The sequence below is a fragment of the Buteo buteo genome, chromosome 6, assembly GCF_964188355.1.
Source record: "Buteo buteo chromosome 6, bButBut1.hap1.1, whole genome shotgun sequence".
NCBI classification, from domain to species: domain Eukaryota; kingdom Metazoa; phylum Chordata; class Aves; order Accipitriformes; family Accipitridae; genus Buteo; species Buteo buteo.
In genome coordinates, this window is record NC_134176.1 from 13,313,911 (window position 1) to 13,602,268 (window position 288,358).

At 39.7% G+C, this 288,358-nt stretch overlaps 1 protein-coding gene and 2 long non-coding RNA genes across 3 annotated transcripts; 2 read left to right on the top strand and 1 right to left on the bottom strand.

Annotated features, from left to right (window-relative positions):
* The first annotated feature begins 14,837 nt into the window (after positions 1 to 14,837).
* LOC142031934 (uncharacterized) lies at positions 14,838 to 174,583 on the top strand. The gene is made up of 7 exons (XR_012650674.1): positions 14,838 to 15,049; positions 52,229 to 52,338; positions 89,284 to 89,384; positions 89,628 to 89,654; positions 132,237 to 132,492; positions 136,962 to 137,059; positions 174,427 to 174,583. It is a non-coding gene; the product is annotated as an uncharacterized LOC142031934 (long non-coding RNA).
* Positions 174,584 to 180,441: 5,858 nt separating this feature from the next.
* LOC142031935 (uncharacterized) lies at positions 180,442 to 187,762 on the top strand. The gene is made up of 3 exons (XR_012650675.1): positions 180,442 to 180,652; positions 184,932 to 185,118; positions 185,672 to 187,762. It is a non-coding gene; the product is annotated as an uncharacterized LOC142031935 (long non-coding RNA).
* An 83,160-nt stretch (positions 187,763 to 270,922) lies between these two features.
* Positions 270,923 to 282,886, bottom strand: DLK1 (delta like non-canonical Notch ligand 1). The gene is made up of 5 exons (XM_075031059.1): positions 282,704 to 282,886; positions 281,780 to 281,843; positions 281,205 to 281,335; positions 276,073 to 276,214; positions 270,923 to 272,045 (listed from the first exon to the last, which is right to left on the bottom strand). The coding sequence occupies exons 1-5, from the start codon at positions 282,771 to 282,773 to the stop codon at positions 271,304 to 271,306; spliced, it is 1,149 nt and encodes a 382-aa protein (XP_074887160.1). The 5' UTR covers positions 282,774 to 282,886; the 3' UTR covers positions 270,923 to 271,303.
* Between the last annotated feature and the right edge of the window lie 5,472 nt (positions 282,887 to 288,358).

Here is a 288,358-nt window from a genome sequence, read left to right on the forward strand (position 1 = left end):
TAAGCATTTTATTTAGCTGAGAGCTGGAGTTACCTAAATGGTTGGTGGGATTTGAAAAGACCTCAGTGTGCATGGGAAGAGAGGAACCGGCTGTAGCCCTTCTGGGTTCTGAGCTGTCAAACATATAAATATGGATAAGCATATCCACTGACTGCAGGGGAATTTCAGATTAAGCTCTTTCAGAAGTTTTTTCAGAGTTAGGATTTTAAGCAGTTTTTGTGTTAGGTTACAGTGTAGAAAAGAATAGGCGCTCATACAGTGAGCTTCCTCAAGTCAATGCAGAAAATCAGATATATTTGGTTAATATTATAACTTGAAGTATAGTCAAGATTTTTGTAGTAACAGAATACAAGAAAAACGTCAAATTTAGAGAAAAGGTAATAATCCTGTTGTGGTACAGGGAAATAGCCACTGCATTTTTTTCTGCCAGCATTTGTTTCCTACTAACCAAATCATGTTTAGGAGCGACCTGTTGTGTTTTTTCCAGCATGCCTTTTAAGGGTGGCAGAGAGAAAGCCTTGCAGAGAGGTTGTTATGCAGTTATTGCTGTATACTTTCCTGCTTCTAAGCCTTAATTCTGCTCTGATTTTTTTGTGTTTTTCTTTAAGTCCTTGAGAAGATGTCATTCTCTCACTGAATGTGTTTTTCCTGCTAATCCAAGCTGTAAATACATACACAGATAATATTATGTGATTCTTTGAGTCAGCTGCTTGCAGTTCTCATGTGTTCTATCCTAGGCAACTTTAGAAAATTATTATCAAACCTCATAAGCTCAGACATAAAAGCTCCTTGACTGGTCTTTGCCATGCAAGTTTTAAAATGTAAGAAAAATCCCAGAGGTAACAGACAAGTAGAATTTTGCAGGGTTGTTATAGACACAGTGACATCTGATTTTTATTGCAGTTAATGATTCCTAACATTATGTGCCATTTTGTGTTATGTAACCATTTATTATTAATCTGCATCTCCTATTACAAATCAGTTTTCAATGCTTTTTTCCCCTCAATCATATCTTGAGATAGTATGTGGGTATATATTTATGCCTACTAAAATAAAACTGAAGGTGTTTTTCTGGATTAAGAATTTTTTAAGTACTTGGAGATGGATTCAGTGTTCTCCATGAAGTAACTGTTGTCCTAATCATTACCAGGAATTGAACCTGGAACTACCAGAGCTAGAGGATAGCTTGACAATTTGAGCTCAAAAAGGCTAAATCTTCTGGCTAACAGTTGTAGGAGAGTCCTGCCTTTTGTGGCTCTGGCAAAAGTTACTAGTTGGAGAGGGAATTATGCTTGTGCAACTCAAAATTGTCAGTGAAATCCAAGGGAATTTGGGGGTTTGCAGGGAATGTAAGGTTGGGCTCTTCCAGGAGCTTCCCAGTAAGCGTGAAAAAGGTTGGGTGTTTTTTTTTTTTTTTTTTTTTTTTTTGGTGTCTGTGTGTGATGGGTAGTGAGAAATCCTAACATCTGACATCATTCTGGCTAAGTGCATTCTTCAGTTTTCCATTAGTGGTGGTGGAGTCCACCAGTGAATCCTTTCAGGAGTAACCAGCTGGCATTTCCTAAACCCTTTTCTGTGTATCATGTAAAGCTCAGTGTTACCACTCTAAAGAAAGACCTTGAAAAGTTAAATGCCATTGGAATTTAGTAATGTAGGCCACAGTGTAAACTGTGGTTAAGTTGAGCTGAGGCCTGCTTTAGAGAAAGAACCTGTAATTGATTAAACCCTGCCTCTAGCTAGATAAAAATGAGTTTGAAGTAGTTTAATATAAAAACAGTTAAAAGCTTCCTCGTTGTTGTCAGTTTTCAAAATGAAACTTGTCAAGAGTTTGGCAGAAGGAGCTCAAAGGCAAATCTGATTCTAAACTGAGAAAAACAAACCCAAAGAAGCAAACAGCAGTATGGACCTTCTCATGTTTGGTTGATTTAAATGAATTTTCTCAGTGAAGGCTGTGACTTTATGGCCTTCATTTTTGCTTGCCAAGCCATTTTTCTCCAGACTACAATCCTTCATGACTTGCGTCTCATAGCTTTGTCTAGCACAGAAATTTCTTCTGTACTGCTTGGCCTATCTTCTCATGGCCTTCATGAATCTTCTCTGACATTTACTGTGTGTAATTATTATGAGAACATAAACCAAGGGCAAAACTCAAAAGATAGTCTTGGATTCAGTAAGAAGCTGTCTGAGGGAGACTTGAAATGGAGACAGCACGGCCTAACAGCTAGAATGATGTCAGACTTTTTGCTGGAATCTGCTTCCATCTGTAACTTTGGATGGCACGTGACCTCTTCGTGCCACACAAACTGTTCGGCCTGCTGCAGGCACAGCCACAGTTTGGTGGCAAGGTGGTGCAACTTTCTCTTACCGATTTGGACATAAATTCTGTAGTCCCAATGGTGAATGACAAGTGAGACTCATAGACCTTCTCCAACAAATGCTACCAAAGTTTTTATCAAAAAACAATGTTGATTTTACTTAGTGTCACACTAGAAAGTCATTTTAGAACATGTTTGGGCTTTGACACCCTTTCTTAATATTTTTTTCCCATATCCTTTTGTATATACAACTAGGTCATGTTAGTGACCACAGGCATGAGTCTCCATTCCATTGCACTGGTTTTATGCCAGAGTAACCCCACTGCTTTTCACAGTATAAAAGACTGATGAAATGTGGTGAAAAATTGATCCCATACATATTCCAATCTCTTAGTGACTTAATATTTAGAGCTAAAACATTTCCAACCTTTAAAAACAACACTTCTATCAGTCATGTTACAGATTTAAATTTTGCTGTCTCACGATGTGCCAGAACTGCAGCAAATGCTGGGAAGTGAGTATGTCCTTAATCATGGCAAATCATGGGATATTTGATCCTTAAGTTTGACAGTCCTGTAGGAAGGTCAGCTAGTGCTCTTTTATATTGACCTCAGTGTTGAAACATGTACCTTCCCCCCACCAGTCTCTATTTTAGGGTAAAATAATAGAATAATTTCCATAGATGTAGGCTATTTGTTCCTTTTAAGTGGTAGCAGTTTGAAATCTGTGCCAGACTCGCAGTGTTATGGACCAAGAGATAAGTTAACGGAGACCTTGAGAAAGTAAACAAGGCAGAAGTTAGATGCAGGATGTTTCATGGGTCTGTGGGTTGTTCCATGGTTACACAAGTAAAACTTAAGTCTGTTGGTGTTTCAACAACATACATATTGTAAAAATATATGCTTCTATTATTATGTACATACATACATATATACATAGTCCCTCTAACTAATAACTAACCCACTGCTCTATTTGCAATATGAGGAAAGCATTGTGGTATCTTTAAATTTCTGAAGCTAACGAGCCCATTCCTGTTAAAATTAGCTGCAAAACTACAGTTGATAGCAATAGGAGCAATCTCATTATTCTCAATGATTACAGGCTAATACTTCTGACAACTAACTTGGGAAACCGAAACACACTGTGGTCTGAAAGGACAGGTCATTGAGGAGGTATGGGTGTGTAAAAGGGATATAGGGGTCTGTTGTATTTGAAACTTTGCTACACCACAGATTTCCTACCTGAGTTTTATGCTATTTAATATGGTTCCCTTCTGAATCTATAAACTGGGCATAGCAGCACATCCTTACATTAAAAGGAGCGATACACTCAGATAGTGATCTGTGGCACATTTTGTGGTTGGGAAAGATTTCTCATAAGACTTATGCATAAGCTTGGTCTGAAACACTTGGGTAAATAGTACTAGTAGTTAATTAATTATTAGTTAATTAGTTCAGTTAATTAGTAACTGGTAGAGTAACAGCTGTTGCTCCTCTTGTTGTGTAAGAGAGTCGTGACCCTTGGTCTCATGTGGTGCTCCTAATGGCACTGCGGTAGAGCAGCAAAATGATGGTGCTGCAAGTCAATTATTGCCTCTTTTCTTATATATATATTCAAATTGCTGCAGATTAATGAGGTACTATGTGTCAGATGCCTTTCAACTTGAGATAGTCTACAATTCTATAGGTGAAATGTGGTAAGTGTGTATACATTCAGACTGTGGCATATTTAAGGCAATGAAACTTGGTTCAGCCTGTAACGAAAATGATTATGTTAAACCACATTGTCTTGTGCTAGTTAAGGGCTGAGGATGTACAAAGACTGCTTGGTTCAGCTGGTATGTGGTAACTTGTTAAGCCTTGGTAATTTGATCCCAGCTCATATAAAGGTTTAGATAAGAAATTGCGGTTGTTCCATCTGGTATCAACATCACTGATTACATGAAAACAAGTCTGGCAATATAAAGGTCTCAAGAAGATTTATGCTGATTAGCAGTATTCCTCTCTCCTTTTCTCCCTTCCACTTTTTACCAATTTAAACTGCCTGAAGAACAGAATTGCCAGTTCATGGGAAATCTTGTTTTCTTTAATTTTTTTTAGTGTGGGGTTTTGGTCCAAATTGATCTGGGAAATAAAAAGAAATTTTTCTGCCAACCAGAAATTTTGAGATAATTTCATTCTGGAAACAACAAACATTTTACTTCTGAAATAAATGTGCTCCCTGGTTCCTGCAGCTTCTCGGTGAAAATGCCATTTGACACGTGACTATCAATCAGCTCCGTAGAGCAGTTGTGGGGCTATATGGGATGGGTGATGCTTTGGCAGCCCTGCTCTGTGGGCTGTCTGGAAGTCTGTTGCAGGGCTTGCAAACTTTCAGTTGGCATTTACTGGTAAGTGATTGGAAAGTCTGGAAATGCTGGAAAGTACTGGGATTTCCATGTTTTCTGTACCCTTAGTGGGAAGTCACTCCTTTTAAGGTCAGGGTTTCCAGGACTTCTAGCTTCCAACCCAGTGGTTGAAACCATGGAAGCTTGGTGTTTTCCTGCTTTGGGACACTCTATTGAGCAGATCTGCCTCCTGATACCTCACTAAACTCACCTTTTTGTCAAGGGAGCCATTTCACACCTTGCTCTCCAGCATCAGGGTGGCGTTCTGTGCTGTAGGATGCAGAAAGAAGGGCCTCCTGTCTGAATATTTCATCTGTCTCCTCTCATTGGAGACGTACCTACCTTGCTTTCAGCTAGCTCGCTGGGCTATGGGTAGCAATCCAGCTGTGGAAGCGTGGAATTTAGCGTGGGCTAATTCCTGCATGCAGTTTACCCAGCTTCTTTGGGTGCGTCCTGCATGGCTGCTAGACCACAATGGAAACTACCCACGCAGCTTCAAACAGCTAATGAAGCGGCCTCGCACCCACCACACCCAGCGTCTGGAAGATTCTGGCCCATCTTACAGAGTAACGCTATGCAGAGTTACAGCATCTGGCTTTGGCAAGTCTGCAGGCACAGACAGTCTTTGAAACAAAACCAAAACCATGCATCCTCACCACTGTTTCTTCCCTTATTTACATGACTAAATGCTGCAATGCACACATGTGGGTAAGAGCAGGAAGAATGCACCCCACCAGTGATTGTAAAGGAACTGTAGAGGCTCAGCACCCTGCAGGATCTGCTGCTTGAGCTGATCCACAGCTTTTTCTAGCCACACCAAGGGTTTCACACATCTTAAGCAGAGTTGGCGCTTGCAGTGTGAAAGCTACCTAAGAGGTGTCAGATTTGGCCTTCAAAATTGAGGGAGTTTTATCAGACATTTTTACAGGCAGATTGCAAGTGCACCTATCCTGAAACCCTGAATATCCCTACATTTCACCAGAGATGCAACTCCTTTCCTTGTCTCCTTCATATATGAGTGATATGGATCTCCTGTGATTGACATGCAGGCACAGAAAAAATGGATTTCTTGCAATCTTGCTTGTGTTGCCACAAGTATACTTCTCATGCTGAGGAACCAAGCACCTTCAACTCCTTTTATTGCCCCCATGACTTGCACTTCACAGATGTTGGTCTATGGATGTCTAGAGATGGCAGGAGATAGCAAATATTTTAGATGAAAGATGATAGCAGAAAGCGAGAATTGTTTTCAGTCTTCATTGGCATACCAGGTTGTTTCTCTGTTTCAAACACTTTTGCAGAAAGGCTTACTCTGGGAGCATGAACACTGAATGTATCTGATCTTTCACAGTTTAGGTGGTTTCTGCATGAATGCATTGTGTTCTCCTTGTGCACGTACCTGTGCCTGTGAACAGATTTCAGCCCATAAAGACTGTTTTGGCTCTTCAGTTAGTCTTTGAAGATGTCTGCCAACCTTAGACTTCCACAGCAGGAATCTTGCGTAAGACCACATGTGCAAGAAAATCATCCATGTAACATTTAAAACCCATTGTTTCTTCCATTAGTTAAGAGGAAACACAGTTAGACTAGTTTCTTACCGAGTGTGTTTTTTATGGCCTTCTCACAGCTTTGATGATCTTGTGGGAACATGTAATCATAAATTATTAAAAGAAAATTCAAGCTACTCAAAGCTAAACACATCAGTTATCTTGTTAAGGGGAAAAATGTATGCGAATGGATCAGTAGGATTAAATCCCTGCAAGACGTCATAACCTTCTGTTGTGATTGCACATAGGGAACCTGGTAATCTTAGTGTCTCTATCATAAGGAAGCAGAAAGGTATTTTTATGCATACATTTTATTACAAAATGAAACACGGCGCTCTAGGCACAACGTGGAGCAAGAGAGTGTGTGTAAACACATATGTATATACTCGTGTATACACACATACATTCTTTTGGTACATGCATATTTCCTTCCAGATGCAGTTAGAGTCCTGGCTGCTGTGGTGGTTTGGCAGCTTTATTGTGCAGTGTGGGTGTTTATCATTCTACTGTGATTGTTCATGTTGTGATGAGTTTCCTCTTGGGTGCAATTTTCAGGCACATGTTCCTGTCAACCAAGGTCAATGCTGAGCCAGAGAAGCAGTGCACAGGTGGTATGTCTGAGTTAGCCTCTTTCTTTTGGCTGCAGACAGTGGCACTTCTTAATTTAACTTATGATTAAACCATTGCCCTGATACAATACCAAAAATATTAGAGTCTTTCTGCCTGGATTTCAGAGAAATGGTTCTTTAAATAAACAAGGGAAAAAATGAGTGGATGCGTAAAAATAGATTCTCAAGACCTGACCAAAAGCCTGTTGAAGTCAATGGAAAGACTCCTTGGATTTCAGCAGGCTCTGCTTCAAGCCCTTAATGCATGCTCTGGTGTCTATAATCCCAGGTGGGAGTAGCTCTTCCTTAGGCAGGAGGTGGCTTCTTACTTTACTCTCACAAGGTATAGTGCTGGTGGCAGTGGAGAAAGCTCAGGGTGATGGGAGAGTTCATGGAAAAGAATGATCTTTTCTGCTTGGGCGGCAGCAGGGTTCTAAACAAAAAAGCCCTAAGGGGAGAAATGCATCAGGGTCATTACAACTGTCATTTGGCAGTTACTAACATGTATTCTTGAAAGAGACTGTTAACACAATTTTGCTGTTTCTTGCCAAACAGCAAGGGCAAGCTGGCTATGTTTTGGAGCCAGAATTGGACTGAAAGCTTTAGAAATCCTCTCTAGGATCAGCTGATCAAAAAATATGGGAAGCTGAACATGGTTAACCCTCCTATCTGCAGAAATCCATGCTTGTCCACTCACAAACACACACTGTGTTTCTGTCAAACTTCAGATGTGTAGTAGAGATTATGGAAAATTACACCAGATTTTTGCCTGTCCTTGAATGACAGTAATAATAACCTATGATGAGGTAATACTTTAAGATCAAGGATGTTGATATTAATTGACTTGGAAGAAATTTATTGAGCTATTTAGACTGTATAATGGTTTTGATTCCACTAGGAGTGGATAAAAGCCAGGTTTCAGTCTTGTTTGTCAGATTTTTCCTGTTAGAGCAGCACCTCCTGTCCAGAGTAAAGGAGGGATTGCTTATTCCACCCAAGACTTTCATGTTTCTTTGCGTGTCCTCTTTAGCCTGGAACAAACAAGCCAGAACTTGCCTCTCACTGTGTCTAAATTGCCAACATCCATGACCTGTGAGAAATTCAAGGCCTCAGAAGGGACACCAGTCCCAAGGGTCTATCACAACTCAGGATTCACTGTGACTCCAGTACTGCTGCTGTGCCATGTCTGCATCAGCCCTTTTAGGAGGGCCAGTAGTAAAGTAATGGTAGCCTGGAGTACAAAATCAGCAATTAAAAAAAGGGACAAAATCTGTATGTGGTGGAAGGAGTAATTATAATGTTCCACTGAAGCTGGACAGACAAGGATATGTAAAAGGCGGGCTGAAATCTAACTCACTGTGTTTTCCCATCGCTGCCTTGGTTCACTTGGGCAGTTTAACTGTGATTATGTATCACTAGGTTATGTAAACTAAATATTGCTTAAATGCTTGGCTTCAGCAAGTTCAGTACAATCCAGTGCAGCCAATACAGTAAGCGACCTCCCTGGAAGCTTATAGAACAGTTTTCTTATTGCTCTGAGACACTTGTTTTGTTGAGACTAAGTTGGTACTTTTTAACGTTTTTTTAAATTTGTTTGGAGCATTTGACTGTGCCAAGTCCTGCAAAACTGGAGGAAATGTAATTCAGTAACAGTACAGTATACAATTTCTTGTATGTGCTGTGGATGTTGGCACTGATGGAAACTGGATTAGGTGAACCGTGCTGATCTCTTGGAGTATTTCGTATGTTTCTTTCATGCACACATAAAGAAAAATATCCTGAACTCATTTACTTGATGTAATTCTGGAATAAATCCACTTTAGTCAATGATGCTAAACTACTAACCATGCTACTGATATGGCTGCATTTTATTACCTGCTTCATGCAAATCATGAATAACACAGAGAGCACTAGGTACGTGATTTTAGTTTCGGATGCAGGATGTGTGATGCAATCCACTACAGGGTTTATGCACATATGCACCGAGCATATTTTTGAGCTACTGTACTTTGAAATCTGTGCCAGACATTTATGCAGCCAGACAGTAAACAAAGAAAATGATACCTTAGGCCAGGAACCTTCAACAGCACAGAGGGCTTACCTCAGAGACTGCAAATGGGAAGTGTAGCATGTGGTAACTCACAAAGGTTAGTAGGCCAACCAAGAGCAGTGCTGTGCCTCTGAGCTACACGTATGGGATCTGAAGTCAGTGGGAGTTTTGCCACTGATTGCAAAAGGGGTAGAACTACCCCAGTCGTTTCTACAGCAGTTTCATTCCATTGGCATCAACAGAATTGCTTCAGATTTGGTCAAGGATGCAAAAGGTGAATTCAGTCTGCTGTCAAAGAGGTTGTGAAATTTTATATTTTTTGCTTCATTAAAAAAAAATTTTTCCTCCAACTATCAAATAGTTCATGAGCATTTTGCCTTAATCTATGTAAAAGTGGTCTTAAACTAAACCCACATTCTGATGCCATTCAACACAGATTCCACTGCATGATAAAGTATTGTAATTGCAATGAATATTAACTGCATACTCTTCCAGATCCCAACCCGGGACTTTAAGTTACAAAGTTTTGATAGTGGCTTACATGTTCCTGGAAATTCTATGAAATTAATCAAAAGATTGAAGAGAACACTGGGTGGTTTTTTTTGTTTTGTTTTTCTTTTTTTCCCAAAGCCAAATGTAAAGTTAAAAGCTAAGCATGAAACAATCTGGTCTGGCTGCACAATTCATTGTAGACTTCAAGCAGGCTTGAAGAACTATTTCACATTGTCAGTTGCAAGTGAATACAGCAATGGAGAAAAAAAAAGTATTCTGGAAATGGGAAATCAAGCATAAAATGTATTCATAGAAAACAAGGCTGCTGAAATATGGTAATACTGCTGATTTTGGATTGGTTTTTTTGTGTGGAGATTTTATATTTAGTTAGTTTTCAGGTGATTAATTTATTTTTGATCCACTTGTAATAATGATTATTATGACATGAGTAGAGTAATGTAGTGGTTAGCTAATGATACTGTCTTCAGAACCATCAAAATCAAGTTGTGATGCCTGATGGGAAATGTAGTTTCAGATCTTTTCTTCCATCATAATGAGAAACACTCATAATGTCAAAAGTTGTTTTCCTTATGTGCCAAACAGTACAATGGAGAAATTTGGAGAGTGTTTAGAGCTCTTGGCTTCTTTCTTTGAAATATCTGTACACTGGCTCTACTGAAGCAGGAAAGCTAATGTTCTTAAGGAGGTAGAGGAGAGAATGAGTAGCAGAAGACGCTGAATTACAGAGCAGTCGGATAGGAGGAAAACTACAAAATGGGATTTCTCCCAGTGGATGATGTCCGTAGTCCAGAGGGTTCAATCTCTGAACATCATCCAATATGTGAGAAGACTGACAGGAAGTCTGATGATGGGTTTGTGCCAGTGATATGCTGTCTGGGAAAACAAAAACTATTACCAAGAATTGGTCCTTGGATTTCAGTGGCAGTTTTGCAGAAAGAAAACTCAGACCTGTAACTGACTAATTAAAAGATAGTAGTCATACTGATGCTGTCCTACCTCCTTCTCTTTTCTCCCTGTATAATATCATTGCCTGAAAAGTAAAGAAAATAATAATCATGGGTCTGTCTGCCTGCTTCACTGGATAGGAGTGTGCTGTAGCAGTACTTTGCCCAGGGAAACCAACTCTACAATCTAATCTTGAACTGCCAGCTCTAATACAGAAAAGGAAAAGGGTTTTTGCTTTACAGTGGTCCCCCCACGTGAAAGAGATTTTCTTCACAGAGTTTTGTGTTTGAGGTTCTGCGTTTTCCTTAGGGTTTGTCCAAGGGGTCACACGTCTACAACCTTCAGCAGTAAATAGCTGGATGAGACCTGTTAAATCCAGGAATTGGGGTTTGTCAGAAATGTGGAAGATCATAACGTGTTCAGGACCAGAGAGGTGGCTAACCTTCCCAAGATTTTGTTAGCTGCATGGGGGCAACTGACCCTGATTATGTGAAGAAGAGACTTTCGCTTCAAGGGCTGGACTTGCTCCCTCTCCTGCAAGCTAATGGTCAAAATTCTTTTGCCAGACTGGGAGCGGAGTCAGTCCTGAATCTGCAGCTTCCCTGCACTTTATATACATTGGGTTACACAGTGGTCATATGTGGGTTGTAAAAGGATGAAAAAGATTCTTTAAGCAAAGTACAAATAACATAAAATTAAGGGCTCATTGACTCTTTACAGGAGGCCTATTTAGCTAATACTAACAAAGCTTTTCTCCCATTTTAACTGACGTGGTTTCAAGTTTGTTTTAGCTGCTTTTGTTATAATTCACTCTGGCTTTTTTTCAACCCTTGCCCTTTGCCTTTGTGATCTCTGTTTTCCCTGCATCTGTAGTTTCCTTTCTTACGTTTCACTCGAGCAGATTCCTTCCATCCACTTCAAGAATGGGTACTCAAATCAATTGTTGATTGAAATCCTGGCTCCCTGGGTGTTTCCCTCCACGGCCTTTAGTAGTGTCAGGATTCAAGATACATTTGTTTTTCTTTCTTGCCATTACACAAATCCTGCTCCCCAGTAGGACTTTGAAGTTCGTATTGTATTCATTAATAAGATTTTAAATCTTTTCAAGACAGTCCCTCCTAGCCCTTCTCCACCAGCAGGATGTGTAGCCCATTGCATATGAATTGGTTCCGGGAGTGGGGCCAGGGAGCATGGGAGTGGGGCTGGGCCCGGAAGCGGGAATAGCTCCTTCCCTAAGCGTAGGAGAAGGGATTTCTGGGTCCTAGCTTGTGAGGGTTGAGGAGGGAAGAAGCGTGGCCATCTGTGCTGAGCATGGGTGGATCAGCTTCTCAAAGAGCTGCCAGCAGTAACGGGGAGTGGGGTCTGCTAGGACCCGAAGAGGTTCGCAATTTGTGAACCAGCTGTGATTTCAAAAGTTAGTTTGACCGAACTGGGACGAACTGTCTCCAGCACAGTTTTGGCTACCCACAACCTCTGTTGGCTTAGTCTCGTATTTCTGATGCCAATGCATTGCCTAATGATGTCAGCGGGTGTTTTGGGTTTGCAAGGAATGCAGGAATGGGTTCTCTGAAAAACAGAATCTGTATGTAGAAATGTCCTAAGACAGAAAGATGTTTTGCAGAAACTTGCATTAAACATTTTAGCAAGAAAACTAAGCTTCTTCCAGTCCCTTGGCTACTGTTTTTATGAATTATCCTTGCAGGTAGCTCACATTCTTCCAGGCTGTCTTCAGGTGCTTTTGTGAAATGCTTTTGAGGGGAAATTACTCAGGAGAATCTTTCTGACCAAGACAGCATTCACCAATTGCCTGGAAACCATTGAAATTTGCGAGACTTCAGAAGCTTAAGTACTTTTCTGAATTATGCCTTGTCAGATCAGCATAGCTATTCCAGTGGATCTTTTGTGGAGATGATAATGTCTCTCAAGTGTTAAAGATTTTAGCTTTACTTGATTTTTGTCCTAGAATTTAACAGTAGGCTATTGTGTCTACCCAGGCCTTTGCTAGGCTTGATGCTTTCATCAGTGGAGTGAAGTCACCACACTTACTTCTTTTGAGGGTATTTCCTGCCATAACCAGTAGTACGGCTGCCTTTAACATATCTTCTCATTTTTGTCAATTCTTTCAGAGTAGTCTTCCTTTCTTTTTTTTCTTGTTTTTGCTCAATGGCACGTAAGGTCTGAGACAGGAGCTGGGTTCTTTGTAGTAGATGTGTCACACATGGTATGAAGCAATGCCTTTGTCAATGGGTCTGTAATGGGCTCTTTGGTGGAGCTCACAATCCACAAGTTCTTTCTATGCCCTCGTGCAAAGAACTGATTATAGTTTAATCCAGACAATAAGTATTCACTTTTCTAATGTGATGCTCTAAGTGTTCAGGGATTCCTTTCTTATTAAGTGTCTGATGTGCTCAATAAATTCACCAAGTTCATCAGTTATAAGCATCCCCAGGTAGCTTCAGGATGAAAGCTTCTGAAACGTATCAGCTTGTTAAGTGTTAGTTTTTATGCTCAAGAGAGTTCCTGCTGTAACAGTGTGCTGAATCAATTTCCATGTAGCCTTTAGCGACTGCTGTGTATTGGCTTTTGTCAGACTGTGACAACCCCAACTGTGTTGGGGTTTTCTTACCTTCTGACAAAGAAATGTCATTGGCCTTTTCTGACCTTGTCCTGTGGTCACACACGAGATTTTGAAAGGTCTTTTGAAATGACTTGGCTTCTCCCTTGGTACGATAATATTGCAGAGTACTACTTCCTGGATTTTCCTGTTAGAACATAACAGTTTTTACAGTGGTAAAGTTTTAAATAGAGTTTGAAATACTTGGCATCAGGATAGAGGTTTTTGCATGCAATATATTAGTCAGTGTGACTTGTTAAACCCCTAAAAACAGTGGCTTGTGCAAGAAATTGCATGTTCGCTAGTAAATCATAGAATTGTAGGAATGGCAGAGAGCTCAGGCGACCAGTCCATCTCTCTGTTTTGTGGCCGAGCCAAGGACTATTTCTGACAGTGATTTGTCTAACCTTTCCATAATGGACTCCAGTGATGAGGATTCCATGACCAGCCTCAGTGAGCTGTTCCAGTGTATGGCTGTTTTTGTTAGTTATTTTGTCCTAATAGCTAACAAATCTTTTGCCACACGGTAAGCAGAACTATTCTTCTAACCTTGCTGGACATGAAGAACAGTTGATCACTGTCATATTTGTAACAGCATCTTGCATATTTGAAGACTTATGTCTTCTCTCAGTCTCTTTTCTAGACTAAACAAACCCAAATCTTTCAGCTTTTCTTCCTAGATCGTATATTCCAACCTGGTGTGGGGTTTTTTTGTTGCTCTTCTCTGGACTCTTTGGATTGTCTGCATAAATCTTGAAACATATTGTTCAAAACTGGACTGTATTTTTGATTAGAGGCATCACTAGCGCCAAGAGGTGTGGACTAATTACTTCTTATAAAATGCCATATTTGCAAGAGAATCATACTGCTAACTCAGTTTGCACATGGTTGTATCTAAGATCTTTCTGCAGTTCTGTAGCTAACTTGCTTTCCTCTGCTTTGGAATTGTGCATTTGATTTTCCTGCTGAGGTGCAGAACTTGTCTTTTTATTTCATCCCACCGATTTCACAGCCGGTGATTAATTGACAACTCTTTAAACCTGTCCTCTGAAGGTTTTTTTTACTCTTCACAGCCAGATGCCCTGCAAATTTGAAGTGTACCTTAATATTCCATCATTCTACTTCTAACTGGGCTTTAGTCAATCTTTTCAAAACAAAGCAATAACAATACAGTTTTCATCCAAGAATCATATAGTAATGTGTTTTGCAGAACTTTCTTCTACTGGTTTAATGATGGAAGTGTTGGGGGTGTGTTGTGCAGCATGTGTCACAATCTTACTAAACTCGAGATCCTATTTTCTGTTTCCACCTCAACCTGTGAGCCATAAACATGGAACAAAATAGAATGGTCTGACATGATTTGTTTTTCACCTCCATTAGGAAGGTTGGCCAGAATACTACCTGTGTCCCTGGTTCCCCCAGCTCTTCCCTAGAGCCAGTAGTCACTTCTGGTCGGTCTGGTCTGAGTCACACCTAACAGTTTTATTAGTGCTCATGAACAGCATTGGGCAATGGCTGGATCACTAGCTGAAGCTTGGCAGTATGTCTGTAATATCATGGATTTGGGCTCCTGGCAGGCAGGCAGCTAACACCCTAGGACTCTGGGTTGACAATGGATGTCTCTGTTCATCTCAGAAAGAATTGTAACAGAAAAAAAATAATCTTGCCGTGATAGTCATCAACGATGCAGACAAAAAAAAAAAAAAAAAAAAAAGAAAACACAGCAATTTACCTAGAGTCTGGTCTATTCAGTAACAGGTTTCCCAACACGGAAATGGTCCATCTTTGCTTCCCAAATTATCTGAGAGCAATAAACACACTCATCAGCTGACTTGTCCTCCAACTGCTTTGAGAAAGTTTTTAAAGGGCTGCTTTACCCCCCCCCCGCCGTTGCTGGCAAATGCACAGATATCTAACTGAAGTCACATTACTTAAATAGAAACTAATAGAAGAGCTGGTTGTAGAAGTAGTTAAGGATCTGGTCACAAATATGCAGTAAGCTGCTCGTCCTCCTGGGGTGAAATTCACCTTGGACAGAGACAAGAATTGCACCTTGTTAGCTCAAAAAAAGGTAACTATCCTCCTTGTATTCTAGTCAATCTAGCTATAGAGTGAAGTGGGAAGGCAGAAGAGGGATCTCAAGAGTGTTGGCCTGATAGCTCAGTGACTATTTATAGCAAAAGAGAATGATCGTAAAATAAGACGAAAATATTTTGGTTTTATATTAAGTTATCCTAAAGTGAATCATAGTCTCTGAACCAATAAATAATGGAGAAAAATGTTTAAAAATGAAAAAATGTTAATGAAAACATGATTTTTTTTTTTGTCTCTTCTGGAAGCATGCTGTGCCAGTTGCAGGAGTACACACACCTCCTTTGACTCACTGGAGGTGAAAAACAGCCATATACTTGCGCTGTGGTAGTTCATAGGGGTTTATAACTATTTTGTATCTTTTGAGCATTCAGGAAAATCCGTCCCACAGATTTTTAAACTATGATTCTGGCTACAGAGGCACAACACATTCTTTTCTGTTTTTAATAAGTCTCTCTCTTTGTGCAACAAATCCTTCTAAAAAAATTGTACCAGCAGTGCTAACCAATGGGTAGCAGCTAGAGGCTGGGGGGAGAGGAATTGCTTTGGCTGGACAGAGACTAAGGGATTTGTACACCCAAATTTCTATTGTTTTTAATAGGAATTTGGCTTAAAAAATCTTAGCCCTCATATGTATTCAGTCTCTAACAACTGGAGGTCTCTAACCATGCATTCCTATCTTGCTGGATCAAATCCTCCACTGGCTGGTGCACCAGCCAGGGGAAAGCAGATATGTCGTTGCGCACATCCTCGGGTGAGACTCCTCCCTTGTCAGGTGCACTTTGGTGCTTTTCTGATTGAGAGCACCTACCATCTGCTGGTTGGAGCTTACAACTGAAGGAAGGAGAAACCCATATCCCACCAGGAGTGCAGAGGTTACTTAATAATCTTAAGAAGGTTTACCATGTTATAATGTGGATTAGTTTTTCTCATTCTTTCAGTGGCTTTTCAGAAGATTAGGAAACACTTTATGAAAATGCAGGACACTTTTGCATTCTACCTTTATTCTATACACTCTGGCGCACTGTCATTCTGATTGTCCCATGCAAATAACTGGAGGGAATGGAAAAATAATAATAAAAAAAATTCCTTGAATAACAAAAGAAATTGATTATCTCATTTTAGTTCAGATGGGAAACCCGTATGAAAACCTGGAAGCTTAAGTATATAACAAGGGGATGCTAATTTAATTTCTGAAGACCTATATGATTATTGAGACTTCTGTAATTTAGGATTATTTACAAGAAGGCTAAGTATTACTGTTACTTTATTGTATTCAGTTAATCAGTGGCTTATAAGTAAAGAATGTAACTTTGTAAGGTGGTTGCAGGCAAAAGGGAAATTTCTGCAATAATGTTTGCATTTTCACTACCTTTTGAATTGACTCTTTAATTTATACAGAAGAGAACTTGCTATACAGGGACAGCATTCGCTACTGTATATGCTGACAAAAAAATTGCAAAGGAGTAGATTCCTGCGCAGAGCTTCAGCAGTGGTGCAGTTAGATTAACATATGTTCAGTGTGAGTCTGTTAATGTGGAGGATGTCAGAGAAGTGAGAAACTCAGAAACCTTGATCAAGGCATCAAGACAACGGGACACATCATTTTGACACAGGAATTTTTATGGATTGCATGGGACTGGCTGTACTCCAGAATAAGTTCCAGGCCGAAATGTAATTCCATTCTATATCTTCCTTCGTGTTAGAAACCTGAGTAGCGAGTGGTTATTAAACTGGACTATATTACGTGCGCTATTTAAGCACACTGAGTACAGTACATGATTACAACTCTATTTTTAAGTATGCTTCCCTTTAATGTGTTTTTACTTAGAACGGCTCTGTAGGTTAATGTTGGACTCAACCCGTATACAGAGTGCACGTGGTTCTAGAGGGAAGTTGCATTATCTGCCAGTGCTGAGCATAATGAAGAGGGGAAGTGCTCTCCAAACTGTATGAAAAGAATGTATGAACAGGCATGATATTTTTACTTTCCTGCCCATTGCAGCTGCTGCTTTCATCCCAAGAAAATAAGTGCTCAGTGCAGAGAAGGTGATGGCTGAAATTCTCCACCTGTTCCCATAGATATGCAGCTCTCTGGCAGCACAGCACAGTTCTTTGTGCAGGCAATTGAACCACCAGAGCTAGTGGGCTAGATTAATGGGAGGAATTATGTTTAAATGCCTCTTTAGCACTTAAGGATATCTCTAGGTGTCACTGGCATTCCTCTGCCTTCCCACCTACCTTCTCTCCCCCTATGCCGATTCTTTCTGGGTTAGTTTCTGCTAGTGAAATTCCCACAGGACCCATCAGTCTCTTTCTGAATTTGTGCCACCTACCTGAGTCCTGACCAGATCAATCCTTGGGTCTGTAGGCCACAGCTTAAAACTGAGAGAAAGGTGTTCTTATCCCCTTTCTTTCCTGTCTCACTTGTGGTTACAGAAAAAGGTGTGTGCAGAGAATATGTACAACTTCATGAGAAAAAGGCCTGTTTTGTGGTGTTGAATCAACTATTCCTTAAGGTTCTTACCTTTCAGACAGGAGATTTTGATTCAGCTATTTCACCTGTTTTGGTAGATGAAAAAATCTTTTACCCAGGAGAATGCTGTAACACTAGCCAGGGTTGGGATTTTTCCACTCGGCGCCCTCCTACTGATGTTCCTGCTGTATTTTCGCTGTGCAGTATTCAGAGAGAAAGAAAAAGAATGATTTCTAGCAAATCTATTTTAGGATATTTACTACAGAGGAAGGAGAGGTAGGTCGCTATCCGTTGAGACTAGTAGGCATGTACAAAGTGGAATAGTTTTTTTAAAAAGGAAGAAAATAAAAAGGTGTGTGTGTACGGGGGGTGGGCAGGACAGTGGGAACCTGCTGCGGCAGCTTCGTGGCTGACACTCTGCTGGAAGATGTAGGTTAAAATCTCTTGGCAGAGGAAGAACAGGAAACTGAGGCTGAGTGATGAATGTCCTGGCACTTGGGTTACAGAGTACAGTCTCCAAGCCAGTTTGTAAGTGTGTGTGTGCGCGCGTGTGTGTGTGCATGTGATCTTACGCTGCACTTGTCTTTGTGTTTCCTACTGGCTAGCTTAACCAGCTTCCCGCTTAGTTTGCTGTCTGTGTATCCCATTTCAGTGTGCCTGAGGCCTCTGATTGATTTATGTGTTGCTGCCAGCTTGAGACATCTAATGTGGTTATCACCTCTAGCTCTTTACCCCACCCTTAAAGTGCTAAATAACTCCAGTGGTTCAGCAGCTGGTTTATGAACAGCTCAAATATCAGCGCAGGGAGGGCGAGGGGGACACTGGGGCACAGTAACCTCCTCAGCTGTCTGAGGCTGAGCCATCTCTTCTCATCCCTTCGAATTAGCGTCCCCTCGCATGGCACAGGCCAGGTACAAGGCAGAGCTTCTGTGGCCAGGTGCCCTTTTGAATCTAGCTCAGATGCACAAGAATCATATTTTATACTGCTGAATGTAGCCCTTCTAGTACGGTCTTCTGAATTGAATGCCTAAACTCCATGTATAACGAGGAGCCTTGTTTAGACAGATGCTAAATTGGGAAGCGCTGTTAAGACTGGGGAAGCCCGTTCTGAGTGTACCTGGAAGTGGGCACCTCAGGAATGTCACTTGGAAATGAAACCATCAGATGCTGGGGTTCAGTTAACTAAATAGGGCTCTGCTTCTGAACCGTTTTTTTAGGCTCTGTTTATAACTCTAACTGGAGAAACTCTTTTATGGTATAGAGCATCTCTGGAAACAGATGTATGTCTCAAATAGGTCAGAAGAAGTGTGCCCTGAAACGGCCCATTTCTCTCCATTGCCTGTCAGGAGCCAAGGGGGCTACCTCAGCTGCAGACATTATATACCAGACCCCCAAAGTGAGGCGAGATGAATCTCTCCTGTAGGAACTGGAACTGAGCTGGGCAGAAGCTAATCTGGAGATTCAGTGAGACAAAATCTGGGTTTAGGCCCTTCTATCCAGGCACAGTTCCTTTGCGTATCCAGGCCTTCACAGCTTAAATGTTTGTGAGTGCTGGGATGACTTGCAGCAGCGTGGGTTTGTCTTCCCGGTGTGTCTCAGCGGAGGTGGAGGGGGGGCAGCCCCCCTGCTCCGTGGCAGGAGAGGGGTATGGGATCTGTCCCGGGTGTTTGCATCCCCTGAGCCTCTGCCGCCTGCCTGTGCTTGGAGCCACGCGATGAGGCGTTGGGATATGGCCACTGACCAAGGATGTGGGCTCTGCCCCCCAGACCCCCTTTCCCCTCCACATTGTAAGTACTGCCCTGTGTGAAGTGCACCCTGGTCTCCTAACTGGGCATCCTAGCATGGCCTTTTCTGCCCTGTATTGCAGCTGCCTCCAGCTCAGATAGGAAAGGAGACAGTTCCTCTTAGGCACCCAAATAAAAGTTAGTTTTCTCTAAGTGCTCACCTACTCCCCAGGGGTTTTTTTTTTGGTGATGTGTATCCAGAGTCATTTGGCTTAGGGTTGTCAGCTCAGCATTATGATTTAGAGAGAGAAGAGAAACTTCTGGGTAGAGATGTCAACAATATCAATTGCTCTACGTTTCTGGGAAACGTCTAGCTGATATAAACTGTGAAAAAAAAATCTGCTGTGAAAAGCTATTTTAAATTAGAGAGTTTACATATCTGAGGGGAAACTGAAGTTTCCTTTTTCTGTCCAGTTTAGAATTACAAAGGTAGATGCATATAAATATTTTTTCCTTGAAATTTTTATCTAGTTATTTTCCATTTCTTTCTCTTTTTCTTGTTTACAGTCCCCATGCTTATGTAACAGCTCTCAAGAGGAAGCTGCTAACAAGCCCATCTGATATTTTGTGCCAGCTGTTTTAGTGGAGGCGTGCTGGGTTAGACTGAGCTCCACCTTCTATGTCGAGGTATATTAGACGAGTAACATCATAAAATATGGTTCAGTCAGAATGATAGCCTACTTAACCTCTTGGCACTCTTTTCATTAATTTCTTCTTGGATCAATTACTATGTTTTGTCTGTCACAGAACTGGGCTGAAAACTCCTCTGGGCATGGAATCTGTCATTCATTTAAAGAACATCAAGGCACACTGTTCATGTTTAATTATTACTTTAATGCAAGTGCTAAACTGTTTTCAGTCACATCTAACAAACATGTTTTCTGGGACTGGTTACTGCCTGACCTCAAGTAAGGGCAAATTAGGCTAAGCCTTGAAATGCTGCATCAAGCTGTCATCTCAAATAGAAGTGAGCTCATTCATCCTCACGTGAACTATTATATAGATGAACTGATGGAAGTAGGATATATTAACTGCCCAGCAGAAAGGACATTGCAGTATGCTGATTTATGATGAGTACATTCTAGAGTAATCCTATTGATGATGCTTAAAAACATCTGTTCACAATGTTGCAGTAGCTAAGCTAGCAATATTGTGTAGTAGATGAAAGCCACCTGTTGATGAAGCCTTTAAAAAATATTTATATAAATATTTCTGTTGGTGCTGTTGCATCAGTTTTTTTTCAGGATATCCATTATGGCGTGACACATTCATTTGGAAATGGTCAGAATATTTATAAGCCCAGTTCAGCAGAATGTGGGCATGTGATCAACGCTCTTGCTTTCAGTTGCTCAAAAAGCCAGTTTGATGCAAGACTTAGAAGTGAATGCCATGCTAAGGTCACTTTAATGACAGAGATAAGAAAAAAATCTAAGTAGAATTTTTTTCAGGATAAGGTGCATGTAGAAAGCAAGGTCTTATCTGTGTGTATTTGAGAGATCAGTCTGAAAGATTAAGGACAGAAAACACCACGATACCTAATGCCTTGGTAGGGGTAGGATTTACTGGGTTTTGAAGTATTCCAAAGAAATTACATTCTGAGCAATGAATTTTGGGACATCCACAATCACTTCATACGGCTGATGCATTCCAATTTTAAACTAAGTCAGAGAGCACATCCACTTCAACTGACCTACCATTCACCCTGATCTCATCATTACTCTATATTAACAGTTGACTAATATAATGACAGCACTTCTATCAAGATGCAGACCTAACTTGAAACTTCCTACAGGCATGATCCTAAGGCCTGAGAGTCTCAGTTGTTTCTAAGTAACATCTGTTGGGAAAATTCATTATATCTGGCAGTAGATTTGTTTTGACACCTGAGACCAAACTTTCCTGGGTTTTCCTTTTTGTCTTCTTCCTTCCTGCCTGTTGTTCCTGTGTCTCCACTGAGCCACCCTGCAGTCACTGCTGATGCTCATCACTATCCTTTCTTCCTGCTGGTGACAGTGGGAGCAGCCAGCAGGGCTTGGCTTGACAAGTACTAAATGAAGCTTGTACGTGCCAGAAATGTCTACCTGTGTTAGTGACAGCCAACAGCTTACCAGGTATTGTACTGTGATCTTTTGAAAGAGGACTTGTAAGTGTGAATGACTGTGAAACCGGTTGTCTTTTGCTGCCCTTAATGTAGAACCATTAAGAGTTTTAAAATTTCAGCTTAACTTTTGAGTTTGAAGAAAGCTTTCTTTGTAAATTTCCTGGCCCTGAGTGCTTTTGCTTCATGCTCTTGCCACGGTACTCTGTTGGTTTGTCCCGGTTCGAAGGAATAAATCCTGTTTTAAATTTCCTTGGTTTCTTATAACAAAGGGCTCTGGAGGAAAGAAAATCTTTTAATCCTCCCAGCAATAACCTGACATGACCTTCTAAACACACTATTAACTCAAAAATATTAGCAATATTTTGTAGCTGTCTTAAGAAGAGCTTACAATAGAGATGGACCAAATATTTAGAAGAATAATTATACTTGGATCTGAGGAAATTAGTATCCACAGCACAATTACATGTTTAAAAAGGGCTAAATGTTAAAAACTATTTAAAAAGCTGTGCAGTGGGGTATTGTTCAGTAGCACTGGCAGAGCACAGCCAGTTTTCTGCATGCTCTTTCTAGGCTTGTGATTTCCTGACTGCCTTAGCACAAATTACTTGCCTTCTCTGTGTTCTTTAGTTACTCCAATCTGTTTTGCCTTTTCTTTATAAGTGCTAAGCTTTTAGAAGATGTTCAGAGCTTTTTTTTTTAATGTGCTCAATATGAGATATTTCTTAGAAAATTTGCAGGAGGAGACAGTTTTCTGCAAATCTGGTTTCTCTGCTATGTCAGCAGGCTGCCAACAATTGCACTCAGCTTAAATGTCAAATAGGTGTTTTGTAAAAACTGAATACTGTTGTACTAATATAAGTACATTAACCTAACTCATTTGGAAAGAAACTTATGGCACTAAAGCATCACAAAGGTAACAACTGAAATTAGGTATACAGCTCTCTACTCTGACTGGGAGCAGAGAGAGATACCATATCATGGGATGCATAGTAGAGTAATTCAGAGAGAAGTCAGTAGGAAAAGCTGAAGAAAATAAATTCAAGCTTGCTTTCTGTCACTTGGGTTAAGATACCTAAATTCAGGGTTAAAATAGGTGTTTAGAGCTGGAAGTTGGTTAAGTACCTCAGGTGTGCATTTAGGTATGCAGCAGGCAGCAGTTGTACATTCCCTCACAAAATTACTTGATAAATCCTGCAACCTTTAGTCAATCATTCTCCATTATGAATTTTCCATTTGATACCTGATCTAAACCTAGTGAAGTTAGTGAGCGTCTTTCAATTGCATCAAGCACAAACTGCAAAATAACAGCTAGACCTACGGAGACACATGGGGGAATATGATGCCCCAAAGTTGGATGTACACAGCTACCCTATGCTGCTATGTGCCAGCAGGTTGCTTCAGAGCCAGTTATAACCATGTTCTCTCTCTGGAGAGGAGAGTAATTCAAGGGTGGAGCTCCCACTTCTTCAAATTCAGGTTTGAACCCAGATGAGCAGTCCCAATCAGAACATATGCTTGGTGCCAAGTCCTCCTCCTGGTTGTGAGAACATTTTTGGGTCAAGAAGAATGGTATGGAGAAGTATAATAGGAGGAGAATGGTGACAGGAGCGGTCAGGTATGAAATCCTTGTGTCTTTGGTGGCCCGTTCTTGCAGCCCAGGCCCTCTCGCACGGCAGAAGAGAAGCAGCATGGTAGTATGGAGGCTGGAGCAGCGGCTCCACTGGCTGTGCTGCTGGGTGTGAGTGTGCTCTCCCCTCTCCTGCATGGGCTTGAAATATCCTCTCCATTCCGTGTTTCCAGCCACAGCAGGTACAGTCGTGTAACTCTACTCCTTGGAGAGCGCCTTACCTAGCACGCTAAGGGGTCATTTAGAGGAAAGTGTGGCAGGGACGCATCTCTGCCCCGCTGACACTATCAATTTGCAAGAAAGACCTCTGGGGTCTTAGTCTCCTGATTATTCCCCCTTAGCCCTAGTAGCTACCCCGTACATGGGACCCACAGGTTGCTACTGCAGGGAGGAGATTTTGATAACCATGATATGTCCTTGATACATTCCTATTTAATTACAATGATATTCTATTAGTCTTAATTTCTCTGAACACCCTCAAGTGTTTCTTCATTCAGTTGTAAGTCCTCCAGCAGCCAGCACTTTGCCCAGAAAGCTTTCTGCTTTTCTTTGAGGGCCGTACTGCTGTCTTCACTAGCCTCTGTGGACCCGTCTCTGGACTGTCTTCTCGTGCTCCTGCATGTTTTTTGCTTGTGACAAGAAGTAGTTGTTGTAACAAGCAAAGTCCAACTCCCACTTCTGCATTTGACTCTGGGGAAGATCCCTCAGGCTGCATGGCCCAGCTCCTCCTCCAGCCTTGTCATGCTGATTCGTGATTTAGCCTGTAGCTTCTATTGTTATATTTATTGCTAAACAAAAGGAGTATTTTCTTGCTCCCTCGCTTAGGCTGAGTAGAAGATAGTTATGTCCACCAGCTTGCACGAGCTTTGTGGCTGCCTGCTGATCAGAAGGCTTCCTTGCCGAGCACAACCTCATCTCCAGCAAGGCAGTAGGCAAGGAGCTCGATGGCCTGGCAAATTCAGTAACTTTCCCCAAGGCTGTATGGATCTTATATTATCCATGGCTTCTAATGGGCTGCATATTCCTCACTGATTTAGTGGTTGACTTGTGATGTTTTTGGATGAGTCAAATCTCTGTAATAGAGACACTACATCTATGTATGTGGTAAATGTGAAAGAAAACAGATGTCTATAAAAATCACTGACTCCGATTTCGAACGATGAACAGTATTATGATTAATCATAGCTGTACAGCTAATGTGTAGTATCTCTACAGGATGGGGTGGAAATTGCTTGCTTCACACCTACATGACTTTCACCATAATATTTGGATTTCTTTTTAAACTCGGCCCAAAATACTCTGGAGTTAGGTATAGGCTGTTTATTTAGGGAGTAATGGTACAATCACTATCGTGTTTTAAAACTTCTAGTACAGTCTCGCAAACTTAAATTTATTTCAACATTGATTTTTTCTGGCAATATCTGCACTTGCTCTTATGTAAAAGGAAACAAACAGTAGCCACTGAATAAGTGTCACCTAGAAATGTGGAAAGAGAGTGTAGCAGTTGTTCCCCAATAGATTTCTTCCAATACAATGTAAATTTATTTGGTGCTGTTCTTATAAGGTGTCTCAGACCAAAGCTGAAACATTTGCTAACAGTAGATTAAGGACAGAATCCTAATCCAGACTTAATCAGACACACCGAAGCACAGAGTTTCAAAATTCCTGAGATCAGAAGGCAAAGAATTTCGCAAATAAGTATCAGCCAAGTCCTATTCCTGTAAGACTGTAGGTTGAATAATGAAAGAGCAGTGGCAGAAAGTAATAGCTGAACAAAGAAAAATGAAAGGTCTGACCCTATGAACTAGCTTTAAGGTCATGAACAGGATCTTACAAAATCAACACAGATTCATTACTGGAAGAAGCCAGAATAAAGTCTTCAACACAGGGGCATGTGTGATGAGTCAGATCTGGTCAAGTGATGCATACGTGCAAAATTCTGAATAAACTGGAGTCTGCTAATCAAATTAACAGGCAGTGAAGGGAGAATTTCCATAATGAAGCCTGCAATTTCCTGGAGAGACTTCTCTAGACTGCTAAGCATAGTTTGGACAAATCACAAGACAAAAGAAACACTTTTTTTCACAGGGCTCTGTGTGCCCTATAACAGGATTTGGGGAGATGGACAGACAGTCTGCAGTGCAGACATATTCTTTTGTTGACCTCCCTGCCTTGGTGTCAGGATTGAGGCACTCTCGTGCTCTTTAGAACCCTCTTAAGACCTTGTCCTCTGGCTTAAATAAAGACTATAGAATGTTCTAAATGCAGTAACAAAGATCTGGTTTTTTTCAGAAGTACATAAGATGTAAGTTGGTAAGTGGACACTGAGCGTAGGTGTAAGATATCTTTCATTTTTTTGTACTAGTTTTTGAAAGATGGTATTTCTCAGAATAATGTGAGAAGACTTGGAACACTGATTTATTCCTGTTGGAAGATTGTTCTGCAAATGACTCCAAATTGCAGTAATTTAGAAATCTTGAGGTTCTTTCTATATTTGGATTTGTACATTCAGCAAGCTTTTAGTACAAATATATGAATCTTTGGCAATTACTTTAATTCATGAATAGAACTTTAACTGAGCTGAATGCATGAATGTACCTTACAGTGTTCAGCCTTTGTAAGACATTTCTACTAAATTGGCTTATGAATTTCCTTTTGATGAGCTTAATTGTTGACAGATTTTTCAAAAGCCAACAACAGCTTGCTTTGCTAGCTAGTATTCACATGAACTGGATAGTCTTGTGAAGTCCTTTATTCAATTTGCATAATATTTTGCTTCTACTGTAAGACGAAGTGAAATCCTTTGTAGCAAACCTAACAATGTTAGACATTGTAAAGACATCAATCCCAATAAAATTAAAAAAACCCAGAAAAATCGCCCTCCCAGCTTGTCCTTCAAGATCTCAGAATATGCAAAGCTAGAAAAAATAGATAATTTTTCTTTTTATTCCATAGAACTATTTAGAAAAAGTCCTAAATAATGAGATGTGATCTCTTATTCAGTGAAGATATTTTGCTGGTTTCTTCAGCAGAGCTGTAACTAGGCTTTTCATTTGAGATCCCTCAAGTCGGAATGCATTGCAAATGATAATGTATTCATTAAATCAACAAAACAGACAAGCCATTTTGTCCTTTCACATGAAACAGACAAATTCTGCATCTTACCTATCCAGAAATTTTTGCTGTTGTTGGTAATATTTTAGAATTTCTATCTTTGAATACTATTTACTGGGAGTATAGGTTGGAAGAGAATGAAATTTAAGCTAAGCAGTGGGATCTCTAGCTGTGGATATCTGAGTGAAGTGAAGCATGTAGAAGCCTTGAAAATAGCTGACCCTGTTTTCCTCCGAATATTTCTGAAGAATTCTGGTCCGTTAATAATGCCTTAAAAGTAATAAAGATGGCATCTGTGGATTCTAGCCAAATGAGGCCACATCCTACAGTCCTTGCTTTGTATTACTGCAGCAAATTTCCCATTTGCTCATGATAGGATGGGGACTAGGGACTGACGAAGGGTGGCAGGATGGGAATTGGTTTGTCACCTCTGAGAGTGCGTTTGCAAACTGCTGGAACCACAAATGAGCTCAGTGTTTAGCAAGATGGTGGATGCCAGCATGAAGCTTGGAAGTGCCAATTTTAATTAAAAACTGCATTTTGAAATCAAGTTCGTAGTTAACAATGGGTGGGAAATTCTTCCCACCATGTAAGCTTTCTGAATGCTGTATTGACTGGCAAGATGGGTGCAGCTTCTCCTTCCACAAAAGTGCTGCTACCATCATCTTCCCCTTCACCTCCCCCCACCAGAAGAAAAAGACTACATTGTTTGTGGAATCTCTCCTTATTCATGTCCTGCATTTAGGCCAGAATAGACAGTTTTTATTTTGTCCTCCCCATCCCCCTTCCTTCATTGTTAACAATGGAGTGAACACATGAGATTAACATGGCTCTTGACATGGCTCAGTTGTTTGCCATTTGGAAACTACCGATTCTTCAGTTGTATAATTGTAAAAAAAAAAAAAAAGAGAGTATCAAAAGATTCAGTCATTTTCTGTTTATTCCAAAGACGGGAAGAACAGAGTAGTAGGGGAGAGATGGGGGAAGCCAACAACAAAAAACAAATTAGTTTAAGAACCAGCATGTTCCCCTTACTTTAAGGAACACAGTAAACATTTCAAAAGTGCATGCCAGCTCATTATCTAACTCAGTCTTCATTGACTTCATGAAAAACAGCAGCAGTTAAGCAATGTTTGCCAAAAGCAAATTTGGGTACATGCGTTGCTAAAAAAATGTGACATCCGCTCTGTACAGGTTCCTTAATCTGCCACACAGGGGCAAATCAACATTTCATCATTATCATTTCTCTCTGTTGTTTAGCCCTTTCATGATTGCTCTTCTAGTCTGTTTTGAACATTCTTCATCCAAAACTGTGGTATGACGTATGATTTGAATTGTTGGCCAGAAATTAACCCCTCCAAGTGTTTAAATATGTAGAGACAACTTCAGTAATACAATCTTGAATGTAATATCTGCTTGCAAGTGTCTTTTTACAAAGTTTATTGTTTAAAAAAATCTTAAATGGATGTGGACCATTTATGAATTCCTTCTTTACGCAAGTTTTAAGATTTAGGTTGTCATTAATTTCATGTATTTCTTTAATGAACATTCTTTTCTAGTTTATGAATAATATAGGTAGCTTTCTTTTTCAGTCAATTTGGTGTGTCATTTGCAATTTAAAGTTGCATTATTGAAATTACTGTGACAGAGCATTTGAATATACTGTATATTCAAATATCGTCATTTATTGTGATAACAAACAGCAGATTCCATGAGTTGTTCCTTATAGATACGTTACCTATTCATTGGGAAACTCATATCTCTGTATGTCCAAAACATATAAATCCATGAATATTTTGAATCCTATTGAACTTTGCTTCCTTTGGGATTAACTCTTTACTCAAGAGAAACACAAGCATCTGTTGAACAATTCTTTTATCAAATAGCTTAAAGAACAGTTCCCTTTGGAAACCATGCAGGCTTTTTCCCATAGCCCTCACGTGTCTGGTGTGTATGTTTGTGTCCTGTGGGCATTGATTTCTCTCATCTTAAGTCTCTCCCTTCAAAATTAACAGGCCATTTTAGTAAGCTTTATTTCACTTTGGAATCTACATACTCTTCTGCCATATGTTTAAAATTCAGAGTTGCTGTGCAGTTCTGATCATTAGGTATTCTATTCCACATACAGTACATCATACTCTTACTTGGAAATTGGAACAGGCTGCCCAGGGAGGTGGTGGTGTCAGCATCCCTGGAGGTATTCAAAAAAACGTGTAGACAAGGCACTTCAAGACACGGTTTAGTGGGCATAGTTGACGGTTGAACTTGATGATCTTAAAGGTCTTTTCCAACCTAAATGATTTTATGATTCTATGATTCTACTTTTTATGAGTAAGGGTTGTTGAAAAAATGCTTGTTTACTTGGTTTTTAAATATACAATTTCTGAATTTGTCTTTTTTTTTTTTAACCCCTTTGATTCAGAATTTCTTAATGAAACAGGGAATTCTGTTGGCAGAAAACAATGCCACTTTCTTATGGTTTTTGAAATATTTATCTCATTTTCCTTTGGGGAAAAATAAAACAGCTGGTGAAATTAGGATTTCAAAATGGAAAAAAAAAAGGCTTAAATAAACATCCATTTAACATTTTGTCAAAAGCTGGAAAATGCTGGTGAAATTTAAATCTCCTCATCTTCCCTGATTCTCCCCATCTTCAAACATTCCCTTTGTTATTGTTGAAATTTTAAATCCTCATGAGGACCAGGTGACAGAATGCTGATTTTCTTTTTCTCTTTTTTTTTTTTTTTTGAGGTAGTTATGTCCAAACCAGAGTATATCAATATGTTCCAATATTTATTTCAGCCTTTTCTTTGTTGTTAAGCAAAGATTGCTTCATTCCCATGGCGTGGTTACTTCAGTCAATGCAGTACAATCTGGAAAGTACATTGACATGGAAAATCAAAGTGTTACACTTTGAAAGCAGTTTTTAAACAGCAGTAGAAAGGACATTGGCATTGTCAGTTGAAATAACTGAACCTTAACTATCAGTGTCGATCAGGGAGATGTCAGAGGAAGAGCATAAGGGGAGCAATACACGCTTGGACCAAAGGTCCCAGCACCTTGTTCCTGACAGCAGCCAGCAGAAGATGCTTCTGGAGAAGTCTTAAGAAGCAGGGCAAGTACAGAGTGATTCGTCCTGCTTGTATACTTTCCCAGCTTCTGACAGTCAGCAGTTTTGGGACTCCCTGTGCTGAAGTTGCATCTTAAGCATTGTTTTTATGAACCACTGAGTGCGGAAGCAACAATAGGAACAATGGATCACTGTTCAGCATCAGTGGCAACTGCACTTAGAAATAAGTAACAGTGCCACTTCAAAACGCTTGACATGGACAACAGAAACAGAAGAGCCAGGAAATTATGGCAGTACTAAAGCCACACCCATGGCCAGAGGCAACATCTTACAGCTCCTCCAAGCTGTGAACTCCTTGGGAGCTGAGAATCCCTACCGTGCAGAGAGGTAGGAGCCAAACTCACCATTATATAATGCAGCAACTTCTGCCCCTGTGGGATCTTCATGGGACATGGTGTCTTGTTCTTCAATGTAGGGGTTCCTGCCTGGGTGTTCCTGCTGAGTTTTTTGTTTGGTGAGAGTTGGGTGACCTTGCCTCATACCAATACATGATGCCACAAGTCAGCTGATCTCTGATGGTTAAGACAAGACTTCCACATTCTCTCAGAGTTACTATCTCTTTCTCTAGTTCCTGTTGAACATCTGCCTCATGTAGGATGTAAGCAATCCCATATCGTTTCCTCTGGCAGCCCTCTTTGGGGGCTGTCAGCAGGGCTCCCCAATAAGTAGCTCTACAATAGTCTTCCTGCACAATGCTTGACCTATCACAATGTGATCAGCTGTGTGTTTCTTTCCATAGCAAAGCATCTGGGAAGCGACACAGCCCAAAGAAAAACAGGAATTCAAAATTTCCTCCTGAACTGGTCTGCTCCTCCGCATCTGTAGGAAGGGGCAGGTAGGCTGCTGCAAGAGCACTCTGCAAGCCCCTGCGCAGGGAGCCCCACTGTTAGCCAGTCTCTTGACTCTGCATGAGGCAGTGACTCCTGCTGGGTTCCTGTGAGTTTTTTGCGTGCAGCATTTCTCTGCAAAGTAGCAACATGCTGGGACACAAAATAGAAAGTCCAGTCCTGGTGTGAGCACTGCACAGAACAGGAGGGCAGTTGTGATGGGTAGGAACTGAGCTGTGATGGTGTTGTGCGTAGTTCCTGATGTGTTTTAGAGACAGCATGTGTATGTTTGGAGTTTACTTGGGGATGCAGAGTAATATGCCAACACAGGTTTCTGAACAGTTCCTCGCTGTATAAATAGCCCCATTCATTTCAGCAGATGGCTCTGAGTGTAACCCAGCTGCCAGAGTCTAGTCATCTGCCTGTACAGCTCTTCCTTGTTTTACTTACTTTTGCTCTCACAAAAATGTCACTGAACCCCACAGAAGTTTTGCTTGGGTGAGGACTGTGTTAAATCATCAAAAAAATTCAGGAGCTGAGACCAGATAAGAATTAAAATTGTAACAGTGTCCACAGTAATCACAACTGAAACCAGTTTTTGTCCCAAGTCACCTGTCTCCCATTTCCTGATGTTGCAATGTTGTGAATGGCAGACCTTGTTTCCTTTTGCAGTACCATTATTTTTACTGCATCCTTTATCTTTGTCTTTTGGAAAGAGCAAATAAAAACAAAGCTTTGCTTTACATTTTTGCTTGAAGATAAACTGGAACATTTTAACAGACTTAACTTTAAATAACTGTTTACTTTTGCAGTGGTCAGGGCCAGTACTCAGGGCTATAGCTACATGGCTAAACTCCATGCTCCTTTTTAACAATTTAGGGGTCAACATTTCTGAAAGTATGGGAAGGATGGCATTGGTGCAAAGCAGTGGGTATGCTGCCCACTTTGCCTGAGAGAACTGCAAGACTCAAAGAACAGAAATGATGTAGGTCAGTCTTGGGGAAGTGGCAGACCATAATCTGTGAATGACACTGATGTACACAGATATGTGAAGAGGGCTTTATCTTTCTTTCTTTCTTTTTTTCTTTCTTTCTTTCTTTTTTAATGGATAAGCTTTCACTACCTGCTAAATTTAGACTGTTAAACTCATTTGTCTGAAGCCAGAGCTGAACCACATCCTTCAGATGCGAAGGGCTGTTGCATTAAACCATTGTGTTACCCAGAGGGCTCAGTCAAATGAGGACAAGTTTGCAGGCAGGTGCAATTTCCTTTTAGGAAATTGATAGATGGTGCTTCTGCATTCTGTAATGTGTTGGTTTTAGCCTCTACAAAATACAGCTTGCATTCTGTTATAACTAGTAACAAATCACGCATCTGGAACAAAGAGGAATGTAGCTGAGCAATATATTACATTTAACTGCAATCTGGTTCAGATCCCCTGATTCCTTTCAATTTAAACTGTGCAACAAATGTACTCCCAGTCTTCATTTTTATCACTTGTTGTACCATTTAACAAAGGTCATAGTGACCCAGAGGAAGCTTAAGAGGAAAGTGTTGTGGTGGATCTTGGAAACAGAGTTTGACTGTGATGACGGTGGGCATGAAGCCAAGGCCAGCTCTCCTGCGTGTCTTTCGTTTGCACTCTTTATTTTTCCTTATGCTAGGCTGGATTCAATCATGCAGCCACATCTATGGATGAGGCAGAAATCTGCAATAATTAGTACATCTCTCTTCTCTAATGGCTTTTTTTTCAAAAGAATGCTTAAAATTGTTTACTTTTTCTGTGGTTGGATTGTTGAATTAGTAACAAAAATGTAGCCACTGTTGAAAAGAGCAGTCTTCCAGTGAATGCCTGAACATTTAATTCTGGGCTTAGTAACCACCATCTTGTCAAATCTGGTGACAAACTTTTTCTTAATGCGGATTCACCTGCTCAGGTCACTAGATTCAACGCTGTATTGCCCATTTTTCTTCATTTATGATTTTATCTGTTTAGATTTTGCCTACCTAAAGGCTGACTGATTAGACTGGTGCAAAGCTCTTCGGGAAGCGACGTAAGTGCTGGCATCAACTCGTATTCACTTATTGAATTTACAGTGTTTTTATTCAATGTAGTGACCAATTTTTTAGCAACTGAAATATTTCAAAACCTGTAAAAACTAGTAAGGTAGGAATCAGTAGAACTCCATTAGATGGTCTGACGGTAACATTTCATGGTTCAGAAATGCCAAAGCTATCCTGCTTTCCAAAATTTTCAGATATAAACCCTTACTCTTATTAGTATAATTTATTAAAATTTATTTCACAGACATTTGTGCTATGCTTTATACCATCTTTTGCAACAATACAGAACCTATCCATAAGGTAGACATGTATGTACCTAGCCACATTTGTGCCTGCTAGTGTTTCCAGGTACAAAACACTCAGAAGGTCCGTTTCTGAGAAATTCTTGGAGCTTTGGTATATCACACAGTTTAAAAAAGTTTTCCAAGTTTTTTTTAAAGGGCAGAGTCCAAGTCTTGCATGGTTTTTTTCAAATGCAGAGGTTCTCCTGGCTCCGTAACACACCTACCATCCTGCTGTATCGTTTACAATTCCTCTTTCCTCTGGGCAAGAAATAACCTGCAGTGCCTGAGAAGTATGTATTCAAGAACATGGCATACATTACTTATGTTGTGTCCAGTGACAAATGTTCATCTTTTTGAAACATAACCAGTTTTCTGCCTTTTCTCCAGCTGCAGTCAGAGCACTTTATTTTTCTGTTAGTGTTCCTGTAGTGAAGGAATTTTTGGGAGAGGGGTTGGCACTCTCATATACTTAATGCATTCAGTTTCTTCCCCTGTGTCCATCTAGTGTAAATATTCTGCATTTCTGTGTTCTTTCATATTTACAAATATATATATGGATTACTGAATTTTTTCCATGAGTTCTCTAGTGCTGGAAGTAATACCTGAGGTTTTACATCTATGCAATCTCAAAAGACAAAATCTAAGAAGTAAAACCTACAAGCTCAGTTGAGCTCAGCTGCTAATGCGCAGAAATAAGCTGCTTTTAAAATGTTTTTTTTTATGAATGTAGGAGTTACTTTTGCAAAGAGAAGACCTTCAGTGACTGTGTAGCTCAAAGTACCTAATTTTTGTTCTAAATGTAAATATTCTTATGGTGATATTTTATATAATCACAAATAGAAATATTTGCATTTGTTTTGCTTCTAAGTGCATCATATACATCTTCTTATTGCATAGGAAATACACATACTGCTATTACTCACATTATCTTGCAGTGATGCTTCAATTTAAATTGTAGAAATCCAGGTCTTTGTGTGATGATATTCTTCCTATTCATGCACTTAGTTCTGATCATTATTGTATATTCAGTGCAATCGAAGGCCAAAAGCCCTTTAAAAACACATTAATCACATTAAAACTTGTTACCAGAGCTGTTCATAACAGCTACAGGACATATGTGTCAAATCATACTAATATACTTTTCCAGGACACTTCCGTTTCCTACCTCCCTTCTACATTGTGATTTGTATTTGGCTACAAAAGCAACTGTTGTCTCTAATCAAACTGGGTAAAAGTAGTAGTCATAGTTTTAGTATGCCATGAATAATGAACAGTACATTTCCTGTGGTTCTAGGATTAGTTTGTAATAAAGTATATTACAAATGTAGCTCTGGCATTGCCTCCAGTTAAAAAAAAAAATTGTATCAAGCCCTTTATTTACCAGAATCACACTGAGTAAAAGTTTAACTATAACGTCAAGGCTATCTTCTCAACAACACAACTGGCAAACTGAAGTGAATTAGAGAACAAAGTACAAATTTGTTTGCAGCCAGCATTTCCATAAGATAATTCACATTTCACTATGTACTTACGGAATGCCACTGTGACACTTGGTTGATGTATACATGCTGAGTTGATAAGGGAGGGAGAATCATGTTGTAACATACTTCCCTTGTTGACTCATGGGCCCTTCAGCACACGTTACCGAGTCTTCTATCCAAACCCAACTCATTTGTGCCTGTTTTAAGTCTAATTACTCCTGTTTTAAATACTGCATACAATTAAAAATGTTAGAATTGCACTTATCTATGAGTGAACTGCCTAGTGTGTTGGCCATTATGATCATGGTAGTCAAGCTGGCCACATCACAGAAGTCACCTCTCATGAGCTAGCAAAGTTGCTACGCAATGAAGAGAATTTAAAGAGACAAAACCTGGCCATGTTAAAGTTAATGATGGTTTTGCTGTTGGCTCCGATGGCTTCAGAATTTGTAAGAATTGTTTCAATATGTCCTAAGATCTGCTTTCTCAGAGCATTATGTCCAAATGGATCTCTTCTCCAGTAGCACTGTAGCCCTCTGGACTTTGGGATGAGGGGCTTCACATAGGGCCAAGAGAAGCTCATTGAAAACTCCCTTTCTGGACCATAAAAATGGACAGGCGTTTCTGAGAATACAAATAAGAAGATGCATCATGTTATCTGGGGTATCTTATAATTTCTGATGAAGAATTTAGGAACTTATCCCTAAATATGCCAATTCTTTTAACTAAGTGACATGTCACCTCATTGGTTTAGAATTAATACAGTCACATTTTATTATCTTGCGTGATTCTGTGGAAGAAACCCCTTTAAAATCTTGTAGGATGATCTAAGTACTTCTTTTTTAGTTGCCGGTATTATTTTAAATGCCAGGATAATCACAAAAGAATTTTAATTTTATTAAGGAAATATATTTTAAAAAAGATTAAAGCTTTGCTTCTGATTGTTAAAGCGGTATTAAAACAAGGTGGAAATGTGTTTGTAGTTAACTCCCAGAGGACTTGGTGTCAGAAGAAATGTCACTCTCTATTGGTGTCAGAAGAAATGTCACTCTCTATTCTCCTTTTTAGGAAGGTGGCCTCTACCAGATGTAAGCTCAGAAATGGCAATTGTCATTCATGTAAATGACTAGCAGGTTTATCATGCCAGTCTCTGGGGCTGTCTTGAATTTTGGCAAGAGGCAAAGAGCAGGCCCATAAGAAAAAAGTAGTCCTCATGGGAACAGTAAAAATATGTTGGTATTGTTTAATTCTTTCATAACATACTAAATTAATTTATTTGTTTTTGAGCCTTTTAAAGTATAATGCCATCAGGGAATGTGTTTTTCATATAGTTCTCTTACAAATATATTAAAGTTTTAGGGAGAGCAGTCTATGAGTAAACACCACTGGTCATCAACATTGGGTGACTGGGAGACAGAAGGCTTGCTTTTTGCTGCTTTACATTCTGTATAGTAAGTGGCATCGGTGCAAAGTGATCTTATCTGTACATTTTGCACTCTTTTTGCACAGATGTAGACAACTGTAGAACATGCAGGGTTGTGGAGTATCAGATTCACATTGTTCATATATTCCTGCAAAGCACCCTGTTACAATACTTATTGTTTGGTACATGCTTTTGACAACTATCCAGGTTTGGCTAGTAATATATAGTTCAGCTATGTTACTTCCAAACCACTCAAACCACTGCATGATATGCTCTGGACTAGGCCATTAATTCTGAGAGGTGAATGAAACTTACTCTTCAGTTAACTCATTGTTCAGTTGGATTATCTGAGTAGGAGAATTCTGTTATTTAAGTAAATTGAAGGGAAACAGATTCTCTGTTCAGTATACAATGGGTAAAAAAGAATCTCTCTTTTTTTGTTCCCCCTTGTTCCATTGTTCATTCACAAGGTAATACCTTCAAAATGCCAACACTGCAAGCAAAACTAGCTTCACAGCTTTTTTGAGAGTTACCAACACCAGAAACAAGTATCCTGTAATTGCTTCCCTTCTGTTTATATGGAGCACTTTTTGAACTCTGAAGCTGTATATGTTGAAGAGGAAAAAAAACACCCCAGATTTTTCCCAGATGATTCACCATCTTTGCCCATTACTGTAAGTAGCTTCTGTTCTCTACCATACATCCTGGCAGGTATTTTGAAGAGAGAAAAAAACAGAAGCCATTGAAAGCTTCTGGAACTGTCAGGTTTCTCCAGTTACTATCCGGCTGTCCACTTATCATCTGTAATACCTTTCTGTGACTCATCATACATATCTAGACATAGAGAAAGCCAGGTTATCAATCATCTTCATGAATACTGCAAAGATCAGAGTTAACCTATGGGTCAGAAACACTTCATTTATTTGGAAACAGAAAGAAGTTGATGCTTGGACACAGCTTGGCAGGTTTCCCTTAGAATCAGTGGAGCTCTGCCAGTTTATGCCATGATTATCATTTGCAAAATCCCCCTTACTGAGTCCACTGACAATTCTTTTCAGCAGACTTCATCTTTTTGATTTCCTGTTGATGTTGTCATGAAATGAAAGTTGCAATGGTGAGAATAATAGAAGTGATATACTTTAAATGCAGACAAAAGAGTCTTACAAACTAACAGACTGAAATTAGAAGGACCTATTCCTTAGGCACTGTTGAATTTAGCTTCTGATTTTTTTCCGGACAATTAACATACCTATTTTCCTTTACCAGAGCTGATAATGAACATGTTAGTCTGCATCTAACCATTCCTGAGTGGTATTAGCCACCAGCACAAGTCTACTATGACCAAACTCGAGCTGTTTAACTTCTCACCCAAATCTTTCCCAATATCTTCCTTGCCTGATCACCATCTTGCCTACTGTTCAGGCCTTTTGATCTGGAAAGTCATATTCAGCAGAAACTTTCTTCTAAGTCATCACTTTCAGATCTTGATGCCTTTTTTATAGAACTTCTCTAAGATAAGCCATTCTCATCTACCCACATTCGTCCGGATCTGTCCTACCAAACACGCAAACTCCTTTTTGTTGGTTTTGTGGCCTTTTGTATCTTCAGCCTCTGTCTCACTGTTCAGGTGCTGTCTCCAAGCTGGCCTTCCAGTTGGAATGACAACCTTCATTTCTTGTTTTTGATTTCAAGCAATTACCTTTGTGTTTTCCTTTTTGCTGCTCCTAATGCCTGAAAAGAATTTCCTGTAACCAGCCACTAAACAAAACTATAGTCTTGCTCTAGACACTAAAACCTCTCTTTTTTTGATGATAGCTAAAAGAAACCTTGGCAGAAACTAGATCACTAGTGGTAGATCACTACAGGTGGGACCACCTGGTGTTGTGTTGTTGCCTTTGGTATTTGTTTCTCACCCTTTCTATGCCTGTAATGTAATTTCCCTGGGGCAGAGTGATATGTGTTTTGCTTATGTTGCCACAGTGCCCAGCACACAGGAATCTTCATCCCTAAATATTGTTCCTAAGTGTGAAGCAAGGTTAGAATAGCCACAGCATGTTAGGAAATGTCAGGGTGCCAATCCTCACTGATTCTGAGCACGTATCCTGCAGAAGCCATCAACCTAGAGAAAACGCCAGTAATCATCTGCTGCCTCAGCCTCTGTTGGAGGGGTCATAGACAGGTATGTCACTGAACACTTGTATTATGGGGGCTATCTTCAGCACTAAGGTTTTAGATCACACATCAAAAAAGGTATAAAAGGACTGTGGGAGCACATTGACAAAATCTCTGACAATTGAGTTGTGGGTTCTGTGAGACACATCTATCTGAAATTATAGAACATCTGGGAAAGAGATGTAGTGGGATTACTCACAGCTGCAGCAGGAGCTGCTGGAGAAATCCTGCAAAAAAATGTAGCTAAGTATTCAAAATATAAGAAAAACAGAGTATAATTAGGGTTAGATAATCCTTAGCATGATTGGGGACCACTAGCTGATGAAAAATGTGTGCCATAAAAAGAACAAAGGTAAGCTGCAAGATCAGGCTACACTTCAGTGAACCCAGAAAAATGTCCCAGTCTTAAATATATGAGATGACAATTTCACTCCGTGTTTTCTCATTCCCTGTTGCAGAACAAAACTCCAGGACTTTATAACAGGAATGTTACCTGCAGATGAACTTGGTGTTTTTATAAATAATAGATGCTTCCATGCCCAGGTTTAGTGGTTTTGCACCACCCAGCCAAATGCTTACCTGGGCATAAAACCTCTCTAGTGTTAAGAGAAAACTGACTCAGGAGCCTGAAATGCAAAGGCAGTTTCACAAGAAATGTGGAGGTGAGATACTGAGAACAGAAGGCATGGCCAAAGGAGGCTGAGATGAAGAAATAAAAGACAGAAAACATAAGCTAGAAAGGCTGATAAGTTGAGAGGTTGGTTTTCTGAAAAGAGTGAGCAAAACAGAAACTTGAATACAGATGGCTAGATGTTACAGAAGACAGAAATGGGTGATGACGGAAGGCAGAAATGGGGAGAGTATGGTTCGTATTTTTCTCTTCTGAAATGTCTATTTATAGCTTTTCAGTGCTGTGATAATGAACTTATGTTTTGGGTAAACTGCTGCAAGTCCACCCCTTTTACTTTTAGTAAATCCCTTTTTAGGGGAAAATTCATAAGAATGTCACTGTTTCCACATGCAGTCATAAAATGCATAGTCAAGCTCTCAAGCAGTAGCATACTTACGATCATAACAACATGTATTCCTCTTCAGGAATATGAAGCTTAAATTCACTGTTTGTATTTTCCCGTGGTCAGGAAAAGCAATGGCTAAAAGGGGAATTTGTTTTTCCAAACTGTGGAACAGAGAGTATAATGTTGGAGAGTAAAACAGATTGCTTATATTCAAGAAGCTTTAAAAATACTGTAAAATACAAAAGAAAAACACCCTTTCCTTAGGACTGGAGCACCTCTGCTATGAAGACAGGTTGAGGGAGTTGGGGTTGTTCAGCCTGGAGAAAAGAAGGCTCCGAGGAGACCTTATAGCAGCTTTCCAGTAACTGAAGGCAGCCTACAAGAAAGTCAGAGAGGGACTTCCTTTTACAAGGGCATGTAGTGATATGACAAAGGGTAATGGCTTTAAACTGAAAGAGGGTAGATTTAGATTAGTTGTAAGGAGGAAGTTCTTCACTGTGAGGGTGGTGAGGCACTGAAAAAGGTTGCCCAGAGAAGTTGTGGATGCCCCATCCCTGGAAGTGTTCAAGGCCAGGTTGGATGGGGCTTTGAGCAACCTGGTCTAGTGGAAGGTGTCCCTGCCCATGGCAGGGGGGTTGGAACTAGATGATCTTTGAGGTCCCTTCCAACCCAAACCATTCTATGATTCTGTGATTTTGTGATTCTATGAATCTATGATTCTATGACTTGCAAAGCCTTTGTGTCTTTTCTGGTTTCTAACAGACTTGTAAAACTTAAGCTCCTTTAATTTAAAGCTCATTTTATTTATTTTCACTCTGTTTTTATTAGAGCAATGAATTTTTCATGGGCTTAAGAAGTAAACAAGTCTTAAACCAACGAATTCTTTGCAAACTGCTCTTCTGATATTCCCACCTTGAGTTAGCTATGAAAAGCATGAGTAGTCCTTACAATACAGAGGGCAACTAACCACCCTGCTGGTTATCAGTTTGTGTTGTAGTGAACATCAGTTGAATTAGCCTGAATGCCTCCTGTGGTGGAAAGTGTTAGAATTTACTTTAAACTGGAAAGAGTTGAACAGTTAGGAAAGAAGCCCCAACAAACTGTAAAATGCTTTATTAGTGTTATCAAAAATTAGTCACTAGAAACCAGCAACAACTCAGATTTTCGCTTGCGGTATATTGCCTGCAAGAACAGTGCAGACTGCATCAGGCAAGTCTGAACCCCAGGCAATCCACACAAGGTGGTATGGAATCACATTGTCCCTATCCTGGCCTTTGGGAAGGACAGATGTCTTGGAAGTCCTTAGTCCAAAGAGATTGCAGGCAATGAGTCCAGGTAGGTCTCATGACTGAAGTAGATATATCTCTAAAGCCTTATTTTTTAGGTCTGTCTCCCCTCTTACTTGCTTTGGGTCCATTGAGATGATCAGGAAATAGAAAGGAGTAGTCTCTGCAACCTTGGGGATGTTGGGCATATAAGACTAGATTTTCTAGCAGCGTGCAAGAAGAAAAATGGCAGAGGAAACATCTTGCTCTCACCTCCCTCCCCTTGCCAAAACTCACCACCAAACCCAAGAAATACTGTACACAGGCCAGGGACAAACTCACTGTTTATTTCAAGCTACTGTTAAGAAGCTGTTATTTATTTAAAACTTCAAACAAGGTTACAAAATCATAAGCATAAAAATCAGCAAAGGATGTGCTCTTTCCCCCCACCATAACATAAACCACAGTATGACAAATTAGCAGGGGCCTGCAGCAATCAGTAAAACCCAAACCTTTGCTCTTTCTTCATAGAGGTTTATAAGAATAAAACTCATAAATATTGAAGCTGCCCAGGACAGTAGATGAAGGAGCTCACGGTGTCACTGTCAGAACCTGGCTTTCCCTTGGCTGCCCTCATAGTAAAACTTTTCAAGTTGGATCCAGAGAAGACTTGTATAGGCAGAAAAGTCGTTGGTTTTACTCAGTACCCGCCAAGAGTGGACAAAATACTTCTAATATGACAATGATAATTTACATATTCTCCTTCATAGTAGACATCATATACCTGTAGTACTAGCCTGACTGCAAGTGAAATGAAAGGAGGAAGGAACCATACTCGATCTTTTGCCCTCAGCCTGTTTGTCTTGTGCATCTATATGCATTTTGGGTAGAATTCCTTCATGGCAATGATGCAGGAGCAGTAATATGGGGAAAACAAGACTGGATATGGCAGAAAACATGGCTGGACAGGCATGTGGTCATTTCATCTACATATTAGAGAAGAATCTCTGCAGGCAAGACCACAGTCAATACTTAAGTCAAGATTGGGTGTTGGCATGGGTGCCCAAGAAGAGTCTATCACTTGTCAATTGGCCAGCCTTGCAGTGGCAGCCCACAAAATATCCTCAGGGTCATAGATATCACCCTTATTTCACAGTCCATATCACCACAATGTGTTGGAATCCTCCTAAGTAGGCCCTTGTGTTTGTCTTGTCTGCTCTTTGTGGGCTCCATGGGATAAACAGGGCTAAACACTTGAGGCTGGCTTGTCCCAGGCATAACTGCACTGGAAACATATGAATGCTCAGTCTTTTGCTACTGGGCAGCGCATGCTCTGCCCAAAGGCTGAGTTTGACTACTGGCTTTAACTCCTTCATACTAGGCACAGCTGCTGTCTTAGCTTATGGGCTAGAAAAGGAACTGGTGGAGGAGTTAAGGTCCCGCAGGACTTGGGTATCAGGTTGGGGAGAGAGGTGAAATCTCCCTCTCACTTTAGCAGTCCTGCCGGGTAGAACCTTTAGACTATGGTGATGAAGAAGGGAAAATGTCACTTGGTTTGAATAGGCAGTTTCTCTGCATGCCCTTTGGTGTTAGTTTCCCTTGTTTAGTGTGTGGGTATCATACACGACAATGAGAAAGAGAGAAGTACTTTAGAAAAACAAACAAACAACTCCTCCCTCTGTCTCAAAAAAAAAAAAAAAAAGAAGGGGGGGGGGAAGAAAGAGCAATAAGAGTCTGTGGTTGTAAAACCACAAAAATTGGCAATGAGGCTCCAAGGCAAGTGTAAGCCTTGAAATTTCTTTTAGCTCTTTAAAAAAATAGTCCAAACCAAAAAAACCCCAAAGCACAACAACTCTCTTTCCATGGATTCCAACTTAATGATCCCCCCCCTCCTTTTTTTTTTTAGGAAGATTTGAAAGATTTTTTTTCAAGCTTTGGCAAAAGTCTTTTTTGCTGCTTTATGTTCTATAAAGAATGTTGAATGATTTTTTTTCCTGTTGACTTTTACTTAGAAATTTAAGAAATGCCAAGTCTGCTCAGTTATGATTTTCCCGGTGATTTCCTGGATATCTCAGAGGATAGGTATTGATTTCTTTCTCAACAGAACAGCAGGAGTGAAAATGTTGATTCTTTAACAAAGAAAATCTTAATCAAAGCCTGTGTTAGTTGCTGAAAATAGAGAGTAATTTAAAACAAAAAAGAAACAAAGACTTTAGAATAGTCTCACTTTGCAGTTTCTTTTCCCCAGTTGCTTAGTTTTCACTCTCTTGACTTTTGTAATATCATGTGGTCAATCATGAGAGTCATTGACGGCAGACTTTCTAATACAAAAGGAGAAAAGTAAGGGGAAATAAAAACATACAAGGAGGGCTAATATTTAGAGAGGAGCTGTTCTTTGTGCTTCCAGCTCTGCATGTAACACATCCTGTGACCCTTTTGTACTTCAGTTCCTCATTAGGTAAAGTATGGATGAGAACACTTACACTGTTTTTTGTCAAAGTGCACTGAGATACAAAGATGTAAAATTCTTCACAAATTACTCTTCCTGTGTGTCAGAGAAGTGGTATTTTATTCTGTTAGTGTGTGAGGGTGATACAGCCCTATTAGCCTTTGTTGGCACCTGAAGTATGCAGAGTAAACAAATTATATTAATGGGGAAAAGCAAATCTGATGATTTAAAATGGTGTCCATTAGGTAATCTGGTTTGATTTTAGTGATACAAATAAACAAGATACCAGTATCTTGTCCCTGTAAAGCATCTCCTTTTTGCAGGTTACCAAAGGGATGGAAAATAGAAAAAGGTATTTTCAGTTGCACCTCCGAGGAAGAATATATCAAGGATCAGTTTTGGAAATCTTGGTTGATAATCAGTTGTGGATGAGAGTGGGCATGGTAGGAGGGGTAATGCAGGGCAGAGTGCATTTTTTACTATTGACAGTGCTGGGTTTTCAGTATGAGCTGATGAGAATCTGTAAACGCTGAATGGGGCAGCAGTCACCACTGGAGGCCAAACAACAAAATGATCCCTCATAAAATGTGGCGATTCTACTGTATGGATACTCTCTAATGGCATGGGTCTTTAGTACATGTGTCTCAAAGATCCTAATTTCAAACTAATTGAGCATAACTATGATGTAATTAATGCCTCAGGACCCCAAAACTCACTGCATTATGTCTGAGACCAAAGGTTAATTATAAGCACTGCAGACATTAAGGTAAATGCTGCTATATGGTTTCATGATCTTTATTAAGATTAAAAAAATCAAATCCATTGTAATTAAAATGAACTATATACTATAAGAAAAGGGCTGAGGTTCCTAAAGTAGGATTTAGGTAAGAATTGTCCAAGTCAAAAGAGACCTTGAACTCTTTCCTCCCCTCTGCCCCCAGCTGAAACTGGAGTTTCCTACATTTCATGGGCTTTGATTTATGAACACAGATGTTTTAAACTGAGATGTTCAAATGATAGACATCTCCAGCTGACCCCCGTGCTCTACTTTTGTCATGGAAGTTGCTGCCCATCTGTCAGGAATGGTTAAAGGGCATAGGTAGCTTCTGGTGAGGAGCCAAAGGTCATTGGCAAAGCAAGTGCTCAGAAATTTCCAGGTACCTGAACATGCCAGGCTGTAGATAGTTACAGTTGAGGAGCTGCTTCATGGACAATTTGATCATCTCTGCTGCTGTGGGCAGTCATTGATTTAAAGACAAGGTGGGTAGAAAGGAGCAGTAATAACAGGGGGCTTCTGCCATCCAACTTTGACTCACCACCATCCAGGAATCAACGGTCACTGACTGTTTTGTCTACACATTCCCCAGGAGCCTTAGTGTTGTGCTTTGTACATGCACCTTAATATGGACAATGCAAAGCAACTCAGTATCTAAATCACATACTGACCTGAAAGGGATCTAGGAACAGAGCATTCCTGTGTTTATGTCTTCACATACAGGTATAGAAAATAAAAAAAATAGATCAGTTCTGTGTGTGCATGAGAACATAATATCTTGTAACTGTAAACAGCAAGTTAATATGTTTTGTATGGACTTGCTGAGAAGCTCTTTTGCATTCCAAGTTGAAGCGCAGCAGGTTCATTAGTCCAAGTTCCTTCCTTTCTTCCCTTCCCCTGTGTCTCTTTGGTATGCTTCACTTTGAAATTTTGATGTGGTTGAGATGAATATGGTTGGGTTTCATTGACCACTTCTTTGGGATAAGGAAGGATGCTTTGCTGATTTCAAGAGATGAAAACGAACGTGTTGAAGCAGCATATTTTGAAATAAAGTAATTGGTGTTTGAGTAATGTCAGAAGACATGTAAGAAGAAGTTTAATTTAAAGAGGTAGATGATACATCAGTGTGGGAAAAGGCAAAGCTGGCAGGTTTGTGAATTTCAGGATGGACTTTATCTGTTAGGGGTGTTCACATGCTGAGAGATTCAGTCATTTCACAAAACAATGGAGTGGCAGCTGCTGATTTATTTCTAAAAGCCACCGCAAGGGGTTCCATCCAGCCTGCTGGTTGAGATACTTGAGCAGGAAGAGTGAGAAAGGTTCAGTTCTCTCTATCTAATGGGATGAAGTCCTTCATCTTCCACTGACTAAGTTATGCCCAGCCCCTAGGCTGAAACTAGTCTTGGTTTGTGTGGCAGAGCATTCTTCATCTTACTCCATGAGGCTTTGCCACTGTGTAAGCAGTTGTTGACTATTCACTTTGTCAGAGGAAGAGCATGCAAGTGAGGAGAAAGGACTCCTTGGACACTCAGATTACACAGAGACCTGTGTTTCTGCTCTCTGCTCCCAGGATATATTGTGTATTTTGCATGAAATTGCTGCTTGATACAGTACAGAAAAAATCCCGGTAGAAGGGGAAAAAGGGATGTCTCCTTACTTTCATGTAAGCTACCCACTGACCTTGCTGTGCTTCTGGTTTTGATGTCTGTTTTGGGCCCAGAGCTTCTTGACTGTGCTTGAGGCACTGAGCATACTCATAAGCAGGAAACTTTCTTTGGAGATGTCACTTTGAGCTCCCTTGAGCTAAGGGAAGAAATGACATCCTTTACTGCCTGGGCAACCACTGGGTGATTATATGAGGACAAGAATCCATCTGCTTTCCCAACCTTTAATAGAAAAGTGTGAACCATGTTTGGTTTTTTTTGTTTTGTTTTGTTTTGTTTTTTGTTTGTTTGTTTGTTTTTGGTTTTTTTGTTTTTTTTGTTTTTTTTTTTTTGTTTTTGTTTTTGTTTTTGTTTTTGTTTTTGTTTTTTTCCTCCCAGAGACAGATATGTAACATGAGTAGAGGCGTCTGGGCTCCAGACACCATGTAAATCAACCTGCCTCCCCGAATGAGCAAGATTTAAGGCATACTCTTCTTAACATTCGCCTGTGGCCAGTTCTATCTAGGTGATTGCCTCCTGAATGTGTTGCCATCAGGTGCTTGCATGGTGTGTTGGCTGCTTTGGATTAAATTCTGAGGCACTAACTTATCCTGTGAATTGAACAGAGCGCCTGGCACTCCATTCCCTTTTTGAATTTTCCTGTGGCATCTGAGGTACTGAAAGATAGGTGTTATACTGCCTAGCACTGAAGTATCTAAATCTCTTACTGGATCTTGTCCAATTTAGCTACAATGCAAATTAACATACTTTACTTGTGAAGCATGGCTAATAATTTTTATGCACATTTTAAAAAAGAAAAAGGTCTTAGTAATCGATATCTTAGCAAAAGGCTCATTCTGTGTAAGATTCCTGAAGGATTACGCTGCAGAAGAAGCAAGAGAACCCCATTAAACTGTCAAAATGTTCATATCATGAAATATCACCACGCAAAAATATAAAAGCAAAAAACTCAAAGGAGAATCAACAAAGCGCAACTGTTACTGGCATTCTTCCTGGGATATTTTTTTTTCTTGCCTTCCTCATAAAAACAATTATGAAAGAAGGACAAGTAGCTTACCAGATTCACTGGTACGCTCTGGGAAATCTTTATGGTGAGCGTTTGAGTCTCAAAAGCATGCAAGTGAATGCTCTTTATATACACATGCATGCTGTATGAATTGCTGTCTGGAGATCTGTTTTCTCTTGCTTTGCACCTCGTATTTGTCTTCCTACCACTAGAAAAAGCGTGTAAATATCAGAATATTAGCAATTTATGTACCAATGTCAATGGCTGCACAGAAGGAACTGGGTAATTTTGTAGTTCTGATACCCCTAGTGGAAATAATTATCTCCAGTTTAAACATTATAAATCACAGTTTAAAGAAGTGAATGTTAAAGGCGACTTGCCTGTTTAGCGGCAGGTCTGCTTTCTCTCAGGAGTCAGTGTCTGAATGGTAGATTATCCTGCTACTGCTTTTCTTCATTGGTCCTGTATTACTTCTTCCCAGCTCGCCTCCTGCTGAAATAATTGTGGTGCTAATAACAATGTGTGGGGAAATGACCAGATGTGCTAGTTTTCTTAGACAATTATACCAGTTTTTCCAATTTTCCAGACATTTTTTCATTTCTTTATTAACTCACCGGTGCCAGGAATTGGATTTTTCCAGTACATAAATCCTAATTAGTGAGCCAGAGGATTGAGCGCTCCATTTTACTCCTGATGTGTCATTTCCCCTCTGTTCTTGCTTAATTGGCATTTTGAAAAGCCAGCCCTTGTGTTTTTAAGGGTAAAAAAAGAAATACAGGAGTGTTTGGGGGCAGAAGTGGAAATCTGGTAAAGGGACAAAAAATGAGAAGAAGGTGTAGTTGGGATCGGGGCCATCTGGTAGCTCTGGCCTTGCAGGGCATGGAGTCCTGCAGAGTGGCTGAGCTGCTCGAGGCTGAGCTACCTCTTCCTGGCACCAGGTGTGACTGAATCCCATCCTGCTGTGCCTGTGTTGCCATCTGCTTGCCATGGGCACAGAGTGAGTTTATTAAACGGTGCTGGCCCTGAGGGGGGCATCTGCGGATTGATTCTGTAGAGCAAAGGCAGCGTTTGGTGCACTGCTGATGAGTTGCTCTTAAAGGCTGTCCCTGCAGCCTCGGTTTCTGCTTATCAAGGGCCAGAAACAGAAGGGAGGAGGCAGAGGCTTGTCAGGAGTGAGGGTATCCTCGGACCGAGTTTGAGGACACTTTCAGCCTTAGTATGGGCTTAGGGATGCCCTGAGCCTGTGGGAGATGTTGGTGGAGAGTTGGCGGGGCAGGAGGGGTGGTTGTGAGTCCCATGGAGGATGAAGCACTACATCGCATCTGAGGGACGTGAGTGTGAGTGGGTTAACTGTGGCAGGGGAGGGGAATTGGACAAAAAGGTGTTTTTCTGGATAGATAGGATTATAGGGAACTGAAGAGGTTTGTGAGGTTCTGAGATTCCCCTGGGTGGCAGAAGGAAGGTAATCAAATGATGAGTGAGGTAAAAAAGGTTGTGGGTTCCTGTTGGCATTAGTATATTGAGATTTGGGGCCAAAAAGGTCCCTCAAAAGTTGAGATGACAAAGTGGGGGTTCTTGCCACCTTGTACTGGACAGTTTGCATCCTGTGACGGAAAAGGGGAGAGTGTGGGTAGTGCCCTTTTTGAGCTTCTACCAGGGTGCTATAGAGGACAGAGGTGAGGGAAGTAAGCCTGATACATGCAGCCCCACAACTTAATGTGGGTGCCAGCTGGTAAGAAGGGAAATAAATAGCAAGACTTTCTGTCAGCTAGGAAGGGGTAACTCAGTTCAGATCTTACCCCATCTCCATAAAGGCCTGTCCAAAACTTGAATCTTTTGAGGTTCAGAAAAGGATGATTAATTCCTTTTTCATTTTTTGTGCTAATGCATTAATTGGTTCCAGGCAGACTGGGAGCAGCATAGCCAAGATATTGCAAGGAAGGCTGCAGTCCAGGTAATTCGAGGGCTGTCAGGAGGCTGAGAAGCACCAGAGAGTTCATGATAAAACCTGGAGCCTTTCATTCTCCAAAATGTTTCATAGGTCCAGGAGGTCTGAACAGTGCCATGTTTTGGGGTGCTCAAAGAGGAAGAAAGAAAAGAAGGGAAATGTCAGAGTACTTTGGAGTTATTCCAGCACTGCTGTGCTGCCTTTAAAGGGAACCTCAGGAATTTGTCTCCTGACCCTGGGGACCATATTTCTGGCTCCTGAGATCATCCTCCCAGCTGGGCAAGATCAGTCCTTAGCCCTGCATACTAGCATTCTTTGTCCCGAGACGTAAGCATTACCTTTTCTTATGACCCAGTTGAGTGCTAGCATTCTTGGCTGCATGCATGTGGGTGGCCCTCTTCATTAGCCAAAGCCTGAGCCTGTTCTCTTTGCTACCCACTTGGGTTGCTGGTTCAAAACATGTCATTGCAGAATTCATGCCTACCAGGTGTTCTCCCCTTTTAGCTGCCTGATTTGGTGTGTTCTCCCAGTATGAATACTGGGGGAAAAAACAGTGTAACAATCTTCAGGGGGCTGCATCGCCAAATCCTGCCCTGCCAGTCAGCAACAGCACAGTATCACCAAACCACAAGAGCTTTTATACGAGGCTTTTATTTAAAGGAAATCAAAAAATGCTGGCTTTAGTCATATTAATTTCTCCTTTTTATTAGCTTTTAGGGAATGAGCAACAGCTCAGTGAGTTGTGTTTGTAACAAATACAGGTTATGAAATAAGTGTATTTCATTATTTGCTCATTTTGCAATGAAAGGCTCTCCAAATCTGCCTTCTAAATGGTTTAACTCAACATTACAATTGATGCTGCCAAATACCGACTGATTCAATAGACGATGAGTTTCAAATTCCTCTTTTACATGGGGAATGTGATATAGAACAATGACCTCGATTTTCAGCTGTGTCCTCAGATTCACCTCTTTTTTGGCTGTCTCTTTTTCTCTTTCAGTATCTTATCATAATTTTTCAAGTCCTGAGGGTCTTATAAGGGCACTACTGTTTAATAATTAGACAATATAGCTCTGATGGGTCTTCTGGTGACATCTTTTACAACTAATGAGTATTTAATAGAATGTAATTAGAAGCTCTGATCCTTAGACCTTGACCTGTCTAGACCTTGTATACAACTAAGTGACCAGACAGCCCTTAACACTCATTAGGAGTTATCTGCACCCCACTTTACAGAGCTATGTGAGGAAACTGTTCAGATTTAGCCTCAAGCCACCTGCTTTGTAATCTGTTGCTGTGTACTCAGTTGATCCCACCGTCCTTATAGTAACTGGAAAGCTACCAATGATTTCATTTTAAAGCAAATATTCTAATTCAGGAAGCACAGAATGGAAAGCTGTTTGCTATATTTGTCAGCATGTGACCTTCAGAAAGCCAGTAATTAGGAAAGATTACTTTAACACTATGGAGAAACGGGTCACATCATTGTAAAATGGAGGAAAAACATCTAAAGAAAGTTAGGGAAATTGGCTAAAATGTGTTTTGGTACGGTATATTCAGCTGGGGTATATTTGTCAGTGCTCTTTCTACAGATAATATATTTGTCTTGTTCTTATTTCTGAAAGTCCCTTATATCTTTAAAGTAAATTAACACTTTTTACTACTGGTTTTAAAAAATTTAAATTAAAAAAATCTATATATGCATTTCTGAAGAATGGCCTGTTGGGCCTGCCACTAAGAAACACAGGGAACAGGTTTCTTTCTTCTTCATTAATTTTTGAATGTATGTGTGCCTGTATTGTCAAATACTGTTAAATGTCCTTTTACCTAGTCCATAGGCCTATCCCCTCTCTTTCTTACTTTTTCCCACTTTAGTTTCATCCTAATGGGTAGACTAGTTGTTGTCTGAGTTTTTAATGCAGACTTTAGAATCCATGACCATCCCACATGTCTGGGTTTTTTTAAAAGATAAATGCGGAAAAAAGAAAGGAAAAATTAAATTCTTAAGATTTCTTTGATAAATTTTCAGTGGCTTAGGAAAAGGTTCCAAACACATTCTTAATATATTTGATCTTGATCCTTTCTGGAAACTGTTATATGGCACTGAATGCATCCATATATAGAAGACAGATTTTATTTAAGAAAGTGTCCAAATGATCCTGTTAATGCTAATACAACATTTCAATTATTTGTCTTTTGAAAAATGGTCTGTTTTGAGATGTTAGTTGCAAATAGAGGAAATGAAGTGTTGATGTTGTAAGGAATAATTTACTATGTCTGGAGAGTTCTAAAGCAAAACATCTGGATCAATTTGTTTACAAAGTCCCTGTAGATAAAAAGCACTATCTGTCCAAGGAATCAGTTTGTGCCCTTTCTGAAAAATCATTAAAAAAAAGGGAAGTTGGCTATCATCTTACACAGAAAGCTCTTGGGATTTCATTTATTAAGGAATCCAAAGGACGTTTGAAATCCTGTTTAATAGATAGCTGGTTGCTGAAAATGTGGCATGGTTTTGTGATCTTAATTTAGCCTGGCCTGCCCTGTTTATCTGCTTCCCCCACACCCCTCATCTTAAAAAGTAATACATTTTAGAAGCTGAGAGTAAACACAGCATGTTAGAGATATGCCAGAGCTGGATGTGGAATGGAGATAAAACCTTTGGTTTCACATGGACATGAACATCCTATGATAATTGAAGCATTTTGTAATGTAAGAAATAAACCTTTCTTCTCATTTTGAAGGTCAAGCTCTTGGTGCTATTGAATTCTGTGGGAGGTGGCCCCCAACTTAGAGAAAGACATATATAGGTTGAACCTGTGCTTGAAACGTTCTTTAGCAAAAAAGCAAAACGAGCTTTTTTGTATTCAGGTGCCGCAATCTAGAAGAGCATAGAACTCTATTTGCTGATTTCCTGCATGCTGGAATGAGAAGGAATCCACACCCATTCTTCACTATGAGGGTGGTGAGGCACTGGAACAAGTTGCCCAGGGAAGTTGTGGATGCCCCATCCCTGGAGTGTGCAAGGCCAGGTTGGATGGGGCTTTGAGCAACCTGGTCTAGTGGAAGGTGTCCCTGCCCACAGCAGTGGGGTTGGAACTAGGTGGTCTTTAAGGTCCGTTCCAACCCAAACCATTCTAGGATTTTGTGATTCTATTCTATATTGCACCTTAAAAGCTCTTAAAAGTATTTTGGGTTCCTCCTTTGACAAATGTAGCCACAGCCATTAATACCATCACAGTAGAGTTTGCCATGAGTTTATCACTAGGTTAAATTACAATGGTAATTTTATTTAGAATGCCGGTAGAGTCTCCTGATGGGACTGTAGGTGTTCTGAGAGTAAAGGGGTCTTTGAAAGTCTTCTGTTATAGTTAGTACAAGCGACAGTTTAGCTATGTTAGCAGTTAGTTATGGCCATAGTTTCTGAGGTCTGTACCTGAATATTGCATGTTTTCAAGAACTGCTTCATGCAATTCCCTGATTTGTGGTATTTTTTCAGATGTTTTCTTCATTTACAGGACTTATCTTGAAAAGTGAGTCTGCGCCACAACAGATAAAGAGTTAATGGATATTTTCCTCTAAGAGGACACTTTTTACGGAAGTTGTATGTGACCTTAATTTTTTCTGTTTCAAGTTTACCTTTTATGCATCCTTCTAGTTAGAATGCTGGTGCAAAATACCAACATAGATATTTAATTTTGTGGTTAGATTTGACATGCTCAGATGCCTCTTTGGCTTTCTCGAAAAGGTTAGAAACATGGGCTGATATTGTCTTTATAGCTATGCTTTTTCCAAGGGTCACATCCTCTCCCAGTTGTACATTTTTTCTACTGTTGAGAGAAGTGAAATCTCCATCCCTTCTATGGGACACTATCTTTGGAGCCTCAAGTGAATTAAAAAACCATGTAGAAGAAGAATGGCTCTGGGACAGAACAGGGGTCTAATTCCATCCTAAGTTTGGTCATGAATCTGAAGGCTGTGGTTGAGAAAAACTTCAGCGCCATGTAAATTCAATTGCAACTCAGCATCGGCATCCACAAAGCTCAGCTGAGAGTCCTGTTGTTGTTGACAGTATACTGAGCTCATAAAGAATCTGGGCTCAACACAAACAAACAGGATCATTACATAAATCAAAAGAAGATGAAAGTAGAACCCACATCTTTCGACTTGAATACTAAAAGTCTGCCAGGACGAAGAAAAGATACTTCCTGTAAGGGTGATGAGTTGCAACTTCCTTTTGAGTTCTCTTATTTTACGTAGTAAAGAGAAAGTGAGAATGGCCTGATTAAACCATACGTGTATGGATTCCTTCTCGTTCCAACATGCAGGTTTATTTAAAATTAGCATGCAGTTCTTACTATTTTTATTTCATTTTATGACCATTACACCAGCCTGTGAAATGATACTGGTTATCTCCATCCTGGAGTTGTGAAAGGAGGAAAGAGACTATTTGTCTTTCCCAAGAAAACACAACAAAGTCATTGTACTTGCCTGGATTAGATGTCCTGGTGTTTCTAGATCATACAGTATTTATTTAATCCTGTGTTCTCTTGCAGAGGGAGTGTGTTTTCATGCAGATGCTGAGTAATCTCCCAGTAGTGTGGAGGACATTGCAAAGATTTGGAGTTTTGTGCAGTGTTTCTGTTTCTTGGTGTCGACAAGTGAGGTATGTGCATAATAACTGGTTAATGAGGTATATTTATACATTTGTTGATAACAATTAAGCAATAGATTTTATGATCTGCAGCAGTAGGCTGTCAGAAGTCACTACATATATATTTTATTATAAAGTGGTTTAATCACACAACCCAATGTTTTAGGTTTACTTTGCAGATGTGTGTTCTTTTGTAGTTCATTTAAAACCAGAAAAGCAATTTAATACTTTCTTTATTTTGTTGATTAGTAAAATAATGTCATGGTCTTCTGGTAATTGCAGGAGAAATTAATGGAGTTTTTGGAAAAGGTTCTATGATAAGTAAGAATTTAGAGTGAGATCCAAAAAAGCACTTAGATGCCTAAAGAAAAACTTAGGCAGAATCTAGGTACCTAAATCCAAGGGAGTGATTCAAATGCTGTATATGGAGACACAGAGACTGCACCGCTGAGGCTGCTTAGGTTGCTGAGAACCCAACGTTCTGCTAATGCACGTGCTCTGCAGTGCTGTTGTCTTTGTGGAGCTGAACACTGAGCTATCTTTTCCCTTTCTAAGATAACACGGTAGTCATAAACTAATTGTCCTGCTACCTACACCCTTTTTTTGAATTTAAATCTAGTTGCTACACATCAACTTGTCACCAATGTACTGGTATTATGGAATTCACAAAACACAATCTTAATTTTCATTCAAAATAGAGGCCTCTTTTTTGTTGCTGTAATATAATAGGATTTCCAGCATCATTTATTATTGATTAGAGATATGTACTGTATCTTTGTAACAATAATAACAGCCACATTGTCTATCTGTACCAGAGTTGAATAATTTAACCAATTAAAAGCAGTTGTAAGAGATTATTTAGCATGTTGCCTGTCCCTCAATTTGCCTTGATCCTGTTGATTATATTCAGGTGTTTTTATTGGAAGTGGTCAAATTACTCCTCATTAATGCTAACTTAAATAAGATGAGACTGGAACTGCTTTATCTCAATGGAGGATCCCACCAGATTTGCTGATTTCAACATTGGCAAGAAAATTACAAATCTGTTACTTCTTACTTCCATCTTTTGTTATTCTGGTTTAACTTCCAAGCCTCTGCAAAGAGGCCTCTTCTTTTTATGGCTTCTTTCTGCTGTAGACATGAGATGATTGAAGAGAAATGTAGTTTTGATGAAATATTTTGCTCCACCAGCCAGATGAAGGAACAGATTAATTACCTGGTCAAGGCTTGGGGATCGCCTATCAATAGACTTAGATTAAGGACTATATTTACCTTGCAGTATTCAACTGTTTTTTTTTTTTAAAAAAAAAAAAAAGAAAAGGCAGTGAATCCCTTCTCTTTGGCCACATCTTCTGGTCTTTTAGAATGCCATGAAATGATCCTCTACGCTTCCAATCCATTCTTGGAGGTGCAGTGGTTTGAAACAATTGCTATGTCCACATCCTTGAATATGTAGTGTTCTTGTCTCCTGATCTTCAAAGAGGGATTAAATGCAATCTGTAGTACTCAGCATGCATAATTTTGCAGAGATGGGTCAAGTAGTTCTGTAGTATATCAGGTCTTGCTTGAATTAATTGGGAGATACAGATTGCCATCAGACTTTAACCAATTTTTAGAATCAGAACTAATGTGTCTCGTGTGACGAAGTGCTTGCTGAGTCTGCTCTGCAGTATTGCAGGCAGCTGCAGCTTATTGTATTTTCACTGTTGTGAATGCTAGTATTTTATAGAAATTAAACCTATATCAGTTGTTCAGGAGAGAAGCTGGCACAAGTGTGTCTGGGAAATAAATCCTTCATAACAATATCTGCTCTCGTGCCTGCCTTTCTCTCATAGATAGTAGACAGAAAAGTGGACAGATACCACAAAGCTCAAAAGGAGTTTCAAGCCTATATGCATTTTTATGTACATTGGAAGTAATTTTTTGCAAGCATTATTTATGCAATCCATGGGCTTACTGAGGTTTTAGTTAGTACAAAACCAAAAAAAAGCAATCAGGACAGAGGCAGGATGGTACTGAGGTGGTGCTGGTAGTGCTAAGATTTATTGAGTAGTCCTAGGAAGGTAACAACAGTGCTTGTATGTAGTAAAGTAATGGAACCTTTCTTCAATGTATTCTGAGAGTATACTATCATCAGGCAGGATGCTGCTGCTCCTGGTATACAGTGTCCACCAGACGCAACGATCTAAAAATGGCCATGACAGCAAACAGCACGAACTTAATCCACTGCGACCCCCGACAGAGTCCACTGCAGCCTAGCCGCACACTTAATAATCAGATGGGTTACAACAACTGTCTGTAGCCATGAAGAAGTGAGAAGAGCTACCGTATGGCAAAGAAATGTGTTATGGCTGGTCCCTCAGGTCAGAGGGCATGGCGTGGAAGTGAACGTCCAGAGCTCCTCTCTTCTTCGCACTGTATGCTGCTGCTTGCTGGAAAGAGAAAGTCGCAATACAGTTTGAATTTCTGTAGTATTCAGCCCCACAGAATGGATTTCCATTGACAGGGTGAATGAATAACATTGCAGATTTTACTGACGGTTGCCATGCTGTACTCAGGCCTCTGTGAGGCACATGACTGAGTTTCACATGGCATTCTGATTTAAAAAAGATTAGCACTATGCAAAATCAGTGCAGTCCATATTGTATGAATTAAAAACTGGTTAGCTGATATGTCATAAAAAGGAATTATGGAATTCTTCCCTGAGGAGAGCATTTGTAGTGCAGCCTGGCTTTCAATTTCTTTATCAACGCTTTGGAATAAAATATAATGTTACAGCTGGTAGAATTTGCAGATGGAATAAAAAAGGGCAGAGCAGGAAATATGGTTTATAATTACAGTTGTCTTAGATTTTCCTCCAGATTCTGTCTTTAAAATGTTGGCTGAACCATTGTGCAGGTCTGTGGAGCAGGGATCTGGTCACATTGTGCTGCCATTAGTATGAGGAGCTGTGGTGATAATGGAGATAGTTTACTTATATGCACAACCCTAAGGCTTTATAAATGCACCCCTCTGAACAATATAGATCAATATAGGTAAACTAAGGGTCATATATCTAAATACAACAAATGTTGCTTGCTTAGAAGATAGAACTCTGTATTAAATACTCTTGAATAATAGTCAGAATAAAAAGTATATAACTAATTGAACATGAGCATCCCCTGTAGTGGTGTTACTGAAAGGGCTAAAAATGATGCTTGGATAAATGTAAAGGGGTTTATCAAGTGAAGTAAGAAGATGATATTACCTTTGGATGTGGCATCAGGGAGACCACTAGTGAAACACTGTGTCCAATCCTATAATCATTATTTTCACAGTGAAGTTGGAAAGGGTTGAACTAACATACACAAAGCGATCTTAGAGTTTCTAAAACATAGGTCTCTGACAACTGAGCTTTGTGGATTTACCTGTGTTTATTAAAGGTGTTATTTCCTCTGTTCAGTAGACAAACAGCCTAGAGTGCTAATGTCAATGGTAATTAATAGTGAAGGAGCAATTTACCTAGATTTGTGGTGCATTTTCCATCTTTAAATCAAGAGTGGGTTGCTTTCTAAAAGAAATCAATAGCACAGATGGCAGCAGTGTCCAGGTATGGCAATAACACAGGTATTACAAAATGAACTGCTATAGCTAATGAAATGTAGAAGATCTGATACAACTAGCTCATCATAATTATGTTTTTACAGTTGTATGATGCTGGATAGCGTGTAGTCCACAGAGGACAAGAATTTGGTACTGGTACAACTGAATACAGTTACTGCTTTATTTCAAATTGCGGAGACTTGTGCTTTTGTTGTTGGAAGATCTGTTTCAGCCTTAATGAAAAGGAAAAAGGGATAGAGGGAGACTTTTGCGGGAAGAAAACAGTGAATTCTTAATGTTTATACCTTCACATTGGCAAGACTCAGTTCATGATGTACAAATAAACTAAAATTCACTAATCAGATTACTTAAAATATTCAGAGAAGTGCTGTTCTTATGCACTACCAATGGAAAGATGCTTAAAAATGGTGCATGGAACTAGGAATCAGTAGCAAAAGTATTTAAAAAACTGCACTGAGATTTCAGTTTTGTCTTTGAATTCTGAATGCTGTTATTTTAAATTTTACCTGTCCACTTGGGGAACAAAAGTGCCTTGGTAGGGATTCATTCAAACATACAGTTTTATTCTACCCTGTAATAGTTTCCATAAAATTCTAATTGTTATGGAATATTTATGTTCACATCTTTAGTGCCCCAGACAAGGGCACTTTTGTTTATTGTAGCTGGATTTATAGTAAAAAAAAATAAAATTAATCTATATGGTGGCTGATAGCAAAAATGTAATGAGAAGATTTGGTGACAAAGTCATTGTTCTTTAGCTGATGAGCTATTTACTTCTTCTGTTGTAATGTGGATGGTTTGGAGCGTATTTGAACAAGCTGGAAAATCCTACAAGGTTTCTGAGTGGAAATGGGCCTAATATTAATTGGAGACTGATTAACTTAAAATAATTTTTTGAAGCCCATAAGATGAGCAAGTGGCAGGACTAGAGGATTTAAAAGGAACCTGACAGAAATCAGACTTGTCTGATTTCATTTGTTCTATGTACTTTTAACAGACTATCAGGTGTTACTTTCAGTACATGACATAATACAAGTGGTTTATTGCCTTCTCTGAACAGCTTTATACATTTCAAAAGAGAAAGGGATTGTATTTTCATCACCCAAATGTCTAAGGACAAGATTAAATCTTCTGTTTCTTCTAGGGAGGCCAAGGTTTTCTAGGGTTTTCACTGCTTGCACTGATTTATAGCATGGGCCAAAGGCCGCTTGCTGGACAGGAGCAATCCCTGCTCAGAATGTTAGGTATTACACAATTTCTCCCACTGACATGTTGATTGCATCTCATTGACATGTGAGAAAGTGGTTAATTCTTTGACTTGAATATCTTCTAGGAATCAATTAACCCCTGTGGATGAAGTTAAGCTATGAACTGTAAAGACAGCACTGCTAGATGAAAATGTTAGTGTGACTCTCGGCTCAGGGTAACCTCCATCACACTTTTGCTCCTTCAGTAGTAGACCTTGGGCAGCAGAGTCCAGTGGAACTGAGCAACTGATGTAGGTGACAGCCCAGTCAGGTATAGAAAAGGACTTCAGTGTACAGCCTAACAGCATTTGAACAATGGGTCCCAGGGATTTTCTCATAGGAAATTATTCCAGAGTGGCTCCTCCTAATAGACTATCCTGGACTAATTTCCTGCACAGATTCTTAGGTAAGACTGTGCAAGACAAATGATACCAGAAGTTGCTATCTCATCAGGGTTTAATCGGGGAGATTTACATTTAAAGTCATACTCTACCTTAATCCAAATTAGCTTCTCTGTATAGGTGAGCCTTCATATCTTTCAAGACCCTTGAATTTCCTTTTCTAGTTTGTCTTCCCTTTAAAAAGAAAAGGACATTAGTAAGCATAGTTATTCCCTTGCCCCCATCCAAGGCAATTGGAAATAGTCACTACAGAGGACAATTTCTGCTTATAATACAGATTACACGGTACCCAGGATTTTGATTAAATTACACTGAATGTTAAATTAACTGGCACTAGAAGTTAGTGGCAACATTGTAATAAACTATTACTAGATCATTTACAGTCAAGCAGCAACCATACGGCATTTACATGTGTATGCTGGTCCTGCACTGACATGGAAATTGGTCTGACCCACGTGACCTATGTTAGCTGGGGAAATTCTATACTGAAGCCAACGGCCACACTTTCCAGATGCCGAAGGCAAACCTGCTCTAATCCTATAATCCCATTTCATAATATAGACTTCCATGTAGTTTGGAGCACAAAACCAGAATGTATCTTGCTGAGTTAAAATATTTAGCTTGGTCTTCATTCTGGTGGCTTCACTGCGTTCCAGCTGCAGGAGACAGGAATTTGAAGATAGTTTACTTGAGCCAAATTTTGCAGTCTTTAATTGAGCTAAATACTCAGAGAGCAATATAGTTCAGTATCTTCTCTCTTTGCCAGTGAATTTGAAGTGCAGTGATAGAGCTCTTCCTCTATGTCATTTTAACCTGGGGAATATAACAAAGGTCTTGCTGTGCAGCTGTATTTTCATAAATGCCCTTCTCAGATCTCCAAAACATGTATTCTTACACAGGAGTTAGATGTGAGATCCGCTATATGCAAGAGAAGGTTTAAGATTTGGCTCACTGATCTTGTTCTGGAACACTACTGGGAGTCTGTGGATTTCAAGGAAACACTTGAGGACAGCAGCACATACTCATAGATTTCTCCCACCTGCCCTCCCACTCCTTGACAGATACCTAAATCTGTCATAGTCAGTAAGTTTTACTCCTCATCTGTAAATGCTTTTAGGCAGCAAAACATGGATGACTTTTACCAAACCCTGAAGATTGGGGTTGGGTTTTTGGGCTCATTTAATGTTCCTTTAAAAAAATTTACAGAGAAAAGAAAACATGTATTAAAATATCTGCATTATTCACTGTTGATAGTTCAGGAAAGAACTGAGACTAACAGAGGCTAAAATGTTTCATAGAAAATTCTTTATTTACAAAAATAAGCAGAGGAAACATTGTGATGATGCTTCTTACAAGCCGTTGTTTTGAGGATACAATTCCTGGGAATTTCAATGAATTTAAAATCTAGTTTACAGTTATTTTGGGCATGTTTAAATCCCCCCCACGCCCCACCCCCCTTTATTCTATTTTCTTCTGACAGCTTAAGAAGCAAGGTGACTATATTGTGGAGTCATTGTTTTATTGATATAAAAATAATATCCTCTTGCATTACTCTAGCTTGTCCCTTACCACTGAGGATCTTGAAGCATTTTACAAACCATATTGTATTTATAGCAAGTGCTTTGCTTCCTAGTGACAAATATCCACTTCTGAGGCAAATGCAGCAACACATGGCAATGAATTTTAGGGGTCTATTCTGAGGCCCAAGGGGAATTTCTTTTGGTAGGAAGGGCAGAATTTCTTATGCCACTGAATTTGAGCATGAACTAAAGGATACAGGAGAGGCAGGGGTCTCATATCCAGCCTCTTTCTGCCGCATGCAATGTAGAATCTCATCAATAATATGACATTTGATCTGTAGATATAGTTAGCTATACTGAGTATTCAATGCAGAAGTTGGAAAGTGTCAGGTGTTGTGGTTTTGCTCATGTAAGCCTTCTTAAGAACTAAAACATGAACTCTTCCTTTACTTTGGCTAAAGGTGTAGGCACAGGGTAGAACAGGGTTAAACACTGTAGTTCAGCCAGTTTCTGCTCATCAGCTGGACCATGGGAACAGCACATGCACACTGTCAATTGCTGGTTAAAATGTTTTAGATTAAGTCACCTAGTTCAGGACATGCAAACCAGTACTGAATGAGGTATTCAGTGTGTACAGCACATCGAAGTGATAAGGAGAGAGCATTCTTTAGGATTCAGGTAGCACGGTGTTGACACAACACTGCATTGGAATCACTAGTCTACCTGAAAGGTTTGGATGTTAAACCAATCACATATAATGAGATGAGATGTGGTGTGACGAGATCTACAGAAAACTCAAGTTCCTCTGTGGAATGGGCAGGGAGACTCTGTGCTGGAATAGCCTCATTGGTGTAGAACAGAGAGTTCCATGACTAATTGCAAGGCCTTAGATTCTGTGAATGGGAGGGCTGAAAATTCCCAGGAAGCGATTTGTTTGTATTCAGAAAGAGTACACATGCTAAGCACGGTTTCTGGTTCAATTTGTATTGATTATGTAACAGCAGGTTGTACCATCTGTTCGGCAGTGGTATATCATCCTGCTTGCTTCTATCATATATTTCTCTCGCCTAAACTTACCCTTGGGTTTCAGTTTAGATTTGGGGTAATGGGTGCTCCAAGAGAAAAATGAGCCACGATCTTCTTCTGGACTTGCTTATATTTTCCTTAAGTGTCTCCTTTCTATGTGATGGGTGGACAGCAGCATTTTAACGGATGTTTTTCACAGGCTATTGCATAATTATTTTTCAAGTGGCTTCTAAAAGCAGATGTTTCCATGTCTTTGTTCTTTCCCCTCCTGACACTTTAACACAAACAGCAGATTCCGCTGCTGCTGTCCTTTAGATCTAGTGAAGAAAATACCATAGCAGTGATGTTGGGTTTTTTCAGCCTATTTGGCAATAATAAATATGTACAGGCACAATTCTCCTCCCTTTCTCCCTTGTCACTAGCATTGCTTACAGATATTATCTCAGGCTTTCTCTTTCAGAAATGCTGTCTTTCTCCATGACCTTTGTCCACAGTTTAGTGTTTGATCTTTACTTTTTTCCAAGACCTTGTTGCTAGTAGCATCCTGAGTGAGTAACCGTGAATCTTTTACTCCCTGGGACTTCAACGTATAATTTTTTAACTCATGCCAGGGTAGATCACAACTGTCACTTGTTGGCATATCCATCACTGTGAAGACCCTTTGGTATGATTTTGGATACTTTTATGTCAAATAGCCCCATTTTCTTTTTTTCTTTCATGAATAATTCAACAACTGGACTTTCCCATTGTTTACAGAAATAGACCTGCTTTCTTGCAAACCATTTTGTAAAAGGACTTCCTAATTTGACTACTTGTTCCTCAAAGACCAAGGGAATGCAACTAAGAATGAAATAAAGGGCAGGCCCAGACAAGTTTCGTCCAGCCATAATTTATCATTACAAAAGATGAACTTCAGCTGTTAGTCTAAAATGATGATAAATGCTTGGATCAAGAAAACAAAAGCTTTCTAGTAAATCTACTCTGTGTCTTAATTTAAACCTCATAGATTTTACCTCCAGCATGTGGAACATCATGATGTAGCACTACAGCTACATGACAGACTTTGTCCTGTTCTGATTCTGGGTTATTCACTAATTGGTGTGGGTGTAGTAACAAGAGTTCTGTTTTCTTCATCTTCATCTTCCTTTTTACTGGACCTTGAGAAAAGCAAAAGTCATGTCTTGAAAACCTCCAGTGATGGGGACTCCACCACGTCCCTTAGGAGGTTGTTCCAGTGATTGATTGTTCTCACTGGGAAAATCTTTTTTCTTATATTAAGATGAGTATGTTGGCCTTTTCCATGAACCTTATCCTGTTCAGCAGCTGCCCCACATTTTCCCTAGTTTTCCTTTTGCTGCTGATGTACTTGCAGGAGTTGTTCTTGTTGCCCTTCCTATCCCTCGCCAGATTCAACTGCTGGTGGGCTTTGGCTATACTAACCCCATCTCTGCATGCTTAGACAGTGCCTCTGTATTCTTCCTGGGTCCACCTATCTCTCCTTCCACGTCTTGTATACTTTCTTTTCATGTTTGAGTTTTTTCAGGAGCTTCAAGGATTCCCCTAACCTTCAGGTTTCTGACCAGTTCTTCCTTGTTTACAAGTGTGAGATCCAGTTGAGTACTGACTCTCATTGACTCCTCAAACACCTAGGTGAGGAATTTATCATCAATGCACTTCAGAAACCTCCTGAGTTGCTTGTGCCCTGCTCTGTTTTTCCTCCAGCAGATATTGGGGTGGTTAAAGTTCCCAGTGAGGACAAAGGCCAAGTTATCTGAAGAAGGCCTCACCTACTTCCTGATCAGGTGGTCACAGGCAGTTACTGACATTGCCCATGTTGAGCAGCCCTGTTACTTTACCTGTCAGCTCATAGCTATATCATTTCTAGTTGTTCCTAAGTCACAAAAGCATCTTTGAAGGGAGACAGTAGAAACTTGATCCTTTGAGAACTTTAAAAATATACTGGACAGACTATTAAGAGATGTGCCACAGGAAACAGGCATACATTGGAAAGGAAAGGGACTGGATGATATCTTTTTTTCCCATTCATTTCCCATTCATTTCTGCAACAGCAATGTTCATCATTGCTGCTACTTCTGGTTGTGGCACCAGGCACCAGGATGACAGCTTGAGTGAATGAAGGGACTTTACTGATACCAGCAATATTTGAGCCTTCTTATTTTTGCCAATGAAATGTTTGAAGCTTCATGAAGCCTCATTTTTTTTTTCTTTTGCCTCTTTCCTGTGTTCAGTCTTGGTGATTATCTTGGTGTTTTAGTTTCTGGCAAACTGTAGCAATCACTTTTCCTCCAGTGAAAACAATTTTTTATCAGTTTTATGATGACACAAAAGTCTGGTGAAAAATGAATTTGCATTTGACTTTTCATGTTGTTTTCCTTTTCCCTGAACTATATCTCCTGTATCTGATTGTTTTTCCTGCTGTGTAATAAGTCCTGATGACCACAAAAGGCTTGGATATAACAGAAACATGTAAGAGGTGAAGATGCTTTTCATTTCAGTTTTCTGTTCTCCAGGTATCTATTGAATTATCTAGTCATCTGTGTACTCGTTAAGATGTGTTATTTTATCTTGTCTTCCTCATCTGTTTTTTGAGGCTTAAATTTCTTTTTAAAGTGCTGCTAGGCATTCTTAAGCCAAAAAAGAGAGACATGTTTACTTCAGCAAGTAAAGATGTAAGTGTAGTCTTGCAAAGGGAACCCAGTGGTCAGTCTGATATAACCACGGAAAACTTTCTTGCAGATTACAGAAAATGAAAGAAGAAAGTCTGCTAATTGTAGTATATTTGTTAACTATGTGAAACAGTTTAACCGTAATTCCAACTCCAAAAAAAAAAAAAAAAAAGAGAGAAAAAAAAATGTTAGTGGCTGCTGCACTGTAGTACTTCCTTCTTTTCCAAAGCATAATCCAACTTCTTGAATTAATGTACACAAGTCACTTTAACTGCTGGCTGCACAACTTCTGGCAGTTTGTTTGATATTCCAACCAATCTTTGTATAAAGAACTGTCTGATTTGTTTATAGGTTTGTCCTCCTGCCCAGAGTTTATTCCATGATCTCTTATTTTGAAAACAACTGTACTTACAAGGATGCTATTAAGTAGTTTGGGCATTACATTGAAAGGTTATGGTTAGTGGGCAGAAGATTCATAGAACTTTAGAATCATTAGACATGTGTTTATCAACAGTTAAAAAAGAATAAAGCAAATGAGGCAATTCTACCTAAATATTCCCATTCAGTATTCTTACTATGCAGTATAACAATAATTTACATTTTCACAAGAAACTCTGTTTTTGTTTCTTAAAATTCTTGGAAATGTATAGTCAGTAAGAAATAAGAAGTGACCTGTCAAATTACTCTCTCCACATTGAATGTAGGGTGATAAAGGAACTGAGTGCAAGATGAGGATCAGGATGACTATGACTATTTCTACCGATTCTTTTTCGAGTTGTGTTAACAAGGTAGGTAGCAATTTTGGGACTCCTATAATTGCACAGTTATGGAATTCAGTATTAATCTGGTGTCAAGGCTGTATACAAGTGTCTAAGCAATATTTTCATGTCTTCAAGAATATACTTAGATAAACCTTAGCTTTGCATTATCTTATCTTGGTGGGGAAAAGCAGTAGATGGAAAGAATTGCCATTTTTGAATCTGATCTGGCTCTGGCTAAAAAAATCAATGATGCAGCACTGTGCAGAAAAAAACCTGAACTGTCTTTGAAGAACTTTAGTCCCCATCTGAAAGCATTGATGCTTACGACATTGTTTTGTGTCTGGGATAACTAGCTCTCCAGAATAATAGGTTTAATTAGTTTAGATCCAGCATTTCACTGATGCATCCACACTGCTTCTAGAATTCAACAGCTATTTCTGCATAGTGCTATACTGTTTGGGAAGTAAAGATATGAACTCATCCATTTTTAGTCATCAGAGAATACAAACAGGACATTTATTCCATGTAGCCATAAGACCAAGTTTGTACGTGAATGATCCAGCTTTGTTCCTAGGCAATAACACAAGTTGCTAAAAACAACCAGTCAATTCCCCAAGTTGTTTAAAAAAGGGGGAAAGGTTTTACTGAAGGGGCAATTAACATTGCAAAGTAAAACACTGAAAGAACTCAGGAAATAGCAAAATGAGCCTTCATGCTTCCCTGTGCACTTTCATTAAGGTACAGATTTTAACATGGTATTTAACTAAGTTAATTGTTTCAGATTGTCTGGAATTTATGTACCACCTTTAGAGATATTTAAAAAAAAACAGTCTCAGAATAATTAGTAATTGATAACTCATTGAAGGTGGGTGAGGAAACAGAAAAAGGTAGTGACTACCTTTAGAAAGGAGGAAAAAGAACAGTTAGAAAGAAAAGACTGGTTAATGTAAATATGATTCCCCCCAAAATTCTGGAAGAAATTACAAACAACCTGATTTTAAACACATTGAAGATAAAGAGTTGAATAACACTCAACATATCAATAACAGTCAGAAACAAATTGTGTCAGTTGTTGGACCGTGTCAAACCAATCTACAACAAAGCAGGAGGCTCTGGATACAGAAAAATTAGCAAGTCTATCCCAGTTTTATTAAGATCTTTGATACTGCATTATATGACATTCTAATAAGAAATCAAGGCAAACATTCTCAATTAAACTACCGTAGAGTGGGTGCAAAATGGGCTTACTAACTGTATCTAAATAGTACTTTTCAGTAGTTCTTTGATGTATTGAATGAGTATCTGTGGAGGCCTCCCAGTATTCAAGATTTTCAGTAGTGTCCTTCATGATGGTATTGAACAGGCTTATAAAATTTGCAGTTGACACTAACTCTATATACACTAAAGAAAATAATTAGAATTCAAAATTATATTTAGAAATAAAGTTCAAGGGCTGTTTGACAGACAAGTGCAAGTTATTGCACTTACTTAGACAGGAATAATCAACTGCATAAACACAGGATGGACAACCCAAGCAAGAATACTGTAGAAAAAGCACTAAGGTTACAGTGGATCTCAAGCTGAATGTTAGTCAACAGGATGATTTAAAAGGAGAGATTTGAATGTGTTTGGGTTGATTAGGCTAAGGAAGAGAATACTGAGGAGAGGACATGGTAGGAGAACTAATAGCATTAAGCTGCAGCAAGAAAGGTTCTGATTAGAAGAAATGAAAACAGTTCTAATGGCAAGGGAGGTGAAGTGCTGGAAGAGATTGCCTAATGATAGCTTGGAGCATCCATCAACAGATGAGACAAACATCTGTTAGGAATGACACGGTTATAACTGAGCCTGCCGTAGTGTGGGAGGAGGGGAAATGGGTAACCTCTGGAGTGATTCTCTGTTTCTGTTTATGACATTTTCCTGCAGAACTCTTATTAAAAACAAGAGTTGCAAGTGGAGCCTTCTGCACACAAAGTAGTTTTACTGCAGTGCACGTATTCTGCACGAGGTAGAAACACTGTGACAGCTGCTCATTGTATTTAGCAGGTAGGGTTTTTACTTCATTTGCTCAATTATCATTCATATTGTGCAGTGTGGCTTTGACCCAAAGTCCAGGCAGAATAGGTTTAATAGATAGGGCACTGTGTACAGTCAGGCAACCAAAGTCTTTCTTGCTTTGCCACCGACTGTTTTTGTAAAGCAGCTTAAATCCCTTGGGCTCCCTTTGGATTCTTTCCCATGTTTTGTTTGCAATTTTTTTTTTTTTTTTGACCTACAAGCTCTGGGAAGAAGGTATTATGACACTGTGAGTGTTTGTATAGGACCTGGTATTACAGTGCTTGAGCTTAATTGAATCTTCAGTGTGCTACTGTAACACAAGTAATGAGCCACAGTAACAGGCACTGAAGACCACAAGTCTTCCTGTTGACTCCAGTGGAAGTAATTGAATCAGGCCTTGAATGAATGAAGAAGGCATCTTAAAAGGATATTCTTGGTCAGTAGTCACTCCGAATGTCTTCATGTCCTTGTGCCATCTTATTCTCCTGTTCTCATTTGCTTGCATGAGCTGTCATTTTACTCTGTTTTCATGTGTCCCTGCTGTAGCATTTTGAAATACAGAATGCATGAAATATGCCTTTCATATGAGCATGCATTCTAGTTTTGCTCAGGCATGTCTGTGGTCATAGAGTTCAGAGGTCACTCTTTCAACTTATCTAGGAAAGCATATTTTCCTAGAGAACTAGCTTGTACATGAGGTATATAGAGAATGGAACATTTAAAAAATTATGTGTAACTCATAAATGCTTGGCTAAGAGCAGAAGTCATAGCATGTTACATATAAGAATTTTTTTTTACTTTTATTGTCACTTAAAAACAGTATTTCTGTTAAGTTTATTAAGTTTTACATAATATATTTTTTCATTGGGAAAAAAAAATCAGTCTAGCTAATGGTGAGACAGCTTAAAAATAATTGTAACTAGGAACTGGGCCATGATTAAAATTGTTCAGCTGTTCGTTTTATTGTTTGTTCCCAAAACCTTAAATGCACTCTCTGAGAACAATAACAACAGCTAGCATGTAACTCCGTATGGGCCAATTCATCCAGTCCTCTCGCAGTCCGTTCTTACTGCAGAAAAACTCCTGTTTAGGGGGCTTTGTAAGGAATTCAGGCTTGGAACTGTATGTTCTAACTATTTTGTAATAATAACATGGAAGCTACCATGGAGAGAGAAGGAAAAAGCAGAAAGAAAGAAGAAACAAAATGAAGTCTACCCTACCAGCATATTTGGATTCAAGGAAGTGTATAGAACAGAACAGGCTGTGATGTCCCCTTCGGATAATACCTGTATCTCGGTTAGCCTCAGTGAAATAGGTGGGATATTTGCTATTGGGTTTGCAACGAGGGGGGTAAAACTTCACAATGATGGTTATAGTGATAGGAACTACAAAGAAAAACAAAACATAGAGAAAAAGATGATGGCCACTTGCTACAGTACAGTAAAACATAAACTGGTTTTGTAAGTAAGAAATCGTATTTGCTGTTGGTTGACCTTAGCTGATCCACGGAAGGTGTCAGCTTCTTGAGGCTGTGGCTGGTTGACCTTGATGGTTGCACAGACCTCCAGATTGGTTTAGCCTCTTTGGACCTACAGAAGCTAGGCACTTCTACTATTAAAAATGAACTTTTTTCCTACACATCTTCTGAAATCTTGGTCTGTGTTTCCACCTGCAGAACAAGCTTCTAAGACTGGTGGTGAAATGCAGGGAATTGTAACCTGTTGTGGCTGAGTTCAGAAGTGATAAGCTACAATTAAGGTGGGATTTTCGAAACTCCATTGCTTTACAACTACTGGAAGATAAAGTCTTGCAGGCACTTGTGAAAGTCGCACCCAAAGAACCTATTTATAGCTAGCTACAGTGCTTACAAAGACTATATAGTTCACAATGCCTTTCCACTATAAAACCTCTTATCACATCCTTAATATTTTGATTTCACTGAATTTCAGTTGGTTTACCAAGTGTGCATGGAATGCACAGTTGGGCCCTTTTATTACTTAATTTAGGAAGAGCTACTGTAAGCATAATTTGAACCTTTTCTCTTGGGAGAAGTATTGAAACCTCATACATGTTTTAGGATGAGTAAGGATGTGGTGTCGCTCACAGTAGGAGCCTCATTTAGAGCCTATTGATGTCAGTGGAAACGCTTCCCTTTGCCTCAGTGGGCTGTGGACCAGGAGTATGCAAGAGTAACTGAACTAAGGATTCTGCTGACTGTATCATATAGTATATGCTGTACAGTTTTACAAAAATAAACACATTTACTTAGCCAAAATACTTAATGTTTAATTTAAAAAACATAATATGAAAAGAATGGATTTTGCTTTACTGATGTTTTAAGCTTTAATTTAATGTAGTATAGTGAAAAGGACACCAAATATTCTAGTTTTGTATCATTAGAACCAGATGGTCCATGAAAGACTTTGGCTAAACTGGAGTTGGGAAAGCTTGTAAAGTCTGGCTAGTCTGAAAATGTGCTCAAAATTGCTATATCAGATGATATGCCCAGTTTTATAATGTGAATTCTTTGGCTGTTTTCCTCACATCCTGGTAAGGTGTTATACAATTTAGGCAATTATAAAAAACTTTTTTGGATGCTACTGTCATTATTGTTCTGCTTTGGAATTGGAAAAACAACAAAATTGCTGTAATGCAGTGAAGTGGAGTATCCCGGAAAACATCACAGTGAAGAACTAATGAGGAAAAGAATTGTTATTACTTATTATTGACCTATTGTGTTTATATGATGGGTCAAATTTGTTTGTCTCAAAAAATTAAAAAAAAACCCCAAACCCCCAACCCAAAACCTCATGACCTTCATCCTGGAAGAATGATAAATCTTTTCTCTTTACCATAACAGCAGTGCTGTTAATCGAACATCCCTAGCCGACAAGGGCAAGACAGAATATTAACTGATTAAATCCACAATGCAATATTAAAGTAATAATGACCATTAAGAATGATACATGCAACTTAACTGGTAAAATTTACTTCAATATTAAGTCTGCCGCTGCAGTCCTGTGGCAGTCCTTCTGCATCCTGGATGATATCTTGCCTGTAGCCAGCCACTAGTTATGCTATTTATTGTGTAGTCTGAAGAGTGGAAGGAGGAGGCAGTTTCAGTGAGGGAGACAGGTAGGAGTTGACAGAAATTGCTCAAGAGAAATAGAGGTAACCTGAAATGCATTTCCTATTGCTAAAAGTGAGAAAAACAACTGTCCATAATACTTCAGTAGATTTCAGCTATATTTAAGATCAGAGATAACTTTTATGGCCTTCTTTCCTGACTTACATAACAGACTGCCAATTGCAACCAGTAATCTGAAATTGAATTAGAGCATATCAAGTGTCTTTGATTGCTACTCTTAGTGGTCTTGATGACATTATACAGTAGTCTCATACCTTGGGCATTAGGAATGGATTTTCTAAACTTTTTTTTTTCTGTGATTTCCTACTAATCCTTCTCAGGTGAGAACTTCTTGCCTCTGCTGTATTAGCGGTTCATTGTTCCTAACTAAGCTATTTGCATGCAGGAGGCAAGCAGGATCAGATTCTCTGTGCAGGTATTTCTTAATTTCAACAGTGAAACATGGTCTTGCTCTAAGTTTTGCAAATATATGTGCTGATTTCAGTGGGGCTACTCACTGAATAAAGGCAGGAATGGAAAGTCCTTCTAGGAAGTTAAACTACCTTTTAAAGAAAACCACATTTAAAAACATGGTAATAAGAGGGCTACAGTAGGCAGCACAAGTGCTTGATTCAGCAGCATTGTGCCTCTGAACAAGCCAAGGTTCAGTTATAACTCATGTATGACGTTTAGTTTCTTTCTAACTGCATATCCAAATCCCTGGTAGCTCTGCTGATTTTTTTTTTTTTTTTACACCCCCCCCCCCCCCCCCCCCGAGCCGATGTATGTATAGGTTTCTGTGTAAACACTTATTTTCATGCATGTGTCTGCTAGGGGTTGTGAATTTATATCAGTGATTTGCACAACAAAGTCGGGTGGGTACACATAGCCCTGCAAATATTGACAAGGTGATATGTCCTTTGGTCTTCTGTAGGTTCACAGGAGGGTGCTGGTTTAGGATTTTCTTTGCTTTTAATCTTTCTGGGCTCAGGACCTTCCTTTCCTTTGAACATTAAGGTCTAGTGAATCGGGCTCCCAGGACTTCATCCATGACAATTGACAATTTTCATATGTTAAGGAGTTTAAATGAAAAGTTTTATTGCCTCTAAATGCTCAACCAGACCCTTCCAGAGTTAAAGATAATGAAAACCATAAAAAAAATCATTGTAAAGTCATGACTTCCACAGTTCTCTGTACAAAACCATATATTGTTTTGGCTTTGCCGTATTAGGCATTAGAGTTTATTTGGAAGATCCTTGTATATTTTGAAAAAAGAAGCATTTGAAAAACTTAGTCTGCGTTTCAAGTTTGTAAGGGAACTTGAAGCAAGAAAAACTTCATGTGACTTCGGGTTAACATTTCTCAACAGTGTCCATGTCATAAAACCCAAGACATTCATTTGTATAATTTGGCCTTAGGGTACAGGGGGAAGTGGGGGATAGGCAGTGGAAAATATACTGGAGAAGTAGTAGAGATTTGGATCAGAGAGACTATGGCAGAAGCTTGTGAATTTGCAAAAAGCTGTGTGTCTTTTTTTTAAAAAAAAAAAAAGTGGAAAGAATCTTGACTCGGATGGCTATAAACCATTTCTTAATCTGTGACCTACAAACTGTCCTTTAAGAAAATACCAACTCTTCAAGCCTCAAGTTGTAAAATAACTCTGGAAATCAGAACTCAGACAAAGAGTTAACTTTGGAACTAGCAGTGAGTTTATATTAAAAGACACCTTATAGCTGGTCCACCAGCTGAATGCTGTATCCAGAGAAGTCCTGCAAAAAGTAAAATGCTTCCTGTTAGAGCTAACATGTGTCTTCGCATTGTGCCACAAGTACTTGGTGCCATTGGTGTCAGAATAGGGATCTAGTGGTGATCCTGAGAGTTGTACTTTCCTCCCTGGCTTCTGCTCTTGCTGTAGAGAGGAATGAGGTAAATCGCAGTCAAATGATCTTTTCTCCCAGCGTATCAGCTCAGTGCTGCAGGTCTTCATCATTCCAACGTAAACCCAGCCTTTGGTCAACCCACTCCAGGCTACCCCCTGTGAAGTAGTCACCCACGCGTGCGGAGCGGCTGTTGGAAGCGCCAGCCATTACCTGCTCTGAGGTACTGACTTGTACAAGGTAACTCAGATGCTGCAGAATGCCGAACACCCCCAAGTCTTCTTGACAACCTTGGGCAAACACAAATGTCTGTATACACTATGCTGAGCAGTGTAATTACTTGTATTTCTTTTAATGGAGGTGCCAGAACATGCAGCATGTGGCTGCATAGTCAGAGTACTTCTGCTGTAAATGTAGAAGACATTTCTGAAAATATCTTAAAAGACATCTTGTAAAGTAGGTAGAGATCATTTTCCTTCTTCCCCATTCACTTTACAGCTTCCCTATGAAATGTGAAGAGAATTAGAAATGTTGGTCTTGCAAATTTGACAATTTTAAGAAGAAACAGTTCTTGCAAGAGAAGAGCAAATAACATAGTGATTTACTTGTGGCCCTTGTTTTGCAAATTTACATTTTGCCCTTAGGTCAGGAAATACTTAAAAGCTGGTGCTGCACAAACCTGTGCTTTCGTTCTAGAACTAGCAAAAAAGACAGATGGTAAATACTGAAACACCAAACGAAAGATGCTGTTCTGAGTGTATAGGTTGGAGCCTAGAAGTAAGGAAAGGGGAGAAGGAAGGACAGACTTTCTTCATAAAGTTTGCTTTAAAGTTACCTTGCACATTAACTCACAGTGAGATTCTGTAGCTCTGCATATGAAGAAACAGTTTATCATAATTCCAAATCAAATTAGAGAAATATCGATTAGTCCCCCAAGCTGTTTGAATCCATTCAATACCAAGAGGTAAAAAAGACACCCAAATGCATGGTAGTGTTTTAGATGGGCTGACCTAGTTAAAGACTGGCTGATACGTGCTTGAGGCCCCACATGAAGTAGTGAATGCAACATTCCTGCAAATGGGCAGCCATGCGCACACTTACAGCCAAAAGACAAGTGCAATTTATTTGAAAGTTAGAACCCAGCACGGCCATACCAGCCAGGAATTGCCAGCATAATGTGCTGCAGAAATTCTTTCTCTACTTTGTATTGGGTAACAAGGTGATACCATGCGGTGAGTGCTAACTCAGGGGTTGACTCTGCACCTTGGGGAAGCTGTTGGAGAAAAGCGCAAACAGGCGTTTTTGCACTAGTGCATTCGTTTGGCATTGGGCAGCTCAGTTCATGTATTCAAGTCATAACTTCCAAGGGCAGAAGGGACCACAGTGGTTTAGCACAAAATTTTGAAGAATCATTACTACTCCTGACATCTGTTATGTGATCTTGTAATAGCTACTATTCCAATGCATATCCACAGACAGGATGGTTTTAACATGCATCAAGTCAGCCAGCCAGCCAGATGTTTTGAGGCACATAATATAATTATTGATAGAAAATCAAAACAAGGCACTGTATAAAGGCAACCACTGTCAGATCATTATGGATGAGACCATCAGTCTTGTTGCTGTAACAAACCCTGTATTCATTATCATAGCTCAGGGCATTTTTTTCTTTGCCAGAATTGGCTGTTCTCTTAATGAATATTGCAAATCATAACCCAAATTATATGCCTTAAGCTGTCTTAATTTTTGATTTGCAATGGAGAGTTCAGGAGCTTGATTTGTGTCATGGCAAAGCATTCCCTGATGGAGGAAAGGAAGAGAGACATGCCATGAAGGCGCTGCAGAATTCTGTGTGAACAAGCAGTAATTCAGACCTCTGGTACAGAGTAATGTCCATGCTGTGTTTGGACTTCACCCTGGACTCTCTCTCCTGTGAGCTCCCTCACAGGAGGTAGTGCTGACTTTGACAGTGTTTTGATAAAGACCCAAAGTCTTTCACCAAAGGGGGTTTGAGCTTTACTGCTAGTGCTGTATGTCAGCTCTCTTAGAGTCGTAAATGGAAGGTTTGGGTGGAAGAAGTGAAAACGTATTGAAATTTGGCTCCCAAGCTGATAAAAAATTGGACTTTTTTTACTTCCCATCTCATCTCCAGATAATAATGTCTTTTCCCTTTTGAAAGATTGTGGACTAACTTTTGATTAAAAATCAAAGCAAACCAGAAGAAAAATCACAAGAGAACTGTCAAAACCAGATGTCTGTTAAAAGCTACTGAGAAACATTGGGGTTTTTTCAGTGGAGAGATTTCTATTTTTCAATTAAATGATATGTTTTATGCATATTTGACCGTTTTACAAAAAAGCCATGAAGTTTTATTGACTGCCACCAGTTGCAATAAAAGTAGAGTTCTAACAGAACAATTCAGAAGAGGAACTATTAAAGACAAATTAATTAGTGCAGAGTCCAATTTTTTCTGCACCATAACGTGCAGTAAACATGTAAGTCCAGTGGCAACTGGGAGTAGTACGCGGACACCTGTTAACATCTGTTTTCTATGTATCGTTTACTGTCCAAGCATGACAACCTCATTGTCATATTGACCGTAAACTAAAGTCACTCATGAAATAAGAACAATGAGTCACAGTAATTGCTTGGATCAAGCAAAGGACCAAGAACTCTTGGAGCTGTTCATCTTCAGGGCATGCTTTATAGCCCAGCTTCTTGAACAGATATCTAGGGAGAATTGGGAAGGGTTGGCCTCTATGAGATGGGGAGATGTTGTGCAATGGGATGTTCTTGCTGGCTGGTTCTTTCATGTGGGTGGGGTTTTGTTGTTCTTATTTTTATTGTTATGGATTGTGAGATGGGGAATTGTTTTTCCATTAGAAAAGGAAAAACAACTGCTTTCAGTGTAGAATGACCTTTTAGATTATGTGCATGAACCACAAACAAAAAGAACACAATTAAATACTCCATGGGCAAACATAGTGAGCTTGACTCACCACTGTGTTACTCCAGTTCTGCACCAGATTGGTTCAGCTGAACAAAGATGGAGCTTTACCACCCATACTATCTGAGGGGAAGAGGTCTCATTCTGCCCCTCACCAAAATGCTCGTTTGCAGAGAATGAGCACTGCTGATTCACTGTGGAGAGAGAATTACTGTCCACGGGAATCCTTTTTATGGCTGTATTGGCTGAATGTCGTGAAGAATCAAGATTATGAAGAAAATCTTGCCCCAGAGTACTGAGACGGAAGATGTATGTCACATGGTATGTGTATCATATACACGACATGATGTATCCTGATGTGACATGACATGTTGCATGAAAAATCAGACTGAACAAAAAGGTCTGTGGAAGTTGCATTTCCTAGTTCACAGTGACCTCCATAATATCATAGAAGGTGTCAGCACTTTGACTGTTTTACAGAAAATACTTGCATCTATGTCAGTTCTAGGAAATAGGCCTTCTAATGGGTAGTGGCTGACATAACACATATGTCACACTTATCCTTGTTAGGATGTTTTGAGGCTTTCCTTTGAGTAGCTCCCTACCACAGAAATAAATCATCTCCTCATAGAGAGCAGATGAACAACAACATGTGAAAAGAGGATTTATGGCTGTGGCTGATTTTCGAAATGCCTTAGGTGCCCTGGACTGTAGTTCGATAGTGCCTCCTAGAGGCACAGACTATAGGTACGAAGGCAGGACGCTGCAGTATAGCTGATACGTTGAGGCAGTATGCAATGCCAATTGCATATTTACCAGTGTGTTGGCTGATTTCCCCCGCAGCTGTTGTGACTTGTGAATATTTGATTCATTTAATGCAATGGAAATGCTCAGTACTTGGCCTCTGAACCAGTGTGGACCGTCTGTTAATATGAGATAGTGCTTTATGGTTTCTGGCTTGCCTTTATTCTCCCATTGTGGATGCTACAAGAGCTACGCCTTGCAGGTGAAAAAGGAATCCTTGCTTTCCAGGAGGTGGTGAATCTAGGTGAGAATTATGCAATTCTGTGAAGGTGAATCATAGAGGAGAATATTGATTGGCAGACTTGACTACATTGTAAACACTTTTAATCTTCAGTCAAGATAACGGCTTGCAAAACCCAGAGTAATGTGTTTCTGATGACTGATTCCAGTAGGCTGTGTTCCTGAAAGCAAAGCAAATTGTACACTGACTATGCAAGCCATGGCTATTCTTGCAATCTCTAGATAGATGGTCGTTCCAAACCTTTTCACCTATAATGACTGAGTTGACTTTCTGTTGGCTACTGGGTAGTATAGAAAAGAATGTTGAATACGGATTTAATATAGGATAGAAAAGGATGAATTTGGACATTCACCCTGTCACTTGTTTTACCACTTGGCATCCAGAGGGAACCTTTCTGGCATTTGCATCATCCAGGCTTTTTTCTGTAACTTGCCTCATTCCAAGTGGATGGGACTGATATTATGTGACCTGCTATAGCCTCAGGAAGTCTACTGTTTTGTACAGACCATTAGACATTTCTGAGATGGGTTAAATCATTTCAGTGTGCTGCAAGGTTTTCAGATACTTTCTGAGAATGACCTGTTTCGGAACAGAAAAGCTTACTTTTGGACACATCCCTTCTGTTTACAGCTGCTTCCATCATTGCTTCCCATCTGTGGACCCGTTGTCCATTTGCAGTCACATCATTTCCCTGTCCCTGTTCAATGGTGAAGGCAGGATAGACTACTAGGGAAGCAAATATTTAATGAGTCTTCCATCAGTCTTTACTGTGACAAGTGGTTTGTTCTTTCTGAACAGAAGCTAGTAATTCTGAATAATGCTAGAGTTAATTTGGCCGCCTTCTAAGTTCATCATGCTCTTCCTGCTCATGCTTCTCTGGTCCTTGCTTCCTGTATGTCTTGGTTCCTTGCTCCTGCTGACGACTCCAGTTCCTGTGGCAGCTCCTGGCTCTTTTCCAGTTGTGTATTAGGGGAAGGTGGTGTTTTCTTGTCTGTCCAGAATCAGAAGAGGCATCTGGACCTTTATCAGGCAATGAAGGAGAAGTGCAAAGCAGAAGCAAAGTCAAAGTAACTGGGTAGCTGAGTGTGTAATGCGAATTCTGTCAGTACAGGACTGTCAGAACCTGATCTGTGATGGGTGGTAGCTGTAGTAATAATAAGGATATACTACTAGGTAGAAGATCAGAAAATATGCATTGAAGGGGTTTAGCTTGTTGTTGCCTTGCTTGCCATCCTCTTGGATTGGGGTGAGAAGTGTAGTGTGTTTAACACTGCAAGTTGCTATTAAATGATCTTGAGGCATTATAGCTTGGATTGGACAGGCTTCTTTTTTTTAAAAACATTCTAATGTAAATAGAGGTTTGACAGGAGTAGAAGGAGACAGACTAGTTAGAAAAAAGTACAGGAGCTCATGAACACATTTCTGTGCCAAAATGGTATCTGAAGGCAAGGCTTGGATCCTGATGGAGACTTTGTATTTGTCAGGGAACCAGTTCAGTCTAGGTTCATGTGAATGTACAGGGTTGGGTTTTTTTCAATGAAGTAATCAGTTATCACTGGGGCTGAAGGGAAGACTAGACTGACCTCTGCATTGGCTCAGAAAAAAACATTTCTATTGATCATATCTGCTTAACATCCAGTTCTTTGTGCAGGCAGACAGGGCTGTCTAGAAAATGGGAAACAAAATGGCAAGCAAGGCTGTATATTGGGAAAAAATAGAGCCCAAATACGGATTCTATTTCATATATATGAGCAAAACCCAACCAATATCGGGAATGTGTAGTGCATGAAAGCTGGCTGTGTGTGAAACCACATGGGTTTGTAGCAGAAACAGTTCTACTTCTGAGGATGTCTAAAAATCTGCCCTGACTGGGTACAGCCTACCCCCAAGGGGTGTTCCTCAACCACTTCTAGGTCTTGGGGCAATCTCAGGATTCCCCTGGAGCAGCTTGTTGTCCAATTTCATTTGGGAAAAAAACCCCACAACCATCTAAACAATGAAATGAACTTATTTTTTTAAAACTGAATGTGTTGAAGTTTTCTTCTTGCAAGAAACTTTGAGGTGCCATGTTTTGACTCCTGTTTGGAATGAAGACTTCTTTGGAAATGTGGGAATTTCCTCCCCACAGAACAGAATGTCCAAGTTTTTACCAGCTGTTGCAGAACTGTGGCGCTCTCTGGCAATGGAGACTTTAAGCCAGATCAGTACCTCAAAGGCAAGAGAAAGACATCATCAAGTTACTCAAGCAGACCAGCTCACAGCTTCTGTTGTAGGCTTGGTCTTCTTTGACAAATAATTGCATTTTTAAAATTTTGGGTTTTTTTCCTTTCCTAAGGCAAGTTAATGAGAGTACAATCATTATCTTGCTGTAGTATCTCAAGCAGAAACAAGGTGGCTGAAATATCTGCAAGCAGTCAGGTGAAGTCGGAATTATGCCCTAGTATTGCGTTGACCTCCTCTAATTGACTTCTAAGTGTTCAGAAATAGATTTAACTAATGCAAGTCATTTATTCTATAGTAGAAGTGTTCTTCTTATTGTCAGTTAAGACAATCTTAAGAACAATGACTTGTGTCACTCCCCTTAAACTCAGAGAAGGCTTGAGGTAGTGATCTGAATGCTTTTGGCATTCCAAAATCTTATTTTTTTAATCTCTGAAATTGGATTGAGGATGGTATTTCAATGAGATTTTTTGCATGCTGAAGTGTGTCTGCAGTTGGTACTGGCAGGTATAAGCTAACACCAGTAAGACACCTGTAGCAGCAGCTAAAGGACAGGTGGGATATATTCCTTTAGTGAGTCTGTGCTGAAGCACTTTTGCTGTGAGACTGCAGGTGACATACTTCCCTTTCTAGTTCTCCAGTCATAGAATTTGCCATGGTTTCTCCAAACTTCACAGTGCTGATTTTGAAGAACTGTCCATTAAACCATCTGCAGCCAACTGACTGACTCATCTTGTTTTTATTTCAACAATCCTTATGAACAAATTCCATTGTAAATTTTCCATTTATGAAGTGTTGTCATATATAATTTCAGATATTTCCCTCAGAGATTGTGTAATCACTTTCTTCTTTATATGTCTAATTGCAAATTTATTTGTAAAACAATGATGTTACCAGCATCCAGTATCAGTATCAGGCATGCCTCAGATTCCACCGTTGAGGCTGTTGGCATTTTTAAAAAGCTGCAGAGTTAAGAAAGAATAAAATAGTCTCAAATAAGATACTGCACATTTAGTTTATTTATGGTTGCTGTCATGCACCTTTAGAAAGAATTATGGCATCTATTCATCTGTCTATGTGATTAAGTGATGAAGCATGTCTGTGATCTGCTGGTACAGACTTGTTTTTGTTATCAGAATTTATGCAGGTAAAGCTCTGTGTTTCAAAGGTAAAGCTTTGTGTTTATAAGTAATTTTTATGCAAACTGGTACTTTCCCATAATGAAACAGCTGGCTGAGGGTGCAGTTTTCCCCGAGTTAAACGAGATCATCGGTATCCAGGATGATTTTCCCTGGAAGTTTTTCAGCACTGCAGGGATGGAGAGGTCCCTTGGAAGCTCTTCCTGCTGATACATAAGTGAGGCTGCCGAGAGCTCTTTGCCATGTGTTTTTGTAACTCCCATAATTTGTAAACCACACTTGTGTGGTCAAAGTATAGCTGACACGGAAAGGAGTGTTTGTGAGCTTGTGACTGGACTAGTTGCAGTTTCACAGAAGAAAACCAGCTTTATCTCCCTAATCCTTCTACTGGCAGGCAGGACATGAAAAATGAAGGTAGGACACTGTACCTATTTATTGCTTAATTTTTTCCAATAAATTCTAACCTTGTGGTTAAAAAACCCAACAAAATCCAGTAATTCTCAAATGTAAACAAGTAGAAAAATAATACTCCAGAGTGCAAGAGCTTATAAGTATCCAAACCCTAAATATGTTAACACAGCTGCATGTCATGTGACCCACCACATTTCTGACACAAAAATATGTGAAAAGTTTGAAAATGTCCAGAATATTGCAAATTTCTGATGATCCCCTAATTGAACAAGAGCAATGCAACTGTTAAAAATCCAAATGGAATGAATGAAGAGTTGTGCTGAAATGATATAAACAGCCCTTTTCCTTAGCTAATGTTTAAAAGCCCCAACTAAAGCCCTCCCACAGTAATGCTGTGCAAGCTCGAGATCTTGCAATGTTTGCTGAATGTATTGCTCTGCCTGTGAGTGATCCAGCTGCATTTTAAGGCATTGTCATGATCTGGTTGGGGTTTTGGGGAGGTCAGTGTGCCAGAGTTCAGTGAGAGGCAATGTCTTCAGATGGCGCTGGACAAGGTAGCACAGAACAAGAAATATTATGGCTGTGTCAGTGTGGTATTGTAACTAGCTTTATTGCTATTGCTGGTTGCCCTAATAGCTTGTCTGTCTTTATCCAGTATATTCTGAATGTAGCTCAATGGGTGAAGCTGTTTGTGACTCCTGGGCAATGGCTGAAGTTCTGCACACTCCTGGTCTTGTATCGGCTGCTGTAACCTACGCCCTCGGCCATGGCTGGGTTCCTGTGGTAGGTAAAGCACTGCTGAGAATACCAGCTGCACGTGCAACGTTTGGAAATTAAAATTCATCATCAGTCAGGAAGCTAACCAGTAAATCTTGAATGCCTAAAGTGAAGTGAAAAGCACATTAAAAGTCACACAAACATGGCAGAAAACAACAACAGTTCCTTAGAGAAGTATGAGTGGAATTTACTCAGTCATAAATGTTATCTGCATGCCAGGTCTTCTTTCAAAGCCGTAGGTTTTTTCATTTAGTTACTGTTTAGTGATAAACCTAATAAGCTTCTGCAAAAAGCTACTTGCCCCAGAGCAATAGATGCAGGCTTCAACTATAATGATAACTTCAGGAGATTATCAGTTAAGCTTGCACAAAAAAGAGAACAAAGGAAATTAAGTGTCTTCAGTAACATTTAAAAAATAATTTTAATTCCATGCAATTCGAAAAGCAATGTTTCCATGTATTAGTAATTTCAAACAGAAAATAACACTACTTTCACTTTTTCCCCCTTATTTTTCTTTTTCATCTTCACTACTTGAGTAAAAATGTCATTTCTTGGTTTACTCCAGTTCCCCATTTTTTAAAAGGTATTTTGTGAAGAAAACTTTTCTACTCTGTAAAATTTCAATCTGCTTTACTTCCAACCTGTGATGCTGAAAGTAGGCTGTCACCTCCTAGTCATTTGTTACATTCAAAGAAAGCGATGCCAAAATAAATGGCTGTTAGGGCTGGCTTTTAACTGGTTCTTCTTTTGCTAAAAATTGCAAATATTTTAGAATTGTGACCAGAATCTCAATCAACTAAATATTTTTCAATTTTATTTGCCTCAGTCAGGAAGAAGAAAGATAGGAAAAGGCAGACTCAAGTGTTTTGCAGATGATCAATTTTCCTCTATCTCTTCCAGGACTCAGAATATGTAAAGCATATTTGGAATTGAAATTTCAATGAGCTCAGGTATATATCTACATTGTGCATTTTTTCTTAAGTTAGGATCTCTGTCTTTTGGGGCAGGGACCGCTCTGATTCATCCAGTTATTCAGTAAGTGTGAGTGACTAGTATTACCTGAAAATGTTCAATATTGTTTCTATGTCATATTAGAAATCATTGCTTCTGATAAATATATTTACAATATGTTTTCCTACTGCTCTCACTGCCATTATGGCATCTCTATAGATGTATGATGCTTGCCAAACAGAAGGGCCATTCCTTCACAAATCTTCATGAATCCAGTCCTTTGAAACTACATTTTGGCTTGTCTAGCAGCTCCCTTGTGCAAATAGTGTCAAGATGCAGAAAAGGGCATAAATTGTAGAAATGAATGGGAATGGCGTGAAGGCTGCTGTATGCCAGGATTTTCTCCAGGACTTTTCTGTAAATTGGGCAGCTGATCTTCTGAGCTGCAGTGCCTTGAAGCTTCAGGTATATAAGCATTTTCAAATATGTATACTACCATAGTATATGTTTGATCAACTCTGCTCATAGTATCTAATAATTTTTGTCTAGAAGAGCTTGGTATTACATGTACCAGACTTTTTGCTTTGCTAGTTGGCAGGGTATTCCTGTTTGAAGAACTGTTCTGTCTCAAAAGTATGTGTACATCTTCTAGGACAATAAGAGAAAAAATTTTAGTGTCAAAGAAAGGTCACTTCTGGCACTGAGCAAATTATTTGGGGTAATTTGATCCTTATCTACCAGAGGATGTAACCTGAGAAGAATACTGGTGGTGATGGGAAGAAGGCAGCCCTCACCAGGGGTGTGTTTCTCTTCTGCCTCCTCTCTTGGTGGTTAAGCTGTTCATCTGCAATGGTGGATGCCCAATTTAATTCTGTCCTCTGCTCTGGTGGTTTAGATCCTGCTGTACTGTCTCTTAGGACAGGACGTGACCCATTAGCAGCAGTGAGGTCTACTGCAATGTGTTCTCAGTTGTTCCTCTTTACACTTTTTTGCTTCAGAGGAGCAGTCTGTGGGGCTGATGCCCTCTCTGCTAGGGCAGTGTGCTAATCACCTGGCTTTAAAGATGTTCTCAGTCTTGATGGTGGCCACTTAAGCACTGCATGGAAAGTGAACCACTTCCAACGCAAGGGGTGAGAACCTAACACACAATCCTCCAATACCTAGTCACACAAGCAAAGTCAGATCAGATTTCAAACCCATGCTCTGTCTGATCAAGATAGGAGTTTGAATTTGGGTCCCTAACTCCTCATATGAGTATCCTAGCAATTACTCTTTAGATCATTCCAAAATGGAACCGTTCCAATAAGCCACTTCATACAAACTACTTCAATAATGGTTGAGAGTCAATGAGCAGTAGAGTAAGAGTGGCTCTCCAACCTGATATTAATGGTACTCACTTTGGAAACTGGGGCAAACCCTGTTATAGTCAACACAGTGGGAAAGAAACTTTCTCCATATAGCAAAGGAGTGAATTGTATATAAAAATTCAGAGAGAACAATCCTTCTGCAACAATTTTGTAAATGTTGTCTTGCATTTCCTTGCCTTTTATGTCTGCATTTGCCAAATGTTTGCATTTTCCAAAAATGTTTCCTCTTGAGACATATGGAACATTTCATGTTAGATGAAGTACAGTGGGCTGGGTGGGGATGGTAGTGGTTTTGGTGTGGAAACCTGGAAAAATTGTGAATTCGGTTCAGTTTGAACAAACATTCTTTTTCAACTGTTTGGTTTGGCAGCTGAACTGAAAACCAGTTATTTGCACAGCCCTAAGCCCTCCTTTGCAGTTGGACCCCTGTGTTTTACTAGGAAAATTGTAGCTTAGTCCCTGGAGCTCTTCATCCATGGCACAGAGTCGTGAAATGGAAATCCCACTAAAATTTAGGGTTGTCTGAAGTTTTTGGAAATGGGGGAGCTCTAAGATGGGATTAAATGATGGCATCCACAGTATGTATACTACTGGACTCTCCAAAGACACATTGTTGTTTTCACAGATTCCCTCTGTCATTTGCTTGTCAAAAAGATATCTCTGATGCACATCCTTATGGGAAATATTAGAAAGAGGAGAGCTCTTGACTTGTGTGCATTATTAGCTGGGAACAGACATTCCTTTTTCTAACTTTTTCATTCCATGATGTAATGAGAACATTTTAAACCAGGACAAGCAAATTGCAAGTGCCAAGCTTTTTCCTAGATGCTGCTTATGATCAAACACACCCATCCATGCTTTTAAATACCTCATAATTAAACATGCAAAAATGGAGACTTAATTTGAACATGTAAATTAATCACATGTTGTAACAATTGAAATTCATAACTGAACATCCATTAGCAGACAACGCTGTTCCTCATTCTTTTGTTTGCATGTTTATAGTAATCACGCAATAGGATTTATGGTGCATGTCACCCTTTGAAAATTAATTCTGCATCAACTTAGGAGATGTGTTCCCATTTCTATTGTATAGCTTTGCTCTATAAATGCAAATAATTGCAAATTATGCCCCAGATGTCTAAAGAGCAGCAGGAGTGACCATTATTTGATGTATGATGCACATCATGTCATTTCTGTGTCACTCCTCTAGGGGTTAAATGAGTTTCATGTTTTGGACATCTTAGGAAAATAATAAACAATGTAGTTCATCCAAAAAAACATCTGCTCTTTTTTTTTTTGTTAAATAGAAGACAAAGGTATTTAAAATGTGTTTGCAATCGCCTGCTAAGAAAATAAGTTTACATAAAAGAAACCTTTTTTTCATCTTGAAAAATTGTGAATTTACCTTCTGCAGCAATTTAGAAAAAGCCAAAATTTATCCACATTGTGTATTTAGCAAGTAAAGAACTCAATTGCTGTGGTGGGCGACATTAAATATAGATGGATGAGAATGAGGTCAGTGGAGTGAACTGCAAGCTCTACCCCTCAGTGCTAATGTGCATGCACATTACCTTAAAGATGTTTACCCAATGGATGTCTGTATTTGCCTGTGTATTTCAGTGCACGTGCATGATAGGCCATGAAACTTTCCCTAACAAGCATTTGTGAAAGAAACATCCCTTTCACATTTGCATTTCCATTGAATGCCAGCAGCACTTTTATTGATAGGAGTAGAGTTTACTTGACTCTGCTGGGGTCAGAATTCACTGTAGGGCTTGGGCTTTTCATCATGTAATGCAGAGCCTGGTCAGTAAATCCTCTTCATTAACTTGGATCAGGCCTCGGAATTCCTCTCCATCAGCTAGTGCTTACTCAGTTGAAAATATTGCCTTGAGCTTTCTCACCCATGCCGGAGAAGTTCTTCACAACTGAACCTCTTCCCTGGTTTTATTATATAAATCCAGCTTGATCCTCAGCGTCCTGCTTCTTAATGTGCTACGCAGCTGTCTCGTGCTCTTGGCTTCATGCCATCTTCATGTTACACCTCCCAGTAGGTCAGCCGCTTTCGCTCTGTCGTTTTGTTAATCCCTTTTAAATAACCACTTTTTTATAGTGCTACTTACAGGAAATACCTCTTCAGTAATGCCTCTGAATCACTTACAGCCTAAAATGTTGCCATATGCATCGTAAACTTAAAGAATCCTATCTTGCCCTATTCTGTATAGTAGCATCATGTCTTTAGACAGTGAATTGTGATGAAAGTAAGGAGGAATTTTTTAAAGAAAAGCCTCTCACCTTCTTGCACACAAAGTACTTAACTGTGATGGGAAGGACTTGGACATACATCAGAACTTGGACTGATTGGTTACCAACCTGGAGCCTAGATAATGAGGGGAAGCTACACTGGGACAAAGTGTACTAAGTGTGAAGATAGGAAAGTATTTATAAAAATGCAGCAAAATAGCTTTGTGATAATTAGTGGAAAGGAGGTCACAGCCTGTCTTTCTGTCCTACACAAGCCTCTTATTTATTATTGTGGCATGACAGCATATGGCTCTGAGTTTTTAGTGGACTAGTACCATTTCTCAGTTGTTTTTGCTTTCTCTTTTCTCACAGTAAGATGCGACTTAAATTCCTAAACTCAAAACCCCCAAAAATTCAACCCACAAGCCCCAGTGGTATTTGAAGTTTATGTATTCTTTAACCAAAGGCCTTTACATAACCAGATACTGGTACATTCTTTAGTGAAATTCTTGAAGCTTTGGGCTTAACCGCTACTTCTTGCAGTGATGTGCTTGAAAAAATGTCAACTATGTAGCTGTACTGGAGGGCTGTGCAGTTGAGGTATGTCCTTTCTCTCAAAGTGACAGACTGGTGTCAAGGTCTAGATTGAGGCAGGGTCCTGGCTCCAGCTTGAACAGTCCCGTGGTGACATCAGAGTTTTGGCATCTATATCTAAACATTTTTTGTTATTGTCATTATTGCAGAGAAAAGCTGAAGATTTGGCATGAGTGAATCCACTACAGAGATATCTGCTGCAGTAAGCAGAGAACTATAAAGCTTTGTGAGTTGGGAATTGCCTCATTCATTTTTCATAGGTTATTAATTCTGAAACCTTTGTGCTGCCTGCAGCAGTGGACTTGGGTGTGTATGGGAGAAGTTCTCCAAATTGTAGGCAAAGACAGTTGATTTCTGAGAGAACAAAAAGGAACAATACAGCAAAATCCTTGTTGGAAGGAGAGATATAAAAGTGCTTAAAGAGGCTTGGGAGAGAAAGAAACACACAAAGGGTTTACAAGGCTGGAGTTAAACAAGACTAAGTAGGATTTAGAAATGTACTTAGAAAAAATAATCCTGAAAAGGAAGGGAACAACCTCCCCTTCCACCCAAAATCAAAAAGGAACACTATTAAAATGTTCTTAAAGTATTTAGTTTCTTTTAATAACACTCATGATACATTGGGCAGTCCAACATGATTCTGTGTGTATTGGCAAAGCATAGTAGCCTTTTGGATACTTAATCTTCATCTAAGTGTGTTTCAGATCTATGTGTGATAAACCTCATTTGCTCAATAGGGGAGGTTGATCTACTCTATAACACAGCGGTTGTGTTTCAGGTAATAAACCAAAATGATATAAAGGTGTCAGGCTTTGCTGTTAGTTGACTTGTCGCATTTTCCTTTGAAGTGTGATGTTAATGAGAAATCTCATTGTCAGGACCCTTTTACTGAAATATTTCTAAAACTTTGTGATTGCTTTTCTTCTAAAACCTGTATATAATCTGCATTGCCATTCAGTTTACTGTAGAAAACTACTGGGAGCACCGAGAAATAAAATCCAAGATAGGTACTTTCTTTCCTATATCTTTGACACTGTTCTTGTTCAGATATCCTGAATGGCAACATCATCAAGAAGCACACGGCTCAACAGCCAGAGTCTAGAGCAAACTAATCTGGCACTGTTATTCTGGGCAGTGGATCCTTTGTGGCCTTAGGCAGACAGAGCACATGATCTTTCAATCTCAGTTTCCCTTTTTGTAATATAGAGTGATGAGAATAATTTCATTCCTATGTGACTCAATATTTTTCTTTGCTATAGACAGGTGAAATGGTATGGAAATAGCCTTAATGAAGATTGTTCAAAATCAGAGCATATCCATGATTCATAATTTAATTGTTTCAATTTTATTTTTTTTTTAATGAAGGAACTCAGTTTATAATTGAAGAGACCAAAACATTTAAAGGTTGGATTCATATTCTGGAGAGTATTCTGAATTTCAAGAAAACTACCCCCCCACTGTTTCATTATGAGAAATATTCTAAAGGCTTTCCAAAAGTTTTGTCTTTATGCAGAACCACAGTCTGTTTATTTCTTCATGCCAAAGATGAGGTTTGGCACACGATTGTCCCATACCCTTGCCAAAAGCTCTCCTAAGAGCACACTCAGTTAGTTTATATTACTACTTTTGAAAAAGGAAACATTAAAGAAACCATATTTTTAATACAGTATAAAGGTCCTCTGAAGGCTGAAAATGCCTCCCTCTGGCCCCACCTCACTGCAAAGGGCTAGGGGAAGTGAGGAGAAAGGAGTCCTACAGTCAAAGAGCTGCCTCTGTGTGAGGCCTGGGAGCTAGGACAGCTTTGCTCTAACCCTCATTTCCCTGCAGGCTCTGGTTTCAAAAATTTTCAAAAAAAGTCTGGTTGCCCAAGTCGAGACAACCGTGGCTTCATTTTCAGCAAGTCTGGGCACTCTTAACACCTGTTGATTTTGCTGCGACTGTTCAAGGGAGGAAGGACCTAGGATGCCTCCTGCCAGTCTCCCAAACTACTGCAAGTGCACAGAGTACCCAGTGCTCCGGTCTGTCCCTCCCTCTGTGACCCTAGGAGAACTAGTGCATTGCCTCTGCAGCTGCTGTGGAAGGCCAGAAAGCCAGAGAAAGGCCATGGTTCTTGTATGTCCATCTTGTATTTGGTTTGCTCTTAAAGTACTGTAACCTCTAGCTGGTGTCTGGAACCCCGGGCCCTTCCCTGATACCTAGAATGACACACCAGGCATATTCTCTAACTTTTGACTTAATATGGCATTGCCCTACATATCGGGGAAAGAGGGACTTGAGGGATCTGCCTAACTATGCTGCAGAGAGACTGCTGTTGACTAAACTGTTTCATTTAAATGCAGAGGCTTAATTATTTTACACTTCTCTGAAGTCTTCAAGTCTGAGATAATACATAATTAAAACATAGGAGGCTATTGTCATAGAAATGCCTGATTATGCACAGAGAGAGCATTTCAGGTGATTGTAAAAAGATTTGTGTTTTGTAAAAGAAAAGTGTGTATGTGTGTCTATGTATCCATCCATCCATCCATCAGAACTCAGATTGTACTTTTAGAAACTGAAGCCAGATATTAAAGCTGTCATCCAGCTGAATATCTCCCTCCTACTGGACTTGTCCATTCAGCCCATTCATTGTCTACAGGCTGCATGGGCCAGGCATAGTCAGCTATCTGAGAGAACTCAGCTAAAGCATGGAAGACACTTTTTTCCATTTGAATTCCCCACACTAAAATGGCAGCCAAAATTTCTGCATTTAATTTTCAAATATGCTTTTCCTTTTCTTTTTTTTTCTTTTTTTTAAATGAAACTGCCACATCCAGAATTTCTTGTTCAACCACAATGCCTTTTCCTCCTAGGGATCAGTCCAAAGAATTTCCATTAGGTGGCTGAATACCTAAATGTTAGGGATGCATATGCAAAATCTGCAAATTAAATTTGAGTCCCCAGTCTTGCATGGGTGGTGTTGTGGTTTAACCCTAGCCAGCAAGTAATGGAGAGGAGAATCGGAAAAAAAAGTAAAACTTGTGGGTTGAGGTAAGAACTGGCCATATGGGGCTGTTAAAAGGTGAGCAAGTCCTGCTGATCACTCCTTAGCTGATCACCCAAAACCAGGACAGATGGGATCCTTTTTTCTGTAAGCATATCTGTCTTTGAGATCTGTCAGAGTTGCACCAATATGGATCAAGCTCCAGGGTCAGGGACTTTGAGACTTTTCAGTGAAAGTTATAATTTGAGTTACAAAGCATTTCTACTGTGATACAAAAATGAAACCATGCTGAAAATTCTTAAAGTACTCAAAGAGGGAGTTATTTTATAATCTGCAATGATTCTCAATACTGGTGGAGAGAATAAATGTGGAAAGCTTCAGCGGGTAGATCCTTCTGTCATAACTTCACACTGATACTCAGACGGCAGTCCTTGAATAACTTCATCATTTTTTCTGCTGTAAATAGATATTTTGTTTAGTTAACCTGCTGGAGGATTTAAAAGGAAATCAACATGTTCTGTAGACTCGAAGAGTGAGTACTGTTTATTTGTACATTCTGACCTCCTGCATGTTACAGGCCAAAAAATATTGCTCTGTCACATCCGCATTGAGCCCAATTCCTTCAATATTTGATGAAAGCGTTACCTGTAAATGTAAACTTGCAAGCACAATTTTCTACTGTTGTTCATTTTGGAAAACTGTGATTCCCTGAGCTTGGAATGAATAAAGTCTCATTTCCTATGGCACTGGATTCCCTGGTTTTCTAACAAGGCACAAGCTCCAACTGGGGCTTTTCCAGTGGCTAGGAAATTCCTGACAGCTCAATAGTAGTGGACTCTCTGAATCCTGGTAGGTTATGTTCACAGTGAAGCCTTTCATTTATTGGGAGCGCTATTAAGGCCATCCTGTTCACCCGTCCAACTATTTTCCTGCATTATGTTAGGAATTTAATTGTTTTTGAGGTGTCTGCTTTTATCAGCATTGTGTTAGGAATTTAACTATGTTTGAGGTATCTGCTTTTATCAGATATGGCTGGAATTGGTGATTGTGTCCAAAAAATTATTGAAGGGGTAATATGCATGTGACCACTTATGCAGGCGAAGCTTGACTATGTAAGATTTGTTTCCCTAGGAAATCTGGCACCTATACTGCCAGAGATATCTGAACCCCTGTGGATTTTTACTGTTCATTAGAGAGGAGAGATAAAAGAGTTTCATCAGATGTAAAACAGCATTCCCAGAAGATATCAGCAATGACCAATGGACTAATTTCTTTCTGACATTCTGCCTGTTTCTGGGGTTGCTTTGCATCATGGTGGGTCTTTAAAAAATATGTTTAAAATACACTGTCCTGCCAGACTGGAAATGAGAGTCAGTAAATAGTTTAATTTTTGTCGTATTTTCAAAGTACTTTGTCATGTCAACAGCCAATAGGCAGGAGGCAAGTGAAATGTTTGCCTTCACTTCTGTTTGTATTTACTATATCTGAAGATGCTCCTAGATTTTCTTACAATAATACTTTTCATTTAGAAATTTGGACCTCCTCTGATGCGAGCTCCAAACATTTCCATTTCTAAGTGCAAAAAGTTGATCCCTATGTAATTATAAAGTGGTGCCAGGTTCTAACCACACTACCTTACCTACCCTAGTCCTTTGGAAATGTTTTACTTGCAACAACTTTATATACCAGACATGTTTGTTTAATAAAAATGTTGTTATGATAACTATAAACAACATATTTTTTATATGACTAATGTTTTCATGAAGTTGCTTTCATTTTCACAGGTCACTGCTTCCTTTTCCAGCCTCACAAACAGTTTTCTCAATCATCTTGGGCACTGAGTTGGTGCCTCAGCACTTGGATCTGTGTCCTATGATTTGATCTTCTTTTCAGAGTGTTCTCTCATTTGTCCCTGTCCATGTGCTGTTTTTCTGACAGTTTTTTTTCTTCTTGTGCCACTTTCTGACAGTTTTTCTCCATGATATGCTGTTAACAGAGCCGAGATATCCGGAAAAAAATTAGACTTAGCGTGAAGAAAAAGAAGCAGCTGACCAATAAGCTACCTAGAAAGTAAGCAATTTTTCTTCTTCTAATTTCTTGTGTGTGTGTGTTGCTATCTTAAAATCTACATTCATGACTTTATCTACAACATAAGGCATATTTTGTAAATGAGCTTAAACACTCTATCAAATTGTAATTATTCGTGAATAGTCTCTCCTTATTGTTAATGATATGCATCACACTAACAGAGTTTGATATACTGATTATAAGAATAAAGTTCATCTGAGGTAACAGAGTTTATTCCTTTCTCAGGCATCCAGCCTGGATCTCAGCTGCAAAGTAAGTACCTCTCCACATCTCATTACCAAAATAGCAACCTTCTTAATCCTTTGCTGTAAAGAACAAAGGTTTGATTCAGTCTCTGGAGCAGAAGTAGGATCTTACTAATGCGCTGGCAACTACAGTGTTGTTATTTTTGTTAGAAAAGGGAGAAACAGGAATTTGCTGATATATGTTAGATTAAGGGCTGTTATTGTTTTGAGATTAATCGGATTGTTAGTTGGGCCTTTCCAATGGTAGTTGAAAATCGACACAATATCTTGTAATTTAATATTTTGGATGAGTTCGGGAGCTACTTCCTGGAAATTCCCTTCTATTCTTTGGCTCTGTTTTGGAAGAATCACTCAGGGTATCAGTTAAATGGTGTATTGCTTACTGTGCAAGTGGTAGAACTAGAAGGAAAGTTCTGTAGCTCTTGCCTGGAGTGCTGGTCTTCCTGGGCTCAATCTACTTGCCATCCAGTGGATCAGAGCTGAGACCCAAGGCACCAGCGAGGTACCAGCTCAGAAGAGGTCTGTGCATTAGCCAAGTGTCCAGGCTTGAACATGTTACAACTGACGTATGAATTCACATTTTGTAGTGTTAGAGCTCTGATGATGTTTTATGGAGTCTTTTCTTTCTTTTGAAAGATTTGCTGTCATGTAGTGTTGGGCTGCAGTGGACTGTGGAATTTGGGATCCCTGTGGAGTAGGCTCTCTAAGCCTCTGGCAGCTCGTCAGGATAAAGTTGAAATTAGGATTGCAGAGAAGAGCCAGAGGAATTCCACTTGGTGAATTAAATGTTATTGAGCTTGAGGACCTGGAAAAGGGCGAGGGAAGGATCTGGGTGAGCTCCCAAATTGGTATGAATGACTGGCATAGAAGGTACTGCTTAGAGCAAAAATAAATGCAGTGTAACTGATCCGTTGAGACCAGCAAACTGTTTCTGGAAATGACTGGTGCTTGATAATTCTTAGCGATAGGCAAATGCCATACTCCAAAATACGTGTGGTCCGTTGTGCAATTCTGTGTGGGTGTGGATCTTTGCAGGTTATTGGCCTATGCCCTCTGGCACAAAATGTGTTTGCATAAGTCTTAGCATGTAGAACTTTGGGTGTTTATCTTCATGTGTATGTGAAAGGTTCAGGGTTAAGTGAGGGAGAACTATCCCAGAAACTGAGGTCAGCAGAAGCATTCTGGATAACTGTTCCCAGGCCTGAGTACTGTCACAGAAAATGAAGACCAGTAAGATGGCATTTGCAGTGAACCTCAATTCTCTGCTTCTATTCCTCATGGTTAGGACAAACCCTGTATTTGGCCTCCAGGAGATATGACAAAGATATGTCTATTGATGGAGTATGTAGGCTGAGACTTGTGGCTTGAGTGTGTGGACTTTTATTTGTGAGTTGGAAGAGATTTCTGAGCATAGTCTAAGGCAATTATGTTGTATTAATTGCTATTTTATCCTGATTGTGTGTGTACCCAGAAGGCTTTAAGTATCAAGTTTTGATAAAACAGGAATGTTTCAAGTGCCAGTAGAATATTTGGGCCCAAGCCTGTTCTCTGTTATACCATTGTAAAACTGGGATAATTGTATAGACTTCAGAGTGACAGTGGTAGAGCTAGAGTAGGACTGGACCTGAGAGAGGAAGCCGTAAATGTGCGTGTGTGAGCTTTGGGCAGTGCAACAGCTGACTGAAGAAACAGCTCATGTACTGCTCCCATTTCCCCTTGATGGTTTCCAGCTGTCCTCTTATCCCTGGCATATGAAATGACATTAATTAGTTTCAGCTTGTGAAAATAAGTGAGAGGCAGCGTGTGTTACCCACCTTATAGTGCTGTACATAAACAATGTGCTACATACAACAAACTGTGATCACAGATGCTGAGTGACATTGTAGTTATTAAGCCAGGAGCTGAGTAAAGAGAAAGTTCCTTTGGCAAAGTAGTCATAGGCTAGATGGTTTCTCAGACTGTGCAACACAGGAAGACATGCTCACACGCAGATGCAGGAGATCAGCATGTGTTGCACCTGGACCAGAAATGAGAGTGTCACAGACTTCATGCTTTGATCGTCACAGGTCTTTTAGTATTGACTGAGGCAGGAGAAAGGAAAGAGCTAAATAGGACAGTAAAGGAAGAAGGCAACATTGCTAATTTCCCCAACCAGTAAGCACATATTTGTAGGATATTAACGGTTTTGGGTGTTTTGTTTTTACATTTCTTGAACATTTTTTGGTTAGGGATCCTAGATGGCTTCCTCAGAGAATAGGAAGAATAAGTAGACATAAAACGTATTTGAAGAGTTTGCACACCTAGATTTTCCCACCTCTTAGTATATTGTCACCAACTGAGACTGAATGAGTGATATTTTTATGCTGCTGAAGCAAGACCTGATGCTACCTTGCTGCCCAGGTTGGTAGAAAAGTATTATCAGAAACTGACTGAAATCAAGAGATGCAGAAGAAAACACATTAAAGAAGGTATGGAAATCACAATGTGTTAACACCATTGCTGGTCCCAAAGGCTAGAAAGATTTTATTGAATTGGATGGGCTGCTACAGGCTCTGTCTAAAGCAAATTGGAAATTACAAACTCAAATCTAAGTGAATATTAAAGACTTAGTGGACAAGGTTACGCAGAAGTTGGAATATGTGTGGAGGCTGCAGTCATGACGGAATAGTTTCTGTGCAAAAGAGAAGAAGGTGTTGACAGGTTGGTGTTGCCCAACTAGAAGTGTTGTATAAGCCTGGAGACATTATCCCTATGATCTAAAAATATGAATAATAAATGAACTACATATACTAGTGTGGACAATAATGAATCTAGACAAATATACTACTGAAAAATCAATGTTTGATTACTAAGATTATTGGGAAAATGAATGCCTATTGGTGTCATCAAACAACAAAATTAAATGAATTGTGGTTTAAATGTCAAATAGGTTGTTTTCGGTTTAGATCATAGAATGTAACTCTGATGAAGTTCTGTTATGACAGGGGGAACTTTATTCCTGGATGTATGTGGACAGTGGAGGAGAAAACAGAGATGAAAGCAGAAAACCTGTTGGAAGGATAGGGGGAACTTTTGATTTGTATGAATTTTCTCTGTCTTACACTTAACTCCTGATGCAAGCTGAGATCAGAAGTGCTGCAGATCTTCAAGCGGGTAGTTTCCACTTAATTTAGTGCATTAACCTAGCTATCCACTGGGTGGAGATGGCAGACAAACTTCCTATTAGGTGTTTTGCTATAAAAATCATGGGTGGAAAGTAGACCAAGCTCTAGAAAAGTAACTAAGAGACATGGTGGACCTCTACAGGAGGCTGGGGCTGGAGGTGAAAGTGATCAAGATTCTGAAGCAAACCAGTTTTTTGTTCTCTTGTGCTTTTTACACTAGAAAGATAGAGCAATAGGATTTGTGTGCTGTGGTGGGTTGACCCTGGCTGGAGGCCAGGTACTGACCAAAGCTGCTCTATCACTCCCCCCCCTCAGCTGGACAAGGGAGAGAAAATATAACAAAGGGCTCGTAGGTTGAGATAAGGACAGGGAGAGATCACTCAACCAATTATCATCACTGGCAAACCAGACTCAACTTGGGGAAAATAAATTTAATTTATTGCCAATCAAACCAGAGTAGGACAATGAGAAATAACACCAAATCTTAAAACACCTTCCCCCACCCCTCCTTTCTTCCTGGGCACAGCTTCACTCCCAGATTCTCTACCTGTCCCCTTCAGCGGTGCAGGGAGATGGGAATGGGGGTTGGGGTCAGTTCATCACACGTTATCTCTGCCGCTTCTTCCTCCTCAGGGGCAGGACTCCTCACACTCTTCCCCTGCTCCAGCCTGGGATCCCTCCCACGGGAGGCAGTCCTCCACAAACTTCTCCAATGTGGGTCCTTTCCACGGGCTGCAGTTCTTCACAAACTGCTCCAGCGTGGGTCCCTTCTGTGGGCTGCAGTCCTTCAGGCACAGACTGCTCCAACATGGGTCCCCCGTGGGGTCACAAGTCCTGCCAGAAAACCTGCTCCAGCGTGGGCTCCTCTCTCCATGCGGCCATGGGTCCTGCCAGGAGCCTGCTCCAGCGCAGGCTTCCCACAGGGTCACAGCCTCCTTCGGGCACCCACCTGCTCTGGTGTGGGGTCCTCCCCGGGCTGCAGGTGGGTATCTGCTCCACTGTGGACCTCCCTGGGCTGCAGGGGGACAGCCTGCCTCACCATGGTCTTCCCCACAGGCTGCAGGGGAATCTCTGCTCCGGCGCCTGGAGCATCTCCTCCCCCTCCTTCTGCACTGACCTGGGGGTCTGCAGGGCTGTTTCTCTCACATGTTCTCACTCCTCTCTCTGGCTGCAGTTTCTGTTACACAGCAACTTTTTGTTTCCCTTCTTAACTCTGTTATCCCAGAGGTGCTACCACCGTCACTGATGGGCTTGGCTTTGGCCAGCGGTGGGTCCATCTTGGAGCCGGCCAGCATTGGCTCTGTCGGACACAGGGGAAGCTTCTAGCACCTTCTCACAGAAGCCACCCCTGTAGGCCCTCTGCTACCAAAACCTTGCCACACAAACCCAATACATGTGCATTGTAGAAAGTTTAATTCTATGAAAGCATTTGATGTTTCTCTCATGTCTAAGACTGATGCAGCTGTAGGAAATCTCATGTGTTGGCTGATTGCCATGACCTTAACCAGAGGGCTTTTAGACTGCAATGCTGAATTTAAATCTGTCTCATCCGCTCAGTAATACTTTGTGAGGTGCTGGTTTTCCCTGGGGACCTGTCACCTCACAGAATCTGGGAAATTAAATTAGTGAAAGGAGTTTGGCAGAGCATATGTTGGTTTCATATTTTCATGAGTTGGTGAATCCTGAAGGAACACGTGCCCCTAAGCAGGAGAGTGCTCAGCCTTCTTAGTGGAGCAGGAGTCAGTGTGAAGTTGGGAAAGTGTCAGTGAGGAAGAGTTTTGGTACACAAAGTAAGGAATAATCCTATCACAAAGGAAACCACCATCTGTGACAGGCTCTTCAAACTAGTGAGGAAGGCCAGCCTTTACTGGACTGTGAGAATATTACACAAGATTCATCATGCATTTCTACTCCTAACTGCTTGAGTCACTGAAGGTATGTCTACTCAGGGTTTGGCAGGCAGATATGAACTCACTCTGTCCATGCTCCAAGCTGGCTGGGTGAAAGCTGGCTCTGAATGGGAAGCTGTGTAGCCATCATTAGCAAGTGGCTGAGCCTGAACTAAGAAGTCCTGCTGGGAAGCAGAATATATTGGCTTGGGATCAGCATAAGAGGGCTGCAGTTACATGACTTTAGGATTAGAGGTAGCTTCTATCTGGGCATCTTGGAGCACTTGCAGAGGGAATTGCATCTGTTTGCAAATCTGCCGTGGAAGCATACCCTGAATATGTTAGAAGGGTTAGCCAGACATGGTGATCTGGAAAAATGGTGCCCCAAAGGCTGTCCATTCTTTTTAAAAAAACCTTGAGTAAAAATGCAGTGCCAAACTCCAGCTTTAACCAACAGTTTGCTTTCAGATGCTTTCCATCAGGTCTGAGGCTTGATGTATGCCAATGTTAGAGGGAAAGACCTAAAACTGTATGTTTGAAGGGAAACCCAACTGGTCAGTGGGAAGGACTGTGCAGCTGTGACAAATGAGCACCTTGCAGTAATATCTGCCTGAATTAAATGTCACTCCCTATACAGTCCATTACACAAACCACTTGCTCCCTTGTTTACAATGAATGGAAAGTGCTAATGATAGCTTATTTATCTGGTGTCCCAGACTCCTAGGTCACTTAGGTACTTTTGAAGATGATCTCTTTCAAATTACTTTCTGTAATTCATTTCCATGCTTCTGATTTTCAGAAGAAAACCTGTTTCTAAATAAAATTCATGGACATTTAAACAATTATTTTGTCCTTAGCCTCAGGAGTCCATTAGTTGCTATGTTCTTGAAGCAAATTAAAACAGTGCATTCTGTAGGATATAAAACTATTCCTAACTGTGGCAGTGGATCACTGCAGTCATTAGATTAATACCAACTATTATCATCCAGGATGCTCATCTGGTTTTACTGAACTTTGTTAATGAAATGGAAATGTATGATTAAAGTCATCCTGTCTGTCCCTCTAAAGCTGTGCCTGTGAATGACTCACTGTTTTACAAATGGGTGTTGCCAGACGCTGATATTGAATACGGCTCCAGCCGTCAGAGCTCTGGGTCCAGCACTGCGTTTTTGGAGTCCAGGCTGGAACACTGAAATTCCCATTGAAATCTGTGGGAATTCTGTGTGGCCAAAGCCCAGCTACCTTCATGGCTGGCTGTGGCAGCTTGGAGAGTGATGTAGCTCTATGCAGTAGGCACATAATAGCTTGGGGACTCAATATGAATTTCATGCATCTCTTCACTTAGTCACTTGAAACCCAAGATGGAATTGAGGATACCACATTCCACTTAAGCTGTGTTTGTTTGAGGTCAGTTGAGTGCCCTCTGCTGTCTACCTGGATGTGACACCTTCTGCACCACTGGCAATGTTGCAGCTGTGGTTTCCGTGCTCACTGGGCACAAGAACTATTTGCACAGAGCAAGCCCCAGTGTGTCGGTCGGCTTGCCTGCCCTGCCTGCTGCAGTGGCCCTGGCTGGCCGCACGAAGGGTGGAATGTGCTTTAACCTTTTGGCAGATCTATAGCTGTTTGTGTGCCCCAAAGTAAATAGCTCCCAAAGATCTTTTTGGGTGGAGCTGCTCACAGAAAGCTGTGTCTTATGGGCAAGGTTGACCCAATAGTTAATTTAGCTTGTTTGCTTCACATATGAGATAGAGTTTGAATAGTCCTGGCCTTGGGGAATTTCACATCTGGATTCAAACTCTTTATGGCTACTGTCCCCTAATCTGTGCCATGGGCTGTTCCCAAGTCCTAGTTCTGTACTTTTCCAAGCTTTGTGTTTCATGTTGTCCCCTCAGGGGCTTTTGTAAAAGTGGGAGGGCCAGATTGGTAGTTGTAAGAAAGAGAAGTATCATCACTGACGTCAATGCAGCTCTGCCACTTCACATTTGCAAGGGATCAGGCCCGTCTACCAGTGTCACAGTCTGCTGGGGAGGAGGGGAGGCAGCCTGAGAAGTGTTGGGTTTGCACTTCGCCAAGTGACAAACAGAGAGTCTGAGCGCAGTAGCCAGACACGTTATAAAACAGGCTGTTGGAGAGACAGCTCTGTGTGGAGGCTTGAGCCTTGATTTACTCCTGGTCATTGTCCTGATATTCCATGGCTTTAAGACAATTTTAAAAAAACTTAATATATGGACTTCTGTGAGCGTAATGGGCTGAGACCCCTTGTGTGGTTTCTGGGTGGTCTCACGCAGCATTGGAGGCCAGTTGTGGGCATAGTTGCTTTTGTGCAGTAGGGTAAGGCTGTAGTGGAAAATCAAGGGCTGGTTGCTCTGTGTTACCAAATGTATGGCTACGCATAGGTCTGAAGTAATTTAAAGCTTCCAAATCCTTTACCCATCTTAGGATATTTTAGATATTTCTGAAAGCATGAGTTTAACGGAATAATCCTGAACTGAAAGGAAGGGAGACTGAAAGCTCCGAGTAAAGCAGAAGAGAGCCAGGGTTTTCTCGGGTGGAAAGGGGAGTAGAGGAGGGCGAAAAGGCCAGTTGGTAATAACATACCCTTTCAGAGATCCACTAGAGCTGTTCCCAGAACTCTGCCTGTTTTGTGCATTTCTTCTTCTGTGCTTTTGCTCATCTGAACAGTCTCTCCAGAAATCAGCAATTGGGAGCACATAAGAAGTAATTCTCTTTGCCAGGTAAACGGGAACAATAGTGGAGTGGGAAAGAATGAATCACTGCCATTAACAAGAAAACTAGGGTTGCTCTCATCATCGACACAATGCAGTGTCTATTCTCAAATGTCAGGGCTAATAACTCACCATTTACAAATTAGATTTAACCCCCTCCCACACAAACCCACATAGTCCTTGCTAGCCTTCAAGCTTAGGTCATAGCTGCCTTTCTCTGAGGGCCACCAATAAAACCTTCAAAATATATCTCCTCCAGACAGTCTGGCTGCTTTCAAGATTGAATAGTCCTCCCCCTTTCCCTTTGGATTTTGTTTTAGTTACAGCTACATCACTGAAAAAATGTGGAAATGTCTTTGAAAGCCCCTCTAAGGCCCTAATTATCTTTAATGTAAGAGGACCATTATCGTCTACAGATGAAATGAATAATACAACAAGTAAGAAAGATTCCAAAGTTTTGGTTACCTTAATAAATTCCTAAACGTGAAGGAATTCACAGATCTTTATCCAATGCAACCAGAAATTATTAATGCAGGTGGGAGTATCAAAAGCTTGAGTGTTTCAGCTGGCATCTTACAACATCTTCTGTTGAGACTGTTTTTTATCCAGTGTACTGATGGGTTGTAACTATAGCTGCCCAGAAAAGATGTAAAAAGGATGCCAGTTTCCTAGATAACCATCGTGTAGGTGTAGAACATGAGATGCTGCTAATTTCAGATGCTCATCAGGATATTAATAGCCTCCTTACTTTGAAAGTTATGGGCTTGTTTGAATTCCTGGTCCTGAAATATAGGAAACATTCAGGATATGTTTTTCAACCAGGATGGCTTTTAAAGTGAAGTTGAAACAGGTAACTGGAAAAAGGACGCAGAAACAAATTTGGGACTGATTAGTAAAGTCCATTTAACAGATTCTGCTTGCCCAGTCCGACACAAGCAGTTTTTTTATTAATTAATAAATCATTCTCTCTTTGTCTGCAGATTGAGAATTCTTCAAAGTGCTTTACATGCAGTTCTTAAGACAGCTGCTTGCTGGGGGTGTGTGCTCTGTGTGGGGGATCTATCAGCAGCCTGGCTACCTCTGTGTGATCTTGGGTAAGGCCTGGATACAAATCAAAGGCCAGATTGTTCTGTTTTACCAAATGTGTTGCCTGGGGCCTGCTAATTAATAGAATGTCTAGGAATGTCATCCATCTATTGAAAAAAAAAAGCGTCACTTGAAAATTGCTATTGTTTTAATCGAATGTTGTCATTTTCACATAGTGACCGATATCTCAGCCTACCAGTCTTTTTGAAAGAGCAAACTAGAACATGGGAAAACAGGCCACTCATAGGGAAACACTGTCTGTTTTTAAGTTATTTTTTAACGTAGGTCTCACAGAGCCATAAATGCTCCCACATGTTGACTGGGGGCCTTATCCTGAAATCCAAACTTGTGTTTCATTCTTATGAGTTATTCCATCATAAGTCAGTGCCTGAGGCCGACTGTAAACAGGGGTTGCAGAACTGGCCTGATTTTGACCTAGCAATAGAGCATAACTCTGGGAACATTTGCTGGAGATACAGCATTTACTAACATGGGCAAACCAGCTGAAACTCCGAGGTTGTGCATGGCAGTAGGCATGCAGGATTGTCTACCAGTAAGTGTTTGCAGGATTGGGTGGTAGGTGGTCCTACTTTATTTGCTGTTTTAACAGAAGTCTGGTACTTGTTATGGAGTGAGTTAGTTCCTCTGGGAAAGGTGGGTGTAACTTGTCAGGACATGAAGGATAACTAACCTCAGACATTTGGGAAGTTGTGTGTGTGTGTGTGTGTTTTGATGCATATGATTTTGTTATGTAAAATAGTGAGGCTCACCCCCCTCTCTGCCTGATTGTGCCCTCTTGTGGGTTTCTGCACAGTTCTTTTGAAGGAGAAGGGTAGCTCATATGATGAGGTGAGAAAGAAGATGAATGGAAATAGAAACCAGGAGGAATCAGATCTTCAGCTGAATAGTTATAAGGGCTTCTAGCATATTTTGTCCTGTGCCACTGCGCCTATAGGGGAAAAATGAACATTATCTAAAGGTTACGTCTTGATTTTTACAGCATGATTTGGCACAATTTAATTGTGCACGATGAGAGACATTTTGTATGACACCCCACTGTAAATATTCCTCAAATGCATCCCTATGTTGTCAGAAGAAGCTAAAATCCTTCTTTTTCTTCTCTGTGTAGCTCTTGGGTTGGCAGCTGGTTTTCATATGATTTGTTTCTATCAGTGCGTTACAGCAAAGGTGTGTGCTTTGGGCCACGGGTATAATTTGGAAGGCTTCTTATGTTGAAAACTCTCTCAGTTGGCAAATGGATCATTCAGTGCTAGATTTTCTGGGAACCCAGCAAAGATGATGACATTTTGGAGGTGGAAAGAAGCAATGGGGAATGAGGGGGAGTATCTTTTTATCTGTCAAATACAGTTGTAGTATCTCTGCAACACTGTGCTTTAAGTACAGTATGCTGGTCTTGGCTTTTATGAGAGTTCTGGAAGAGTTTTGTGCACTGCACAGTCTGATTGACAAAGAGGTTTTCCGTCCTCGCATGACCTTCTTTTAATTTAAAAAAAAAAATTCAATAAAAGTTCAGCCGCACAGCAAGAGATGAATTTAAAGACTGCACACCATGTGACAATGGTAAAACTTTCATAATAGGCGTCATATTTGTTGGTTTAAAAATCAACTTCATTGTCATAGTTAATAGTTTGCAGCTGCTGTAGAACAGAGGCAAATTGCTATGTATGTGTCAGTCTTAAACGCAAGTAAGATCCACTGACTAGGACGACTTGGTTAGTTTTTCCTATCTATTGGTAGTATTGCTGATCATCATCTCTACGCGATGAGAGGAATTCATTGCCACATTTCAGCACTGCTGAGCTGGCTATGTGATCTTGCAAGTAAAATAAACTTGTTTTCAGTGGCCTGCCAAAGTATACTCCATGACATCCCATTAAAAAGGCTTCCAGGGTCGTGTATAAGTAGGTGCAGTCCCCCTGCAAATCTATTGGATATCAACAGCATTGATTTAACTAATGAAGGTAAGTTAAATGAAAAGTGTTAAAGAATCAGAATTTATCACTTAATATGAAGCTCAGGAGTAAAAGAAGCTGTGTTGGAAGATCACCAGGTAAGTTCTCTGACAACTTATAACTTATGAAAAGTATTTGTAATTTGCACCAAGTTCATATCAGATAGAAATGGAAGGTAGATGGAACAATCCTTCCCCATCATGCTGGTTTGTACAGAAGGTGTGTAAGGTCAGAATGGTCCAGTGGCCAAAGTGTAGCAGTGGGCTGAGGGCAAGCAGAGGAGTGTGTGAAGTGCCTGCTGGTTATCCTGGACTGGGGGCCATCCAAGAAAGCCTCCCTGAGGTGTTGGGAGCCGTGGCAACCACAGGGAATTATGTCTAAAGGGGTTTGTCATGACTTCAGGCTGAGCAAATAGTGTTATTTAGATTTAGGGAGATTCTACTTTACTTTTACTCCTCCCCACTCTGTTAGAACAGAACTGAGCTTAAACTGTGAACCTAAAGCTGCAGACTAAAATGTGAGGGGTATCCCTTTTGAGCTATCTCAGAAGGACTGTGGTTATTTAAAGCAGAGCATCCCTTGGTGTTTTAGGTGCCTGTCCCTGTGTGAAGAAGTCAGGGAGTTCAAAGAGTGCAGGTCAGGCTGTCCAGGATGCTGTGTTCTCATGGCTGAAGCTCAGTTTTTCCTTCAAGAAAGCAAACAGTAGAGGAGTGAGAAGGTTTAGTGACTGAGCTTACAAGAAGACAGTGCTTTTAATGCTGAAGTCAAAGACTCAGAGCCCAAAGGGTGGGAAAAATTCTCCAGGGAAGAGACAGCCCCCACAGTCCTGCACTGGATTACTGTCAGCACTACTTCACTTATTTGGGTGAAGTTTCTGATGTGTTTCCTGGGACAGAACCTGACCCTCAGGTCTCATTTACAATTCAGAGAACTTCAGTTTGGCATTCCTGTTCACATTGTGTAATTGCAATAATTTCAGCTCTTGTTATCCCTTCAAGCTTGGCTAATTTGTCAATGTGCTAGTTTGTTTTATTCACATAGAGACCATGACTAGCACTGAAGTCTAAAGTAAATACATGGGATCTCTAGTTAATCTGTGCTTTCTTTTTCCCCTGGCCTTTTGTCTTTCCTGGTTTGTGGAAGTTGCTTTGTTTTACAAATGAGTGGAAGTGTATACCAGAAGATGAGTGGAACCTTCAAAACATCCTGTTCAGCTTGTAGAGTGCTCTAGAAGAGTGGCTTCATGGAGTCTGGAAATGCTTAAAGAATAGGTACCTCCCCCCATTCCTGAACTGTAGTCCCCATCCTCTTGATGGAGTTTCCTAGTCCTGAGGAGGGAGGGACATCTGGACTGAGCCCAGGTAATTTGTCGGCCAATTCACAATTAGATCGAATGTCCTTTCCTCAGAAAGAGTGAAGAGGGAAGGGAGATGTAGTCTTCCTGTTAGAAAAGGTGGGACAGATGTCTGGAAGATAACAGCTGTAAGATACGTTGGAACTGCTTTTATATTAGGGCTGCCTGTATTTTTCTGTCTGTTGGGATAGATCATCTGCAGGTTTTTGACCAATAGTTCTCTATCTCTGATATCCCTGACTGTTTCCTGAAGATTCTTGACAACCAGCCATGTTGTTTTCCCTTGCTGAGAGTCATTCTTCTATGAAGGAGACTGCTTCATCTGAGCCTACAAGAGCAGTAGGCCTCTGTGATTAGAGAAACAGGCTGGACTTTATCTAACTAAAGGAAAATGCATCTGAAATGTAAAAGTCTGCTGCTCTGGTAGTCCCCGAGCATCCTTTTATGATCTGTGGATAGGCAGCCAATATAGTCAATGGACTGTAGGTACAGCTCTACTTATCCTAAAGCAGATGTGTAAAATGTCAGATGGACTCTGTCCATAACAGTGCCTGTATCTATTGACTAGATTGGAGACTGAGGAGAGATAAACGCCCCCAGATTCTTTGTCTTCTCACAGTGGTGAAGCAGTTTACAGAGGTGGTGGTCTATATTTTATCTTCCTTCTAAGGTTGCCTTCCTTCTCTCCTCTAAATATTGACAAGACTTTTCAGGGCAGGCAAGAAGTCTGCTGAATATAAATTTTGATTTTTCTCACTGTAGCTTTGCCTGGGACACCACATAGCCTACTGGCATTTTGGAACTTCAGGAGAAAACCAGAATGTTTCCACCAGCAAAGGTCTCTTGGAATTGTTGAAAGAAGACAGGAGCAGTCCTGGTTCTTGCACTTTCTTTTCCTAAGGTATTTTTCCTCCTATCTGATTTCCAAAGAGAAGTCTGATTTTCATTTCACATTGTCCTACCCTTGTGGCATTTTCAACGTTGGCCAGAAATGAAAAGCCTTGAGTTGGAAAGGTGTCATCTAAACAATGACTAGATATACTTGGAAGAAAGGTTTATTATTTGGCTTGCTGCCACTGAGAGCTGCTAATTACCAGGCAATTATGACTAGACATAATTTTTCACTGTCTAAAGCTGCCTCTTGGGTTTAATATCTGACTGAAAACAAAAGGCAGAAAATTTTTGAGGAGTTCAAAAAAGGCCAAGAGATGTATAAATATTTCCTCAGGGCATCCATTGCTACCTTGGACTTCAAGGCCAGGAGTTTGGCTGTCATTGCCTCCTTAGAAAGCATTCTTGGCTCCAGTAGTTTGATCCATCTTTTCTCTCCTGGCTTCCCAAATAATCAAATCATAAAAGTAGTTTGGGAAATACATTTTGCATCTGTAACTCCTGTGATCTTTGGATGCTTCAGGAGTCAAAACTCCACATGGATTTGCCACAGCTGAGGGCTGTGTGTTTGACTCAAAAATCCTTTTGCACACAAATTAGAGGGCAACCAGTGCAAAACAATGTGGTTATAATGCATTTACTAAGCAGGAAGCATGGAGATCGGTCTCTGCTGTGTCAGGAAACAATTTGTCTGTGGAAATGGCATGGCACAGTGCTTGGGAAGACAATGCTGCGAGCAATGTTCAGTAGGCTGGCTGCTCAAGAAGGTCCTACAGGGGCACTGTCAGTGAATCAATAGGCCTGATTTATCACTGTATTATATTAATTCTACTCCAGGGTGACTCCATTCAAGTCAGTGAATTTATCCTAGGGTAAAACTGGGGAAGAACAGTGCCTCATCCCTCTTGCTTTCTGCTTGAATTGCTTCCACAGAGCCACATCAATACTTTCAGTTCTGTCCTCTTCAGGGCCCAGCTGTGACAAGGTGCGAGCTGGAAGCATCTCAGCATTCCTTAGGGGAGTTGGGGTGTAATCCTGGTAGTGCCAGAACTTTCTGAACCCCAGGTTTGCCAGCTAATCCTTAAAGATGGTTTCTGATGAAGATACATGAATCGTACACTGTGGTTCTTGAGAAGTAAGGCACTTTGAAAATAGGATTTACTGTTGGGATGGAACACCAGAGGCTGTCACACCGCTAAACTGAGAATAAACAGAGAAGAAAGCCTGCATGAGAATGCCATGGAAGTGCGTATAAATGAGGGACAGAGTAAGCTCTTGCCTCCAAACAAAGAGTTTGGCATTTGCCTGTAACAACATGCAGGTGCTTTGCCAGCAGGAAGAATAGGACTGAGAACTGGAAATCTACGTCTCCATGTTCGTCTTTCAGCAGGCTTCCAAGCATACACATTTTCATTCAAAATCACTACCAAGCTGTTTATGATAGATCTGTGCCAACTGCACTGTTTTATGTAGCCATCTAAGCCAAGTCATTGTGACCTGATGTGACTCAGTTTTTTAAAAGGGTGCGCCTTCAGAATTCTCATTTTCTTTAGTTCAAAGTGAAACACTGGGAAAAGTATTGGAATGGATCTGAAAACAGTGCAGCATTCTTATGCAGAGGCAAGAGTGCCATTCAGGCAAACACTAGAAGAAAATCTGTCTCGGGTGTGTTTTTCAAAATGAGTCTGAAATGTTCGTTGGAAAAAGATCAGGAATCCTAGACTTAAGTGAACTAATTCACATGCTCTGATTTTGCCTATATCTGTGGTATTGGAAAGTGAAATAATAGATTCTAAGTGCTCTGTTCCTGAAATTTTAGTTCACTTTTTGTTATCTGCATGTATATTTATTTAAGAGTGTATGTGAGGTCTGTTTTTTCTCTGTTTTTTTTTTTTAATTCCCTCCTTCTCTTTCTCCTCCATATTTCTCTGAATATAAGTCTTATACCTCTGTGTGAATTTAAAGCCTGCTAGAGATAGGGGGAACAATTAAGTGAAAAAGATCCTTTTTTTGGTCAAATATGTTACTGTTTTTCTTGGATTATAGAATATGCCTTATTTATATATTCAGCTGTTTAGATATGTTCTCGCATATAGATCATAGGTGATTATGCATTTTATTCTTGTTTCCTCAAATACTACTGAACAAATCAACAGTAAAATTTTCTAAAGTTCTTCAAATTGAGGTCATATGCTTTCAGGCTCATAAATACTCTTGGTCAGTGTAAGATGTTTTGATACTTAGTTGAAATTTGTCACGGTCGTTCTTTTCAGTGCCTTTACCTGGTTTTAACTTCATCTGAGATTGAATTGAACATTCCAGCATTGTTGGAATTTATAATCAGCAGTTGGTTTTATGTGCAATACCACTTACCAGTGGTGCTGGGTTGATCTGTTTTTCAGAGGTTCCCACTAAAACAGATACAAATAAAAATGGCTTGTATTTTTCCCATGTTTTTTTTTAAATACAGTAGTTGATGAGAGACTTTCTTCTGATGAAATTAGATTCAATAGCATAATTGATGAAATAAGGAGGAGGAGATTACCCGAAATAACCTTTCAGCCTGAATCTTTATTTGAATGGGAAAATTTTTTTTTTGAATGTACTTCCAGATAGTATCTACATTTCTTAGAAACTTGCAGGGCTTTTTGTGGGAAACCCCCAAACTATTTTTGTGTGGCTTTGGCCAAAAATATTTGGTTTTCTCTTACCAAATTTTGAAAAGGTTGAATAGTTGGCTTTTCAGAAGGAAAGGCAATACTTTCCATAAAGAAAAATCCCCATTTTCTTTCTAGCACTACTTTTTTTCACATTTCTGACAAGCAAAAGAGTACAAAAGTACCTGGAAGTACAGCTGTTGTGTCATGACATTTCAAAGTAAAAATAAGATTTACAGTCGAGTTTTTGCCTGCTGCAGCACCAGTCAGTGCCAATATATTAAGCTCACACTTTCACTTAAATGCAAGCGCAGATTAGTGTTTCTGCCACTGCATCACTGCAACATTATGGCTTATTGCCATTGATACCAGTCACTGAGGAATAGAGGCAGTGGTTGCCTAAACAATCTGTACTATTGCCAAAAGGGGTCAGCTGTCCTGTTCAGACTCCTCACTTGTGATTGCTTGAGTGTTCATGTTGGTGCAAAAGATGTCAGATGAAGAAACTTTGCCAGCTGAAAACTAGTCATGAGAAAAAAGGGAAGTTAATGTGGGCATGAGGGAGTGGCACGAACAGGTAATAGAGACCACGCATTTTGGTTGAAGTATAAATTTATATTGCTTTGAAATTGCAGTGCAGTGGTGTTATGTGCTTGAGATTATGCAGTCTTGGTGCCACAGTGAATTACAGATGTTCAGTTGTATGGGGCGGTTCTGTTTGAAAACATGGTTTGGACTATATCTGCTGGATAGTGTATTTTATAGGATGTTTCAGCAGGTCAGCATACAATGATAATCTTGATCATGAATCTTACTCCTGTGTGAGTGAAAGAGGTTGTGAAGTTGAGGGTACAGTTGCGTATCTTCCACCTAGATTTTTGCCTTCTAATATCCTTCAGTTCCTATAGAAGCTGGCTGGAGTTTTTCTTGCTAGTCTATGTTGCCCTTCCTAGACAGACAGACAGGGTGCTCAGGTGCTTTTTTTCCTATTTTTGTCTCAATAGATTGTGAGAATACTTTGACAGAGCCTGAAACTGCTTTGTAGAAGGTTAGAGTACAATATTGCTGCTATTCTGCCTACTCCTTATTTTAAACCAAGGGATTGAATCCCCTGACTTCCCTACATCAGGGTTGGAGCCTTCAGTTATGACTGAAATGAAGATGAAGGCTTAAATGCAGGGATTAGATAGTTAAGCTGTGGGTTTAGAAAATACCCATTTTTGCCATCAGATAATTTCGTGATATTTCTGTAAAGAAAGCTCTTCAACAAAAACTGGAAGGAATTCAGTTGTGAGGAATTCCAGCAGTGAGAATTTGAGATGTTTGGGAAATCAGGAGCAAACTGAAACTGAGGTCTTAGAAATGGTGGTATTTTTTTTTCTGGTGCCAAAAAGCAAGCCAAGTTATTTTGTCCTGAATAATCTGTAGATTTAATCTCTCTTGAAGTGCCCAAGGGGTTCTCTGACAGAGTTTTGGAATCTGTGGTTCTACTTGGTGCTGTGTTTTACAGCTTCATAACAAAACTCTGAAGCTGATTTCTGCAATGGATAAAGTGGAGTTCAGTATATATTTGATCTCTTTTAATAAGTAGAAACGTTAACCATTCTGTAAACAAAGACTCAGCCCAGTGTCACTATACCTAAAAAAAAATAATTATTGGATTGTGGAAGTAGTGGATCTTGTATCTTCTTCACTTATTAAAACATAAGGCCTTAATTTCAGAGCTAAGAATAAGAAAGATGACAAAGAATAAGACTGGATTGGAAACTATGCAGCCTGTGCCTAACTCCAGTGAAAATAGTTATGGTTGAGTCATTTTGATGAAAGCATTTACAGCAAATGATCTAGAATTCAATAAATATGTGTATTTAAACATATGGAGGCAATGATTACCTGAGGAATACTTGAGAACAATATTTTAAACTGTATAACTTTATTTCATTTACCATGAAAATGTATACTATTGTATAGATTTCCTTGCTCTTTCCCACAGTCTAAGAAATGTTGAGGCCAGAAACAGCTTATTCTCTAACTTCCCATTGGAAACTGAACATGGCCTGTCTTTCTTAAAAATCCAGCCATTCTCCAGCACGTCTGCCAGTAGTGGACGTTGACCTTCTCTTTCCTGCTGTGGGCAGACGTCATTCAATTGAGGAAATATCAGGGAGATGACACAGAGCTGGCTTAGCTCAGCAACAGTGACCCTACAAGACATGGCCTTGAAAATCTTCCTGTGCTGTAAAGTCAGGATCTCTGAACATTTCCATTGCATACAGTCTTTGGTGTGGTTAGCAAGGTTAGTGACAATTTAATCTTTCCTTCTCTTTTATCTATACATGGCACTAACAGTAGGAAAAGCTAATGAGCATATATATAGCAGATATTTTGAACTTTAGATGTCTCTGAGGTATTTAAGTAAACAAAGGTAGGGCAAAATTTTGTATAGAGAGGTAATGCCTTTTTCTAGGAGAAATGATAGAACTGGAAAGTAACAGAAACTCTCACATGATGAAAGCTTGTCACTTTTTTCCCAACATTTATGTCAGTTGCTCTGGTGATGTCTGCAGCAATGTAAATTCACTATTTTTTTGGTTACTATTAATGATTCATTAAGTTTAAAGACAGAGCACAAAGTAATTTAACTATCTGCATTGCGTCGATGTTGCAATATGAGGCTATCCTGAGGGATATGCTCTTCTGGAATCTGATACTGTGTTTTACTTTAGTGTATGTATCATAAAAAGTATTTGGAATAAACAGCAAGAATTTTGGGACTGTGGTATTTTACTAGGAAGGTATATACTTGAATGTGTATTCAGGTGAGGGTGAAACATATGAACAGTGTGACATATGTATTAGGTACCCTTATTTTGGGAACTACCTGAAGTTACGTGTCTGACCCCACCACTACCATGTGCCATCACAGAAATCCTGGTTCACTGAAGTGTTAAGTTCACTGCTATTCAGGAAACTGTTTCTTTGAATTCCATTTTCTCTGTTTTTAATAAATCTTGGTTTTGGCTAGGATCACTTTTGCCTAGGTAATTTTACAAAAATGTCTGTAGAATGCTGAGAAGCTCATCAGCTTTATGAAGAAGACCTTAAGCGTTTCCAGTACTTAAAAGTTCCTCTCAGTGCCAATCATTAGACAGGAAAAAGATTATTCTGTTATGTTTTAGTAAAATTTGCCTGCCATCAGGCTACAGTGAACAAATAAAAAAATGGAGAAGCCCACAGACTTAAGAGAAGGCTGAAAGTTGGTGTTGGTGGGTGGCAGTATAATATAAAACAAGATGAAAAATGTCTACTTTATGCTTGGCTGAGCACCAATAAATTCTTGTAGCATGAGGAATGCCATCCCTTAGCCATCATGTCAGATGGAGCATTAGTCACAAAAGGAGCTATGCGACTTGCTGGTACTATCTGCATAGGGGAAATCCTCAGAGGATTTGTTAGGATGGGTCCATGGCTGGCATGGACATCCAGAGCTGTGTGGAACAACCAGAGCATCTTGGAAGGGCAGCTCTTCATCTGCAGTAAGATAACTCTGGCCTGTGAAAAAGCTATCAGAAATGCTGGACTCCTCCATTGCAGGTGGCATTTCAAATGCTGCAATAGTTGGGTGCCAAAGTCCTTAAAAATGTTTCTATAAGTTTAACTGAGAAATCTGGGTTTGCCAATTACTGTCACAGATAAGGTCTTTCAGCAGTTGTTCTAAGTACCCTCTTGACAGTGGCTAAGACAGAAACTAATGGCTTCAGAAAATGAATATAAAAGCATTCTTACTCCTGTTATATGAAAGACAGTATGTCTTATTTCCTAACTTAAAAAAAAATCTCTGAATAAACACAGCTGTTGAATATCTTGAAGTAGAAAACAAATGTCTGCTTCATGTTTTGTGGTCTATAGTTTTATTATTTCAGCCTCATTGCATAGTAGCTGATATGCATTTGCCACTAAGCCAGGTTGCATGGTGTGCTTGAAGATGAAGTTTAATGCATAGGAAGGATCTGTTTTAGTGGGTACTTCTAGCCTTTTTGACAGATATTTGTATGGGGTAGAATGCACAGCATAATTTCTGGCAGGTCTTTCAGCAGTAATACTTAACATAAAATTCATAACTTCATTTACACTTTCATTCCTGTGTGACCTGATCCTTATAGGACCAGAGAGGGTTCAGGTAGGGTTGTAAGGTGATGCATAGGTTATAGGACATATAGGCAACCTGATATGCACGTGCAATATGATATGTGATATATGTGAGCTGGAATATATGTGTGAATGTCACATATAGGGAGAATCACACTTCCGAAAACATAGAAAGTCAGAAGTTAGTCTCAGTTCTTTTCTTCTATGTATCTACTTGAACTTAGTCACTTACTGAATTTTCATGTGAATTTAAATAAACAAATAAGACTTTATTTGTACTTGGTAGAGAGTTCCAGCCTCTTCTTTCCAGTGAAAACTTTGCCATTAGGTCTTTATGAATAATTAATTGTTCAGCTTACTTGCTGAACTAAAAAATTAAAAAAATATTTCAGATTGACTGAAAGTGAAAATTTTTTGTTTATCCTCTGTAAGGAAAGATTCAAATGTAATGCAAATAAAATTCCTTTCATTGTCCTGGTCATATTCTGATGGCTGCTTATCGTGGTGTCATGTGTTTTGCAAAGTTTTCAGAAAATTGTAATGCATACATTTTATGCACCTGAAAATAAATACATTTGAAGGCCCTTCCTTACTTATCCATGGTTGGTGTAGGCTGTTGGTTATGGTTGTTTTAATCTTGAAAATCTTTAGTTTCCACAGGGTAAATGAACCTTTAGGCTTGTTCTTCAGGGCTTGGAAGGGTATCAGACCAACACTTTTATCTTGTCCTCCATCTCTGCTACATTTCAGGTCTCCATCTACATTAGTTGACTTTGGGAAGCATGAAGTGCTTGAGAGGATTAGAGAAGGCAGAAGAAGGGGAATTTGCATGTATTGAGTAAGAGAGGTTGGCTGAGGAGAGAGATTTTGGAGCTGCTTGTGTTTATGGACAACTGCATTGCAGATTTCATTTGAATGGGCTGGGGTTCATAAACCTCTGGAGCCTGGAATGCAGGGCCCACTTGAATGGGTCTGAATTTCCGTGCAAATGTTTTACCCAGCTGTTAAGATAACACTTCAAGAGTTAGTGGTAAAATAATTTTTTATTTTTACTTGTAAAGGTCTAATTTAAATTGACAAGCACACTTAAAAGTGCAGATGGGCTCAAGCTGAAAAGTAGAGTGTGTGAAGCCTTTCCAAGTTCAGGCAGGTTGGGATCCAAAGCTTCTCCTACTGTTCTGGCTTTTGGTTGCTTTTAAATTCCTCTTTGGTTCTTTAGTATGTCTTGTGTAAATCTAAGATGGTGGGAACAGCTGGTCCCAAAGGAGTTCCAGTTGTTTGGGTGCGTATTTCATGAGAACTCACTCTTTTCTCAACTTGAGCCCTGACTCCTAAGCCAAACCCAGTGTCTGTAGATGTCTAAAGGCTTTCTTCTTAGCCCATACCTCCAGCTAGGACAAATTCGATTCTACTAAATTTTCCAGTATCCAACCAAAATATATCTCTTTTCAAACACTTTGCTTGAATCATTTCACAGTGAGCCTGGTCCAATGTGATGACTACCAGCGAAGAGGCCTCAACAGTTGCTCTTTCTATTTTTGGATAAGCTAGAAAGATTATTATTGTTATACACATATAATGCCATTCAAAATGCAACTCTTCATGCTATAGGACTGGCAATCTTCAGAGTGCTGCCTTTCTTATCAAACAGTATTGGAGCAGTAACTAAAATCTGGTCCAGTAGCCAGAAAGACTGTAACTTGTGGAGTGACACACACAAAAGCTTGTTTTTATTTCAGTATTCCTCATTTGACAAGTGTTTACCTAGATAGTATGTAGTCAAAATGCACATTGTCATTTTCTGCAACCCCAAGTATTTGATGTGTCAAAATTCCTGTGAAAATAGATAAACAAAATCTGAAATTTCCAGATGGACAGCTGTACTACAAGCAGTCTACCCATGATTCCAGTTTGAAAATGCTTTAAATCACTTGTTACAATACAAGCACATGTCTCAAAATATTAGGACTTGTATCACAGCAGACTTGCTGTAATCATGAAAACAAGCTTAGTGTCTAGTCAGATAGGTTATGTATTTTGATTTTGGTGGGTCTGATTTTATAAAGTCCTCCACATTGTCTTAGAAGCCCTGCCAGATGAAAACAGTACAAAATGTTTCCTGATGAGCCCAACGCAGGCAGATAGACCAAAACTGTCCTTGGCAGCAGGGGTCTGATATATTCATCTTCTGGCAAAATGGGGAAGAATGCTGTTGAGTACATTTCCTGTGACTTATCTTCTAAACTTCTTATACTTTTCCATGAGCACATTGAGAAGCAGCCTGAATGCCCAAAGCTTGATTTTTCAGGGAAAGTTGTAAGTGCCCTCTGGTTGTTGTCTTTGTGATTTTATGTACTTCAAAGTGCAGTCTGAAGTTAAGTATGGTAGTTGTAGCTCTGTATGTGGTTTGAGAGGTGTGGTTTACAGATACTTAAAGTCTCAGGAGTGGACCTTAAAAGTGTAGATACCTGGAAGTGGAAAGTGTAATCAATTTATGCATCTTTTTTCCTTCCTCCTTCATTCCTATCCAACCGTGTATCTCACATGCACCTACTTAGTATAAATGCAGAAATACACATGTAATGTGCAAGCTCCATATTAACTCTTTCTGAATGAGTTACACAAGCTTTGTAACTCCCTTCATTACCTAGAATGCTCAAGCTATTTTTTGTGTAGGCTGGAGAGGAAGTTTGTGTCAAGATAACAATGTTGAGTTTAACTGAGGTGAGAAGGGCATAGAGGCCAGCATTGAAATTCTGACACTAGGTGTGAAATTTCATTAGCTTATATAATTTTGTATATTACTGATGAAAATATTATACAAATAGCTACTTGAATTTTAGAGAATATCTTTCCTATTTCTCTATGAACTTGAGCCTCAGTTTTCTTATGGTTATGTCATGGTTTGCTGATTTTACTCCTCATATATGGAGTATAAAGGAAGACTTATATTCCATGTGGAAGGGAAGAGAACTATATCACACTGGAGCCTCAATCCATATCTCATCTCTTGTCCTGGTACAGTAACAGCTACTACCCTTACAGTCAGGGAAAGCTGAAATATCCCCAAGCTCATCTGGCAAAATGAAGCTGAAATGGAGAATAAATTCCTTTCTGACCCCATACTCACAAACAGATAACTTATTTCCTGGAAAATGCAATTTTGATGCTGAATTCATTGTTCTATCTTGCATAGCTACAAAAATAATTAGTGGTCATAAAATGAGTCATTCATTTTAAAAGTCCACTGACTCAGTGACCACTAGCAGCGGTACATTCCACAGGTCCACCGTAGATAACACAAAGAAGTCTTTAGCGTTTTTAAACTTTGTAATGTTTTGTCACAATATGATCTAAAAGAAAACTTTACCCACACACAGAGTTGCATACAGTATTGGACTTGGCTTTGAGACAGAGGAGAAAGAAGCACATAGGTAGCTTTCTATTACCTTTTGAACATAGCCTAAACTATATATGTTAAAGCAAACACCCATTTTCATCTCTACTTTCTAAATGTGACCCTTTTGTTTTATTTAATGTTCATGTTTTAAACAGAGGATGGGAAAAAGAAAGAAAGAATGGACTGAAGAAACGTAATTTGCATTGTGAAAAGCCTGTGCTATTCGATCCTATTTGGTGCTACATAGATTTGGTTCATATTCCCACATTTTCTGTAGTGTAGGTCTTGTGAATCTTATGAAATACGGGCAAATAATTAAAAACCCGAACATATTAAACAATGTCTTACACTGATACAAATCAGTAAAGCTTTGTAGAGTGTGCAGAGAACTAAGCATTAAGTATATGCTAAATTTCACTTATATTAATTGTCCTGTGTGAGTAGTTTGATATCTCTTGATGAAAAGCTGCATCTTAGACATGTTTAATGATTATATGTGGACATTGAAGAAGGGAAGGGTTTTACTGGATCATTATCTCTTGTTGTCTGCACTAAGGATGAACTTCACCATGTAATCCCATTCCTAACTTCACTATCCTACATCATTAGCCAATCAATTAACTTTTGCTCCTGCACTTCTTTCAGGAAGACTTTACACAGCTGATTGTAAGGAATCTTGTCCTTTTTTCTTTCCTAAATTAATTCAGGCCACTTTATGCCTCTCCTAACATGACCCTCTATTTAGTCCTTCAGTTCTTACCTCGTGCTCCCACAATTCACAGAGAGCAACCACATTTTGTCTGTGCTCCCATTTTTGTCTCTCCTCCCAAAGTGGACCCTTAGTTCCCTACAAGGATGACTAGTCCTTCTTTCTACCTGTTTTGGTCAGAGTTCATCTTTGCACACAACATAACACAGAGCACTGTCTGCAGTTTATTGTTACCTTATATAATGATAATAATATGTCCCTATTTCTATCGGAAATATTTTGCCTTAGCTGCAGGCTATTATCACATTGCACTTTATCATTGTACTGGTGACTCAGTAATCTTGTGATTAAGTTCTATGCCCAGGTCTTTTGCTTGATCTGTCATTTCCAGCTGACCAGAACCTTTTTTATAATGGTACTTATTAGTCACAGTACATTTGGTGAAGAAATATTTTGGCTATCACATTCAGGAATAAATGGGTCCTACCATATTTGGTAGCATGTTTTTTCCAGTCTGTGTCTGGGAAATTTATGTGTCTACACAATGATACAATTTCTGATAGCCATTTTCTCTCCAACAAAATATTAATGACATCCTCATCCAGGTTCAATTTTGACCTGTGTGAGGCAATGGCAAACTTCTGACCCTAGTTCATTTTGCAGCCCTTCATTCAAATTAATTTTGACCTTAAAAGCTTCAGTTTCATCCATGTTATTGCAAATTTTTACTTGCAGAAGTGGTCTTTATTAAACTATGGCAGTATTCTACTCCTGATTTTATTTCTAGCTTTTAGAAGAGTATCATGTATTTCAATATCCACGTTCCAATCATGACTGACACTCCACCATGTCTTGTTATGGCTGTACTATCTGATTTCATGCCCCGCTCTATTAGTTCCACTTCCTCTAGTTTGTAACCTTGCCACCTTTCACTGGTTTCCAAACAGCTAAGTTGCCTTTCTGTTACCCCACCCGCTTCAACTTGATCATGTGTAATCCCTTCAGTAACTGAACTGTCTCCATGACTACTCCTATATTCTCTGCTTATACTTTTCTCTTTGCTGCTTCTGCTGATTTTTTTTCCCTTTCTTTTTACTGAACCCTTCAAACTGCTTTTCTTTTGCCTGTGTAATAAAATCAGGTTTTGAGAGTTGAACATGGCTCTTTTCCAGTCTTCTTTCCTAGGCCTCTTAGTTTAAAGCTATTCTGAATGGTTATGCCAGTTTGAATTTTACAAAATCAGTCCCTCAGGTACTCAGATAAGACCATTTTAAGTGGCCATTTTCTCTGAACGCTTTCTTGTATATTTATTTTATTATATTATTTTATTTAGAGTATTTGGCAGGCCTGGATCATAACAATGACTTTTTTTTTTTTCTGTGGCAAGAGGTTAAATTATTTGTAGAAATATTATCATTTACCATAAAAGGATGTAAACAACTGATTCCCTCCAGTTCAAGAAACAGCCCCTGTAAAGAGTGTACAAAGTCAAGAATCTTGATTGGCAGCAGAGTTATTCAATGTAAATCTCATGCAAGCCACAAAGCCATTTTTGCTGCCACTTCTCAGAAAACTGCTTGTGGATGTAGAGTTTATGCTGACAAATATTCTCCTTCCCATCATCCTGATCCAAAGAAATACCCCTACGGAAATACTTTTAGAGAGACATACAATCTTCAGCTGGCAATCCTTTTTCTTTGGGTGCCTGGCTTTTTGCCAGGAAAGGCCATTTTCAATTCACCTGAGGGCAATATGTCTTTGTTCTATTTCTGATTTCTTCAGACACCTCTGCCTGCTCATTCCAGATGATTGAACAGCTGGCTTATTCTGAACAGACCTAGGTAATGCTTCTCTGCGGAGCAGATGTCATTGAACACCATCAGTGCATTCCGTTAAGTCTGCCAGATGTCTTCTGACTTAGTCAACAATTTTCCATTTCATTTAAGGGGCTTGGATAGGTATAGGGAGTCCACCAAAGCAGGAATAAATTTGAAATAAAATATTAAAGTCATGTTTAGTTTCATCCCCTAAATCCAGGCAAGTCTCCAGAGACTTCTACCATCCCAACTATCTGGAATATTTGGATGGCAGCCCTCCAGTTAAGTAGTTGCAAGAAGGCTTGCTGGCTTCAATAGAAGTTACTTCTCTCCCAGTGTTAGCAGTGGGTTATCAACTTTTAGAAGAATTTGGCAACAGAAGATTCTGGCACGTTATGATCACTTTTGACCGTCTGTCTTTAATGATTGGTTTGTTCATACAAAAACTTCTGCTCACATTTGCAACTGCAACTGTTACCACTGAACACAGAGATTAGATTTCCTTATGTGCAAATTGCCAGTACAGATCCAAGCTGAGTTCATATCATGGATGACATTTGCACAGATTTTTACTTCACGTATATTTGGAAGTTTTGACCTCCAGAGCACTGGAGGACATAAAATTCCTCTTGGACTTCTTTCTGTGAAAAAAGTGGTGACTGGACATTTTCCACTGGTTTGTTTTTTTTTGTTTTTCTTCCCATCCACTTGCCCTCAGACATTTGCATGTGGCATTTTGGCAAATACAGGTGTATAATTGATGCTGATTCTTTATCTATTAATGGGCACTTTTGACAACTCTACATTTTTTTTGTTGTTGTTCCAATAGCCACTTCGTTGGCCAAAGTGACACCATGTTGACACTACATTGGCCAGAAGAACTCCTGCAGTTTCAATTGGCAGGGTTATTTTCCAATTCCTTCCCTTGATTATTGGGACATGTAGCTAACTTTATACAGCTTCTTTGTTTCAGCCAAAAGATGGGAACATTTTGTTGAGAGAGCGAAGTGTGTCCTCTTTACGTACTGTTTATTTTACATTTGAGGAGTTCTTGAGGCAGGATGTCCTACATCACTTCATAGTTTTAATAAGGAAGCTGTCAGGTTTTATTTAACTGAACATTATTAAGAGAAAGATACAATACTTCAGTCCAAATGTCTTTATACCTATTTTCCAACAACTTACTTCACCACATCAGTTGTTCAGAATCTGCAAATGTAACACACTTTAATTACACATAATGTGATATAATGAAAAGCTTGTTAGTCTTCAGCAGAAGTCAATAAAACAAAGCAACTCAAAAACCTTGAATATAATTTGTGTGGTTTTCACTTGTGTGTTTTTCTTTTCTGTGCATATCTTAACATCTATTACGTGTTCTCCCTCTCTTGCCTCCTCTTATTTTTTTCTGTGCTGCTTTTGCTGATGTATGCCGAGAGCTTGAAAACAAATAGGTAGAGAGGAGGGGAGGTAAATAGGGAAAAAAGAGTTCCTGTCTTGTATTGTTTTCCATGAAAAGTGGAAACTGGGCCCTTTCTGATACAATCTTTGCATTTATTTTTTAATCTGTTACTAGTCATTTTTCTTAATAGCTAGTTCCCTCCAGCTGTAACACTGAAGGCAACAAGTTCCATGCCTAGAGAAATTGCTTGGCACTGAGAAATGAGCAATCACTTGTTAAAACAAGGAAGGTAAACCCTACTGGGGCAGATCTGTTGCCGTAACAATGATTTTTGGCTGATTACACTTTTGTTTTTTTTCTTGTATATTTATTTTTGCAATGATACCTTACATCTGTATTTCATGCAAGGCTCAACTCCCCTGTCCTTGCCTTGTTTGTCTTACCTTATAAAAGCTCTGCTTTCTTCACATTCTGGTCTCTTAATCTTGTAAAAGTTGTCTCAGCATGACACGAATCTCACACATGTAAACTGTTCCTGTTAATGTTCAAAAAATGAAATGCAGCTAAACAAGTCAAAGGTTATTATCTAACTACCTGCAGAGTAATTAATAAACAAAATATAGTACTTTGATATAAGTTTATTTTACCTACAAGAAGGTGAATGTGAATGTTAGCTAAATTCTAGGATTGGAGAAGACCACTCATTCTCATTCATAGAAAAAAATACCTAATTCATTCAATATCAAGCAGCTGGCATTATTGACAGTAGATTCCTTTTAAGGTCAAAATGATGTATCTTTCTCCTCTCCTACTTTTTAATGATGTCTGGGATTTCAAAAGAACCTATGGGATTTAGCAACAATTTCCCTTTAAAGGGCAGTTGGATTTGGGAGTCTAACTCTTCTAGGTTCTTTCAAAAATACAAGCTGTTATTAATAAACTATCATCCGATGCCTGTAACATTACATCAGACTTCAGCTTTTTTAAGTCCAGGAGACCATATGGGTAGTGTATTCTCAACCACTTCTAGTAACTTCTAGCTATCTCACCAAATATTTAAGTAAATTTGTTTAGGAGTGAGAGCCCACAGGAAATTTGGCATTCATTCTAGGAATTCAGGCAAAGAGGGAGCACTCATTATTTATTGAACTACTTTATTGAACTAGTAAGCACTGTAGTGATAATATGAGTTAGCGGTAAAGGTGTTCTTAAAGAGAGATTTCATTGATTTTAATATAGCTAGCTCTTCATATCTAAAGGATTAGGAAGAAAAAACTACATTGTAAGTAAATAGGAGTCATATTATAAAATGTTTTCCATAAGTAATTAGGAAATCATGATAGTTTTGGAGGCATTAAAAAATATCTTCATAATTAAAGCTGTGCTAATATGAAAAACTTATGAAACCCTGTTTTAAGCCCCTCATATCACTTTTCTATGTGAAATTGCTTTCACCAGGATGTGGCTAGATTTATTGAGGAGAAAAAGCAGAAAATGTTTCGAGAAAATCTGTTAAATGATTTTGTAGTTAAAACATGCTCAACAGTTTTGGGACTAATACTTCATGTGTATGCTTTAGAGGGATGATTCTTGAAATAATAACCCTTCAATTAAAGAGAAAAAAAATCCTGACGTTACTACATTTCTTAGGTTAGATCTCATGGACAACAGTTGTGAATTCAGTGTCTTCTTCTGTATGATATTACTGTGATTGAGGTAATTATTTTGTTGAGATAGGTCCTGCAAATGTTTCCTCACTGTGATTGCTACCAAATCCTAGATGCCTGCTGCCTCCTAGAATAAACATATGGTAGGAAAGCTGCTGGTGGAAATTTTGTTTTATATTCAGTGTAACAGGGTAACAATGGTAACAGTTGCCACTGTTCAAAGGGAAGTGACTGATTCAAAACAAAATCTTAACCTGGCAACCTGTCAGAGCGAGACAAGCAGTGATGCCAGTCAAAACAGCAAAGGCTGTACTGTTCCTCCTCCCTCAGTCTTTCTCCTACTATGAAAGGCTGTATTATGTTTACAGTGTTTATTTTATCTCTGAACCTTTTGCTGATGCAGTGCTTCAGTGCTTTTTTATAGTCATTTCCTGCTCTTAGGTGGAATGCTTTAAGAAATTGTCAGTCTGTTTTGTCTGTTGCTGTTGTGCCTGTGTTGCACTTCGATGCCCAAAGTTTTACTGTCTGTTACTCAAGGCTTCTGCTTTGGCTGGAATTGGAGAAGCTGCTCCAAGAGAGGGCTGGAATGTAGCTGCACCCTGTCAGGAACAGGTTAGAGAAGGAGCTGTGACAGCCCAGCAGCTGCAGGGCAAACTCTGGCAAGGCGTCGGACAACATCTGGCAGCATCTGGTGAGGCATCTGACAAAAACCCTCTCATCCTCTCTAACGTACTATGTCAAATGGGGACAGATAGAGGTTTTGTGTTGGGGCAGGGTGGGACTGCACACCAGGCAGCTGAGTTTTTGAGTAAGGCTTTTCTAGTCCAGCAGCTTGGGCACTCAGATCCTGTAATGTGTCAGAAGGAGAATGAGCCAGGTGCCACCCTGGAGCACCTCAGGTTTGAGGCTGAGGAGCAGCTGACCAATATCGTACTCTGCAGTCTGAGAGTCAGGCAGCAACATGAAAAGCAATCTCATCAATAGCTCTTGTGTAGAAGGTGAATCACCTCGTGATGATACTACTTGCTGTACGTAGACTGGGTAATGCCTTTACTTCTGAGGAGATCCTGGACCAGACCAGTCAGCTGCTGTCACCCAAAGAGCAGCCGGCACCGCAGTGTGCTCGTTATAACACACTTCAGCTGTGACTGTAGCCCAGAGCAGGAGATTAAAAAGAGATGAGCACTGGTCAGATTGTCAACCATTATCCCTTTAAAAAAATGGTTTTCTGCATTGGTAAGAGCACTAAGCAAACTGATTACCCAAAGAGAATCGTAGATAATATCTGCGTTCATTGAAGCCAATAGTTCCCAAATAATCTTCTCAAGCCAGGAAGAAACTTAGCCAAAATGCACGTAAATCCAAAGGCCTGACCTTCCCCCACCACCTCCCATACCTTGATGAGTGACTTTGGCCGAGAACGAAGCAGAGAAACATTGGCATTTCCTCTGTCAAAATATTATTCTGCCCCCATGGATGTAGACGATCTTTTCAAAATATATTTGATTTTTATCTGCAAAACAACAAGAAAATTTCCTCACAAGAGGAAACTTTAAAATCAGCTACTAAGAAAAACAGCTGATTTTAACCAGACTATTTACAAATCCAAACAGATCTGCTTGGCCAGATTACCAAGATGGAGGCAAATAAATATTTCTCATGCAGCTGCAGGGTTACAGATTTAACATCCTTATGCCTCATTTGGTGAGTTTTGGCATGTCTTTTGCTGCTACTGTTATCTTCCTGTCAGATGCATTTGCTTGCTCCAGACTGACCATAAACCTGGATGGTCTGTGTAATGGAAGGACAGGAGGAAGATTGCTAGATGTAACCACTGCTGTAGCAGAGACAGTTAAAAACCTAGTAGGGTACCTCCCTGATGTAGAAGCACAGCCTCTTGTGGAACGTACTCTGTTAAGAGGGAAGGGAATTGGCCATCGGTGCAAGGCTATCATCCAAAGTTGTCCACAGCTGTCTCTTGTTAAAAGCATTTCCCACTTTCCATTTCATAGACAAAGGACAAGGTCTGATGCCACCTGATGGTACAGACCAAGAAAAACTTTAAGCCATTGCAGCTATACTGACTTTAACCAACGAAAATTGGCTACGAGCATTTGACATGGCAGACTGAAGCTGTGAGTGAAAGAGACTATTTGCTGGAGAGCCAGCATCTCCCTCCTCCTATCCCCATTGCATTCATTTTACTTATTTCATTTTCAGCTGAAAATTTTTGCTTTGTAACACAGTAATGCTGTGGTTACTTCCCCTACCAGCCTTCTTGCACCTACCTTAAAGGGGCCTGTCTCCCTGTGCAAGCTTTATTTTAACAGCTAGAAGGGCTTTTGCTAACATCTAATCTAAGTCTTCTGTCACACATGAAGCTGATTACTTCTTGCCATCCTTTGATGGAAACAGGATAAGTGATGACTTTAAAATTTTTAAAGTCAACATTGGCTGATGTTTATCATTCTGTCTTCGGTCTTCTGTTTTTTCCAGATAGGTCACATTTTATAAATTTCCCCTTGTTCTTTGTTCTCCTCAGGACTCTTTCCAGTTTACCACATCTTTCTTAAAAATGAAAGACACAAATAGATGTAGCTGAGGCTTTCCCGGTCGTTAGTAGAGTGGGATAATTTCCTTCCATGTTTTATATAGAGCTTTCTTTTTAATAAACACAGAATTATATTATTCTGTTTTGAAACCTTCGTCTGCAGTTGACTCATATTCAGTCTGTGATCCAATTTACCCAGTCTTTTCTTTTCCAGCCTTCCCTTTTTGATACTGTATACTTGAGTTCCTCCTCTAATGCAGAACTTTGCACTTTATAAAATTTCATCTAAATGATTTCATTCCTTCCCCCCCCCCCCCCGCTAATTTATCACACTTACTTTGAATCTTCTCTTTCAAATTGCTTGCAGTCTCTTTCACTTCTGTGCTTTGTCCAGGTTTTAGGACTATTTCCTGTTCCACCGAGTTATTAATAACTTCAACTGCGCTGAGACCTTCTCAAGCATATTCTTCTAGTTTGAAAATGAGGCATTGGCAGTCACTTTTTTCCACACAGTTGTATACCTATCTTATAGCAATAATATCTAGATAATGTTCCACTTTCTTAGTGAAGAAATTGTTTTTGAGAGAATATCAGTAATTTTTATGTTTATTCCCTTACCTTTACCCTTGTTTATTATTTTTTCTTTGAGTATAATTATTCCAAAATATTTAAAAATTGTTCTTCTCATTTGACTCATCTGGTTTCCAAGCATCTTCAGCTTCCTGGATCAAATTCTTCAGTTAGCGGTTAATCCAGTTCAACTATAACACAGTTCCTTATCTGGTGAATAAGACTCCTGGTTGGTGTTTGTTCTTTACACACTGACAAGCCAAGGGAACACTTTGTACAAAATGAAGTGTGTTGCTTCTAATAGCACATGCGTATCTGTCACAATATCTTTCCTGCGCTCATTCAATTAGGACTATATAATTTTGGCAGGTTTACAATATTTTTTTAATTGCATTTTCTTCATCTGATGTTTTTTGTTGCCTATTTTCTGTTCCTTCAAGCCTAGCAATTGAACTACTTATTTTTAAAATGGCCACTGTAGATTGAAATGCTTAGACTTAACATATTTGTCAGAAAAGCCTCTGGACTTTCCTCGGTATGAGCTGGCTTGAAATATTTCAGCATTAATTAATTAATTAATTAATTTGTCTATCTACTTATTTATTTAATTTAGTCACATCAGGTAAGATGGAGGTGATACTGTATTTCTTCCGTAGCAATAGCAAAGTTTCAGATTTTAGTAAAGTTTCACAAGAAAAGCATGATATTAAAATATGTTTAATACAGAGGGATCTATCAATTGCTAATTTTTTTAAAATCTTACTTTCCCTGGTTCCATTTAGGCTTCTGGATCAACAGCCGTTGACTTCAATAGTGCAAGAGTATTTTCCAGTTCTGTAGAAATATCTAGTAATTTTTGTGGTAATTTTGTAGAGTAAGGCATTGCTGTGCAAGGGTTTGAATAACAGGATAGGGCTGTTAATATAAATACAATCATGGATCGATGCTGTAATATGTAGTATTTTTTTAAGCTCCTCATTTTAATGAAGCTTTTCTGATGCATTGAAAAATACTTCCACAGTAGCTGCATTAATAACACAGTGCAAATGCACTTGGACTTTAGACAGTGCTCTCTGCTGGGTAATTTTGTTCTATGTCATGTCTTCCTCAAATAAAATTTAATGAGAAGAATATTTGTACTATAGTGAAAATAAAGCCACTGTCTAGTATGTGTTCTACTTTCTGTTAAACATTGGCTTTCAAGAAATACTATATTATATTAATGATATAGTATATGAAATGAAAGTTGCTTAGTCAGTTGGAAACAACCTGTGTAGCAGACCTTAAAAATCATGAATCAAGTTAGCCTCAATATAAATATGAGGGTGTTTCTCCTAACAATATATTATTTTTTAATTGTACTTGCATTCTGGTTTCTAATTCTTTAAAACACATTCTTTTCATGTTGGGAGGTTTGTTTCACAGTTGTGAAAGCTAGAGATTTAGTTATTTTATTTTAAATGAAATTTCCTATTCTTTTGTAACCACAGGACTCTTAAGAGCTGGAGATTGTAGGAAAACATGAAATGTTTGTGAATCATTCCATGGCCATAATAGTTTCTCCAATTATTATCTCATTGTCAAATCTTCTGGTAGGAAAAACTTGCATTTTCTGAAATTACTACCTGTTTGGTCTTTGTGTTTTACTTTTGTGCCTGCAACTCAGTCTTTATATCCCTTGAATATAAAAAGGTCTAGGCAAAATTAAATGAACCACATTTGTGAGTTGTATCAGACACCAAATAAGTAAGGGCTCACTCTGGCTTAAAATATCATAAATCTTTAATGATGTCTTACGGTTTGAAAAATAATGCTTGTTTCTGTATTCACTGAGTTGGTTGAAATTGCTTTTTTCCAGCAAAAAAGTGTTATATCAGCTCTGTTGCAGGTCATCTGTACTGATGAATCTGATTCACTAGCTGGATTTGGATAGGACAAAGGAATTCAAAGTGTTAATATTACAAGATTCTTTGTCATAGTTTTTAAAGTAACTCAGTCTCAGACTGCAATCCAAATTAGAGACTCCTACTTTCTTGCAACATTTCATATCAGTTTTCAAAAATGTTGTGCCTACAATATTTATATTCTATAATAAACATCTCCTCCTTCAAAAATTTATAATATTCTTTTCTGTCCAGAACAGCCCATTATTTCAATGGTGTCATATCACTTGGTTTTTTAAGCTGCCTTAATTGTTTTTATTTTAAGATGTATTGTTAGGTTAAATGGTTTCTTCAGACTACATTTATTTTCTTTGATATGTGACATTATCCTAATGATAGCCTCTATGTTGAGGTCCTATGTTTGACTAAGTAATTTTGCTGAAACTGGAAGTTAAGATCAGGCAAGGTTTCTTCTCAAGCCATGATTCTAGTAATTGAGTCTGTTTGTGTGATGTGTATTGGCAGAACAGAATGAGTAATTTTGCAATGAATAATTTATCTGATAAATGTAGATTCTCACTTTACTTCAGTATAAGAACAAAGCAGTTACTTTGAATTATTCATTATTCAGATTTAACCAATTTTTGTAATCAGAAAATTACTCTAAAATTGATTGATATTGATGATTTCCCTGGGAATATTGTCTCAGATAAATTTGAAACTGGAGTTTAACTCTAATTGGTTAATTTCTGGTGCACAGTAAACACAGTTTCTGCTACCAAATTGGATAAACTTCTGAGTGCCTGGCACTGTTATTCATCATGTAGTTTTAAAATATGGTTCCTATGAATATTTGTGCATCAGTTCAGAAGCTCAATTATATTTAGTATTTGTACCATATGATTGCTTGAGTGTTCATGGAAAGCACATATAAACAATATTAGAGCGTATTCAAGGTGAATTTGTTTAAAAATACGTGTGAAGGGAGAGAGGCTATCAAGTTTACATTATTGGGCTGAGCTTATAAATCATGTAATTTATAGCTTCATCCTGTTCCAATTCAGATCTGCTCACTTCAGTGGAGGAAGGCTTTGTACCAGGTGCAGAACTGGTTGGGAATGTGGAAAGGTCTGACACAGCTTTCTGCTCTCCGAGCAGATGCGATACTGGCTGAACCTCTTGGCTCTGGTTCTTCCCCTCGGTCCCACTGCTTTGTGCTGCATCAGTGGAAAACTGACTGTCTGAGAGTTATCCCGGGTGAGGCATCCCTGTAGCAGGTCTGTGCTTCTCCTTGCATGGTCTGCAGCTTAAGGAGGTTAATCAAAAACCTGTCTCCCCATAATTGGGCAGCAATTTACTGGAACTGCTACGATTTGTCTCCCATGATGACAAATAAAAGTGACATCTGTGCTCCCATCTTTTGCCTGTAGTTTACCAGAAGAAGGTGCAAAGGTTTAAGGTCATGAGAACATCTGCCTGTCCTGCCAGGAAGACAATAGCGGTGTGAATTCTTGGCCTCAGGAATTTGTTTGCTGTAATTAGATTGCTGAGAGGGATTTTTGCTCCTGCAGTGTTTGCTTTCCAAAGTGAAAGCTGTATATAGCAGATAAAAACAAATGGTCTTAAAATAAGAATTGCTATCTGGAAAAGTTATAAGTGCAATTCAGTCTTCGGCTATTCAGATGCAGGTCAAATGAGAAGCTCTTCAGACTTAGTGAATAGAAAAGAGTAAGTGCAGGATCTCTAAAATGTTATGCTAGAAATATTCCTGAGGAAAAGAAGAATAGATTTCCATTTAAACACATAATGTGATGCTGCGTCTTTTCTTAGTATTAATGGGAACATTGGGACTGCTTCAAACAAACAACCAAATAAGGTAATTTGGGGGGTCATTGTAGGTTTATTTAGGGTGAGACAGATGTACTGAAGTGCAGTGAAAACTTCAATGTTAAGAAGGGAAAACAGTCAAACACATTTTTTGGTGGCTATTTTAAGAATTTCACCTGAGTTCTTCAAACCTCACCACCCCTCTCATTATTGTTAGTATCCTGATGAAAATGTGTTTTCAATCTCCGGCATTCCATGATTGTAAGTAAATAATTCTGTCCTTGAACCATAGTACAGATTAATTACTAGCTGGAAATTGTTCCTCTTGAACAGAGAATATGAAAGTTTTTAACAAAGAGAATATTCATTAATCTTGTGAGATGTTTTTTTTGGAAGACAGACATGTATTTCTGAGGGGAAAAACACTAATAAGCTTTAGATAGAGGGCCAAATTTTCTGTATACTTGTATATCGCATGTGTCCCAAACAAGATGTTATAATAGCTGTGTGTCCTTGTAATGTCAAGTGCAATGTCTGGCTACTATGAAGCAGAATATTTGTTCTGAGATGTTAAAGCATTAAATGTCCATTTTCAGACTGACCTAAACAGTCTTGTTTTAACAAGACACTTGAAAAAATCAATTGGTAACAGCCTGAAGAAAATGATTTTAAAAACCCAATGGAAATATGCAATAAAGTACACAGACAGACATCACTTTAAGGGCTATATAATTAAAATCTGTGTGTTCCCTATCAGGAAGTTTAAGCCATATAGGAGGTGGAGGGATAAAAATAGATTTATATATGGGTATCTTTGTTATAGTTTCTTACATTTTTTTTTACTCAGTGTGCTTTAGTCATGTTACTTCAACATTAGGTGGAGTGATGTCGTTACAGCTCTGGCTTACTTGCAACATGAGGAGCATTGCTCCAGAAGCTTGCCAGCTCTGAGGGTATGCTCTGGGTCCTGCTTAGCTTGCTTTATCCTTCAAACTCATATAAGGCACTATGGCCTGTGTGTATTACATGTGTTCTGCTTTGATTCATAGAGTATCTGAGTCTGTTGTAGCTTGTAGGTGGCAAGCTTGGTTCATAACTTTTAATTTTAGAGCACTGCTTTGGTCTTAGGAATCCTTGGAGCTATTTCTCATATCAGCAAAAATTGTGAATGTTCCACAAATACTAATGAAGTTTGGAGATGTAGACTAAAGATCTGAATTTTTCCACTGTTCACTTATCCATAGGGTAAAATTAGATAAAGTTTCTCTGTAATGACAAACCCCCACTTTTCACTTGAATTTAAAGGGCAGAAAATCGTTCTGACAAAGAACATTTAGGAACTTGCAAAGTCTTCCTTGAACAGCTCTAACGTTGGTGCTTTGGACCAGATGAATTCTAGAACATCATGGGTGGGGTAAATTAAAAAAAAAAAGAAAGAAATTTTTGGGACTACTAAAGGCTGTAGATTCTACAGAGTAAAACTATGAGGAAGAAAAAAATACCACATTAGGAAAGAATAGAGGTGCTAGAAAAACCAAAACGAATAGGAAGAAAAGGCTACATAATAAAGCAAGACTTAATGAATGAGTTTTTTACTGATTTATGGCCACTAGAAGGGCATGCTTGGCACATCTTAGATACCTGCATTTTCCATAGATGTATTTTTTGCATGGCTGCGTACCCAGTACAATAGGTACTTGGTCGTTATGACTAGAGCTAACAGCAGAGTTCAGGGTCATGGGTGATAGGAGAACAGTGTGTGGGCGGTAGTGTTTGTGGACACTACCATCAAATAGTCGCAATAACCGACCCCCCATACTTAACAGTTACTGCCAGGTAACACCGAGTTAATGGGAGCAAATGCTTGAAATGAATTTCTTGCTGCCATCTTGTGTCTAAAGGCAAAATGGCAAGGAAATTTCTAGAGTTTCAAGTACTGATTTTACGTTCAACATCAGGGTATTCCTCTTATTCCTCTTGACACCAAAGTGTAGACAAAGACCAGTCCTAATATGAAAGTTTTCAAGGTTTGACCTTGACAAGAATGGGAAAGTGTAGTTTAGCTAGTGCAAGAGATTCTGTGAATTTTCGGTGAGAAGTACTCAGTAGAGTGGCAGCTAAGGTGTTAAAAGTTGCTCTCCCCAGCCTATTCCCAGCAGAACAGTTTTATGAGGTGCCAGAAGAAATGCCTAATAATATTACTTCCATGGGAGACAGGGTGGAGCCTATGTTTGCAGTATTGGTCTCCCTATTCATTTTCTCCATGAACCCAGACATAGTACACTTTTTAGCAGTGTTGTACCGTGCTCCAGAAAGACCCCAAAGGGCTGTTGCCCTGTTATATACATAATTTAGCAGGAAAAACATTGTAGCCTGCAACAGGGTACTTTATGGGGTGATCTGACAAACTTAGATGAAGAGGACATTACCTGTTACATAAGTTTTTAGATTAATTTCCCCCCCAGTCCTCTTCTTCGTTCCACCTGTTCTTGCTCATGAGACTTTGCTTCCCTGTGCTCCCATTCTTATATCCTGCAAGTACCATACAGTCTTTAACTCTTCCCCTTCTCAGCTGAACTGAAGCTTTTGGCTGATGGGAAGGGCTGTTACTCTTGGCTTCTTTACAGGGAAGCCGTGCTATTTCCGTTTGTTTTCAGAAGGCCAGCTGTGAAAGACAAGCAGAAGTTGACTGCCGCTGTAGCAGTTTTTGTGGCAGGAGGTGCTTGCAGTAGCAGTAGCTCTGAGTTGTTGCCTAATGCGTACTGCTGACTGTGATTATGATGAACCCACCCCATACATCCATTTACTGCAACAGCTTTATTGCAAACATCTGAAGAGACCGTGACACCAATATTTACAATGTAATGAATGAAGACAGTGGTAGTAAGAAAATATTGAAGAAAGACAATGCAAAATCAGTTCACCTAGAGAAGTGGGTTGATGGGAAGAGATTTTCAAAGCAGAGGAATAGGGTGATCTTGCACTGAGAACAACCATCCACCACGTTCCTTGTTCCGTGCTAACCTCCACATCTAGATCATCCAGTTCTTTAGCAAATGTTTCACTTTCTTTTCAAGTTGTACCTGACCCATCATGAGTTTGTTTGCCAGTGAGGTATGGCCATGTCTTTTGGGGTCATTTTTTGAAGATCCACATTTGCCATGCTGTGTGCACACCCAAACCTCTTCAGTCCTTGTCTAATAGAGTCAGTGTAGTGTGAGAAATTGGTACACATCTTCCTCTTCCCTGTCAAATAAGTAAACATCTTGGGGGTTCTTGGCTTGAAAAAAATTTTCTGTGATATTAAAAGTAAAGTCAGTCAATGGAACTTAAAGTTTTTGGCTTAAGTCGGTGATGACTGAGGTCTGTTGACTTCAATGAATTTATGTCTGCAGAGATGAGGGTTGGAATTATATAAGTGCAGAAAACATCTCTTCATTCTGTAGGCTCTGGAAATGTTATTGGCGTAAACCACTGGAACAAACTACCCAGGAGAGAAGTGAATTCTCTCTCTCTTGACATTTCTAAATAAGACTAAATGCCTTTATGGAAGATATATTTTATTCAAACAGAAATGATATGGCTCAGTGCAAAAGTACCTGGATGAAAATCTGTGGCCTGTATTATACAGTCAGATGACTTTTTGGACCTCAAAATCTAGTGGTCTTCAAAGTTTTCTTTGTCTTACTTTTTGCAGTCTCATGTTGTTGGTTATATTTGCTGCTTCTTAACTAAGACTGTAGACTTTTAGAGAGCCAAAACCCTTTCTGGAAAATTGCCTGCAGAAGAACTGTAGAGAAGCTAGTAAGTGTTTGAGGGCTACCTTCCTGCTGACAGTAATGCTGAATAGTTATTGAGATTGAGGCACTGAAATGAGAAGTCATTCTTAAAAGAAAGTGGAAGTCACTGTAACATGCTTAAGACATATTTAATCGTAGGTGAAATAGCAGACAACGTTCATTAGACATGGACCATCATTAGGGTTCAGTACTAACAAGGTTTCAGGTGACTTTCAAGTTCTATTTCTCAAAACCTATTATTTGAGCTGTTTTTTTGTTTTTTGTTCTTTTTTTTTTTTCCAGTTTCAGTCATGCATTGCAGTGTCAGGTAGTATTTGGTTCTGAATTTGTAACTTATCCTTGCAACACTGAACTCAGGACATTCACATATTTTTTGGAGATGAAAGGTCAGCTTCTGGCACAGAAGAAAACAGTCTCCTGAAAGAAATGTCTGGACTCAACATCCATCCTCAAACTGGATCAGTTTATCATTGGCAAGAGTCCATTTGTAATCAATCTGCTAACAAAGGAGTGATAGTGTGGCTACTTCCCTTGAGTTAAATAACTGAAACCAAGACTTGGGGTCAGTCTTTGGTGCATATGTATCAATCTTTATTTAAATAGAGTTGGCCACATTTCTACAAGGAGTTATTTCAACAAATATACAGTTCTCTGTGCAGATCTAAATACAGTCTGAGGGGAAGGCAAGGGGAGACTTTGCATTTCAACCGACCTTTAGGAAAGAGGTTGTGTCACATGGGATAGGGATAATTTGAATGCTCCAGAAGTGACTAGCTATGGATAAACTTTCTGATGAACGATTGAAATTGAGTACAGATAGAGACAGCTAGATGCCCTAGAGGATGTATTCTTCACTGATACCATTTCAGGATAGCGAGGTAAAGGCTTTGCTACTGTAATGATTAGATGTGCCCTCTTTCATAAGAAAGTGCAAAATCCTAAATGTGCTGAACTACAGGAGCTGTTATTACTAGATGTTAATGTATCTCAGAAAAAACCTCAATGACCTAGGAGGAACTGGAATATGCTAAACAATGTTCTTTTAAAAACAGTACTTAATAAAAGTGGTTTCCATAGGAACTCAAATCCATGAGAACTGACAAGGTTTTTTAGGGACATTATGACTGCCATATAATAGCAATAATCATAGTTCTCATATCATCCTTATGTATGCTGTGTGTGTTTTGATTTCCTGGTATTATTTTTCAGAATAAAACCTGGACTGTATTTTTTCATTTCAAACATGCCTCTTTGTACCACCTCCTTAAGCTTCTGTAAATTTATATTATTTACAGAAAATTTACTTAAAAAGAAATTTGGATGGAAAAGTTTGGGATTTGTTTGTGCCATCGAGGAATCTTCTTGTTGCAGATTCCAGCTTGAACCCAGGCCAGGCCAGCTGAGGAGGTCTTTTAGAGCTGGTAAGAAAATAACAGTTGTGCTGATAAGAAGTCAGACACGTGGATGGAACCATGATCACCCTGCAGCACATTTTCTAATTGCCTGTTACTGATCAGAGCCAGGGCCACTTGACATCATCTCAGTATCTGGTTCCTGCTCATGATGGACTGCTCCTGACATCTAGGTTGTACTCAGTAAGCTGGAAATCACTCTTCCTTCTGCCAGCATCTGCATGATACCACAATTTGCAGCCTTGTTAGCAGTCTCGTTTCTAAGTCCATGTACAAGCAGGATCTCAGTCTTTTGCATCTGTATTTCCATTCATCTGGACTCCTTTCATTTGTTTAATTATTCCTCTACTCATTCTTCAATAAGATATAGTATTCTGTAATTTATAATGGTGTTGATTCCTTCAACGAGACAGATGCAGACAGGAATGAGCCCTTGCAGGTTGTCTAGCCTGCTGGGAGATGGACCGATCCACCTTTAGTATTGGGAGCTGCTCTAGAATTCAGCTTCTGAGATGTTCTGGCCCAGCCAAGCCTCTGGGAAGGATAAGTGTCCCCATCTTGCCTGCCTACAATTTCTTCTCTCTCTCCCCTTACCTGTGCAGATGGCCCTGTCTGGGGTATGTATATGTATTAGTGTCACATTTACTAATTAGTATGTAGCACGGTTTTCCTCAGTGATGTATTTAAGGAATGCATAAGGATCACTTGTATGTCTGCCCTTCCACAGCAGTGCAGAAAGTACTATATTATTCTTCAGATAACGGAGCTGTATGTGCTTACACAACTTTCAAACCAGTTCTTTAACAGAAGCGATTCTCATATGTAATTCCAAAGTCCTTGTCTCCTAATGGTGTAGATTTCCTCTGAGACTTCCCCTTAAAGAGAAATCCTTTGGTTTGTCAGTGTGACAGACCCATTTAATAATAAAAGCCACTGGAAATAAACACCATGTATTTTATTGGCGTTTCTACACATTGAACTGTAGGGGGAGGTAAGGTCAGACGTTGAATGTACAAGGCAACAATTGACAAAGTAATGTACAGCATTTGTTTGGTGTCCAGCCAAGGATCTGCAGTGCTTTTAAAATGGTAAAGTACATAGCAAATATTTGATGTGCCAAACCACAGAAGACGGTTGATGATGGTTATGGAGTGTATGAGACTCTGTAAGTAGTCCCTACAGTGTATTTACTATACTGTACATTTTGCACATGCTATTTATTATACTGCTAGTAATATGTTTGTAGTCCTTTTTTTCCCATAGTATATTATCATGAACAGAGACCCATCGGGAGACTTTTACTTATTGTGAAATAAGAGTTGTACTTCTTGCTGTCCCCTTCCTTCTGTAAAAATCAAGTTAGCATTTTCAGGAATGAACAATGCAGAAGTGTTTTATTACCATATAGAAAATTGTTCTGGAAACAAACTTAGATGTAACAACATTTTAAAAAACTCCAAACCCGAACAAAAACTCAACAGTGACACCCCAAACCCAAAGAGAATTGTGCTAATTAAGAAATCGGAGAAATCTGATGTTTTAAACTTCTCCTATTCTCCATTCATTTGCTTCCTTATTTCTCTATTCATTTTCCCACCACCACCATCACCACCATTCATTTCTTTTGTATTGTCTTTTCTCATCCTGACATGTCTACAGTTCAGTCTTCTGCTCCGATGAAGACATGGTCTGGCTGGCTGCAAACTTGCCAACTCACTTGCCATGAACAATGCAGCTGCACCAAGCCAGAGCTCCGTATATGCTGGACACCTCTGCAGGTGGGAACGCAACTTCTGTGCTTCTGCTAATGCCTAAATGGGATGCTATGTCACTGTGGTGTGAAGACATCCAAAGGCTTCCTGGGGGCTGCCAGTGTGCTTTGTTGTCCAACTCTGCCAGATCCTCAGGACAAGAGGTGACTTGGGATTTGTTTTGTGCATGGCCAGGCATCCTGGAGCAGGGCTGAGTGCTTGCCATATAAAGCTGACCCTCCATTTCAAAACTGTCTGTGAGAAATCCTCAATTTTACATATGTTTTTTTCCTGTAACCTAGACTGGATGATCCTTTAGGTTCTGTTCTGTTTTCACTTGCACTGGTAGACCTAAGCAAATCAGCTGAATTCAGTTACAGGGGAGCTTAATGTGTTTTTAATGTTACCCTCAAAAACAATTAAAACAAAAAAAGAAGTCTGTCTGGAAGTGTCTGATTTGAATTATTACAGAGATATCTATGGTCTAAAAGTGGATTAGTTTTCAGTACAAAAAGAGCTTACAAGACTGAGACTTCTGTCCTTCAAGTGCTTGGGCTGCTACTTATCTTTAAGCTTGTGAGTGTCCTGTTTGAAGGTGGGACTCTGACTTAAATGAATGTTAAGCATGTTGTTGTGGTTTAACCCCAGCTGGCAACTAAGCACCACACAGCCGCTCACTTGCTCCCCCCCTCAGTGGGACAGGGGAAGAGAATTGGAAGGGTAAAAGTAAGAAAGCTTGTGGATCGAGATAAGAACAGATTAATAATTGAATAATAATAACAACAATACTAATATTGTAATGAAAAGGAAAATAACAAAGAGAGAGAAATAAAACCCAAGAAAGGCCAGCGATGCAAATGAAAACAATTGCTCACCACCAACTGACCGATGCCCAGCCGATCCTCGAGCAGCAGCCTCCTGGCCAACCTTCCCTAATTTTATTGCTGAGCATGATGTTATATGGTCTGGACTATCCCTTTGGTCAGTTGGGGTCAGCTGTCCCAGCTGTGTCCCCTCCCAACCTTTTGTGCCCCCCCCAGCCTGCTCTCTCTCTGGTGGGGTGGGGTGAGAAGCAGAAAAGGCCTTGACTCTGTGTAAGCGCTGCTCAGCAGTAACGAAAACATCTCGGAGTTATCAACACTATTTTCAGCACAAATCCAAAACATAGCCCTATACTAGCTACTATGAAGAAAATTAACTCTACCCCAGCCAAAACCATCTCACATGTGCGTAAGTGTTTGTCAGCCTGAAGTCTGCAGCTTGATTCTCAAGGCATCTATGATTTACTGTGTGTGTTTGCTAGGCAACTTTAAACAATGCACCTTTATTCTGTTTACAGCAGCCATGGATCCATTACTCTGTGTTTGTAGAAATCTGCATTTGGCATTTTTAGAGATGCCTGAGCCAAGCTCAAACCTCAGTGTTTGGATATGGGGTGATGGTAGACACATGTCTTGTCAGTTCCACAGTTTTGTTATTTTTTAAATGTATTTGATTATACACTGGGATTATATAATGAAAACAAAGCTTTCATTAGTCTAGTTTGGGAGGGGCCGTGGTTGAAGACGGGGGAAAGGAATGACAGAAAAGGATCATGGGGAGTGAGGCAGGGAAGGATGAAGGAAGACAAACAACCAATAGTGCTACAGCAAGTGTGGGCAAAAATTCTGGAGGCAGCATTTCAGAGATGAATGATTACGAGCTGGCTTCCTCCCAGCTGCTTTGGAGAAGTGAAGAAGTGAACTGGTGATCTAGACCTGTGTTCCTGAGCCTGGTCTGTAGGGACCTTTCTGCCTGTGTATGAGGCTGACTAGCCTGAGCAAGGGGCTTTACGAGCCTGGTAGTCCTGGGGTTTAACCTTGCAAGGGCTCCTTCCCTCTCACACTTGCAGTTTCCCAGGTGGTAGGAAGAGGATACCAGGTCACTGCCATAGGTGGGCTCCTCTGGATTTCAGGGAGAGGAAATAAAGGGGCTAGAAGGATCAAATTGAATGGAAAACTGCATTTTAAATTAATTAAAATTAATTCATTTTGATACTGTGTATTTTATAGGTTTTGTAGCATCCTGGGACCAGATCAACTGACAAGCAATGGTGAACAAAGGCTATCCATGTTCCTCTTTGCTAAGGATGTATTTCACAAATCAGAAACTGAAACACTGAGTAGTTATCATAGAATCATAGAATAGCTTGGGTTGGAAGGGACCTTTAAAGGTCATCTAGTCCAACCCCCCTGCAACGAGCAGGGACATCTTCAACTAGATCAGGTTGCCCAAAGCCCCATCCAACCTGACCTTGAACACTTCCAGGGATGGGGCATCTGCCACCTCTCTGGGCGACCTGTGCCAGTGTTTCACCACCCTCATTGTAAAAAATTTCTTCCTTATATCTAGTCTAAATCGACCCTCTTTTAGTTTAAAACCATTAGCCATTGTCCTATCGCAACAGACCCTGCTAAAAAGTCTGTCCCCACCTTTCTTATAAGCTCCCTTTAAGTACTGGAAGGCTGCAATAAGGTGTCCCTGGAGCCTTCTCTTCTCCAGGCTGAACAACCCCAACTCTCTCAGCCTTTCCTCATGGGAGAGGTGTTCCATCCCTATGATCATTTTTGTGTCCCTCCTCTGGACCTGCTCCAGCAGGTCCATGTCTTTCCTGTGGTGAGGACTCCAGAGCTGAACGCAGAACTCCAGGTGGGGTCTCACCAGAGCGGAGTAGATTACAATGCCTGGATCTCTCCCAGACAGAGTCTGGGACAGAGTGGCTGAGCAGTCACAGCTGTTCTGTGCCTTCTCTACAGGACCTCTTCTCAGGTTAGGAGCAGTAATGAACTTAAGGAAAATGGAGATAATTTATGGTGATATGCAGAGCATGGCAGGAAAGCGGGCTGGAGTTTTCATGAGCCTGGAAAAGCAGAGAACCTAAACTGTAAGGAAAATATCTCTCTCTGAAGATGAAGGGCAAGATTCTCAATTGATGTACATCTCTGCAGCTTGGCATCAGTGAAGCTATGCTGATTTACACCAGCTGAAAAATCTGGAAGGGAACAATGCACTTTTTGTTTAATTTTTATGTGCTCCTCAGACTATCCGTCACATTCAGTTGGAGAGGAATAACATTTGGTAGATGTTTAGTCTTGATTTTTTTTTCCTGAAATGGGAAGTGAATTAAATGAAGTGAAGACAGAATAAGGCAGTTTTATTATTAGAGCTAGCTGAACAGTCTGAAAAAAATTAAAATTAAATTAAAAAAGAATTTGTCAAATAATGTATTTGACATCAGATCAAAATATGGGCAAATGCATTATTTCTTATAAGAATTGTTAATAGAAATTTAGAGAAGTAGATTGTGCTGGATATGACTAGATTTACAAAGAGCTGAATGCATGAAACTGTCTGGCTAATCCATCTCTCTCATAGTATATGTTACATAGCCTCTGCCTGTTGCACCTTTATCATCTGCTGGCATCACCGAGTGCTGGATGTCATCAGAAGGTCCAGTATCCAAGGATTGTCAGTTCTGGTTTAGAGACTGAAAGGGAATTTGGACTGGTGTCTGCCTCTACCTGCTGAGCTCATTTTGCTTTCAGTGGTTGAAATCACATGCCAGTACTGCTGTGTACCCTTTAGAAATGGCTTGTTCTGAAAAGAGAGCGGTAGAGTGGTGGCTTACTCAGAGACAGGAGCACTGTGCCAAAGCAATAGAAATTATTTAAGGACTGAGGTCTATGCTCACCCAAAGGAACAAGTGATTGAACAGTGATTCTGTTTCTGCCTAAGCCTGTTGACAGAGGTGGAAGGGAAGAACAGGCGAACTGGGTCTCTTGTACAGGCAATGTTAGACTGCAAACAGGGCTGAGGACCTGGCAGACTTTTTGTCCATCACTGCAAAATGCTGGCCCATGCATCAGCATTGGCACCGAGCAGGAAATGACTGGTGCCAGCAAAGTTTTGGAGCAGGTCGTTTCCCCAGTGGACCAAGGGATTGGATTGAAACTCTGGGACTTCCCATTTAGGAGCTTTTCTGCTGCTGGAGAATACACATATTAAATGACCCTTATTCCAGCCTGACAGTAGGTCACAGTCCAACCTGTACTGCCTTTAAAAACCCAGTTTTTTAAGGGTGCTGTAGTTTAATGTGGGAAAAATATTCCTAAAATATTATTCTCAAGGCTACCAGCCTAGCTGTACAAACTGCCCTTGCAGTCAATGGCAAATAGTTGTGTGGGAAATGCACTTCCTCTTTCATAGACAATTTCGCAATTTCTGATTATTATATTTTGCATCCCAAATCAGAAGGGAAAACAGGTATGTGGTATTTTCAACAAGACATGTTAAAAATCCCCAAACCTGTTCTGGGAGAGTCTCAGTGAATTTGGAAGCACTGAAGAAGCCAGGTTTACCTCCCAGGCAGCGTGGCTAGGACAAATAGCTGGGGAGTGCAGGGAGCAGACCACCTTGCTACTCAGCAACGCAGGTAGGGCAGGGCTGTGGTGAACCAGCCACCAACCAGCCTCGACATCAGGGAATGCACAGTTTGAGATAGGTTTACCCAGCATGATCATCACGTTAACCCAATGTGAACTGAAGTGGGAGAGGAAATGCCACTAAGCACAAATTTAAATCCCTTTTCTTCCAGGACAGGGAACTGATGGTAGAAGAACAAGCAGATTTGCTGGCAAATCACTTTGTGAAGAAAATGGAAGAGAAATGATCAGCTTTGGCTGCTGCTGATGGGTGAGTGAGATTTGAGTGTGCGCTTTATTTGACCTACAAACTGCATATGGAATGTGCATTTTCTTGTGCAAGTGTGGTAGGTAATTTAGTGTTATGCTCTTTACCAAGTGAGGTAGTGAGGTTCAGCTGAGTTGAGAGTGGGGAGTTTCTTCACATCACATAGCAGCCCAAGTGAGTAAATATTATGTGGGTTGTGCTGGTACACAGTAGTACACCAAATGTTGCTCACATGGCTTTAGAAGTGTTCAGTCTGATTCAGTGGCTACCCAACACGTTTAGTGCCAGAGACCTATATAACAGTATGCTGCTTTTGGACACATAGTTCCTGAAAACATAAATCCCTGTGTGTGGTTACTGCACAACCAGGATCTGACTCATTGCTTCGCAAAGCACTTTTAGTTGCTTTGGAAACATGATGATATGCACTATACAAACCCAGGAACCATGCTACTCCAGTAACAGTCTACTATCTCAGAGCTGTCAAGAAAACTTTGTTCTCTGTTATCCACACCATAGCCACTAGGAGCTTCATGTGACAACCCAAACAGGGTCCTGTAGCTCCAATGACTCTGAATCCATCCCCTTGGTGTTCCAGCTGATGGGGAGCTCTCAAGAGCTCTTAGCAGCATATAGTCCACAGCAAAGTATTGCACAGTTTTCTTTCCATACAGTAGGGGGTAGTAAAATACTCAGAGACTACATGTGGAAGGAAAGAGCACCAAATAGTAGAGCAACTGAATGGAAAACAAACAAAATGTCTATTTTTAAACTGAGCTAAATCCATATAATTTTAAATGGGGAGCATTTTGAGTCCTTGTGAAACAAGTTCCCTAAGTGTTTGAATGATGCTATTTAAATGTGTAATGACTTGGCCTGTAAAAAAACATCAATTGCTACACTTTCAGGATGAAAGTATTAAACATTTTAATTGTGCTCTGCATGTTTAGGATGCAAACAAAAGTGCTCATTGTGAACCTGCCAATTAAAGTAACTGCCAATAGGGAAAGGAGACATGCTTGTGGCTTTCTTTGGGTTAGCTCAGGTCATGTCTACAACTAATGCACAGGTTCTTAAAGAAGTTTGGCATCTGAATGCGTGAAAATCCAAAGCAATACTCCACTCTTTCTATTAAAAGTTTTGTAGCTGTTTTGCTCTGACAACAATGTTTACAGAACAACATCAAGGCTTTTTTTAAAATATTTTCTTTTTAAAAAATACATAGTGCTTAAAGAATGCAAAGGGCTGTCTGAGGTGTTAGTGCTAAGAACCCAGTTACAGGACTGCTCTTGAGCTTCAGGGTACTGTATTTGACCATAATCTAGTCCAAATGGCAGCTCATAAACCATCGAGGAAACCCAGGGGAAGCTGATGGGAATAGTCACGTGCTTCTAGTCAAGGAATGGTTTAGAACTTGACTGTTTCAGAGCTTAGAGTTTTGAAGTAACAATTTCATTTCTCTCAAGTCATTGTCTGCATATTTCTATAGTACCATTTAACAACACACAGCGTATTTCAGTAACATCATGTTTCTCTTCCAAACAGTGCAGAAAAAACAGAATTTTCATTTTCTTAAGGATTTCATAGAAATGCATAACCTGTGGAATTGGTTTCTAGTCATGTTCTTCCACCAACAGCCTGATAAGACCTAAATCCCAGCTCATTTATTCCAGTGTATGTTAAGAGCAATCTGAATGACTAACGCGCAAGGCACACTGGCGGAGAGAGCTGTGAAGAGCTGAGAATCTGGCTTGGTGTTTCCTATTGCGGGAGGAAAGCTGTATTTAAATCCATATATGAAATGGAAGATATTTATTTTACATTTCTGCAAAGGTTTTAAAAAGTTAGATCTAAATCTGTATTCCTATCTCAGCTGATGGGGCTTCATAGGAAGATTCTGAAGAAGATATAGAAGCCCTTTGGTGAGTGTATACTGAATTTGTGTTGCATAAGGCTTTGCATTTTATTGGTAACTATTACTAAAGATTCTGAAGTAAATTAAAAAAAACAACCTGTAAGCCAAATCTACTTTATTTTCAAGAATCTCCAGCTATCACTCACATATTCTTGCCAAATGTGTCATTTCTCTTAGCAACGGTATAGATGGTTTTAACAAGTATTTTTAACCTGTGAAAGAAAGTCACAGAGCTCACTTCTGAAATGTGAAGTTGTGTTCAGATACCTAAGGGCTGGATTCAGTGATAAATTGCTTCCCCTCCACACAAGACCATGGAAGCTATTCTTGCAGGGCATGGTTAGTGTTTCAGTGCAAGTGGTTTGGGTGGATTTTTGTCTTTCCAGTTGAATCTGGCTTTACGTTTTTCTAGTATTATAAATTATTGTATGTGTGATAAAACACACACACATATCTTGGGCAAAAATGTTAATTCTACAGAGAAAGAGGCTGATGCAAAGATAGCATTAGTTATATACATATTTCTCTGTAATTCATCCACATTTTAAAGTTAAATTGCCACCTGAGTTAGCTTGGAGTAATTGTTAGATGGCATCCTGGTAACCATAGTTTCAACAAGAAATTTCCAAAATTTCGCTTGCAGTTTTGCCTACAGATAATGTGTAGTGCAGTCTTTAGTGCTGTTTGAAATCCCTTTAAAAACAGTTATTTCTGGGGTGGCAGATGCTAGCAGCGGAGATACTTGGTATTATCCAGTCAAACTAAAAGACTGACCAGTCTTTTATAGCCACCCTGTCAGTTGTTTCTGTCATCACTGTGGGATGTGTAAGGCAAATGATGTGGCAACATAGCTGAATCTGGCTGTATATGTGCCAGAACCACAGATCTGTTGCTGAATATAATGTACCTTTTTTCCATCTAATGAGTAAAGGCACACACATGGAGGTTCTCACATCCCACTCTATCTCTCCTTCCCATCTTTGGATTGCCTACCAAGTGCTCCAAGTGCAAAATAACCTCTGAATTTGATATACCAGATCCTGCTATCTCATTCAAACCATATCTTTGTAAGGCACATTAGTACTTAGCAATATCAGTCAAGTACTCTCTTTACTCCCAACATTTATTTAATCAAGTGGGTAAGTAAGGCAGACCTGCAATGAAATCACATCTCTAGTATCCTCTTTTAAGCCTTCTACAGTATCCTGTCTCCTTCAAGACTCTCTTTTAGATAGTGAGTTTCATGGGGCAAGCATTATCTTTATTTATGGCTTGTCCAGTGCTAAACACTATTTCAGTGTTTAAAGGTTAGTCATAAACATTGGCCAACGTGCTAATAACAAGAGCTTTGCCTTACCCAGTGCCTTAATACTGTTCTCTAACTTCTCTTTATTAATTCACCAATTCTTGAACTTTATTCTGGAGTACTGATTTTCAAACAGTAGGTTTGGATTAAAATTGAAAATAAGGTTTGAAAAGCTCATCTTATAGTGAGATACTTGCCTGACCATCAGGAATGGAAAAAGGAATGCTTTTCCTGTAGGGCTCTTGCATATGGGTAACCTTATGGTTAGATTTGAAATTTGGGGAAAAAAAAAAAAAAAGGCTTGAGAACCTGTTTTAATGTCAGATCCATATGACTGGCAAGAATAAGAATGCTACTATCACTGGGGATAAATATCTTTAATTTTTCTGTAGGAATTGGTGAAAGGTGGGGTTAGGGTTTCGGAAAGGAAGGCTGTATCAAATCTGATTTATTGCTGGATTTATAAGGGTTCAGAAGGTGGCTGGTGTAGTCATAAGCAAATATTTTATTTTCAGTATTCCTGGACACATCTTCCACTTAAGAAAGGTTTGGGATAAGGCTAGGAAACTGGGAAAAAACATGTCAGAGAGAGTAGTATGGCGTAGGCAGGAGCATATGCTTCATATTAGGTATTCCAGTACAGATTCATCCTCTCTCTACAGTACATGTTAATTTTAGGGCTAGGGCTAGAATTGAGTTTTCAGAAAAGAAGGTAGAAAGCCTTTTTATTCTTGCATTCTGCAAGGCTGGCAGAGATGGGATGAGAGTTTGCATAACTGGGAACAAATGCCTTATATTCAGATTTACTAGACAAATTGGTCACTTTGAATTAATAAATTTTAGGCTTAGGTTTAGGGTGTCATTATGATGTAAAAGAGAGAGGCTTCATCAGCCAAGCTCACTGTTGGATTATTTAGGACCAAAAGAGATTAGAAAAAATGTTGTTTGCTAATGGATCTCAATCAATTTTTCTTATTGAAACAGTCAACTGATTAGATTTCAGTTTGTGGTTAAAAACAGGAGTAGAGTTAAGAAGGAAATGCTCGTTGAGCCTAGCTTGTCACTGGGTCTGGAATGGCTTCAGGGATAGGAAGCAGGTTAGTATCATCAAAGGCAAATGCTGTTATTCAGATTTCTTAGGGAGTTTGTTCACCTGAGTGGGAAGGGTGGAGATTTAGAAAGACTATTGGTGATGATATAGCTAGTGCCTTTAATGCGTTTTAGCTGCAAGAATTAGTTCACTGCCCTCATATTAAGTAGAGTTATGGTTGGGGTTTATCTCAAGTTTGTGGAAGAAAAAGGTTTGACCTGAAAGTTTAGGATGAAGGATGATATCAACAGCTGATGTTTCATGTTCACAGATTCCTGTAGGGGTTAGTTCTACAATTACATTTCAGGTTAGGTTGGAATTGATTTAACTTTTGAGTGTAGAAAATTAGGCTTGAAGAAGTCAATACCCTGTTGGATTCTTCATGATCATCAGGGATAAGAGCACCTGTTTTACCAAATCCCATTAATTTGTGTTAGGTTTCACCCTAGCTATTGGTTACCTGGCTATAATCATAACCTTGTGACTGTGTAAGGACTTGGGAACTCAAAGCTCATTGTTTCCAAGATGCTATTAGATTCCATTGTGCTGTTTTTGGTAGAAGTGATTACAGAAGAAATTGATAATAATGAACAGCAATATATGATATTCACCCAAGAATTCTAGAGAAACTTGGGAGCTGGGTTCCTGTTTTGTGTAAAAATTTGTTCTGAAGAACCAGTGGACACAGGAATGAATATTGTATGTTGGCAGAGAATCAACATGGATTTGTAACGTGGGGTCATGCCTCACAAATCTAGTAACATTCTTTAGAGAAGCCAGTAAGCTTGTGGATAAAGGAATTATGGTTGATATAGCCTACTTGGTTTATAACTTACCAAAAGCTTTTAAAGAATCTAAGAAGTCAGAGGGTAAAAGAAAGTCAGGAATAAATGGTCAGTTTTCACAGAGGAAGGAAGTTACCAGTGAAGTTTCCATGGGATTTGTCCTGTGGCCTGCTATGTTCCCAATATTAATAAATGGTCTGGAAATGAGAGGAGGAAAATCTTGACGTATCTTAGTTTGCTGGTAGTACTAAGTTATTCTGAATAGAATCATAGAATCATAGAATAGTTTGGGTTGGAAGGGACCTTTAAAGGTCATCTAGTCCAACCCCCCTGCAATGAGCAGGGACATCTTCAACTAGATCAGGTTGCCCAAAGCCCCATCCAACCTGACCTTGAACACTTCCAGGGATGGGGCATCTGCCACCTCTCTGGGCAACCTGTGCCAATGTTTCACCACCCTCATCGTAAAAAATTTCTTCCTTATATCTAGTCTAAATCGACTCTCTTTTAGTTTAAAACCACTACCCCTTGTCCTGTTGCAACAGGCCCTACTAAAATGTTTATCCCCATCTTTCTTATAAGCCCCCTTTAAGCATTGAAATAAGGTGTCCCTGGAGCCTTCTCTTCTCCAGGCTGAACAACCCCAACTCTCTCAGCCTTTCCTCATGGGAGAGGTGTTCCATCCCTCTGATCATTTTCATGTCCCTCCTCTGGACCCGCTCCAGCAGGTCCATGTCTTTCCTGTGGTGAGGACTCCAGAGCTGAACGCAGAACTCCAGGTGGGGTCTCACCAGAGCGGAGTAGAGGGGCAGAATCACCTCCCTTGACCTGCTGGCCACACTTCTTTTGATGCAGCCCAGGACACGGTTGGCTTTCTGGGCTGCGAGTGCACACTGCTGGCTCATGTCCAGCTTTTCATCCACCAGCACCCCCAAGTCCTTCTCCACAGGGCTGCTCTCAGTCGTTTTATCCTCCAGCCTGTATCGATACCAGGGGTTGCCCTGACCCAGGTGCAGGACCTTGCACTTGGACTTGTTGAACCTCATGAGGTTCACATGAACCCATTTCTTGAGCTTGTCCAGGTCACTCTGGGTGGCAGCCTATCCCAACACCCTCAGCTTGGTGTTATTTGCAAACTTGCTGAGGGTGCACTTGATCCTACTGTTTATGTCACTGATGAAGATATTAAACAGTACTGGTCTCAATATGGACCCCTGAGGGACATCATTTGTCACTGATCTCCATCTGGACATTGAGCCGTTGACCACTACCCTCTGAATGTGACCATCCAGCCAATTCCTTATCCACCAAACAGTCCACCCATCAAATCTGTATCTCTCCAATTTAGAGAGAAAGATGTTGTGGGGGACTGTGTCAAAGGCCTTACGGAAGTCCAGATAGATGACATCTGTAGCTGTTCCCTTATCCACAGATGTAGTCACTCCATCACAGAAGGCCACTAGGTTGGTCAGGCAAGACTTGCCCTTGGTGAAGCTGTGCTGGCTGTCTCGAATCACCTCCCTGTCCTCCATGTGCCTTAGCGTAGCTTCTAAGAGGATCTGTTCCATGATCTTCCCAGGCACAGAGGTGAATACATAAGGTAAGATTTTACTGTGAAGGATTATATAAAGAAGTAGGATATATAAAGTGAAATTAGGAACTGGCAATTTCAAAATAGGCAAGAAATGGTACTTTTGCCTCATATTGTATTGTTAAGCTGTCAAGATCCTTGCCACAAGGTGTTGTGGACAATAAAAACACTCAGATGCAAAAAGTCCTTGGATGAAAAGAAGAAACCATCAAGGGCTACTAAAGATAGAGATGCTGCTTCTGGTTCAGGTATTGCTTGGCTACAAATCCCTGGAGGCTGCAAAAATATTCTGGGGAATTACTGCTCTATATTACACTCTTCTCACACTCTTCCCTGGGAATCCACTTTAGGATGCCATCAGGAGTGGCTGCTGGGCAAATTGGATGCTTGATCTGATCAAACATAAACTCACCTTGTGAAAAAAGGACCAAATATTTGGCATATCTGAATAAGCATACATATTGCTGGAATTTTCTGAATACTGCTTTTTTTAGTGCAAAACACTTGTTATCCTTGTCATCTTACTATATGATTAAAAAGATAAGTGCTCTAGTAAGATTAATTTGGTATTTTGCATTCTGAGGACCTTTCCATATCTCTTTATTGAGTTCATGATGGCTTTCCATAGTATCTATAATCAGACAAGATGGGTGTCAAATAAATTGAGTATTTTTTTCCTTTTACACAACTGTCCTCTTTCCCAAAGTCAAAACTGAGAGACAATAATTAAAAGCATAATATATGTTATGCATCATGAGCTGTCTTGCAACATAAATTGACCAGCTGCTAATCAAGCAAGCCCCACATCTACTAAGCACAGACTGCTCAGGTTTAAGGAGCTGCCCTCAGTTGTCTTTTACTGCTTTTGCTGAGAATATAGTGAGTTGGCCACAGTGTCATCACTCACACTTTAGGACAGGACCCTTATTGGCTGAAATCAGTGATAGTTCTGTTTAGGCATTTAAATTAATATCAGGGAGTCAGGAAGAAAGATTTGGTTCTTTAAATTGCATGCAGAACCTAGTGAAAATACTATACTGCTCAGGAATAAATGCAAAAAGTTGCAAAATGTCAGGCTGCAGACAAACTTGTAGATACTCAGGACATAGGCTAGTAATTCTGTGTTTATTGGAAAGTCCACATGGATTGCAAGTGTATTTCTCATCAGAGTGAATCTGGAGAAAACCAGGAGGGTATTCAATGTGACAGCACCAGAAAAATCTATCCTGCCCTTCTGTATCATATTCAAAACTGCTGGCCATTCCTGGGAATCTACCTCCAGTGATATACCTAATAAGACTCTTAACTCTGTTCTTCCCATTTAATGAAAAATGTAGGGGTACCCCTTGGTACAGGTGAGAATTTATTCAATGCCTCAGTGTTCCCCTGTCTTCATTATACCATGGCCAATTTAACTCGATCCAGACCTCTGCCTCTACTTGTGGAAAATAGCTTTATCTGTGGGCCAGCAATAGTCAGACATGCTTGGTCAGTCTGAATCTGGACAGGCCACACGACTGAAGTCAAAAGTAGAGAAGAATCTCAGCAGCTTCTTGTTCCAATGAATCCCAAGCTATGTTCACTGTCACCTTATTACTTCACATAAATTTGATTTTGATGTGTCAGTTTGGGTTTTTATTGTCTGGGACCACTGGTGAAGAACAAAGTTGTCGTATCTTCTGCCATGTGCCTTTCTGAGCAAATAAAAAATACCTGTGCTCTAGGATTTCTTTGATGATAATGAGACCTTCAAATTATAATGTCTTTTGGCTTTTCTAATGTCAGAAGTTTGCAGGAGAAAACACTTTGGAGACATGATGATTACTTGGTTTGGGGGAACCAAGGTGTGGAATACAGCAGAGCACAAAACTCTTCTTAAGAATATCTAATGGCTCTTTTTCCTTATGAGATTCAACTTCTTAATTCATACTCCCAGGAACGAGTTCTGGGTCTCCATTCTCTCACAGATGCCTTCTATAGTCTGGATACTTGAAGCTTTGTTGCAGTATTTTGCAAATACAGTAGAAAGTGGCGGTAGTGTTAGATGTGTCCTTGAACGCCCTGTGATTTGCAGCAGCAGCAGGAGTGATGATCTTGTATTTAGTATCAAACAATAGCTCACTATAGAATTTTCTAAACTGGAGTTGGCTTCTCACCATGTCCCAGAACCAACCTGGCATTTCACAATAGAGGAATCAAATGTCTTTTGGCAGCATCTGATGTCATAGTTGCTTAGAGCCTGATCTCAGAATTTGGCTGTCATGAGTCAATCAATCTGTACTCAGCTGTGTAAAACAGACAACAAAAAATGTGGGCGTCAGCAGTGCCGTGACCTTTATACAGTGTGCAACAGATTGGGAGAGGGCAGAATTGTTATTACTAACTTTAGACAGCTAATACATGTCGTTGATATTTTTCAATACATGAAGCTAATGAAAGCCTATCACCAGAGTATACAGCATATCACTTCAAAGAGGATCTCATTTTCACCAAAGAACTCACAAGCAAAATGACAGTGGAATGTGCTCGGACAGAAGTGTTCACTTCTCTTTACACCATCCTGCCATGGGTGATGTGTTTGCTGGCTTGAGGGAAGGGTGACTCCTGTCTTCCTTTTGGTATAGTAGCTAGAGTTGCATTGAGAAGCAAAATAATTGATCACTGCTGGGTGCAAATGTCACATTTGATGCTCTAAAGTTTAGTCTGTGCTGAGGAGCTGCTGGAATTCTTTAGAAGAAAATATTCTGTATAATATGCAAGTATTACTAATCTGCCAAACCTCTGAGGCTATTGGGGTAAAACTGGGGTTTCTTTAACAGCTTGTGTTCTGACCGATCTGGTCTGCTTGTAATATGCAACATTTATCACTTGTGGGGGCTTGGCCAGTATCATAAATCGAGTGCTACTTAAGTAATATTTGAAAAGCAGTTAAGCCATAAGTGAATTATGGGTTATTTTCACATGGTGGTCATCTGCCACAGATAATTATGTGAGGAAAACAGAGCACAGCTTTGTATCCTGATTCTTTCCTAGATTCTTGCACCTTTAGGAAAGTAAACATACGTTGCTTCTGCTTCCTGTCTTACCAAGTGGTGATTTAAGACATGAGGGTACCTTCAAGAATAAGATGATTGTATCAGGAAGAGGGTTTTTTTAATGAAAAATATATTAATAAACAGGAAGTGGTGCAAGGTTAAAACATTAAATCAGGAAGAAGGCAGAACAAGTTTAAGATTTCAGAGCTGCAAACTCTATTGTGAGTTGTGTGATATGTGCTGTTGCCTTTAAAATCCTGTCTTTTAGGGGCATGCATAATATAAGGATCATGCCTTGCTTTTAATGTCATCTTTCTGACTACAGTAGTTGCATAATAAGATTTGAAAATGTGAATTTTAAGGACTACATCATGAAGAGATTTAACAAACTAGCAGTTTGAGCACAGTCTGCTAGTTGTGCCAAACTTTCAGTTTCCAAATCAGACTTCTGGTCTGAGTGTCCCTGAGATGGTCTTTCTCCCAGAAATTGGAGTGGTGTAGTTGGACCATGGAGTCTGCATCAATAAAATCGAGTAGGTCTGTTCTGATCTGTTCCCAGGTGAAACTGGGATTGAGCAAAGCTGCGGTCTCCCTCTGTTACAAAGATCACTGTAATTTTCTCACACCTCATGCTGCATCATATACACTCAGAACTGGAATTTATCTCTGGCAAGAGCTGTGCTTCCTGAATTATGTCTGGCATGCCTGTTCTCAGTTGTGAAGTATTTATCCATTTCCTGGTGTCAGCTACTGAATCCAATGGGATTATAGTCCCTTTTAAATAAAATCCAAACTTGTCATCCGCTGCTGAATCCAAGAAGTATTATCACTTGTTTCATGGGCTTCTTATCAACAACTTTCTTTGGCCTGTTGGTCTTGAAACAGTTGTATTGCACCTCATCACCACCTGGTCTTGCTAAACCGTGATGTGGCTGAAACTGAAGTGCAGGTGGCTCTGCCATCTAGTTTGATTTGGATTGATTGCTGATTTAATAATGTAACAGCAAATATGGCAGCTGAGTGTCTGTCTGCCTTTTTCTGTAATAAACATACGTAAAGAATCTCTGCATCTGCTAACTCACACTGCACATTGCTTTCCCTTCAGTGGAGGTCTTTCCAAATGGTTTCAGAAACAGCAAGAATAGTTGCTTGTGTTTTTCCTGGCATATCAGTGGTATATGAAGGTACATTGGTTCTGCTTCCTCTGTTTCTGTCACTGCAGCTTATAGGCTGGCCATTAATTTTTCTGTCAAATTGCTGTCTGTGGCACATATGTTAGATGGCATCTACAATACATGGCACCTGCATTCTCCATACTGTTTGCTTAGTTTGGAGTTTCTGCACTTGTTCCATACCAATATATTATCATTATGTTCCTTTCGCTGCTCACTTCAGCTGCTCTTTCAATAGAGTGGCATGTTTCTAAGGCTAGGTCTATTGCCTTAAAAATGTAAAAATGATCTCGCTTTTATTCTTTCTGAGACTACATGTGGCTGCCAAGAATGTGAGCTCTGCAGTATAAACATTTTTTTCTCACTATTCAATACAAATATTTATTCAGGTAGAGGCAAAACAAAACACTTTTTGTGTCTACTGTTCTTTCTGGGCTCATTGAATATTTTGATGATCTGTTCCAGCATTTGGGGCATTATTCCAACAGGAGTGTCCTGATTATCTTTCCCCCCACCCCATAATGTTATAACAATGATTTTTCTCGTCTTGCATTATAAATTCTACATGGAGGCTTAGTTCTTGCTTTCACAGTTTTAATGCCTGCACACAGATTTTGTCTGGAAATCCACCATGCCTGGTAGCTGGCATCACTCCATGCTGATGATTTCCTTTGTTTCTCACCCATATTTTGTCTTTTTGTAAATCGTGTTCTCTTTATTATTGTGGATCTCACAAGATTAACCTCCGCTGTCATCTTCCATATGCCACATGCTGAGTAGTAACATAAGAAAACACCACATTTCCTAAGTAAAATGGCTTTGGATTGAGAGAACTGTAATAACTGAAACCTTGTGGCAAGCCAGTGTCCCCAGATGGCAAAGACTACCTTTAAGGCCTTTGGTGCTATTAACTTTTAAAGGCTGCAGGGAGTGGAGAAAGTGGGAGTGAGTCCTGATGCTGACAGGGATGGAGAGGGCATCAAGACCTAAGGTAACCATGCTACACCAGTGCCCCTCTCAGCAGCAGTGCCTCTGACTTCTCTCTGGCTTCATTTTGGAGCAGAATCTCAACACGAGGTCAGAGAAGCACTTCCCACGGGAATAGGCTTGCCAAAATATGCCTTTAGACTCTAGCACTGTGCTGGCAGTAATGTGCTGCTCAGCAGGTGAAGGGGAATTGCTGTTACAAAGGTGTTTGCGCTGGCAGAGGTGGGATGCAGCTGCAAGGGTGCTGAGCAATTTCGAGAGTTTTTCACTCTTTTTAACCCTGGGTGATTAGTTGACATCCGGGGGGAATGCTTTTGCAAATTGATGATGAAATGTAATCATTCTTTGTTGCAATTCTGTCTATATTTATGAACTCCCATTTCCCTGAATGCTGTAAGAAGTAAACATGACAGGCTCATTGCTTTAATACTCTCCTCAGACAATGGTCTACCTGAACCCCCTCTTTCTTGCTTAATTTCTTTATCAAATTCATCCTACATGCTCTCTAGTTATCTCTGGGACTTTCCTGCTGCCTGCTTTATGTGTGCCTGTATTTTTGCCCTTTCTCATTCTTTGTGCATAGCTCCACTGAACAATGGTCATTGCCCTGAATTTGCACTTAGTCCCCAAGGAAAATTGCAGCGGTTGGTTCTTTTTCTAGGCCTCTGTTTTGGGTGCTGACCTCCAGTGTTTCTCCTATTCCATGGAAGTGTTGTAAGCAGTTTTTTACATTTAGCCTACTACTTTATGCTCAATAAAATGTGACTCCTGAATTCAACTCTACTATCAGATAGCTTTGCTATTCCTGTTTATAGATGGCAGAGTTTTTTGTTGTATGTTATCAAGCTGCAGTTCTCCTTTTCCCCACATAAAGTTTTGCTTGTTTTGTACATAGACTCCATGTTTCAGAATAGAAAATAATTGGCTGTTAAGGTCACACAGGGAAGATATTTAGTTTTCCCAGATTTCTGGGTGCGGCACTTGAGCCAATCACATTTATTAATTTTAAGAAGACCCCTCAGACATTTGAACTTGACCCTTTTTCCTGCCAGTAACACCTGGCAAGAGAGCTAAATAAGTTCAATTGCAGATATATTCAAGATTTATTTTAGCTAAAGCCTGTTTGTAAGATGTTTGTGTGCCAAGTTATATCTGGAGTAAACTTTTACAGGCAAACACTAAATCAGGGGCAAGGGGTATGGGAAGAAGTGTGAAGGGGAGTAAAATAGAAAGGTCGACAGACCCTTAACTATAATGAAAGTGGTTACAGAGAACTCTATGGTATTAACTCAGATAATTGCCAGAGTCGTAAAATCCAGATTTTTCTGTCTGCAAGGCTCCTGGGAGCTGCTGGAGACAAAGAAAATTAATGTAATGGTTCATATATGATTCAGAATTTTGTTTCTTTTCTTCATTCTCAAAAGAGTAAAAGTGACCTACTTTCTATATGTTGTAGTTTAGTGGGGAAATTCCCCCAACTCCCAGTGTTAGTATGCTTGTTCTCTTCTTAAGCAGGTGCTAACTCCCATCTCTGCTTTACTACTGCTGGCGTAGTATGTGCTAAATGTGTTGTGACATTCTTTCCTCTCAGTTTATAGTGAAGATGGTTGTGCTTCTTCCCAAATTTCAGTTTTGTTAAGCTTCTGGGATTAATGTAGGATCCAAATTAATTTTCTGCATGTTAGTTGTCAACCACAGTAGAAGTAATTAAATAACAAACTCTCTTCTAAGATTTGTGCTTTTATATTTGATAAGTTACATGTAATGATGGTTTAAAAGAGAGAAAAAAAGGAAAAAATGCAAAGAGACCTGTATAAAAAGTCACCTTTTCTTCTTGTTTATTTGTCACAATGTGTGTTTGGAACAAAGTGGAAAAGAATCATTAGAAATGAATCTGAAACTCAGAGGAGAGCCAGTATCAGCTCTGTTGTAAGGCTGGATTTGAACTTGAAAGATTTCAATCCAGAAGACTTCTTCCAACCCACCTTTACAAAACCCAAAGAGAACAGCCTAAAAAACCTGAGACAGGAAAATGAGGAAATTGGACTTAAGGTTACAAGTCAAGCCTGTCTCCATTTACTGTACATCACTACAGAAGTATGCTAGAGAGAGTATGGAATGAATCCTAGTTTTGATCCTGCCCTCCAAGACGAGCCAATGTTTAGTTTCCTGGATCTAGTTCTATATAGAGGAAAAGGAGAGAAATTTAATGAGTTTATATATTCTCCCATCGCAGTGCTGAACTCATTCATGATTGAGGAGATTCTTCAAATTTTTCAGTTCTTTTCCCAGTATATTGTTTCCAACATGGATGAAGAGTGACGGAAACGTGTTAATCCTCTTTTGCTCAAATTGCAGGCCAAAAAGAGATGCTAGGATGTATGATGGACAGTGTTGTAGTTACTTTTCCTAAGAGAAGTTGCTACACACTGTGATCGTCAGATGTATACAACAAGCAAAACAAAATCATATTTCTCACTAAGTGAAATGTATCCTTTAAAACTGTTTGCAGGGAAAGATTTGAAAAATAAGCATGGTTCTGTTTAGCCATGTTTTAATTATTTATTTATTTGAAGTAAGCAGTTTCTTCCAGCTATGGACGTTAGACCAGTTAGCAAGAAGACTTGTTCATATATTTTTGTTTTACTTTTGTGATCCAAGTGTTAGGAGTTGGGAGTTTGGATCCAAAGGGAAAGGATTTACGTATGCAGGACACGTTGTTCGAGGAGCTAATACTTACAGTAAACAGAGGTTGCTTAACTGTTGAGTAATGCTACAATAGTTATTTCCAATATTTTGCAAGAAACAATGTTCATGCAATGTTTTACCACTAGCAATTTGTTAGTGGTTTTAATTTAATGCCAAACAAATCTCTAAGGGCTGTAATTTCAAAAACGTGGAGTATCACACGTTGGGAACTACACCCTCTTTCTACTTTTGTAAGGTAAGACATACATGAAAGAGAAACAATTTCATTTCTCCTGTTAATAGTACTTTAAACCTAGATAGTATAAAAATACTCTTGTGACATCACAAATAGTAAATTATATCCATTGAAAGGGGATATATGTGCATGCAACTTCTGTTACAGGTAGAAAAAAAAGTCTTTAAAAAAATGCTTAAAGAAAGTCTTTCTACAACAGATTGCTTAGGAAGACAGGTACACTCTGAAGGGGCCTTATTTGCCTTCTGTTTTTGGAGCAGTGATGTGTTTACATTATAGTAAGGTCAAACCTAGCAGTACTACATATCTATACCTAAGCGAGAAGTACTTTTAATCTTAATTCTTTGTACAATATATTTCATTTATTGTGATGAATATATGAATGGAAACAGTTTTGAAGTGACTGAAAATAAATTATTTGTAAAGCATCTGTCATGGTTTAACCCCAGCCAGCAACTAAGCACCACGCAACCCCTCACTCACTCCTCCCCTCCCCGCCTCCGTGGGATGGGGAGGAGAATCAAAACCAAGGAAAACTCATGGGTTGAGAAAAGAACAGTTTAATAATTGAATTAAAAAAAAAAGTAATAATAATAGTAATGAAAAGGAAGATAACAAAAAGAGAGTGAAATATAACCCAAGAAAGGCGAGCGATGCACAATGCAATTGCTCACCACCCGCTGACTGATGCTCACCCAGTCCCCGAGTGGCGATCCGCCCCTCCAGGCCAACTTCCCCCAGTTTTATATGCTGAGCATGACGTTATATGGTCTGGAATATCCCTTTGGTCAGTTGGGGTCAGCTGTGCTGGCTGTGTCCCCCTCCCAACTTTTTGTGCACTCCCAGCCTACCAACTGGCGGGGCAGTATGAGAAGCAGAAAAGGCCTTAAGTCTGTGTAAGCACTGCTCAGCAATAACTAAAACATCCCTGAACTATCAACACTGTTTCCAGCACAAATCCAAAACATAGCCCAGTACTAGCTGCTATGAAGAAAGTTAACCCCAGTCAAAACCAGCACAGCATCCCTGGATCTCTCTCACTCCAGATCCTATAAATATTCATAATACTCCTCTACTTAGCATATTTCACTGTAGCTTTGCATTGTTGCTGGTTTTCCTTTGTGCTGGAAATAGGTGGCCATTTCCTAGTAGAGATCAGCTTTAGTAAACACTCCTACTAATGCAATGCTCATCAAGTTCTTCCGTTTGAGATAGACACATGTTCTTATTTTACAGATGGAGAACTAAGGGATAAGGCGGATGGATGGTCTTCGACATGTCTTACTGTGGTTAAGTGGCAGAGAGAAACTAGAGGGTTTTTCTCCTATGCTTTTGCTTTCTCCACTGCTGTGCTATTTATGTAGGTATGCATGCCTATATATATATGTATATGTATGCACATATTTAGATGTCTATATTGAAGGGAGACATAGACTTGAGGCAGAGTTATTTAAAATCTGCTTTTCTTTAATCAGACTTTTGAGTCCAAAATACTGGAGACAAAGCATGGATGTTTTGAAGGGAAACTAGGACTTTTCCAACTTTTCTGCCACCAGTTTCATAACAGTTTCTTTGCTGGTGCAATCCTATCATTACCACTTTCTTTAAAAACAACATAAGATCATCTTGGCCTGAAGTAAGTAAATTCATGTGTATTTATTTATGTGGTGTAATACTGTGCATACCTAAATACATACATAGTTATTTTCACAAACACATCTACATTGCATTAGCTGTCATCAGTTTTCAGGCAGTTCCAAACTGATTGGTCTTTGGTTGCTTCATTTTGTTAAGGCAGTCTGAATAAAACTTTAGGTGGCCCTTGGGAGAGTTTGCCTCCAGTTTGGACTTCCAATTTAAGATATGAGACATATCAACCTGGTTATTACTTACATCGAACTCACACCCAATTAGCATCCACTTGTGAAAATAACTATAAAAGTAGGTCTCTTCATAATTTCCATTCTCTGTTCTCTAACCCTTAAACTCATTGGTAAGTAGGAGCAGAACCTGTATCAGACAGTCTGTGTGGCTATATCTGTGCCTTTTAATGCAGAAACTCAGGAACTATTTAGGTGCTTGTGTTATTGTCTCCCTCTAGAGCTTGCTTTGCAGACAATATGTGCCTTTAAAATACTACATATCTGATGTTCCTTGGTGAGACATCCACAGGAGAAGTCTGGCTTTCCATTCAGATGTTGACATACACATGGTGGTACATGGAAAAACACCAAGAATGGTTTGCCAGGCTCCTCATGATATTTTTGATGGGATGCTAGCTTGTTAGCTTAAAGGCAAAGTATGCTGCCATGTCTTGTCATGCAGAGTAAGAGCACAGTACTAATACAATCATATGAAGGAAGGAAGCCTGTGTGAGAAACCTGTGCCTTTATCTCTAGCAAGAGAGGCAGGTAAATTGTGATGAAGTTGCTGGCAAAGACTGTGCTTCGGAGTGGAAAAGTGAGCATAGCAATGTGACCTGGCAAATGATTGTGAGGAGGGGATGAAGACTAGCCAAGCAGGACAGGTTCCATCTACCCAAATGCACATCAGGGGTGTGAGTGCTTGGGAAGATATCTGCAGCAATGCAAAACACAATATACTCACAGTAGATGCAGAGTGGAGTATCTCTTCTTAGTTGTGAAAAATGGTCCAACATCTTTTCTTTGGTATTGTAAAAAGAGAGGCTAAATGGAGAGTAAAGGAAGATACAAAACAAAAGAGCAGAAATTAGTGCAAAAAGGAAGATTAATGAAGAAGAGCTAATGAGATGGATTGAGAGGAGGAAGTGGTGATGCGGAAGTGAAAATAATACTTCTGTAGAGATGATATATGAGAATGAAGGGAGTGAATTGAGAAAACTAGAACGTAATTCCATTACTGTGGTACTGAATAGCATGCAAGGAAAAATGAGGGAAAAGCCCAGGGGAGAGCAGATAAAAGAAAGGTTGCATTAGGGTGGTGTGTCACTGGGGAAATGATTTTAAGACTGATCCACACATTTTCTCCAGCGTGTTTCACTGCTTATTGCCCTTCAGAACTGATAACTTTCTGATGATTGGCAGTCAGAATATTTTGTTCCATGAGGGAAAAATTTGCCAATGGGATTTCCTGGACCTGGTTTTTGTGCTGTTATTTGTCATTAACCAGGTCTTCTTCCTACTGCCTTTAAGAACTGATGTAATGCTGGTTTACACAGCACCTCCTAAAGGAACACTCAACATGAGCAAGCTCTACAAGTATTCTACAGAGTTTGCCAACACCCGAGGGCAGGAACACTTTGGTGTTTTTGAACACTTTGGTTCTAATTTAGGACTAACTGGAACATACATCATCTCCACAGTTTCATTTTCTTTAGAAAAGAACATTAGTTTCATAAATGAAATAGAAGGATAATCATTAAGAGACATCTGTGGGCCTCTTCAATAAACAGAAGCATGACATAACCCAAGGAGCTCTCTCACAGCATTACATTGAAACTTCATGTCAGGGAAGTTTGCAATGCTTGGAGATTGTTTAGAAGTAAGAAAGCAGAAACCATTCCAACTAAAAATCATTGTCTTCACTCCAGCAGTTATTATGAATAGGTCTGTTGATACTGCATTCCTAGAATCCATGAACAGTAGCAATAAAGTGTCCATATTTGCATTTCTAAGCACAAAGAACTTCCTCTAGAGGAGTAGAGGTACATTCGGTAGTGAAGCTTTTTCAATGTCCACTTGATACACCCATAATTTTTCACCAGTGAACATTGCTTGGGCCAGTACAGCTGTGAAATATACACAGAAAAACTAGGCAGGAAAGAGAAGTATTTACTGAGCAGAAATAACAAATTTTGGGGTCCGAATTCTCAAAGATACTTATCTCCCAGGTGAAGGGCTGGTAGGAGGTGATATTGTTTTAGATTTAATTGCATAGGAACTGGTTAAAATTCAAATTTAGATATTGAGGATACATATAAACATTCTACCATATAATGATAAAACAAATTTACTTGGCATGTAGGCAATGATTAGTGGTAAAATTACTTTAAAAAGACCTGGTTGCCTGGTTTTCCTGGGCTGTATGTAAGGTTAAAAAAACCTCTAAAATGGAACCATTTTGCTATTGAACATAGGTGACGTTCCCTTTTCTTTTTCTGAAGGTAAGTGTATACGAATGAGATAAGCTGGAATGTCAACTTGCAATATGTCAGCTATGGCATGATGGCTGTCCATATGTAGGCTGTTACCCAGCAGTAAAAGCAGGCTAAATGAAAGGTAACTTCTCCTTGATGAAAAGTGGAAGAAGCTACCTTGTGTTCACAGCAGGAGTAGCTGATGTACTATATAATCACTGCTGTGTTTTACCCCTTGCTCTCTGGAATACTGTAAGAGGGGAGAAAGTATGGAGAGCCTTGAAATTCAGAGACAATTATTCTTCCCAAGTTTTATATGGTTCTCAGGATGGTGAGTAATGGGTTGCTGTTCTGCACAGCAGCACAGCTGTACAGCTACTGGATTTGCTTCAACAAAACATCAACTTTTCAGAGAAAATTGGCTGCAGGAAGATAACAGATGTACAAAAGAAAATAGGGAAAGGATAACTCTTAACATCTTTTTATTTTGTTTACTAGAAATTTTTAAAGGGAGAAAAAGCCCAAGCGTTATGGCAAGTGACTATTTTTGCCCTTATAAACTAATTTTATCATACCCATTTGTTCATATTATTGCACTATAGATAAGATTGCTGTTGCAGCTTGACTAGTTCATATTCAACCTTCCTCTTCCAAGCACTTGTGTCTTCGGTACTATCTAAATGGCAACAGAAGCTGGCGAGAATCTATGGCTACACTGCTTGTTCTTTTAAAGAATGAAAAAACTCTGGTTAACTCTTCTCTTTGTTCTGTCTATTGTTTCAGTTTCTTTGCAGTGACAATTGCAGACATTTTGCTGGAGAGAATTATGGTTTAGTCTCTATGAAGTTTATTTCTGTTTGCTAACAAACTACTCTTTTTGGTTTTTTTTTGTATTTGTTGTATTATGGTAGCAGTCATGGACATTAATTCCCAAACATGGGCTTGTAATTCCTGCTTTGGGTTTTAATCACAGTAATATAAAAGGCACAGGAACTAGGAATTTTGACACAATCACAGAAATGTTAGAGAAAGAGAGGTCATGGTGCCCTTTCAAGTGAGGCTGTGACTGGAAATGTTTGGGACTTAAAGTCCCAGTAAACCTCACCATAGGACCTCTTTGTGGGCACCATACAAACACATAACAAAAAGCTGTCTCCTGTCCTGGAAAGCTCTTTTAGCAGCGACTGTCCACAATAAATCTCAAAAGGTTGCTTTCTGTTAACAATCCATTGGAGCTTTTGCTGAAGCAAACGTTGAACACCAGCAGCACTGAATTCCGCCTCCGACCTGCGTGTTCTTGTGAGTGTGTACTGGAGGAGTGGCTGTGTTGCTACCACTAGGTCCTGTCTCTGACAGTGTCAGAGAGGTCTGTGTCTGCAGAGGGATGTGAGGGCAGGGAAGCGAGCGGTGATGCTCGCTGAGAATATTTTCCCAGTCAACAATTTGCAGATTGGGGACTTCCTGAACCAGAGAGAATGATGCAATATTGAGGTGTCTTTTTCTCAGTGGATTCCTCTTCCGTAAACTTGTCTAGTTTTCTGTTGAACCCATGTCAGCTACACCTGGGGCAGAGTGTTCCACTGCATAATTGTGTATTATGGCGAACCTGCCTAATTTTGCTTGTTTTGAGGCTGGCACTGGCTAGTTTCAAGGATAACTCCATTTGTTAGGACAAATGTTAACAAATTTACTAACAAATTTGTTAGTAGTTTCTTGGGATGGCTCCAGGTAAAAGATATAACCAAAGACTCACTTGTATTGCAGTAAGAAAATGCTGAATATTAAGATAATGTAGATACCAATGTCTTTTTAATACATATTTTAATAATGAAGAGCTTCAGTCAGTGATTGATAACCAACATACTGATGGCAGGAAAGTCACTAGTGATGGGGGAAAAAAAAAAAAGAAGTACTATTGTTCTGCTTAGAAGCCCCAGTGTACATAATGAGATAGTCTTCTTGCTCACAGCCTTAGGAGACAAGACAGACCAGGAGCAGAAAAGTTTGCCTATTTGTTTATGCAACATTGGATTTTTGACATCCAGTGGTTCAGGAATTACATCAGACTAGGTTTTTGCTCTGCATCATTTTTTTTTTTTTACACTTCACTTTTAGATAGGGTATGTCTACAACATGGTTAAAAAAAAATTATTTTAATTAACCTACCCAGAACTCCATGCTGCTGCAGCTAAACTGCAGAACTGAACTCAGTTTATAGCAAGCAGCAGTCTGTCCTCTCTGCTGAGGTCTGCCAAATGAACACACACATTAGCTTGCAACAATGACCACAGTAATCTTCATTTGCTATATCTTTTTCTAAATGTATTTTTGACCACTTGACAATTTGAATGAGCAATCGATCAGAAACAGAATGTGTACTTAAACATTCACGTATCTCACAAATAAAGTTTTGCATGGTTTACAAACAGAAATGTGCTCTATAATTTCTCATGAATGCTTAAAATAATTATTAAACAAGTCTGTGTTTTCATGCTGGGCTGAGGTTTCCTTCCACATCTGTAGTAAATTGTCCTAAGGAACAGTGACTCAAAAGAACTGGATTGTCTTTTAGTAGCATGGTTAGGGTTGGTGGATGAGTCGTGAAAAGATTACTGTTACAGTTGATCACAGGAAAAAAATGATTTTATGTATTATATTTCTGCAAGTAAAATACATAAAAATTAATTTATTTAGCAAGATCTTCTGGTTTCAGTAAATCTTCCGCCATCATTTTAGCCAGCTGTCTTCTGTGTCTGAAGGGATCCTATGAATGGATAGAATGCTATGAAATAGAAAAATGGTAGAAGTATATGTGCCAGAGAGTGCCACTCAGACTATATTCCAGCAGGTGATTGATGGTAGAAGTTTCTCTATTATACATATTTACTCTAGGTGACTTTTGCAGCCTGGATTTAACTTTCATGTTATCTGATATAATTTAATGAGCAAATTGGCCTTTATCTGAACGCTGGATCATGTAGCACCAGTTCTTGCAGGCTTCTTTGTCCAAGTCGCATAAGTAATTGTTCTTTCTGAATTATTCCTTTAGCTTTCTTTGGGGAGTAGTAGAGGCTAGAGCTATCTTCCTGGGGATGGGGGAGACGTGTTACGCCGATAGAAATCAAGAAAATCTACTTTACAAAAGAATGCTTTTTTTTCATCAACTATCTTACAAAGTATGTATGTGTTGCAGGAGAGTAACTTTTATTTCCTTACCTCACGGCAGATTGTGTATAAAATGGAAGTCCAGAGAAAGCCCAATTTGAACAGGCAGATTATACACCAGGATTTGAAGGAAATAGGGCACATTAGTGTAATGGAAGAGGGTAACCCAATATGAGCCAGCCTTCTTAAAAAATGAGAAAAATATATATTAATCTGGGATGATAGTTTTTTAGGGAGAGAGAAATGAAACAAAGTAAAACCTATATTAGTCTTGCAACTATTCCAAAGAATAGTGATGGTTATAAGAAAATAGCTAGATAGTTATGGGAGTTATGTTCTGCTTTGGTATTTGTGTCCTTCTCTGGTATTTCTGCACACAGCCCCATGTAACTATGGCCAGTGAACTCAGCTCTTTGTAAAACATCTCTAAAAAGAAAATGTTCTGGTTCCAGCTGCATATGTCAGTTCTCATCCTAGTGCTGCATTTCTGATTTCTGACTTGCATAGTAAACAGGCATTGACCAAATAATTGGTCAGAGAGGAATAGTGTAAACATGAATTTCAATTTTGAGTTAGACATGTAAGGAAGAAATATCTGATCTATAATATAATTTGAAAACTGAAACTATACTTATGCAAGAATTAAGTATTCTATGCATATCTGATTTGCTTTTTATTGATAATCTATATCTGGTGTGGCCATTATTTCTGTGAAAAACTGCTCACTTTTCTTCAAGCATTTCTCCCTGTGCTGTTTTACCATCTGTTGATGAATATAAGTAAATATTGTTATTGTAAAGATACTCTCCAGTCTGGCCTGTAATGTGTGATCCAAATTAAATCTTGGCTCTCTGGGGAACTGGTGATTTTTAGTGGTTCTGAGTATGTGTGACTGAGAGTGTGTATAAAAACCACAAACCACCAAGGTCATTTTTGTTTGTTTATTTATTTATTTATTTATTTGCTTTGGAGACCCTGCCTCTACATGGGAAGGGGGTGCTAGGAATCTGGGTGCATGAGGTAAGTGTATGGAAGTTCTGCTTACATATGGAGTGAATTAGGAAAGGCTGAGAGAGAAATATATTACATTTTCCAGTGTCCATCATTATGAAAGTGGATTAAGTGTTAAGCAGCTGCCAACTTTACATGCTGAGCAGAATACTGACAGTAAGCTTGTCATCTTTAAGTTGCTCATTTTACCAATATGTTTCTGTTTGGTCTTGATGGGGGGAAAAACTTAGGCAATCTCGAATATATTAAGTATTGAAGCACACCAAGTTAGAATTGTTTAAATGGAAAATTTAGCCACATTAATAGTGCATCATCTTTTTTCTATTAAGGAAAAAATAATGGCAAAGGTTACAAGACAAAACTTAAATATAACCAAGTTAAATAAAGACAGAGTGGCCCCATGATAGGAAAAGAATTAGCCCAAGACAGCTTGAGAGGAAACAAACCCACGGCAGATCTATTTTCTGTATCTGTAAATAAATACAAAATGAAAAACTGAAAATTGACCTGAGAGGCTCTCCTTGGTTTTGGAGGAGAGAATTCACTGGAAATGTCAGAATAACATCAGGGATATGTCAGGTGTAAGTGAAAAAAGAACCAAGTTCTTAAATAGTAATCAGAAAAAGAATTAAAATAACATCAGCAGTGTGTGGAATGATGTTATTTTGGGTTAAAGTTGCCTACATGATATAATTCTCAGTCAGTAAAGGAAAACAGGGGAAGATCTTCTTTCTTTTCTGCATTATTTTACAACATGAAATTAGACAATTTTTCCAGATGTCTCTGTTATGTATCCAGTTGAGCAAGCCAAAAGGGTATTCTGCTGTTTCATTGAATAGAGTTCTTTGTAAATTAAACACAATACTTTTATAAAGCATTTGGCTAAGCAGTTACCTGAACTGATGTAGACAAAGCAGATGAAAAATACTCAAAATTAATATCATGTGTTTTTGCTTGTGCTAAGAAATATTTTCTTCACTGAAATATGAAATGTTAGCGTGAACTGAAATTAAATCTTAAGAATAGGGCAACATCTAGGACTTTATTTCTGAAGTTATAGAAAGCAAAATGAGTGCAAAACGTATTCTGTGAATCAATCATATAATTCCAATATGAATAATGAAACAAATTTCAAAGATATTACTAGAGGGCGAACAAAGCAGTTCCCAACTGATGAAAATGAAGTTGCACAATTTAAGCAACACTGAATAAGGAATCAGATTGGAAACCCTGTGATCAGAGAAATATTCAGAAGTTCTGCTCACGTGTATCATAAAGACAGGCCTGAATCAATGAAGTTTGTACTCTTATCCAAACTACCCCCAAATTCTGAGGTATGTACCATTCATGTTGTTAGTGTATCATTCCAATAACTTCCATGATTCAAATTGCTGCATAATGAATACTTCTGGCTTCTACTAGGAACTATATGTCCCCTCTTCTGGACAGTGGAAACAATTTCAACTGTATACCCTGTACACTGGCATAAAAGAAATACTTTGATTTATTCTCTCAGTTCCAAAATTTAACTCAAAGTGGTAAAATAAAAGTGTTTCCACTAAATATAAACCAGGTTTTCCACTAGCTCTTTTATGCTTTTGATTTCTCAATATTTCTTAGTATTTCTCTTGATTTGGCAGGTATGCCTGTTTATACAGGCGCTGACCATGGTTACCTTCCATTGGTTTTGCTTTTGCAGGAGGCAATCAGAACTTTGTAGAATCATTTTTTTCAATTCCTAGAGTTCTTTTAATTAAAGGACAGATGAAGAGAGACAGAAACATTGAATTTTTCTTAAAAAATACATTTTTAAAGTGTGTCTGCATAACGGCAACATTCTTCACTGAGGCTTTTTTGGAAGAAAAAAAAAAACAAACCAAAAACCCAAACAAACCAAACCCCCAAATAAAAAAAAAACCCTGGTCTTAATCTGCAGAAGTCCTTCTATAAAAAGCATCACTCTAAGATCTAGTAGTCTAAACATGCTAATATAAGATAGTTCCAGTTTAGAAATACAAAGCTGTGAGGTTCAGCATTGGATTGTTTCCTGAATCATTGCTGTGAGCTCCAAAATAGCTAGCATTTGATGTTTCTAGTTTCGGCTTTATCATCTGAAGCATTTTGTTGTAAGAATTATACAGGAAAAGTACAGTTCTTCTAATAACACAAAAACTTTCAGAACTGATTTTGCTTAAAAGTAAGTAAAAATTACTGTGGACTGAAATGCAATATGGAAAGTATTAGCACAAGCACAATTTGTTTTAGTACTACAATTAGAACAAGTCTGCAGCCTTCATATACCCAAACTGACATCAGTCTGGAATGACTTTCCCAGAAAGAATAGTATGGTGCAGAAAAGAGTAATATGTGTAGGCATCCTCACCGGTGGCATGCCCAACGATGAAACCTGTGGTTTGGTTGTTCAGTGTTTAAAAAAGAAACTGCTATAGACATGAGCGTACTTCCCTACGTCCATCCAGGAGGCTGGACACTATGCAAAAATGGATAGTTTAAATGTGTGGCTGGGGTCTATCTTGAAGATAGTTCTGTCTTACACTATGGTATGAAATGATCTCATGATTTGTAAATAGTTTGCCCAGATTAGTTATAATCATGAAAGTCAGGAATATTTTAAATCACCCTGATTATACAGATAGATTCTAGTCTTTGTGTGTATACACACGATATACATAATTAGAGCAATGTGCTTCATTCAAACCAACTGCAATCATGAAATTACTCTTGCCCATTAAACTGTACAGGAGGCTGTGATTACATCCTTTTTATTTTTCATATGAGTTCCCTGCAATTCCCAAGCTCTCAAATGTTTCAAACCAGCTGTAGCAGTAGGACTTTTAATTATACTGTTGTTTAGTGAGTGACATATAGCTTCTTCTCAGTCTGAATTAGCCCTGGACAAACAGATAAGAGTAATGTGAACTAAAAAACTAAATGCAGAACAGCTGTGGACAGAAATGAATGCTTTGATTGAAAACACTCTCCTGGTAGTTTTCTTGCATGTTGCTATGGTACAAAAAATATGATTTTATTACAGGTTTTCTAAAGTGACAGGTGTCCTTTAGAGTAGCTTTCCTGTGCTTTTACCTTTAATTTTGAAAACCAAGTTGTTAATTTGTAATTTACTTCTATATAGTGAAAAAGGCAGCACATTATTGTTCCTGCAGTGACTACTCCCCATTCCCAATAAAAATGCATCTGGACAGAACCTTTTCTGGGGAGGGGTCTAGCCTGCATTGGTTATGATTTGTGGTGATTTAGAGGTCATTAAGCAGCTTCCTGTTGTTGAAAAAATAAACATAAAATTGTTGAACTAGCCGGGACATTCATGGAAGGTGTATATTTGATGAATTGTATTTCTCTTTTCTTTTGAATTTGGAAAATATACACAACTTTAATTTTGAAATAAGCTGTGCCTTTATGAGTATGCAAATTCCCTTAATTGCACATTAAATATTTTATGTACTTTTACTTAGGGTACAGAATGTTATTGGTTATTAGTATCATACACATAGGTGATCTGAGCCTTATTTCCGTCACAGTATCAGTTCTCAGTGACATGAGAATTTTTAGAAAGTAGACAGGAAAAGTAAACAGGAAAAGTATAACACAATTGTCAAAGCAAGACCATCTTAAAAATTGGTCTTTGCAAATGACATTTCTAACTGCACGGGTGTATTTGATTTGTTAACTATGTGTCATCAATAGCTCAGAATTCAACAGATCCTAGTTTTGGTGCTTCTCAGCTCAGTAGTGCTTTATGTAACCATACAGCTTCTTCGAAACAAACAACAACCTGGGGCAAGAATCCAGGACAGTTGCAAAAGCATAGATTTTTTTTTTTTGGTCTTGAAGTAGTCATGTCATTGCTGAGCATAACTTTTCATAACTGGCTGAGTTTCTAAATTCACATTCTGTCTACTAACTTTGTCTCTCTTTCATACTCCGGGTTTAACTAATTGTTCGAATAGACCTCACAAATCTCTGTTGGCCTCCATAGTAAACCACTGAACATGAGCTGAAATTAAAAGATTTATTTTTAATGTCAGCATTTCTCAGGAAATGATCTTCATATCATTTAGCCCAAGCTCCTATACAATAGAGGTTACATTATTTAAACCACTTACTCATGGACCGAGCCAAATAATTAGATTTTATTAGATTTTGTATTTCAGAAAGTCATCCAGTCTTGATTTAAGAATATGAAGAGGTGAGGAATCCATGACAAGGTAGTTTGCTCTCACAGTCAATGTCCTCTGCATCTCTACAGGCATTGTCTGAACCACCTTCTGCTTGTGCTATGTGTTCCAACACTTGCTCCAGACTTGGTGTGATTAGAGACATGCCTCTGCAGAGCTGGCTGACAGAAGCTGTGGCAGCATTAGACAGAAAACCTCAAGTTGCTTGGATGAGATAGATCACTTGTTTCAACTCAAAGCCTCTTAAGGACTTCCTTTCCTTCAAAAGGGGCCTGGGGGTATGTACCAAACTCTCCCTGAACAGTGGAGGGTGAGAGGTTCCTCCTGGAGCAGTTCAGTCCAAAAAATCTAACCAAGATGCATTGAGTCTCTCTTGTGCTGGAGGAACCTGTCTCTCTTAACCAGTTACAGAAGGTGACACAAGTAGCTAATTTAAGTAGCTAACTCAGATACTTGGGTTGGGAATACTTGTAAAATACCCAGAGCAGTTGGTCAAAGACATTCTGAATGGGGTCTTTTTTGTGCATCTCACAGAGCGTGATACCAGATGTACCTACACCAAGGTAATTTTGAAAGCTCTGACTTTGACTTAATGCTTGAACATGTAACACTGCTAGTGCTGGTTGCATAATGCACTCTTTACAGAATAGATTTCTATAAATCTGTGTAGTTCACTTGGATCAAATGATATCACTACTCAGAGTTTCAAATCTGGATTCTTTGGCCAAATATTCTTCAGTCCTATGAAAAGTTAGTTCCGTTTTCTAGCTGGTGTCAATTAGTAAACGTTATGTTTTCCATTAGAAAAAAAAAAAAGGCTAATAGTAGTTGTCTGAACATTCCAGTCCATACAGCATGAATTGTTGCTATGACTGACCTTTCTGTAACCTGCAGCTTCTTAGAGGTTGGTACATTTGGGTTTTTTACATAGCAAGATAAACTTCAGGAGGCTGAACTGGGGAAAGAAAGGAGAATGAAGGGAAAAGCAGATTTTGAAATTGTATCTGAGCATAGATTGATTTGCTTCAGATTGCTTTCCAGTTTTCTTCTATCCTCTTTAAGGATAAATTACTTGGGATTAAAACTAGTTTGTGCAGTTAAAAAGGAAAAAATATTGTTCTTTGATTTCTGTGCTGTGATAAAAGTGATACAGTTCTCTCAAAAATCAGATGTTCAACCTGAATACATAGGGCATTTCAAGGAAATGTACAACGACTAATCTCTCACCAGCAAAATTTAAACTTTATGTAATACTCATGACCAAGCCATCTGAGTGTGAGTTGAGCATCTTTACAAGCTCCTAAAAGTAGGCTACCTAAATGCTGATTTGCTAGCTCCATCTGATAAAAACTGATGCCTGTGTACTGCTTCCAGTATCCCTCACCAAAATTAGCTTTGTTCTGGAATCTGACAGCCACTTGCTTTTTCAACTGAAGCAAAACAAAATAAACAGCGCAAAATTGTCCTGAAAATGAACACTGACAAAAAAGCCCAGCTGCTGTAAGAGGAAGAAATTAGTATTTGCTGTACCTAATGGTACAGGGGTAAATCAGAAACTCTGAAGGACTTTCTTAGGAGACATCCAGAGAGTAGTGGGAGGACAGTCGTCGCCTTCCCATACTTAGCCAGGATGAGGACAGCTCGGCCAGATCTTGGACATGAAATTTCCTCCCACTAATAAGAACTGACCTATTTTTAAAGCACTTTGAATGTTTTGTTAGCTATAGTAGTAATACTAATAATGCAGTTATTAATATAACTTCACTCTGTCTAGACAGATCTATATCTAGCTGAAAATGAAGAGAACAAAAAGAAGAGAAACAGATTTCTTTCTGAATTCAAACATCTCTAAGTTCCCAAAGTTTCACTGAGTTCCCACCACCCACCATGCTGAAATCACACCAGTGTGCACGATCTTGACAGAACATGAAGCTTATAGCAAGTGTGCGCTGTTATTTTTTTGGATTGCACCAAGCACTCACTGTCATGTTTAGCAGCCAGAGCTCAAAGGTTGCTGTGGTTGGCTAGAGCTCATATTGAAAGCCATGATGGTTCAGCTACAGAAACTGAACTAAAATTTGGTGTCAACCAAATAGATGTATCTCCAAGTTCCTGCAGGTCAGCACAACATGCCTGTCGTGTCCCACACAGAAACCTATGCCCTGCTACCTTTGCAGCACAGACTGAGCAGTCTCGCACCCTTTTGTCCTTCCAGTGCAAGCAACTGCTCGGTTCCTCCTGCAGCACATTCCCTCAGCTCCTTGAGACAACGAGTACCACACACTCTTCAGCACAAGCTGCAGGTGCTCTCTCATAAACATGTGCTATATGTGCCCTTCCACCCCCAGAGAAGCTGCCCTCTTCCTTCCCTTGCCTGAGTGGCAGCTCTTCCCCCCTGGGACCAGCTACCCCAAGTCGAGCAGCTGCCCCAAACCCTTCCATAGAGCAAACAACCTTCTTGCTAAGGTGGTACTTTTTCCTCCTACCACCTCAGGGTGGCTGCTCCTCAAGTGGATGAATAGGGACCGGACATTGAAGTGGGCATTCAAGTGTTTAGGTGGTAGCGCTGGTGATCAAACAGTCCCTGCTGAACATGTCTGGGTGGTGGGAGGCAGGCTGCAGGAGGCTTGCTGTGCTGTAGTTACACCCATTCCTAAAGTTATGGTTAATCAAAAAACCAAAACTAGACTTTGCTGTTACATGTTAGCTATAGTGGCTATGTGCAATATGCACAATATGTGTGTACATATGCACTAACAGGAACAAGGGTTCCAAAACTGTCACTTACAAAATGACACAATGCTCTCATGAAAGACATACACCATCAGTCTCCAGTTTGGATTGTGAGAGACCTCTGAATTGGGTCTATTGGCAAGTAGTTACAGATTTCTGACATGTTGGAGCTTCTTGGTTTAACAGTTATCAAAGATAAATTATAAGTGTCCCAGTAATGTTATTCTGAAATTTTTATCCCAGACACGGACTTGTCTTGCAGTGGGAATTTGATTAGCCCCTGAATGACAAGTGTGATTCCTCTGACTTCCCTCAAACTCTTCTCTCATTGCACTTTTATTTCTGTTCTTACTTTTAAAAGGTACATCTCAACATTGTTTCATGCTGTTTGCAGGTCTTTCATTTTTCTGTTACACTGTGCTGTACTTAGCATCAGGAATATCAAATGCTTCAGCTCCACCGTGAAAGTAAAGAGCATGACTGCTTTGCTGACCATTTTTCTTTTACTGGTTCCTATCCCTCCTCAGGCACAGTGCAGGTCTATGGAAATATTTGGTGGTTTTTCCATGTTTCTGGATGTTTTAAGCTCTGCTTAGAACTGTGATTTAGAACTATTATATTTCCAGCAGTGAAAAAGGAGCTCCAGAAAATGTGCCTACAGACATCCTGGCCAAGGCCGAGCCCATCAGCGATGGTGGTAGTGCCTCTGTGATAACACATTTAAGGAGGGGAACCTGCAGTGGGGGGAAGAGATAGGAATGTGAGAGAAACTCCTGTGCAGACGGCAAGGTCAGTGAAGAAGGAGGGGAGGAGATGTGCCGGAGGAGGGGATGCCCCTGCAGCCCCTAGTGAGACGGCAGGCTGTCCCCCCCCAGCCCATGGAGGGGAGTGGGGGAGCAGATGCCCACCTGCAGTCTGGGGAGGAGCCCACGCCAGAGCAGGGGGATGCCCCCGAGATGGTCGTGACTCCATGGGAAAGCCTGCACTGGAGCAGTCTGTGCCTGAAGGACTGCAGCCCGTGGAGAGGACCCATACTGGAGCAGTTTGTGAAGAACTGCAGGCTGTGGGAAGGACTCACATTGGAGCAGCTCATGGAGAACTGTTTCCCGTGGGAGGGACTCCACGCTGGAGTAGGGGAAGAGTGAGGAGTCCTGCCCCTGAGGAGGAAGGAGCGACAGAGACAACGTGTGATGAACTGACCCCAACCCCAATTCCCCGTCCCTCTGCGCCGCTGCGGGGGGAGGAGGTGGAGAAAACTGGTAGTGGAGTTGAGCCGGGAAGGAAGGAGGGGTGGTGGGAAGGTGTTTTAAGATCTGGATTTTACTTCTTATTATCCTTGTTTTGATTTGATTTGTAGTAAATTGAATTGATTTTGTTTTTTCCCCAAGTTGAGTCTGTCTTTTGCCCACAACCGTAAGTGGTGAGTGATCCCTCCCTGCCCTTGTCTTGACCCACGAGCTTTTCTTTATATTTTCTCTTCCTCATCCCACCGGGACCTGAGGGAAGGGAGTGAGTGAGCGGCTTTGTGGTGCTTTGTTACCAGCTGGGCTTAAACCACGACACCAAGCCACCCCAGACTTGTCAGGTTTGAAGCTTTCTTCTCCACTGTGTCCTGGATACTCATCTGTGTAAGTTCCTCATTTCTGTCTACATTCAAATCCTTTCCACCTGCGCATTCATCCCATCAGTCTCCCTCCCCACTCCAAGTCTGCATGTCTGTAGGAACAATTACTGACAAGTCCATTTCTGTTTCTAAAGCTATGGATTTATGAACCCTCCCCATGTCCTCTTTCACTCCCTTGGATGCTAGCGCCTGCTAGCTGGCTGAACTTATCCCCTCTCTTGGATCTGCCCTCAGAAATAAACATGCCCCAGCTCTTGTTTCTGGCAGAACTCTAAAAAACCTGGACACAGGCTGCAGTAATCAAAAATCTGCTCAGATGGCAAAGAAAAACAAGGGAAATTTGGGATAAAAAGTCCATATAGAGCCCTGCTTTAACTGTTGTTCTTCAGTTCTTGATTTATTTTACTCCTGGTACACTTTGCTCTTGGTTCTGTAATCACACAGGGGCAAGAAGGCCAACTCCTGAAGGCCCACTTAATTCAGCATCTGTGGTCTAACTGATCAGCATTACGTAAGATGAACTTCAGCATAACATAACCAGTCCCAACTGAAAGTTACGTTGCCGCACAACATATGCAAAATACATGATCATGTGAAGGATTAACAAATTGCTTGGCCTTGTTCTCCAGTTCTATAATCTCTTCCATGTGGGAACGTCCCCGCACCCAGACAGAGCCCCCGTGGCCTCCATGGGGTTCTGTGCTCTCCTGCTGTGACTCTGTCCATGAAGCGGCAGCATTAGGGACTGTCCTTGACATGAGTTTTTCTAAAGTGTTTGTTTCCCTAGGTAATTTTGTAGGGCTTTAATGAGGTTGAGGGAGAAGAAGACTGAAGAGGAAGAGAACAAAACTGGATTTGTGCCAGAACATGTGGTGGATAGTAGTCTGATTTCTACAATGGAGGTGTTGCAGCCAGTGAGCTCAATATTTCCCATATTAATGAATTTTAAGGTTGGCAAGAAGCTGCTTAGACATAAACGAGAAGCGTAACTAGGAAGGCTAAGAAATACTCCATTAATATTATTCTCCTGCCCCCCATTTGTATGTATACAGAAAACCCTCTGTTTCTTTTTATCTCTACTCAGATTAAACAGTGAGATGATAAACAACTTTAAGTGATCAGTTTGGCAACAGTTTGGAAATGCTATATCCAGAGACAATTTTATGCTCAAACTGAGTTGTGTGTGGCACACTGCAAGTTAATAATTTAGGCCATGAAAGAAAGAACAAGATGAAAAAGGATTTCTTGTTGTCAGCCACATGTGTTTCAGAACACATTGTGTTTTAGAATCATTGGATGTGCTTTTTGTTATTGGCACCTGCTGGGAAGACAGAAAAGTGGCAGTGCAAAAGAGTAGTATAAAAATTTTAATCCTCTTGATATTGTCCAGAGTGGCAATTTATTTTTTCCCTGAGGTACTGACGTAAACATCCATTTTGATTTTATTCAAGGACAAGCCTGGAAGGGAAGATGCTTTAGGGTTTGGGTTTTTTTTAACTAAAAAAAGAGTTGAAACTAGCTTATTTTCCCAGCTATCTTAACTTTGAAAACTCTGCTGAAAGAAGGCAGTATTTGTTTATAATAGACCCTTCTTCAAATTTTTGAAGGCTTCCATTAGAACTACTGAAGAAAGATAAAATGTTTTGCACATTTACCATTGTGTATTCTGTTGTAGCTCTAACTTCAACCCCAATATATTTGCTTTGTATTTGTGCTTTGAGTTGGTTTCACTGACGAAGACATAATAAATTATACATAAAAGAGAGTGATCTTCTAAGACGATGTTCATTAGGCAGTTCTAACTTGTGATGCATCAGAAACCATATGCTTTGTGCATTGGCTTACAGCTGTAAAACAAACTTGAAATTACCAAATGAAGGCTTGGTGCCAGTTTCCAGTGAAGCCAATGGCAAAACTCCATTTATTTCAGTGGTTCGGGGTGAAGTGTGTAATAATCACAGCTACAAATTAAGAGCTTTTTGTTTTGAGCCAAAGCCTCGTCTTTCCTTCTGCAGGTTTGCAATGCTGAAAATGCAGATGAACAACCCCCCTCCTTTTTTTTAATGTATGAAGGTATAAAAAAAAGTAGTCTGTTTTTCAGTCATTCTTGTCCCTTCTGTTTCCTCACACTGCAAACCAAAGTTTAGTAAACCTGGGCAGTCAGGTTATAAGGAAAAAGGAGTCTGGAGTGTCTAGCGTTTCTGGTCACCCCGCAAGTGATCTAGAGAGTAGCATGGTTATGTGACAGGCCCTGTCCTTTGGCACCCATGATGTTGCCACAGATACTGTCCTACTGCTGATTCTGTTCATAGCCTGATGCTGACCTCAGGTAGCAAAAGGATAGACCATTTCTGCTTTATTGGAAGAGGCCTGTCCAAGCTGCGAAGGAGGCATTATGGGAAAAGTGCCCACCCTTTGTTAAAAATCTAAGTAATTTATTATTATTTTTGTGCAACATTGAATGGTGCTGTCTATCCTCTGCACAAGAACAAAATTTGTAACATGCCTCCAAATTAACGATGGGAGACTTCCAAACTATTGAAGGGATTTCAGAACATACGTCTCCTTAAAAGAAAAATGGTTGAGTGGGGTCCCTTTCACGCTTCTCTTATTTACTTCCCAAAGTGCTTTTCCATCTTTTAAAAAATTTCTGCCCCTTTTATCTTCACAAAAGAAACTAGGCTTGTGGCTTGTAGACTGAAAGCGTTCACTGTCTAAGCGAGCTTGAGCCACTTAGCAGGGAGTCCATACTGGGCTTAAAGCAAAAACGTATCCCTAATCCTGGAACCGTCATGAAGCAGAGAATGTTAGAGTCATTTACAGCTGCCTGGCATTGTTGCTGAGGGATGAATTGAAACCGCTGGTCTGCCAGGCTTGTCAACACCTTTGAAATCTGCTGCCTAGCCTGGTTCCCCAAAGGACTCCTTGGAGAGAGTGAAGGAGCCAAACTGACAGCCAAAGACAGAGTCCACCTACTTGTCCCTTTTTCTTCCTTTGTCTTTGTTTCTTTTCCGCTTTTATAATTGCCTTTCTTTTTGCTTGTTTTTATCCCAACACTAATGTTGTAATATTGGTAAGTGGTTTAATTAGAAGATTTATTAACTTGTGTTTTCAATCTTTTTACTGAGAAAAAGTACCCAAAACTCAACATCAAAATAAAAGCTATTACACAATCCACTAGTTGGGTGCAGTCCGACCCCTTTGAATTTCATGGCTAAACTCCCGTTGGCTTTCATGGGAGCCTATTAAGGAACAAGCTCTTGTTATTTTGTAATATGCATGCCACATGGGGTCTCAATTTAGTCACTTAACTAAAGGCACCTAAACAAGTGGCCTTTTTTTTAGTGATGTGAATGACTCAATGGCTAAATGGGAATACATGTGCCTAATTTTAGTACACCCGCAGTTGAATATGGCAACCACAGTCCAGTATCATAACTTCATCTATATGGGTTGGCATTTATCAATCACTCTGGGAATGGCTTGACAACATGTGCATCAAAAACACTTCTGCTGGGTATATCCCATAGATCTAAAATAAAAGCAGATAATAAAGGAGAGAAGTAAATATGAAACACAAATCTGGGATTAGCTCGACAACAGTAATTAATGCTTGTCTGAGGCTTTGCTTCATGATAGTAATTAATCACCTCTTTTCAGTGTATTTCTAATATTGCAAATTATTAATGCTTTAAAAATATAAAGTAATTTGAGCTGTCATCAGAGCTGGGATAGTGTTTTCCTGGAGCAGCACTCTGCAGAGAGTTTGGTGAAGATCCAAGAACTGGTAAATTTAGAGCAGAAAGTGTTTAATGCACTTGGTTATTAAACACCAAACTATAAACAAGTGCTTCAATATTTGGACGATCATGACATCCAACATAATATCATTTAAAAAAATTAGGTTTCCAAGTCGCAGTAATATAAACTAAGACTCTTAGGATTTACAAAGCCATTGTTTGCTCTTTTCATAGGGTGAATATTAAAATTTGTCTTGTCAGTTTAAGGATTAAGGCCAGATCTGATTTTTTCTTACACCATTGTAAAGAAGAATTCCAAGTTCCACCAGTGAAGATTTTTTATTTTGAAATATATTCAGAAAGTATGGTCTATATAAAAATAGATGGATGAGATTGTCTCCTGGCTTTAAGTGATAATCAGTGTATGCATTCACACAGGGGTATATATAAACCCTCTCACTTGAGACCATGTATTTTATTCCTTCAGCGCGTTTAGTGTGGTTTATGCAGGTATGTACAATGAGACATGCTTCATATTGTTTCCCTTCTCAATGACACAATTGTGCTGGAGTTCTTTGCTTTTTGACATCTCTCAGCAGTGTGTTACCCTGGGTTAGGCTGTCTTTGGTAAACCCTGAACAGGTCTTTCTTTCATTGCCTTTGGGGATTTGTGTATGGCTTCTGCATGTTTATCTCAGTTATCCATTTTTTATCTGAGCCTTCCCAAGAAGGTGACTGGATTCCTTCTGGCTTCCACTTACTGGGCAAGATGCCTTTATTGTTTAGGAGAAAGGCATATTCCAGACTATTCTAAAGTGTCCATCTTTCAAGCCTCAAGCTTACAGGAGGGGAGCACCTAACTTTCAGAAATATGTCTGCCAGTGGTCCTGCTTTGACCTCGAGTCTTCAGAAACTACATGTGCTGGGTCAGATTGTGCTCTTCTGCTTAAACAATAATGAAGATCTCATGCACCAAAATTTGCAAGTGCTTTAGATGATGTTCCTATGCCCTGAAAATCTTTCTTACACTCTTCCTTGTTTTTTAGGCCATTAACCCCAGACTCCAGGTGCCCATTAAATCTTCCAGGAAAAGAATTCCAAGAAAAAATGGTACTTGCCATCTTCTATGGCTTTATTCCAGCAGATCTCTGGGGTCCAAAGAGGTTAGCTGTACCAGTCTTGTTGTAGTACCAAGTCCACTGTAACATGAGCTTTATCAATACTGCCAAGTGGTTGGAAGCAGTCTGTTGAACATTTTGTTGACCATTCCTCTGGGAATCTCTTGGTTGTCACGATTGCTGGGTCATGACACCAACCCAGGCCCTTCGTCACTGACACTGTGAGTGACCTCAGCCCTTCTGGCATCTATCTCCAGCACCAGCTGTCTGAAGTTGAGGTGTTAGGAGCACATTTCCCTCATTAGCCCTGAGATCCAAACCAAGATTTCAGTACCAGCAGAAGTTTCTTTGTTTCTCTTCTTTGAATAAAATGTGCATTTTATGAGAGGCAATAAATGCAAATAACCATGGGTGGGCAGAAAGTCTATTGGAAGCTGGAGAGACCTCATTCTTCAGCAGAGACAATGCTTTTCTGGGTTGCTGCTGGGTCCTTTGATAGACTTCAGAGAGTTAGAGCACAAGAAAAGGAGTTCTCAGCCTTTAGTGATAACTGCCCAATATTCATTCCTAGAAATGTGTGGAGAGTCTCAGGATGAATACTCATACTTCTTCGAGGCATCAGTGTTGGCTTGTTCTGCTTCTGTGGCTGTTTTGTTATCATTCTCCAGGGACAAGGCAAACCCTGGATGTTATTGAAAAGACTAGTGTGCCTTTTAAGAGCTGATTAATTGAGTTACTATATTTTTTTTGGATCTGTTAGGCCATAGTAAGGAGGAATCTGCTTACAGATTGAGCGGTATTCTCTGTCTGTTTCTTTCAGATGGACTTCTGGACCCTGGTCCTCATATTTCAGAAAGGGTTGATCAAATTGTTTCCTTTTGTAAAGGACTTTTCTCCTCCATGAGACTTGAAACCGGTGCTAATGACCCTCACTTACATCCTTCCTGTGAATGTGCAGCAACTTCCTCACTGAAATATCTGCCAAAGAAGATGTGTTTATTGTTGAAGATTACCTTCTCCTGGAGGGTAAGAGAGTCTTTTTCTCTGTATCATATCTATTCTTCATGGGATGTTTCATTTGAAAACCGTCCTTATTTCTGGCTCAGAATTCCATCTCAGTCAGAAACTTAAATTTTCTCTGACTTTCCTCTACACCCTGAATGCTGGTAAATCCCTATCTTATTTCTTTTTTCTCTTCTTATTTCTGATTTCTGACAGGATCAGAAATTCCAGATGTTTTCTGAGGCTCTTTATGTCAACAGCTGAGTGATCTGGGGATATTGTCATCTCTGTGTGCAGATTATTCATGTAGATAATGGGCTGTCATGGCCTGTTTTGAGACTGCAGTCAAGGCTGCATCCATGATTGGAGCGAACATCACTAGCTCTTCAGCTAAGTGGGTGGTAATGCTGAGAAATTTCACCTTTCCTGTCATCTGCCAAGTATTCATATGGAGCTCTTTTCAATTTCATGAGACCCTGGGCCATCCTGGAAGCATCCGGGAATGATGCTGCACTTGGCAGCGTTCTTACAATCTTTATTGGTATGAAGAACTTTCATTACCTCTTTGTGGTAAATATGCAGCCTTCCTCTGTGCTCACATTGTGTCAGTATGCATGTGTGCAATCACTGTAAAATAGAAGAACAGCTTATTTAAAAGTAGGAAAGTTTCTTCAAAATATGCATATACATTTCTTACCTTTTCTTCTTGCAGTGGACATCAAGAAAGACAAAGAATCATTTTTCCCTCTAGAGAAGGGAATGGAAGGGAAACTGCTGTAGAAAGAAGAATTACATGGTCAGGAAGCAGGTATTTCCCCTGCCTTCTTCCTTGGCATTAATGTATTTGCGCACTACATACATGAAAAAAGCTCCATTTGCTGGTAAGTTGTCTCTCTTCCTTTCCAAAATCTGCACATGAAAAATGCTAATAGAACTGAGTATTAGCACATTGAATGGGCCATCATATTGCTTTTGGGAAAGCATTAGCCAGGGATGCTAAGCTCCACTTCTTGCTTTGAAAGTCTCCCACATGAATAAATATCACCAATCATCACTCTTTGTCATTAGCAAGTAACCAGTTGCAACTACTGGGATCCAGAGGCAATTTTTTTTCTGAACACGTCTTTCATGCTGACATTTGCTTAATTGGTGGCAATAAGGCAGCTATGCTTGCCATTGGGGTGAGAAAAAGCTGACACCTGCTCCATCCTGGTTATAAATATTCCGTAAAGATCCTATCTACTCAACTGCTGCCCAGGAGATTAGGATTTGACTCTTAGCATGAGAGGTTTATTGTGGCCTGCTCATGTTAATTGCCCTGCTGCTGCCTTCTTCTAATGCCCTTAGGAGATTTGCTTCACTTTACCCCAGTTTTATGGCTGGCTCCCTTTTTGCAGCATGGATAAGAAAGATTTTGTGATACTTTTCTGTGCTGTGTTTAGGAGCTTCAGTTCAGGACTTGGAATTTCTCAGCTAAATTCAAAGTTACTCAGGACCTCCCAGGATCTGTCCCCAGTAAGAACAGAGAAAGGAAGCCGTTGCAATGGTTGGAGGGCAGAGTCATACAAAAGGTTACTAAACATTATTGCTTGTGCTTGATGACTTCCAACTGCCCTGCCACCCACCTTCTCACTGAGCCAGAAGCAAATTTGAAAAAGAAATCACTGTGCATCACTTCCCTAGCAGAACATGTTGCAGACAAAAGGAATCGAAACCACAAGTAGAGAATTGGATTTCCCCTGCTTTCTCCAAAATAAATATTTGTTTGCGAGAAAAGCAGCCGGAATAATGAGACATGTACCCCTGACACTAAAGGCTTGTGTGTTTGTGCCGGCTGCAGTAGAGAGATGATAGTCCACGCAGTGCTATCTAAGGTCAGGCTGAGCTCCATCATCCCAACTTTTGAAGTAATGGCTTCAGCTACTTGCACAAAGCGGAGAGAGAAGGAAGACCCAGGGAGTCCGGCAGCGATCCGTAGCAAGTGAAAAGCAAAATGAACAGTGGGGCTGCCCCTTGGAGTTGCTCCCTGCACTTCTTCCAAACAGCAGCATCATTTCCCCTGAAGCCATTGTGGAGAGGAGGAGGACACACCATATGCCTCTGGGCAGCATCATTTGCTGGTTGTCTGCTGGAATGAGCTCCAAAGGGATGACTTCAGTATAAAAGTATCCATACCTAAAACAGGTGGCCAAGCCCAGGAAGGAGCTCACAGCCAGTGTGCGTGTAGGAGATAAGCACCTCCGGGAGATGGCTTGCAAAAAGGGGAGGCAATGGAGGTGAACTTGCATTGATTCCTGGAGTACAGGGACTGTGTCCACTTCTGGATGCTGACCTTGAAACGATCCATGCCTTGCTGAGCAGGGCTTGTTCTTTAAAAAACCCCAGTACTACAGATCTGTGCTTTGTGTAGTAGCTTAACAGTTAGAAGCATTGGCTAGAAAGTGGACAATATTGGTTACAGCCCCCTTCCCCTTACAGTTTGACTGGCTTTACATTCCAGTTTTCCATTTTTTCGAAGGTGGCCCAAAAGAGGTACTCCTTCTCTGAGTGACTGGGAAGGCAACAGATTGGGAGTGAAGGAGACAGCACTGTTGCTAGCTAAGGCAGTCAGCTGGGAAAGCCTTCTCTAATCCCTTTTCCGAACTCCTAAGGGAGTGCTGTTGAGCAGGCAGGTGAGCATCCTCATGGTGAGGCTGTGGATGTGGCAGATATGCTTGTTATTTGAAAATCAAGTGTCCTATCACTTGCTTTCTTTTTTTTCTTCCACCATCTGCTTCACTTAACTGTGTTCCCTTTTCTTGCAGAGGGGCAATAAAGGAAAAGATATGACACAGAGATTGCCATTAAAGAGTCAATTTTTCTAAGCAGTTACCACATGAGATTATCTGGAACACCACAATTATGGCCTTTCGCAAGCTTAGGGAAATGTTGTGGTGTCTCATGTGGCACCATTTGGTAACACTTAGCCAGCGGAGATTTTTATGGTCAGCATGCACTCTAAATTCATAGCCTTTAGCTTCAAATTTCTTTGCTCTTGTCCACTGTTCCAGTCCTCGTTTTCAGCTGTTACCTGGCACAAATTTGCACAGAAGAACCTCCCCTGTCATCAGAAAGCCAGAAAAATCCATTCAGATTAGGAGATGGAAGGAGATTTAGAAAGAGAGTCTCTTTTGGATCATGCCTGTGCCTTCACAAAAGCCATATTTTTGTTATGCCCTTACATAACCTGTCCCCTGTTTCAAATACAGCTTGAAAAAAACCTCCTTCGTACAAGAACATGACCAGCTGAGTAAATAGAAAAAAACGTTGAACTTGTGGATAGTACTTACTGAGGCCCTAACTATTTTGATACATGTGCCTGCATAGCAATACATTTTGGAGAGAAATAGTTATATTGAGACACATGAAAGCAGTTGGTAAAGGCTACAAGTTAACACAGTTAAAGGGGAGGGAGAGGTGCTCAAAGGTAAATTCAGGTCAGTTGGCGTCCTCAAAACCAAGACTTAGACGACTTATAAAATAATGTGATATGCAAAGAGGGAACAAGTCACAGAAACACTGAATTTGCCACAGTGTCATGAGAGGGGAAAGGAGGGGGAAAAAAATGACAAAAAGAACCCAGCAGTAAAATGAATATATTCATGCAGTGTCAGTGTCTCCAGACAAGAAATGGTGCCAAGCAGAACCGCATCAGCGTGTGGCCGTTTCTTGCACTGACACTAAAAACATCTGTTGAGGTACAGTGTTTATACCGTCTGCCAAATAAGAGTTTTTTAATCTTAAAACATATGCTGGAAATAGGAAAATTTGGACAACAACAAAAAGAAAAAAGAGGGGTGGGTGGCCAATAAATTAAAAGTGAGAAATGAGGGAGGACGGATTGGAGAGAATGTTTTCCACACAGTGCATCATAGTTCATTCAGGTCATCTCAGGTCACCAAGGGAAGGGAAGCTCACGGAGGAACTCACAGATCACTCTGAGAAGTTAAAAGAAACGAAGGGATATTCTTCATGTCAGAGACTTCATCATTCAAACATTGGGTTTTGAATAGTTAATCATAAAACTCAGAATTCAGCAACAGTTTGGGGATACATCTAGTTTAAGACAGAAGAACTGATACTGATGCTGACAGCAATACTATTTTTGCAGGCAGGCATATATCACATTTTTGCAGGAAAGCATATAGCTAAGCACCTGGCTGAGCCAGGGCCTAATATTGGCTCTGCAGAAATGATGCTACTTGGCTAAACACTTATTCAAACAAATTTTAGATACGTACAATGAGTATATTATTTAAAGATCTCCCACCTTCACATTTAGTTCTCTGGTTAAAGTAACTAGAATACAGGATTCACAAATATTTCAGTGAGAATAATCGGCAGATACGAACAAATAAGTTATTCAACTAGTTCTAGGATATTTTTCAAATAAAGTACCTAAGTAGTCCCTATAGTAAAATCCTCGTATAGAGAGTACATTAGGTTAATTTCATTTCTGAAACAAAATATATGTATGCAAGGACATTATTCGGTGACATTATCTAAGTGATCAGTTTCCTGAATATCATAAACATGTATAAGTAGAAGTTTTGAGTTTATATCACTGACTCTTTGAAGTCAAGAAAGTCTTTCATTCAAATTAGTCTCTCTTTGATACCATCTCAGGTCTACAGTATGTGGTGCATGTCTAAAGACAAAACCAGACAACAAACCCACTTTAATATAATTTGTCCATTCAATTAATTCCATGTGAATCGTGCTTTTAGAAGAGAAAATGTGCCTAGGGTAAAATCCAGGCCCCTAGAAATCAAAGAGAAAACTCCCACTCCTTTCAACAGAGTTGAGATTTCACCTCTATTATATTTGACTTTCAAGTACAAAAGATTTATGCTTGGTGAATCACTGGCTGGGATATGGTCAGTTGCACATACGTTATCAAAATCTGCATTGCATTAATTGTGTTGTATATCCTTCAAGATTTGCCTCAGTTTATTTCTGTTCCATTTATTAAATGCTGTATTTCTGAAACCACAGTAGAAATGAACAGAAGAATGGATTATACACACCATACCTTACAGGAGTTTTTGGTACTTCTCTTGTGTCCAGGGGGGCAATTTTAAACTTTGGATTCTGGTAGAGTACGCCAGCTGGAGACAGCTTATTTCTGGGATATGTAAACATGCTGGGCAATATGAAAATCAGATTCTGGAATGAGGCGATAGGACCAAATGGGAGAGGTTTCCCAAGGGTGGCACTCAGAGCTACATAATTTTCAGCCTTCTCTGATTTTTAATGACCTTGATGGAGTTCTGTAGATTAGGTGAGTATGTAGCTGAGTTTTATTGGACATTTCTATTCTTGTAAAAAACCAGAGATCTTATGTGCCCACATAACAGGATTTCCAAATGTTTTTCTTTCTTCCTGAATCTTAAGAGAACATTTTTGTATCAAAAAGCAAAAGCCAGTCTAAGCCTTTGGATATCTCTCCCTTTGTCTTCAATGCATGACAGCTGGAAGAGGCAGAATTAGCACAGGCACTGCAGAAAAATCTTATTGGCTCTTCTGTTAAAATGCTGGTAACAACTTGCTGTTAATTTTTCATTATTGGAAGACTACAATTTTTTAAAAGATCACTGGGAAAGAAAATATTCTTGGCTGAATTTTCAAATTAGGTCATTTCTGTTAAAGTTCAAGATCATTCTGGGGTTCCACAGCTTTTACACTAATACCCAGTGGGAGACTCTCCAGTGATCTGCAAAGAGTGGCAATGTAGATCACGTAGAAATAAACTTGCATCTTGTGATATCCTTCTTCCAATGAATGCTAAGTTTCATGTGACACCCAAGCTTTGGCTGAATCTTTGGTGATTTTGAACATGTCCTCACTTTCAGGACTGTGAACTAAATTTGCAGATTATTTCCACTTTAATTTGCATTCTTATTTCTCAAAGAAAGCTGACTAACCCTTCCTTCCCTGCTCAACAGATGTTTGCCTTCTTCAGTGAGAATCTACACACTGTTCATTGCAATACGGAAGCCTGAGCTGTAAGTGAAATTTTAGTGACTAATCATCTATTTGTTGACCTCCATGTTCAGAACAAGTTCACCCACAGTGGATGCAAAAAAATATATATTAGCGTGGTAGTGTGATTAGGAAATTCATCCACTGTTACTTGTCTGGGCTTAATTGACCATAATCAATGACTGATTTAGGTCTTTGATCCTTTAAAAAATAATAAAAAAACTGGTAGCATTTAGGGTTTTTCAAAACTGTAGACAACATAAAGAAAAACACTTTAAGGTTTCACAAAACTATTGAGTTTTGCAAAACATTTTTCCCCTTAATTTGAACCATCATTTTCTCAAAGAAAATTAAATTAAAAAAACAACAAACATGTTTTTGTAATTAAACAGAATACTGAACTATGAAAACAATAAAGATCCTTGTTTGAAATTAATTCTTGTCCTGCTTCTGGGATTACCAGGGGAATAAAATTATAGCAAAACAAAACAGAAAAACCTGCTACAGCCTAGAACTTGCATTTTACCACAAGCAAAAGGAAATTTAGGCTCAATAGTTTTGAGTTCTATTCTGTCTCCAAAAAGCATGATTTTAGAGTTTGTTCTAAATTTGACAAAATGAAAAATCTCATCACTCCTGTCATCAGAAGCCAAAGTTGTACCTCTGATTTTTTTTCTTTATGACTCACTAGTTTACTTTTTCCTCCTCTGTACCTAAGGGACATTTTGAGGTGGTTCTCAGGAATGTGAAAACAAGGACAGTGCATTAAGTCAATAGACATTCATTGTCTAAACTTTAGAAGCAAAGGTCCCTCCTAGGGCAAGAAGCCTGCCTGGAGGTGGGAAAGTCGCACAGAAGGAACTGAACGCTTTTAGGTTGACTGGCTTGACTGGCTGCTTCTTTTCTATTTATGTGAAAATTACAAAAAAAAAAAAAAAAGGCAACATCTGACCTGAGAAACTGTTTTTAGAACCATAGAAAATGTGTTTTTAGAAACAGGTCAGATTCCTTTGAGGGAACACTGCTTGTCCATTTAAATACTGAAACATTCAAATTGGCTTCAGAAGTTTAAGTCTTATAGGTTAGCATAGTATTAAGCGTATCAGTTTTGGGGTCTCAGCCTTCTGAGGGTGCCTGCTGAGTGTGCCTGTTTGCTTTAACTACCCATCAGTCCTTTGCTCTGTTGAAATTTTACCATCTGTTTTGCGTTGAGCCACTTGAATAAACTATTTCTCCCCTTCTTCTTTGTGTACAGAGCTGCCTTTTGGAACACAATGTTTAGTCAAGCTCCTTGGCCCACAGATTTCTTCTTCTTATCCAGTTGTCCTGCCCCAAGTGCCCCAGTTGTGCTTGGGTTCTTAAGAGTCCAAAGTCAACATTGTAGAGGCACGGGCATGCTGAGTTTGTGGTTGAGGGCACATCCAAATATTGCTACATCCCAGATTTGGTTCAAATACTTAGCGTAGCCCATTTATTCTAATTAAATAAATGACATTTCTGCAAAGGAAAGAAGAATGGGGAGAGAAAAGGAGCAGGGATCAACTGCTGAAGTCTTCCCTGTGTTCAAAAAACATGAGCATTCCTGTAACATTACACTGACTCTGTCACCAGGGACCCAGAGGCCCAGTTTCAAGTTTTTGCACAGTGCTCCAAGAGTCCCAAGCCACAGAGCTATGCCCATGACTTAATAATGCCAGCATTAAGCAGATTTTCCGGGGAAATTTTTTCAAGTACTTCTTTCTTTAAATAATAAGAAAAAATAAAATAAAAAAATCTTGTTTTCTTCAAGTTGAACAGTCCTATTACCTCTCTGAGGGCCAGAGGCTAACACGTGGAATAGATATCAATGAATTGTTTTCATCCTACAAGCTAACGACCATGTCAAAATTCCTTCAGTCTCTTCCTTCTCCATGTGGGACTTTTAAAAATATCACTTTCTTTGCTATCCAACCTAACAGCTAAATGTTTTGTTGAGCATTTTAGCACAGTTTATGTAAATAGATTATATGCATTAAAAAAAGCGACCTAAAATATGAAAATTATGAACTTACACGTGTTTCTTATAATGATTTCTTATGACAAACGGACCTATTTTTCAAAATGTGAATTTATCTTCTTACTTTTTTAATAGTTCGTTCCGGCTTCCATTTCTTCAGGCTGGTGTTCAACGCTATAAAGCCCCAGTGAATGCGTATGGCTATTTTTTATCCTTTTAAGATAGGGTATTTTGCTGTATCACTCACTACATAATAAAATAAATGGAGGAAAACTTTGCAGAGCGCGTACTGCCAATTTATCCTAGAATGTCTCGGCTTGTACTGGCGCACGGCCTGACCACTACAGCAACACGGTGTGCTCGCGGCCTGGCGCAGGCCAGCAGCTCCCCGGCTCCTGCGCTGCTCTATCACCGACTTGCTGTGTGGCCGTATGCAAATAAACCCACCGTCCCGCAGCTCGGTTTCCCTCACTCGTAAGGACGGCAGCGCTCATCTCCAGTGCTAGAAGACTGAGGCTTGTGAAGGCTGAATCCAGCGGCAGCGATCTACCAAAGCTTTGATCCTGCGGCTGGTACGGGGCAGGGTGCTGGCAGCCCAGTCAGGGTGTCTGCGCGAGCGGGATCCAAGGCAGGACGGGCGCCGCAGGATTTACTCCGGGAAATCTGCTGCTGAAGCCAGGACTGGGTTCCCTGACTCCATTGAGCTGTTCCTGAGTGCTTCATAAGCTAAATGAGCCCCAGTAAAATAACTTTTCGTAATCCTGAGGATATATAACAGGGTCTAAAAATGCCACAGAACTGCGCACTCTGTGATTATTGTTGATGATTTAGCTAGCATGGAGAGAGAGTTTCCACAGATTCTAGCGTTTAACGCTACTTTCAAATAGATACATAGAATATCCAAATCATTCATTTCTGTGTTACAATATTAAAAATATTAGGATCCCAAACTTAATCCAATCCCTTTTTTTGCTTTTGCAAAAAGCAAACATTCATTTGCCTCATGTTGTATATGACTTGGACCTGAATGTAACAATAAATCAGTTTTCCTAGACATCTAAGTGACAGCAAATGAAGAACAGACATAATACGGTCAATTTGACAGAACATATTTCAGCAAGAATATAATTTTTGAAGTCTTATGACCCTGAGCTTATTTGTGCCTAGAGGTTTTTTTTTTGAAAGATAACCAGAATATTGCCCATACACTTAAGATCTAAGGCATCGTTCTAGTTAATGAAGGAAAGTCTATTTCTCTTTCTCCTTTTTCTTTTTTCTTTTTTCTTTCTCTTTTTCTTTCTCTTTCTCTTTTTCTTTTTTCTTTTTCTTTCTCTTTTTCTTTTTCTTTCTCTTTCTCTTTTTCTTTTTTCTTTTTTCTTTCTCTTTCTCTTTTTCTTTTTCTTTCTCTTTTTCTTTTTCTTTTTCTTTTTCTTTTTCTTTCTCTTTTTCCTTTTTCTTTTTCTTTTTCTTTTTCTTTTTCTTTTTCTTTCTCTTTCTCTTTCTCTTTCTCTTTTTCTTTTTTTCCCCTTTTTCCCCGAGGAATTAATGATTTCTGAACAGAAAGAAATAAATTTCTAAAATTTAGTGTTTACTTGCTCATTAACAAAGATAAGCTAATAATGCTTTTGCCTTTTTCCACCCCATCAAAAATAATGTTGTAGCTGAGCATCTGCCACAATAAGTTTTATATTTTAGAAGATTTAATCTGTAGGGATGAGTTAATATTTCCAGGGAGTGGCATCGCAATACTAGTTAAAATGTCTCTCTCTTATAAATATGAGCTCAGATTGTTGAAAACGAAGTTTGAATACTAAGGCAGTTAATTAGTTTGGCTCCCAAAGGCATCAAATAATAGCTCCTTCAAAACAATCTCCTTTAAGTGGATGAGATTCTTGGAAATACTATGACATACATCATAATAGTTCACTGCAAACATAGATCTGGAGGCTTGGTCCTGCCAATAACTGAAGATGCTAGAACACAGCAAATTACTCCTTGTACATACCCTTGTTGGTTCCTGGAAGGATCATTTCTTTTTGTTTTAATATTGATATTCACCACAGATAGCCATAGAAAATGTGTGTGGAAACACTATTTCTGGAATACACTTAGGCTGTAGGTATGAAACCAAAGCAGGACTAGAATCTGAATTTGAATTGAGCACTACAAAAATCTAACATAATGTCATCATTTCAGAATTTAAACAGCCAACTAGCAGAACATTTTCTCTATGACCAGGCATAAGTAACACCTGTTTCCTTAAATGCAATGGTCTTTTTTTGTGTCTTGTTTTTAATGTATTGTAGAAGGAGCAAGAACCTCAAGAATACATTAATTTATGGAGCCTTGCTTGGAGGATAAAGAAAACTTCTGAGTGTGTTGGCAAAATTAACTCTTCACTGATGCTTGACTTCAATGCCAGAGTAAAGGGACTTCAGTATCACTAATGGGCAGGGAAGCAGAAGAGAGAAGGAGCCATTGGAGAGACCTGAGGTACAGCCAAGTTCTAGAGAAAATATGTACTATTATGGTTCATTGTAATTTAAGTTAATACAAGAGAAACCCAAGAGAGAGGTATATTTGGAATCACATCCAGGGCATTCGTTCTTTTTGGAGCGGGATGAGAACTTATGTACTAGTATCGTCCTGTTCTTACAATTATTAACTTGAATAGCTGTAGCATGAATACCAAAATTTCTGAAAAAAAACCCCATTGCATGTATGTGTTCTGTGGAGGACTGTCAAATATCAGTAATGTCTGTTAAAAATATTAAGTATCATCACAGATTATTCTATTTTTTAATGTGGGACCTGGGAAAATTCAAAGGGAAATCTTACATTGTATGTGCAAAGGACACACACAAAGTCCTAGCCTTGTTTTTAGCAGATCTGCAACTTTAAAAAGTCTAATGCAGTTTTGGGAATGTTTTTATGAAAATATATAAAATGTGTATTCTTAAATGTCAAGGAGCCTATAAGCTAATTTGTAAAGTCACATGGGTTTCATTTTGCCCTCAAATACAATCTTCAATTCCTTTGTGTTTAGGAGAAGAATTGGACCCATCTGTTTTTACCAGTAGAAGGAAGACAAATGGAGCAGTTTTTCAACAACTGAAAACCATCTCAAGATACACAGGTCAACTTAGACTAGAACTAAAACAACAGCAGCAATATCAACACCACCACCACAGTCTTCCAGTCCTTTGACTGGTACTTATCTGACCAATAATGGCCAAAAGCCATCTATCATTGCTTAAACTACATGATGATAAAACCAGAGTCTGGAAAATGTCATTACTTGATCTATTTGGTAAACTTTCAAATATTTCTTTCAGAAGATTTGCCAGGCAAACAGCATAGTATAAAATTTAGTTTTTATTTAATTTGTGTTTTATTGCTCTTGAAATTAACTTTCAAAAAAAGTCATGATTAAAGAGCTACAGCTGAGCAAAGGTACAAAGCTTCTGTTGTAGAAAGCTGAGTGAGTCTGAGTCAGTAGATCATGGTTTTGTAGGTGCATTTTAGTCCAGAAAATTGTGCTGCAGGGGTGTTTAGTGGGTTTAGACCTGTGTCTGAAACGAGCTGGAGAGGGTGAATGCAATATTTTACTTGACCTTTTTCTCTGTTATGGCTGCTGTTTGTCGTGTCAAGGTCAAAATATTGGTACATCCAGACAGGGAGACCATCCATTCCTTATTTCAAAGGGATATCACATTATTCATCCTTTAGTTGCCAGAATAAAAGAAAGGCTGAGTCAACAAACCAGTGCTTTGCAGAGACATTAAATAACAAAACTTTTAGTTAGGCTTTGTTTTCACTGTAGAATTCAACCAAAAGGAATCTAATTTTTAAGTAAAACTATACCACAAAGCTCCTTCCCTCAAAAAATGGCATCTTCTTTTGCATTGTCTGAAGATTTCGCTGTCTTGCAAACCTGAAATAGGAAGTCATCCATTTGGCTTCATTTTAGATTTCTCCTGTTAAAAAAAAAAAGTTTATTAACCCAGATCTTTAATTTTGTACGTATGACTCGGGTAAAGAGCATGAAAGAACATTTCTGGACACATTTCATTAATTGCTCTGTAAACAGCAAATGTTTGCTACCTGTGAATGCTGCTATGTTTATTGCAGAGTTTTGATGAGTAGCATGCAGGATTGAGATGTGCAACGTGCCAGCGCATTCTGAGCTGCTGGTGGGGCTGCAGAAGAGGATGGTTCCCAGCTGAGTGGAAGGTACTGCAAAGAGGCTTTCTTTGGGCTTTAGGCAGGATGGGGTGAGGGTTTGAAGCAGGAGGAAATGAAAGGTCTGTCTCAAAAAATTGGAGTGGAAACCCATCGCCTCCAACATGGAGACCACTGCTTGAACACTATGTTTCTTTTGCATTTGGTAAAAGGAAGGAAAAGAACCAAGAACTGGTAGTGATTAATGCAAATATGACAGCATTGGCTTCTCAGCGGGAGATTTGGTGAGTGACTGAATTTAAAGCCTCTTTGCTAAAGGTGTCTTCATTTCCCCAAGTCCTGACTGAAAAGAAAGGCATGTGTGTCATGGTTTAACCCCAGCTGGCAACTAAGCACTACACAGCCACTTGCTTACTCCCCCTCAGCAGTGGGATGGGGGAGAGAATAGAAAAAAAGTAAAACTCATGGGTTGAGAAAAAGGCAGTTTAATAGGACAGAAAGGAAGAAAATAATAATAATCATGATAATAATGATGATCATATTATTATTCTTCTTCTTAATAATAATAAAATGACAATAATAATAAAAAAGGAATTGGAATATACAAAACAAGTGATACACAGTGCAACTGCTCACCACTCACTGACTGATGCCCAGTTAGTTCCCAAGCAGTGATCTGCTCCCCCATCCTGGCCAACGTCCCCCAGTTTATATACTGGACATGACATCACATGGTATGGAATACCCCTTTGGCCAGTTTGGGTCAGCTGTCCTGGCTGTGTCCCCTCCCAACTTCTTGTGCCCCTCCAGCCTTCTTGCTGGCTGGGCATCAGAAGCTGAAAAATCCTTGACTTGGTATAAACACTACCTACCAACAACTGAAAACATCAGTGTGTTATCAACATTATTCTCATACTAAATCCAAAACTTAACACTATACCAACTACTAGAAAAAAATTAACTCTATCCCAGCCAAAACCAGGACAATGTGTAAGTGAACTCAAGCAATACCAATTTGCATTTATGCAACACCTTTAAAACCAGAGGTTCCAAGACTCTTAAGCAATTTGTGTGGCAAAGATTTCAAACACTGTTAAAATGCAAAAGGATAAGTGGGAAATGCATTTGCCAAATAGCTGCAGTCTTTCTAATGGAACTGCAGCTAGGATATAGCCAGGCTTCAGTTGTTCAAAGATTGTTTACTTTCTCTCTTCTTTTTTTTTTTTTTTTTAACTGGAAAAACAGTATGTGTGTATCGGCAAATATCTTGGGTTGTAATCCCAACACACATGGCATATAGAGTACATAAATTATTTAGAATAAGTAAAAGCTGACTCATTAATATGAATTTCTGTATTTTATTTGCTCAAGAAATTATTTTTTATGTACCAGGAAAGAGGAGAATAATTGTCACAAGATTTACTGTAGCTAAAGCAAAACATTTTTTTAATCACTCATGAGGAAATTATAATAGCAATTCCAGCATAGCTGGTAAGAAATAAACAGTTAGAATTTTTTTTTTAAGAAATGTAAGAGTATAGGAAAATATATGATGACTGTTTTAAAAGAAAAAAACGTACATGTTATCATTTCATGACAGCAACTTAAAACAGTTCTGTTTTCTGAATTTCTCTCACAGAAGAATAATACATCTTTGTAAGAGAAAAGCTGTGTGTAGTCAACAATATAATAACTTTTTTCAAACGTAAAGACAATGACTAAGTGAAAAAGGCATGTTTTTCTCTGTGCTCACTAATGCCTCAACCCACATAAATATAAAAATATGCCAGTGATTGTTTGTTATTACAGTTGAAAGAGGAAGAATCAGTTGTCTGGATAATAATTTTCAAGATGGGAAAGAAACTGCAACAGGAATGCAGTAACATAAACAGTGTGCTGCCGTCAATGGTTAAAACTTTGACAATGCACCAGCTTTTGCATAAAGGTAGAATAATGGTCTTGGATATGACAAAGAGGAAGACAGTGCAATGACTGAAGGTTAAGTTAATGACAAATTCTTTGCTCATAAATATAAAGTACAGGAGCATGATGGTAAACTGGAAAGGGATTTCCCCCAGTAGTGTAGCCAAGCTCACAAGTATCTGACTTCATGTTTTGATTCTCACTACTGTTTCTGAAAAGAAAAGAAAGACCCTTCTGGAAATCATAAGCATCACTGAGAGACTGAAACATCAAAAAAGTTTGAGTACAGTTTATCTGTATGAGGGACTATGCACATTTGGTAACACATTTGGATGTTTCTAGAGTATTATACCATAAATATTTAAATGTTCTACCTTCCAGTTGTAGTGCTTTCAATTACTAAAACCTTTTGGAGTTCTTCATCTCCTTTCTTACCTCAATGATGCAATCAAAAGAATGTTCTCCTTCCATAGAAGCAGAACTTATTGATTCTGATGTGGCTGAGCTACAGATTAAAATTAATTTAAGCCATGCACAACAAAGAGTTTAATGAATTGATTTAAAACAATTATGTATGGAAATTATACAGACCAATAAGCATAATTTCAGAAGTAAATTCAAGTTTCTACATTTAATTTCATGCTTGAGGGTTTAATTGCATGCTTGAGGGTGTTTGAAACAAATGATAGAAAAAAAGTTAGGTGCTAACAAAACCAGTGCATCCTCTAAAGCACTGCCTTCTATTTCTTACATGGTGGTTGCATACTCCCATTCTAGGAAGACAGCCATACTGTTTCAGTGACACTCTGTAGTCAGAAAGGACTTGCATCCATACAGATTCTTCCCAAGATGGGGCCTTTATTTCATAATTGTAACAAAAAAATAAAGACATGAAACAGGCACTGTTGGTGAAACAACAGCATTGAGAATACACAGAAGTGATTAAAGCCTCTGCAGATGCATTTAGAGACTGATAAACAGCTCAGAAAGCAAAGATATTTAATGCAGAACAATGGGTAGTAAACCACTGCGGACATGAGAAATATCAAGTCAGCTCACAGGGCAGCAGGCAGAGCACCATGAGCTTGTATAACTATCACCAATGTGTCTTCCAGCAAGTTGATTCAGAAACAACTTCCGAACTGTCAAACAACATGAAAATGGACCAAAGGGATTTGCAGAATAAAAAAGTAATAGAGGTAGCTCCCAAGTAGTAGTAGAGATGAATCATCTTTGATTGACACCATTGCCTCTAGCAAGGAATTTTAGATTCTGTTAATTTCTTTTAATGAGCTAAAGTATTTGAAAATATGCTTTGTGAAACCACGAGGGTACTGTAACTAATTCTGAGGAATAGTACACTGACTCATCTCCCACTGAAGTCCATGGAAAAAATCTGATTGATTTCAACAGGTTAGACCAACTTCAGGCCTAAACCAAACAGAATCTTTGACAGATTTTCATGGATCATGAGATAAAAATATCCCAAGTGTACCTGATTGGGTCTTTGGACTTCTCTGTATGTGACAGAAGTTTTTTTGGCTTTAAAATACCAGGGCTAGACCCTTACATTTAACCTGGAACAGCTCATACTAGTTGCTGTTAATGTCCCTCTTCCCTCCCCTGCATGTTGGCCAACATTTGGTGACACTGAAAATTATTTGTGGAGAAGAGCGGCATGCCCTGACAGTCTCCCACGCTCACCGAGAACACAAAGCTCCACTGAAACCTTCTTTTGTGTTTGTTCTCAGAATTTAAAAAATATTAATCAACATTATCTTCTCTAATAATAAAAAGGGCCATCATCTGGCTAAAAATAAACACTGGAAACAAAACATAAAAACTGCAAGCTTTAATTAGAAACACAGAACATTGAACATGTCTGATTCAAACCTTTGGCTTGGGTTCCTGCCTTGAAAATAGCATAGCAAATCTTGGCTAAACACTGGATTTGTTCCGGGCAGGCATCGGGAGCACCCGGACTCCTCAGTGCTGCTCAGCCCCCAGCCTGGGGCAGCCCGGGAGAGCCCTTTGCCCAGGCTCCTTTCACTCACACACAGGAGGGAGAAGCTCCTTGCTTTGGTCCATCCACCACACGGAGCTTCCCACCTCCTCCATCAGCTAGAAGGGCAGCCTAGAAGATTTGCCTAGTCTTGAGTTCGCTCTTTTAGATGCTTTTTAAGTGAGGAAAGTGGCTCTCACCCTTTCTTTAGCCAGTTTTTCGTGTGGTCAATGACCGCAAGTGAGGCAAAAAGCTGCTATAGTTAGTAGGAAGCTACTGTCCTTTTTAATCACAATTGCAGGAATTTTGACTCTCTCAGCAGTTGTTGCAGGGCAATCTCTAAAACACTTCTGTTGTGACAGAGTTCAGGACCTCCTGTTCTAGGAGGCAAAACTTAATAAATCTTTTCCATGACTTTACCTTGCTGAAGATCGGACCAGTTGATATATCTTTCTAAGACAGCTGGTATTTCTATGCATGTCATTGCACTAGAGTGTAAGAAGTCATAGAGAAACAATGCTTCCAAGATGGGAATTTTCTGGGGCTGGGGCTGTCTTGTGCTTCTCTGTTTGTGTAGTGCCAAACACGATGAGGTACGGATCACTGAACAGAGGGGCTACTAAAGCACTACCATAGTATGAATAACTAATAATTAAAAAAATATCCTTTCCTTAGTGTATCTTTTTTTTTGGTTTTTCATGGGCATCTAGTTACTTTGCAAGGGAAAAAAATGCAGGCAGTAAAATATGGCAACTTAATAAAATTCTGTATTAGATTTTTTTCTAAGTTCTATAGGTGTCTCAAGAATGAATTTGATTTTTTTTTCATTATGGCCTTGATGTGCCAAGCATTTTAGAGGCAGTACTCTCATGTTTAATTGTTGTTAGGATTGGAATCTAAATCACTTCTTCTTTGAAGTATCTTGCTTCTCTTATACATACATACGAGTACAGTACATGGAATTGATAAGAGTGCATCTTTTATGTAACCTTTGCAGACACTAATCCTTTCATAATATGCCATTGAACTGGTAAAAAGGAATACAGTTATCTTCCAAAGTACTTACGAACAATTGTGTGTTATAAACTTTTATGTAGCCACATTATGGTCAACATCTGCTGACACTCAAACTATTATGTTATAAAATTCTATTTTAAATTCATTTGGGACTTCTTTTCACCTTTCTGATTAACTGTTGTATCTGTCAGGTACGTTTTGTACTGCAATATGGTGGTCTAGAGAAGAAAGTTTTTAAAATAAACATAGGACCCAGCTATTTGCTGGTGACCTAGTACAACACTGCTGAAACCTAAGGCTGCTGTAAGGCAGCGTGTGAACAAAAATCTTTTGAGATGTTGGCAGGTAGATGGTTCTGGCAGCCGCTGTGGTAGTCTGGGTTAGCCAAGGCTGTGTGCCAGCCATGATCCCTGGACACGAAGGTCTGCTCTTCCCCCAGAGTGAGCTCAGGTTCTGTGGGTGTGTGCACATCCTACATACATGGGTAAGGACAAAGGACAAATCTCTCCTCCTGCTCTCTGAAATCAATGAGAAAAACTCCAGTTAATCTAAAAGGCAGTAAAAATTGTTCCGTGGTTTCAAAGAAAAATAAAATAGGAAATAATTTCCAAAACTGAGCTAAGAAATACATGGAGAGACAAAACTGAATGCATTAAGAGCACTTTGAGGACCAGACAGTCAGAAAGGAATTGGTTGTAAAGTAGAAGTAAAAAATATGAATAAGGATGAATGTAGAAAATGGTATAAATCTGTAGAAATAAAAGGAGCAATAACTAAGGTGAAATATGAATTTTAAAATGGAGGACAAAAAAGGTATCAAGAATAAATAAGTAAATTAAAAGAAGATGATAAAGGAAATTTTGATGACAGGATAAGAAAACAGACCAAAATAAAGATCAGGCTAAGGAAAATACATGTGATATGTGTGTTCAAATCAGCAGAGACCAATAAACTTGATCTCAAAGTATTCAAAACTCTGGCAAAAGTGAAAGAACAGGGATTATTCTGAGAATTCTGAGAAGCTGGAAAAGGGCAAAGGCATTGTCCATCTTACTGGCTGCTTAGCTTAAATTTACCTCCCCGAAAATATTAGGACATATTATTAAATAACCAATACATATGACAGGACTGGTCTTGTCAGACTTAGACCAAAGGTCTGTTGAGCTCTCTATCTTTTCCCCTGCAATGGCTGATAATGGGTACCTCAGGAAGAGAATAAAAATAGAGATTATATATACAATAATAGTTTTCCAGCATACTTTTCCAATCTTCAGCAATCTGTGGCTCAGGTATTCCTTTGTGTTTAGTAGCCTTCAGTGGATTTCTCTCTCATTATGGTGTCTGGTTTCCTCTTGGATGCCTGTAGGCTTTTAGCATGGACACAATCCTGCAGCAAGGAGTTCCACATCTGACGTATGGGTTCTGTCACCCATAAGATAAGGGGAAAAAACCAAACCAAAATGCCTTGCACGGACGGATAAGAAAAGAATGTCGGAAAGCCAGTCCTCTTTCCTTTGCTGACAGAACTGTTCCAGTGATTGAGGAAAAAGTAGATGAGATGATATACTGTGATTTTAGGAAGTGCTGGATGTTGCCCATGTGACTTTTCCATAAGCAAAGTAAGGAAATAAACTAGGTATACACAGAGCTGAAAAAATAACTATACGTTGCTTGCTAACAAAATAAGGAGGCAGTTCTGATAGGAGCTACTGGGTCTATATGACATCTTTGTTAAGATGAATGATACTACACGTATTGGAGGATTGAATAGCACTCTTGCAAAAGTTGTTTGTGATGTGAAGGGAGAAGGAATTGCAAGTGTCAGTGGGTGTGTTGGTATCAAAAGAAAAAATGTGAAAAATAGTTTCATAAAGCTCCAATGGAAATGAAGATCTGAGTAAGGACTTCGGGACAGAATTTTCAAGATATTGCAAATAGTCTTAATTCTCAGATCAGTTTCTGATGCAGCAACCCACTTAGAAAAGAAAGTGTAATTGTGTGTTGAATGGTTTTAATCCTAAAGTGGTGCATAACAGTGTAACTACACTGTTGTCAATGGAATAAGGCCAAAGTCCACGACCAGTTAAAGATCTTGCGCCTGTGTTTGTTTTGTTTTGCAAAAGAAAAAATGTAGACCATAAGAGAAAGTTTAAGAAAAAGAATTCTGTGATAGGGTTGTTGGGTGAAATATTTTAAAGAGTGTCTTGGGATATGAGAAGTTCTGAAATACAGTGGATGCAAAATTAATGGTCAGTTTTGTGAGTGTTAAGATGTTAATTATACATGAAACAAATGAATGCGTCTGTGTAATAAAGCCAGAGCTAGCTGAACGCCAAGTGATTCCAGAAACCATTTGGGCTGAAAGTTCAGGGTGCTTGTTGGCCAGTGAGCAGCGATATGAAACCTAATTCCCTTCCCCTCCCAACATTCAAATTTGATCCTGCAGGCCAGACCTACAAAGGTATTTAGGTCCTCCATCCTTTTTTAGGAACCCAAAGTTAGATGCTTAAATAGGGATTGGAAACCTGAAAGTCTTTGTATATCTTGGCTCATATATACAGCATTTTCTATAGGCTTATGCACAAATCACAACCACGAAGGAACACCTGGGGAGGGAGAAAGGGGAACTGATCTCAGAGCATCATATGTTTTTTATTACTAGGTAACTCTTTCCATGCAGTCTATGTGTACAGAATGGTTGCCGCACTTGGAGTCTGGCTTCCAGGGAGGCCAGCTTACATCACAGAGTTAGGAATAAACAGCCAAAAGTTCAGTACTATTTAGTAAAATCCAGACCAAGCTACATGATCTTCAGGCATAGAAAATACATCTTTTGCACTGCTGTGGAGTACTTTATGAGCTGTCAGTAGATATGGCATGACTTGCGTTCCAATTTCCCATGGCTGCAGTGTGTCGCCAGAAGTATCTTTGTTACCCTTGAATATGTTCTGCGTTGGTGGATGGGGTGCAGGATGAGGTTGAAATGTCAAGAAATTAATCTGAAACGATGTTCTGGATTTCTTCCACATCGTGGGATCCAGCCCATACTGCAGGTGGTGGTCCTATAAAACAGTTGTTTTTCACAAATCATTCTGCCTGTTCATTAATTTCATGAACCAGAAGGCCATTTCCCTGTAGTCTTTTTTAAGAAAAGGGTCATCCAGACCTATATGTCTGCTTTCCACAGTCTGCAAAGTGTTACACCTCTCTTGTGAACATATATGGGAAGGCACAGAGAAGTCGTTGGGCGTTTTGGAGCTGCAAGCTGAAAAGGGAAACGAGATCTGTAAGAAGCATGAAGAATCTAAGCCATTTTTCATATGAAAGTTAAGATTATTGACTTTAAATTACTGAAAGTGCAAAATTATCTCATTTTTAAAGCTTTATTAAACAAGCTAGAAAAAAACCAGATTGGCAATAATTGACATTGTCTACAGAGCTTACCTGTTGGGCAGACTTTGTCTCATTCATGAAACAGACACAATTTCACAGCTTAGCATTTTCAAACAAGGTTCCCAACTGAGGGCTCCAGGCTGGGCTTGCTAAAACACAATTAGTCCCTTTTTTGTGAAAGAATTAGCGGTTCCAACATTTATTTTTGTCTGAACTCAGAGAAAAAAATGACGTCGTCCCATTTTTGTTTTCTGAGAAAATGATTTAGAGGAAAGGTGCTATCCAAGAAGGCCCACCAGAAAAATGGTTAGATCTTGGACCTAGGAGGTCTGGGTAAGTACCTTTGTCCACTGAATTACAAAACAAGTCTTTCTCACAGTGTCTCCTCTGCAGCCATTAGTGTTCATGTAAACAATTCAGTGTTGGTTGAAGGAGGAAAATAAAAGGAGAAACATTCAATCTAGATACATCTAGGAAGTGTGAGAGCCGATTTGAGCCCTTGTTCAAACCATTCAGACCACTCATCCTGGATACTGCAGGGCTGTTCTTTCCCCCCTCTTCAAATTGCACCCTGCCTCTAGGATGGTTTCAAATTCAAAACAGTATTTCTGCAGGTCACACTGCACAGAATTTGCTGCATTAGCAGATTCAGCACTCCTCCAAAGGAGTCTCTATCAGAGCACATTTCAGCTGATGCTCTCCAGCGGTGCAGACTGTGTGCGTGCTAACAGTTCCCACTGCCTGTTCTCACTGGCAGGGAGTTTGAGCAACTTTTGACCCCAAGCTTGCTGGAAGGCATGAGTTAAACGATCATTTTTGATTCCTACTTTCCCTATAAAACAAGAGCTAACCAATAGCTTATAAATTCAGATAATTCAGCAGGGAGCAGATACTTGGAAAGAAGAAATGATAGATGAGATGGGATATAGAGGAGCTTATGTACAGCAAGCTAGATAAAACTGTGTATGCTCCTGAGTCCCTTTGTGTTATAAGGTCACCATTTCAGTGGAGAGAAACAGTACTGGCACTTAGACAAGACTAAGAGCATGGGGGCATGGCTGCAATCTAAAGTTTGGAAGGGGTGGGCAGAACATTGAGGAAGGAGAGGAATTATTTGAGGACACATGAGAAAGAACACTGTAAGCAAGCTAAGGAAATGAAGGACAATTTAAAAAAAATATTTGGCTCACTATGAGTATAAGCTGGCTATTTAAGAAGCTTGGGTTCACTTTAACTTGTGCCAGGCATAAACTGTCTCCTCTGATGCAGGGAATAAGTCTAAGATGTCACACGATGAGATCCCAGTATAGCTTGGAGAAGTTGGAAGATTTACGTACAACATAATTTTACTCATTTAAGACTGGACTAGAATCAGTTAGTTATTCTGCCCCTCTCTGCAAGGTAGTTTTGTCCTCAGGGAAAGATAAAAAAAGCCAAGACTACCCTAAAAGAAGACTATCCCCTTTTTTCCCTTCTGCCACCATCCCATGCATCCCGTTTCCTCTGCAAGTGCAAGCCTTCGTGCTGCTAGTCAGTGAAGATGATTGGGAAATGAATCAGTTTAAAAATAAACCTTCTGCTGGGTTAGTTTTAGCCTGGATTGGTTTCCTGATCTGGTTCATAATGCAGCCAACATGGCTAATGGTGTCTGTATCTCGCTTTATGGTCGTGGTCTCTGCCTTCTGTGATTTGCATTAGCCTTGCAGCTGCTGCACGTGTGCACCGTAGGACTCTCAGACCTAAGGAACACTGTGCTATGGAAAGAGAGGGCTGGGTCTTACATATGGGGAAATATCACTGTATTCAACTGGAAATATTTTACTGGAAATGTGTCTATTGCTTTCATTCAGACTAAGCTTACACAAAATAACTCCATGACTAAAATATGCATGTCATAAAAATATATGTGCTAATTTCAGGCTTTTCTGTGATTTAATGACTACTATAAATCTGCTTATTCTCATATAGCATTGCCTTTTAACAAGGTTTATAATTCTGTTCTGAAACTATCATGAAGCATCCATTCTGTCCTGAAGGATGCCCCTTCCAATATGGGCCTTTCTAGCTCTAGGAGGAGAGGTTTGAAATTAAGGAGTGTGAAGACCATTTTTACTGCATCTAAAAAAGCATATTACACTCACCTCATTACCGCTCAACTCTCTATGCTTTCAGTTCTGCCGTCAGTCTAGTTGCACAGCTGCACTGCCTCAAATTTAATTGTACCCTAATCCCGCAGCTTTACCCATCTCCTCACCACCTCTAAGTCCCTGCTTAAATTCTCCCCCTTTTCTCTTGACAGGTCTTAGCAAGTTCGTTCTTTTTCTTTCCTTCCTTCCTTCCTTCCTTCTTTCTTTCTTTCTTGTTTCTTTCTTTTTCTTTCTTTCTTTCTTTCTTTCTTTCTTTCTTTCTTTCTTTCTTCCTTCCTTCCTTCCTTCCTTCCTTCCTTTCTTTCTTTCTTTCTTTCTTTCTTTCTAACATGTGACATGACCTTCTTCTTCCTGTTGCCTTGAGGCCCTTTTCCTGTTCTGCAGTTATCTCCTTCTCCCTGATCACAGACACAGACATGCTTCATGTGTTCTTTTCAATTCCTTTTTTCTGCTTGCCTCCTCTTACCCTTTCTTTTCTTAGCTCTTCATCTCCTGTGTGTCCATACCCCTCTCTTATTCCTGTCCTTAACCTCTTGATCTCCTCTCATTTGTTGTTTTCACTGTTTCTAGTTTGTTCTGCTTGCTATACCATATGTTAAGTCTCTCACATCATAAATAAAACACTTTTGACTCCTTGCATCTCTAGCTACTGGCCCATCTGCAGTCGCTCTTTCATCTCGAAGCTTTCTGAATGTGCTGTTTACACTTTTTCTTCCTAGAGCTCTTCCAATCTGGCTTCCCTCCTCTGCCCTTAAATGAAACCATTCTTTCCACAACATCTAATGGCATCTGCTTTGCCAGATCTCAGACTCACTGCTATAACCGTAACTTCTCTTGGCCTCTCTGCTTCTGCTCTCCTTGAAATCTCTCTGGGATTCCTCAGGTCTGGCTCTCCTCAGCTGCTTCTCTAGTCATTTCTTTAACACATCCTCTGGAGGATCCTCCAGCTCTTGGTAACGAAATTGAAGGCTTCTAACTTTGTGTAATCGTACCTACAACCAAAAATTCCCTTGTCATCTCTTTGCTTATGATTCACAGATCTACGAATGTATTTCTCTCCTGTCTCCTTTTGTCCTAAATAAACTTTTAGTCTGACACCTTTGTGAATGACTTACTAACCATTCAAACTTAGTTTAGCCAAATCACAATTTTTTCCACCACAGAACTTCTCACTATGTTCTTCTCAATAACTGTGGACTTTAGTGTGGTTGAAGATGCTAATCTGATTATGACCTAAATCCTCACATCCAAGCAATGTCTAAATTTAACAAACATATCATCTCCAACATATAGTGCTTCCTAGCCATGCAGGTTGCTGAAATTCTTATCATAGAATCATAGAACTGTTTGGGTTGGAAAGGACCTTTAAAGGCCATGTAGTCCAACCCCCCTGCAATGAGCAGGGACATCTTCAACTAGATCAGGTTGCTCAGAGCCCCGTCCAACCTGACCTTGAATGTTTCCAATGATGGAACATCTACCATGTCTCTGGGCAACCTGTGCCAGTGTTCCACTACCTGCATAATAAATTTTTTTTTCCTCATATCTAGTCTGAATCTACCCTCTTTTAGTTTAAAACCATTACCCCTTGTCCTATTGCTACACGACCCACTAAGAAGTCTGTCTTTTCCTCAGACTATTCTTTTTTTCTGACACTGAAATTATATAGTATCCTTTTCTCAACCCCTATAAAGGCATTCTTGCCTTTCAGGAAACAGCAGGAAGACAATATCCCTACTTCATAGTTAGGGATATTTCATGTATCTCTTCATGTATCTCTGCCTTGATAGTCTTCTGCTGCATCCTTCTTTATTTCATCAAATAAGAGCACTGACTGCTTTCAGAGTCAAAGCTCTTTACGCCTACTTCCATTTGCCACATAGCATAAGCTCCCACTACCCCTGTTAACTTCCCAGACAAAGATCCTTGTGTTTTTGATGGCCAGATTTGGAGGGAACTTCCTGGAAAATATCTGTAAAGCTGTCTCATTGCTTTGCTTCAAATCCCTCTCTAAACCCCCCTTTCCTTTGGGAAGGATTGTTAGACAGTTTAAAGTGATGATACTGAAGTCTCAGATTTTCCTGATCCTTCTTTGTTGTATACGTTTGCTTACCCTAGACAAGGAGTGTAAATTTTCTCAGATCCTTTCACCTTTTTTATTCCATCTGTATTCACTACATTCTGATTATAACTAGAATCTCCATGAGAAACAGAAACAATAACAAAGCAGTCACCATTGCACAGTAGTTAATTTTGGTGATTCTGAGACTAACTGAAGCTTTTTTTGTGCATGTATATGTATGTGGCTGGCAATGTGAGACTGGAAAAGCAAATATTTCATAGCTTTCTACCTGAAACTTTTAAAAAGTGAGGAATTTAATGAATGATGGGATGGACATTGTCATATAGCTGTTGTCAATGTCTGGATTTTATTTTTCTAAATGGAATACCTGATGCTATATGTGTTTGTGTTTGTACATGTGTGGATATATATAGCTTGCTGGATATTCTACTTGGCTTGTAGTATGTGTTGAACTTTTGATGTACTCTGTGAAAGGTGGAAAAATACTTAAAGTAGTTAAAGTGGTTTTAACTGATTGGTGAGTAGTTCTTAGTAAAAGGAGATAGTCTTGTATTCTGCCAAGCGGAGTTATCCTTTGTGTGGGGCAGGCATTTTGAACCGTCTTTTTTTTCGCTTGGTGTGTGGTCATCCTGAAATGCTTTAGGAATGTCTCGTTTTCTTCTTGTAAAGCAGATTTGTTTTTCTTTCCTTCTTTCTTTCTTTCTTATTTTCCGTTTTGGTGGATAGTTCATTTTCCTGGTATGGAGCTGTTGTCTTGTGGATTATAAGTTTTTAAAAGTATTATGTGTTTGAGCAGGAAAGGGACAGATCCTCAGCTGTTATAAATTGGCAAGCCTTTTTTTGAATATGAGGCTTATTTGAAGCTGTTTGCCATGATACTTATGTATTTCATATAAATTAAAAGCTGACTGTAGTTTATTATTTAAATTATTACATAATATTTGGAGAATAACTAATTTTTTGCATTTCCACTAATTTTCACAAATTCCCACCAGAAATTAATGTGGTTCCAGTTCCACTTATGATCAAACTACATCTTAAAGAAAGCTTTTCAGAATATGACATATATTACACTGCATGCACAAAAATGCACACAAAACCATCTGTGCCATCCTTTTGCAGATGAATATTCTTTTTCGAACTATAGAGATCTGGTCTGAACTTGAGGGTGGGACCTTAGCTACAGAATGGTCATGCCAAATTGCCAGATTTGAATGCCATTTCTTGTTTCTGTTTATGATTCATTTGCCTTGCCATTACATCCAAGAGCACTGTGTTACATGTTGCACACAGACTGGGGCAAATTGGAAGGCTCTTTCCTCACATCCTAAATGAATAACTATGGGGTTCATTGTTGCAAGATATAATTCACCAATGGTTTCATTTTCAAGAGCAGAAAATAAATCTGTCACTGCTGGAAAATACTGAAGTTCTGAAAATCCCATTCAAAGTGGAAGAAACACAGAAAAGGGCTAATAGGTTGATTAGAGTACTGGAGAGCCTACTCTATGGGAAGAATGAGACTGGTAAGTTTATCATAGTAAGATGGAGGCTGAGGGATGGATCTAATACCTCTCTGTCAGTGATCATGGGAAGAAGATATTTTAGGCTATTTCAACACAAGGAAAGATGAGTATAAGCCAGTTGTGACAACATTTCAGCTGGGATATGCAAGAAGGTGCTAATGATCAGAGCTTTCAGATGTCAGTAGTAGGAAGCAAAAGATCACAACCCATGTCCAAGCGCTATTTAGTTTCATGATGGAACCTGTTACAGTCCTGGAAAAGATGGTATGTCCAACTTGCTTCTGCAGCAGTCATGGCGATTTGCTGTTCCAAAATACCCCTTCCTATCATCCTTCCTTACAATAACTTATGACATGTGAAACAGTAGATTCTTGATCAATATTTTTAAATAAAGATTTCAGAGTATTCATGTCCTCTTTACTTTCTAGGTATAAGGCGGTTTTACATGGCAGTCTAGTAAACCTTCTAATGTTGGAGGCTGATGGCCAGGTCAATGACCATGCAGAACAATGGTGGCAACCTCAGACATGGTTAGGAGAGTTATTACTCTCAAAATTGCATCTCTACATGAGTCTAAGAAATAAGTACAAACTGACTCTAAAAATTAGAGGACAACTCTGTGAATACCACTGCAAATACCACTGGCAAGAGACATGTCTCCAAGCTGTCTTCAGACTCCAGAGTAAATAAATAAAATATTTCGGAGAGAAGAGGGCTGTATATGTTGGCAGCATTGCTTGACTTTGTGTGTAAAACCAAGCACGATTCGAACTTCCACTAGGTAAAGACACCAACACAAGAAACTCATTTAAACTGGTCAAATTCTAACAAACATTTTCTGTGAAATTTTGGTGAGCTGGAGTTTGCCAGAAGTTTTTTCCAGGAATTAACAGCCTCCAAAGACTGCAAACACTTTTTCTTCTGAACAGAATCTTTCTGGCCAGAATCTTTCTCCAAAACTCATAAAGCAAGAACTTGAGAAAACCTGCCTGAAAAGCAGTCTGCTTTGTAAAAATACAGTAAGAACTTGCCAATCTTTGAAGCCAGGGAGAACCTAAATAAAGGCAGTGAAGACTTTGCCCTCACTCTGCTTCCCAAATACTGTGGGAGAAAATGAAAATGTTTTAAACATAATACTGGGGGACCTGACCTTTTTCTATCCCCCCTCTTCTACTTCCAACCTCCTGATTTCTCTACAGGAAAGTCATATAAAATGGCTGATCTCGGCTAATCTTGATTTAAACATACTCTTTTGGGCCTCTCTTCCTACTCCCTCTCCCCACTCTAGTCCTTGGTAATCAAATCTTGGCTTATACAGATTCCAACCCACCCCCAAAAAGCAAACAAATAAAACACCCACATTCAGAATGAGATCATATTACTCAGTGATCTCAGTTCTAGTGTTACCTTACACTTTCAGCTGGTCAATTATCTCTTTGGAGCAGTTTGAAATGTTCTGTCGGCCCATTGACTCAGTGGTACGGTATTTGCTCACTTCTAGCAAGCCTAATGGACCAATGGCACTGAGCATGTATTCTTGGAAGAGATGCACTTGCCAAGATCTCTGGCGAGGATCAGCTCTGTACAAAAGTTAGAGTCAAAAGTTGGTTGTGTTTTTTTTCAACATAAGAAATAAACACTATTTTTAACTCAAAAGAGATTTTAACTTTAGACGCTGCCTGTGCACAGCCCCAATGAGGACAAGGGCCGTGAGAAATGTGATGACATTTTGTTGCATAATTTTAAATTGAATGAGATTTACATATATTTTTAATAAAAACAAAGCAAGAAGCATGCATTCTTGGAGGAGATTCATTTGCCAAAAGTTCAAAAATTTGGAGAGCACAACTACATTAAATCTGCAGTCAAAATTTTTAAGAGGCAATTATGTAAGATAAGATGATTGTTTGTGCCTATGCAGTCATTCACGTTCTCTTGACTTTGTAGGCCCTAAAGCTTTACCATCATCCCACAACACTTGACCTTTGGGATGCTTTGATCATACTTACTTTCAGAAGGCTTACCTAAGAGTGGTTAATTCTGTGGTGGATGAAATTTGCACAATACTTATTTTTTCTTAATGGAACACATTTTTACTATTTTGCAAGCCATCCGCAAGTTATTACTTCACATTTGGTTTTAAAATACAGTTTCAAAAATCAAACCAAGTTGATTACACATTAATCATGCAGTGAAATAAATTAAAATACAAAATAAAATAAAGTAGCTTCTCAAGGGAAATGTTTAATCAGTTTCAAGTGTTCTTAAGAGAAGTGAGAAATGATGCAGCACCTTTTACAGAAAGTGTTAAATAAGTTAACGATTTTGTATACTGTAGCTGCATAAATAGTTATAGCTAATTTAAACCAGCTTTCAAAGTACTACAGCAAGATAGGGTTTGGAATAGCATGGTTGAATAGAAAGAAGGTTCTGGTTTTTCTTCCTTTCTTTCTTTCTTTGCCTGCCATACCTATATTAGTATCTAACTCTGATCTATCATCAAATCATGTATGACAGAAATCTTGACCTGTTGGTTACTAACAAGTCTTTGATATTGCTCAAGGCCACAGGAAAATCAGAGGTAAAACTTGACAGTTAGAGCCACTTGACAGAAAGAGAAACAGTATGCCTTCAGTATATTTATTGCTTGTTACTGTTGTCCCTGTTCTGCCTTCAGGTTGGAACCGCAGTCTGCCCTTAGAAGAGTTTCCCAATTCAAGTCAGCACACAGGCGTACCATCCACTTCAGAATATGTTCTATATTGCGTTAACCTTAAGCTCAGGACTAAGTGCTGTCCTGATTAGGGAAGAACAAAGTTCATGAACCAGAGTTCTGTTTGTAGAGATCTTCACATCATCTGAACTCTTGGTCTTGCAATTACAGGGCACTCAGGCATAACTTTGCCTTCAGCTAGATCCATGACTTTGTTGCACCTGACAGGCACCTTAGTCTATTTGTCCATGTGTTACTGAACCCTGTGTCCCAGTTTACAGATTCTTTTGGACAAGGATGGCCTTCTTTGTTATTAATTTGTACTATATCAAGCATAATGTCACTTTGATCCCTCTGAAGCATATTTGTAAAATTAATAATAGTAATAACAATAGCAACAACAATAGAGATATACCTGATATGCATTCATTGCAATGGGCAGACATGGGACGCTTCTTCCCTTTGTGCTAAAGTAGAGCATCATGTATTTCAATCATTTTCATCCTCAAGTATTTCTTCCATTATTAGTCTAAGAACTATTTATTTTGTCTTTGCAGTCATGTAGCAATGGCTCCCAGCTGCTACTGTGGAGCAGACAATCTACAGTCTAACCAGTAGGAGGTACAACACTCAAGGACATTTCTGAATCACAAAGCTGTAAGGTCACTGCACGCCAGAGTTACATCCCTGTAACTGGGTGGTTTGAGTTCTGCACCAAAACCCACTTCAAGAATAAGAAACAAATGCCAGTTCCAAAAGAAATCTGTTCAAATTCCCAGGAAGCCTGGAATCCCTTTGGCTTACCTTCACACTTCTATTCTATAGCAGATGACAAATCAAAGTTTGCTCTTGCCTTGTCTTTATAATGAACAGAGCTACACAAACTCCAGTCTTTTTTCCATATTCATTCCATTTTTAGATTTTTTCCATATTCCTTCATTTCCATGGCCAATTTCTAAAAGCTATTCCCCAAAAATTCCACTAATTTCCAGTTAAAGACTGCTGAATACCAGCGACTGAAATTTGAAGACTATGTATATGTATATACTAGACTTGAAAGTGTTCTATGTGTTTCGACACTATCTTGTCTATGACAGATCTATGTTGAATACCTGAGTAGTAAATACATGTAGTAAAACATCTCTCACTTCCCTTTCTTCAGTGCATATTGTTTAAATACATAGTTTCTATCATATAGTCCTGATGATGAAGTTCTTTCATTCAAGAGTCTTCGTGGTAAATATTCACAAAAACCCCCAAACCCTGCCAAAAACAGGACCTTGAAATTGCAGCTGAAGGTTGTTACAGGTGCCAGCAAATATATTCTAAATGAAATTAAGGATATGACAGGCCCTCAGACAAAGTGAATTCTAAGACCATTTCACCCAATTGAACCAATGGGTTTTCCTTAAGACAACCTTGTACCAGGGATCTGAATTATCTGTGGGACTCATGAGAGTTTGATCAGCAGCTGTGCTGGGGAGCTTAGCCCCAGAACACATCAGAATGGCCACATATTTCATCACGTTTTTGATCAAAGGAAAACATTCACTTATTTGACGTAGCTTTCCCACAATAATTGCATGCTACAGAAAAGCAAACCAAAGCATCTGATGCCTTAACTAAATAGGCACAATCAAAGGATAGAACAAACAACCCAACATGCCGTTCTACCTCAAATCCTTTTGCTTTCCTCCTTTGCTCTTTTACTCCTCCAAAAAGCCTTGGAACATAACCACTATTACATGCTAAAATGATTCAAGGAAATTTTCACCAAACGAGGAATAAATTATGAAGACCCACAGTGAGAATGGCTATCTTATTTCCATGTGGTGACATATGCTATAGCCAAACATGCCAAACAGTTACCTTTCAGAATTGTAAACTGAAACAAAATTGATGTCTACATCTCTCTTTGACCGTCTCCCTTATCTTTGAATTTATTTGAGTTATTGCAGCTTATTCAGTCTATGGATCTTATCTGGAATTCTTGTAGAGCTGCTTTACGTAGGATTTACATATCCACATACATAGTATTCTAGGATTTAATGGCCAGTTGACCATTGTGCTACATCTCCCAAGGAGTCTCTGAAGAGTTAAGAGCTCTGGCGTTGTCTGCAGCGCAGAGGAAAGGTTAGCCATGGATTCCAGCATTGCTTTTTATTATGTTGCAGCTGTACTGCACTCAATTCTACTTGGACAAATTCCTGAACAAGAATCTATTTCCCTCACTTCACTTTTGGAATATGTACTGTTTTGGTTTTTGGCTCAGCTTTGAAGCAATGTTCTTTTTGTCAGTATTGAAGGAATGAAGGGTATATTTAAAGAATAAACTGCTGGGATGTGTTTGGTGATTTTGATTTAGGATGTAGGAATAAGGTTCTCAAGGGATGGAAAACTTGAATTCTAAAAATAATGACCATCTAAAGTTTGGTGGAGGTATTATTATTGCATTGACTCATATGGGCCTCGCTTGATTTACATCTCTATTTAGGAACAGGGCATTTGTTTACAATGCAACAATATTTATAGCAGTTATAAGCTATAACTGCTTTCTTCCAGTGGTTATTTAAATAACATTAATAAAATTCAAATATACTATGGTATATTAGCTCTCATACCTAGAAAACACGTTAGCCAGAGTTTAGTTTACCACAGTTCTTAAACATTGATGCAAAGTTACTTGGTCACTTGTGTGATTTCTAGGTGGGTGCAAAGCCTGAATAAAGTAAGTTTTGTGTATGTGTAGGTCACTTTAGTCTACCCTGAGGCTATTTTCAAAAGACAGTTATTGACTACCATTTCCTCTCTGAGGCCTTGATAGAGCTAAGCCTTGAGATATACAAGATACGCTGTTTCTCCATAGGACATCCATAGTTTGCTTATCCCATCCGATCCCCACAGTATACTTAGAACTGTATTAACTCCACAGTCCCAGGAGTCACTCTACAGCAGGGTCAGGATTTGGATCAAAACATTTTCTTTGTAAAAATAGCAAAATGTGGAGAGAAATCAGCAACCCAATGCAATTATAGGCTAATGTTTCCACTTTGTTCATTGCCTACAAGCATTTACACATATTTAATTGTTTGCTTCACTGCTGTGTAAAGGTAATCCATACAGCAGAACAAGATCTTTTAAAGAGGTTGGCCAAGACCTGCTCTTTATTTGTCCTGTGGCTAGCAATTATGGAGTTGGAAAGTAGAAATTTTGACAGAATAGCAAAAGAAAATTGCCCCAGAAACAGAAAAATCAAAGGAAACAAAGGTCATTCTCCCATTGCGTGAAGTAGGGACCAATCTTGCCTGTAATGGGGAAAGAAGTTACTCCAGATTTTCTTTGGAATGGTCAGCTTTCAGTATTAACTCATCTTTTGGTTGATGCCAGTAACTAAACAGGTTAAGTCCTTAGCAGAAGGTGAGAATCTCTGCAATTGGAGAAAAGAAATCAGGCTTTTCATGAGACACTCTACACACATCTGTGCATAAGAACAAGTAGACATTGACCAGCAACTTTCACTGGGGTGAAAGTAAGCTTTGTGCAGTCACCTAATAGTAGGTCAAGCAACAACTCTACACAGCCTGGCCCTTTGCATTGTAACGCCTGTACAAATTACGATGTGCTCCCTACAGTGAGCCACACAATGTCAATCCCTTACCCACATTTGTTTAAAAAGAAGTATTTTGGTCTGCAAGCAGAGTTGCACAGTTTCAGAAATCCCTTTTCTTCCCTTTCTCTTATTAAACCATTGATTTGTATTCTCTTCACTTAATTATGTTGTTGCTTTTCCAGGAAAACAGAACATTTTATCTCTCTTTCTGAATCAGGAGCATAAGAATTTGTTACTGTATCCCTAATCTGACCGGGGCTGCTAAATTGGGCAATTTATGTACCTTTTTGCTCTCTTAAGCACAGTTTCTCTCCACAAACAAGACTTTTTATAGAAAAAGAGCATGAAGTAAATGGTTCATTCCACTTTCCCGCCTGATAAGATTTTGGATTGAGTACATTTAAAATATTCTTTTATTGCCCTGTAATAGATTTTAGACAAACACATTTATTTTTGTAGTGATCAAAGAGATATGGATATGTTTGTCATCTGTTACAGATCTAGAGGCTATACAAGGAAAAGAAGGCTCCCCAAGGCATTTCACATGTAAGTGTTTCCGCCCAGTTATGTATTCTCAGCTAGTTTACAGCTAAGGGACCCTGGTCTGGCAAAAGTGACATATTCGTATACTCAACTTCATGACCACAACCAGTAAGATGAAATTCCCAAGGCCTGCTCTCCAGGTGCCAAGCTAAGCATACATTTTAGACTCCACAGTCCTGAAAACGTCACTGAGACTTGTCTGAGTGTCCTGACTCTTGCATTGAACCTAAAGTTCAGCAAAAGTTTTGCCACCTATGACACACCTGTGGATGACACAGAACAGCAAATATTGGAATATATGCATTGGGAGTACGGCATGAGAAAGCCTGAGGGAAGCTTCATCTCCTGTGAAGGGGTGAAAGGACAATGTTTATGCAGACTTGAAGAGCAAGGAGACTCTGGATTACCAGTACGTAGTCAGGAGGATGAAGTGACCTACCCAAGTGTAGGATGGCACTTTTTGAAATTCTTTTTCCTTCCTGTATGAGGATAGGGACTAAGGACTCAGTTAAGACTCTGAGTAACGCTTTGATGACTTGGTCTGCTTTTGGGTAACCCTTCTACGTGCTTGTCTTTATTCAGGGTCTCTGGTAGCTCCATAGCTATAACACAAACAAAGATTGATCTTGGAGAAGTACATCTATTTGATTTACTGCTTATGTCATGATATTGGCACAAAAGCATTTTAAAAATCACAGCATAGTCATTGGGTCCCAGAGCTCTAGGCACGTTTTTGAATATATTTAAAGAGATGTTCATTGCACAAGATATAATACATGCCCCAAGCTGCTTAAGAGTTGGAAAAATTGAATATTTTGCATCTGGATAAGGAGCCAAATTCACAGTATGAGATAGTTATCATATATAAAATTTCTGAGAGACCAAAATATCTACCCACATAGTTATTTTCAGAGCATGGTTATGAAATATAAACCGTCTTCAATACCTTTTTTCTGTTGCAGTGTGTGCATGTCTTTTATGAATTTCTAACCTATTTTTTCATACAGAAAAGAGGAAGTTTAAAAAAAAGGACAGAGAAGTTTCCCTTTTTGTTTATTTCAGAAAAAATATGTCTTTAAACGTAGATTTATGTTGGTCCCATTATTCAAAACATCTAAAAACCTTCAAGCTTTGAGAAATTCTGTCTAGAAGCTGCCAATAAAATGAGTTTCATAACTAATAATATATCAGTTTTGATACCAATAAAGCTGTTGAAGATATTGCCAATCATTCATTCTCCTCCAGTTCAAGTGCTGATCCTTATAGGGATGACATCTCACTACACTGACATCTGGAACATAGCAACAAAATGCTGCTGGCTCAGAGAAACAGGAGCAACATGCAATATTCATTGCCAAATGTCACTTAGCAACGTAACGTGTACAGTGAAGGAAAACTCACATCAGCCATAGCCTACCCCTCCAAATAAACAAAAGCTCCTTGTAAGACATACTTTGAAATGAAGGCAAATGATGGCATTATGCTACCCAGGAAAATTTTCTGTTAAAAATATAAGGAAGGGAAAGGGAACAGAAAAGAAATTCTGGTTCATTCTACCAGAGAACGGATACAAGGCTCCATTAGCCTTTGTGTTGCAATGCCAACAGCCCTCCCTTGGGAGTGGCGTGTCCTGAATTATAGGTGCAGCTTCAAAAACTCTTCTGGCATGTTATCGAACTGTTGTTTAACTTGAGTTACTTACATAATTCCAGGGTTATCCATCAGCCAAGTAAAGCTTTTTGGCTCTCTGTTTTTTGCTTAGGTGCCTAACTGCCACCATTTTCTCCTTTGAAGTGCCTAAACATTTATGTACTCTCTGCAGTCGTAAAGAGCCTTAAGTTCTGAATAGACCACTGCATCTGCATGGCAAAGTACAGTACAGCACTGTTTGGAGGAATTTCTTTAGTTTCTGAAAGTAACATAGTTGCATCAATGTGCTTCTCAGCCTAAGCAGATTCACTATTTTGATTTGGCTTTGGACCTGAAAGAGACGGAAACAAAGAGAAAAAGGTATAAAAAGCAATTTAAGTTTACCCAAGGTAGATATGCTAAACTAGCCTGATACTTTAATGCATTGTCTACCAGATTTATTTTATCTGTATCTTTTCTGTCTCATCTTAGGGTTAAGCATCTTTGCAGGAACTGTAAGGCAGGTAAGAAGTTGGCTTGCAGAGGGACAGCAACAGGTACATGTGAAAAGTTAAACATTAAACTAGCAAGAATTACAAATGAATTTCTACTGACAACAGTTTGGGGTTTTATTTTGTTTGTTTGGGGATTTATCTTGTTTAAAGGTGTCAGTTTCGTTTCTCCATTTGGACAAATACTAGGTTTATGCTTAAAAGGAATCCCCATTATCCAAAGTAGAGTCATCACAAATACAGCATGATATCACATTAAAGAATAAGAGGACCTTGAGGACCTGCAGAGATGGGATGAAACCAAATAACCTAAAAAACCAGTAATAATAACATCTGGTAGCAACTAGGAGCTTAGCAGTTAGAAATGTTGTTGAGAAAGACCTAGCAATATTTGTCCAGTACAAGAGGACTACGTGCTGTCAATGCAAAACAGCTACTAAAAAGACAAATGTACAGTGGTGCATTGGGAATTTGCAAAAAGTTAGAGAAGTATCAAAGTCATTGTCAAAACATCTGTGAAAACCTCAGTTTGAGTGCTGTGTTCAATTCTGGAGAACTTTGTTCAAGAAAGATGAAGAGGAACAATGAAGAAATGGATTATTAGGGGTAACTGAAGGAACAGAAATACTGTTTTATAGGAGAGGTTGCTTTCTTGTGAATACAGTGGAGTGGGTAAACACAAGGGTGGGAAAAGGAACAATTTTAAAACTATCTTGGAACAAGAAAAAAAAAATTATGCATTATAAATTTAGATTTGAAATTACAAGAGAAGTGGCTCAGTACCAGAAGTATGAAGTCCTGCAACAGTGTAATTGTGACAAAAAGCTTAACTGGTGGTAAGGTGGAGCTAGATCTCTCTCTGAAATGTGAGCTTTGATAAAGACAAAAGACTTTCGTATTGGTTATAGTAGTCATGCTCAATACTGTTGCAGTCACCTCACTTATATCACTAAACCCACTGGAGAGGGAAATTTCTTTCTCCCTGTTTCTGTAGAGATATGATGCTAGATACTCCCAACAGCAAATGATACAATAGTTTTCCTAATTAAGAAAGTTGTTAATTTTGGCAATGACAACAGAGAAATTTGTTCATTACAATTGGGCAAGCATCCATATTTCCCATTTTATGACAATTTTAAAATTATTGTTTTGTTGTTGTCAACATGAATCAGGTCAAAAAGTAGAAAGAAAAACTGGATGCTATCATGACCTTGACATCTTATTTACTGAAAACAAGGCATTGTTACTGAAGGGCTCATCTTTGTCTTAATTGGGCATTTCCTGACAAACTGAATTTCAGCAGAAGCACCAGTCAGTTCTTGTCCATATCATACATAATATCAAGTGGAATTTATTAAAAATAACACTTAAATAACTCAAGACCTTAAATATAGGGGCAGCATGACATAAAGCCCCTGGTCCTAAGAAATGTCTAGACTTGGGTGGAAAAGGGACCTGGTTCCATACAAACTGTTTGTGTTCAAGGTACATAGTTTTAAAGCCTGGAGGAAACATCTATATAGGAAACTCACTTGTAATTTCCTCAAAGGAACAAATTCCAGTCTTTCTTAATTTTCTCAGGAACTGAAAACAGCATTTCCCACAGTACTTGCTCAAGTACAGTTAATGTGCTCAGCCTTTATGTTCCATTAAATAAATCTTTGGGATATGCAGATTGTCCTAGCTGAGTACCATTTAGTTCTGTGCTTTGGTAATATATTTTGGCATATAACAAACATTAAACTCACTATTTCTGCCCTCCCTTACTGGAACAAAATTTCAATTTTATTCCAGGCAGTAAGCAGAAAGACAAAAAAAAAATTCTTAAGGGAATGTCCAAACTTAGTCCGAGGCAAACAAATGTCCAAGGATAAAATTTTCAGGGAACCTCAACAAACATATAAGAATGTAGGGCCTGATTTTGCACCACTAGCAAATACATTAGCACACTGATCAAACTTTCTGGTGTGAAAAAATATCCAGTTAAAGTGAACTTTGTTTTAGAACAGTTTTAGTCTCTACGACATCAATATAACTTTTGAACTTCATCACATACCAACTTAAACCTCAGTCCCAGAAGTGTTTGACTCCCTTCAAAATTAATTTCTGATGAGAAAGGACTTTTAGAATAATGAAAACAATGCCAAATCCGAGATAAAGAGTTACAGAGTTATTGAAAGGCTCTAGAATGGCTGATCATAACCTAAAATGGGCTTATATACACTTATTTTTCAACTTAGTAAGAGTGTGTTGAGTGTGGTGAGCACATAGAGCATTTCCTTGTGTGCATGTTTGCTGTGTTATAAGGATCAAGAAACACTTTCACAAAGAGTATAGGAAGGTTTTCTAGATAAATATCTATGGATGTAATTTGAAAATCATTTGGGGATGACCAAATGCTATACAGAAGACCCATGAATTTGAGCCTCTTGGCCGTACATGAGTCATTGTTTCTAAGGGCAGTCACAGTCATGAATTGAAGAATTTATTAAGACAGAAGAGCGAATTAATGCACAACATAGAGCAATAGCACTCCCACATGTTAGGTCCATGGAAGAACTCACCCTCCCTCACAACTACATATCAGCTAGAGAAGTCTAAGGAATATCTACCTTTGCCTTTGGAAATATTTTAGGAAGAAATATGGACCTCCAGAAGAGATTTAGGTTTAATTCTTGTTCTTCTCATTTCATATTTGTTTTGTTTTCTTATCTCCAACTTTCCCTCATCCTCTCCCTGACAAGTTGCTGATGTCCCTCCCAATGGTAAGTTAATAGTTTAATTTTAAAATGTAACACGCTCCCTCCCTCCCTCCAGGTATATTTTTAATATGTGTATATATATGGTAAGTAACTGAGAATACCACTGAGCATAGCAGTTTCTTTTTTTATGTTTTTGCTGTTTTGGAGTATTTGTTGTGAAAGGTAAGACTTAAGATACAATCTGAGCTAACGGCAGGACACCTGAAAAGTCTTTGTAATCACTTTAAAGGACAGGCCATAGCTTCCATGTTGCAGCAACACAGTGTCCTGCAGATGTTGTTGCAGACCCGTCGTAACACTAAGAGTGATCATACAAAGAACAGTGGCTTACCTGAAGGGTCTGGCACTGTAATGAAGGAAAAAAAAACTGTGGAAAGAGAAAGAGTAAAAGCCTGGCTCCACTGAGGGTCATGGCAAAAGCTACTGCTGACTTCCAAGGACTAAGTTTTCTCCCAACATTTTTTCTTTCTTTTTTTCTTTCTTTTTTTTTTTTAAGAATAAAGCATGGTGATTTAAAAGCTTTTTACTTTGATAAATCCAGATGTTACATCAGCCTGTTTCACTGATATTGTGGTGGGTAATTGGCACAGAGCATCATAACCAGTCATTGATATCACTGACCAACCATCTTAAACTGGAAATGAGTCAGCTCCAAACAGCTCCCACGTTCTCTTCAGATATGCCTCCAAAAGATCAGGAAGGAACAGAGTATGACCAGTGGGTAAATATTTTGATCTCTATATTTTCCTTTTTCCTATTCAAATCTTTTCTAATCCAGATTCCAGTTAATTTTGACTTTGAAAAGGCAGTAAAAAAGAACTTCAGAGTTTTCAGTTTCCTTCTTCAACCAATAGAACAATGAAAGCATTATGTAATTTTCAGGGTTTTTTTACTGTTCATTATAGTTCCTGTCAATAGAGCTTGCTTTATGAATTTTCTGCTTATTTTTAGATAGGTGAACATCAGGTTTGATTCCAGTCCAGTTCTTTTATTTTCAGTTTTTCCATTTTTCCTCCTCCTCTCCTCTCCTCTCCTCTCCTCTCCTCTCCTCTCCTCTCCTCTCCTCTCCTCTCCTCTCCTCTCCTCTCCTCTCCTCTCCTCTCCTCTCCTCTCCTCTCCTCTCCTCTCCTCTCCTCTCTTTTTCTCTTCTCCACTTTGCTTCTCATTTTAACTTTCTTTCTTGCTCTCCCTATTTCTTTCTCTTTCTCCTGAGCAAAGATCAGTATGTTTGACATATGCTTATAATTACTGCAATGTTTTCAGCCTATATAAATAAATCCTCGAGTTTTATCAGTGCATTAAGTTTCACTTAGTATACTATAATCAGGAAATTTAAAACTTCTACAATACTTTATGATTAAATGTTAAATGTGGGGTAAGACATCATAACAAGCCATCATCATGGAGATATAAATTACATGCCCATCTTGCATTTCAGAATGTCTGTGTTGTTTATGAAATTTTAGTTGATTGCATGCTGATTCAAATGCTTTTGTACTCAGAATGGATCATAAGCTCTTGCTTCTGCATGTAAGCAGGGTATGTATCTGCCAGTCAAACCACTGGTGGAACCCACAAAATAGGGGCACTACTATGTTTCATCCAGCTTGTTTCTGTTCTTGCTCAAAATATAGCTTCAGCATCACATTGTTCACAGCATCTGTGATACAACTTCACATTTTTCTTACAGTACCTACTAAGCAACATCTCTTAAAGAATTTACATGAAAGAAAAAGGCAAAATTTTAAAGAATAACAGCATTAATGTGTTTTAAGGTAGCCATCTGTAAAAGGCACTGTTTTCCTCTCATTTGCATTAGTCCAAATCTACAGTAATAAGTGACGAGAGAATAGTTGAATTCTATCCTGGTTTATCTGCAGTGTGATCTTGCAAGTCATTTTCCTGATTGGACATTCCTAATGTCTAATGTTTTCCTTTGCTGTAAACACTTAAAAAAAGCCTTAACATATTTTAAGCAGATATAGATAGAAACTGCCGTTCTGATACAACGGTTTGAATCTCTCTGCCTGGAAGGTTTACTGAGTTCTCATCTCTCTGATTTTCCCCACCTTTTCAGTATTTTGGGATTTATATTGTTTTTCTTGAATGATGCATGATATACAAAACCTGAAACTGTGGCATATATAGCATTACTGTCTGTCTTGCCCTTTAGTATATATCAGAGGGTTTCCAAAGGACACACGTGATCTGGTACCAATGGCTGAATTGGCTTGTTGGTATATAGTAGGATAATTCAGGTTAGAAGAGACCTCGGAACCTCTAGTCCAGCCTCTGCTTAAAGAATTGTCAACACTGATTTCAGACAACATTGCTCAGGGCTTTATCAAGTCTTGAAAATCTCCAAGAATGGATGCATCCCTTTCAGGGACAGAACTGTCATAGCCTCTACAAACACAGCCTTGTGTTTTGTCTTACTGAATGTCATTCTATTCCTGAAAATGCTTAATTGCTCTGTCCAAATGCTTTATCAGTTGCCAAATAGATCCACCATACTTGCGTGGTGTTTTTGACTGCTTTAGATTTGTGGATCCTTCTTCTGAAAGGGATGTTCAGCACCCTTTAGAAAATTGACATGCATGGGTGTCTGTATTGATGTCTTCCATGAGAATATCAGAGTTTATTTCATTTAGGATGAGTATTAGGGCTCTGCCAAGCTATGCGTGCACTGATGGTGAGAGACTAGGGTGCCTACTGTGTGAGCTGGGTACTACGGGAACCGAGTGAGGGTATAAGAAAGGGAAGGGACTTCTGGCTCTTCACATCAACAGCTGGCCACACCTGAAGGCAATGACTACTACAGTTGTTCTCGAATGGATGGTAGCTCTCTTTGCCATTAATTACTGGGGTTTGCTAAGTTATCATTTTAGTGGTTTTCACTTTTTCTGTTAAGAAGTATCTGTTTCATTAATTCCTTTGTTTCAAAAGTCAGGGCTTGTGAGTGAGAAAGTCTTGCTCATTCTTGAGTGCCCAAATGGCTAATTTAGTTTCACAAATTTCTGAGAGGGAGCTCAGCTGGGGTAATTTAAAGCTTGTGTTGTGTTTGCTTTTGTTATATTTCTTTAGAGCCTCTTCAGATTGACTCCAGAAGTTTTTACTGCACCTGGCAGAAAGTTGTACTTGCTTTCCAACCTCTATCTGGAAATTAAGGTCTTCCCAAATAAGACTGTTCCCTGTCAGATTTCTGCCTTTAAGAATGTTAACAAGAGCTCTGTACCCCCTCTCACTCTACTGGCCATGGCTGATTCTTAGGACTGCTTCAGTACAATCTTGTTCACCCTCCTTCCCTTGTGCTATTTAGAACCAAAAAGATTCTGTTTCACCCATTCTTGTGCAGAACACCACATCATTAACTTAAAATGCTGACAACTTTTTTTACCAATTTGATCATATGCTCATTGGATAGTGCGTATTCTCCAGCACCACTTGCATGCTAGTCTTGACTCTTAGCCCACTCTTTTCTGTTATAATATCCAGTTTCTCACCCCATACTATTACTAAAGCTCTTCTATTTTGTTGTCCAATCTGCTTGCATTTATTATGTGAAAGTTTCAGTTGTTTATTTTTTAAAAATTCTTCTACGTGGTTCCTGAGGCAGACTACATATTTACATAGTAATTCTCATCAATATGAATGATTTCTTTCTGCTGGAAATCTTCTGTCATCTCACAGTTTCTTACCAATTGTCACTGCCTTCTTTATGTGATTTCCCTGTACATTGAAATCAAGTGAAGAAATTACATGAGCTTGTCCTATTTATCTCCATTCACATTTTTGTTACAAGCTCCTCTAAGCAACCATGCTGTACGTCAGAAAACTATTTTCCTAGTTTCACATGATTTACCCTGCAAGGTAAGTCTTCTCTCTGTGAATGTACCCCAAAGTTCATTACTGACGCCTTTTTTGGCCACTTCTCGAACTTTCTGAAGTTGCTAAGATCTGCCATCCTTCTCTGCAAGAAAATTAAAATTCCACTGCAGATGGCCTGAGCTTCATTTCTTTCACTACCTTGCTTGGTTTCGTGGGATTGTTCCTTGTGCCTATCAGCCTGATAATCATGCGTCATACCTTGGTCCTGCAGGACCGTCCCATGTGTCCTCTAAATCTCCTCTAGCTTGTCTTCATGCAATCCTGCTCGGGTGCAGGCTGGTCCTTCCCTTCTGTCCTCTATCACCTTTGTCTCCGCTCTCTTGTAATCTCTTCTAAATTGTCTGTGTTCCCCGTTGGCTTCAGGCCCTGTCCCTTTCTTGTTTCTTCCTTTCTTCTTGTGGGGCTAGCTGCTCTATTCTTCCTATTTTCCTCTGTTTCATGAAGAGGCCTTGAGCAGCCAGTGGGTAACAGATGTGAAGAGCACTCATGGGTGCCACATACTCACTGGTGGCCCTGACATCCTCAGCACAAGACACCCACATTGCTAATGTCTATATTGGCCTTTACAGCACAGCCAGAGGCACTCTCTTGTTTTCTTAACATGCTGGACCTAGGCCAGGACATTGCAAGAGTGAGAGTGGCACAGTTTGATATTAAAGACTGCCTCACCCATGTCTGTCATATGACGCAAAGTTGGTTTCATATGAGACAGAATTTAAATACATTTACTTGAAAAATGCAAATGTGGAATTTGCAACAAAGTTATGAAACAAAATTATGAAAAAAGAGAGCAGTAAGATCATACTCCAGATGCTCTTTAGCTGTTCCAATTTCTAAGCTAGCTTGTGAGGTTAACTAAAGAGCCTCTGCAGCTTACCCGAGACCAAGACCAAGAGAACCTCTTCCTCCTGGTGCAGGTGGCTATCAAAGCCATACAGAATGCCTGCTCTGGTGACCTGTTCTTTTCCACCCCAGCAACACAAGCTGACTTTTTTCCCCTCTCTTTTCTTATTTACCCAAACCACATTTCATTTGATAGAGTGCTGAGAAATCACAGGGGTTTTTCAGTGAATTAAGCTATTTCTTTTTACCTTCCTCATTATGTTCTTTTCACTAACATTTCTACTTATACCACAGTTAGCACATTCAGACTTTGGGCTGCTTTTTACTGTTATATTTTTCTGAATATACAATGGTAAATACTAAAATTGAGATAGCTTAAGCACAGATTTTATCTAGCTTCAGAACTACTTATTGCCTCCAAGCACCGTTTTAAATTAAAAAATACTATAACATACAATAAAATTGGGAATAGGGCACTTAGAGTAAGACACACACCTGCGCGCAAACTTACTTCTGAAAGAAATCTCCCTCTTCCAAGTTGCCAGGTATTCAGATAAAGATCCAGGCCACTAAAATAATGTAGTTATTATAAACATATATTTTTTTCTTTTTAAAAATCACCTTATGTTTTTTGTTTCCCTTTTGATTTTTAACCTCATTTTATTCATGTTTTGAAAGAACATGCATCTCTGCAAAGGTGAAGCCTAGAGGTTTATTTTTAAATTACTTTTTAAAAATGTCAGGATCAGGGTTTTTAGACCATCACCTTTCAAAAGAATCCCAGGACAAGCTGATATAATTACCTTATTGAGGGACTAAAATAAAAATCCTTGCTTTTTCCACATTATCAAAATGTGTATTTCCACATTATAATGTGTGTTGCTCTGGAAAGCAACCACGAGTTTTTCATGAAATGTATAGTTTTGTTCAATACTTTAATCTTTTATAACTATATAAAAAAGCCTTATACATATGTGAACAGAGATATTTTAAAAATGTTATTTGAGTGAGATAGATGCTGTCCACAGAAGAGGGATGTGTTGAATTATGTCACACATAAATTGCTGGCAATAGCCATTTTAGAATAATTTGTTGACTAATGTTACCAATTTGTCTTTGAATCAGTATATAAGTATTGCACTAATACTCTTTGGAATAAGAATACTGTATTCTGGACCAGCATCCCAAACTTGTTAACTTGTTGCTGGGATCCACGTATTCTTACTGCTCAGGGTTGTACTAGGAACTACTGAGATTGTGGGATTTGATGGCATCAGCCTTTCAAACTTCCACATTTCTCTTCGTGACCTTTCTGTGATTAGTCTGGGTTTGGATAAGGGGAGGCTGTGCAAGTACACAGCATTGTCAAGTCACTGTCGGCCAGTATGGAGGGAACCCTGCATTACACAAAAGCTGTTGACATTTGTGAATACGCAGAGACCATAGCATGCCTGTGTGAGATCTTACAGCTTTATCTTGAAGCCAGCTGCTGCAGTGCCAAGCAGATTTGGCTTCAGACAGAGGAGAATGAAGGAAATGAAAAAGAGTAGCTACTTGTGGATTAACTTTTCCTGGAACAGCCTTATTCAGTACAGAGCCATTTCTGGTCCCAGCAAACTAGCACTGTTCAGTAGAATGGCTTCTGTAACGATTAGCACTAAAGATGCTCATATACAATTTTTTGTGAATTAGATTTTTGGACATAGCTGAGTTATGCAGTAATCTATCCAGAAGGGTAGTTTCTGCATAAAACCCTGAAGTAGTGTCTACTGTAAGCCATCCATGGTTTTCCTCTCTCATATGTTTCTAACATCAATGTAAACATGGATATGTATTTAGAATGCACAAATACACTCTAGCTGTTGAGTGTGTTCGGAGTGCATTTCCTTTGCAAATCTTGAAGACTGGGTCTCAGTGCTTCATTATTGTCCCAGCTGAGTGAGAAATTTGACTACCATGTGGATGCAATGCCTTCCCGGCCTGCACAGTGTGAGCATCACCTTGGCCCATCCTGAAGGAATCCGAATATGTCAATGAGCGGGATGGGAGACTTGGGTGTGTAAGGAATAAAGGCTTGGGCTCTAGTTGGCAGACCTTCTTTATTTGAGACATAAAAGGACTCTCTGGTGGGGGACAGTGAACGTTAGTCATAGTATGTGATTTTATTAAAACCACTCAAAGGGCATCGGACAAATGGAATAAAGAAGCAAATACAACAATTAGCAACAGATTTACAGAAGTTACGTAAATGGACATAAATGCCACAAAACCCCAAAATCTCCAATAAGTGCAGGAAACTTTAAAGTGTTGGAAACATTTTTCTGGAAAGATGACAAATGGATGTCGCAGGCCTGGGTGTTGGTGGGCATACCACACTTGCGCAGATCATGAGATTCAGCAGTAATTTTCTCATGGTCCTATGTTTGTGCTACTTGCTGGCACAGTGTTAACTCTCCACTGTATCACTAGTTACACCTGAAAGGGCATCTTGGAGGTTTGTCTTTGGCAAGTCTGGAGTATTGCTGGGAAGGGTGGTTGAAGAAGGCAGATGTTTTGGACTGGCAGCTGCTCACTGTGTCCCACAACATTCCTTTGACACATGGGCCAGCCCTGATGTACCTTGCTGTCTGACTTCCCCCAGGAGCAGGAAAGGAGCTTTGGCTACAAGTGTTCCCATTCCACTTCTGCATGCTTGCCCAAATTTCAGATAGAATCCTACTTCGCTGAGGTTTACATACTAGTCTATCTAAATTTGTTTCATTTTTGGTTTCCCTGTCAGCAATGCCTCAAATAAAGAAAGTAAAATAGTGCCAGTGCCATTAAAGTAGCAATAATAGTTATCATCAGGCCTTTGTTAGCTTTATCTAACCCCAATGACAACAGGGAGACAACCTTTGGGACAGCAAGGGTGATTTTAGAGACCCACAAAGTTGGAAAATGAGACATAAGGAACCATGAAAATTTAGTCCAGCAGTTTTTTATCCAAGGTGGATGTTACAGCTGATTAACAGAATCCCCTCAGTTTATCAGTGATCCATATTAAAGCATGTAATAAAATACAGGAGCAGACCAGGGATAGCATGGAACATCCTTCCTTGCAAATTTTTAGGAACAGGTTAGACAAATATCTCTGCAAAATCAACCAGGTATAAATCATCCTGCTCCAGTACTGGAGAAGTGAGGTCAGTGGTCTTGGGACAGACCGTCCACCTCTACATGTTGTTATGAAACCTAACATCTAACAATACAATGCTACAAGATTCAGAACATTTGAAATAATCACCTAAATTTGAAATTCTAAACTTCTGGTATTTTCCGTCACTAATTCTTGGTTTTCTTCAGTTCCAGAGCCTCCCAGTTTCTTACCATGAATCAAAGGAACTCCTCTAAGGCAAAATTGCTCAACTGTGACTCATTCTAATGAGATTGCACACTAATAAAACCTCCACACATTTTTAGTCTTTTCTCCTTAACCAATATTCCTTTTTTCATGCTCTCATCTCATCTACAAATTTGATACTGTTGCTCTTCACTTTTTTACCATTCTCCAATTTCTCTAACCTTCCTTATAAAGAAGTCTTTCTCTGTAACAGATCTATGCAACTTTTTAAAGCTATTGCCTGTTTCAGTTGTGCTTACCCAGGATAAAAGAAAATCTAGAGGATTTGACATTTCAGTTTACTCCTTTCATTAAAAAATCCTTGTATGTTTGAAAACAATGTCAAAGATGGGAAGTTGAGTAACCATTTCGAACAATGCAGTATGGAGAAGGGCTGTTTGCCAGCCCCAGTTCTTTTAAGTCTCTCCATGGACCTTAATGGGAGGTGGACTATACACTACCCTATTTGTATCAAATAACGTAAAGCTGCACATGTCTGAGGAAAACAGAAAGGGCTTCAGGAAGAACATTCAGATATCTGAAAGTAAGATGGCATTATGGTGTTTTCCCTAGCAGGTCTACTTCACTACAGCAATAGGAAGATTTTCAACAGCTCATTATCTTCCCAGCTGAAGTTGGTGCTTCAAAACCAGATCTGCTTTTGCTCTATAAAATGCATTTTTCCCTACCTCTCTGAATTCCTAGAGTCCACCTTACTCTAAGGCAATAAGGTAACATAATTTCAATAGCCAGATTTTACCCTTTCTCCCAGTGGTGGCAAGCAAAGAGCTCCAACCTTTTTTGGGCCACGATCTTTTGCAGAGAAGCATCAGCTTACTCTGTGGTTCAAGTCACTATCAGTGCTGATCCATATGCCAGAGCTCTCATCCAAATGCTGTAAAGTCAGAGTAACATGGTATGGAGATCAAATTAATTTGTGCTGCCGGGATGCTGTTGCTCTGTGAAGTTGTGTAACTGTTATCTTCCAAAAACCAGTATGTACTGAGAATCTTTCACAGACTCCATAGCCTGTCAGAAGAGTCCTAGCATAATACAAAGTTTTTACCTTTTCAGTACTTTTGGTGCAATATAGTGGATCAAGATGGAAATTCATGACAATGTTGCATTGCTATTGCCAGTAGCTATTAGCAGATAAATCTCTGAATTGATCAATCCTGCTAAGTTAACTTCAGAGTAAGGACAAGGAGAAAAAGATGGAAATGTCTTTACAATGCTTTTAAACTTTATATTCAGGGTCAATTTAGTTTTGCAACACAAGCATGGGTTAGAAAATTACAAAAGTTTACAAAGGGATCAAGTTGCCCATTGCCCTTCAGTCTGGTTTTTGGGTTTTTCATAGTGTGAAACCTAAGCATATTGTCTACAGGCATTAATGGAATTTCTCAGAATTTACAGTGTGCAGCAAGGCCATTTCTTTCATGACAGTGGGATATTTAATTTAACTTCCAGGTCACTCTTAGTTTACTCAAATTTAGGCATTTAGTAGGGCACAACTTCTTAACAGACTAGAGAAGAAGCAGTGTCAGGTTAAGGCTTCAGACTGAATGGGGTGGGGGTCCTAATTTACTTCTGAATTGCCCCGTTACTCTTTATTAACAGTATTGGTTCTTTGGTATATTATCTATTTAGCATGAGTCAGTGATGACTGTCTGGTCTGATAGATGCCCTTTCTTACTAATGCCTTCTAAATAGCAAAGACAAAAAGTAACTGTCAGTGGAAGTCAGGTTTCCTGTGTATGGCCTAGTGACCTATATAGCGATATGTGGAGATCTACAGATGAAACTGCTCTCAGTTCATGCCTCTGCTACCATGTACATCAGCAGGTGTGGAAACAGCAAGATAAACACTATAAAAAGCAAAACCAAAATGTATGCAAGGGTGTAAGCCTTGAGCCTTCATAGTGTTGAAGCTTTGGCAAACTGAGAGAAAAAGGCATATAAAATGGTGCCATACTGACACGCTTTTCCCTGTGTTTTGGTCATTACACAGCTTGCAGGAGTCAGTTCTTGTCTGTCAGTATTGTCTATATACTGAAGTGAGACTGGAAGGAGCGTTCAGTGAGATAACACTTGTTTACACTGAACCTTACACACAAAAGTAATTCAACAAGCAGCAGGACTAAAGAAGTTTGGTTTCCTATACATTCGTCTCTCATGGAGAGAGGGAAGAGAAACCCTGCAAATTTTCTGATGTCTAGTGTTTGGTGTGCTGCTATTACCATGGTTAGTGCTTTCCTTTAACGGCACCTTTATCTCAGAGAACATAGCAGACATTTGACATTTCAGAGCTCCTCAACCTTCTGACTTCAACTTCCTTTGGTTGAGACTGATAAACAGGGTAAAAAATTACTGGGAAGGGTGAGGGGCTATCAGATATATATACAATGGCCTTCCTCGCCACAAACACGGTCACATGGAGGACATGATCTCACGATTCTCATATTATTAGGAAATCAGGCTAAAAAGACCACACTTTTCCACATAAATGGCAAACTTTGCCCAGGACATAGCTGTCACTGAGATGAGAAGGGAGCAGAACAAACGGTAGGAACACGGCATGAAACTTCCACTGGGCTTGTTTACACCATCAAAATGTGCCCTCCAGTTGCACCAGCATAACAGATGTTCCCTAAAAAAAAATGGGTTTCAAGAAAGGTATGGAGATTTTTAATGGGAGCAAAGCATTTGGGGACTAACCATGAGTGTGGTGATGTGTCAGGCTCTGTGTCCGGCTTCATGCCTCAGGTAGAGCCAGGTACTTCCCACTCAGCTTGCAGCTGCGATGATCTGCTATGCCACCCATCCAGCTGGTGCGAAAGACCCTTCTGTGCATGACGGAGCAAAACAGCAGACGTGGTCACATGCGGAACAGATGTTTTGTGGCTGGCTCGCTGGAACGGGGACATCACACTCATGCCATACATCTTCTGAGAGTCAACTGGTGCTACACTTCTGTGAGCCAGGGGAAACAAGCCACCTTCACTACTCTGCTCAGTTTACCAATAACCTCAGGTGGCAGCAAGGCAAGAAGGGAGAAACTACAACCAGCAGAAGACTGCCTTGACTTTCTGTGAAAGTGAGAAGAAACGGAGCAGGTAGGGATTGCACATCTTTCTCAGGGCACAGATGAGCTTGCTAGAAGGTGCCTGTGTTTGGTACAGAGCAGGTTACAAAAGAAACCTGGAGAGCATCCTCTCTGAGTGCTGGCAGTTGCACAGTGACTTCACAAAGCTAAATAATATCTCAGAGAAGCAAAATTTATTCACAAAGAGAAAATACCTGCTTTTACAAGGGAATCACAGGCAACTAAACTCAGTACAAGAGACAGGATTAATCTGCTGCAAGTTAAACCAAAGCACAGAGCCATCTGAAATATGAAAGGGTGATTTCCTCATTAGGGTCTTACAAAGCAATGAATAGCATTATTTAATAATGAAGGCAAGAAACAAAAGCACCAGAAAGAGTTAGCCAGGAAATTTGTCTAGAAAAGTGTCAGCTGTGTGACTCCCCCATCACAGGTAACAAATACCTTATTTGTAAATGTTTGTGTGAGGAATGGCACCTAATTAATCTAATGAAATCCATCCCTAATGTGTGTCTGAACATAAACTCAGCCAAAATGACAGTTACAGCTCTTGGGAAAGCTGAAGAATCTGTTGTGAAGGACAGCCCTTGCAATTTGGTGACACATTTCAAATATTTAGATAGTGAAGTAGCTGACACTGAAACCATTGAAGAAATCCTGGTCATAACTTTGATCGAAATTTAAGGATGAAACAGACTTTTCACTTTAAACCGAATTAAGATTCAGATGGGCTCTCTTTTTATCTGTGTCCCAAACCCTAGCGGTTTTTGACAAGGAAGAAATGTTTGGCTATATACACTTACGCATCTTAGGGGTATAACAGGATTAGCATGGAGCTGTTGCTCCATTTTCCTCCACACAGGCACCAGCTCACTGGCAGGATCTGCCACACTTCTTCTGTGTGCTCCAGCAGTTCAGATATCACGACTGTCCTTCCAGCCACAAAGGTATCGCTCTTCTGCTTGGGGGACACTATGAGCCATGAATGACTTTTTGCTCAGACTATAAAGCTTGACATCACAAAAAGACAGCCTGTGGTGATGATGAGTTAATTACACTTGATGAAGACAGAACTAATGCAACCAACATGTAATAGTGACACAAAGCTGCCTAGCAAGCCCCACTGGATCTGGCTTTTGTCTACTGGAGGAGAGCACATCCTTGGGTTCCTGGTGTACTTTTTATGTAGTCAAATTCTTGGCTTCAGCTTCTAAGATCCTACATTAGCCAGCATGTTCACATGTCTCTGAATTCCTTCCCCTTTCCACTGTGTTATATCAGTGCTCACAGGCTGACATCTCCTTAATTACGTTGCCTCACAATCACCTTATTGCTGTTATACCTATACAAAATTATTTTGTCCTTTCCTTCTGCCATTGAGGGGGGTGAAAATGTTGAAGAGACAGCCTTGATGCTGTACCAGCACTGCCAGCACTGGTGTGTTATCAACACCTTTCTAGCTACCAATGAAGAGCACAGCACTACAAGGGCTGCTATGGGGAGAATTAACTCCATCTCAGCCAGACCCAATACACCTTCCCACAGACATATCAACACCAAACCACATTTAAATAATCACGGCAGACACACACACACCGCCCCCAACACACAGGCACTAATGTCACAACTTGCCTTTCCATGCTGCTTTTTTTTTTTTTTTAAAAATTTTTATTTTCCCGTACTCCCTTGATGTCTGAACTCTCCGCTGCTCTACAGATGGCTGTCTGGGTTTTAGGAAATGTGAAGGGTGTGGAGAGGCCACAGCTCTTGCTGTAAGGATTGTGGAAGTGCAATGGAAAAGATGGGCTAAGCCCTCACAGGATCAATGGAGCTGCCCTGTCCCTGTCCCACTGCAGTATTCACATTGCCTAATAACTTAACACTAAGTGCCCAAGTTAGGAGGTTTCCTTGACTCCTCGTAAAATCACAAGAGAGACAAAAATGCCTTTGTAACCAGTGGTTCAGCACACATCCTGCCTTGAAGCCCTCTTAAGGAATCAATTTCTTGCTATCCACCCTACGTGTGGAGGGCAGGCTGGGGAGGTCAGCCTCCTAAAGCAGGCCCATACACTATGGGCTTCAGGTCAGCCGATGCAAATACCTTCTTGGCAGCCTAACAATTCTGAGAGCTTATGGGGCCAGTTGTTTGCTTTGGGGCCAGCAGAGTTGGCTAGTCACACAGAGGAAGGCATATCCATCCCACCCACAACCTGTCTGAGCTCTTAAGGCCACTCTTGTGTTCTTCTGTATTGCGGTTCCTCCAGGTGCAACTGGTGCAACTTGTCCCTCTGAAACATAAACACTCTGGGCACAGGAACCTGCTTTTTTGGAATGTTGTGTAAGGTACACTGTACATAAGACATAACAAAACTATCACTAATAATAATAGCAACAGCAGCATACTGTTCACATTATTTACTAGAATACTAGATACCGTAGTTATTAAAAAAAAGAGAGAAGATCTATTTGCCTCTTGATAAGAACATTTACTTGAAAGTGAAGAAAAGAATTGATAAGGTATGAAAAATATAAGTGCAATAGCAATTCTTTGTGACATGTTGGATGTCTTTGGGGATGTAAGAAGTGTGTAAACTGAGAGTTTGCTGTACTTTAAGGCAATAGGTCAGAAAAAAACATGGAACAGTATCTCTGAAATTCAGAGAAAGTGGTAAAATGTTGAATTCCATGATGCTTTGATCTAAGTTAAACCTGCTTCAGTAATTGTGTATCCATATCACCCAAGCCATATGGTAGGACACGAGAAATTGGGAGGAAATAAAATAATAATAAGGCTTTCATCATGCTCAACTGAAAAGTGGAAGTAGACTGAAATCTTTTTATTTTTAATTGCCTTTTGATATTTAATTTGATTATTTGATCAAAAGATTCTGGGTTGACTCTAATAGTGCCATAACTTGGCTTTAGAAGTTCTTTGTAGTGATGAGACTACTAAAAGAAAATATCACAGATAAGAGTGCATACAATATAAGGAGCTAGCTTTAGCACAGAGGTAGGAATGATTATTACAAAACAAATTTATACATGAATTTACAGTGCTTGAACTTGATTGCTTTGTTGCCATTGACTTGAAGAAATGTCTTCATTGCAAAAATTCAGTTGGACAAATGCTTCTGGTTGGGCTTTTTGTTCTGTGTCATCATGTCTTTCAGTCCCAGGGACAGAATTTTGGGTGTACTGAACTGACTGCAGTGGACTTCATACAAATGTAAAATTGATGTGGCTGCAAAAGCAGGTTCTTTATTATTCAGTCGAATTCACCTGCAGGAGAAATGGGTTTGAAGGATCTATTCACTGTTTAAGAAAAAAAAAAAAAGAAGAAAAAAAACAGAAGTGGTATTTCTGTGAAGCACATCCACCTACAGCTGGTCAGTGTTTTACGATGGCTGCTTCCTCTTTGGAAAGTTCTGCTTTCACTTTGGTTTCCCTGGGAACGATATGTAAGAAATAGTCTCTGTTGTGCTGTCTACAGGCTTGACTTATTCACCAAAATACCCATAATATTCCCTTGAGACACAAATACGTTCATGTCCAGAGATAGCTGATATCCATTGGCCTAGCTCATAGAAAGGCTTAATTTAGCAAAAAAACAGCTGATCATGTTGCTCCAGCACTCAGATTGTTTTGTTTTTCTACTTGGTTTGTAATACAAAGTTATAACAGAAGGGTCCCAAAATTCTGTTTTCAAGATTAACCGCTTCAGGAAGTGGGTTTTTTCCTCCCAAACCCAGAAGCCTTTTTTAAAAAAACCCTATGTTTATTTTAGTTTCTTTTGCCAAATGAAAAAAATGAACAACCCCCAAAAATCATTGCCGATAGACTAAACTTTTCTGTTCTAGCTTGAGTAAATAAGTTTGATGTAAAAATAAACAGAGAATTGCCTGTCATTGAAACCTTGCTAGAGATCTATGCAGAGTGTTACTTCTAAGGGGCTAGAGAAAACTGTTCTATTAAAAAATACATTAACTTCTGATGCCATTTCTCTTTCAAGCAACCATTATCCTTACAAAGCCTGACTACTATTCACGCTCATCAGGTTGATGTAACACCACTGATTCCCAGCCCTTATTTGCACTGGTGCACAGTAGGCTTTAATCAGGCAATGCTACAAACAAAGCGAGCTCCAATTGTGTCCCTGAACTTACTAGAGTTCAAAGTTCTCCAAGCAGAGGTGCCAACAGAATCACTGACATGATGAATGATGCTCATGCTCACTAAATCTGTCACCAAAATGGAAATTCGCTTGGAACAAGAGTGTTAATTTTTGTGTGAAAGGGATGGCTGATCTGAAGTGGCAGAAAGTAACGCTTCTAGATATTGAGCATCCTGAGGCCCACTGAAGTCCCTAGAAGTTCTGAGTGACACATACTTCATGCAAGGCATTGAGAAAAGATTATTGCAAAACCTATTGAAGTATAAAGACTATCATTGATTCCAGCAGGCTTCAGATCAAGCCCAGTGTGAATGAGTATCAGAGTATGTCTACATAGTGTTTTGCAGGCAGAACACAAGTTTCTCTGCCCAAGACTTGAGCCAGTTGGATGCATGACAGCCCTGAACTGGAAGCCATGTTACTGCATTTACAGTGCAGAGAGCCCAGCTAAAGCCCCTGCTGAAAGACAGAAAATACCAGTTTGTGCTCAGCACCGTGCTCCATCCAAGGATGCATAGAGTGAATGCACATATGCTCAGAGCTCAAACAGAATGATTTCACGCTTGCCTGCAAAAGACCATGTAGAAAAATGTCCTCAAAGGGGAAAAGCATCTAAACTCTGATGTGAACACTTAAGTATTCACTCCCCTGGACTCAGGGAAACTGAGGAAAACAGACAGATGGGCTCTTTTCCTAACAGCATTTTTCCTAGTTTGTTTCTTTTCAGATGGAGAGACAAGAGATAGCAGGAGAGGCCTGCAGATGAAAAGAAAAAAATATTAATTGAACTAAATTCCAAAGCCACAAAATGATTGACTTTAACTGGCATGAGCTTTGCAAGCCCCAAAACAATACTTTAAAGTGTTTAATTTTTTCACATCAATTTTAATTAAGCTCTCATTAGGCTCTTGTGCCCCTAGAATTTGGTGGACAAAAGAAGCTGGCTTGCCCAGCGAGTTTCCCAAGCTTACACAGCTCTATTCCTAAGGAGATTTATCACATTTTTTTCCTCCTCTTGAAAGAACCTTACATGAACCAATTCAAATGAAAAACACATGGACTAAAAAAGACTTCATCATGCCAGATACCTTTTTATATCCAAAGCAGTGAACTTGTAGTCAGTTTGTCCTTTCATGTGTTGTTTTTTCTGGCTTTGGGACCTAAGAATGATTTTTTACTACGTGCAGTAGTAAAACAACATATTATGCAATTCTATTTTTCAGGGAGAACACTATGTAATTCATAGGCTTTGCAATGCCACATTTTCTGTTCAACAAAGACATAAAGTGACTTCTCTTTTCCTTGTGGGCAGACATCTAGAAATTTATGTTCAGCAAATGATATTCCAACTTACCTAACTTGGGGTTTTGGGGGGCTTTAACTATTTCAAAGGTGAATGCATAATGTAACAATAAACAGCTTCCAAACTCTATTTTTATCCCTGTCATTCAAGAACTTGGCACATAAGAGGGATAATATCTTTTATCCTGAGGCTTGCAGTCAAAGAATACAGGTGAAGACACAACATACCATGACAAGCTTGCAGCCCAACAGATCTGATAAAAGAGGACGATCTTTCCATAAAATGTACATGATGGACTAGCAGCTCTGTTAAAGTAACTTGTTGGAAATGTACTCATTGGGATGATTTTGAAGATTATGTCACCTTCTAAAGAAAACTTTGATAACTCTTTCATGTTTCTTAAAGCCAATCTCCAAAACAGGAGTTAAATTATTAAGAACACTTTTTAAAATGATGCTTTCATTTTGTAGCTTGAAAGAGTCATAATTCCAGAAAGCTAGCCCTCTAACCCCCCTATGGATTTATTTGGTGCCTAGCATCTCTTCTGCATGCAAGAGTCATTAACTTGCTAGATTTGTGTTCACGTGATGGATGTTTACCTATTGATTTTCCCAAATCAAAGCACACAGCTCAAAAGTTGTGTAACTGGGAAAATTTCCCAAAGAATTCACTCACCTAGAACTTAGAAATGTTAGAACTTAGAAATGTGCTGACAAGGAAGATATGATTATGCTTAAGTATGTCTTCTTCTCATGCTCAGCAGTGGTGCTAAGAAAAGGCCAAGTACAAGTGAGCCCTCCCCAAGTCATGAAAACGCATCTGCAAGCCTTCTAGACAAGTTCATGGGAGAATAATCCATTTATTGCTATACAACAATGGTATATCAGGATCAGGAAGCTCTTGAGCTGCAACTTGCTGGAGGCTGGGAGAGTATTCTCGATAGTATTGCTGTATGCTTGTCCTACTGTTATAGTCTTCCTTACACATCTAATTTTAGGTGTTGTTGGCTCTTCTGTTTAAGCTATGGGTGGCTTTCAAAGGGAGGCTCAAGACCCTAGAAGGAGTTGGTGTAGCCCTAACCAGACAAAGTTCAGGACTTCTGCAGGCTGGTCAGGACTGAGAGGTAATGTGCAGTGGTTTTTGAGGTGTTCACAGAAAATATGTCCATGCCTTCCCCTGGAAAGAAAAATGCTACAGCAGTCCTTCCCACCAGCTCTGCACCTGGATACCCCAGTCCATCCCAGCTAGCAGCCAGGAAAGGCATCAGTGGCAGAAAGATAGATAGACAGATAATATAGCAGGCTGGATTTGAAAGCATGTAAAGAAGAGGTGACCCATGATGAACTGTCATCCTCAGCCACCAGGCCAGCGCTCCAAACACAGCTGACCTGGGCTGCTGAGAAGGCAGTGATTGTCTGAGTCAAGGTTTTGCCAGATCCCCCGGGGAGGGATGTTCTATGATCTTGCATGAGTCTGCTGGGACCAGAATATCTTCCTCAAATGTGGTTCCGGAGATCTTGGTGGTGTTAAAAACCATGAAAAGGACCAGTCAGTAACAGATTAATGTAGGAGAAACAGCAGTAACACAATTGTAAATTGCCAGCCATTAACTGAAAGCAGGAAGGCCGGCATACATCTCTAGTGAAAACTGCTGACACTATAGCATTGCTAAGATACAGACATGCATATGTTCTAAGGCTTTGCAGTCATCCTGGCACAGCAAACAACTGAAGGGGAAATAAAGTGTAGTGTGAAATGGTGGAAGCAGAGGAGGCCATTCTTATGTCCTGGTACTACATGCACTCTCTCATACATACAGCTCATCCCAGCTGACATCTGCACCCATTGAGAACATGTATCTATTGGACTGTGTTGAATGTTACAGGAGAAATCCACAATGATGCAGGTTAGTAGGAAGCCCACGTTATCACAAAACATATTTGGAATCTTTAGACTACAATGCTAGAGAGGCTATGCCTTCATCCTGTATGCTGTCATGCAACCTAGGGCTTCTCTAGCCCCAGAGGTGTTGGTGGAACAAATACTCTCTAGACTGGATATACTGGATCTTGTAGCAATTTGTGCCTTATAGCAGACACATCACAGAGCTATTGAGCAAGCCGGGGCAAGGCTGTGCTCAGGCACAAGTAGGAGGGAGTGCTAAGCGCACTTCACCATGTGGCACAGAAGTGAATCCCCAGCCTGTCTTGTGCCTGCTTCTTTACTTTAAATAATGCTCCTATGAAAAATAAGAAGATAAAGCATAAGAGGACATACTGCATGACATGGAAGAGATGCACTTCACTTTGCATTAACCTTAGTCCTTCTTGTTACTGGGAAGGACAAATCTGGCTGGCCAGAGTGCCAGCAAGAACAAGGGATATGATGGGATTGAGCGATCTTCCCAGAGGACAAAGGGGTCTTTTGCCTCTTATAGAATCCCTCTATTCAAGAAATCATCTTCTTTTACCTCTTTTCCCTAATCCTTCCAATTCAGATGGGATCCGTAACTTCTCTTGCAAGAAGACCTTCCTTTCTGAGTGTTCCCTCACACCTGTTCTCCTTGAGAAATATTGCTTTTTTGGCTTCAGTTTCCAGTTGGAGCTTTGTCATCTTCCCCATGAATATCCAGCCCCATCAACACTGGTGGCACAAATGCCAGTGGTATTTAGTAATGAGGGAAGTGTACTGACTATATGATCCAAGTGAAGTGAATGACTTAAGATATGTTGCATTAAGATGCTATAAGAGAAAGCTGGTTTAATGGTATTCTATACCATGCATACACAAGGTAGGATGGCTCCTGGCATTATATGAGACTTCAGTTAGTTTCTGCATTTTAAACCATTTGATAAACGCAAATGTTCAAGACATTATCACTCACCATTTGCACTGCAAGCATCGTCTCCTATACTTTTGATCAGAGAGGAAACTATCTTGAGTTCAGTCGGCTTTCAGTTTTCAAGAATGCCAGTACAAGCAGACCAGGAAACAACCACAAAGGCACAGAGCAATTAGTACCTCTTTACCTTCTCTCAGTGCTCTTACACTTCTTGATAGTTCTAAGAACCAAAAGTCCCATATTCTTGCTTTAAATCTTTATATTACATCCTCTCCACTGTGATGCATCCCTGTGACTTCTGGAGTACAGGCAAGCTTGGAGGATCTTTTGAATTAAGTAATTTACTCAGTGACATTTCCATGTTTTTGTGTTGTAAAGATCTCCATACTCTTTCAGATGATTTGGGAAATTAATCTAACAAACCAAGATGACTTGTGCTTGACCTCTACATCTTCTGTACACTATTTGTTTTGAACTCTGATAATTTGTAACTGGTCCAATATTTTGCATAGACGCATGCTACAGTTCCTTTTCCCTGACTAGCTGAGCACAATTTCTTGGATCAGACTGTTGCTGTGAAGTCTCTGTGTTAATTTCAAATTCACTTTCTGGAAATATTTAGCAATATTTAATTAAAATTTACAGTGAATATCCCTTTTTGCAAGCCAGACTACAAGAATGTTTTGTGGGTAAAACTGCGTAGAAACAGACAGAACAATTTCATTTGGCCAACCAGAAAGATTTTAATGGAAATTTAGTTGCCTACCTCTACTTCACCATAATGTGCATACTATGTTACTGTAAGATGTTAAATAAGTCAGTTAACTTTCTAAGTATACAAAACACTACATTGTGGATTAAACACATTTTTTTTTTCTACTTTTTGTTGTTTTCTGGAACCTGATCAAAGACCAAATTTCTAATTTCATCCTAAAGAAATTGAAAGGGATAGACCGTCACTTTTGGTAACCTTTTGTTTGAGGCTCAATGAAAAAATAATGGAGATGGGAAAAGTACATTAGAGATATTATAGGACAGTTCAGGATTCCTCCCTTCAGAACCTATTTCACATTTGCCAGGGAATTCACTGCCATCTTACATTATGTCTTACTATAAATTTGAAAACTGTTCCAAGACAGCTCCCTATATAATAATGTCTGCCATATACACCCAGGCAGAGAATGGCAGAGATGCCCTGCTCATTGGCAGCATTAGGAAATGTTAATGCTCCTCGGCAGATGCATCTTCTTCCAGTATAACCCTGTGGGCTGGGATAGGCATGATGCCAGTGTCTCCCACCATCTAGGGAAGCCTGTTACTCTGCCTTTCTTGGTAGAGCTTAAAGACTTGATTTTAAGCTGGTCCCTACATCTTTAGGAAGCTGGAAGAAATGGAGACAAGGACAAGAAAAGTCATTGCCTAGATCGCCAGCTTCACTGAAGGGCAGATTCCCAGTGCATCTCTCACGATGACTGGGCTCAGCAGGTCACCGCACCAATGCCCTCAGCCTAAAATGTGCAGACAGTTTTCATAGCTGTTGTCCAGTGGCTGCACCAAGAGAGTGGCTGGAGTAATTCCAGACTGGGAAATTTCAGGGGCTGCCATGTGAAGGAGAGGGTAAACTTTTTCCCCCAACAGATATAGAAAAACTTGCAGATAAAAGAGATGCTTTTTATTTGCCCAATATACCTTGCGCAAACTGGGTCCATTCTGAACCAGCAGACCACTTCAGGTGGCTAGAGGGAATCATTTCATTGTGCAAATTCCTTGTTAAAGCTTTGCAGTTAAATTTTGTGTGTGAAATGAAAGTACATCTGTATTTAATTTTACAAGTTTGCCATACATCATAACCTCAGAAGAACCCCTCAACATCATGCAAATTAAAAGCAAGTATTCAGATGATTTGCATACATGTTTTTCTGGGTTAGACATTACATTGGAATGCATTGGCAGTGAGTGGCTGTGACTAATGTAACAGAGCTTACATTTAACATACTGCATTATACAGTTTTATGCACAGTAATGTAATAATTAGTTTGTCAAGATATCACGTTGAACTCAAATTTAAATAGTGTTGCTCTCTGCTGGTTAGCCTTGTGAACTACACATTTGTTTAATAGGAAAACTGCCCATTAAATTGTTCTCAGAGATAAGACTTCGGGTCCCATTTCACCAGCTGCTATCCAAGCAGATGATTTTGTGAGAAACAAGGAAGTACATGCAACAACTAATCACTTTGATCACATTCACTCTTTTCTCTGGCAGATGTTATCCAAAACCAGCCTTAGCTCTTATTCTTCAGAATTGCTACCTGGCTTCTCATTAACCCATCCTGTATTTGCACATTTGATCATTCTTCATATTCTTCCCTATTCCCTCTTCCTCCTAGCTCTCCCACCTCATGAATAAATGTTCTGAAGAGTAATTTTGAAGGACATGTCTCTCAATCTTACAAGAAAGTAGCAGCCAGAACTGCATTGTCTGAAGAAACAGAACTAGTCAGCACATTAGGCATGTTCTGATTATACATTTCAACTGAACCTTTTGGAGGACTTTTGCTCCGGTTTCTCTACCAAAGCCTGACTGAGATCTAGAAAGCTCAAGTATAGTGCCAAGGCATTCAGCTTGTTCGCAGGTACAATCCTATGTGCTGGGTGAATTGTAAACCTTAGGCAAACATCAGATTTTTTAGTAGCAAAGAGCTGTTTTGGTTTGCATTTGGGCATCTAAGTTCTCTTTAATCACCAGCTAACCAAGTGCATGGCATCTTGTCTTATCTTATAAACAGGTGAGAAGGAGCCTGGACAGAAGACAATATAATGAGACTGTGCAAACCATTCTGCAGTACAGTGTCAAGAGTGGTTATCTTTTTCTCTGACCCTCTACTATAGCCACTGCACAAGAGAACAAGTAATAAAAATTTAAGTTTGTTAAGAATTGTCCATGTTATTCACACTGATCATAATGTTTTAAATGGTAATCTTGTAAGTTTTGCTGATTCTGCTCCTTACTTAGACATACAAGTTCTGAGAGATATCACCTTTAAGCTTTTTACATCCTGCTTAGCTAGGGTGCTTATCATAACTGACTTTAGTATATGTAGCATTCTTTCATTGACTGTATGAAATGAATACCTGACAGTTATCATAGAAAGGTGTTAGCTAATCATAGATAAAAAAAAGTTATCAGTGTAATTATTGGATAATGTATATAAGTGGGATTTAAAAAAAACCTTGAATTTCCAGTGAATTCTGTCATTTACTTCAATTCTATATTTCAAATAGCATTCAAATTGTATGAACTATAGACTAAGTCTTTCCCTTGCTTAAGTTTCCAAGAAGAATATTAAGATCCAGATCCTTCATATCTGATCCTATTTAGGTCACTAGCAAAAGCTCCTTGCTGCGTTTACTTCATCACAGATGTGCGTTGTATGGATTTGCAGAGATCTTCAAATATCTCTTGGTCTATTTTTCCTTCCAAACAGACAGTGACTGCAAGCCTTCTGATTTTAATTTTAATTTTATGCTTCAGTTGCTGCCATAAAACAAGTTAGTCTTGGCCCTGATGTCATAGATTGTCAGGAAACATTTTATATGGAGAAACAATGCACAATGAGTATATGATATAACTTGTGAAAAAAATTGTGCTCCTGCAGTTTTCACTCAGGCATTATTTGCACTTATGGACTTTGTTGCCAATGTTTTCCAATATGGCAAAATCAGGACTCAAGAAGAAAATATGAGTAGTGGACAATATCTACTCATAGCAGGCTGAGGGTTTATTTTGGGCTTTAAAATAGGGAGACCTTGGCAAAAATTCATTATGTAATGCTATGTGACAAATCTCAAATCAGGATAGGGAGTATGCCACATAATTTTACTTTAGTACCATTGAACTGCAAATTAAAGAGAATTTTGGAAGAGAAAGGATTGTCTGGAAAAGATTGCAGGGATGTGGGATATCTAGTTTTTCTCCTTTACAGCAATCAAATAGTAAGTACAGGTGATTTGTTTTAGGTAGACATAGCTACCTCCCCTATTCCAAGTCAAAAGAATTGCAGTTAGCTATTTCGATCACTTTGACGGAGGTAACTTACATTGACCATTCTACCTGGGTTCCTGACTAACTTATGTCAGAGCCACTGGTGCACCATGGCTCTTCCTGCTCACTAGCTACCGTCTAGGGGCAGCAGTTGTTCTCTGCAGTCATCATCTGCCTTCAATCTTTTATGCAACTTTATACTTTTTTAAGACAGCTGGAGCCAGTTTTTTTTTTTCTTAAGGTCAACCCAATGTAAAAGAATGAGAGCACAGAGCAGCAACTGTATCTTTATGTCCCATACTGAAAAACCTACCACCTTATTCTACAAAGATAGGCTTTGTGTTTACCCTGATAGGAGGTTTTTTTCTGAAAAAGTGTTCCTGAAGTCCTTCTTTTTATTGCTAATTAGTTTTTATCTGCATTTCAAAAAAAAAAAGTTCTATGGAAGAGACACTGCAAAATGACCATGATACACTCTCATATAAGTATGTTGAACTGGATTATAGGAAAGGAAAATGCAGAACAACAGCATTTTATTTTTTTAAATATAACTATATTGCCATGAGAAAACTAGTTAAAAGGAAGCTAAAAAGGAGCAGCTAGAAGAACAAATTTTTTATAGCTTGCATGGACAATGCTTAAAACCACCACATCAGAGGATCACAGTTAATGAACAGTGCTAATTAAACAGAACCATTCAATGAAAACCCAACTACAAAATGAAAAGGATCCAGCTTCATGAAACAGCCAAATGAAAGAGTAAAGTAGCTCTAAAAAAGACACCCTTCCCAAAAGGTGGAAGTCATATTCAGTTGGGGAAAATGGAAAAGGGCATAAACTATACCAAAGAAAGAGCAAAGAATAATAAAGGTCGCCAAAAGAAAAAGATTGAGGAGCAACTTGGAAAAAATTGTAGAATATTTGGAAGTTGTGAAGAGGGAATCTGCCAGAGAATTTCTCTGGTTTACAAATGATCAAGATGCAACAAGAACTCTTAAGTAGGATGAAGGCACAGGAGAAAAGTAATCTGAAATCTTGGCATTGGCTTCCATGATAGAGGAACTGCTTTGGAGAATTGCTGAGACCAGACAAGATATCAGTATGCTGCTTAGAATGCTGCATATCTTGAATACAGTGTGTAGATCTGGTCATTCCATACAGTAGAACTAGAACTAATGTAAATAAAGTAGACCTAGGAAAGGTATAGAGAAAAACCAGAATAACCAGATGTTTGGAACAACTTTCACACAAAGAAAGAACAAAAAAAGGACTTTTCAGCTTGGAAAGGAAAGATCTATAAAAACATGAACACTGAAGCAATAAGCAGGAAAACTGCTGAGCCTTTCCCTCTATATAGGAGCATGGAGACACAGAATTTTCAAAGCAATGAAAATAAGTAGTTTTTAAAAGTACCTTCCACAGTTTAAATATTTACATTATACAACTCACTGGCAGATAATGTTGTAGAGGCAAAAAGTCCATATAAGTTCAAAACCAAACAAAGTTAGCAAATAAATAAACAGATTCACAGGGCATACACTAATAAAACATGTCAGACTGGATCAAAACATCAGTTCAGGAAGTCCATGAACTTAAAGAAGCAGGGTAAGTATAGGAGGGGAAATACAGTAGCCAAAGTATGCTAGTAACTGAAGCAGTCTATAAAACCTCTTCTTTTTACGTTCCTTTATCAAATTGTCCATTTCTTTATCATTAACAGCAGCAGGACTCTCAGAGATCAACACAGCTGTTCTCCTGTACATTTGTTGTTCAACATACAAACGACTAAAAATTTTGATGGCTATACAGAATTTTTGGTGTTCTGGATGTTGCCAAGTGTGGAGTGTTTGATAGTGAGTTATATATTGATGGTGTTCCTGTCCTTCACCCCCTCCTTTCTCCTTGTCTTCTTCTGTGTTTTGCCATAAAGACAAGGAATTCATTCAGTAAATGCCAACGATGCTTTATGTAACTCCCAGTATTTGACTTGTTCTTTGCCTTCTTCTATACTGCTTGATTTAAATGGGCATTTTGCCTTAAATTTCTGTTTCCTGCCTGAGCCAATTTGTTTCCCTGTCTAGAAAGCTTCCTCTGGTATCTAGCTCAGGTAGCTTCTAACAGTCTCTTCCAGTGGACACATAAAGCCATCACCTATATATTACGGTCATTATTAATAGATCTAGTACCATCTCAGCTCAGGCCTTGCACACATGCCTGTTTCCCACTGTTAATCTACAAGCAGCTGGAACAGTTCTGCATCTGAAAAACATGCCCTTGTACTCATAAAATAATAGATATTAACTTTCAGGTTTTTGGGGTGCTTACTGCCTAACAGACTTTGCCTTGGACTTCAGACCACTGAGACTTATGTATTCGCAGGGGGAAGCAGAGACCCCTCCACCTGGTAGGGCATTTGCCAGGGTCATAGATATGAACTCATTGCTGCAGCCGACATCTCTCTATCTATTTTAAAGGGTGCCACTGATAGTGTCTAAACCCTGGCTTTTATTTTTTTATGTATTAGAACGTGTACCTTCCCTTCAGGATTAAACCTTTTCCCCCTCCTCCGCTTGCCTTCTTGTCCTCTGCTTTTATGGGGTTTCTACCCCGGGTTTGATACGCTGCTTGACAGTCACCATTGCATTTTCTGGCCTGGAGTTTTATCTTCAGGCACTTATGACATTGGGCCATTTTGTGCTGACAACCTGATGTAAAATGAGCTCCTCCACATGGAAACAACCCTCAGGGGAGCAAGTTCTTTCCAACTGGCTTCATGTTTTGTTTACTGAAGCAGTTTGATTGTCTCTGTGTTATATTCACATATCTTGTAATTTTTCAGTACTGCTTCTATTACTTTTGGTAATTTCAAAGTTTTGAGCCAGGTTAAGTTCTCCTCTGCCAACAATCATCCTTTGAATTCTCTCCTTATTAATACCATAAACCAATTTATATTATAGCATGCCCTCTAGGACATTTCCAAATGAACAACATTCAGTTAGCCTTCGTTCTACCACACAGAGTTGCAGTTTCCTCTTGCCTCTCATCTTATTGCGAAATTTAACACATTCTACAGAAACACTTAGCTTTCCTGAGTGAAATTTTAAGATATTTTGCAAGTCCTCTAAATTATTACTGCAGAAAACAGGGCTGGAATAACGCTTGTCCTGGGGCACTCTTCTGCCCCAAGACAAGAGGAGTTCTACCTGATTGAGCTGTTGTTTTTCCAAGACTGTAACAAACTGAGCAGGAGGAAGCTTTATACTGCCATTGATTAAAAGCTTTTCTTTATCTGCAAATCTGGTCTGCAAGAATACGGAGATCACAGCTTGCATACATTGCTGCCAGCCCTTACTTGCTTCGTTGCCTGTGTTCAGTCTTCCTAAAAAATAGCTGTTCTTATGATTATTACTTCCCCCACCCCCACCAGTTTTCAAACGAGATCAATCGGTTATAGTCCAGAACATCCTGCAAGTGAGCTGGTGTACAAAAGCTGGCTGCTCCTTTCGCTTACCTGTAGAAAAAAGTTTGCTGCTCTGAATCCCAACCGTTTAATGGTGTTTACTGCAGAATCCCAATTCTGGTGCCTTTCAGACACAGCTCTGGGCCTGGTGCTTCAGAGTGACTCTCCCTTGGCTGCTCCCCTCTCCTTTTTCTGGAAGGCAAAGTTCACTTTAGTCGTAAAAGAGGGAGATACAGCTGGGGCAGAAGCTCTGACACCCTGATAGGCCAAGCACCTAACTTTGTCAAGTCATTGCCCAAGTTGGGTGCCTGTAACAGTTGCAAAAAACAGCCTTAAGGCTTTTAGTACTCCTAGTCTCTCTGCTATTGCAAGGAGACTGTATATTTGGCTGGATCATTTTTGTATCTTCTTGGGCCTTGGCTTTTTCAGCTTGCCTCTTAGTTACTCAGAGAGGCTTTACCAAGGTTTTTGTATCTGGTATCACAGATGTAACACAGAGCTCAAGGGAGATGACATATTTTGGATCCGATTTAGACTCTGCTTCTCAGGGAAACGTTTACTATTATGATTTTACTTTGTAACTTAATACCGTTTTTATATTCAGCTCTGAACTCTGCAAATGTTAAGGAGCAAAGCTTTCCGACTTCCCCAAGAGGTACAGCATTAACAACATTTTATGTACAGTGGAGTTAAAGGATAAAGTAGTGAAAAGAATTTGGTGACAGAGTCCATTCTAACCTGGACTCTCTGCTGATTTAATCACTGGACAAAGCCCATCTTCTGCACTCCGTAAGTACCTTCCAATCATCTGAAAAAACTTCAGGTCCTGGAAGTGGTGATGCTAAGAAGTTACGCAAACTGCATGAGGGAGGAAGACGTGTACTGCAAAATCTCTGTGGTCTGGATAGATGAGACTTTGCCTTCTTAACAGTGCTGACAAAGATCTTCTATTCTGTACTGTACTACTTCTCACTGCTGCACATGGAGTGTACATGCTGGATTCAATAAGAATTTAATAAAATGTCCAGATTCTGATATAGCTGCATTAGAATTGCCCACCTTACATGCCACTTCGTCGGTCTCATTTTTATTATTTATCATTATTGAAAAAAGACCGTCCCTAAAGGACTGGTACTAGTTTTATACATCTTCATCAGTGACCTGGGGAAGGAAATGCCCAGGGAAAGTGGCAAGTTTGCAGCTGATATTAAGCTTTTTTCAGATCGCCAGATGCCCCACAGGTAGTGAAGAACCCCACAAAGACCTCACCAAACTGAGCGAGTGGGCAGCAGGAAGTGGCGGTTTTCAACCCAGCAGTGTTGAAAACATCAGTTTAGGCATCAAAGGAACAACAGTCTAAACCATGTTTACGTGATGCTGAGCTCTGAACAGGCAGCTACAACTCTGGAGGGGGTTCTTGGAGTTGTCACTGAAAATCCTCCACAACCACCAGCTCAGTGTGTAGCAGAAGTCTGAAAAAACCAAGGAGAACTGAGAACAAGGAAGAGTGTCATTTTTCATCACTTGTTGAGTGTGGTGTACAGTTCTGGACTCTAGTTCTCATGAAGGACATAGCGGAGTTTAAGAAGGTACAGAGAAGAGCAAATAAAATGACTAGGAGGATGAAGAAGCTGCCATATGGAGGGAGACTCTTCAATGTGGAAAGGAGAAAGCTGAGGAGGGAACTATAACATAGACAAAACTCTGAAGGGGTCTCTGTCCAGGGACCCTGTGAGCTTGCCTGTGGCCACATGCAGGATTTTCAAGCCTTTGCATTCAGTTTGTCCTGAAGCTGATTCCTTCCTTCATGGGTTTTTCTTGCTCCCTCCTGGTGCTACATCAGCCCTGCTGATCTGGGTGATGGAAGGACAAATTCTCCTGGCCCTATAGCAGTTACTGGGCAGCTCTGAAGGCTACCCTGGCAGTCGATCTTCTAAGTGTGACCCTGTCTAGGCTTTCTTCATGGCATGCTGCAGCACAAGAGATCGAAGTCTAGTCCACGCAAAGACCTGATGTATCCTCTCATATATCCTGCCATCTCCACACTGTGCAATTTTACCATTATCGTCCATTGCTCTAGGAGAATGGACAGGTGTTGCATATACTGGGTTGATTCATCTTCCCTTACAAATACTGTTGTAGAGCCCCAGACACAGTCAAGTGTCTATGCAGTGTACAACACAGCATAAAAATACACCAAAAAAGACTAGATTTCAGAATACTTACAAAGTTACAAACTGCATGGAGAATGCCAGACAAAGAATGAGAGGTGCTGATAGACTAAAAATTCGTGTTTACCCTTTTTGACAGACAGGCACCAGTAAAATCACCATCAGACAGAGACTGTCGACAATTACTGTTGTTCAAAATAATGACAGCGGTCTTATTTTCTGCTATTGCCTTGGCCCTCAGGTTCTAATACATTTTTCCTTGAGTATAAATTCAAATGAGTTGCCAGATGATGTCAATAGACTGTTTGATGTCTCTAGCATGTTATTTTTTTTCCCTTGTAAATAATGTGCTCTCTTTTTCCATGCCCCTTGTATGAGAACGAAGTGCAATTTGCTTAGCTTTTTCCTTGGATGGCTGATAGCAGTCAGGCACTTTGAACAATCTATGTAGGTCATTGCAAAGCTAATTAATCCTGCCTTTCAGGCTGAAAATTATTTTCAAGGAAGTATGTTCTAAAACAGCTGTCCCAAGGATTTTAAATAGGTTCTAATAATATGCACATTTAGTGCATTACCAGTATTGCTAGAAAATAAAATTGATTGAGATTCATTGACAAGACTGAAACAGTAAAGCTGAGGATGACAATTCCAGATATCTCTTTCCTAAGCAAGGGAAGGGAAATCATAAAGCTAATCAGTTTCTGAATAGGCAGTGTAAAAGAAAATCAGTAATACAAGAGAGCCGTGGAAGATATCTAAATTGGTATTTTCTTCCAAGAGGGTGGCATTTGAACCTTAGAACATTTAGGAGGAGTTATTATGTCAACACAATAGCTTTGCTGGGTTTAACATAGGAGTTTCTTCATCTGACAAATGCTTTTCTTGGTATATTGTCATCTGACTTTAAATTTTAAAGGTCTGTGGATTCAGAAAGGTATCGAGTTTGTGTTGGGTTCTTGGTTTTATACTGGTACTGTATCACCACTTCTTAATTTCATTAAGAAAAAGAACCTTTTTTCCTCCGAGTATTGGGCAGGGTGGCAAGAGAGAAATAAATCTGTGTGCTCCCTCACATGGTTCCTGTAAAACTCTCTCCCTCTGTCCTCCAAGCTGGCAATGGCAGCCTTGCCAAAATTCAGAGTTTATCCAGTGTTGACTGCAGCTGTCTGTTGAGCTACAAGACAGCTAATAGTCAAATTTAATGTACGCAACAGCAAAAAGCTTCTTATCTGGTAGAATCAGCTCTGCTCACTTTTTAGCAGATACATCAGGGAGAGCAGTCAAATGATCAAGCATGGACATTTTCAACACAGTAATACATTAGACACCCATCCTAGGAACCAAGATATCATGCAATCTGCATCCAACGCAGTATCTCCAATAGTTCTTTTGGGTTGTGTTTCTCAAACGGTGCTCCGTGCATCACTGGTAGCGTTTAATATATTGGTCTGTGAAATTAGAAAGAAACCACACATGCTCCCCATACTTCCAAGCAAACAGACTTTCTTTCATTTTGTAATAAATGAACGTTCAAACTTTAGCCTAATTTTTAGTTGCTTGTAAATGAAGACAATTGTGGGAGCGCTGTAGAGATGGTCTGTGGTTTTTTTTTCCTAAAAACATCCTTACAATCATTCAATTAAATTAAATTAAGAAACACTGGCCTACAGAGTGGATCTTTAGAATCAGGCTGTCAACAAGAATTACAACACCTGGAACTAAAAGATGTATGTTTTTAGGTCAGACTGTCTAAGGTGTAGGTTTATAGATGAAAAATGAGTCTAAAGAGATTTTTGTATAAAAACTGAAACAGATCTTTCCCATTGTCTGACAGTGACTACACTGGCTCCCAAAGAATTGCTTGGGATTTTGTTCCAAGCTTATAGGTAAATATAATATCAGTTCTGAATGCAGTCCCCCTATTTTGCCTGTACCACCTCTCCTACAGCAGTATTCTGAACCCTTCCATTCCTTCCCTCTGTCTCCACAATATTGCCAAAGAGAGAAGAAGGGAGGAAAGTTTCAGGGCTATTTCAAGCATCTGGTATCACAACAGAACTCAAGGTTTGATCACATTTTACTTGAACTTTAATTTTCACAATTTGAAGTGTTAAATGTTTGATTTGACTAGATGGTTTTAGAAAGTAAATGAATCTCCTGCTCAAAGTGTATCATGTCTGAACAGATGTCCCAGCCTTGAATGAAGAAACCACATTGCTGCCTGTTCTGCAAGAGAGTACTGGGCCCTGGCCCTTGCTCCCCCGTCTCTGATTCTGAGCCCCAAGTGCTCCTTTTCCAGGATAGACATGTCCACGTTGTAGCTTGCTCCCAGGAGCCGTGAGTGCCGGTCCACCTCCACACTCAGCTCTGATGACAGCAGTGCTCCTGATGAAGGTGGAACCACATAAAGTGGTTCCTTTAAGTTCACAGCTCTCCTCAGCCTAAATCTCTGCATGCCTGCCTACATTCCCAAAAAACTCAGATTTGTGAATCCAGGTTTCATGGTGTCATCTAACCTATGCTTACAGTTGGAGGCCTAAGCCCATGAGACAGGCAGGTTTTGAGACATGGCTGCAGATTGCTTTACCTTTTCCAGACAAGTTCTTTTATGCAGTCTGCCAGGTCACACACTGGCATTGCATCTCTTCCATTCACTCACTGTTTTGGGTGCTTCAGAGCCCCAGATTTGAAGTGGCGCAAACCTCAGCATCATGTCTAAGTTTCTTCTTAGACCCGGGTCCAGGTGATTTAGGTGGTCTGAACATTTGATCCACAATTTATAAGAGACTTCAGTAAATGTGAGAAGTGTTAATCAAGGGTGGGGCGGGGGGGGGAAGCTCTAAGAAGCATTTCGGCATTGCTAATTTGCACAGAGGATTGAACTGGAGGGAATATGCAGAAAGAAAAGATAGATCCTGAACATACTTTGGAAACAATTTTTTACCCAAATAGAAATAAATTTGTGAAGCAGCCAAATAAGAGAGATTGCTGAGGCAGCAGTGTAAATGCCAGGTTCAGGCAGTAAATAATTGAGTGCCATCACGATGGAAACACACTATTAAGAGAGACAATGAAAGAGTTTTAAAGAAACAAACAAAAAAAGTAGTTTTGTAACTCCCAGTTCTACCTTCTAATGAGCTCCTCAATCTGCATGACCTTGGATCCAGTTTCTAATGCACTACTTTTCAAACAGATGCTAGTGGTGAGCACACCATAGTCTCATAAGCAGGACAGAGAGAACATAAATCACCTATGAACCTAAAATATGTATGGTCCCTGAAAAAATATGGGCCGATTGAAGGGTTACAAATCTGCCTGTTGAAATAAGTCACATCCGGGCATGGCAAGGGTCCTAACTCTTTAAATTATATTATAAATTGATCAATCTTGCCTTTTTTTCATCTCCCATGAGATTGGTGAAAGGAATTTGATAAGGTACACATCTGTAAAACCATTGCAGAAAGATTTTTGGTCAACTGTAAACACATATTCACTAACTGCAATTAGAAACGTAAGACTGAAATGGTCTTCCTAGTCTCAGATGCTGTTCCTGTCCTAGCCCAAACAGCCATGTCTTAAGTGCTGCCAAAAGCTATTCTATCTACATCTAGAAACTAGTTTGGGACTTTTTTCTCCTTTGTGCCTCCCTGAAAGCATTAGAACATACATATCAGTTATATGAAACCATTTTCCCTTCTAATTAATAGTCACTTTAGGCTGTCTCGGGTGGTTATTGATTTAGAAGTTTATCGGCTTTATTGAGGAAGGCATGATTTCTGCAAAGGCCTAACAAACTGGGTAAGTGGACTTTGCAATAAGGATACAGAGTTCTCAAACTGCACAAAGTAACTGCAGTTTGAGTTTGCTGTATTAATAAGAGATGACTACCAATTTGTATAGCTTTAAGGTTAATACATGGCTTATTTAATATTCCAAAGTCAGTACACTTGGTTACATACATAGGCATATGTGCAAACACACAAACTCTTCTAACTGCACTGTAAATAATCTGATTCATGCATTGAGCTTTTTAATCATATGAACTAGTGATAATTACAGGCATTCTAAAGCATATGCCAGCATAATTCCATTTTAATTGTAGCGAGGAAAGTCTTGGCTTTTGCAAAGGCAGTAGCAAAACTCCCATTGTCCTCCTTAAGTCAGGGTTTCCCTTACTTTAATACATTATTAACAACAGCCTGTTAATTGTTTACTATCTATTGAGTGGGACTGTTTTGTTTAGTAGGACACACAACAAAGTGCTTGGGTGAGACTCCTTCAGTGCTTTCACTGTGTTCCAGGAGCACAGACCTGGAAAGTATAGGTCAGATACCACATTGTGTGAATGAGCTCGTAGCCTGGGAATGGCACAGAGTTTATTGAGTAGGTGAGGAAGAGAATTACAAATGTGCTGAATGAAAAAGGAGATTGTGGTGGAGGTAGAAGCCAGGCAATTTCTGTGACTGGCTATTTCTATTTTTCCCTTCCTTCACTACCTACTGAGAAGCTGGACCATATCTCAGTATAGACCATCTCTTCTCTCCTTCAAAGGGAAGTAAAACATTTGTAGGTCATGGAAATAGTTGTAGTTATACATTTAATGTCCTTTTAACTTAAAGTGACACTAGTAACAGATAGAAGGAATGAAAAACCACAAATCATGACCAGGCACCCCATAAGCAATTCTAGTATCCCTATTGCAATGAATAATTTCAGCAACTGAATTGTTTGCAGAAATATTACTTTTTAAGTAGATATTAGAGAATGTCCATGGAAAATGAGTCAGAAGAGTCATTATCTTGACCGCAGAACCCCCTTACAGAATTACTTTCAGCTTTCTGAGAATAGAAAAAGGCCATGTGACCTAGTCATCCTACACGAATTACTAGAGAAACTGGATTTTAAATACTGATATCACACACTGAACTGCTAGTGAGCAATCTATAAAACAAAACAGGTCTGGGAATGTTTGCAGGCACAAACTCACACTCAACCCACACTCTTCATTCTCTCCATCTCTTTCATTCCTTTATTGCATTATATTAAATGGCAAAATAAAATGGCAAGTAAAAGGCAAAATAATTTTCCTGGCCTAAGAAATTACATTGGTTTCATTAGACTTGTTAAGGTTTATATCAAAATTCAGCATTTTGCTATTAGTGTAATATAGAAAGGGTTACATGGATTAGAAAGGCTAACATAAAATCTCCAAAAGATTAAAATATTAACTACTTGACAAAGGCATACATAATTAAGCTGGCACCTCCTTACTACAAATGCATGTTTGAAAGTTTAGATTTGGAAAGGTTTTAAAGGATTACTTTTATTAAAATGTCTCGGGTTGCTAGAAATAGACCTCATCGTAGACAAACAGTAAACAAGGTCACATACTTCCTACCTGTTGAATAAAGAAAAGCATGCCAAACTTCTTTGCCAAAAATCCCCTTTTGTGCCTTTGTTCTAAATAAACACAAGGCAGCTCATTTCCAGGGCCTCTCTGCTTCCTGCGCCTCCCCGGCTTAAGATTCCATTTCTAGAAGCAACAGATAATTGGGGATCTTTTGAAATCAAGTACTTGAGTTTTCTATTTTTAGCCACATTAATAATGATGAACTGAAATTCTTTCCAGAATTTCACCTCTTCAGCTTAGGAACAGGTCTTCAAAATTTGTAATAACTCTTTGGTTTGTGTTTTATGTTAATGGCTGAAGTGCCTGAACAGCCTTGGGAAAGGAACAGCTTGCTAGTCTAATTGAAGCTGGCAATATTTCCACGTCTTATTTCAGCTGGTAAGTTCTGTAGCAACCAAGGTCATGTAAGAAAATTTCAGCATATGGTAACAGCTGTGTCTGTGATTGCAATATTTTCTGCAGATGGTTTATTCATCATTAGATAACAGTCATGATTATTAAGGCACTAATTGGACTTTCAAACAGTTCATCTTAGATGGTGGAGGAATTATAAGAGAAAAGTTTAGTGTAGCTTAGGGGATCTCTATATTCAGCTCCTTGCCAACTCTCAAGTTTTTCTTTAATGTAAGAAAATATTTCCTTTCTTTATTCGTCTTTTTTTTCAAACCATTTCATGTCCTGCTAGAGCTGCCATCTCCCTCTTTCAGGTCTTCTAAATACTGATGTCATCTTTCTGCCATGTATAGTGCTACCAACAAAAATCTGGTTTTTTTTAATTATACCATTTAAATGCCTGCTGTACAGTTCAGCACATCAGAGTGAGCTTATCCTTACTCAGGACAGCCTTGCACATGTTCATACAAGGTCAAGGAAACCAGATATAGCAAGTTTTTGAGTCAGGGTACATCAAGAACCAAGCATTGTTCTTTACCTTTAATCATCCACAGGACACTTTCTACTGCTCCAAATCACAGAACTAAATATGTTCCTGTCCCAAGAAACTAGAAACCCCCCCCCACAGTTATGAGACCGATACAGATTGTGAGGATCCCAGAGTTATTACTACTGTTTACTACAGTACTGTAATATGCCTCACTCTGAGGGGTGTGCTACGATGGTTTGAAAGGTCAGGCACAGAGGTAACACAGAATTGTTCTTCTGATCATGTAAACATAAGTCCTCGCTGGAAGGTGGCAAACCAGACTAGCTAGTTAGCTAGCTTAAACTGATTTTCAGTGTTTTGTCAAGTCAGGGCCATGTGACTTTTCCATTGATTTTGGAAAGAATATTTGGAGACTGAAGTACTACACAGGAGTGTAGGTGACAGAATCCATCTCTTAGAGGATATGTCTTGGAAGCTAATGCAAAATTTTTTCTATGTACCCTTAGGAACTTGGAGAATTTTGTGTACTAACAGCAACAACAATAGTAGGATCAGGCTGTTAGGGGCTTCTGTAAAGATTTACTCAGTAACACCTTACATTTGACAATCCATCAGTATTTAAATATACCATCTTGAAGTCTTTCAGCCCATGATAGCTCCTGGACATGGGGTATTAGCTACAAAAAGTCATGTACAACTCTTCAGCAATTAAAAAAAAAAAGCACAATTTAGTCTTGCTGGATTTCTACATTACAATCGTCTCTTTTACTTCCTTTCTCTGGAAATACGTATTCTTTTGTTTCAGTTAAGCCACAAAAAAGGCTAGACTAAAAGAATACTGATGTCTTACATAATAGAATTTTTTTCACTATCTGATCTTTATTCTTTCTAGGCTGGTTTTGCAAGTTATTTAAGGACACCTTAAAGTTACAGTACTCTAGGGCATTAACACAGTGGCCACAGCTCCAATATTATGCTTGGGATATCTGTGTAATCTTAGCAAACAATACAGGCCATGGCTACTGTACCACTTTTGAATATGTTATGATCTGCATATTATGCCTTATCCAATCATATACAATAATGCTGCTAATATGACTAATAATGCTGCTAATACTACTGAATGGTGATTGTGCTATGGTGAGTTTAAAAGAGATCCACTGTGGGAAGACAAGGTGATATTCCATCCTCCAATTCCCTTTTAATGACAGTAAAACATTGCCGGGCTTTAATCTTCTTGAGTTTCTCTCCTCAGATATGGAAAAGCGTGGGAGACATGCTAGTGAATGGAATAAAATTGTATTAAGAATAACTGTCTGAGAGGAGAGACAGGAGAAGAAGAAATTAGTAGTAGCTGGCAGGTGAAAAGCATGAGATCTGTACCTGGAAAGCAAGTAAAGAGCAAAAAGGGACAGCTTATATATAACCAAACAATAGGTTTAGGCTGGAACATAACCCTTATTCACTCATTGGAGGACATCAGTATAGCCTGGCTGTTGTGGATGGACTCCCACCATAGCTGAGGAGAGCAATTGCCCTCAGGAGCTGCACTGGTGAAGGTAATAGTGGTTCTTAACCTAAACTACAGTTGTAAGAAGTCAGGTCTGCAGTAGAGCAGGTCTGAACATGAAGACATCGCTATACAACAGCACTACATATATCTGACAGGCTGTATTTCCTCTCCTTATTAAACGCGTGGAGAAAAATGCACTAAAATGACCAATTGAAAAGGCAGGTAAGGGTCTACAAGAGAGCTTCAGAGAGCTCTGAACTCCACCTGAAGGGACACCTTGCTGCAAGCTGGGGAAGAGGTGGCACTTCTCAGTATTGCACTGTTCAGACGTGGCACTGTTAACTCAATGTCAAAGACAAGTCTAATTAGTTATTCATACAAGAACTATGAAAGAAAAGAGGACTGGAGCAGTTTACTTAGGAGATGCCCATGCATGTCAGAAAGACTTTCTGGAAACCTCATCTTTTTATACTGAAAAGCATCCACTGCCTCGCCAAATATTCTTTCAAACCTATCTCTATAGATGTTATGAATTAACATCGCTTGCCATTTGAATCATTTTTTAGGAAAAATAAATGAAGATATGAAAGGAAATTATTAGAACAAGGGCTAAAATTAAGAACTGAGGGTTGTACTCCACAGTTACCTTAAGCAGATTATTGAAACCCTGTTTCTTAATTTACTGATCTTCTACAATGAGGATAATCTTTATCCACAGGGTTTTGTGAATGGAATTTGTGAAGTGCTTTGAGGGCTTCTTCATGAAAGCCTATAATCTTGAATTGCAAAGCTTTATTAAAAGGTATTAGTGTGTCTAAGAAGCAGGTAAAGCAAACATAAAAGCTGCTAAGTTATGACTTAGAATGTTTATGCTCACTCATTAGTACACTGAAGCAGTAATTATAATGAGCTAGAGTACATGGATGGCTATAAGACTTTCAGAAAGTCATAACCAGCACTAACACTCAACAACATAGAACTTTCTGGTTTTTTAATATGTACATTAGAAAATATGCTAAAATACAAGGCACTTTACAGTGTATACTGAATATCTTTTCTGATGTTTAATATCCCATTTCCATTATTCTTCTAGTACAGTATCATCATACTTAGCACTGTCAGACTTTAAATTATCTTGAAAGACAGAAAAACCTAAGTGTCTTAAAGAAAACTGGTGTGAAGAATCCATGTTACTTACTTTATAACATTTTAAACTTACAGAATAAGGTACTACCAGTGTAATAGCTTATTATTTCATGTTCCTATTTTACAATATAGGTCATTATCATTGAGGATTCTTTGTATACTATGCATACCAGTTGTGTGTTAGCTAGGTTGCTGAAAAGCCAAACTGATCTGTCCTTTGCACAACTCCCTTCTTTGATGTTAATATAAATGTATATTGTGACAAGTAAAAAAACTATAGCGTCCCTTTAACTGGATATCTAACCTTTTCGTGAGGAATTAAAAGGATACCAAATAAATTGCAACACTAGGAACATTGTTTCAGAGAATACTCGCTTCATTTGTGAAAAAGAAAATAGATTCCTGTGTATTCAGCTGGCTTCACCTTCCAAATTCTGAATACTTATGACTTTTTCTGTCAGCTTAAAGCTTTGTCTACAGCCAACTACCTCGTGAAGGTACTTTTATCAAGTATGACTCTACCAATAAATCTGAGGTACCCCTGTCTTCTCAGAAGTTCAAGTCACCATGTGCCTACCCTGCCATATGCATGTAAGCCAGTTTCTGATGCCTTGTAACCATGTCAGTTGTTGGCAAGCCTGAGAAAATAAGCCATTCCAGAGGGCAGGATATATTCACATGGATTCAGTATCTTACTAACTTAGTTACCCAGTAGCAAGTGTGAACCATCTTCTACCTCTCTGGTTGTGAAAGAGGGTGAAAGGCTTCCCTGTTCTGGGTATACATGCTCTACTTCTACAGGTCTCATCTCTGGATAAGGCCAGGGACATTTTGTGAATTTTAGGGGGGAACAGAATTGATGCAGAAAAATGTTTGATCCTATCTTCAAGAAGGGCATGAAGGAGGTTCCGGGAAACTACAGGTTGGTCAGCCTCACCTCAGTCCCTGGGAAGGTGATGGAGCAGCTAATTCTGGAAACCACTTCCAGGCACATGAATGAAAAGAAAATCATCAGGAGTAGTCAGCATGGATTCGCGAAGGGAAAGTCATGCTTGACCAACTGGATAAACTTCTCGGATGAAATGACTGGCCTGGTAGACAAGGGGAAAGCAGTAGATATTGTCTGTCTGGACTTCAGTAAGACCTTTGACGCTGTCTTCCATAAGATTCTCCTAGACAAGCTGTTGATATATGGGCTGGATGAGCAGATGGTGAGGAGGATTGAAAACTAGCTGAACAGCTGAGCCCAGAGGGTGGTGATCCATGGCACAAAGTCTAGTTGGAGGCCAGTAATTAGCGGTGTACCCCAGGGGTCAATGCTGGCTCTGATCCTGTGTTACATCTTTGTTAATGATTTTGATAATGGGGCAGAGTATACCCTCAGCAAGTTGGGAGGACACAAAACTGGGAGGAGTGGCTGATACACCAGAGGGTTGTGCTGCTGTCCAGAGGGACGTCGACAGGCTGGAGAAATGGGCTGGTGGGAACTGCATGAAGTTCAACAAGGGGAACTGCAAAGTCTCGCACCTGGGGAAGAACAACCTCACATACCAATACGTGCTGGGGGCCACCCATCTGGAAAGCAGTTTTGCAGAAAAGGACCCGGGGATCCTGGTGAACACCAAGTTGAACATGAGTCAGCAATGTGCCCTTGCTGCAAAGAAGGCTAGCGATATCCCGAGCTGCATTAGGCAAAGCATTGCCAGCGGGTTGAGAGGGGTGACCCTTCCCCTCTCTCCAGCACTGGTGTGGCCACACCTGGAGTCCTGTGTCCAGTTCTGGGCTCCTCAGTACAAAAGAGACACGGACATACTGCAGAGAGTCCAACAAAGGGCCACAAAGATGATTAAAGATTTAGAGCATCTCTGTTACGAGGAAAGACTGAGAGAGCTGGGACTGTTAAGCCTGGAGAAGAGAAGGCTGGGGGGGATCCTATCAATGTATATAAATACCTGAAGGGAGGGCACAAAGAAGACACAACCAGGCTCTTTTCAGTGGTGCCCAGTGGCAGGATATGAAGCAGTGGACACAAGCTGAAGCACAGGAGGTTTCTCCTGAACATCAGGAAACAATTTTTTACTGTGAGGATCACTGAGCACTGATACAGGTTGCCCAGGGAAGTTATAGATTCTCCCACCTTGGAGGTATTAAAAATCTGCCTGGACATGGTCCTGGGCAGCTGAGTTTAGATGGTCCTGCCTGAGCAGGTGGGTTGAACCAGATGTCCTCCAGAGGTTCCTTCCAACCTCAGCCATTCTGTGATATGTGATTTTAACATAGATTTCCTGGCACAGACAAGAATTTGCCTACAAGTTTTTGAAGAGCTCTAGAGATGGTGTCTGAAGCTCTAAATGTTTGTTGTTGTTGGATATAATCAATAGTGTAGCTAAGAACTCTTCCAAATCAATACACACTCAAGCTAAGAACTGACCTAAACTGCAGCTGGGAGAAGGAAGGAAAGAAACTTCACAAACAATGAATTCCCCCCATGTTAACGAGGGACACACAGGTTTACCAAAGCTCAGCTGAGTATTTTGGTGTCTTACTTCAATAGCCTCTTCTACTGCTATTAAATGAGATTTTAAATGAAAAAGGAATAGAAATCCCTCATAATACTAATTCTAAAATTAGAAACAAGGCTTAAGAGCATGTTTCCACATCTAGTACACAGCCAGAGTATCTCATTATAGCAATCACAAAACATTTGAAGAGAGATTCATTCAGGCCAGTGTTGAGCTGGTGGAAGGGGAGTGCAGGACTTAGCAAATGCTTGCTATTCCTGCTGTTAAAATTAGAAGTCATTGGCATATTTTCTGGCCATAGACCAGTTTGTGTCTTTGTTAGGTATCCAAGAGCCTAAGTTGTACTGATATAAAAGCAGTAAGAGTGAGAGAAGAATCCAAACTTAAAAGGAGAGATGGACCAAAGACACAGTATTGAAATAATTATCAAAACTTCTCAGAGCATGTCTCTTGAGCTTAGTTTTGGAAAAGAGGCAGGTAAAACAATTTTCTGTCCAAGTGAGCTGAAATTTCAGTAAGGTAGGTGATTCTGTGAGAATAGTTGATGTTGCCTCAAGATATTGATGAATAAATATTTCATTTACCCAAACTAGTCTATTTTTCACTCCTCCCATGCCCCTCTTCAATCTGGTCTACCATACTTAATTCCAATAAACTGCTATATTTTTTCCCTCTTGGCCAATGGCTCCATAAGGGCTGCAGCTCTGTTTCCCTTTCTGTCATATTAATCAAGTGCTTTGCTACAACAAGATTATCTCTGCTGAAGTGCAGTTGAGGCCTACTATCCAGGCTTCTCCTTATCTACGTTCTTCATTTCAAGCTAGAGGATTTTTTTCTGTTGGCAATATCCTGATTTACTTGTGAGCCATGAGGCACAAGATGGGAATCATGTGGCTGGTGCATGGCTGGAGATCCGTCCTGGGGAATCTGGGCACTGGGTCCCAGACCTTTGAGCCAACAAGTCATTTGCAAAACACAGTTTGGTGTTTAAATGAATCTAAATGAACAAGACTCTAAAGAAAATAAAAATGAACATTTCCAAATTATTTTTTTCATCTCAGCTTTTCCAATAAAGTCTGAAACTATTTCCCATGGAGCAGAACTTCCTACTCTTGCACAGTTCCAATTTGGATACATGTGTCCATGGAAAAATAAATGAAAATAATACAGTTTTGGGGGTGCCTTTTCCCTGCTTCAGTTCTAGAGCATGCACAGCTAGCAAAGGAGTGTGTCGGTAGATGGGAACATGATGAAACGGCCTCTTGGTCAGCTCACGCTGACATACAAGATGGTCTATTTCCACTGAGCCGCAGGACACTTCAGGTCTGTGGCAACGCTCAGCTTTCTTTGCATTTCTGGTGAGATGTCTGCAGCCCCAAATGGGTGCATGAAATAGAAAGCCTCTATTGTAGAGTAGGAGCTCTGTGCCCATCCACCTACCTTTGCTGCAGCTATTCCCTTTGAATGAAAAGTTTTTTGAGGTAACAAATAGTAGTGCAAGGGAAAGTAGGAGCAAGCTATACCCCAAGACAAAAAGGAAAAGTCTGTGCGCCAGGCTTGTATTTCCTGTGGTTTCTCAACAGGAGGGGAAAATAATCTCCCACAGACCACCCCAAATCATCAAACCAGTATGAACTGCACTTGCTATGCCAAGAACCAGGCATCAAAGCTCAAGTGCTTACATATTCTATTAAGTGGTTTAATATTAGAGCAGGGAGACCAGGAAAACTGCAACCTTTTGGTTCCCTGAGGTCTCCTAAAGAAGGCCATGAGGGACAAAACACTGTATTTTTTCTGTTCTTCTCTACAATATTAAACCACTTAATAGAATATGTAAGCTCTTGAGCTTTGATGCCTGGTTCTTGGCATGCCAGAGGCTTTGTTACATGTTTTTACAGTAATTGAAAGAAATATCCATCTGTAGCAATTTCATTTTTTAGCAAGCTGAACAGATTCTTGGGAGGTAGGAGCTGCAAACATATGAAACGGAATAAAATAGTTTCTATCATCAAGCTGAATTCTTTTAGCTCTGCTTTTGAGGAAACAATCACAGAATAGTGCTGTAGAGGAGTTCTGGAATCAGCGCTGGCATATTTGCAGTCTTGGTTCAAATAATGCTGCATGCAGCCAACCCTGGGAATGCTTACAAACCTACCACACCATGTTAGAAGATAAGGCTGGGGTTATGCCACCAGACTCTGGGGGTAAGACAGCAGCTCTTATTATCCAGCTCAGACTTGTTTCCTGAGTCACGACTGTCTGTTAACCAAATCTCATCCACCTTGTAGAGATCTTCCCCCTTTCTTACTCTTCACTCTGTCATGGTTTGTTTATATGCTTTTGGGACAGTGATTTGTCTCCTCCTCTGTTTCCATACAGGGTGTCACAATGGGACCCTGATCTTGGTTGAGTAGTACAGATAGTGCTATGTTACAATTAAGCAGCAATATTCAGAGAACAGCTATTCAGAAATCAGTTAAACATTTAAAAATGGGAAATGCTACAAGCAGAGGAGACCTGGTGTCTTGGAGGAGTAGAATAAAAGTAAAATGGAAGCAAGAAAGAACCTACAGAAATTTGTAAAGCCAGAACCTTGTAGATATTTGGCAAGGTGCTGAACAGGGAAAATTTCTTTGAATAGTGGAGAATCAAGTTTCCACAGTGAGATTTGTTATGGCCTTTGAGAGCTCAGAATTTTTACAGCTTCAGCAGATGGACTTCGCCCAGGTAATATGTTATTTTTTTGGAACGTAAGATGTGTGGTTAGCAGCACCCCCACCAACATTTTTCATTTCTGAAGCTGGCACTGTTGTGGGGATTGGCAACCAATTGCCTACGATGCGTGCTCACAGCACTGTGACATCCTGATGCAGAAAATCTCACCACTCTGGAGTGCTCCACGAACACTAGCTCCAATCTAAAGGCACAAAACTCCAAAAAACTAAGGTTCATGTACCATCTTACCTTTCTGCTGAAAAGCAGCAGGGATTTATTTGCTGCTGTTTGCCTTACGCTATTCTCATCTGAAATGTGTAGCTGCAGAGAATAATTACAGTGAGAGTTCTCTTTTTCTGCCAGATATTAGAGCGAGCTCAGTTGTGCATTGAGCTGGGCCCTCCAGGTAGCTGAGCACCTCAGGGCAAAGAGAGGTGCTGTGAGGCCACTCTGTTTGTGAAATACATGAGACTTTAATTCACAATATGAACATCAAAAGCCTTTGACTTTACAGTTGCCTCCAGAGAGCAGAACAAGAGCATCTTTGATAGGCAGGGATGATTCCAGCAATGAAATGTCAATTCAGAGCATGTTGTTCTGCACAGCTCCTCCTGCTTTATTTTTTATTGCTATATTGAAATCATAGAATCATAGAATCATAGAATGGTTTGGGTTGGAGGCAACCTTAAAGATCATCTAGTTCCAACCCCCCCTGCCATGGGCAAGGACACCTTCCATTAGACCAGGTTGCCCAAAGCCCCATCCAGCCTGGCCTTGGACACTTCCAGGGATGGGGCATCCACAACTTCTCTGGGCAACCTGTTCCAGTGCCTCACCACCCTCACAGTGAAGAAAATGCTGGCACATTCCATGGAGCTGACATCCAGCCTGCAGTAGTCAATGCCACCAGAGAAATCGTGCCTTTGCTTATTCTTGCACTGCAAAGAACTGTGCCCACAACAACCAGAGCTTTAAGACAGGTGTATCTAGACTTTTTCCCTATATTCTGCACCCCCACAAAACAAACAAACAACAAAGAAAAAAGCCCTTTAATCTGAAAAAGCTAGTTTTTTAACATCCCACCTTTAGACATAGAGAAATCTAGTTACTCCACAGCAGAATAAAGGCATTTATAAACCAAGCTGCCTTTGCTCACTGTCTCTTTATGGGAACAACTTTTTTTTCCAGGCTTAGTTTCCATCAACTCAAAAATCTGCACAGCCCATTCTGCCTTCTCGGCAGTCTGTTTGCAGGGCAAGTTCCTGGCTACTTGCTGCAACTATCCCTGCCTGCTGCCTTGCCTTGCCCTCTTCTCCCGAAGCCTCTGCCCCTGCTCTGCCTCCAGGGAAGGCACAACCTCTCCACAACCATGTGAAGGTCCTGCGTGACCCAGTGCCTCTCCTCACAGGACACAACACAAGTGGAAAACAAGCAAATTAATCACTTCATGTCACAGGTGGCTTGTAGCAAAGTGTCAGCACCGACTAAAAAAGATTTGAGAATAGCTGTAAGTGTTATGGCAAAAAGAAAAAAAAAGAATGTAATCTTTGATAAAAATGTTGGAGGTCAGTAAACTGCAGCTAAAAATGGAGATAGCTATGAGATAAACACCAGCTGTTTTTTAAATCCTTCTGAAGCAGTGTACGAGGTGAATTTCAGGTATTTAAGAGGATATATGCAATGTTCTTGGAAGACACACTGCCATAAAGGAATATTAGAGGAAGGAGGAATATATGGTTGTTGCCGACCAGGGTAAGTCATTATTAATGTTTGCAATGGACGCCCAGATAGCAGGCACCAGAATAGTGCAATGGTTTGGCCTTAAAAAGCCTCTAGACACCAACCTCTTTCACGTAGCAAGATGTAAAAGGTCCAGTTTCTGTGTTTCACATTAGTAGGGGGGGAGTGAATAGAGAAAGCTGACAGCTGCCAGATGGCACAAATAGCTCCACATTACCAAGTACATTCCTAGTCTAAGTTTATGACAGAAGATTTGCAGTTTTGCAAGAGCTCAGCCTTCAGAAGTTACACCTAGAATTTCTTATTGTACAAATTGGGGTGACTGAACAAGGTTTCCTGGCTTTCTCTGGAATATTGCTTATCTTTGGGGTTTCTGGCCATCAGCTTCAGTCCCTTGCTTCAGTGAATTCTGAATGCCACATTATTACTCTTCAGTCCCTTCTCACAGCTCCTGCATTCCTTCTCACAGCACCTCTTCAGAAAGCGTTGCTTAGGATTTAACTCAGCTGCTGTTTCTCCACCTATCCTTTACTGACTGGCATGAATTCCTGAAATCACCTAGGGCAGCCCCGGCAAGAAGGATGTTGGTTTGCAGATGCTGTGGAAGAGAATTGGGTAGGGTCACAGGAAAGGACACAGGCTGTTGGGTTTTTTTAATCTTGCTATCAGTTTAGGGGCTTTCCATCCTTAGACAGATTCAAGAGACAAACAGGAATATTTAAACCTGTACCTTGACAACTTACATTGAGCTAGTCTTAAATAAAGGACAAGAGCCAAGGCTGAAGACTTCAGTGACCAGCTATGAGTGAAGATCCACTAGCATAAAAGGGAAAGGTAGCTTATCTGCATGCATCTTCCTTTCGGGGGGTTTCTGCATGTAATCCTACTCACCTGACCAGCTAGAGGACGAAATTGTATTGCTGTAAGCTAGACTTTTTCCTGTGGAACATGACAGAAGTAAATAGACCCTATATACTGGTTGGTAGTAAGATGGAACCAGAAAACTCTTCCTCATATATAGAATCAATATGAATACTCTCCTGAAGTAAAGTCTGTAGTCTGGAGACTTGTACAAGACCCCCTTTTTGCTCTGGCTAAGTTTGTCCCGCTTGTTCACCAGGTAGGTACCAATGGGAAAAGAGTCTCAGCTCTGAGTTGATTTTGAAGTTTCAACACCACAAACAGGAAAAATCTGTTCTGTGTCATCAGTATTAGGCACTGAATTTCTATGTCTGCAGTATTTGCCAAAAGAGTTCTTACCCGAGCTTTGTTGTTATTCTGATGTTCGGTAAATGTCAGTGAAATCAGATAACTGCCCCTTCTCTAAATAATGTCTGTCTTCTCCCTCTGTCCAGGGGACGAACATATTGCCAGGGAGTTTTAAATAGAATGAGAGATGGGGAGTGCTGAAACAGCCACGTGTACTTCAAATTCTTCTTATAAGAGCGGTTGTCATTAGCATAGATTATTTTTGTTCATTGCATATGTACACTTTCTAAATACAATTCCCAGTATGCTATTGCCCCTTTCTCAAAAAACCACCAGGCACTCAAGCCCAAAGTTATAGCAAAAGAAAATTTTCAGCTCTTTAGAAAGCAAAATAAATCATTCTGTGGGAACACAGCCAATCTGAGACTTACTGCAAATGAAATAAAGGACACAACAATCACTTCCTTTGGATCGGTGACCCTTATTTGCAGGTAGACTCAGTGTAACTGGTATGTGTGCAGATATACAGACAGATGATGCTACTATTTATAGAAGGGTGCACAATCCATTAGAAACTATCTTGTAAAAGACCAGACTTTAAAACCTCTGAAGATGCTTTCAGGAAGCTTCCAGATGCTTGGATAGTCAGCCAAATCTCTGGTCCACAAGAGCAGGATAGAGATCTAAAAAAATCAGTTTGTGTTTTTAATTTTCTTTTGCAATATGTCTTGCACTTGGCACCAAAAGAAAACATAATAACCCAAGAAAACCAAAATCAGTCTGAGTTCAAAGGAGAGGTTCAGTTCAGTTCCTGAATGTCCAAACTGGCATCCTCTCCCTACAGGTGATAAATGTAACTTGTGTCTCTCATGACATTTTCTATAACACCAGTACAAAGGCTTGCAAGACTAGGTCCAAAAAGAATGAGGGTAGTTGATATTGCGTGCTCATCTGAATGAATGAGATATCATTACTGACTCTCCTCTCTTTTCAACATTGTTAAAAACTTCACCTGCGAGTAAAAGAAAATTATTTTTGTGTGTAATTTTAAAGATTTATTCTAGAAGAAAGCAAACACTAACATAGGGCTTGATCCTATATAAGGAACCAAAATGAATGAGTGTACTATAGGAGGGTGCAGAACTGAGTTGTGCCTGCGCAGTGTTCATGTGAACACCCAGACATGAAGCAGTATTTCTACCGTACTTGCATCCATTTACTATTCAGTACCATGACATATTTTCATACAGATGCTGTATCTGAGTTCACCTTCCCTTTTCTTCCCCCAGGGACCTTCTGCAAAGCTGTTAAGCAATAGAGAGTCCTTTTTATTCAGGAGTGCTCTGTTCTACCAACATTTGCCGGTTCCACACAGTGAGAAACACACTTTCCTCCCAGCTTGCACAATTTAAGTCTTATCACGTAGGTAAAGGCAGTCTACTGGCAGTCAAAACAGACATGTCTTACTTTGCATTTTTCATGATACCAGTACCTGTGAACAGATTTCTTCACAGATTTTCAGATTTAATTACTACTGGCTTAGTTTACTTTAAGTGATAAAGTTGTGAAAAAAGAGAAGAGGGCAACGGAATGTGATCGTAAGAAAGAACTGAGTTGTTTTGCCGGCCTTTCGCTGGTTCTCCCTTAGATTCAGTAGGGCCGTTTTTAGAACAGGATTTTCAAGGAAGCCCAGTGACTCGGGAGCCCTAGATCAGACGGTCTGGGTAAACCCACAGTACCTGGTGCAGGGGGGGAATGCTGGTGCTGACTGCATGGGCTCTGGAAGCAGAATTAGCACAGGTCCATCAGTGCATTGCTGCCCTGACCTAAAAACCTAGCTGGGGAATGAGTTCCTAGCCTCAGGGGCAGTGCTGGGCTGACACAGCCACCCTGCTCTCCCCATCCAGCTGAATGCCCGCTCCACGCTCTCCTGAGCATGCAAGCTAACACTCAGCCCGGCACTGCATGGTGGATTTTAATTTTTTTTTTTTTACTGTACCCTGAGTCTACGGAGCTTCAGCACTACGTAGGATTTAACACATACAGCAAGGCACTAGAACAAAGGGCCATGCCCAGAAAAGTAATGAACACATGCTGTCATAACATGACAGTTAAAGTAACCTCCCTGCCCTTGCGAAACCTTCTGTTTCTTCAGCCTCCTCAGCACATATGTTTTACCAGCTCAAATTCACTCCTGCACTGGTAAATAAGTATCATCAACTACCCTTTGACTATTTTATGCTAACAGAGTCTATATCCCTGCTGGAAAACATAACGCCATTTCGTTTGGTTTAGTAAGTTTAAAGAGGGTTTACTCAACACTGGTTGTTGCGCAGTGTATTTTACCATCTGACCACAGGCACAAAACTAGTACACAAAGGGGAAAAACAGGAATTACACTTCTGAAATTTCTTTTCAAAACTCCGCTCTTAAACAAATGCCCTTCAACAGTTCAAGAAGCAACGAGTAAAGAAGCAGCTTTAAGGTAGTAGACAAAGAGTGATCAAGATATTGATTTTTTTTCCAGAGAGGACAATTAGTAGTTCCCTTAGAACTACCATATTATTCACAGAACAAACAAAGCCCATGGAAAAGGAGTGTCCCAAGGCTGAGGACCTAGAAGTTTAGGGGCCTGATGGCAGAAATTAGAGCCAGAACTCAGGACCCTGGCAAGGCATTACTTCTTTAATTTTGAGGAAAATAAAAATACTTACTTGTCACAGGAGTGCAAAAAGAATAAGGTGACTTTTGTTACTTGAAGCACTTATTCTAAAAGTATTTCAGTGTTACTGATTAAAAAAGGAACTCAGACCAGTGTTCAGAATGAAAGTCAAAACCAGTGCACACTAATGTGTGGTTTACATAAGTCAATTACATGCTTAGACTGGACGTGTTTCTATTTGGTACAAATAAAACAATATTTACACCTGTGTTTTTCACAGGAAAAAAGAGTTCAAAACCTAAACCTGTCCTACCATCCAGCCTTTGCAGTGACTTTGGTGATAAATCCTTCAAAAATACTTGCACCCAAGAAAAACCTTCAGCCCTCCTCCACCACTGTCAAGTCTCAACAACTTTGTTGTCCTGGAGAGGATCCAACATGATAAAATACAGCAAGGCTAACCTTTCAGTAACGCTGTTTCAAAGTTGGTACTTCTTTTTTTTTTCTAAATCAGTTCAGTTACACTTTTCAGCATGAACAAAAGAGTGTAATTCACAGCTCCTTTTTTGTTCCCTCATGAAAAAATGCTATCTTACAAGTAGAAATTGATTCTGCAGAGTGTACTTGTTGAAAAAACCCTGACCATTTGGATAGAATGAAAATTGCTGGAGCCTTGCTCCAGCCGAACCTTTCTAGCTGCTCTGGCAGTTGTGTGCCAAGGCAAAACAAGTGATGCACGCTGCTTTGTTGAAGTACTAAACTTACATATCCCAGCAATCATATGATATTCTCACTGAACTTCAAGAAGAATGTAGTTGTGTCAAATGAGAATGCAACCCTAAGGTCCTCTGTGGCTCCAGTTTCACTTTTAATTTCAGAATAGGAGCTTTATCCTGAAATCTTTATTCAGACACACACACACAGAAATTGAATCAAACTGCAAGTGTATTTTCTTCCCACTTGCTCTTTGCATGAGCAAGGATCTCAGACAGGCTTTGAATAAACATTATGAAGGTTTTCAGTCTAACAGTCTTAAAATGCCCATCTCTGCCACTGGAAGGAATTTAGAGTAAGGATCTCAGGTCCATCACACTCAAGGCACAGAGACTTACATGCTCCTGCAGGATAACAGACCATCACAGCCAGCTGCGTCCTGTAATCATGTGCAACTGTCAGCTCACAGCAAATGCAAGGCATCTTGAGTTCACTGAAACTGAGAGACAAAACAACTCAAATTACTTTTTTATTTGCTCCAGGATGGACAGCTTCAGGCAGTCTGTAACCAGGGCCAGTTAAGTCACAATAACTTGTTATCTGTGAGAGAATATATTTCAGCCAGAAGCTCTAAGACTTTGGGAGGGTTGATCTCTGACCTGCAGGAGGTATACTTCTACTTTTAAAAGGCTTGACATTTACCTGGGTTGGTTGTTTCCAGTAAACCTGGTGTTTGGTTCCCTCACACTTGTTGTTTTAAATATTGCATTAATAAGTAGAAATTAATGACAGCACGATAAAACTCATGTTCAAAGGACATGAAGTTTGTATGAGCAGCCCTCAGAATAGTACTGTTATGCTTCAACACGACTGTCAGGTTCTTATTTTTAAATAACAAGTAGAAGAGACAATCTCTTCTCATACTTGGAAACCAAGCTGGTTTTTTGCTGAGACTTAAAACAACATTAGCTTGAGCCAGATATTGAGCATTGGAAACCTGAACGTGGATGATTTGCATTAGGCATTGCTACTGCAGCCCCAGCACAGGCTCCTAGAAAGAGGATTGTCAGACAAGTTTCAGTACAGGCAGGCTTACTTACAGTATAATTGCAACCCAGGCATTACAAATAATAGTGAATAAGGCTTGCTGGATGATTGGGCAGAAATACTGTGGTGTGTTGTGTGTGGGTTTTTTTTTGTTGTGGTTTTGTCGGGGGAAGGGGCGTGTTGCACTTCTTATACTGAATATATGTTCTTGATGGCTTCAGAGCTCAAACCCCAGAGTTTCCCCTTATCCCATGGCTGAAATTATCCTTCCCCAAAGATGAAGACAGATATGCACACAGTAATCACTACCAGAGCTTTCACCAATACCTGTGTAAGGAGCAGTTATCACCACTCTGTTTGCAGTTTCTATATACCACATGACAAGTGCACCATCTAGTCACAGCATTGCTCACTGCCACAGCCATGGCCTGCTAAAGCACCTTGCAAACATTCAAGCACACACTGTCCATATTCAAACTACTCCTTTTTTTTTTTTTTTTTTTTTTTTTTTTACAAACTTTGGAGATTTGGAGGCAGCAGGAGACAGGTATTATGCATAATCAGTTGGATTCACTGGAGCTTTATGGCAAATGTAGTTCTGTAGGAGAAACATGAATATTTGTTGGGCAGAGCTTTGTGGGCAGCCTTAGCTGGAATTTTTCCAATGGAAACTAACTCATTTGCAAACTCAGCACTGCCCACAAGAGACAGAACATATGTAAGTGTTTATTACGTTAATATGTCTGAAGACCTATTTAGGCTGATAGTTCAATGCTCCAACATTTGTACCACAGGCTTTAATAAAATTTTGTCTCCTCTACATCAAGTTCTTCCAAAGACTGGAGGGAAAAATGAACAACAAGGAATCCTTTTAAGCTACAATTGTTTTTCTGAACGAATTACTTCATGGTCCTACCCAATGGAACAACACTGTTTTTGCCTAGCTATAGGCATCACCAGGCTACAGACAGCCCATCAACACCTCAAGCATTTAGGTTAGAATAAACATGAGCTACCATCAATCCCATTTCAGCCTCCTTGCTTCCTACCTCTCTTTAAATTGTGAGAGGAATGGTAGATACTCATCAATAACAGGATGGCCAATTCTGCATCATCTTGTAGTGGTCACACATACCCTAACAATTGGTTAGAGTATCACAAATCTAACCAGCACATCTTGGGGGGAGCAGAAGAAAGAAAAAAAGCCTAAATTCCCTGCTGCTTCTAGCTATGCCACCTACTTAGATTTCGTCGCCTGCCTCAAGCTAGTCCCGCCTGCTAGACTGACAAGGACTTTGAGGTTCATTGTTTCCAGGTTAACTGGGTGGCCTTCATTCCTCTTCTGTCTTGGGGCTCTGCGGAGACCATCCCACCACACTGTTTTACTTCACATCCTCAAAGCAAATACTTGGACTCACCATTCCATTGTCTCTTTAAACTAAGCTATTTCTCCTTTTTCTTCTCTTTTTTTTTTGTGTGCCTCCACAAAGTAGGACACTTGAAGCACTTTGCTAAAGTTGTTACTGGATTATGGCTACGTTGATTTGGGCATGATCTTCTATTCCTAAGTGCTCTACCACCACTCTCTTTTTGTGCTTTTGTTTGTGCCTAATACACATTGGCATGTAGTTAGTTTCAAAGATAGATGGATGGATTTGAGACACTAACATGTATTAGTGTAAAACAAGCCCTTTACCTCCAATGTCATACTTCTGCAAATGGTATCAGTGGACATGATGACCCTGGATCTACCTACCCAGGAACTGGAGGGAGCTACTCGAAAGCCATTTGCATGTCACATTTAATTTTGCAGCTTGGCCAAGAGACTTAACCATCTCTAACCTTTCTTGTTAGCTTCTCTGGAGAAGAAAGGCTTGAGGCGGGAGGACAGCCTGAATTTTTTGCACCCTTTTTCTCTTATCAGTACTTTTTTTTGGTGAAGATCATGACCATAAGATAGAAAAATGAAAATCTACAGGCAAGATCAATGCAGAATTTAGTTAGTAATGAGCAAAGTATCAAAAGGACTGATATGCATAAGGAAGACGACACCCCTAGGTAATGGCAGCAGTCTCACTGGAAGTATTGGAAAACTTCAGCTTTCTGGAGGGGAGAACAGGACCAGGCCTGCAGGCAGCTGTGGAGAGCAAACCTGGTAAAGCTGCAGCTTCTCCCTCTTAGCTCCCTCAACCTCACACGTGCTCTATAAAGCACAAACTAAGATCTCCCGTGACGAGCTCATCTGTTAGCAGTATAACAGCCCTGCAGCTGTCTAAAGAAAAACTCCACATCAGACTCGGTCCCTTTATGGCTCTCTCCCATAAGCCCACACGCAATTTCTTATGCTTTCATCTCTGGCTTCCAGGCAATCTTTGTTATCCCTCAGCAAGGAGGCATCACTAACTCTTTCTCAGGCTCCAAACTACAGGCACTGCTGCAACACTCCCTGAAAACAGGCTGCCTCTCGTATCTCTCAGCAATGCAGGCTCTCAGCCATCAGATCAGTCAGATCTCCTTAGTCCTCCAAGTCCATTATTTAGGAAGAAAACCAGGCACAGGTGACAGTTGAGGCTTGAATCCCTTAAAAGCTTGCACTTGCCCCATGATAAGACACAGGACTCTTGAAATACTTCCAGTAATTTAAACACTGGAAGGTAGAATGGAATAACTCCAGTGAACTCCACATTTATTTAGCCTGTTGAAATATTAACTATTCCTCACTGGAAACTAGATGCACAACTCCCAGCAAGTTGTGCGATGCCTGCCACTGCTCTGGAAAACCGAGCACAGTTCTGTCCTTGAATTTGTTACAACAAAAGATTTTTTAAAATTAAAACATGTATTTATGTCCCCTCTTCCAATGTGGACACCTTTGAAAGTCAGTAAGACAGAGGCAGGCAAATAAAAATTTCACTACATGGTGTGGGAAACATGGGAATGAATATGAGATTACTGACAAAGCTGCAGTACATGCCCTTTTGGATTGAAAAAAATACACAATAAAAGGGGAGAGGCTAGGTGTATACTAGTGTACCAAAACCTTTCCATTTACCTGAATTTGTCTAAAATATTTTCTTGGTTATCCTTTCATTGTTCTTCATTTCCTCTCAGTGACTGTTCATTTAAGGTATCTTCATTCATATAGTTTTGTTTATAAAGTGCATACTGTCCGTGTTTGGTGTATCAAAAGCCAAGTGCAAGTCAGAAGAATGGACAAATTTTGCATGCCATGGGTAGGCACAAAAAATCCAGCATTGCTTATGCAGATATGCAAATGTTCATCTACGATGGCAGAAGATCCAAACCAGGTGTTCTTATTGCAGTAAACTTTCAGAAGTATCATTAGCCCAATGGGTCCGTAGATGGCAGGTCTTTACTCTCCCATTGAATTCCAAAGGAGAGCAGTAATTCTGTTGGGGAAACACTGCTGGCTTTCACCGCTGAGGCAGATGTTGTTTTGGTTTTGCTGCAGCTCACCAGGTCATGAGCAGTAGTTACCTACAGGCGAAGAACCTCGGGCATGTTCTCGTTCTCCCTTTTTTCCCTTTTCCCATAACCAGTCACTGGGGATGGGTTACAAACTTCCTGATGTAAAATTCGAAGGGGACAGTTTGAAGAGATTCAAACGGTTCTGTGTTCAAATGCTGCCATCAAGTGGATATACATAGTAGAAGGCTGCAATTAATAGCAAGGCTATCGTTTCGAGAAAGTGGATGGAGAGAAGAATAAAACAGAATTTTTCTTCCAAGTTTCATGTGGCAAAACATTATAAAAACATTTTTGGTCTAATAAAAACTTCTAGTTAAACCTGGCTTGGTTCTTCTTTGTATTGATATTTTAGCGTCTTTGAAGTTGCTCAGACTTGCCTTTGAGAGACCACGAACGTATGGATGTTGCTCTGTGCCTGCAAAATTTGTCTGGATTGCTAAGGATAAGGACTCAACTCTGCATCGTGTTCCCATAAACTTGTCTGAGACCCTGACTCACATATGAGCTTCAGCAAAGGTCCTCCATCTTGAGGATTTACAGGGAAATGAGAAGGAAGAAAAAGTCTCTTTTTGCTCTTTAGAGCTAATGACCAAAATTAATTAATTTAATGGTTTTCTTCAAATCCCAGGGCAACAGTCCAGTTTGTATTTAAGACTGAAATACTCCCCTTTATATAAAGTCTTGTTCTCCCTCTTGCAAAGTTTTAAAAGAACCATATCCTCATTTCCTTCAAGAAATTTAGGAGGAAAATTCAAAATATTATTTAATATTATAAGAGCAAAATCTAATACACAGTACATTTTCTGGGTTGATCTCATTTAATGGCCACAGAGATGCAGCAAAGCTGGCCCGTCTTTGTGGGCCTCAAGTGCTGGCTCCAATATGGGTTGAGCAACCACAAAAGTCTTCTCTCAAGACTCTTCTTTCACCTAAGCCAGGCAGAACTGGATATTTTCCTAGGCTGTGTGACATCCAGGAATGCAAGATTTGTCCATGGCTCATTCACAAGAAATGCATAGTAAATGAGATGTGTTTTGGAAAATCAACAGTGCATGCATAGTACGTGTGCAATAATTTAGTGTGCTCTGGATGCATACGCACGTAGTTCTGCCAGGAAAGTCCTGGATTAAAAAAAAAGAGAGTCCTATATTTGTAGCAAATTGTTTTGCCCTGAAGGCTGTGATGGTAAATCAATTTTGCCAAGGCACAGGCAAATTTGAGAACTTGGAGAGGGAAGGACGTATTTATGAAAAGTATTGTACTCAAGCAGTGCAATCTGGACCATGGTCTTCTGTGATGGTTTGTATATATTCTTGCAGCCAGCTACTTAACACTGCTTCACCCTCAAAAGGTGAAGGTCTGTTTTAAGCAGGAATACCATGGTCCACCTGGAGCTAAATATTGCTTTGAAAACAGAGCTCAGGTTATCAACCCAGAAGAATCCTTATTAATCAAAAGCAATGCATACATTATTGGTTTATGGACAGATATCAAGAATGGCAGTAAAAAGAAGAGCCATGCACGTATTCTCTGTTCAGACATCCTTGTCCAGAATTTGGTGATTACTACTTCATATGTTCTACTTTTACAGCAGCCAGACCTCTCCCCCACCATGGCCATGAAAAAAACCCAAACAAAAAAATCCCAGAAAAACATCCACACCGTGTCTCTAAAAACCTGATCTTTGTGGAACATCTATGGGTCTTTTTTTTGTTAACGTAGCAGAAACAGAGGCTAAGATGACTCAAAGGGAGACTGTTAAAATAAAAATACCTTTTAATATATTCTCCCATAACTTGGGGAGAAGGGGGATCTACTGTCCTTAACAAACTGTCTCAGTGTCCCAACCCATCCCTCAGCCTAGTTGTCCCTATTTATTTATTTTTTTACAGGCAGTAAGGCAGAGGTGGGGTTTGAGGCTCAGAGAAATCATTGCTTGACTAAGGGAGAGCATTCAGAAATCAAAAATCTGAGAAATGGCAACATAGGTTGGTACCTCTGGCAATGGGTAATATAGATATGCTGTTCTCTGTCCATTAATAAAAAAATACATAGAATAAACATAAAACTGAAGTGCTCTTTGTCTCCTCTTTGCCTTTATGTCAGTGTTTCTGCACAATGCTTGTTTTAAACTCCTTGCTTTGGAGACCTGTTGCAGGCTATTGATTCAAATACTGTAGCTTTCTTAATCTTAAATCTTTCTTATCATCCCAGTTCTCTGTCACATGGTGATGAGGTTTCAGAGCTATTGACTATGCTAACAGCACAGATATGAGAAACTCCCACACATATGTTTAATACTTTTCTGGAACAGAGAAGCTAAAGACAGCTATTATTTTTTCCAGCCTTTCATGTTTAAGATAACACTTTTCCCCCTTGGAGAGTACAGCAGGACAACAGCAGCCTTCTACACTTCTGACACCACCAATGATTGGAAGGATACTAGGAGCTGAAATCTGTGGGTTTTTCCATGCTGAGCTAATGACCTTCTCTTCAGAGACACTCTCCTCTCTACATAGGAAGAAATACACTGTGATAGAGGAACTGCCAACTAGGTCACCATGGCCAAAAATCATGTGGCAGTTTATGAATATGAATTTTCATCACCTGGATTTTGTATTTTAAACACAGGCTTTGTCACTCAAAGCCTTGCTCTGGCCTGGAGCAGAGCAAGCTCTGAAGGCTGAGGGAGCCTCTGCTCAAAGGGAGGGGGAAGGTGAAGAGCCGAGCCTGGAATCTAATCACCGATTCCTACGGAATATCTACTGTTGCAATGGGTTTTGAATCAAAGCTGCGAGCTACCCAATGGAGTTATTCACTGTTTCTGATTATCTCTAAATTGAGCCTAACATATTCTGATCACACCCGGTTTTACCTTCATCTGGATTTCTAAGTTAGTCATCTCCACCAAGACCGGTTGAAAACTTGCTGGGATTGATGAATATTTGTCTTCTCAACAAGCGTTTTGAGAGGGAGCATCTGCTTCCTTTGAAATTTTCATCCTGTTATCTAGAAGTCAGTACTTTCCACAGCAGTATCTCAACATCACTTTTCCTGTTAGCTCTAGCCTTTGCAGTACATTGTAATGCTATGATATGTGTGAATATTATCAGCAATACAGCAAACTTGCTATATACTCACAGCCATTAAGAGAGATGTCAACAGAAAAAATCCTAGCATGACGACCTGTATGTGCTTTAAGGCTTTTGCGCTTTTTTTTTTTTTTTTTTTTTTTTAATTTGAGCAGCTGTTAATGGTTTTGCAAATAGCATAGTTATCAGACTGCTTAGAAGAAACTGCTAAATGCTCCTATCTGGGGTGGCTGGGGAAGTAAATTGTTACTTAACAGCAGCTAAAGACACCTTTAGACGCTGCAGTTCAAAGTGATTTGGTTTTGTTGTTTGTTAAAGGGAGCAGCCAGCATCAGGCTGCCCTGTAGGGAAAACTGGGAGACTCGGGAGGGTCATGCCCCAGGGTGGGACATGCCCACACCAGCAACACGATCTCACAGAAGCTGGTAACAGGGGTCCCTCAACAGTCCCAGACACAGCAAGGGATGAACCAGGTCCAAGGGCGTTAAGACCTACTAACGCCCTCAGGCCCCTAATGATTTTTGTGGCTTTCAGGAGCCTTTTCCCTTTTGCCACTGCTGCTTTTGATTCTTGAAATCTTGGCCTCTCCTTGAAATATAACTGAGAAAAAGCAGAAATGAAGAACTAAGAGCAGCTGTCCTCTTTCAGGTGACAAGTTATCTTTTTGTTTCTCCCCATGACACAGGTGTGAAGGATACTTCTCTCAGCAGAGTTCTTTGAGGAATATTTATAGAAAAGTCAGAATCAGATCTTTTACATCTCTACTAGGTCTCCAAACAGAAAGTATGACCAAAGACATTGAACACCTTTTTAACATTTTAGGATAGATAAATAGAACAGGGGCACTTGTTGCAGACTTTGCTGTAGCATAACATTTACAAATGAATAAATAAACCAGTATAGCCCTTAACTGCTGTTTATTTAAAAAAAAACAACATTACTGAGTAATTTACAGGTGCCATATTTGCCAAATAAACTATTCACAAGACAAGAAAGCTGCACTACAGTTCCAGTGGTAAATTCCTTTTTATTTTACAAAAAAATAGCTGCCTTGAAAAGAAATCAAATTAACATTCCTTGCGCTTTAATGTTGGGGTTTTTTTAACCTTTTATTTTGGGGAACGAAAAATCCTTAACAATACAGATACATTATATTTCTTCATTATCACCCAGCACAAGCTACAGCAAATGTACCCACAAATATTGAGGCCAATCACAGGCAATAAATTCAATCTATTTTACATATTGCTATGAAAAGTTGCAAGTTGCTGCTTGGCTTTCAAGGGCCTAGATGGCAGTGTAGTTCTTAGTGTAATTAGTCAATTTGATCTTCTCTGGGAAGATAATATTAACTGAGAGGTTTTCCCCATTGTTAGATTTCAGAAAAAAGTTCTTTTTCTTGCGTAGGAGATGACTATATTTGGCATTAGCAAGCCACATTTCACATTTTGAAAAAAACACAATCCCAGTTGTACCCAAGACAACAAGACATGTAAGCAAGCCCAGTACAACAAAACATATCACCTGGCTTCTACTGAGCAAGGGATCTGCATTTTGGATTGTTTCTTTCATTGTTATTTTCAGGATTTCTTGTTGTTGATGCACTGATCTGTGATGAGCTTTCGAGAGTGGCTTGTAATTCTGCATATGCTTTGCCTCCATATTCACTCCAGAAAGACTTGTGTTTTTGCTGGGAAGTTTGCAGGTCACACCCACAAATTCAGGTTTACAGATGCATTCGAATCCTCCTTGGGGATGTTCACTGCACGTCCCTCCATTCTCACATGGGCCACTTGCACAGAATATGACACGGCTGCTGCAGAGCTTTCCCGTATAGCCATGGGGACAAAAACAGCTGAAACCCCCACCAATATCTGTACATGCTCCTCCATTTTCACACGGGTTGGATTCACAGTCATCTCTATCTATTTCGCAGAAGTTGCCAGCAAAACCAGAAGGGCACAGACAGGAAGCATGGGGTGCAAAACCGTTGTCGTCAATGCATGTTCCTCCATTCTGGCAGGGGGAGCTAGAATAGAGAACAAACACATAGAATTGAATTAAAGTCCAACAAAAGAAGCTATTAGGAAATATTTTATATAATAAAAGGAGCTGGTTTTCTTCAGAAGAGCAAATTCCAAATGCAAACCCACTGAAGTCAATGAAGTTAAATCAAGAATGAGTTTGTTCAACAGCTTTGTCAATACAGATTATAAATCTTCTGCCAACCCTTCGGGCAGGATTAGTACACCAGTATATAAATTCATCCTGAAGAGCTGTGAAGGGATTTTAAATTATTTCAAACATTTATTCAAATTAAGCTTCCCAGTGTTTTCATATGCTTAGAGCTATTTAGCTGAGCAACTATTTAGACAAGACTGAACAAAGACACTAGCAGCATGGCTTTCTTTTCCACCTGATTATTCACAAGATAATCTATGTATTGTACTGGCAAAGCAAAACACTCTGCCATAGCAGCTAGGTGTAAAGCTGATTGTTTTTATTCTGCATCTCCAGTGCTCCATGACACAAAAAATTTAGAAGCAAACACATACTTTCCTGCAAACTGCTGTTCGGCCAAAAATTTTGATAAATATAATAAAAAATATAAATGGGATAATTTCAGCCTTGGTAAAGGCAGCTGTAATGTGAGGACAGGACCATAGGAAACCAAGTATTTCTGCAAACCCTTTAAGAACTTCATAATTAATAACCTGGTACTATGTTTTAAGTGATGTAAATTCAAAGCTTACAACAAGCCTCTCTGACAACAACAGTTTTCCTAATACTTATAAATCTTTGAAGACATACAGCATATACCAGTACATAGTTGAAAAGTCCAAGCTGTTATTTAAGTGTTACATTTCCAGGTGAAAGCCCCAGGGGTAATGAACATCATGGCTTCATGAATGCTGATATTTCACATACGCAGCGATCAGTAGCAACTGGCATTATGGTTTTCCATGGTGGGACACAGAGATTTAAGATATCTGTTGTTGTCTGAGTGAGATGACTGTGAAAGAGATATAAGCTCCTGACTACAAATGGTCCCTGACCACCGGTCGGGTTAAGGTTGAGCTTCTCAAATGCCCAGCCATTGCTCTGGAAGTAGCTGTGATAGAGACTACCCCAAACACCTCTGGCTTTACTGGGGACTGAAACACTTGGTGGCCACCCATCAGGAGAGCCTGAATACTGTGGTAGAGAAATCATCTGGCTGTTTTTTCCTGCTTCCACATAAACTGCTCTGTCCTCTTGTATTGTCATTCACTGTAGACGGTGACTGGAAAAAAGGCTACTGAAAGAACAAACCGCAAGTCTGGAAGCAGTATTAGGAAAGCAAAAGGTGTGGTTGCCCCTGGACTTTGACATAGCAGTTGTTGGTGACAACTTGAGGTGATCATGCAAACAAGGAATTTTGCCAAAATCACTAGTCACCATGTCTGCTTTAAACAAAATATGGAAGCTGTAGTTGTAAAGTCCTTGAGCAAATGAATGGTTATGGCCTATCTTGGAGAGTCTAGCACCCTCGCTTTACAGGTCCCATGGAAATCTGACAAGCTGTTTCGGATATGGCAATGTGTAGAAATTTGAACCCTCACGGGTGGGTTAAATTACAGTACTTTCTAGGGAAAAAGAAGAAATGGCTGGAGAATGTAAGTGTAAAATTTTTTCTGAACGTTTCAGAAGTGTAAACAATTTAAATAAAAAACAGTTAAGGGGAAATATGCAGAATTTTGAAAATTTTCTTTATTAATTACTGAGTTGCATTTGCCTAATTTTAGTCTATTTAAATAAATCAAGTATTAAAATTACTCTCCTTGAATAGAATCCGTTACTTTGCATTGGCATTTAACGCATGTTCAGCAAGGTGTGGTACATGAAGGGCTAGCTGTGGAAACAGGAACATACCACTTCTTTGCTTTCCAAATACTCTGCTTTCATTTTAGAAAGTACCACTGGCTGCTCTGCTTCAGGGCGAAACTTCAAACCATCACACGGATGTCACTAATGCAGATGTATCTGCCCGATTTTGTAAACAGACTAGAACAAACACTTTGAATTGTGAATTGGTTTGGTTTTATCTGTGAATATTAACTAAGGAGCCAGCAGCAGTGCTTAGTAATATCAACATTGTTAACATTAGCACTCAGGTAGAGCGGAAGTGAGGTGTGAATTAGATGGCATCATATGATGAGGTTTCTTTCCAGCATGTGAGGTGCGCTCTCTGGTGGACTGTGAAGTATTAGCAGACATGCAGTGTTTATGCTGAGAACAGTTGTCTTTTCGAACTAAAAGCCAATTTGCAGAGCCTGCAGCTCATTTTCCTGAAAAAGACACAGCTTTCTAGAGAAAAAGAATTACTGTTTCAAGTATGTTGTTTCCTTAAGATAAATTGTTCATGATTTCCAGACTAGCTCATGAGCATTCAGTTCAAACACAGAGTACCATCACAAAAATGTAGTTTCAGCAATTTAAAACCATGAGGATTTTAATCAAGTACATGGAACTAATCTGTGTTATTTTGTTGATGCCGTACCTCACCTGTTCTTTGGGACAATTAATATATGTCTATGTTGAATTACTGAAATATTTGTTCTACAGATGAAATGTAGAGAAAGCAAGCTATTCACATCCCCTATGTTAGGCAAGTAGCTTGGATGTGATTCAAGGCACTTGCGAGGAAGTTAAGTTTCCTCATTGTCAATGAAAAGAAATAGGGCAATCAGAGCAGTTATCTTAGAGGTTGAAAGTAAACCCAGACAGAACTGTGTGACTATGTCCCAATTAAAAGCAATGGCAAAAAAATTCCACTGACGTAAAGTTGTAAGAATGGCAATCCTTGCCAGAGACAGTAAGAGGCGTTAATTTTCCTTAAACAAGAGTGTACAAGTCCTCAGGAAGATTTAGTCATAAGGTAGATCTAAATATTCATACTTATCTATTGCTGAGCAGAAAGAGAACCAGAGGGTACCAATATGGAGCTAAAGAAGGCAACCTCCAAAAAGAAGACTGTATTTTAAGGTGATAGTTTTACCAACCTTGTGTACACCAGAAAGACATTCTATATGCTTATGGGATCAGATCCTTGATGAGCTAGAAGACAGCAGAGACTTCTAGATTTCAACAAAAACACCAGTTCATGTTTTCTTTACCTTTGAAAGGTCATCCTTTTTTGAGGCAGTTCTACCAGTGATACTGCTGGAAGTTTTCCAGTCTGTACCCATTGCCTCTTGCCCTTTCACTGGGCACCTCTAAGAAAAGTCTGGCTCCATCTTTGCTTCTCCCCATCAGGTATTTATACCTATGGATAAGTTTCCCCAGAGCCTGCTCTTCTCCAGGCTAAATAATCCAGCTCTCAGCCTCTCCTTATAGGACAGAGATTCCCATCCCTTAATCATCTTCATTGGACTCACTCCAGTATGTCCATGTCCTTTTCGTACTGGGGAGCCCAGAACTGGACCCAGCACTCCAGATGTGTCTTACCAGGACTGAGCAGAGGGCAAGGATCGCCTCCTTCAACCTGCTGGCAATGCTGTTCCTAATGTCCCACTTCTCTTAGAGAATGAAGAGCAGTGGCCTCCCACACCCTGTTCTGGTGGGAGTGAGATTATCTGCTTCAGTAAACTATGGACATACCATTACGTGTCAGTTAAGAAAAATGACAGGCTGCTGGACTAGATGTTTTCGTGCAGACAGCTGGTGCGTTGGCTACTGTTCTTATTACTATATATGGTTTGTATATACAGTTATCTCTCAGAAGAGGTGAGGTTACTTCAAGTTTGTTTACAAAAATCATGGGAAGGCATAAATTCACCACAATAAAATGTGCAAATTATCACTTTTAGTACTGAAATCATGCACACAAACTCATGCTGATAATCTGTAAATCTTTACAACATGAATAGATCAGATTTGTAAAGTCTGATAAAATGTCAGCAACTAGCAGAAGCATTACATATTTTAGCACAGAGATACTTCCACTTAGCAAAGAATTCTGAATAATAGTCAGTAGGAGTGTGGATCTTAAATTAATGTCAGAAATCAATATTTACCCATTAATAATGCAGGGTCCTTTTTTGAGATGGCAGTTTTTTCCTGTAAATCCCTGGGCACACAGACAAATATATCCTCCATCACCAGTCTCTATGCACGTTGAGTTATTGGTGCAGGGTTTTGCAGAACATGGATGAATATCTGTTTAAAAAAAAAAAACAGGGCTCAGTTAATCTAATGAGAAAGAGCCAGTAAGTAGTATATAATACTTCAAATAAAATATAGCTTTAACAGTCCTTCACCCTGCAGTCTATAAATTCTGATTTATTCCTCCCTCTGTTAAAATAGAGGTCAGATTGTTCAACTATTGCAAGCACTTTCAGCTTGTTTCTCTCTTCCAAGCTCCCACTTGTAAAATACGTTTGAATTGTTCCAGTCTATAAATAAGTAATATTATCAATAAAATATTAGTATGGGGGAAAGAACTTCTACATAGTCTAGTCATTCTTTCACAACCTTGGCTTCTCCATGAGCAGAATTCTGATAAAGCAATCAGGAACTGGGAATTCTCCCTGCTCCCTGCCCAGAGCCTGTCATTATGTGCTTATGAACAAACATTTCATAATAACAGAGATCAGCAAGTTACAAAAAATCTCTTAAAATTTCATCTTTTGCTTGGGCTGCATCCAACCCTTACATAACTGTAATGTAGTTCAGAAGAGAGAGCTGTATGACGTCTGGACCCAAAGTCACACATCTCATTTTCTTTACAATTTCCCTGCTGAGACACTTCCCACTCAAATGATTACTGAATTTTTAAAATAATTAAAAATAAATAAACAAACAAGTGCATATTTTAGCCAGCTAATGGAGCAGCTGCAGAGAAGTGCTGACTAGAAGATGCCTTGCACACACATGGGCACACATAACACTTTCTAAGAAGATGAAAAGGGATTTCAGGGCATTTATATTTTACTTTCCACAACATAACATGAAATGTAGATGATATCATGAGGTACTGCAGAATTTTAACCATAGCAAAATATTTCAACAGCCTTAGTTTTTGAATACAATCTTCCCTGGATAAGAGGCTCTATTTTCTAATGCATTAGCCTATTCTCATTGCAAGACAACCACTTTGCATGCACTTTGAGTGTAAGCTCCAATTTTCACAAGGACCAAAATAGCTATGAATACTTTTTGGAGCACAGTTGTTTGCCACCTATTTTCACAGGCTTTAAAGGCAGCTAATAAAGCATGAACTCTGATGCAGGAGCAAGGAAACTCTCTGAAATACATATATGGATAGGTATGTATATATGTACACATATCTATACATACATTACTGTCAGTAATTTATGTCAGGGATTTAATTTTAAAACATAACTTAAAAGCTTGTTGGAACATGTCCTTTTAAAACATAATACATAAATAGCCTCAAATAGCCCATTTTCTCTATTTTTCTCTAGGTTACCTCTCAAAAGGCCAACAAGTGATTTACTTGCTTCAAGTGATAACTGAGTCTGAGATGAGAATTCAAAAATTAGGACAGTACATTTACACATGTATTATGAATGGCCACGATCACACTACCAGTAAATTAATATTTGTGTAAGACTAAGTTGTGATGCTGCAGTACATGAAGCAATCACTGAGTGTTTTTACGAGCAAAGCACACTTGGCAGTAGTTTACGACACAGCAGAATTTCTAGACCCTGTCTCACGCGTGCCTAGCACGGGCATTAGAGGCTCCACCTGTACTCTCTTTGATGACAATTTACCAACACGTGCCCTTGGCAAAGCAGTCAAGTGACATGCAGCACAGTATACTCCGAGCTTACACCACATGTTGGCTTTTTAGCCAAACTGAGGCTAAGATTCAAGCGGGAGGTCAGGGACCCACTAACATGACTATGCAGGCACAGCCAGAGATGACAAGATGACAGAGATGACTGATCTGATTTAGCAAGGTGGGTCATATACTCCAACTGGGCTGTCATTTTTTCCTGGAAAAAATTTGACAAAAATTGGCTTTCCCTTTGTAATGTTCAGTGTTTGATGTGGTTCCTGTACTGCGTATTGTATGTCAGCTGCAGAGCGAAACTGCTGTGCAGCCTGGTTCCACGTGTTCATATCCCTGAGTCCAAGGCTGTGTTTCCACAGGATGGGAAGATGCCATGGCATTCAGTTAGGCAGGCTGGTGCATTCCATTGCAAAGAGGTTAACCAGCAGTGTTAACACTAATACCAATTCACGGATTTTTTTCTTAAAGTGCCATGCAATACGTGACTGCAATAATAGTCATAAATGACAACACTGATCCCGCCCTACATGTTTACAGTGGATCAAGCCCAACCTATAATCTGCATGCCTCTAAATTACTGGGAAGGTCATTCTTGACCTGAACTGAGAACCAGGCTGCCCGTAGTAAAACCAACAGCTACACAGTCAGAGGCATTAGCAAACCACTTGATGATCTAAAACTACTCCAGAAAGGAACTTCCATGATCCAAGCCAAGGAGACTGTACACTAACTTTTCTAGAAAGCAGAAGAAGAGATATCACCACCAGTCCAAATCATCTTTTTTCCTCCCATGCTTAGCAAGCAAATAAGCTGCTGGCCCTATATCTATATTTTACAAATATTTCAGGTGTTTGCAGTAGTGGACAAATAAACTTCAGCCCCTCCCACAGTTTTCCATTCTGGGTTTTGCCATCCTTGTGAGTTGGCATTTGCTCATAGCTGGCAACATTAAAACAGTGGCTATGCCAGAAATTCCCTGGCAAATATTAAACTTTCTACAGCAGCAAAAAGGAAGAATTTCAAGAGAATGCCAGAACTGCATTACTCACGACACTTCATCAATCTCCACAGAAACAATACAAATGTAGCTTTCTAACATGCCTTATCTCATTACACAACTGAAGTTAAAAATGGTCTCCAGTAGCTAAAAAAAAAAAGGCACTTAATGTCATATGCATGTGAAAAATAAAACAACTGTGGCCTGCTCTCATCATACAGAAGAATTCAGTATTAGAAGAGAGAGGTAGGGAGTTCAGTACTTTATGGTAAGAAATTGGTGCGTTTGTATTTCCATATTTAAAAAACAGTTATGCGTATACACCAGTGATCCCCCAAAGAGCAGGAGCCTTCAAAATCCTTCCTTCTTTCTAACCTGATCAAGTTTCAGTCAGTGGTACCTGTCAGTGAGTTACAGCAGTCTGTAATGACTTTATAGAGCCAGGAAACTGACACCGACTTTTTGGCAGAGGATGATGAGATCAGTGGCTGAGCAATTAACCCATTTGAGCTTTCAGTGCTTTATTGGCTCAGGATAACAATTTGTAGCAACCTTCCAATAGCAAGAAAAGGAGGACCCTTCTCTTGATCCCTTGTGGCAAAACAATGCATTTAGAGTAGGTAAATCCACTGGGATGAAAGACTGTCAACATAACACGTCCCTGCAGATGAAAAGATGGTTTTTTTTTTTTGGCTGAATATTCTTGCAGCTTTTCATGGAGATCGAGATTTAAATTGGCAAAAAAGACTCTGAGATGACTCTGTGTGTTGAGAGAAATAATAGTTTCTAAACTTGAGCAAGGGATACCTTTTTTTTTTTTAACTATCTTAATGATTATGTATTAAAATAACATTTTTCCATAAAGATATGGGTACAATTTCCAAAGCATTGTTTTGCATCCTAAGTACCAGTTGCAAGAGGGAAACATTGCAAGGCTCAGAATTGCAAAGATATATTAGAACTTAGAAATTCAGCTAGGCACTTACAGTTTTTAAAAGCATGCCCAGCTTGAAAAACTTAATATTAATTTACAGGAATCTTTAGATGTGAAGACAGTACCTTTAAAAATCTGGTCCTTTGGAGTCATTGACAAGCAATAGAACTGAGCCTCCTAAAGTGGCAGTGGGGGGGTGTTCTGGCTAGCTTTGGAAAGCTATGATTGTAGATCACAGACAACAGAGGGACCCATTCCTCCCCACTAACTGTAATGAGAATCTAGGCAGCTGTCTCAGGTACAAACACATCTGTGAGAGGTGTCCCGAACAACATCTCTGAGAGCTTACAGTCACATCTGCACCATCACTACCACAGCTCCTGCAAACGTACCAGGACAAGCTTTGAACTAAGGAGCCTGCCTGTGCTTACGTGTGCAGCTGGTCAGTACGGTCTGCAAAACCTGATGAGAAGCTAAGTGAGTACCTGAGTACCTTGCACCAAGGTCCATGTCACTGCAAGGATGTGAACTACCTGAAATCTTCTGAGTCTTTTAGTCGTCTTGAAAATTTTATCCAGTTCAAACTGTGTCATCATTAATTACTGTTTTGGGTATGCACTGGCAGAACACATGCATGCTCTATAAATTATAAGCTGTATAACAACAGAAGTCTGAAAGACATGAAAAGAGAATGAGGCCCTGGACACCCGTCCTCTTCCAGCTGCAGCTCCGTGGGCGGAACAGGCGCATGCTCCTGGATGCTCATGTGGTTTCGGCCCCCTCAGATCTCTGGCCGAACATTTGCCTGTGTCAGCCAAAATAAACCAGCTTAGCAAAGGCCAATTCTTCAGCTTGCTTATGCTAAACTGGCTCATTCTGACTGGCAAGGGGTGAGAGCATGCCCACAAGAGCTGTGCTTACCCCTCAGACCTGAGAGGGAAGTGGCAGCCTTTTCAGGCAGACCTTTTTCTCAGTTACACTAATGCTACTCCGCTGAATCATCACTGGGTTAAGTAAAGGAAGAAATAGGCACAATGTTTTCCTTTTCAAGAAATATTAAGAAAGTAGCATATATACGTATATATATAGAGAGAATGTGTGTTAGGTAAATATTTCAAATTATTTAATATATACAAGATCACTTGTATTTTTATAGGAAGGTCTTCTATAACTACAAGGGAGCAGTTATTTGTTGGCCTTGTCCACGATAATCAATGTTTAAAATAGAACGATGAGTTTACGCTTTGCTCACACATATACACAGTTAAAGATACTGCATGCTTCTGCCTAAATTAGTGTAAACGTTCCAGGTTTACGGGCCGCTGCCCAGAATCCCCTTATTATCTGGTGCTAACATTCCATCTTTTGGAATTAGTTATCCAGAAGGACTTTTGCATGTCTGCAGCACCAGAGGGGGCTGTTTCACTTGCTCAAGGACAGGAAAGGCTGTACACACCGATGTCACAGAGGCTGCCAACCCAGCCCTCCTCACAGACGCACTGCCAGGGCTTGGCACAGCTGCCGTGCAAACACCCAGGGAAAGGAACACACTGATTGCAAAGAGCACCCTGCCAACCAGGCTGACACCTGAAAGAGATAAAAGACAAGATAGAGGCATAGTTTATTTTTAAGAAACATAATTACACGGATGTTCCCCTTTTTGAGGCACAATAAATAAACTTTCAGATACAAAATTGGACTGTGCAGCAGACTTCAGCAAAAAGATACCGTCAATGCTTCTGGGATACTAGAAGCAGATTATGTGAAGAAAACCATTTCATTCAGTGAGAAAAAAATAAAGAAATGCTAATCAATGTAAAGGCTTTTCTTACTGGAAAAAGTGGACTAAAAAGGCACCTAGATGTCTATGGTCTATGATTCCAGTTACTGTATCCTAATAGAGTGCTGTTTCATTACAGTTCCATATTTTCAGAGGGCAAATCATTTCAGCTTCTGTCTATTTTACCAGGGCTATGAATTATTGAAGCTGTTATTCCTGTACTAATAGCCCTGTCTGACAGATCTTTTTACCTGCATTCACTGGGAAATTCACAAAATCCATTCTCTGGGTGGCAGCCACTTTTACAGTTCACGCCTGGAAGAAGAGATTTATGATATCAAACCAGAAAAAAGAGCACTCAGAAAAAAAACTGTATCGTGTCCTATACACATTACTGACGTTTTCAAAGAACCCAGACTGTGTAATGTTCTGGTTTTTTTCTTCAAACAGATTTTTTTGCAACATAAAATTTTAAGTGAACTTAATCTGGAGCATGTTACAGTGTTCCTATAGGATAAGTGAAATGACACAAAGAATTAACCGCCAAAGAATACAAAGTCACTTTAGCATACGCAAAGTGTATGCAATATCACTGTACGCTACTTTAAAAGGGAAATTGCAGAACAGATCCACGTATGTCATTTCACACCGTGCCACCCCAAATGCATCGTTTCAGAACTACTTGAAACACAAACGTACCTTTAGTCAGAAAAGAAATTCCATTTAAAACAAGTTAAAGTGTTGAATTCATTTCAACTCTACGTCGGATGAAAAAAAATCCAACCCCCCCCCCCCCCCATTTTCATTCAGTCACGCACGAACAAGGCAAGTTAAGGAGAAGAGGTCTCAGCCGCATTTTTGTGTTCGTTTCAAGTATTTGCATCAAGCAGCGCTCCTCTGGACCGCCACCCTTAGCCCCTGCCACCCAACGCAAACGGCACCGAACGGCGCTCGGCGGGATGCAGAGGAAAACCTTCCCGCGGACCACCAGCATCTCCGGCCGGAGCGAGCGCAGGGGCAGGCTCAGCCCTCGGCGGACACAGCCGGAGGGCTCCCGCCGCCTCTTCCCGCCCAGCCCCGCCAAACTCCCCAAACTTTCCCAACTCGCGTCCCCCAGCCCCCCCCCCCCCCCCGCCCCTTCACCGCGCCACCCTCCCGCCGCCCTCCTCCGTTACCTGGGGCCGCGGGGAGGACGAGGGGCAGCAGGCAGCAGCAGCCGAGGAGCCCGGCGGCGCCCGGCCCCATGGCCGGGGCCGCCCCGCTCCGCTCCGCGGGGAGCTCGGCGGAGGGCGCAGAGCCGCCGGGCTCCGGTACCACGGGGCGGGGGGGAAGGAGGGCCGGGAGGGAGGGAGAGAGGGAAGGGGAGGAAGGCTGCCCGCCTCCTCCCGGCCCCCGCGCCCTCCGCCCGCAGGCAGGGGACCCGCCCGGGGTGGGGGGACACACGAGGAGGCAGCCCCCCGCTCCGAGCCCTCTTGTCCTGCGCGGGGGCGGAGAGGGGAGCCGGGCACCCTGCGAGCCCCGGCTGAGCGCCGTGGCGGTGGAGGGCGAGGGGAGGTAGTCTTGAAGGGTGCGGGAGGAGGGAGGGAGGGAGGGAGGGCTGGCGGGGGGGTGTTAAGCACGCCTCTTAGCTCGGTGAAACTTCCTCGGGCTGGCCACGAAGAGCTCCCTTGGGGCTGGTCTTCAGAAATCTGAAGACTTCTCGCCTTAGTCGGTCGCATCGGAGCGCCAACTTTTCCGGGGAAGACCCCAGCAAAAGCAAGGAAGGTCAAATATTTTATGTTTCCCAGGCTAAAGGGTTAAACGCCCCCCCCCCGCCCCCCCAGCACCAGAACACCCCAAACGCTACCTTGAGCGGTCTGTTACACACGGAACAGATCCAGAAGAAACATTACTTCCACCACAAGGCAATTTAAATTCTGTGTTTTCTTTCGTGACTCTTCCTTCTTCTTTTCTACCTTTTTATTCTTCCTTTGAGCTGTCCCTTATGGAAATAGACTGGCTATTTTGTATTCTTGGTATTCTTTCTTGTTCTTTCTTTGCTTCTTTTAAAGAAGTTGTGCCTGGTTTTTAGGATTCCTCAGGGACCTGTTTTCTGCTTGCTGATGTAGTGCTTTCTTCCACCAGACCTCATTTACCAATTTGTCTGCATTTATGTGAAGCAACTAGAGATCCCTATAATATGGTAAGAAAACTATACAACCATCTGTTTTTCCTCTAGAATTATAATGAGCTAATTCAACATTACCTGCCTGAGAATATACACACCAGAAAGCACACATTAGCTTCACATAGCCCATTTACTGGTACTTGAAGACAATATCACTTAGGTTGAAAAAGTTTGCTTCTGCTAGTGCTGGCTTTTAGTTTTAACCAAGAATGGGGGAAGTGAAGGACAGAAAAAGGAAGAGCAGAGAATGAAGACTGGATTGAAAGAGACCACTTAGAAGTAAGGTGTGAGAGGCAGATGCTGCTTCTTCAAAGCTCTACAAAAGTTGTGGTATCTGAAATAAACTGTGCCTATCTGATTCTATAGGCACAGATTGCTCACACGCCCGTTCTGCTTCTCTTGCTTTCCTTTTACTACTGAAACACTACTTACTGTTTTGAAAAGGTTACTTTGCCGTCACAGCTTTCACTGTAGCTCACCAGACCAAGCCTTGCTGGGGTATCGTGAATGACACTCTAGAGGAGTGAAAATGTGAAGTGGTAATGATGACTCTGCCCTTCTGTGATCCTGTGCTTTTCTGGGGTAAATATCAGCAACTCTTGGTTAGTCTGTTCACTTTGCTTTTATTCTTAGTTATTTGTTTACACTTAGGCTGTCATAGGACCAAGGTTGCTTTTTCCTCCCTTATGACCTAACTTCTCTGCTTGGTGATGTAGAAGCCTTGTTATGTTAGACCTTTGTTTGCATTTTTTGACCAAGAGGCAACCTGGGTAGTTAAAAAGCTTATAAATGTTCTGTGATTTCAGTGATATTCCTATAGTAGCTTGACCAGCTGGTCAAAAGAAGGCTTTAAGCTTTCTGCCTTTCTCCTTGTATTCTTTTTTCTTCAGAACTTAAGAGTAGAGAGTTTGTAGAATTCATAGGTTTTATCTGTACACTCATCACTGTCAAATTATCTGCTCTAATTTGCATTGTAAATATACACTCTGACATATGATGGCACGTTTCTTCTGAGTTAACTACTGAATATCAGCTGCATTATCCCAAACTGACATCTTATGAAAAAATCATTAGGAAAATCTTGTTCTCACAATCCTATATATGATATGTTCTAATCACCATTGCAAACTTCAATTTTCGTACTCTCTTTTTCTTGCTTGTTTTTCAGGCTTTTTAAATTTTTTTTTGCATAGATACACTGTTAGGCAAAAATAACCTATTTTTTAGAACAACTCCGCTTTTTAATCTTCTGTGTCTCAGGGGTGCCTCTTGGATTGCTGGAATTAGGACAAATCTCCATTTTCTCATCTCCTGTACTTACTTCAAGAGTCATCTAAACAAACCCTGCTAATTTTATTTCCAAGAGGTCAGAATCCTTTTTGTTAGAGTGGAGTCTATCCAACATAACCAGAATCTGTTGGAACTGAATCTGCCCAGATACTAATCCAAAAATAATTTCAAAACAGAAACCCCAGTGTTCTGTAAATCCAGACTAATTCTCCTCTCTCGCCTCCTTCCACCTGAACAAACCAAACTGCAAATCATTTTTACTTACCTTGTTTGCTGCCAAAACCGCTCTGATCCAAATCTCCATAGTCTTCACAATAGTCCTTGAAAATTACAGTAAATATGTTCTGGCAGATCTCAGTGATTTCTACTGAGAATAGACTTAATTTTTTTAATTTGGGTTTGTGCCCCCCCCCCCGCCCCGATGTCTTTGCATTAGAAATTGGAAATTAAAAAACCTCCTGTAATGGTTGTCTGTGTATGGAGATCATCCAAGGTGTTAATGATTGTACCAATTTCTTCACCTAAAAATACTTGAGTGGTAAGTACAGACTGAGGAGTGCTGGTCTACTGAGCTCCCAACAGTCTACCTTTCTTGGGAAACAGTTTCATGGAAACCTTGGGACCCTGGGAGATTTACTTTGGAACTTGTTACAGGAATCAGGGGCATCAGGTCATCAAAGACACTGACTACAACAACTGAATCCAGAAAAAAGTCTTCAGGGATCCTTGTCCAGAAACTGAGATACTGTTATTTCATTTGTTCCAAGAAAATGGCACACAGCAATCCTGCATTCTTAGGCAGGAATAATGAACATGTTCAAAGACTGAGCTACTGGAAAAAACAGACTGAGGTTGAGAATTTAAGCTTGGTAAAAACTTCCTTTTGTACATTGAATGTAGAAACAGAGTGCTTCGACCTTCTGGACAGCAGCGTGCAAGCAACTTTGCAAAGTCTGGAAATCCAGAAGCAGCAAGGAATCGTTGAAGTTCTGTCCTGGCTGGGAGTATTTGTACTCTCAAGTGCCTGTTTGCCTGCTAATATAACACCTTTTGACTGCAGAGAAGTTCAACCAAATTTTGATTTCATTGTTGCAAGAATCTGGAGATGGAGAATCTGCATAAGTGACAAGAAACGCAAAGCAAGTCATCAATATAACAGCTCCTACAAGTCCCCGCAAACTGCTAGTAGCTAAAAATCTGAGGCTAACAGCAGAGTCACATAGAAACCATGTGTGAAACCCCTCACGAGAGGAAGAAATAACTGTGATTAATTTGGGCTATCCTTAGACATATTACAAAGAGAAATAAAAAAGTACCGATTACAGGGCAGTGCCATCTCCCTTGCAAAGCAGCAATACTTTGCGAATGAGAGTATCTGAAACTCTAACGTTATCAGTGGAGAGGTTTATCCTTTATCCCTTGAAGGGATCTCATCAGCCTTGGATATACAAAGGCACAAAGTTTTAGGATCTGTTAACTAGGTTTACAAGTTTGTGCTCCGTACTGTACTCTTTGAGTAGCATTGTCCATTAGAGAAAAGCTCATCAGATGCAGCTGGAGCCTTAAGGAACTATTTTACGCTTTTTATGTTAGGCTGTCCCATCCTCATGGGTGACTGAACAAGATGGGCTGAGCCAGCCTACAAGCTTGTCGGGGTTGAGGAGAGCATCCTCGCTCTCCTTTTCTCCTAACCTCCACACCATGTCCCAGTTGCACAGTTGCATTTCTCCCCCCATGCCAGCTGTAATGCGTTACCTCTGGCTCTTCAGCGAGCTGATTCAGTATACTGTGCTGGCAGATGACTGACAAGAAAAAACATGAAATTATTTCTGCTGTCATCGTACCCACTTCAATAACATGTTTCTGCCTTCACAAAAGGCAACAGGTGAGTGGGGAGACAGGCTTCTCGTCCTGCACCTTCTGTATCAGGGCACATAAACCAGAAAGTTCTTCTGCACAGAACAGATTTCACTGCACACAGAAATAGCAGCTATCAACAGTTAGCTAGAGATTGCCAAAATATTTTTTTTGTCACAGTAGTTTTTTCCCATTGGAACAGTAGCCCGAATGTGTAGAGCTAAAATATACAGCAGTAATTTACAGGAGTTAAAGCCAAACCCATTCCCTTGCCTAGCACTGAAAATCCTCATAACCTCCCTCTCTAACTATTGACAAAGCACTAGCTCAGTGCTATCTATCACCCAATTACTATAGCACAGAGAATTCTGCCAGCTGTTTTAGAAAATACATTACATGGAATCTTGGCTGCTCTGAAGACTGAGGCAAAACTTCCATCACTAGGGCAGCTTTCCACTGACTGTAGCAGTCTTGATTAAAAAATGAATGCAAATTTAACCTTTCTCAATGTTATGAAAGTCAGAGATTTTGCCATTTCTGAGATCATAGCCCAGCCCTTCTTTGATTTTGTAAAAAAAAAGCCCTAAATGTAGGAATTTGAAATATTCAGTAAGATTCTACATTCAAAGTTATTCCACTGATAGATGCATGCACCTAGCGATTAAAATACAGGGTCGAGAAACTACTACATAAAAAGCAAATCAAGACAACAACAAAACCCCTTATTCTTCTAATAGATTTTTTTCTCATCTTGCTATTCACAGCACAAAAGATGAGAAACGAGGAGAAGTACATGTAGTATAAGCATAAAGTAAAATAAAATATATTCAGGAAATACAATTCTGTCACTAATGCAAACAAAAATGAGATCTTATCTGAAGATGTTACAAAAAGAATACATATGTATTTAAAGAAATCTAAGGAAAGACATTTTTCAAAGAGCTGGAAAGGTATCACTATCATATTATATAGTGCTGGGCTGTCTGTACTTGAAGTATAGAAAAATGAAGACACGTTCATTGAAAGACAGTGTGAGGATTGTGGAAGGACTTTTTTATTCTAAAGAGCGCGAAATGCTAAAAGTTATATCCATCATAATGTGGGACCACAGGAAAGACAGAAGTGCAAAAATTTGTAGTGGGCAGAAGTAATGGCTAGAACTCTAGTTGGAAGAAAGATTAATTTAGCCTGGATATATAGACATTTTCTTTAACACTGAGGTTGATCAGAGAGTATGACAGTTTGCCACCAGAGTAGAGGTAAAATAATTAGATGTCTTCAAGGAAAGGTTAAGTACACTTAAGGGAAGACTAATATAAAACCATCATTGCTTGAAGCAGGTGTTTGGATTAGATCATCCAAGATGTCCCTTTCAAAGCCATCATTTATGGTCCTGCAATACCTTTTGGTCAGGAAAACTTTCCTTTGCAAACTGATGTTAAAAAAGCTTGTATCCTAGGGATTTTTAAAAGGTGTTTGACAGTCTGACAGATGTTAATATTAGCTAGGAAGTTTG

Bases quoted from the DNA above. Each gene is read 5' to 3' on its own strand.
- DLK1 (XM_075031059.1), bottom strand. From the start codon at position 282,773: ATGGGGCCGGGCGCCGCCGGGCTCCTCGGCTGCTGCTGCCTGCTGCCC. The intron at 281,844-282,703 runs GTAACGGAGGAG...CTCTTCTTCCAG, and splicing joins CGTCCTCCCCGCGGCCCCAG to GCGTGAACTGTAAAAGTGGC. The intron at 276,215-281,204 runs GTGTGTACAGCC...TTTTTTAAACAG, and splicing joins TGGCAGCCTCTGTGACATCG to ATATTCATCCATGTTCTGCA.